At 40.3% G+C, this 288,358-nt stretch overlaps 9 protein-coding genes and 2 long non-coding RNA genes across 19 annotated transcripts; 6 read left to right on the forward strand and 5 right to left on the reverse strand.

Moving 5' to 3' along the window:
* Positions 1-28,393: 28,393 nt before the first annotated feature.
* On the reverse strand, positions 28,394-45,523 carry klhl3 (kelch-like family member 3). Of its 2 annotated transcripts, none has more exons than XM_056382957.1 (15): positions 45,382-45,523; positions 43,775-43,909; positions 42,425-42,531; positions 42,216-42,337; positions 39,697-39,859; positions 39,329-39,438; positions 36,446-36,562; positions 35,722-35,871; positions 35,427-35,544; positions 34,628-34,825; positions 33,436-33,537; positions 33,199-33,327; positions 32,468-32,608; positions 31,768-31,911; positions 28,394-31,662 (listed from the first exon to the last, which is right to left on the reverse strand). In XM_056382957.1, exons 1-15 carry the CDS (start codon positions 45,429-45,431, stop codon positions 31,634-31,636), a joined length of 1,815 nt encoding a protein of 604 aa, XP_056238932.1. In that variant the 5' UTR covers positions 45,432-45,523; the 3' UTR covers positions 28,394-31,633. The 2 variants fall into 2 exon arrangements, with proteins under 2 accessions (XP_056238932.1, XP_056238930.1); XM_056382955.1 differs by having other exon boundaries at positions 43,775-43,933; positions 45,382-45,453.
* Positions 45,524-48,872: 3,349 nt separating this feature from the next.
* LOC130173567 (heterogeneous nuclear ribonucleoprotein A0-like) lies at positions 48,873-51,977 on the reverse strand. Its single transcript, XM_056382959.1, has one exon. The coding sequence runs from the start codon at positions 50,439-50,441 to the stop codon at positions 49,548-49,550; it is 894 nt and encodes a 297-aa protein (XP_056238934.1). The 5' UTR covers positions 50,442-51,977; the 3' UTR covers positions 48,873-49,547.
* Positions 51,978-55,744: 3,767 nt separating this feature from the next.
* LOC130173566 (heterogeneous nuclear ribonucleoprotein A0-like) lies at positions 55,745-58,136 on the reverse strand. Its single transcript, XM_056382958.1, has 2 exons — positions 58,021-58,136; positions 55,745-57,586 (listed from the first exon to the last, which is right to left on the reverse strand). Exon 2 carries the CDS (start codon positions 57,436-57,438, stop codon positions 56,545-56,547), a length of 894 nt encoding a protein of 297 aa, XP_056238933.1. The 5' UTR covers positions 57,439-57,586; positions 58,021-58,136; the 3' UTR covers positions 55,745-56,544.
* A 932-nt stretch (positions 58,137-59,068) lies between these two features.
* On the reverse strand, positions 59,069-143,986 carry maea (macrophage erythroblast attacher, E3 ubiquitin ligase). Of its 3 annotated transcripts, XM_056383458.1 has the most exons (12): positions 143,846-143,986; positions 141,431-141,512; positions 141,108-141,176; positions 140,507-140,661; positions 68,649-68,831; positions 66,527-66,730; positions 66,046-66,168; positions 65,188-65,264; positions 64,888-64,996; positions 62,076-62,209; positions 61,195-61,390; positions 59,069-61,026 (listed from the first exon to the last, which is right to left on the reverse strand). In XM_056383458.1, the coding sequence occupies exons 5-12, from the start codon at positions 68,754-68,756 to the stop codon at positions 60,931-60,933; spliced, it is 1,047 nt and encodes a 348-aa protein (XP_056239433.1). In that variant the 5' UTR covers positions 68,757-68,831; positions 140,507-140,661; positions 141,108-141,176; positions 141,431-141,512; positions 143,846-143,986; the 3' UTR covers positions 59,069-60,930. The 3 variants fall into 3 exon arrangements, with proteins under 3 accessions (XP_056239433.1, XP_056239432.1, XP_056239434.1); XM_056383457.1 differs by lacking the exons at positions 140,507-140,661; positions 141,108-141,176; positions 141,431-141,512; positions 143,846-143,986 and adding an exon at positions 73,086-73,211; XM_056383459.1 differs by lacking the exons at positions 140,507-140,661; positions 141,108-141,176; positions 141,431-141,512; positions 143,846-143,986 and adding an exon at positions 72,078-72,219.
* On the forward strand, positions 81,170-105,147 carry LOC130173906 (C-terminal binding protein 1). The gene is made up of 11 exons (XM_056383456.1): positions 81,170-81,429; positions 93,232-93,386; positions 95,511-95,655; positions 96,875-96,978; positions 97,415-97,517; positions 97,984-98,108; positions 99,033-99,122; positions 99,673-99,803; positions 100,132-100,259; positions 100,733-100,847; positions 102,066-105,147. The coding sequence occupies exons 1-11, from the start codon at positions 81,390-81,392 to the stop codon at positions 102,259-102,261; spliced, it is 1,332 nt and encodes a 443-aa protein (XP_056239431.1). The 5' UTR covers positions 81,170-81,389; the 3' UTR covers positions 102,262-105,147.
* Positions 128,978-137,277, forward strand: spon2b (spondin 2b, extracellular matrix protein). Of its 2 annotated transcripts, none has more exons than XM_056383460.1 (6): positions 128,978-129,139; positions 130,420-130,689; positions 131,103-131,326; positions 132,913-133,104; positions 133,559-133,745; positions 136,184-137,277. In XM_056383460.1, the coding sequence occupies exons 2-6, from the start codon at positions 130,455-130,457 to the stop codon at positions 136,360-136,362; spliced, it is 1,017 nt and encodes a 338-aa protein (XP_056239435.1). In that variant the 5' UTR covers positions 128,978-129,139; positions 130,420-130,454; the 3' UTR covers positions 136,363-137,277. The 2 variants fall into 2 exon arrangements, with proteins under 2 accessions (XP_056239435.1, XP_056239436.1); XM_056383461.1 differs by having other exon boundaries at positions 130,444-130,689.
* Positions 138,851-142,996, forward strand: si:ch211-255i20.3 (transmembrane emp24 domain-containing protein 11). Its single transcript, XM_056383466.1, has 5 exons — positions 138,851-140,597; positions 141,114-141,205; positions 141,390-141,515; positions 142,299-142,445; positions 142,560-142,996. The coding sequence occupies exons 1-5, from the start codon at positions 140,468-140,470 to the stop codon at positions 142,707-142,709; spliced, it is 645 nt and encodes a 214-aa protein (XP_056239441.1). The 5' UTR covers positions 138,851-140,467; the 3' UTR covers positions 142,710-142,996.
* Positions 143,883-151,505, forward strand: LOC130173909 (probable E3 SUMO-protein ligase RNF212). 3 transcript variants are annotated; one of them, XM_056383462.1, is made up of 12 exons: positions 143,883-143,991; positions 144,707-144,780; positions 144,930-145,004; positions 145,227-145,283; positions 145,434-145,492; positions 145,593-145,652; positions 146,569-146,633; positions 147,684-147,744; positions 148,575-148,617; positions 148,816-148,870; positions 149,918-149,987; positions 151,019-151,505. In XM_056383462.1, the coding sequence occupies exons 1-12, from the start codon at positions 143,883-143,885 to the stop codon at positions 151,146-151,148; spliced, it is 858 nt and encodes a 285-aa protein (XP_056239437.1). In that variant the 3' UTR covers positions 151,149-151,505. The 3 variants fall into 3 exon arrangements, with proteins under 3 accessions (XP_056239437.1, XP_056239438.1, XP_056239440.1); XM_056383463.1 differs by having other exon boundaries at positions 144,719-144,780; XM_056383465.1 differs by lacking the exon at positions 145,593-145,652.
* Positions 151,506-159,487: 7,982 nt separating this feature from the next.
* fgfrl1a (fibroblast growth factor receptor like 1a) lies at positions 159,488-238,962 on the reverse strand. The gene is made up of 8 exons (XM_056382892.1): positions 238,428-238,962; positions 236,760-236,864; positions 211,666-211,938; positions 172,162-172,239; positions 167,971-168,273; positions 164,805-164,977; positions 164,523-164,703; positions 159,488-164,062 (listed from the first exon to the last, which is right to left on the reverse strand). Exons 2-8 carry the CDS (start codon positions 236,818-236,820, stop codon positions 163,635-163,637), a joined length of 1,497 nt encoding a protein of 498 aa, XP_056238867.1. The 5' UTR covers positions 236,821-236,864; positions 238,428-238,962; the 3' UTR covers positions 159,488-163,634.
* Positions 175,131-176,829, forward strand: LOC130173528 (uncharacterized). 2 transcript variants are annotated; one of them, XR_008828436.1, is made up of 4 exons: positions 175,131-175,309; positions 175,394-175,459; positions 175,545-175,672; positions 176,372-176,829. It is a non-coding gene; the product is annotated as an uncharacterized LOC130173528 (long non-coding RNA). The 2 variants fall into 2 exon arrangements; XR_008828435.1 differs by having other exon boundaries at positions 175,131-175,459.
* LOC130173529 (uncharacterized) lies at positions 181,533-184,004 on the forward strand. Of its 2 annotated transcripts, XR_008828438.1 has the most exons (4): positions 181,533-182,497; positions 182,582-182,647; positions 182,733-182,860; positions 183,560-184,004. It is a non-coding gene; the product is annotated as an uncharacterized LOC130173529 (long non-coding RNA). The 2 variants fall into 2 exon arrangements; XR_008828437.1 differs by having other exon boundaries at positions 181,540-182,647.
* Positions 238,963-288,358: the final 49,396 nt, after the last annotated feature.

A 288,358-nucleotide genomic window follows, 5' to 3' on the forward strand; every position in this document is an offset into this window, starting at 1 on the left:
ATTTATATATGCACACATACAGCGCCAGTACATGCACCAGTGCTGCCATATACAGAAGAATGGATTTTCCCACTACTAATATTTACATACATATTTGTCTCCATGTTTATTTTAGTTTTGATTTGTGTTGCATCAGTGTGTGTGTTTGTTGTGTGAATGTTGACCCTCTGTTGTATTATGGAGGACAGCGGCATTTAGTGTCTCTGAGGTTGTTAAACATGTCAGTGTGACATACAGCTGTAATCATCTGCAGACTGGATGAATGTTGTCTGAATAACAACACTGTCAACCAGAACCACCACCATCAATATTTACATGTCATCATCGGTGGGATTTGGGTTTGCCAGAGAATGCACAGGGAAATATGACACGATTGTTTTTCATGGTTATTTACAACAGGTAACTTGGCTGAGCATCGCACTTAACATTAATATAACTACACGTGTTTTCACAGGGGGCTGCTCAGTAAGGCCACAGTGTTTCTGCTATGTGACAGTCAGAAATGGAAAAAAAAAAATGTAATCTTACATCAATGTTTTTATTAAGCGTCCACACTACAATGTGAGAACAACATCCTCAGATGTGTCCACTTGGTTTTTTAATAATAAATATAAAGCAGAAGTAGTGAAAGAACATTTCAACTTCAGTAATGGAAATTTATTAAACAACACTCGATTTGTTTCTGGATCTGGGTCAAAACTCCCAGGGTGGTCCTGCTGTTTGGCTGACGGTGCATACTATCATGCTTGTGTGAATGAATTGTATTCTGAAATCACCTATCCTAGTTACATGCTTTTTTGACCAGACCTCCTCCCTAAAATGTTTTTAGTTCCAACATCACATCACCTGCATCTCTGTTACTAAGTCATACTTCAAACTGCCACTACAGGTCTTGTAAACAGGGGTTATGGTCAGGCTTTCGAACAAATTAAAAATGCTGTTGTTTTTCACTTAGGGACTGATAATTTTGTAAGTGCACAAATGTGAGAAATGTGGAAGAAATTCTACATGAATTATGCAAGTAATTACAGGTAGAGAGAATATATTACAAAATAAACCAGTAATTTATCATCTGCATTTGATTAAAACTTTCTAGAATAAAAAAGTTATTTTGCCAAAATTTAAATAGTAGAAAAAATGTAGGCAGAACAGGGCATGGGCCATTAGGATATATGTGTTGTGCTGATTTATAGATGGCCCAATGGTGGTGCTTTCAGACCTGCACCAAAAGCTAGTCAGTTCTTCTGTCTTTTCTCTTTTATTGAAGTCTGTTATAATTTGAGATGACCTGCTAACTAACAACCAAACAGACTCATTGGCAAAGGTAATGGGATAATATTAAACTAGAAGGGCACTCTGGGAGAACCGACCTCTGGCCCATGCCCCACCCCTCAACCACGTTCAGTGCAAATAGGTTTAGTACATTTTGTGTAATCCTGCTAACAAATAAACAGACACGGGTGAAAACATAACCTCCTTGGCGTAAGTAATGAAATATTATACTATAATAGACAATCATATGCTCTGGTGTGTGTGTCTGTGTCATACCAGTGTTTCTTCCTCACAATTCATGGCAACTGCCTTCAGCAGACTCAAGTTTTATGTCCCTGCAGGTTCATTAGTTTCCTTCCTGCTATCTGCTCCACTTTCAGACAAAGACGCTCTTTCAAGTGTTATCATAACCTTGCTGTGGCCTTATGCTCCTACACAAGACAAGAAATACTGTTAACATTTTTTCCTCTCACTTATCACCATCCCACACTTCCAGCCTACGTACAAAACATCGTAACATACAAAATGTTGAAAGATGCTAAATGTTCTTTGGTAAATACATTGGTATGCAGAATTTGCAAGTTCTGTTCCAAAACCTCATATCCTATGAGGATTTCCAGAACAAGTATTCAGTTTTGTTCACAAGGTAAAAAAGATTTAGACGCCACAACATCACACCAAATGCATCATCCCTGCAAGCTCCATCAGTCAAACCAGCTCTACGTGAATATGAGTGTAGAAGTTTAAATCATAATTTATTGGATAAAAGGCTGCCCCTGGGACCTTAATGTTGGGCATTATTCAGCATCTTTGTTAAATTAACTTATTATGTAATCTTGCATGTTAGATTTGCATGTTTTTGGAGTTGAGAGCCGCGTAAAAGCACAAAGCGAAGGCCAAACTCTGACAGTCTGTGATATGAACAAAAGCATTGTTGCTCCAGAACAACACATCCACTGTGGCACAAGATTGCAGAGCTTTCCACATTTCTCCTTGTGATAAGAACTCAGCAGGGCAGAATACAACAAAGTACATGTTTTTTGATCTTCTCCTCTCTGCTCCTGCTTTACTGTCACAATTCAGACTCTGTACTGATAAAATAAACTGCACTTGCAGTTTAAATAGTTTAAACACTAGAAACACTACTATCATTGTTCCTTTGGTGCAGCTGCTCATTTCCCTTCATGTGCTCATTCTGCAGCTCTATGTGTAAACTGTGTGTTTCAGCAACTTCATCACCATCATTGTCTCTGAGGAACAAAACGCTGTCTACCTGTGTTTAATAACCATAACAGAAAGATTTTAGTTTTAAAATCTCTGTTACTACATCCACCACTTAATTGCAAGGCAAGAAAGTTACAGGATCTCGACAACTAGTGGCCAGATTTTAATGAAATCTTACACAACCCTCAGGACAAAATTTGACAGTTTTAGCCCCAACCCCAAGCCAGCCAGGATTAATTTTTAACAGATAGTACAAATTAGTACTAATAGTATTAGTAGCAAATTGGCAATGCTTGGGTAAACTCTTAGGAAAGAGATGCTTTTTAATCATCACAGCAATCACAGACTTGCTTTAAATGCAGATAAGACCGAGGACATGTTACAACCATCCTGCCATGAAAACTTCAAATGGTATCCACATCATTCTTGTTGAATCATATATATATTTAGGAATTTGTCTGTCAAGATTTATATTCAACATCCGATTCAAAAAATATAAATCAAACTAGTCTTTCTGTATCTAATTAAAGACAGTTGTTTCATGATTGTAAAACTACTGTTCAAACAACTTTTGGTCGATCACAGAGATATCCTGTACAATTACTCTGCCCCACCATTTCTTCAGCAGCTAAACCTTGTATATCACAGTGCATTAGGCTTTGCCAGCAATGATAAATTTCATCATTACTCTTTCTATCACTAAGTTGGATGCACATCTTTGCTGACAATGAGAAATAATCATGTCATGAGATTAATCTATAAAGTTGTACTACCGCACAACTCTCAGTTAAATACACAGTCCAATATCTGCATAACATCCCATCTGTTTACACTCACTCATACTGGCAGAATTAGTTTTGGGAATGCCCTCAAGCTTTTAAACCTGCATTATCTCATCTTTTTCAATGACTTATAATTGTTTTAACCAGTTCTTTATTGATTGTAATGGTCTGGCCTAATCTGTGTTGTTTTTGTGCTCTAGTCGTGAGTAGTAGTAGATGTTGTCATAGAGTGGGAAACAGTATTTTCTCATCATATATTCCTCTATTTTCATCACATTGGTTATGATTTCTATGGCTCTCTGTTTTTCTGTGTTTCAGTTAGTTTCATTTCTTCTTTTTTGTCTTACCCTCCTCCATCTGTGAAAGTATGTGTGTACCCAGACACAGAGGAGTAGTGTGCTCTTTGCAGGCTGTGAGCGGACAACAACAGTAGTGAGTCACAAAAATATTTATCATCAAATCAATGGGAACTTACTAAAACCCGCAGGACCAGCAGAACAGAAAAAAAAAAGGAGGGGGGGGGGTGACAATACAATATGGAGAAAAGGGAAGAAAGACAGATAGTATTACATGAAAGACAGACAGAGAAACACAAATGCAGGAGAGAGACAGATGGACGAATGGACAGAAAGACAGTGTGCTGTGTATATTAGTGGAGCATAACTGTGTCTGCACCAGCTGATCTGCTGGGAATTTGCTCCTGTTTCCTGGGACCTGCTGTGTTCATACACACATGCACACACACATACATACAGGAGTTCTGGGCGGTCTTGTACCGCCTGCTTCAGCACCATCTGCCTCCTTGATATATGAGCATACCAACACCCCCTTACACACACCCCTTTATGCACGCACGCACGCACACACACACGCACACACACACGCACACACACTTCTGTTGTTTTCTTCTGTTCCCTTAGGAGGATATTTATACTTTAAAACCTTAAACATGAACATAAACCCTATACATGCAAATGCCTGTCCCTTACTGATTAATTACCCCATTGGTTGGCCGGCTGAGTGTTGGAAGTTTAATTTACGTTATAAGTACGACTTTTTACATTATATTTAATCATATGGCAGAGATTTTTTAACCAGTTGCCAGTATTACCCCGCGAGTGTGACGTTCTGACCTGAGACCTGATCCAAGTGGAAACTGAGCACAGCCAGAACCGACCTGAATAGACCCAATTAAAAGCTGAGATATAAAAATTCCAAGTTGCACAACAAGACACAAAGTGCTGATGTGTGATACCACAAAGGAAAACATAGACTACACTGAAGGTTAACACTACACTCACAAGCACTTTATTAGGAACACCACACTAATACTGGGTAGGGCCTCTCTTTGCTCTCAAAAGAGCAAAAGAGATGAACAGTCGCTTCTATTTCTTCTGACACAAATTCCTCCGTTCAAAATAGCAGAAAAAAAAAAAAAGTCATGCATGAAAAGACAACCCGAATATCATTTGATGGTGCTTTAAACTGTGCGATACGTCTGACGCCACTTGTCTGAGTGAAACAACACCTGGATAAATGATGCATCCAGGGCTGTAAACTAACAGTCGCCACTCGCCAAATGCGACTAAAATATTCCCCTGGCGACTTAATTTTGGAGGGCTACATGCCATGGGGCAGGTAAGTGTTTGTCACAATATAGCAAAACATTGCTGCGATAAAATGCCTAGACATTTTTGGAGGTGCACGTTGACGGACGCAGAGGCTCTGTGTCGGGGGTTCACGTCCACGCAGAGGCTCTGCATCGTGACGGCGTCGACTTGACGCAGTAGTATAAATCAGCCTCCACGCGTCACCACCAGCCCGCGCAGTGTTGTTCCGGCGCAGCAATGTGGAGGCACATACCCGGTGTGAGTGACCCAAAAAGAAAGAGTATAGCGGAGAAAGCAGCGCACCAATTAATTGTGGTTGGCAATAAAACGATGAAACTCGAGACCATCCGAGAGCACGAAGGAAGAAAAATGTCACGCTGTTTGCAAATCAGTGTCTCGGGCTCAGTCCGAGCATCTCTTCACTCAACCTGCCGTGACTGCTCTGACGTCTTTATCAGAAGAGACCAAAGATCATGCACTGATCCACTTTGTTCTGTTCTATTTTTTTTTTTTATTTTCCTTGAATTTTGTTATTATCATTTGTTATCAGAACAGGAGGTTAACTGGTACTGGCACTGCCCATGTTCGCAATGTTTTGAATATTCAAAATATTAAAAATGTATTTTGAATAATATTTTGGTCTCTTTCCTAATATATATATCGCTATATAATACTGTTATCTCAATGAAAAGTACTGAAACAGATGTATATGTAACAAAAAGAGGCAATTTATTACTTGGCTGGTAAAAAATTTACTTGGCCGGTAGATTTTTTCATCTACCGGTCCCCTTGGCAGGTGAGCCAAAAAGTTAGTTTACAGCCCTGGATGCATCCCTTTACTACTCGGCTGAAGAGCTGCCCGCATCACTTAAAGGAGAGAACATGTTTGTTTGTTTGGATCTTGGCAACACTTCAGATATTTGCTTCAGATTTGTTTTACACTCAAATGAAAAACTCACATTCCCTCTTCTGCCATCTCTTTATCATCATCATATCACGTTACAACAGTACTCTCTCTTTCACTCGCACACACGCACACACGCACACGCACACGCACACACACACACACACACACACACACACACACACACACACACACACACACACACACACACACACACACACCGAGTGCTGACCAGGCATCAGCTGGGATGATCAGGGGTATTTTGCAGTGATATAATGCTGTTGAAGTGTGACCATCCCTCCTAACCACACATGTACACACAACACACACACCTCAACAGTGCCATCTACATACTCACACACATCTGTGCTGACACAGAAACGCCTCTTGACAGTTTTATTGGGAGTTATGCCTGTCTGTCAATGAGGATATTGGCTCATATTTAACGACGCTTAAATACCTGGCTGAGTGTCAGAGGACAGTAACTGGTTCCTCCATGTAAATGAGCCTTTTATGAGACTCTTAAACTCTGTGCTCTGCACAAACCTGCTCTTCTTTAGTTCGCTTAAGGTGGATGGCTATAATTTTTCTTAGTGACTCTTTTTTTTCTCGTTAACACAACGAAACAAAACTATACTGAGGAAATGCTTAGTTAATTAAACAAATCGACGATTCACAGACACTATTTTGATCTATCAATTTTGGTTCATTTCTGGTTCCAGCCTATGAAAAGACAGGATCATGAGGCTGCTTTTCTTTGTTTTACATCATTGTACAACAAATAGTATTTGGTTCACCTATGGGAACTTGTGCCTTTTTCAGTATGTCCTGCTATTTTATATATTAAAAGATACATTACAGAAATAACTGACAAATTAATCAACATTGATAATTGTTACTGACAGCCATTTAGATTAATTTATCATTAAGTACATTAAACATAAAGAGGACTAAGTCTGTTAATTGTTAGCAATATTGAGCATGTTTATACTGAACTGTATTTCGTTCTTATATGTTTATAGTATTGTTTGAAAATGTAAAACTCTCACTCACAAGAGTTTGCTACATATTCACAGATCAGTAATGCTGTAGATTCAGGGTGTAACAGTGATAGTTTTCCCACCACAGGTGCTATCCAGGATAACCATGTTACTATGACCTGTTTCCTCTGTTTTGTTATTTTTGTTTTGTTGTGAGGAGGAGATCTCATTCCTGCTACAGTGGCCGAGTTTCCCTAAAGGGATGCTCTATCTTTAATTTAAATGACCATGCCAGTCTATGAATACTGATTATTTCATCAACAAAGCAGCTCTGTAAAAAAAAAAAAAGGATCAATCATTTTTGTCATCTGATGTGTGTGTCACTTTTTTTTTTGTACGCATCATTGAATACCTTTGCTATGAGGCTCAATCTTTTGCAGGAACTTGGATGTCACAGCTCTGTGACATGCATCTGTTCACACTGGCACCTAAATTGGGATATCCACTTGTCACACTCGACATGTAATTCATTTACACCATCACATTCATCAATTAACTTAATTTAACTTAAATTAACTGCATTCATTTAAAGGTATCCTACTATGAAATAGGGGGAATGTAAAGACTAAAACTAGATTTGTGACAGCAGCCACTTTAGATGATGACATGATGCGGTGCAGTCAAGTCATATTTGGTTATGTGGTAAATCTTAAAGGATAATTCCTGCTTAATACAACCTACATCTTATTTTCATAGTGGTGGTCATTGATTCCTTTGAGGAACAATGATAATTATAATAACAGGAGATGGGTTAGTCTATGTGGCTTTAATCTTGGCCCACCTCTGTAATAATTACAGCTGCTATTACCTGCTGTTTTTCTGTGAACTTGCTGGTCCTCCTGTAGTTTAAATCCCCTGAGCAACGTTCTTGTATTTTAAAGTGCATTTCTCTGTATTTTTTCCACAGGCAGAGCTGCTTTCCTTCTTACTTCTTTTTTTCATAACCTCTATAAAATTTGACTTTTGTGCAAAAATGGACAGATGGAAACATGCTAACACCAACCAGAATACTTGTCAATTTGTATGATGACATAAAAAGAAGACATTAAATGTGCTTTTTTTTTTTTGCCTATATGTGTTGACATTTTGGCACATTGGCACCAAAAGTCTGCTCAATTTTATCCTCCCCCCATGTTTTCAGTGGGGCTTTGTTTGGTGAAAATGAATTGCAAAACAACCACAACATGACGAAACGTTACTACAAAGAGACACAAAAGGACCATAACACCACCAGAGAGATGCAAAACAACCACTTAAGCCTCTTTCCCACTGGTCAAAAAACCTGCTAACATCAAGCTTTTGTTAGCAATGAAAAATATTAATCGGCTCTGGCTCGGATCAGCATTGACGTTAACACCCGAGTGAAGCCGCTAATTTTCACCCCCTTTCCCGTTTTAACGTCTTTCAGAGCACACAGACAATACCCACACCCACACCCCACCCCTCAATAATATCGTTTAATGCAATATTTTGGGTTGGAATGTATCAAGATATTAAATTTTGGATCTCACCAAAACCTAATAACAATATGCTCGGGAAGCATGAGTCACACGGAATGATATCAACATGTGTTTTCTGTGTGTGTATTAAGGTCTAACCGAGTTGATTCAGAGAACAGGTACGATTTTTGCCTAAAATTCACTTCACACAGTATATCTCACTCTGTGCCCCCTGGGAGCCTTTTGTCTTGCTCTTTTGGCTTTGTCCTGCTGAATGTTTGTGTCTTTTACAAACCATATCCTGTAATTTCCCAGTGGTTTTGATGCCGTTTGGAACAATGACTTAAATTACTGAGCAGCACGGTGAATATTTCATTCTCCACCCCACTGATTTGAGATGGTGTATGGAAGACTAAATAGCACCAAAAGACAAAAGGACTGTGAGCCTATATACCCCACACTCCATCACTAAGCCTTGCATATTCAGTACTTCCTTGATACTGTGAAGGACGTCTGTGTAAATGCAGATCGTGCAAAGAGACTGCTTGAAACTTTCAGAGTTGATGCAGTGCAGGAAATCAGTTTTCAGAAATTCTCTACTCCCAAATCAAAAGCTTCCTATTTACCCTGTTCTAATAAGCTCCTTTATTAAAGTTTCAAAAAAAAAAAAAAAAGATCTTTTGGAAGGACATATTAATTCTTAGGGAAAATATTTCATAATGCATGTTTCCTCTGAATAAAGCCTACCTCACCCACATTTTCTTTTCTCATGACAGTCTGTTCCTGTCATGAAGTCATGAACAGAAAAAAAAAAAGAATCCATTCCACCTTGTCACGTCTTTCATTCTTCCAAGAGTCACAAGAAAAGTAGGTGCTGTGACCTCTGACCACTGAGTAAAAAGTTATTCACCCATTACGCGCATGTCAAGTAACCACACACAGTTTGCACAAAGTGAAATGCAAAGCACATACTCAAAAAATTCATTGTTAAAATGCCAACGTCACATTTCTGGCAGAATAATCAACTATCGACCCCAACCCCAAAACAACATCAACTACATATTAGCCTTTTTTAACTTCTAACCCTAAAGCCTAAAGCATTATCCACCCTAAAATACCAAAAAAAAAAAAATATCACAAGAATATTTTTCCCTAAGCTGTGAAACCTTCTAGAAATAGAAAGTTTTACCAGAATGCCAAACTGAAACAGCCTGTTATTATTCAAAAGTTCAGTTGCCAAAATCCATTTTTATTTAATTTGACATTAAAATTTATCTAAATAATCTGGTATCACAACGTCACGTCTCAAAGGGCCAGAGGGATCAACACCACTTCCCAACCCTCCCAGGTAGAAAAGCAGTTACAAAAATTAAGACAAAATGTGAGATATTACTTAATCACAAATGAATAATTTCACAGTAACATTTAAACGTTCTGTGCTGATGTACAGTACTGAGTCCAGAGTAGGACTTTCCATATAGCTCCACAAAATTAGTTTAGATCAGTCCAAAGTATAATTCCTGACCAAAACCGAGGCTAGTAAACAAAAAACTTGGACTCCATCCATCAGTCCACACCGAAATACTTCAACAAATATACTGCCATGAAATTTTGTACAGTCAGGAACACATCTTTGTTATCTGAAATAATGTAATATTGTTCATCAGCCCTGACATTTTAACCGTCTATCTCTATCCAAGAGTAAACATAACCAAAGAGTGAATGTTAAAAAAAAATAGCAGTCGTGTGCTAGGACTTTACTAATTTAACAAAGAGATAAACATGTCTAGTTTCTGTTAGTGATGGTGTTTATTCTGAATCTGCAAGAAGAGAAATAAGGCCATTATTGTATGTGGTACATTTCCTTTTTTTGCCAGTACTGTATCTGTACTGTGAGTTCTACATATAATGTTTCAGATATGCTCTCATGGTGTCTTGGGCCATTTTCTTACACACCAAGTTGAGAACTGCACCCAATGTCATTATCCAGAAAAATGCACCTGGTAAAAAGACACTATTTCTGCATGGAGTCAACTCTCTCATCGTCAAGTACAAACAAGCTGCTATATCTTTATCCTATCCATTTTAATTTTCAGTATCCATAATCCCTGTATTTACATAGGTTAACTAACAGCTGCATGGCAACCAAAGTACATAATATATACAGAGAACATGGTGCTGCAAGAACCAGCAGAGAAATTGTTGTCTCTAATACCAGCCACTCTGATACTACAGACTGTAATTTTACTGCATTTGTGTCTTTCTAACATTAAGGAAGTAATGACAGATAATGCTTAGAAAAATAACAGGAAAGTTGGCAGTTTAAACTTCAGATAACTTATCCAACCTTCTCTGCTCAGGTCACAAGCTTTAACTATGATATTCTGGGCTGTCAGAATAATTCAAAATGTCATCTTTGAGTGGAATTCAAATAAGAGCTGTAATTCAGGATTGCAACAAGCAATCCCTAATTACAGCCCTTCCAAAGATGAATAATCAGCTTTTCTCAGTGAAATGAGTCTCATTGTTCTTTGTTGATGCTCTGTGGAGAAAAGCTTAGATGTCGACAAGTTAGTTCTGATCCCCAGAGCTTGGAGACAATATCGACAGTAAGTATTTTGGCAACGCAGCTCTTTCAGGCGTGATGGGTTTGTTCAAACCTGTTAAGTTATGGGAGCTGTCTGTTTGACATGATGAAAGAAAGTGATTTAGCACGTGTTTCACTTGATCTTCTCTCAGTCCACTTCCTCATGTTTCTATCTGTCTGTATCCATACAAATCCCTCCATTTTCTGTTTTCTTTGGATGGCTCTAATCTGTCTCCCCTCTCCCACCACTCATTCCTTTACAGGTACTTTAAAAGGTTGGTTTAAAAATAATTATTTCCACCCTCCTCTATAGCAGTATCCAATCATGCATATAATTTCGGCTTCATTAGTCCAGGTTTTCATCTACTTATTTGTGAGATTTCTGCTTCAAACTCAAAATAATCAAGAAGGATACACTCCTGCTCTCTGCTGTTGCTCACAGCATTTAAAACTTATAATTAAAAACTCATCAGCAACATGTCCCTCCAGAGACAGTATCCCTGTTATGCTGCATAATCTACAACACAAATGTCAACAAACAGTTTTTACTGGAACTAGGAGACCTGGAAAGCCCCTCTTTTAAAAACACTGTGGATGGCATTGGCCTTACTGCCACAACTGACAATGCAGAATTTATGATAAGTGGATATCAGTTCTCAGTATCGTGGATGAGAACAAACAAGTGCAACTTCATTGTTGTGATGCCATCCAGCAGGAATGTAATTTCTGACAGTTAAAAAAGTAATTGTTTTTGTCCATACAGTATCAGTGCATTGACCAACACAAGGCTGATTCTAAAGCATTTTCTGATTGAAGCTTCCACTAGCTGATAATTTATCGCTAAGTTTAAGTGTGATTATGTCAATGCAACTGCAATAACTCTGTTTTCCTTTTTCCTCATTTACCATGAAAGACAACCTCAAACAATATTTATGGTAGCCGAACGCTTTTTGGAAGATATTTTCTCGACTAATCAATGAATCATTTGGAGTATTAAGTGTCAAAAACATTGAAAAATGACTATCAGAAATGTCTTTAACTGTGTACGTGTCGAGCTCTCTCCACCTAAATCCCTCAGTTGTGTCTTTAATCTCCCTGAGCTTCGCATTATTTACATAGGGAGGAGTTTTACTGCATATTATGGCTTATCCAGTTCTGCAGTTCTTAAGCAGTTAAAGGATATTCTCACTGGGAGTTGTACATTTTAACCAGTCTACCTGTAGACAGTGTAGACAGGTGTCATTCCCTCAAATTTGTTTCGTTTAAGACAGAAGTAAACTTCAATCAATAATCACATGGCTATGGGCAACCAAGTACACTAACTAGTAGTGTGGTCTGAGGTTTTTCATCTTACCTGCAGGCTACCATAGTTCCAGTAAACACACAGCAGTAAGATTACAGAGATATTGAAAAAGAAACAAGAGACATATTTAGTGTCAAGTCATCAACAATTACTCAGCAAGTTAAATTAAAGAACTTTTAAAAGAAGATTGACGCTTTGATCCTCCTGACAGGCACTGACTTGTTTAAACTCACATGTTTTTGCATGTTAATGCCACCCAGGAAAAAGGTGTTTGTCACCTGAAACTCAGATCTCATATCACAGCATGTTGTGGCTAACAGATAGGGATTAAACTATTCAATACTAGTTTAAGTTTACATATTAATTTTACGTAAGGTCAGAGGTTTGGAACAGTTGTACTGGGGATTTTCCGGCCAGTCTTTGTTTTGTAAAAATAACATTACCGCCTGTGGTGGGCTAGAAAAAAAATACCTTATACTTTATTTTTAAAAAAGCTAATAACTGAGACTTTAATACATCTAGATGCCTCTTTTAAGAAAAGTGAAATCTCAAATATCAAGACCTGCAGATATCATGTGCAAGAAAAGTAATCTTAATTCAAAAAGTCCCTGGAAAAAGCTAGTAAGTGGACACTGAGTTAAAATTACTTAGTCAAGCTCCTATTGTAAAAAGAAAACCACATCACTGCATCAGAGAATCATTCCTATAATGTGCTGAATCACAAATAAAGGTGTAAACTGCTTTTAAGATGTAAAATCTGACTGTTGAAACCCCTAAACTATAACGGGGGGGGGGGGGGGGGGGGGGTCAGGAAATCAGACCATCCTGTCGCCACTTGAGGACTTCAGTCTGACAGCCTGCTGGCAAGTTGGTTTGTGATTGGTCAGCTTTGTTTGTCTTTTACCAGTCATTATGATTGGTGGGTTCTATTTATCCACATTGACCTGCTGTTAACATCTGTCATCTGTCAATCACACGCATGACTCCTGAGAGCTATCTGTCAATCAGCCAGTGTCAAAAGATGAGAAGGAGAGTGTGTAGAGGGAAGGAGGAGAGAAATGGTGGAGATTAAATCAAGGGAGAAGGAAAGAGACAAATGATAGGAGACAAAAAAAACATCAGACAAGAAAGAAAAAGAGACAAAGGTGACAAAGAAGGAATGAAGGGGTGAAGTAAATAGGAGAGAGGTAGGATGGGGAGAGGGAAGGAAGGACAGAAGTGAGGGAAAAAAAGGATAGAGTGGGAGTTGAAGTTGGTCAGGGAGTGAAAAGCAAAATAAAGAACGAGAGGAAGATTGACGATGAGGGATGAAGCATGAAACTCAAAGGAAAAGATGGCTGTCTTTTTAAAACATCCTTGAGTCATCCAAAAAATGTTAATAAATCAGTGGGGGGGGTGGGTGGGGGGGGGGTGACCCAGGGTGGCACAGGAAGAACATGAACTCTCCTAAAATATCCAAAAAGATCAGAACAATACCCGTATTTCTAAGATTTTTGACTAATAATCACTTTAGTATTCAAAAGAATGTTTGTGAAATATCAGAAAGTAAAATTAAAAGTAAATTATATATTATGATATTTTCTGGATATTTTACTTCCCAAAAAATTGTTTTTCCCCTTTTCTTTTTTTCAATACATGAAATCTACTAGTGCAGACTGAAACAGGTTCCCCTTGTCTGAGGTGTGAGTCAAGGTCGGGGGCAGGGAGTTACTGTACCAGGTGGTTTATGGACTACAACACAATATGTGACAGTTTATGATTGTGGTGTTAATTCTTCTGACATAAATGATTTGTGAAATTAATATTTGCATCTTTGAGGCTTATTCAAACAGTAAATCATGTAAAAACTGCCTGACCTCTCCGCCTCACTTCTTTCCACACACATTATTCTTTTCTCTAAAATATCCTCTGCCAGTGCAAATCTCTGTCCCTGACACCACAACACTACAGCATTCATTATACAGTATCTCAGAGACGCTGAAAGAGTTGTTTTGAATGTGTGTTACACCTCACCAACAGGCTGATACTCACAGACAAGTTTTATTTTTTTTTACGTTTTTGAAGGCTAATACAGAAATTAATTTTTAAAGTTACAGTAGTCTAGACAAATAATTTATGACTCCAATGCTGTCGCAATTCTATCAGACACAAGTCTAAGCTTTTTGATAATATTTTGTCTTAAAGGGAAACTAAAACAGCTAAGAAAATGGAAACTGAGGCTGTAACTAACAGCTATTTTTATCAATTAATATGTCCATTATTTTCTCGATTAATTGACTGAAGTTATTTGGTCAATACAATGTCAAGGTGAAATCTCTAGGTGTCTTGTTTTGTCTGATAGAGTCCAAAATACAAATATACGGAGTGTCAAAGAAGACAATGGAAACAGAAGCCATTCACATGTCATGAGCGGAAACTAGAGAATTTTGACCTAGTTTCTTAAAAATGGTTCAAAACTATTTGATAATTATAAAAATAGTTGCAGTTTATTTTTCTGCAATCAACTGATCAATCAATCGACTACTTGCTAAAGCTATACCATAAATAATTACTTTTACTTTACTATCTTTGACCACAAACTGAATAAAAAGCCCCGACAAACTATTGGCTTAAAGTTGTTTCAGGAATATTTGCCATCATCACATTGGAGTCGTGTTTTATGTCAAAGTACTTGATGCAATCCAACATTCACTCTCCTATTAGCTCTGCTTTGGTCTCCAGCAACTGTGACAGAAATACCTAGTTCTTTAAAAGCTCGATTTTCCACTTTCATCACTAGTAAATTTCAACCCTACAGTCTATACTTGGACAGCTAAACCAAAACAATGAGCTAGAAGAGTCTCACGGCTGCATACAGGCGCAGAATTGAATGTGCTGATTGATGGATTGTATTTACAACATACTTACTGCAGCATACAGTTACCCTATTGCTGCTGTATTAGGGAGGAAAAATATTATAATTATATTACTACTATATTATAATTATATTACTATAATTATATTATAATAATATATAACATGTTAAATATTGAAACTGGACTCTGTTTTGCTGGATATGGAAAGACGTGGACTGTGTTTAAAAAAAGTGATCTTAATATCACCATTAGCGCTGTACCATGAGATTCAAACTATCAACTAACTAACTAACATCAACTATCAAAGATGTCCTAAATTGTTGTAAAAACTTTATGTGCAAACAAAATCAAATTCCAGGCTTTTAGTTAAAACAGGTCAGGAATGTCCTTCACTCTGACATGACCATACAATGACACATTAAACCATCCACACAACTTCCTTCTCTTCCGTCACCTCTGGTTCCTGTTACTGCGTGCATAACAAAAAAAAGTTAGATTGGTGAGTTATGTCGACAGTTTAAATGCAGATCACACTCCTAGACCACTCCTGTCAAAGCAACCTAATGCAGATCCAGTACCAACTAATTTAACTTCAGCTTGCTGTTTATCACCTGGAGCTGCAGGGACAGTCTCACTCTCACATTAATATGTTATCTGTATGAAATGAAATTACTCATTTAGTCGTGTTAGCTTTTTTTTTTTTCACCATGTTCTTTGCGAGTGTGATCCAAGAGGCCAAGCATGTGATAACATTGACCTCGTTATATTTCACGCAAGGAAAAGTTGAGTGCAATTCAACTGCAACTACAGTCATTGTTGGTCACTGTGCTACAAAAAACCCATTGCAACAATATCTGTTACATGAGGAGAGAGCATTTCTTATTCCCAAGTATATTATTGCATTTTGTGTACTGTAAGTGTTCAAATCCAATACAACTTTTTAGATCACTTTCCTGATGCCAACAGATGCCAAGTTGTAAAATATTTATCCAGCTCTCTGAAATCTATTCTCAATATTGTGGAGGGAATTTGACCCATTGCCAAATTACAGAGGGTGTTTACTAATATCAAATTAATATTAAGATATATAGAATATCAGAATATTTGAACAAATAGTGGCAAACTTCAAAGTTCTTCAAAATACAAGGTGTCATCCGGGATGAGGACAAAATTGTGGAAGAACCAAAGTGGGTGACAAAAAACATTCAACATTTGTGACTGTATAGCACTGGGATAGGGTGAAAATATCACATATCTGCCCCAGACACGACAATAATCACTACCCATCATCTGCAATTTAAAATCCCTGAACTGAATTCCTGTTGTATGGCATTTCCCAGAATGAAGCAGCAGTTCAGCAAGTGTGCAGGAAAAGAAAATTAACTGCTGTAACTGCTTCATGTGTAATTCAAAAGTGAGGGGGTGTCAAGGTTTACTCACGAGCTATTCCAACTTTCACTGCCATTCATTAGGGTATGTAGACACACAAAGGCCCTCATTCACACCTTTAGATTCAAGATGAGATAAACATACTGACCTGCAAGTCACAGCATTAAGCAGCAGAAAGGAAGACCAGGGGAAGGGGGTGTTGGCATGGCAAAGAAAGGACAGCCAAGGCTCTGTGAGCTTAAGGACCTCCATCAATGACAAGAGTGCCTGTGTGGAGGGAAAGGATAAAGAATGAGAACTCGCTGAGAATTGATGCACACGTCATTTCATTTGGGGGTTCTCAAGTACATTTTTCTGGATATTCTCTATGATTTAACCTGACTTTATCGACTCCAGCTTGTCTGCATAATATTCATTGGGTTATTTTCCATTCCTCCCCATTTGTCATCAGTTTACATCGATGGAAGTTTTGATGCCCCCGAAAACCCAGTAATCTCCAGTAATCTGTTGTTTTTGACGAGCAAGACCTGGGGGTGGGCAATATAGAAAAAAATCTTCTTGTACTGCTCATATAATTCTATACAGACAAATCAATATGTGCTGTGATATGACAAATGTAAGTTTTCTACAAAGTCAATTGAGAAGCTGTTTATAAATAAAATAACCAGATGGGAATGTCTGTCTGGCTAATACGGTTAAACAAATACCTGACAAATGAAAGTAGTGCACTTCATCACACTGTAATCCTGTAAATCCACTATTACCATACTGCAGCATGCTCACTGACTTGGAACATTTCCCTCAATGGCCAAATAAAACCAGAGATGAAGAGATCCAACCCCAGGACAAACAGCAGATCTCTGGTGGTTGATACATTTGCTGAACATCAAATTTCCCAGTATCAGTGGCAGCAAAATGGACATTAGAAAATCTCACTTCTAATCTAAATTTAGGTGCTGGCCAGTACAAAAGAAAACACCTAACTAGAGACCATCTTGTCATGCCTGTCAACATGTTGACGTTCTAACCGATGAGTACTCAGCAGTCATTGCTAAATTATTGAGTACTCGGTACTCATTGGTTGGACCACACCCATCTTCAAACTTGGCCTTCGTTTTGATCTCAGCTACACACCTGTAAAGTTTAGTGACTATCTTGCACGGTTATGACGCTACTGTGTTGACAAAATCTTTCCACAGACAGACAGACGTTAAACACTTCTACCTCTTCCAAACTGCCACTGTGGTAATTCCCCCTAGAGTACCACATTTGGTCATGATGACACACACACACACACACAGTGAAAACAACACCAGCCACACTGTTGCGGCTGGTAATCAGCCTTATTTACAAAACAAAAACTGCAGGAAACACTCTTTATTGTAACTCGAAACTTAAATGTTAAATGTTAGTACTTGACTCAGTAGTAGACACAGTAAGTTGTCTGTGAAGTTATACTGCAGCTGAAAGATCCAGAAGAGGAGGAAATGTGAGCAATCTTGGATGTTCCTTAATGAAACATCTTTTAAATCTGATCTAAAATGCAGCCTCACCCTTCATAACGCGTACTATCCACATACTATTTTGAATGTTTAAGCGGCTCCAGTTCCATCATGAGATCCTGATGAAACCACTCCCCGAATCAATACCAATCGGCTGCATATCCTTACTTAGAAATCTTGCTATCATATTGGTGGTGGCATTTTTACATGCTTCTGCCAAAGGGCCTGCTGAAGCTAAGTGTCCTGAATAGTAGGGAGTTAGAAAGCTTGTACACCTGATGCTGCTCCTCTTGTCTGAGGTGCCTTCGCTGCCGGTCACTTGGTTGGCCAGCTAGCAGGTGAGTCCGCTGATTTGTTGTCACTGTTGTGTAAGACAGCTGCTTTGTACAAAGGCAATAAAACAGCCTTATCTCTGTTCATTATTTTTCCATCTTCAGTGTAGAACCCAAAATACGTTCACACAATACTTGTCAGATGTTTTAGTGTCGTGACTGTCTGTTCAGGACGGCTTTATTCGCTAATGCTCTCCATGTCCGTTTTCATAGCAAACAACATAACATTACTGAGAGTCAAGTTTTAGAGTTCCCTCTGCTGGATCACAAGGCAAGCTACTTGACTGTTGCACTTACAGACTGTAAATTTACAATTCGAAGTCATTACAGTTCAAATTGGGCCTGCACAATATGCAAAAAAATCATATTGCCATTATTTTGGTAGACATTGCAGTTGCGATATGAGTCATAATTTCAGCTGGAATGATCATTTTTGCATTTCATTTTCACAGGGAATTTTTTAAAATGATGATGATGTGATTTTTGTTGGGGCTTGTACGAAACAAACATGTTCCCTTATGTCTGGAGGATATGATTTGTAGGCTGGGGCATCTCTGTAGCACCACAACACTTATGCTTCTAACAATGCACAACAATGTTGTGACGCATTTCACCCGCGATTTTTTGAAGCTCCTCCAATTTGGATATTTAATGTTTAATTTATGTTTGAATTTCTAATAAAATGTGACAGCCCTAAAACACACACAGAGCACAAATTCAGAGACAGAAGTTGACTGTGGTTGTATTGCTCAGCTAACAGGTGTTTGTGAAACAAACTATGACTACGAAGCAAAAGGAACTGGAGCTGAAAATAAAACTTCCCCTGGACAAATAAAACTTTATAAAAACGTACACACACACACACACACACACACACACACACACACACACACACACACACACACACATTAGAAAGTGGTGTAGCTCAGGTAAATTAAAGTGGCCCATATGAGTGCAGGACAAGAACTTCATGTTCCTGCCAAGGAGGCAAGATGCTGGGTCTTGCATTGTCGTATAAAAGAGATGGAATGGTTGATAACAGTGTGTAGGTGTGGAAATTACGCAGCCAGTCTGTGGATTTCAAACAGCGACGGCCCTGTCTTAGAAAAGGAACTGGGCCGTCGGCATGAAGGAGTGGTGGGAAGAAAATTTGCTGTCAGACTCTGCAGGCCTGCTGCTTTCCAACAACAAACAACCATTGATGGAGTGTAGACTGAGAAAATAAGTAAAGGGGAAGAGATGGAGAGACGAGAAGGCAGAGACTTAAGCAAAATGTGTTGCAACTTGCAGTTAAAATCGGTGTCATGGATACTGATTTTAACTGTATCCACGAGTTGAAATCATTAACAAAACTTGATGATGTTTCAACAAAGGCTGTTCAGTTCCCGTTATCGACACAGTCGCTTCTAAATGGTTACAGCCTACAGCTACAGTTATTGTTAACGCTGCAATGTCATGAAGTCACAATTACACAACTCTGCATTGGGCTTTTAATTTTAAACATCGGAGAGAGGCAGTTGAGACATGTCGCGATACCCAGACGAGACGAGAGGCAGAGAGAGAGAAAGGAGAGAAAAAGACATGAGAGGGAGGTAGATTTAACTAGCTAACATTAAGTTAGATTTTTTATTACCTTCTGATATTCATCCCGACCACTGGCGTACTCGGTGTGCACACCGCCCAGGTACAACAAAACACCTCATAATCCGACTGGCCATCTGGCATACTGGAACAAATCCTGGTGGGCCGCTGTGCGTGTTCTGGGACACGGACACAAGCACCCCCAAGCAAACAGCAGTCAATCATACCCACAACCACCACAAATCAGAAGATTCACTTGCCAGCTGCAAACCAACTGAATTTTGAAAACATGAGGCACAGATGAATTATGCAAATTGATGACTTTGTTCTCGTACAGTGTGTTTTAAGAATAACTAAATTATGAATATGCTGTTAGTTCTGTCCAGAACACTGCATTGTGGGGTGCTGTGAACACTGCAGCCTCTAGAAGGCGCTAGCATGAGCCGAGAGGAGCCTGAAACACAAGGCTGCATTGTAACATTTTTGCTGATTTTGCTGATTTGACATGTCACACATATTAACAAGTTTTGAGAAGATTCACAGAGGAACATGACGTCCATCGGATTAAATTTAAAACATATTGTATCATTCCATCCATATTTTCACCAAATCAGAGCTGCAGAGACACTGACTCACATATCACTGCCTGTTGACACCCAATGACTTACAAAACCATTTCAAACTGCTGAGACTGGGAAGAATTTGTTCTCTTTTCTTAATGGACACAAAATTAATATTTCTTTAGTTACACAGCATTACAGGGCACAAAGCGGAGTGCACAATGTGTAGCAGCCTTTAGAGGCATGTGAAATCATAAATTGTGTCTTGTCTTTACATTGATCTGCGTGTATACATTCATCTGCATTCATTGGTTCATGTGTATCTAAAGCTTTTGAGCAGATGCTGTTTCCTTAACAGGGCTTGCTTCAAAGAGAGCTAAATCTAACAATTGACTGTATGGTTAACAGCACATTAATACAAGCAATAACTGATTTATGGTGAAACTTAAGTTTATTTTCATTGTCAATTAATCTGTCAATTATTTTTCCATTTATTTGTTTGAAGCTGTAGTTTATAAAATGATGAAAAAGAGTGAAAAATCTCCTACACAACTAAATCAGCTTATCGTTTTGGGGCTACATGAATTTATAGTCTCAAGAAAATCAATCACAATGTCATATATTAGAATCTCAAATGCTGTTCAGACAAAATATGCAATTACAAGACAACATTTTGAACTCTGTGAATACTATTTCTACCATTAAATGTCCATTATTCATAAAATATAGTCATTAGATTATCAATAATAAAAATAATCCTGAGTTACAGCCATAAATTTAACATTCCTCCCCTCTGTGATGTAACTAACATGTCTTTTAGTCCCAGGTGGGAAGGTTTCTTAGATGTAGGCCATCAACCCTGAGGCAAGAGCTCAGTGTCAGTCAGGTTTCCAGTCGATCACAGCCTCCAGGTGTGAAAGTGGAAGTATAAACTGTGGGCTATTTAAACTGCTGCCCCTGTAACTCTCTCTCCCTCTCTCTCTCTCTCTCACACTCACACTCTCTCTCTCTCTCTCTCTCTCTCACACACACACACACACACACACACACACACACACACACACACACACACACACACACACACACACACACACACACACACACAAGTGAATGGTTGGCTAGATTGATAGTCTGTGTGTGGAGCCAGCGGGCTGCCACACTGTGCAGCCGCGCTGGGTAATGAAAATTCAATGACGTGCTTGAATACTCTTTCAGTGTCGTGTAGAAAGTGATGGGGGACGCTGATAGAAGACAGATTTTCACATCATCTGTGGGACTGAGACCTGAGGGTCAAGAGAGGATCTTTAAACCCTGTGTGTGTGTGTGTGTGTGTGTGTGTGTGTGTGTGTGTGTGTGTGTGTGTGTGTGTGTGTGTGTGTGTGTGTGAGGTAATGCAGGATTAAAAAAGTATGTTTTTAAATAAATTATATAATTTTCAGCCTCTAATAATTAACAAGGTTAATCAATATCAAATGTTTATTGTGGTAATGATTTTTTTGTGGTATTATTATCTTACCTGAAATAATATGCAATTGTTAGCAATACCTCGAAAAGAGTTTGGGTTTTTCAAAGCCAGAGAATGATCAGTGTTCAAAATTCACACACACACGCACGCACGCACGCGCACACACACACACACACACACACATACATACACACAGCTGTGTTATTGCACTGGTCTCACAGAGGATGACAGTCAATACTATATCACCATCTTGTGGTTAAAAGAAAAACACAACATCACTAATAATTTAAACTTGACTTTTGTTGCATATGATGTATAAAGAACCAGAATCATCCCCAATAATCATGACGGGTTTTTATCAATAAAGACATACGCACATTATGTAGATAAAACTGACTCAACACATAATTATCCTTAATATTAAAATTTGGACAGACCTCTAACTTGACTTTAATATCTACAATCATAGATAAAACTTGAGGGAAAAAATACTCAATTAGGGACAAACTGATCAAGTCGTGATACTACTAATACTTTCCCTTTAGCTGCTTTTTAGTGACTAACTAATGTGGAACAGATTTATTCAAGTGAATACATATCTCCCTCAAAAAAGCAATAGAGGACCTGGTGAAGTGAGATGGATAAATCCAATCCCAGCAATCCACCTGATACACAGCAACGGGCTCGAGCACGTCAACAATGCAGCAGGTAATTATCAACTGAAACAAATCAAACTCACAAAAATCCCTGACTGAGACTTTGATCTTAGCAGTTTAGGTGTAATCAAATATTTGTAACTCAAGCTAACAAGCTAACACCATTGTTCTCAGTTTCCCATGAGGTCAATACTACGGATAATTAACTATGAGAAGGCTATGAGCAAGTCAACAGTCACAGTGTTTCCTCTAGGATTTTTTTCAGCAGTGGGGGGCATGTTCTCCGGCTTCCGCTACCACTGAACTTTTACAATATATATCTCAGCCATATACAATGTCAAGAAAAATAAATACCTTTGGTTTGTGAAAAATAAATGTTACTTCAACTCTAACCAGTTGAAAATGTAAAAAGTAAAAAATAAATCAAACAATAACATTAAATAAATAAAAATAATAAATAAACATATAAAGATCAGCTAGATGGGGCTGTAGAGTCAGTGGCAAAGTTTGCACCCAGGCTCATCTCTCTCTCCTGCACCTTCACCCAGCTCTCCCGCTGCTGTGCTCTGCTCTCCTCCACTTTGTTTAACAACTCCTCCCTGTCTAATGTTACTTGTCTAATAAGATTACATTAAAAGTGTGAGTAACGTAACGCTAACAGCGTTATATAGTTTACACTCACATCACATCTGATTACAAGTGTGAACATTAAAATACAATTTTTTACATCATTTACGAGTCAGTAAAAGGCTTATGACGCTACCTGACTAGCGTCTTCTTCATCTGTTGTCTTTCTCTTCTTAGAGAAGTATCTGAACAAGCTCATCTGAAAATGCAGTCAGCAGTTAATACACTTCTACTGTACTACACTTCTCTGACTCTCACCTGGTGCCTGACGTGATGTCACTTTCAATGCCGAGCTCTCGTGAGTAATTAACTCCAACAGGATCCCCCAACCCCCCCACTCCCCCCACCCCCACCCCCCCCTCCCGCCGCTGTCGCGCTCATCATCACACAGGCTGTGCTGTGAAGGTGGAGAGATGTGGCGGTGGTGCATTTGCAACAATAAAATAAATAAATAAGAAATAAAAAAATTTGAAGGCGTGGCGGCTATGATTTAGCAGTGGCGGGCCGCTGGAGAAATATGAAGGAAAAGGGAGGAAAATTTGTAGTATAGTGTACATTGTGTATTGAACTCAGTACAACAAGATACCAGCGAGAAGAGGAGACAGAAAATAAGTTAATGAGATAAACCTGAATGTTTTGCTGCATGTAGGAAAATTCTATCAGCGACTGACTTTTTCTAATAACATGAGAGTGAGATAAGTTAAACTATATTATCTATTATATATCCTTGTCCTGCAAATGTTCACGTTTGGGACCAGGTACGGTTAGCATAACAAACACTAAGTTACCCGCTAGCTAGCTAGCTAGGTTAGCAAAGTGTTAACTGTCTCCTGTTCTCCGGTCAAAGCACGTAGGGAAAAAACGAACTAGCTTTTTTTACTAGCATCATACACATTAAAACTGTAAGACGTTCAGAAAATAAACATTTACTTACCGAAAAAAACTGTATATCATCATCATCTCTCCAGTTTGTTAGTGACGAAGAATGAGCCATAATTACTGTGAACCGAAAACTCATTGAAACTAAATAACTAACAGCAAAACTGTCAGTGCTAAATTATTCTTCCACGGACAAATATTGAGAAAAATAATATACAACACAACTGATTCAATACGAAACGCTAACGACCCAAGCTCTCCTCCGGTGACTGATCCTCCGGTGATCGACCTCCCGGACTGCCGCGCCATCTGATCAATCATTGCAGACCAGGTATATCAATCAAACAGCCACGCCCCCCAAAATACCTGTTTTTAAGGCCTAATATTTAATTAATTTGGTGATTATTTTCAGATGGACCACCAGAACACTGAACAAGAAGTGTGAATTTAGCCCATCAAACAGTAATGAGTTCCGGAAAAAATTAATCGAGTGAGTATTTCATGAGAGAAGTTGGTGTTTTTATAATGAGTGTGTATTGGAACCAGAGTTTTTTGGAGCCCGCCCCCAGCGGAACCTCGGTGGTATTGCACATTAAGGCACTTCCGCGTTGGCTTCACTTTTCAGCCCCGTAGACTACGTCCATTTTTATATACAGTCTATGACTACAGCAGGTTGAATCTGAAGCTTGGGAACAATAGTCTGTATGGGGGGGAAATGAAGGAAAAGAGAGGAAAAATTGAGAAATCGAGAGAAATTAAGTGAACTGATAGTCATTAGTGTCTCTGCTGTCCATCACAAGTTATTGGACACAGTTGACCAAACAAGACACTTAACTAGAGTATGGCATAGGAAGCTGCGGATCCAAAGGTCGCCGGTTCGGTTCCCGACTGGAACATGTTGCTACCCAAAATTACCAAGCATTGTAAACCTATCAAATATCACTTAATAAGTGATACAAATTGGATGGGGACTTCGTGTGAATGTCATACAGCCAATTAGCAGTTCATTGTGTTTTTTAGTGTTTACATAATGTCAAAATTTATTATTAATAATGAAATAATAATAAACTTTATATAGCAATGTAAGAAATATTTGTAAAAATCACCACACCTAGACACATACGTTTTGCATTTACTTTTGGCTGGAATATATTTGATATTTATTTTTAAATTTCCGACTAATGAATACAATAAGTATTGAAAGTACTGCAAGAATGTAATTCTGACTGATTAGTTTGCATGCTTTCATGCAATGTGGAACTGTTTGTTCCTTTGTTGTATTTTCATTATATGCTAGTGTTTGAATAAGTGAAAGATACTTTTGTAGAGATATAGCAAATTTATTACAAATTACACACACACACACACACACACACATAATTATACAACACATACTAAGAAATAAATGAAGTGTATAAAATAAAATAAATAAAATTTAATAAATGAACTAAAAATAGAAGATAAATAAGGCTAGGAAACTATTAGAATAAGACTAAAATATAACAAGACTTTTTTTTTCTTTTAAAACTATTTACATTGTGTACACATAGAGACAAAAAATGTCACAAATCTATTTTTTATCTGCCCCTTTCCTCCGCATCTCCTCCATCCACTGATCAACTGGCATGTTGGCTTTTTGGGGACAGTATATGTGTCCATAATACTGACTGTGACCAGTTTCCTTATTGCGGGGCAGGCGGCACTGACTACATTTATTCTTTTCAACTGTCCAGGTGTAAGCCCTGTGGGCAGGTGGCGGAGAGGGAAGTGGGCCAGAAGGAGCCATCTGTTGGGCTCCAGGTACTTGTGGGGTTAGAAACATAAATGGAGCGATGACAGGGCCGGGGTTGGGGACAACAGGCAATGTGGCAGATGTAGGTGGAGGTGCCGGCGGAGGGAACAACGGCCTCTGAGCTGCAGACTTCCTCTTGACCGCTGCCTGTCCTGCTGTACTGTGGGGCAAGTGGTACTGATGCTGGAGGCCAGGGCGTGGGGGTGCAGCTGCGGGGCGCACCTGTACAGGTGGGAGAGGCGCAGAAGCAACTGGAATAGAGGCAGGCAAGTTGACCCCTTGAAGCAGAATACTACTGCCCTGCCTCTTCAGTCTCTTGTTGTTCCATTGAAACAGTGTTGTTTGACCGATCTTAAACAACTGCAGAGTAGTGCTCTGCATTACTACGGCATTACCCAGGACCAGCTGCCAGATCTTCCTGCAGTCAGTGACGATCAGAGTCCATCTTGTCAGTGCGTAACTGCCCTGTTTTTTGGGGCTCTTGTGAATGTTACACAGCTTGACACAGATGGACTCTACCAGACGACTACAGCCTGGCCACTGGGCTGGGGATCCTGAAGATGCCAAGGAACAACGTGTCGTGCTCTCCACACCTGGTGTAAATTCAGGTCTCTTTTTGGCACTGAAGCGTCCTGTGGTAAGGCGGACCTGGTGCCGCGCAGCATACACCGCTCGCTGCTTGTCATATTGCAGAAGGTTCTGCCACAGGGCTATAATTGTACTGGCCTGTTGGTTGCTGAGTGTTTGGCCAGTTTCACTCCTTGGCCCCACCAAGTACTCTGCCAGGCTGTCCACTCAGTCCATCCCTGGGATACCGTGCTCATCAACGGCCTGAAAAATATAACAGTACATCAAAATCAAGATCACAGGCAGAAAAGTAATACATCTGTCACAGTCTAACTCATGGCAGGTTCCCCAGAGGGACCAGCAGTTTGAGTGGCGAGAGTAGCTGGTAGGATGGTGATGTAGGGAGGGGAACTTACCTTTTGCTGAATAACTTTAGAGGAGGAGAGCGTTAGCCAGATTACGATAAACTGTCCCAAATCTTTGACTTGGCTTAGGCTATAAAAATAGAAGATTGCGTTCATGTCGGACACTCAAGGCACCTGTGTGAGCTGCCCAGTTAGCACACCTGTTCTCTTGAAGCTCCTCAGCCTGTCGCTGTCAGGCTGTCGCTATGGGAACAGGTGCCGGTTTAGTAGTTAAAGTTAGCTAATATATAATTAATATATAATTTTTTAACAAAACAAATATCAACACTAGCAGCCATACTATCAAAGACCTTAACCAGGTCCTGTCACTTCGTATCTTATAACCGTTAACAAGTGTATGTTACTTCTCGCCGATTTTTTTTTTTTTTTGGGGGGGGGGACACATAGAAGATACATGCTCTTACTTTGAAAAGTGGAAATGGCATCGTCAGCAGGTGATCACGTGTTTTCCGAAAGTGGCCGAGTGATTCAATTTGTCGATTTTGATTCAGACTGGCGGAAGGTTTGTTTCAAAACTCCATGTGTGTAAAATTGAAATCCACAAGTGTAGAATTAAGATCCACAAATGCTTTTCCGCATCACAAATAGAAAATTGATACACAAAGTGTTTGAAAGTTGTAAATGTTCGCAAGATATTCGCAAATGCCTTTCATTTATTTGTAAATTAATTGAGTGTATTCACAGATAAAAAAAAAAATTATTTATGGAATTTGTTTGGGTATTTATAAATCCGTTTTATATTTGCAAGACATTTTTGTGAATCTTCAAATTTATTATTTATGTTTGTGTTTACATTTACGCACGGATTGCCTATCTGTTCACACAAATAATATTGAAACAAATTTACCTCCATAAAAAGCAAATTATTTAACAAATAGTGTCAAATATTAATTTAGTATGAAGTGAGAGAAACTCACTCACCGCTGAGCGCCACAAAAATCCTCCTACAATCCTGCACACGTCGTCCACCACCCATGGTTTATTTAGTAATAAGTCCACTGAATATAAAATCTATATTCATCTTCACATGGAATAAATTAATCCATGTTTTAATGATGAGAAATCAAGCTAAATGACGACAATTTCTATTTTTCTTACACACTAAGCACTGTTGAGCACTGCAGGGAGGTCGCCGAGTCCCCAATTAGACTAATTACACCTTACAATCACACATCAAAGACCACGCCCACATCAGAGCAGCATTAAGTATCTAGACATTTTGCTTCAGAAAACGCAGCAATACTAACAATAATAATAATACATTATAATATTGATTGATTGTCTACATCACTTTTGTTGCAGCTGTTCAAGGTGGAGCTAATACTTGTAAAGTCTTATTGATATAATAATATACTAATTAATTTGTTTATATTTTGTATTACTATCTGAATCTAAAAAAAACAAGAAACTAAAGCTGACATATAAATGTAGTGGGGTAAAAAGTACATTTTCCTCCCAAGAATGAAAAATATATAAAAAATATAATTAAAATATATATAAAGTATAAAACAGCGTAAGGCATATATATAATTCAATATTAATATTCTAATATTGTAGGATATGTAGAGGATGCACGGTTAGAAATAAAGTTTCCCACTGTCCTTAAAATATATCACCAATTTTTATTTTTTATTTTGTGCTAACATTTACTTGACAAATCAGGCGTCTTTTTAGTTAATGGCAGATATTATTTTGTATAATGAAATTCCTCTATTGTTCAATGACATTTTCCATCAAACCAACATCTTTAGTGTGTCAGAGACCCCAGAAGGTGACAATACAGGCAGATAAAAAACCATCACTGAAAAGCTGCTCACTGTATGCTGAGTTCAGACTTGATGGAAAATGAACACAATCCATGTACCTGTCTGACCATCCTTCTGCTTCCATTTGTACAAAAAACCTTGCTGTGTATCTGTTCACAATGAACATAGGATAAATTAAACTTGACAGAGGAAGTTCTGTTCAGCTGAGTCAAAATAAACATCAGTCTCTATTGTCTTGTTGAAGGAAAATCCCTGTGTTCATGTATATTCTTGTCTGTTCAACCAAAATTTAAAAAAAAAAAGTGACAGGAACAGGATTCTCATTTTATACAAAACATCCTAAAGTGCTAAATGCATAATGTTACAATTTCAGACAAAGGAGCACAAGTCAGTTTAGAGCATTTTTGCAAAGTAAGCCTGCTTAGTATTTGTGTTGTTAATTCAACTTGTTTCAAGTCTGAAGGTTTCCAATCATTTGTGGAAACAGCTCACAAGCTTAAAACTATGAACATACAAACAAACCACAACCTCACAATATCAACCGTTTAGTTCACAACATCCACTATTTATGATATTAAAAATATAATATCTGCACTGAGTAAGAACATCATTCATCTGAAAACTTCAAGGAGCAGCCTCACCTCAAGGTCCATTTAGTAGCTGTTCTGGAGCTTTCAACCAGGTCCTTTTTGTTTTCACATTAACCCTTTAGTGATGTGCATGCTGCAACACTAAAGTGCACATCCCACCTGCAGAAACATGAACACGCACGCACGCTCTATGCTATTTACCAGCATTCCTACTTGATGGTACCCAACAAAAAATAAAAGTAGGATGTGGAGTGGAGCTCTGAGAACGTGGAGCACACATTAAGCTTTTTAGGAAGGTGCAGCAGCTGATGTTTCCACATAAAGAGTGTCTGCATCATGAGGCATGTCCAAATGTTACCTTATCAAAAAGCTCTAACTATAACTGTGTGCTCCAGACCTCAGCACTCCAGATCCTGTCCCAGTTGTTCTGTCTGTTGAGGCAACAATATGAGCTCCAAATCCATGTCTGGAGATTTCTGCAGACAACAGGAATATTCAGTGATGGATCACTGACAGTGTCGCCAGCAAGTTTAAGTTACTCCAAGTTTTATGCTGAAATCATATGAAGTCAAAAACCAACAGTAACAACTTTCTGGAAGACACGAAAAAACACATTCAATCTTAAATGTATGATTTGTAACATGGGTGGAAGTAACGTAGCACACATGACCTGTAAATTGATTAAATATAAAAAAAACAACAGTACAGTCTTTTAAGTATTTTATATACTTCTTGGTCAAAGGGCTTAGAAATGACAGCAGGTTGTGTCCAGTTTCTCTGTGATTTTTTGGAAGATTGTGGACAGAGGTGAAAGGTTGGCTGAGAAAACCTTTCATCAAACAGCTTCTATAAATCTCTTTTCTTAATAGAATCAAAGCTATGGCACCAGTCAGTCAGCTAAATAACTACACCTAAAATATAGCCACCATTATCTGAATGAATGTCAGTAGAGCACAAATGTAACATTATTAGGATGAGAGAACTTTGATATGAATAAATGCAGTGTAATCAATTGAACCAAAACAATAAATAGAAAATCCTAAACCTGCATCTTTTGCATTATAATTTTACAGCTGAATTTCTACAGTGCATTTTGACACACTCCCTTAGACAATGAACAGAAATAATTAATCATTTCAGTTTGTTACTAAGCGATAAAAACTTTTCCAGCATTATTCTGATTCTGATCATTAGAACTGGCACATTTTCTTATAATTTCTGATGAAATTATTGGCCTTTAAGTGTTGAGTTTAAATGCTCCCATGAAGACATCTGACAGCAGGTCAGTGATCCAGTTGGTCGGTCAGAAAGACAAGGCAGACATCCGACCAGGCCAATCGGTGAGTCAGCCATCCAGCCAGTGATCCAGCCAGTCAGCCGGTCTGTAGCAGTCAGTGCAAGTGTTCAGTGCATCAGTAGTGTGTCGAACAAACAATCTAGTCCCACTGCATCAAATCAGATCAACTGGTCTGGGTCTGAAGCCACAGAAGTGGTTCTCAACCTCTTTGAAAACAATCTCAAAAATATTAAATATGATACTTAATTTGCATATAAGATGTTTTCAACATTCTTTAAATTATCTTGCAGCTCTCTAGGTCTTTAGGTTGAGGACAAATACTGGAAACTGTAGGCTTTGCTAACAAGCACAGCAGCTCTCTGCAAAGCTGGTTTTCATTTAGTTGAAAAGCCGGAGCTGCTGACGATCAGCACAGGAATCAATCAACTTGGTTCATTTCTCAGGATCAAGCTGAGCAAATTGTTGCCATAAGATGATTAATATTATAGGAATTGTGGCAAGTCTCAATTTTAAGAAATGGCTCCCATGGCGTGCCTGGGTTTCCAGGATTATTGCAGCAACACTGTTAACACTGTAAGCAGAGTCTGTCTGAAATTTAGTGAACGGCGAGATTTGTGCAGTCGATCGATCGAGTTGATGTTTCCGTCAGCTGGTGCATTGAAGTATTCAGTTCCCTGGGTTTGATAAAGTCCATCACATGAACGCCACCTTTACACCACTGAGCATCTAAAGCACTTCACTCGGTTTGGCCTATCGATGTCAGCTGCTTCCTGACAAAAAGTCTTCCCAACATCAGCGTCTGAGTGAGTCTTACGTCAGCTGATACAGCTGCGTGTTATGTGCTTGGGATCTGGAAAACCTCTCACTAAGACAGACTAAGAGTTATTTTAAGCCTGCGCTCCTGTGGCTATTGCTTTTTATCCAGTGCAACAATGTCCTTAAGAGTCAGGATCTCACAGGGCTTAAATGGAAATAGCTTGGAGACAGCAACAAAATCAGGATGTGCGTTGGCGCCAAACCGTCAACATCCATCCGTGATTGTGTCAGCTGAGATTGAGAGCCTCCCGTCCATTTGGACAGCTTTATCACAGGCGTTACTTCTCTGCTTGCCTGTTGAGCTTCAGGCGTCATTGTGAGTCTCTGTGAAACTGGCTGTCGATGCAGAGCTGATGCTGCGGGATGACTGTGGTCATAATGGCTTGTCAATCACTGCAACTCCTGAAGAAGTGAGAACATGACAGACAGTGAGACAGAGAGAAACCGCTACATACACAGGCAAAATGTCATATTATATTGCCTGTGGTATGATCAGTTGAGACATACCGGCGTAGCTGCGTCCGTTGCTCATGTTGGTGGGAATGAGGCTCCATTTGTCTGTGGCTGGGTTGTAAAACTCTACAGAGGAGAGGTTACAGGACCCGTCGTCTCCTCCAATCACATACAGCAGTCCGTTGATGGCACAGACACCTTGAAGAGAGAGTTTAACATTGAACATCTTTGTTTGATCCTTATATATTTCCCTTCACCCACCCAACCAAAACTAGTAATTCACATTATAAATTTCCTGATTTTTATATTTTAGGGGAACGGAAAAAAATAATGCTTATGGATAATGCTTACATAAAATATAGTCTGTAAGGGCAATAAAATTTAAATTTGTCATTATATGTGCATCAGGATACATGTACAGTTCATTTTGTTATTATGAGAAGAACCTACAGCAGAGTGTTTTGCTCCTGGAGATAATCTGCTTTGTGTTTTAATGGGTTGTAGCTTATGAATGTCTTTCTACAGTAAGGTCTTTTATCAAGTTGGTACTTACATACTTGCAACCTAAAAATAATAGCTGTTGACTGGAAATGTATTTGTGATTATATAATTGTTGGTAAAGGCTTGAAACTACAGGATCAAAAACTGAAGCTTTTGCAGATTTTACCATGAAAGATCAATAGCGATAGCCATGACCAATGATCTTCATGATAATGGATTTAAGGGATGTGTGTGTCTGTGGGCGATATCTGACCTGCATTTCGTCTGCACATGTTCATGTCACAGACCAGTCTCCAGCTGTTGGTGTGTGGGTCGTAAACTTCAACACTCTTCCTCACTAGAGGTCCGTCATGTCCTCCGGCTGCATACAGCTGACCGCACAAAACTCCCACACCTGGACAGAAAGACAAGAGGAGGCACCAGTGTGAACACAGATGAAGTAGTAGCTGTAGATGAAGTTGTACTGTTGTCATAATACCATTTGATGTAATACACCATTCTGATTTAAAAATATCAAAACTTTTGATGCTACAACACTACAACAAAGTAGAGCTATCTAATGTTGCTGCTGTTCTTTTGACTGTGTGACCTATTACAAATCCGTAGAGTCCGATTTGGCTGATCAAAAGCCAAACGCATTTTGTGAACAAACTGACTCTTTAAGAAAATCCACTACAGCAATTAAACACTGTTTACTGATAGTTGTGTTGTTTCTCAGGTTCTTGTGTGTACAATTACAGACAAAGTTCACCAGGTGGCACTGTTGCTCCAGATAACACTTTTGCTAAAACCAAAATACTGCATCATTTACTAGAACACAATATCAACTAAAAATCTCCAGTTTGTAAACATGTCTCTTTTCTGTAGAGCCACTATTAAGGGTGAAAGAAGTCTTGTTTTGTTGCTCCTAGTGTGCATAATGTACTTTGTACTGAATGTAGAGTAAGATAAAGTGTGTAAATGTGTGTGTGTGTGTGTGTTTACCTGCTCCACTGCGCCGTGTGCTCATGTCAGCCACATAGCACCATTGATCAGTGACAGGGTCATACTCTTCCACTGTACTAAGACACTGACGGGATGCTCCATCGTAGCCTCCTACTGCATACAACTTACCTACAGACACACAGACACACAGCCATTCAAAATCAGTGGCATTTGGATTTTGTATTTTTGTTGAAAGAGCATTTGAGAAAACCCAGGTCACACACACTTCAGTCTTACCATCGACCACCCCTACACCCACACTGCTACGTCGGGTGTTCATGGAGGCCACATACAGCCACTCATTCGTTTTATAATTGTAGGCTTCTACTGTCGACAGACCTGAATGAGAGAGAAACAGGGATAGAAAGATACAAAAGAGAGAAGAACAGAAAGGCTAGAAAATTAGTGAGAGACTACATGTGTGTTCATCAATCTGTGGGTGTTAACATTCTGCATTCAGCGCTAGATGTGTTAAGAGAAGAGAGGAAAATGGCTCCCCTGTCTCTTGTGTTTACTGTTAACACTGTAGTAGACAGTTTTGCTACTGCAAGCAATTACATCTGCTCACCCTCAGGTGGTAATGAGCGAGAGAGGACACAGCCACATAATGATGCTGAGTCAGATGGGGAAATTTGTTTTAAAGAACTGAACAGGGAAACTCAATCAGAGTCTTGCTCAGTCGAACCAAGTCTTTTACTTTACCTGCCTCATCTTTAGTGCTCATACATTGTTCGTCTACAATTTCATTTCTTCCAGACATTTCTTGACTGAATCTGTACATTTTTAGTTATCTGTCTTCTTGCAGCTACACCACACCAGAGTAGACCATAATACCTCACTTCACATCACAGTATTTTCTAACAATATGTCACAGATTTTTGTAATTTTGCAGTTGTTTCAGAATCTGGAAAATATTTTAATCTGGCCTGTTTTGGAAAAGATGTGGTAATTTCTGTGTGTGTTCTGAGTGATACACACCCAGAGGCTTTTAACTATCAAAAACAATGTCATAATAAGGCTCTATTTGGCTCAACTTCTTTACAAGATCGTGCGATAAAAGGTGAGAAGTAGCAACTATGACAAAGCACCTAAAAGTATAAGGTTGTTTCAAAGTTTCATTATTTTAAAGTCTTAATCTATAATTACAGCTTGTATTTTACTTGAGATATTCCCCAAGAAACATATTTCAACACAAAACACTGTTATAGTTTCTGAAACAAGTGATAAAAGAAATTCTGTAAATTCTCCCACACTTTTTTTTTTACTTTTCAAGATTAGAAAATTTTCAAATGCATTGATCTCCAGATGTGCACAGCAACTGTTAATTAAAAAGTGGAAAGAGATAAGCATTAACTAACTACTAATAAGTACTTCAGCCACAATTGTGCAACCCTATGATGTGTATGTAACTGTGTGTGTAGGTTTGTACCTATACTTCCATTGAAGCCACCCACAGCATACAGTAAATCCCCCAACACAGCAGCTCCCAGTGTACTGCGTCTCTCCTGCATACTCGCCACTGCACTCCACTGGTCTCTCACTCCGTCATACACGTCCACCGTCCGTTCCCGCAGTGAACTGTTGAAACCCCCGACTGCATACACACGGCCTGCCATGGAAACAACACCTGGGGAAAGTAGGAGAGAATAAAATCAATTATTCAAAAACTGTAGGACAAATTCATGATTTGTGGAAATGTATTAAAATGTGTTCATGGAGCCTTTCTATTTCTGGGTGATTATGCCCACACTAGTGGTTTTGGAGGTTTTACCTCATTACAACAGACTGCTAAAGCCAACCTAAAATTTTTAGATATTTTTTTTACTTTTCAGACAATTGACTATTCAGTTCATTTCACTTCACATAGACTTGAATCGTGTATAGTTCAGGAAAACAATTGTAGGGTACATTTCATCTGCTTTAATTTTGTCCAAATGTTAGGTTACTGCATGGAAGTGCAGGTGCAACAGGGATTACTTCACTTGAACGGAGAGGAATTTTTAGGATATGCTGTTAATTACACCAATAAAAACTGTGAAGCTCAAAAATTAAATTTGTCAGTTGATGTGTTGACTGAACTCCATGGAGGAGGAATTTTGCGTTGTTATATGTATTGTCAGATATTTCTGTTATTGTGTCACTATACTGCAAAATCATATTCAGCATGGAAAAGCTGCTAGTCACTCCCTAAGCAGCCACCCCACACAAGGTACTGTAGATATACTGACCTGCCCGGCAGCGTCTTGAAGGAAGGTCAGCTACTTGGTACCAGCGGTCTTCCTGGAAGTCGTAACACTCCACACTGCGGATTGCCTTAGGAGCCTGACCGCCAACTACAATCATCACCTGTACATGCACGTGCGCCCGCCCACAAACACACACACACACACAAACAGAGTCAAGGCTAGACAGTTGAATCACTTAAGTGTGTTTACAAAAGAGAAGAAACTATAATTAATACTGTGAGCTCACGTTCTGTCTGTCAGCGAGCGGCATGTGAGATGTTTGTGTGTGTTTGTTTACCTTAGGGATGCTGATAGGTGTCCTTGGTCGGGTTCTGTCTGTCTTGATGAGGTGCCGCTGGTCGGCAGGCAACAGGTGATACTTCATTGCTTCTATAAGAAAATCTTTACAGGTGTTGTTGTTCTTTATCAAAGCCTCTTCCTCCACAATCTGAAACAGGGACACAATTCAGCCAAAAGTCACCAAACATTATAACTGTAAAAACACCAAATTGTGGTGCCAGTGGACAAGGGGATACATTGACAGAATATATATATGTGTAGAAGAACAAGTTTGATATTACCGACTACCCGGCACACACATCACGCACAATTAAGAGAACTTCATTTTAAGGCACTGTGGTGTACTAAACTATTTTTTAGGCTTTCTTCTTAACACACTTTTGAAAAGACAAAAACGTGTTAATCAACTGAAGCACGCTGGTGAAGAGCACCGACCCTATCTGAAGGTATTAAATTAAAGGCATATGGACTTGTTGTTACGTGAAGACTCTTTCTAACTGAAGCAGCATCTTGGTTAATTCACTAAACATCTCCAGGCCCTTACTACAGTATTTCTAGATGATGATTTGGTGTTACTCACAACTTAATCTAACTTATATCTAAGTTTAGTTACATTTTTTATGTAAGTAACATGCACAATAACACAGTGTGCGGTGTGACGTGGACAGGGAAAAGGGTGAAGATTTTAGAGAAAGAAGAGCAGAACAGAAAATGTATTTTACCTGTACCAGGTAATCCCTGGAAAGTAGTGGAAGTCTGACATGCTCCATCAGTTTGGGCATGTACTCCAGACGAGCCGGCTTATCATGCTTGATCCAAGCTATCATAGCCTCAAACACCTGGGAGAGAGATGGAGAGCTGAGTCAGAGAGCAGTGAGGGAGAGAACAGAATAGAGTAATAAAAATAGAAATACATGGAGACAAAGACTCAGAGATTGAGTGAATAATTAAGATGTATTCACATTTTTAATTCAAAGTCCTTGTCTTTGACCAAGAAATGCAATGATTCAAGTTTTACGCTTGAGCTGAATTTCCTCACCTAAGCACATCTGGTCAATCACTGCATGAGATACAGTGTTATTCACGGTTTGACAGTTGTTTTTCTGATGTTGAAAGGGTGTGAGGGGGTGGGGGGTGTTATACACTGTTCAATGACTTACAAGTACTCTGTTTTAAGCATTCAGACATTCTGAGTGTGGACATTGCACATGCCACGCCTCACACGCTCAACAATTTCACTCACTGTCTGTGTGAAATGCATCGTTCAAGCTGTAGATACTGTGTTCTTTCATAGTGAATTGCTTGTGCTTCACTGTCAGCACACTGAAGGTGGCAGACCTTTATTTTACACCCCTTTTCTATCCAAAACAGGATTTGGTGAAGGCACCACACCCTGTCAGTAATGTGCTGATTCAAATTCACTGATTTACACACATTCACACTTGATCATCTCCTGTTGGCCTGTGGAGCAGCTCCACTGGAGCAAACGAGGGACTAAGTACCGCTTCTGTTGTGCACAAAGGGATATTTACAATGATTGCTGAGAGAGAGAGAAGGTCAATACTCGACAGACTTTCTTCTCTTCCTGGGTTTGAACGAGCTTACCTCTAAACTCAAACCGCAAACCTTATATCAACACACAGCATAAGCTATTTCGAATTTAGATTTTCCACAAGCCACAAAAACGGACACACGTGCATATTGTAATACAATCCAACACAACGGTACTGTAATAACAAGTGTAATTCTTATAATATAGCGCTGCGTGTTGGTGTGTGTGGGTGTGAGTGTTGCATTAAATACTGATACTACTTCTGCTGGATTTCTGCTGCCGATAGCTACAGCCTATGTAGCTGACTTCACATGACACCACACAAACTGTAATTAAGTGGAAAAAATAGTTTTAACTCTAAGTTGGAGATATCAGGATCTCTTATTTCAATGAAATTAACTCCATAGTGTCTACAAACTGGAGGCAACATGGCAGTAAACATGAATACGGTTTAACTCTGATTATGTGAAATGAACCATTCGAGCTGGACCTACGTATTGCTTGTAGTTGTTCCCAGCAGGATATCAGCATCAGAGGTGGCAGACCCCTGATACTTCGGCTAATTAAATAAGAAGCTATGCACTGTTTACTTGTATGTGGTTTCACCTGCACATTTATGTAATACAATAAAAATATCCAGGGTAATAAACTGGATTAATTTCTATTTATCTGTCGTGACTACAGGGTTAGCAATGGGGGTAACCATCTTTAAATGTGTGAAAGCTCCCACGATGAAACAACAGGACGTTTTTCCACATCCTCAAAATGTGCCACAGGATTGAATTAACACACAAACAAGCTGAACAAGGACAAAAGTCGATGAATCCCACATCTTTTAAAATTAATGCAAAAGATGTGGGCAGTTATAGTATTTATACTTTTGTATTGATCCACCAATAATAAATGAGCAGATAATTCAGTGGGAACTGATTTTGTTTCCAGATGAAGCTGGTTTGACAGTGACATTATGACAGTGTCTGGCTCCCTGTGTGTCTATGTTTGACTGAACCAGTCACCTTGACCGCTGCTGCCCTGACAGCAGAATGACACATAGATGCTCCCTCTGACTCCTCCTGTTGACTGACTAACAGCAAACAGAGATGCCATCCCCTGGAATATGTCTGCCGGCCTAAGTCAGATAATCAGACACAGCAAGTGTGATGAGGACATCTGTCTTTAATACAGTTCCAGATCTTTCTCTGCTCCCATTAGAGCTGTCCCAGAGTCAGGATTAGAGTCGGCATCTCTAATCAATGCATCAACTCGTGGGGATGGGTTTTTTTTTTGTCATCTTCTGTGTATTAACTGGTCAGATGCTTGCAGTTCATTGGTTCGTGCCTTTTCTTCTTCATCATTACATCTTATCTACAAATAGGAGAAATATATATATCGTTCACTCTCCTGCATGTGTTGTGTCAGCTCAGCCTCCCCACACCATCCTCCTGTATATGACTCACGTTTTACCTAAAAACTTGAGTTTTACTGTCTTTGTTCACCATCTGAGATGTGAAAACATCAGATTTCCAAACAGTCAGAGACAGTAAAAGTTGACATCTTGGTCATAGCTCAGTAATGAAATCCTACTGCACTGCAGAGTGTGTCTTCTACGCTGTCAGCCGGCCACCAGCGCGGAGAGAGCTGGAGCAGCCAACAGAAACGAGTCGCACTGTTAAGCATTGTGATGCCCTCCATCTCCATCACCCATCTCTACTTCCATCATAGTTTACTTTTGTGGTTTGGACTCGGTTTGTAAAGTTTACAGCCTGCCACACTGTTGCTCCTGTGTACTGTGAGGCAGCTAAATAAAAGTGCAGTGAGTTGTCTCACAAAATGCAAGTCGACCTGGCCATTGACTCATCGACTTATAGAAACAGCCCTCGCTCCAATTATACCTCACATTTCTGAAAAGTCATTTGTTATTATTATATTTATTTATTTTGTGCTCCTGTAAAATCCCTTATGAATATAATTCTCACATATCTTTTCACGTTCAAGGAAACAGGCTAAACTTTGATGAAAAATTGAAGTGTGTGTCCGCGTTGTGCTGTCTGACCTTCTCCTCCGTGGAGACTGTGAGTTTGTCGCTGGAGATGAGGCTGCACACTTGCTGCAGAGTAAGGCCTAGAAATTCCTCACCCTGCACCACCTCTGTGAAATGCTGCTCTGAGAGACACAAACATGCAGGGTTACACACAACACAACTAATTATTTCACCTAATAACCTGAGAGAGTGTCTCTGGTATCCTTTTCACCATTTGACACTGTCACTTTCAACATGACATTTTCACACTCTCTGGACATCGTGCAGTTTTCCAAACATTTCAGCATATTTCAACCGTTACATTAAAGCCCCACCACCTACCACACCACACAGTGGCAAAGATGACTCAGGATTCGTGTTGTGAACAGCGGGAAGCTTACCAGCGTATGCGTGGGCCTGGTTGAGAAGCTGTGTGCATGTGTGCAGGTCAGCAAAGGCTCTGATGCCCAGACAGTTGGTGGGGTGAAGCTGAGACTGCAGGAACTCGCAACAAACCTGACGGACATCCATCAGCTGCAGGAGACTCGCTGCTGGCAGCAGAACCTGCAAAAAGGACACAAAAAGTCAATTTAAAGAAGAACTTATGCCCAAAGTGTTAACAAAATGAAATGGTAGAGCACAGTTAAATACCACCCACAGCCAAAGAAAGGTGAGTTAGCCGTTTATCAGAACAACCGCTCTCCCTCCGATTAATTCATTACTTCAACAACCTTACTGGTCAGTCAATCAATTTGTGCATTAATCAACAAGCTACTCAACAATCTATAACGCAGTTATCTAGCAATCAGTCCTGAAAGCTGATCAACCAGCCAAACATAAACCTCTGTCAATTAGTCAGCAGGCCAGAAACAATTAGTCAATTTTAAACAATTAGTTGATAGACAGAAAATTAATGTTTTTTGATAATTTTGATAATGAATGTTTTTTTTGTCATATATTACAGTACAGTGACAGTGAGTAAAGTAATGTATGTATTTGCACTGCCATATTAGACCGCAGTACATCAGCCCTTGAAAACACATCAAATTTAATGTAGTTTGACACCTACAAATGACACTAGATACTGTGTAAAACTGATGATTGTAACATTATGATATACACTAAATTTGTATCTTCTTTGACTTAAATGTTGCAATAGTCATTCATCAACACTGCCACATTATATAAACATGTATCTATACAGGTATTTGTCAGAGGGATTGTAACATTTTATTCTGTCTCTATTGCTCAGGCCTGCAGTCGTCTTAGGTCTGTTAGCCAATCAGTTAGCAAAACAGGCAGGCAATGTACTGTTCAAACGGTGATGCTAAAAGACAAAGCTACCCTTTGATACGTCCCTACACATTAGCTTAACTAGGTCAGTGAGACAGTGTCTGTCTGCACACTCACTCATCCTCTGAGTGTGCACTGTTACTGTCTCCTCAGTTTTCCAGCTGCCCTGAAGGCTTATGTTTTCTAAAAGGGAGCATCAGGCCCGCTTGAGCTGTGCTTACAGCAGCTGTGACACACACAGACAGGCCTGAGGGTAGCACATACTAATACTGGGTAGGGCCTCTCTTTGCTCTAAAAACAGCCTCAGTTCAGTGACTTTGGGTTTCTGTATATAAGTGCATGAATAAGCAGCTGTGCAGGTGTACCTAATAAAGTGCTTGCTGACTGTATGTGAAGAAATGAAAAGTAAAAGCAACCTTTTACTGAATATTAGCCCCTAGTCAAAACACACGCGTCACACATTTACAAGTGAGCCAATCAGACAAGCACGCTGCTAACAGTGGGAGGATTTCCTGCTTCTCTCCATGCACACTTCCTGTACTAATAATCAGAGGAAATATCCAGCCTGCAGCTTGATCCTGGTGCATTTATTCAACCCCGCAACAGAGCCATGCAGACACCAGGAGTTAATGCCACAGAGATAAACAAGGTCTCAGTCCTGTGCTTTCACAGCAAAGTACAGCTCACAATCATTACCAGCTCTTACATCCTTTGTGGTAAATGTCTACTCCTCAGGCAGGTTCATTGTGGCCATTCTGAAACTTCAACTGAAAAACCAGATAATTAAAGGGATCAGGCCTTAAGGGACGACTTCCCTTGTGACAGGCAAAAACAGTGACATCCCTTGTGACAGGCAAAAACAGTGACATCTATAAAATCATTCAAAAAAAATAAAAACAGCAGTTTACCAACCAGTTATGTCACTTTTAAAAGTTCATTACACATCATGTGTATTTTGAATTAATAGTGTAGAAAAAGAGGGTTAGAAAGTTTGCAATAAACACTGTAACTACTGCAAACATCTTATCAAGAATCTTGCCTGAAACTGTTGTTTCTCCTCAACAATTTCTGTATGCTTGTTTGCCATTATTTTCAGTTCCAACTAGTTATGTTATTTTTCTGAGTTGTGCTCAAACTGGTGAGGAAAAACAAAAGATGTTTCCTTCTCAACAACAAGGAAGTTCTGTTACTGTGTGACTAATACTGTGAGCCCAGATCTTTTTGCTAAGAGCAACAGTGCTACTTCTAGTTATCATCATCCGCACTGTAAAACAGCGAGAAAATGTGACAAACATGAACTGAGCTAGTGTTTTGAAATACTGGTCCTCAGGCAGCAGCGACATGATACTTGTTCAAAACTGAATCCTTCAACAGGGAGAAGGGAGGAGAGGACAAGCTGGAAGGGCTATATGGACATAACACACAAAGAATTGCTAGTATCCTCTTAATTCCTCATATCACTGTGTTTTTAAATGAAATTGGAGTTAAAAACAGTAAAAACTACCATTACAGAAGAAAAAAGTAAAGACTTCAGGAAAAACAGGAAAACATTTTTTTACCCGCTCTCACACCCTTCCTCCTCGCTCTCCCTCTTCATAAACACTCTAACACACACGCACTCTCTTACCTGTACATTGTCCTCTGTGACCTCAATCTCAGCGGTGTAAATGTAATCGACCAATTTTCTCAGGGTTTGCCCGTCCACCTCTCTGATCTCCACCTGATGGGCCTTGCTCTCACTCATATCACCTGCACACAGAGAAACACACAAATAAGCACACATTAGCACACACCCACAGCAGATATGATGCCAAGCAAACAGCAGTGTAAGTCTACCTGTGAACATGGCACAGAAGTAGGGGCTACAGGATGCCAGGACCACCCTGTGAGCTGGCACTTCAACGCTCCCTGCGATCAGCTGGACATCACACAGCAACTTTTTGCTGAAGGGTGAAGTGACAGAGAGAGAAAAAAAATGCACGTTTGTCATTTACATTCCCAGTGTATGTGATAAAGTTGTGTAAAAATAAATATGCATACAGGAGCCAGGAAAAGGGTGCATCCTTTAAGACAAGTATGGGCCGGACAGCTGCCAGCAAATGTGCCAATTAAGGTGTTAATTACCAGGATTGTACTTAAAAACTCCTATAGAATACAATGATTTGTTCCATTTGGGAGTTTCACTATCAGGCAAGAGTGGCATACTAATTTTAAGCTGATTTAATGATGTATCATCTTACCCTTTTTCCTTTCTAACAACCAGAATGGAAGTAAGCTTTTAGTTTTATTGTTCGACAACAACTAATTATTATTTTCATTATCCATGCCATTGATTATTTTTTCAATTAATATATAAAATGTCAGAAAATTGTGAAAAATGGCCATCCTAGTTTCCCATGGTCCAAGGTGATATCTTCAAATGTCTTGTTTTGTATGACCAACAGTCTAAAACCCAAACCGATTCAGTTTACTAAGTTACTTGTATTTACCTTAACAAATCTATCTACAATGTCTAATATACTAATCTGCTATCAACAACAACATATGAGCTTCAGTACATGGCATGTGTTGTTTTTAAGCATTTTAAGGGAGAGCAATAGCATAGTAAAACCAGGTAAACAGCGTTTTTTCCAGTAAAGAAAAAGCAAGACTCAAAATGCAGCCTCTTGTTTAGTGGCAGCTTTGCATTGTGGTCTGTTCAGGCCCCTGCCAGCAGACAAAGTGGGATATCTTTGATCTCTTCTGAAATGGACTTTTGCTTGTGAAACACTGGGGTAGTGGTACAAAGTGGTCTAGAAGAAGCACTTACTTTCTATTCTGAAGGACAGACACTGAAACCTGACACTTATCACTGGAACATCTGTTCCAGGTAGCTGAAAGGTTTGTATCAAATTGAGGCCAGCAACAACAAATACAAGATGGGTAACCACCAGCTGGACTTTTCTGTTTAAAAATGAAGCAGTTCCTCCTCAGGCAGAAGTAATTCACTCCTACACTGACATTTTCAGACAAACCAGGTGGACCAAAGATGACTTCTCCATTAATACATTATTTCTGACTTTCTGGCAGAGTACAGCATCTTCACTCGCATACTGAAAACGGCTGGACACAGTGAAATGGCCAACTGAATACTGGCTTTGTTTTGGTTTTTTTTTGTAGGGACATGCGCCACTGTCAGCAACACACCTCCTCAGGTCGTTCATCAACTGGAAAGCTTTCCTCATATGCGTTTGGTTGAAGGTGTGCATCCCTCCATTCACCGTGTCCTCCTCCGAGTCCGTGGTGCAGTTCGGACGCGGTGAGGCCGGTGTGGCCACCAGACTGGTAAGACATGAGAGGCAGTGTCTGGATCATTGGAGATAGATGGTGACCCAACAGTTAGGCAAAGTACTTCATGGTTCATCTCAAGGGTTATAAAAAGAGGATGGGACAGGGACTAAAAAACTGGTAGAAGTAGTGAAGCCTCCACAATCAACAGTGGTAAGATGAGTTCTAGAAATATACTAATTTTGTTACTGTTGTCAATCAATGTTGTACTACACCACAGAAAAGGTTGTTTAGTAAATGTATGCCAGGAGCTGTCTGTTGGCTTGTTTCACTGTCTGCAAGTGTTAGCTATTTTTGAAAACTTGTATGACACCACTGACCCATCCTCCTTTAATAATCCTCAATTCTTCATGGTAATCTACTTTGGTTGTCATAGTACTCAGATGCTGCTGTAGTGTCTGCATAGTGTCTGCATCCTTTGAAGACATTTCAATCCCGTGGTTATATGGTCTCTTCTTTTTGGAGATTTGTTGACAAAATAAAAATTGTTTATAGCCAACTTTATCTTTTACACACTCCTCAGACAAATACACAAAAAAAGAGGAAAAAACAAAACTATTACCTGTTACCTAATATTTCATAAAGCAGCCTGACCACAAAGAAAAAAAAACCCGCTGAAGAATCCTAACCCCACGAGGAATATTCTTGACCATATGTAAATTGATTTAAAACTTTTAACCGAAGGTGGTCTGCACTGAGCTGAGAGCAGGTGGCAGGAGGGAAAGGAAAATAAAAAAACATGACAATCACCCTGAGCTCATCTGACAGAACATTTTCTTGGTTAATGTTTCATAGTGTTTGTTTGAAAATGACACCGTGGATCTACTCAACCGCATGTTATCTGGACTCTTATTATGACCCATCCTGTGTCCGCAAAAACAGTTTGGACAAATAATGATGCAGCACATACAAGCCATGGGAATATTATGATAAGTTAGGACACAACAGCACGAGTCGGTAAACTAAAGAATACAAAACACACTGCCGATAGGTTGTGGGTTTGTGTATAAAAATCAAAAGAAGTTTGGTAGAAAATTGTGTTTGTTTTGAGTTTGTTGTGCGTCAAGTTGTCAGCTTGGCTAGCTCTTAGCATTGCTAATCATTTAACTATCACAAGCTTATGACAGCTGCCGTTAGCTGCCATAAATAATTGGTCATATCGTGGTTATAACCAATTTTAGAAGCCAGTGCACATTCAGTTCACTGTCTGTAAGTAACAACTTGATGGCAGTTCCCAAATGTTTGCTTAGAGTTTGGTTTGGAGCAGCCAACGATGCTAGCTAACTTACCGAAGCTAACTAGTCAACAAGGCTAGCTTGAGTTCGTTTGCTGGGAAAGTGCTCTTTTGACTGACCGTGTTGGATTTATGGTCAGTAGATCATGTGGCCTAAAATGTTACCCAACAGATGTACATGCAGCGTGAATCACAGATTTACAAAATAATCCCCACCGCTAAACCAACTCACCCTAAAGACACACCGTCCATCCTCCCGGAGCCAGAGAGCACAGCAGGCATGAGCGCTGCACGCAGATCCCGTATAACCGAGAGGTATCACTCCGTAGTTCACAAAAGGAACCGACATACGCAGTTTATCACGGTGGTATCACTGACCAGATGAAAAAAAAACTTTATTAAATGGGATTTATTTACATTTTTATCACATTATGTATCACATGTGTTATATATCAGATTAAAATGATCTGTTAAGGTTTGTGTCTTCATCTATTTTTATTGAAGTTATATATTAACAGCCACAGAGGCACAACCCACCCTCCCTTTGCAACAGGCTGCAACAGTACGTTTAAAATGTGAAATAACAAACCACAGAAATAACAATGACAAAAGTAATAAGTTAATCATATACACATTGATATAATGTGTTGATAAAGCTCAATGGCAAGATTAAATTCCTGCACATAAGGAGCACGACCTCCTTGGGGGACCCCTTTTGACCTCCATTATACATTACAATTTCATTATGACCTCAGCCACCCTGAAACCGACTAGTACCCTGCAGCTGAAATGATTAGTTGATCAGGCAATTAGGTAACTGACAAACAATTTATTGATTAATTGTCTTTTTTCTATGCAAAAATGCCAAATATTCATCGATATCAGCTTCTCAAAAGTGAATATTTGCCAGTTTTCCCAGTTTTCTATGAGAGTAATTGCAACTATCTGGGTTTTTTGACTGCCTGTCAAACAAAATGAAACAATTAGAATATGTAAATTTTTTTACATTTTATACACTGAACAATCGATTGATTAGTAAAGGAAACAATTGCCAGATGTATTGATAATGGAAATAATTGTTGGTTGCAGGCTTACAGCACACATATGAAGAAATAATACTGCAATGCAAAAACATAAAGTAAATTAATGCAATTTCACAAAACACTTCACAATCAATGGCCATAGGACCCTTCAGAGTTGATATTGTAATAAAGTAGTAAATGGGGCTTTTGAGTCCATTGGGCAGTTACCCACTTTGCCCATTTGGTAATCCAGCCTTACTATAAATCCCTCAATTTTTTATTTTTTATCCTGGTGGTCATAGAATAGGCGATATAGCCTATTTTCTCATTTTTTTCTCTATCATAAATGTGATATTCAAGTTTTGAATGTGTTTTTTCATTGTCTATTAATCTATTTTATTATTTTCCAGATTAATCGTTGTCTATAAATGATGTGGTTCATATGTTGTGATCTGAAGACTGAACTGCAGATCACAGCACAACCAGATGAATCAAAGTATCTGTCAACAATTAACATCTGTCACAAGGGGGGGCTAAATGTCAATAAATTTGATACAATTTAGCTTTCTGTTTTTAGTTTTTAATGAACATCATGTACAATATTAAATTGCATAAGCCCATCTTTACTATATGGAGAGGAGTCATGGGTTTGTTCAATGATGTCATGTCTTATTTAGAAATAGAGGGCCCAGATCATGTTCACACATATCACATATATCACTGTCTTCATTGGCTAGAAGTGGATCACATCAGTACAGTTCTCAGATCTTTGTGTTGCATTCCCACATGCCAAACAATTCATTTAAAAATACCACTGTTTGTTTATAAAGCACTGAAAGGTTTCTGATCTGCTACCACATTATGACCCATCCACACCTCTCAGTTCTGGGATGGATCTAATTACTGTCCACAGAGTCATTTTTTGTTCATATGGTTTGGCAGTGTTGCTAGATTTTGGCAAAATGTCTCAAGTATTATGTCTAACATTACTAGGAATGTGAATCCCCCACTCACAGTGTCTGCTATTTCTTTATGCTTAAGCCTAAGCTTGATTATATTACGCCAAAACACAAAATATTATTTTCTGGTCAAAGCTACTGGAGAAAATTATTGTTTTAGTATAAATGTGTGTGGTTAACTTTCTCCTTTCCTTATGTTTTTATATATTTGCTTGCTTACTTGTGTTTAAAGGAAAGACTAACTTGGTGTCTTAGTATTGGTTTTGGACCATCAGAAAGACAAGAGATATTACAAAAGATAGTCCCTCATTTGGTATTTTGATGATAGTGGTGGAGAGCACTGACACACTCCCACAATCTCCCATAGGTGTTGAACTCAGTTGGGATCTGTTAAATGTGAAGGCCACAGCATATGATTCAAATTTTAAATCACTTTCATCAAACCATTCACTGAACCCTTGTGCCCTATTGATGCCCTATTTCCAGGATTTTCCTTTAATCTCTTACCAGTCTGTATCACTATATGTATTTTCTTTGGTTACTTCATATATATACACATGTACTTCATGTGTACTCTGCTATTTTTGTGGATGTCATCATGGATAATCGAGGAAATTGGCGTAACTTTGGTGTGATTTAAAATGAAGCCATCACACCAACAACTTATCAATATATGTAGGCTGAGTTATGTAAACATTTGCTTGCAGAAGAGATTTGGCTCTTCAGGTTTTCATACCCGGAAATAGGGTCAGAGTGGTAGCTCACACATTTTTTTCTTTCTTCATCTCTGTTGGTTGTCCCTGCTTGCCATAGTTCAAAACACAAAAGCAATCAGGCATGTACATTTACTCTTAACATCAGTCTCTAAAAGATGGTGCATTGTTTACAAATTCTCAGAGCATAATTTCATTAATGGTCTGCAAGTAGACATCCCAACAACACCAAATTCAGATAATATTAGAAGAAAGATGACACACGTGGTGACTCTAAATGAGTTAAGCCAGTGTTCAAGTGGGTTAAGCTTTCTTAAAACAGATACTCATCCTGTGATGATGTCATTTACAACAAATTGGCTGCATGTGTGTGGGTTTATGGAGGTAAACCAAACCTGATTTTCTAGAAAAAAAAACATTCAAATTGCATTTTCTTCCCCCAGTGAAACCATTTTACAAGTCAAACTGAACACTTTAAAATACTAATACTTGCAGAATAGGGACACTTTCCCCCAACAAAGAAATGTTCATATGAATTTTATATTATGGGCATGCACCTTTCAAAATTTACCAAACAAAACAAGAGCATCAAAATCATAAGTAAAATCATTTCACCGTGAATTCACGTGGGAAATATTGAATTTAATAAGATTGCGAAAGTTGAGTATTTGCTCATTGTATATTTAAATTATTCTCCAAAAATTTTAATTACAGGAACAAAACAGTTAAAAAAAAAAAAAGCACCGTTTTTGATGATGTACCAAATCAGTGGGTTAGACCTCTGCCTCCAAAGTATTAGCTTTGCCGGTATAAAATGGCCGATGAACTGGAAATGTGGGAATTTACAGGCAATACTCCCTCCTGGTGGTGGCTTTATGAACTCAATTCACAAGATTACAAAAGACATGAGGCAGATTACCAACTAACACTGATGAAAATCATCACACTGCAGCTTCCACAGTGCTGATATTTATGCACTCCCCTCTGAAATGTAACCCACAGGATTTGAATTAAGACTGCGAGATAAGATAGATTTTCAAAACATTAAAAACTTTAATAAAAGCAGAATACAACATAGGGGCGAACTGAACACATGGATTTCAAACAGTTTTAATCTAAACAAACGCCTGTAATGGGACGGGAGAAGTGGAAAAAAAGTAATTTACAGTTAACAAAACAGTCCGTGACATTTCTCCAAAAAAATACTTTGTCACGGAAGTGTTTAAGATCAAGAAACTCAAGCAATCGAGTCCCATGCTGCCCGACACTGCCACCAACTTCACTTAAAACCCTGAGTTCATGATGCAAAAATAACAGACACATCTGGCTGGTTTGCAAGACAAACAAACTCATTTCTGAGTGAGCAGTGACTGACATTGATTACGGCTTTACAAATGGTTCAAAACAAGTCTTTCCCCCCAAACATAACAAAAGTACGATTCAATAATTCACAATTCTTAGTAGTAAAGTCCATAATGTGTGGAATAAGAGGACAGATGGGGTCCGGGTGGGGGAGAGCCAGGATCCAGAGGACAGTCTCATTCATTCCGTGTGGGTGATGGGCACTGCTTCATTTGAATGAACAAAACAAAGACCCCTCACCCCCACCTGGGCTTATATGATGTGTGTGTGCGCGTGTGTGTAAATTCAAGTTCGTTGTAATCAGAATTTTCCCCATGAACATCTCAAAACTGGAGGAAGCCACTAATAGCCACCGCCAAATCCACCCCCCCTGCCGTAGCCACCACCGCCGCCGCCGCCTCTGTTGTAAGGAGCCCCGCTCCTGTAGGAATAGCTGCCCCCCTTCACTGCACCATAATTTGAGTGCTGCTGTCCATAGCCGTCCCCAAAGTCACCATTACTGTACCCACCCCCCATCTGGTTGTCGTATTCTTCGTAGCCCCCATAACCCCCGTAGCCTCCACCACCGTTGTAACCCCCGCCATAGCCGTAGCCGCCTCCGTAATTGCCGCCGTAGCCTCCTCCGTAGCCGCCACCCCCTCTTCCGCCGCCATAGTTTTGCATCCCTCTCCCTCGACCCCTTCCTCCTCGGCCGCCGGTGGACATCTCCTGCTTGGTCAGAGCTTTCTTCACTTCCACCTTGTTTCCATTGATGGTGTGGTATTTGGTCAGCACTGCTTTGGTTGCAGAATCGGTGTCCTCAAAAAAGACAAAGCCGAAGCCTCTCTTCCTGCCGGTCTGCTTGTCAGAGATGATCTCGGCCTTCTCCACCACGCCGAACTGGGAGAAGTACTCGGTCAGGTTATCCGGCTCAATGTGGTCTTTCACGCCGCCGACGAATATTTTCTTGACGTTGGCGAGGATGTCCGGGTTGTTCGCGTCCTCTCGAGCTATGGCCCTTTTCAGCTCCACGTTGTTGCCTTCGACGACATGTGGCTTAGCCGCCATTGCTGCGTCGGCCTCCTCCGGTGTCGAGTAGGTGATAAAGCCGAAACAGCGGGACCGTCCGAGTTGCTGGTTCATGACCACAACGCAGTCACTTAGCGTCCCGTACTGCTCAAAATACTTGCGGAGGCCATCTTCCGTGGTCTCAACATTCAGTCCTCCGACAAAAAGCTTGCAAAGTTTAGCCGTCATGATTGAATTTCTTCTGTGGATGGTATGATGAGACCGTCCCTCTTCTTCTTCAATGGACGACGTCAGGGCGGGCCGTTTGACTCAATCGCCATCGTAAAACGTATCCGTCGCTGATTGGTCATCTTGAAAAAATCTCCACCCACATTGGCTGGCGAGCGACTCACGTTTCTGCCGCCTTCTAGTCCTGTCGGAAATCTTAAGTTCCTTGTTAGACGCGTGGATTTCAACCGTTGTGATGGTTATATTCCTTTTTTTCTTACTGCTGTTGCATCGGATCTCTTACTGTATACAACTTTGTAAAAATGTAACACTGTAAAGTAAAAGCAAGTAATTGATATCTCTTTTTTTTTTTTTTTTAGCACATGTACTCCTTAAAATCACATGACATCATGAAGACCGCACAAAGTAAAACTATATCCCAATTAATTCCCTTAGCTTATATCACTGGTACTGTACAACCAGCGAACACAACTATGCAGCATAATGCCTACCTTTATATGAACGTAAAACAGACAGACATGCCCTTATGTTCTTTAAATATAACAGAAATCAACATTTTACAACATTATGACAGAAATAATGTTAACAACAGTTTTAGAACAGGACTATAACAACATTATTTGAGTACCCTTTTAAATTAACTTCCTTCAGATGCAGACCACCAATGTTCAAACTGTACTTCCAACATGTAGCTGTTGAGCCACCTACAAAGTTGCATAACCTGACTGAGGGCTGATAAGGAATCACACTTTTTATTAAAATGCCAATTGTCTTACCCAACAATTTTCAATGTAATGGCCACCAGCTGATCCACTTAGAGTATTTTCCCGTTCTTAAAATACTGTAATTCTTCATAGTACCATACGTTTAATATTTGCTCTGTGGCTGTGCTTGACATTTAAGAACTGTGCCTTTAAACTGTGAAATGCAATCTTTTTTTTAAACAATTTAATCTACATTTAAATTACACTGGTCGTATGGTAATGGTTCTCAGAAAGTTTTTAAAATTGGCACATACCTTAACAATTTTAGGTTAGCTGTTCTCAATAAATGAAACTTGTCTCCCCTCCTTCCCCAAGCAGCTGATAAAAAAGATTTTTCAAGTTGCTTCTCCAATTTAGTTCAAAACAATCTACAGCACATTAAAACATGATGCAACACACCCATGTTTTCAGCCAGTACTTGCTGTAATTGCTTCCACTGCCAATTTTTGCAGTACTTTTGGCACAGCCTTGTCACCATGAAACCTGCAGCATCGGTTTTGGGAAACCATCCAACTCCTAAACTAGGTCGTCAAGTTTTGTTTTTCATAATTTAGCACTACACTTCTATGTTGAGTCTGATTCCCAATTCACATTCTACATACTTGCAGGTGCCCTGTGGAGTTTCTGACCTCTAACAGGCTATGGAGCAGTTTTACTAGCTGTGGGTCGCCATTTTGATTGTCTCGTGCATGTGCATGAAGCTGACATGACAGACTCCTGACAATGATGTAATACTGTTCCACTGACTTACAGGTGGCACTGTGCCAAGGCGAGCAGCAACGTGCCATCAAAGGCAAGGAGGAATGAGACTGCAAGCTAGTAAACATGGTTGTAAGCAATACAGGGCTTAAAATAGTTCAAAAATCTACTTTGCAAATGTTTTATCAGGAAGTAAATACATTGTATTTAGGTGAGTGAAGAGAACATAACTTTAGTTTACAGAAAGACTCCACAGTGTACCTTTAAAATAAACACAACCCTCATGCTATACAGAGATACAGAAACCAGGCTTGCCTACTTGGTTTCACGAAAGAGGCACAAAATTATGACATTACTACAGACCAATCTATACCAGCTCCTGCATATACAAGCACCAATTTAATTGGATATACATTACATTATTCACTATTCCAAAGTCCCAGAGATGTACTCAGGAATTTGTACGATGCCAACCTGGTTGAATGAAAAACAAATACACCCACCAACTTTGGATCTTTGGCCTCACAAACCATATCTGTGCAACAGAATGAAAATAATCCGTGTGACCTCCATTTGACACCCCTTTGTGATGGGTATCACCAGTGGGAAACATGCAACTATGCTCAATGTAAAAAAACAAAAGTAACATAACAAGTCTCTTGGTATATAAAAATATAGAGATTTATTGTGGATTCATAAAAAGCACGGCCAACATAACAGATGTTTCCTTTTCCTACGGGATGATCAGAAGCATCATTAATCCTATAAAGGGGACAGAAGTAAAATTTACACTCCGATCGGCATGTCAAGCATCAGTCAAACACAGTATTGTTATCACGCACATTGTTGCTACTTATGTCACACTAGGTGTTATGAAACATCACAGCACATCAGACAGGATTTAGTAACAGGAATGTGCTTTCCTTCAATTTTGGGGGAATGAGCGATTACCGTTTGACTTTCAGTTATATTTTGTGTTGAAGTTTTAGTGCTTGTTTTACTCATACCAATACAGCTAAGACATCAAGTACAAATTACAATGCCAATAAGTATAGCCACTTTCCGGCATTATAAAGTACTGTATATAAAGTCTGATGTGTTGTTAAATGTCCTCAACATCAAGAGTTTCTTGATAAGCTCATTTTTTAAAACCGATAAAGAGCATTTCTGCCTTCTTCTGTGAGAGCATGATAGAGACCACTTCATGCATCTTTGCTGCTCAATTAGCAGCAACCTTTAAAATTTAACATTGAAATCAAACCAACACTATCCAATTAGGACACACACACAGCCCTGGTCAACAATAATGAATTTCCTTTTAGATTCTGGTCAGCAGACTTAAAGATCCAAAAATGTACAATGACAAACTCACAGCAGACTTGAATATTTCCTCAAACACGGCACTCACTGGCCTCCCACTGGCGCCTGAAACTTAAACTGGTAAAACTGTGCACCTCTCTGTTCAATGCCAATTTTAGGTGCATTAAAGCAAAAGTATTACAAACAAACTGTTGTTCATACATCGAGGGTGTATGAACACTGTGTTTGTAATACTCTTGGTCATTTCTGGCCATTATGATCAACCTCTTGTTTATCTAACTACTAGCATCTGATATCCTGCAACACCTCCTGTTGTCCTCAAGTGGCATATTATATTTAACAACACCTGCTGTCTTTAAGGCTCAAGGGCAGTGTAATACAGGGAAACGTGGGATCCCCCGAGAGAGATTCCACACAACATAAGGGGAATTTGACGGGATCAGTCCCAGTTCATTTTGTAGCCTAGCAGACGTTTCACTGCAATAAATTTTAGTTATTTATTCATAGATCCTGTAAGCCAGCAGACATCTTTGGTGTGTTTAATATAATGGTTTCTCAACTTTAGGTCAATGTAGGGATTTATATGCATTTGAGTTTCTGTCATAGTTCTTTGTTTTGCAACAAGTCTGCGGAGAAATGTAGCGTCCAAGCTTCGTTATACTGGATTTTCAGCCAAATGCAGAATGCCAATGACGCAATTCACATTTCATTAAGACATGCCTTGGACGAAGATTATCACGCTTAGGATACAGCCATGTGTAACTTTGGTTTTACTTTACTATGAAAATAACATACAACCATATAATGTGACTTAAGTCTGACACAACCCTTTATGGGATTAAACCCTGTAAACATTGTAGACGTAAAAACACAAGACAACATTATAACCATTTATTGTATTTTGAAACACACAGTGCTCAAATGCAAGATTCTTCTCCAGGAAAATCAGTTGTTCAGTCAGTGGTTTCCAACCTGGGGGCCCAAGATAAATCTGAGAATTAAGAGTTTAAAAAAATAAAAATAAATAAATAAATAAAACTATAAACCCACACCACCACCTTTATTTTTCTCATTTTTTAAATTTGATGCTACACTCAGCTGCTTACCTTACCTTCTGAGGACAAATTCAAAATGTACATACTTAAAATTGCCACCATACCTGTGTTGGTAATATCAATGGGATAAATCTGTGACTTGAGAACAAGAATTTAATAAAATGTAGCTTTTCTCTTTTCCCCCTACATTTAATACTGAATGTTTGTACCTTTTCAGGAAAGTAAATTCAACATCCTAAGAAAGAAACGCTTATATCCACACTAAAACCCTAACCTCTTATGAGAGGTCACAAGAAGATTGTTTTGAAAGGTCACGGGCCAAAAAGGATGGAAACCCCTGGCTTAAGTATTGTGGTGTAACAGATCACTTCACAGGTCCATTGTTCAATCACCGCTGGGCATTGGGAAAAGAACGTTTCTGATTGCACTGGAGCACTGTGTTATCAAAATTCCCCCAAACATATTCAGTAGACCCTGTCAAATTAGACTCATTCAAATGCATTTCGACCACTCTGGGGAATCCTTTGTGAAAACTGACTTCACCTGAGGGGGAGAAGGCACTACCACTCTCCGGTCCCCCCGTCGGCGTGGAGACACACACCCCATCGTTTTCGGGGTGATGTCCTCGTGCCCAGGTTACCGTAGCAACCTGGAGGAGATGGGAGAGAAACAGAGTGAGTAACTGGGGGGAGCAAGTTTTCTGGAGGAGACACCAATTTCCTTGTTCCATTATCTCATTTAATGGTGGAACAAAATTTGGGTCCCCTTCCACCCACTTAAAAGTTCATTAAAGATCAAATTAAGTAACCCCCCCACCCACATTTGTTTTTATTTTAAGATTAGCTATATAAAAGGCGCATTGAGCTATGAAGTGTCAGTTAAGTTGTTTAAGATTAAATAATGGCACACTTGTGCACCATCTCAAAGATAATCCATACATGGTTGACCAACACAGAGTGAAGACAGGTTGATTTACATACCTAGTTTGCTGGATGTGGATATCCTAAAGAGATATTTCAGACTCCTATCACAATCGACCCCAGGTAATCAACAGGGTCCTGATGTAGCCTACAAACAAACTGCTACGGCTATTTTGGCTGGGATAGCCTACAGGAATACAAGTAAGAACACCTAAATGTAGGAATAATCAAAGATAAATATCAGAGCCCTCATGTCCACATATAGATATATATTCAAATATGTAAAAAGAAAAATATTTAAAAAAAGGTTATATTAGCAATGTCTAAAAACCACAATTTTAAAAACAAGGTCAAACCCTACAAAGCCTACATGCATTGGCTGTGGGTAGACTACAACCATTCGGTAACCATTTCACCCACCTGAGAGTAAGGGAATAAACTGTGGGAAAGATGCCATGTAACTAAAGATCAACAAGATGGTGCCACTTATAAAACCTGTGGATGAAGCTTGAGGAAGCCTGGTTAAATAAGTAAAATAACTAAGCTAAGTGGTATAACGTTTTATTTAAAATGAACATACATAAGCATACCAAAGTGTTTTAACAGTAGGTTTGTTCTCCAGACATGAAAGTATACAATATACATTAGATATTGCTACAGGTAAATGGAAAATGAACAATATTTGGGTTGAAACTAGTTCTATGCGTGAGTTTGAGTACAGTATAGGGAAGGAAACAAGGAAACTGGATCCTGCAGTGTCACTTTCCCGCCTTTGCTGAATGACCAAAGTAAATAATTATACAAATTGAAGTTATCAGTATAACATAGCTATGAAATCCAAAACCACATAACATGCTTTCTCAAACTCATACATTGAAAAATCACACTAATTTTACTCCAGAAAACAAAATCTAAATCTAATTGCTTAAAATGTAAATATTAGGATAATCAGAACTTGTCAGAAAAACAATCCTACATCGAAATTTTCAAAACAACGGGTGAACCGAATAAAAAAAATAATCAACTCTAAACGACAACCACACGCCATCGGCGTGGGAACATAAAAGGGATCACTGTGTGTTTTATTCTTCATGTTAATGTGTCCTAGTTGAACGGCAACAATCGCTGCTCGTTATTATCAGGTTTTCTGGGAAGTGACCTTCCTACCTGTTTGGGTTTTTGAGGTCTTCATTATGATTAGGGGTGTCTCTGTCCGTATCTCTGCCATGGTTGGGTTTCACGGCAGACGCCCCGTAACTGAATTTGAGTTTAGTCGTTCAAATCCTGGCTGGAGGTAATTTGTGGCAGGGGGATGGGTGGTTGACTTTCCATTGTACAGTCTCATCTAGTAGCCGCCGCCGTAGCCCCCCCTTGGGTAGCCACCACCGCCGCCGCCTCTGGTGTATGGGGCAGCGCTCCTTTGACCACCGAAGGGCCCTTTCATGGGGCCATAACCAGACGAATGCTGGCCATAGCCGCTGCCAAACTCGTTGTAGCCGTTTCCACCACCATACCCACTTCCCTGGTCTCCATAGCCGCCCCCATATGGTCCGCCGTACCCTCCGTAGCCGCCACAGTTGTAGCCTCCGCCATTTCCGTAGTTGTAGTTTCCGCCGTAGTCCCTGCCGCCGTAGCCATTTTGATTTCCCCTCATGCCTCTACCTGGTCTACCCCGAGGCGCCATAGCGCTTCTGTTGGCCGCCTGCATCTCCTGCTTGGTCAGGGCTTTCTTAACCTCAACCTTGTGTCCATTGACAGTGTGGAATTTCACAACGACCGCCTTGTCAGCTGCGTCGTGGTCGGTGAAATACACAAAGCCGAACCCCCTTTTCTTTCCGGTCTCCTTCTCCGAGATGACTTCGGCCTTCTCGATCTGACCGTACTGGGAGAAGTATTCGGTCAGATGTTCCTCTTCAATGTCGTCTTTCAGGCCGCCGACAAATATTTTCTTAACCTTTGCGAGTGCCTCTGGCTTGTTAGCGTCTTCTCTCGCCACGGCCCGCTTCACCTCGACAGCATTGCCGTCGACAGTGTGCGGCCTAGCCGCCATTGCTGCATCGGCCTCCTCTGGTGTGGAGTAAGTTACAAAGCCGAAACAGCGGGACCGCTGCAACTGCTTGTTCACGACGACAACGCAGTCGGTAAGCGTACCGTACTGCTCGAAATGCTTGCGCAGGCCATCGTCGTCGGTGTCCACATTCAGTCCACCCACGAAAAGTTTGCAAAGCTGGTCGGTCATTTTTGAACAACAGTGAGATGATAATCTCTCAACAAAGTCAGTCGTCTGTTAATCTCAAAATGGTGGCGGGGGGAAGAACGCAGATGCATTTATACCGGAGGCGAAGCTTGAAATTCGGCACCACCTCTTCCGGTCCACTATTCTTTCTCTGTACAAAAAAAGACAACCGATATTCTGTGTAAAGGCTTTAAAACGATATAATGTAAAACCAAAGCAATAATGGGGAATGGGCTTATTGAAGAAAAATAAATTTAACAACACGCTTCTGTGTTGTGACGCACAATACCGTTGCGGGCAACACTTGGGAGGGCGGTTTGTGTGTCACATGGTATCCAAACCTATCGATCAAATACAATTGTTCTAATTTCTATACATATGGCATCCGTAAAAATAGAAACAATTTAGTTCAGACACATTCTTATAATAATACTTAATACTGTATACCACAGATTGGCCCTGATATTAATTTCACAAATTGAAGCCCGAGTTAATAAAATACTCGTATGCTACTAGATGGGATCATAAAGAATACACGGGTTTCTTTTATCTTTGATAACATTTTCAACCTAAAATCAAACTTACCGTGGAATCATTTGAAAATAACGCTTAGAAAGCAGCGCTAGTGCCTATGGTCTTGCCTTAGGGTCGCCTTGTATGTCGGGCATTACTGAGTGGTTGCTGATCTCACTATCTGATAAAAAGGAAATTTCATCCGCAACAGCAGCTTCGTTCGTGTGGTCAAGAATCGATGCAATTAGTGGTTTGGTTACAATATTCCCATTTAAGAAATTTAAAAGTTTATGACAGTGAGTGAACAGGCACCAAAACAGAAACCTCTGCCAATTCAACGTTCATTTTTGTTGCAGAACACCTCCTACTCTGGTATATATTTTAATTCAGTGAATAAAAATCTATAGCTAAAAGAATTTAATAGTTAATTACTAGATATTTCATTGTCAAAAAATGTGATTATCAACCACTGATTTCAGTCAATTAACGTAAATATGAGGACTTTCTGCTTGTTTTATGTTTTATATTTGTGTAATTAAAATATATTTGGGTTCTGGATTAATAGGTCATAAAAAACAAACCATTTAAAGATGTTACATTAAGCTATAGAAACTTGCAACGTTGATTTTTCACAATGATTGTTAGTTGCTTGCAGCACACCAAAATCCTTCATTTTGATGTAACAGTACACGAAACCTTGCTGGTAGCACATGTACTGTCTCAAAACTGAATTTGCACTTTGGTGGATTAACGTTTATAATTTTTGGTTTTTCGAAAAAGCAACATATAATCAAAGAGTTGATTTGTTTGTCAAATTTACCTAGTAACATAGTTCTTTTATACTCATGTATTGCCATGAAATCGACATTACAGACAAGTGATCAACACTACAGTATATTACCATCTGTATGCATGCTCTTCACTGCTAGACGAAAAACGCCCACACAGAATGGCGACCTCCTTAGACCATGGAGATTCAGGTAGTTTCAGGTGAAAGACAACACTTCACTGCATTTCCACTTCAACAGAATAGCAGTGAATATTTTACCCTACCGAGGCTTATGCTAATGCTGATTTTAGAGCCCATAGAGCAGACATAGCAAATAAAGAAACACCAATATCAAAGTTGATGGAAATTTTTATGAGGCATATTGCTCATGAAACAATCCCTTCATCTATTCTACCAACACAAACACACAGGACAGTGTGTGTCTTTACAGATACAGTTCCAAATCATTAATGGACACAAATGAGGCAACTTTTGGTTTGTCTATGAATCAACAAATGGAAGAAATGATTGATCACAAGACTGATCATGTTGAACATGGAACTGCATTTTGGATCGCTTTGTATGGGTGTTGTTATATTTTCACAATTTAATAATTATTTGTGCATTAGTTGACAATGAAGTCAACCTTCATGACCTATTGCACATTGCAGATTTGTGTGTCCTGTTCTGATTCTGTTCCCTAGTCCATCCATCTTTTAGAGAAAGTCATAAAGAATGAGGATGACTAAAAGTTTGCAAGAGAAGACAGTATTGTTCAGCCAACAGCCTAGTTGAGGTTTCTACCCTGTCTCTTAATGAATGTTTCAAATAAAGGAAAGATTGTGCATTAAGCTACATGAAATGTTGATGGAGGTGGTGTAAACCCTGTAGAATGTTGGTACCACAAGCAGCTTCAACATAAGCAGAGTTAAAGAGAAACATATCTGCACAGTCCTTCACTTTATTATCTTGTTCAATGTTGGAAAATAGTTATGAAATTAAAACTATTTGGGTAAAGTTGAATTAACTACAATCACCCATGATGAATATCCTAAATTCACTGCACTGAAATGCACTCATTCGTTTAGCTGAAGAAAAAGAAGAGAAACTGGTTGAGTTGAGCTGGAAATGGCAAATCTCACACACAAAGGAAGACATCTTTTTCATTAAAAAAAAAACATCAGAGATGGTTGTCTTGTTTGAATATTGCGTAAACTTCATTATGGTAGTAAAAACACCATAACTAATATTATCAAGTGAAACGATCAGCTTCTTCAGAAATGATAAGTTATACTGAAGAGCCAGTTAACTTGAGGATACTGTGGGCTATATCAGGATAACAACAGCCAAGAAAAGACTTGTTTAGTTCACACAGCAATCTTCATAGAAGGTTAATCTTTGTTGTCATTACTTGTCTGGAAACCCCCTAAATTTATACACGAGGATGATCAATTTCTATCTAATATTTACATTTGAACAGGAGCCTAGTGCAGCCCAATCAGGCTCCAATTTCACAGCCAAGCAGCGGTGAGATGCAAAAATGTTAGAGTTTAACGGAGGCATTTAACACATATGCCCTTAACAACCCACCAAAAAACACATGGCTAGAAGACAACAGCATGCATCACGTAATAAGATGCTACTATGAGACCAGGCAGCCATGTTTGTTTTAAAAAAGGCCCAAATCTCATGTGTTAATCTGGTTAATGAAGTGAGTTAACACAGTCCTGCCACATGTTATTTAAGTAACAAAGGAACACAACTAGTAAAAAGGAAAAGGCAAAGTAACCTCAACAAGTTTTTATTTGCTGTAGTAAAATCAAACATCTACCTAGCAGTTTTTAACCCCCCTCCCTCCCCCCCTCCAAGTCCTTTTCTCTAGTTTCTAATCTTCAGAGTGAAAGCCTGTAAGATAATGACAATGTTGATAGTCCATGTGCTTGAATGGATCAGATGAAACGACTTCTAGCCACATCTAAGAGTCTGGAAGGAGAAGAGCCCAGTGTCTGTGTGATAAAATAGGAGGGAGTAGGTGAAAAGGAGTCAATCATGTATTGGGAGGGGGCATATTGGGTGTGTCTGTGGGGGATTGTGGGGAGGGGGGGCACTGGATCACAGCTCCACAGGTGGCTCTCTGAGTAGGCCAGGTCACAGGTGAAGGATGACAGGCCATATTCAATCATGTTAACACTCAGACAGGCTTATCTGAGTGATCACATGATGTAGACCTTCTCAGCCTGAGAGAAGTTGAAGACTTCTTTGGTTCTGGGACACACCACTTTGTCATCTTGGCGGATGGACAGAAGGGACTGGAAAAGATGATAAGCAGAGGGTAATAAATTACACAGAAAAACAATCATCACAGCTGTTTATGACTTTTTCTTGCTTCTATACTTTATTTCAAAGTGATTTAACATAGAAACAGTTTCCCACAGTCCCTGTACTCTCAGCTGTAGTTCATCTTGCGGTGTACTCACATTGTAGCCATAGACATATCCATTAGGAAGCATCATTGGAGGGTTGTTTTCATTCATGACCTCCCCAGAGATCTTACAGACTAGTCTGGAGTTGGCACAGTGGGCCATGGGAAGTGGCTGGGCCAACTTGTTTAGAGATTTACTGCACACTGGGCAGTCTGGGTTCTTAGAGGTACCATCCTCCTTGTAGCATTGACTGGAATGGGCATGGAGGTTAAGGACAAAAATGTATGTCTTTCAATGAACATATCTGTCTCTGTGTTATTGTGCATCTCACAGCAGACACTTCGATTAGACAGTAAAGAGCAGAGACAAGAAATAGGAAAAAGAGAGTGATAAAGACACAATTTGACAGATCTAAACACACTATAGTCACACATACTACTAAACTACAAGAACACTCCCTGCATTTTAAATCCTATGTCTGTTTTCCTTTATTCACAATTAAAGTATTCCGTATATTACATCCTTAAACAGTTTAACTGAGGGGTTAAAATTTCAGGGGCAAAACTAATGCAACCGGTTTAAGACGGTAAAGCTATTATGTCGGTCTACTGTGCATTCTGTGCACTCTGCATTCTCACTGCCAGCAGAAACTCCAGTCTGCAGGGTAGTTTCACACACTTCACTCTGTCTTTATCTGCCACACCCTGTCTTGATTGCCCATGTGTTCACTATTTCTTTCTCTCAACACTTAAAAGTCAGTGTCATTTGATTCATTCACGTTCCTGTTGGCAACACTAGTTCACCAAAGCAAGCCTGCATCCAACACATGTCCAACCCTAGTCAAGAGGAGGCTTGTGATGGAGTTAACTGAAATGGTTGGCTCGTACTGATCGACCTCCAACACAGATTTAACCTAATAGAGTAAGGTAGGATACGGTGTCTTGATGGCAGACAGACCAGCTTGTAGAGTGATCGTGAAGACAGAGTTGTTTCCAAGCTGGTGCAGTCTGTAGTTGTCATATCGGAACTGCTGGATCAACATCTTCCAGCGGGCTGGATCCAAAAGATCCTGATGGAACAGTACGAACAAGACAGAAAGATTTTTTTTTACACCAAAAGACCCAGTATTACTATTTGTGAGAGTGCACGTACAGTGAAGCACAGACTGTAGTGTTATATAAGCAATGCAAATCCATACAAATTAAACTGACAAAGAGAACACTAACAACTTCTCCAACAAACGGCTTATATTCCTACGCAAACAATGTTTATCTTGCAAAACATTTTTGACTACAAAGTTTTGAAAAGCACATCATACACGTGGGGTATCTTAATTCTCTTAACTGCATCCAAGATTCCCTCACATGCATCTTAGTGTTCCCCCAAAAAACAAAAAAAACCAAAACACTTTATTTATGTTATTTAAGTCATTTATGTGCACTCATTTCATTTCAGCTCAGTGTGAGAGTCTAGTGCGCTTTGCTGTCATTTACGGTTGCGTGTCTCTCCTCTCTTCTGCTTCACCATGTGTGTGTGTGTCTTAGCCCCTCCCCACACACACAGAGTGGAGAAAAGGAGAGACGCTGACTGTGTCACACATCATGCTGCTTGATGATGACTGATGATTCCAGAACATGCTATCTACAAACAGGGCAGCAATATGGCAGCTTGTTTGGTTCCGTGTAAATATGCAAAGGCAGCACAGTGATGGGGTATTTTTAACAACAATATAATGGGATCTCTGTGTAAAAGGGGCTTTAGTCTCTCCCAGTGAAGAGGCGAGGAGAGAATTAATGAAGAAATATGTTTTTAAACACATCCTTTCATTTGACCTGTCATCTCAGATAACGTCTGATTCTGATGAACTCAGCACATTATTGTATTCAGCTGGATGTCTTTGGCAAAGGATGGTGTTGTGTGTCCTTGCTCATGGCTCCTAAAGGATCCCTCCTCACTGCTCAGAGCAAAAATAAGACATTTGGGATGGCCTTCAAGATGGAGGACAAAAACGATTTCCTGCACGAACAATGATTAAGGTGCAAGAAACTATCAAATAAAGGAAATGAGATGTACCCCAGATGCATTATACAGACAGAATCAGCCAGTAGCCAGGATGTGCCGAGACTAAATTTTTTACAAGGCATTATATAATGTCAGTCTGTGCTGCCTTTCCACATGTCTTTGGAAATCGGAATCAACACCATCAGTGTACTAGAAGATTCCAGAGGCTAGAGAATAATAAAAGAGAATAATAATAAATGTAGAGGGGAATGTTTTGGTAATAAGCATAGAATACTAGAGAAGAGTTACAATGGTAGTACAATGGTTTTCAATAAAAACCAGTCCCAGTAAAAGTGCGTGTGTGACTGGTACAACCTGAACAACACACAACCTAGAGTCCAAAAATGGTGTAAAGTTGACTCTTCAGTGAATCATATATGCATGTGTTTGGTGGGTTGAAAATTTGGAAAAACAAACACAAAGAGAATCACATTACTTTCTACTGTCTTTGCCAAACAAAATCTTTTCCCTCTTTGAAGCCAGCAATGTGGAATACTACCTGCTCCACTTTTATGAGTGTTAACACATCAATGCTGAGCAACACCTATGCAACTAATTTTGTTATATTCATTATTAGCATTTGGCTCCCACAATTAATTAAACATGATGAGCAATTATGCCAAGGCTTTGTGTTTAGAGCTTCAGTCCTGTTCACGCATTGACTTGCTCTTCAATCACGGCTGTTTGTTTGGAGCAAACTATGATTAACAGCTCATCAAACACATCTGAGGTGGTTGGCAAGAGTTTTTCACTACAAAGACATCTTGCATGTATCATGTAAATACAATTTTTTGAATGTAGTTACACTTAAATCCTTTGCATTGAGCTGTGTGCTATGGTGGTAACATTACTATTGAGTCTAATCTCATTAACATGTAGCTTCAAGTTTTCACACTAAGTCATGTAAATGAAAGGACAGTCCTCAATATTTGTTTCCAAATATGAACTGGTAACTGGTGTGTTCAATGTTCAGAAAATAACTGTGATGATATTTTTAGCTAAAACTGTGCAGGTCTACAAATATGTTGGTGGAAGACAGATTGTCAGTCCTGCTTCTGTCACACTGGCATAAGAAGCTGTCCAAAATTTTGTCACCAGTTTGGCTGAATCATCTATTTTTCTTGTGCAAATAGCCAAATGCTTTTTGAGATAAATTATTGTTGGAATGATGCCATGGTACAACTCTTCAACACTTTCTGAGAATAAAAATAACAACATTGCTTCTGACAACAGCTGCCCAAGGACAAGTCTAAAGCAGCTCAAGAGGAAACTGAGCATGTATTTAAAAAGGGACAAGAGAGGCCCTCTAGTGGCTGTTCTGTTGCTATAGCACCTTCTCTGCTTGATCTCTAAAAAGTGTAGTCTTATTAGTAATAAAAAGTTGATGCCATTAACAAGTATCTGTTATGTTTCTGATATATCAACAGTTTGCACAGGCATGTTGTTCATCATGTATACACACAACTGCATTGAATTATACCACTGAGTTTGTGTCCACAGGGAAGAACATTTAAGCAGACTGGTCTGTTTCAGGTCTGTCAATGATACTGGTTTTTCCATATGTGAATGGTAGACACTCGATGATATACCACTATATTCCTTGCTTGTATGTGTGTGAAAGGGGTCTGACCAAATAAAATCTTATACATATACATATTTACAATGGTAAAAGACCATAAGTGTTACCTTGTATGGGGAGATGTGTGTATCTGATGGGAAGGCCAGCATCCCCATCACCTGCCGAACCTCATCCAACTGTCCACCCTCTGCTTGGCTGAAGTGTTTCCTTGCATGTCTGACATAGACAAAGAGATACATGTGCACAGGATCAATGGGTGATACACTGCACATGTGTTAATGTTCTACTGGCTTAGAATTTAAAAATAGGTACAATTGGTGTAAGGGTTTAGGGTGAAACAGTTAATGTGTAATGTCAATGTTTGTAATGACACAAACAGTGTGTGTGTGTGGTTCTATGTCCAATACCTGACTGCATCCATGCGTTTGTTTTGTCTGATGAGCTCAATGAACTCCTGGATTCTCAGACTGAACTCAAGACAACTCTGCCAAAGAAACAGACAAAAGATGACATTAAGTTTAAACAACTTAAATTCTTTTCGTTTGCCTTTTTCTGAACCTAGGACACCGTTGCATGCAGTAAACTGATCTCTTTTATAACTGCTGTGGTACTGGTGGATTTCACGCTGCCTTTCAGTACTTAATTTACCAAATACTTTTGTGACAGAAGAAAAAATATAAATATATCCTAATGCTGTGGCTGGTAGAGCTTGAAAAACTACCAGAGTGTAGCTAAACTCAGCCTGCAATTTTGCTTGTTTAAGTTTTTTTGATCGTCGTGTGACCAATCGGAAATTTCACAAATGCTCACAAACAAAAACTGAAACACCCAACACAAAGAAGCACCAGACCAACCTTGTAAACTTACAACATTTGGCCATCTACCCACTACGACGTTGACTCTGTAAGTAACAGCTAACTGGGAAGATTATCATGCATTCCTGCAGGTTTGAACTCTACTCAGGACTTTCTACTTTAATAGGATAATCTCAGGATTAACACTTTAACGTGCTTCCAGTGTCAGAAAGGCAAAACACCCAGGAAGAGTAATTAAACCTTAACACGTTTGTTCCTGAGTACAGACATTGTTACACTGTTGACTATTGTTTAGAGAGAGCAGAAATATTCAACATACAAAACCAATAGCATCTGTTCATATATTTTTGCTTGCTTGATATACTTTTACATTGTTTTTAAGTATCTGTCAGGCCTCAACTTAAACCTGTTGGATTAATGAGGCTAAAATTTTAGTCATAAATGAACTACCTTCATCTTGCGGAGGCGAGACTTATTGTCGTGGCACCAGGCTAGGCAGGTGGCTGTCTCCTGCCTCTCCAGAGACTCTTCCACCTCCTTAGCTGTGAGGAACATCTCAATGTTCACCAGATCCTAAAAATACAGGCGAGTAGATGTGTTAATGGAAAAGAAGGGAATCAGAAACTAAAGACAAAACAACATAAGTTAATTAAGTAGGGAACAGAGGATTAAATTAAAAAACAACTTGTAAACAATGGATGAACTAACTTAACAAAAAGTGTTTCACTTCAGGATAAGACAACTCACAACACACACACACACAATAAAGGTTATGAAGTAACACTGATAGTTTGTGTTTCAAACAAGGTCAGTGAGTATTACTTAATGTGTCATTTAGTTTTCTTTCAGTGTGAAAGAGTATGAACTCAAAGAACTTCCAAATACTTTGAATGACCTTGAGAAAACACAATAATGACACACAGACAGTTACCTCTATACCACTCTGTCTGGCCAGTTTAACAGCTGTGTTGTAGTAGCCGCAGCGTAGCAGATGCTCCACCATCATGCGGTCCATGCGTTTCTTCTTCCACAGGTTGACTGAGGCTGGCTGGTCGCTGCTGTGCTCCTTTAAGTGCTCGATACGACGCTTACACAGCTTGGCGCTCTCATCTTCTGCTTGGATAGACTCAGCAGCCTACAGGACACACACATGCAAGATATTCAAGATATTTACAAAAAGGTGAATGTGCAGTATGTAAAACAGAAGCACAAGCTCAAATTATAGTGCATTCAATACTAATACTTGTTATAACTGCACTATTTCAAAACATGTGGCATTGCTGGATTTCCTAAAAAGAAACTGAGCTTATCTCCTTTTGGAGAATTTGGCTGAGAAAATGAACTAAATAAAGTCTAATTAGATTCATAACATGCAATAAAGCTGGATTTGAACAGGAAGAAGCCCAGATTTTTTTGTAAACTTTTTGCAATACAGCTGATTACTACAAACTGATATGATAATCTGCCTGGCTGCCCTCACACTGAAGCCAGACCACAAGACTAACAGCTGCTTCCTGTTCTGTGGATTAACTGTTATGTGGTGGAGGAAGGTTGGGTGTCATAACCATAAAGGCTGAGGATCACACAGATTACAAATGGGCTTCCATTGTTACATGTTATATCATATCACAAATATATTCTGAAGTGTCAAAACAGTAAAGAAACAGTGATGAACAGTGTTGTATCATTCAGTGAATAACTGCATTCCTGGGTGCAATGTTCCATGCACACTGACACTTGAGATTAGATTTATTTGAAAAAAAAAAAAAAAAAACACTGCATAACACTGGCTTTGTAAACATTACCTATGTAGTTTATTTTCACACTCAGACTATCAGATTTTATTGTTGACTACTTCTCTCTACACCAGCCAGAGTATTTTAGTATGTGACAAGTATCTGCTGTACAACATTTTGGCACAGAGGAAAAAAGACCTGTGGAAGTGTGTTTTGATCACTTGTTTTCTGTCATTTTAGAAAAGACCTGCAAAAACCAGCCAGGCAGCATTCCACTGCTGACAAACACAATCCACCAAGGCCAGAGTCATGCCATTATAAAGAAACCACAGCCATAATAATGTGCTTTTGTCAACCGGGGCGAGTAATGTGGCTTTCAACAGTTGGCTCCAGCTGGAGGGAGATCTTGTTTATAGATCAGATACTGCCAGCAGTGTATACAGGTAGTACTAGGGCCAAAACTAGTGCTTGCATTTTTCAGCTACTAATTACTGAATAGTATTTACAGTAATTTTTTTTGCTGGTGCAAGTCTTTGTCTTGCTCTGAACTTTTCAATGGGGTATCATATAAGATGGAGGTTTCTCGGGCCGTGTGCACACTAACAAGCACAGATGTAAAATAATAATAACAGATTTTTTCTGTTTAATCTCCATCCACCAAAGGCCTGGTTTTGAAAATTATCTCCAAAGTGGTTACAGCTGAAAAAACTGGCATCGAAGTGCAGTATTGACAGAGAAAACAGAGCTTAAAAACACAACACATGACTGATTGTGATAAACCTTCCACAAACAAAGCTGGCGTATTTGCACTTGCTAGCTATGTTAAGCCAACTCTTCTTTGCCACTGATTATCTCTGTAATCACTTTTTTGTTCAAGACAATGACAAAAACCTGTCATCAGCTTTACTAGAACACAAAATAAACAACCACAGAGAAAATCTGAGGCGGCAGACATGTACTCTGCTAAGATCAGGCACAGAATGGCCTGTCTGTCTTATCTCTCCACTCATTTCTTAATAGAAGGTGGTGGTAGAATTTTATTTTCTGTTTGCCAAGTTTGACTGAAGTAAAAGACAAATAAGTGAAAGAGATTTAAGTGTTTTTGTTTTGCATTTCAGTGTGAATAGCACTAGAAATACTTGGATACATGGATTTTCAAATGAATCAAAATCAGTGAAGAGATCGAGTTCCTGAAGTTTCAAATTCCAAAACTTACCATAAAGGCAAGGCCTAACTCACCAATTACACTTACCAATGACTGCGTATGTTTGTACTTCCATGAGCATGTAGAAGTGTGCCTATGTGTGTATTCCTCACCTTCCTCTTCAGGGCGCTGAGTTTCTCCACCACTCCATCCAGAAGTGACACCACGGAGTCAACCACCGGAAAGCTGCTCAGGGTCTTCTCCAGCTCTGCAACCACCATCGTCACGTGGCTCGTCTCCCGGTCGATGTTCTTCTGAGCTGCTCTGAAGCGTTTGTTCAGAGTCTCGTAGGGGACCTGTGAAGACAATGCCATTGGATATTTTTACCTTGTTGTAGGAGGCATGCTGGTTTGGCTAATGGCACAGAGAAAACATGCAGCTCAGTACAATTTTATGAAGTGTCATAACAGTTTAACAGACCCATATGAAAATGACTTTTGGCTGATTCAGGTTTGTATTTTGGAAAATGCAGAAATTTGTTTAGATGGCTGAGCTGTAATGGACCTTGTACATATCCTTCCATATTGAGAGGGTTACTCCATAGAAAAAGAAGTAGTTTGCATAGATATCCTGTCTTGGAAGGACTAAAGAGACCAGAGCAAACACAAGCCTAACTTTTTCCCCTGCTGTTAATGTTTCTTCCAAAGATATCACAGACAGTGGAATGAACTTAACATTACATAGTGTGCTCTTTGATGCCCTATGATCTGTCTTCTCGCAGCCTAACTTCATAACTTTTTTGCAGCCAGCTGAGTCCAAGAACTGTTCAAAAGAAACAAAGTAAAACAGGGAGCAGTTGTCCGGTGTCCACTTTTTCAGACTGCAACAATCCTGCCTTTCTTGTTGCTGCTATCTACAGAGTATTTGATCATTGTCATGTACAATTTCAAACAGTATTTTGTTAGTAAGACTGTACATATCTAATACATCTCTAATTTGCCGGGTACCAACTTCATATGCATCTCACCTCGAATCATCACGATCCACTTAATCCTAACAAATTCCTGTTTAAGATTTTCCAAACACTTGTGTATGTCTTATTAGTGAGGCTTCTGATTTATTGATTATTTCATTGTTGGCCTTGCAACTGACTTTCAAATCAAAGAACTTGTCTTGAAAGCCTTTTTACAGTTTATGACCTAAACTACAGTATATTAAGAAGAAAAGCTTTAGAATCTATTATTTTTCACCTCATCTTTCACCATAACAAGTCAAAGTATAAAGCATGTGCCCTCCACTGGCAGGTAGCTACAGTTTGCCTATTTTTAGTGATTGTGGTACTTAAAGCACAATGAAAACAAAAGTTTGAAAAAGCAAAACAAAAAATATTCATGAACCAAATGCTTATCATAGAAAATTTTAAATATATATTCAACAAGATCTGGAGACAATTATCTAGGATCAAACCAAACAGTACAGTGTTTTTCTCCCTTGTACTACAACATAAGATAACTTCACAGACACCTGTAAACTAGCTTCATGTGACCATTGTGTTTCATTCTCTGATGTGTTGCATTAAAAAACAAGTGGACATTTCCTTTGAGATTGTTTTTCTCTTTTAAGTTAGAGCCAGGTTAATTTTTCAGATCACTAAGACTGGAGAGGAAAATTATACAAGATTGCCATGCAGAATGACAGAATAAGCAATGTTGTTGCTTGGCTGGAATTTGGGGAATTCAGCTCTAATTTTGTAGAATTAAAGCCCAGAACGGGACCCTGTGATTCAGATATTTAATTCTACCACAGAACAGTTTTGCATGCACTAGTAAATATTCATTATTGTCCTGTTGGCAGAAACAGAGGGCTTATTCTGCTCAAGAATGTGTTTAGCCTCTGTATGAGACGGAAAAGATGGAAAAGACATTGCCTTTACGTCAGTCTCTCCAGCATTTATTTTTCCTGATGGCTTCATCAAGATCAGGGTTTGCCACAGACACGTTCAACTGGTCAATGTTTGACCAGCAAATATTGAGTTTTTGGTGACACACCGGTGGCCTAAGATCAACAAATTAACAGTGGGTCATGAAATGAAAGAGTCAGTAGCCAGATAGATGGTGATTACAGCAATCTGTAGATAAACACAAATTAAGTTTTACACATTCATAGAATTTTTGGTGTAGGTTGGGGTGTAAATAGGGTTGTGCAATACAGTGATTAAGACCTCAGAACCACAGAGGGATGTCAACTGGCAGAATGACATGCACCAATCCAACTTCTTCTCTCCTAATATGATTCCAATACCTCACCTCAGGGTATCTGCCAATACAGGATGTAATATTGAAATAGCCGGATATCTCCCAATGTATCAGGCTATTTCAGAACTGTTTTTAATTAATGTAAAACTCCTTTAATCAGTCAGGTATTTATTTCACTGGAACAGCCCAAAACAGGCATCCAAACCTGATTATTTATTCTAATAATTGTTTAAATCAATTTCCATAAAATTCACTATATCCTGATATTGATGGTGTTATAAATGGCAAATACCATGAATTACGATGTCTAATCTATATTGCCCACATATGTAAAGGGGCAAACAGATGTGACCTTTATTTAAAATGTGTAATAACTTTGCCCCACAAAGATTTTTCTTTCAACTTCAACAGATCTGGTATGGAAATTAGAATTTTGAGAAAATAATAAATATTCCCTTTTTTAAATATGACTGGCCACTAGAGCTAATATATGGTATTACTCTTTTTCCATATGACCTTGATTTGCTTGACAGTGGACATGTAATTCAGTCATGAACACATTTCAGACAGCTATTATAGTGCTAGGCTAACGGTGTGTGAGTGACTGTCTTTCATGATTTGTAGGGAGGCGACTCATTGCACGAGACAATGACAAGCCTGCTCCTAACAGAACACATTATTCTCATTAATGATAATCAGAATACTAATAATCATTACATGGCTTGCGTAATTTTAATAAGTCTGAATGATAATTTGGGCTCACCTTGAAATAAAGACACAATCTCTTAAATATTCAGCATTACAATGTCAATAGACTGTAGTGGGCCTGTACTTCTTGCATTCAGGCAGCTAACTTACAAACCACTGCCTAAAATCATATGTTAAATGACAACACGTGAATATATGGGTGAACAAACCTTATGGTTAACCTTACACAGATCTGACAGAGAAAAATATACAAATACATCCTCAAGGACATAATATCCAATACATACTGTATATTGTTGGCAATGCAGATTAGCAGCTTCCTCAGTGTCTGTGTCGGGCAAAACATTATAATTCTGCTCAACATAGCTCCAAATGTAATCAACACTGTTCTCCCCCAGCTGTAGCCTCCCATTTGATGCCAATTACAACCATCACTCCTGTCTTAAAATGGTGCCCATCATGTATCATCCTTACTGCAGCATCCAGCCAAAGACAGACACATCCCCAAACCACAGCCGTGCTTTCTGAACACAGAGACATCCTAACATCGTCATCAACACTAAACGCCACGTTATATTCATCATGGCAACATCACACCATTAGTTACCACACAAAAGCTGTCAATACATTGCTACTCACAGCCGTGCGTTATTTGACGACGCTTTCTTTCTCCCTGAGACGGTTGAACACAGGAAGCAGCCCGGACCTGTTTCAGCTCGTCTTTTAGCGGTGGTGTCGCAGTAACGTTGTGTGGAATGGAGGAACAGTGCGTGTGTGCGGCGGCAGGCTGTGATTTCTCTCGCTGGCCATTTTGAAGAGCACACAGGCAGCAGCGATCTGATGACACTGCGCTAACTCGCAGGGCTGCTTCTCGTAGCGTTACGAGCTCTCCCCCCGGTGATTTGCACCGATCCATCTTCCTACCAGCTAGAATCTGCATGCTCGACGTTACGTGTTTGGTAGGGAGGCTATTCATGTTTTGCGACGATAAAAGATTGATAAAACTGGTTTTGCCACAACAAGCAAGCTAGCAGGCCAATCACGTCTGCATGGTATTTCATTGACGGCGTGCCTGGTTGTTGAAGGGACGAGCACCCATGTTGTTTCATGTTCTGTCAGTGATGTTCATTGTAACGTTTATATCAGCCTCTAACCGATTGCAACTGCCAAACGGTCGACTCTCCAGTGTAGCGTACTCGTCGGCGCTAAATTAATTAATGTGTCACCATCGTTTAATTAATACAGCGTTAGCTCGGTAACTGACCTGTCATAACTACTGTGAAGGGACCACATTGTCAAAAACAACAGGCTTAAACTTGAGCTAACATTTCTGAGGCCCTCGACACACTCAACGCCAAGTATGAGAGCTCATTAAGGCAGTAATGAAGCCAGCTAACTAGCCACCAACAATTGTTATTGTCAAACTCCCCAATCTTTACTGTCGTTTTTCAAACACAGGTAGTTAGTGGACGTTGCTACCTGGCTAAGCTAGTCCAGCTAACGTTAGCCTCCCTGTCAAGTTCGCTGCCCTCGCTATCTAATGAACTACTAATCCCCACTTTCCTAATAACATCAACTGCATCGTGTATTTCAGCATCCCGGGAATCATTAGACTACCGATATATGGAAGTTCCAATTTTTGTTTACCTTCAGGGTTGGATATTCTTGGACTTTGAGAGCCATGGACAGTTGAGATGCTGTCTCTTGCACCGCCATCTTGGTTTTGTGGTTTTCTTGTGGTTGTTTGTGTTTTTTTTCCATCAACCCAGAATGGCCTTACTACCTCACTACCGCCACCTGGTGGGACGGTGTCAGCACTGACAATATGTGGGGGGTGGGGTGGGGAGGTGCTCTGTATAAGATTTTTTCAGATGCTTTTCTTATCTGAAGAGACTTCTAATTGCAAGTATTTGTTGATTTAAGATAAGATGCAACATGAAACGATGTTGCCGACCAAAGTTATTATTGAATATTTTCATCATCAATTAATCTGCTGATTATTTTCTTGATTAAGTGATATATCATTTTGTATGGAAAATATTGAAAAATGTCCACTATAATTTCCCAGTTTTCAAATATCTCTCTTTCTATCTATCTATCTATCTATCTATTTTTTTTGGACCAAAACCCAATACCCATAGAAATTCAGTTTACAATAATATAATTATTATGATTATGATGTGATTAAATCGAGGATGTTATGTTATTACTTGTGTCTGTTTGTTGGTTTGTTTGTTTATTTGTCAGCAGGATTACACAAAATGCATTCTGGGACAGGCTCTGTTATATATCAAGTAACTCAGAATTTGACTGAAACCACAGAACTGTTAGATTTCAAATACCAGGCAGACTAGATGACATCAGTGTGTGGTGTAATCAAATTTAATCAGAAATGAATCAATTGATGTCATTATCAAGCAAAAATGCCAAAAGTTCAGCTTCCAGCTTCTCAAAAATGAGGACTTTCTGCATTTTGTTTGGTTTTACATCATAGTAAATTGAATACTTTTGGGGTTTGGGACTATTGCTTGGACAAAATAAGCAACTGAAGGTGTTGCATTGAGTTCTGGGAACTGTTCATATATATAAATATTTCTGACATTTTAGAGACCACAATCTAAAAATTATTAATTAGATTAACTGATAATGAGACTAATCGTTTGTTATAGCCCAGCAGTAGTGCCCAGGGGTAATTAGTCACATTCAAACATTCCCATAATGCAATACATAATACAAATCACTATTGAGTATATGGACTATATGAACCTTCAAAAAAGAGGGAACCTGTGTGAAGAGGAGTGCTAATGTGTGACATACTGACAGTCATTACTAAATGTTACAAATGAGAAGCAATAAGATGTAAGAAATGAAACTGGTAGCGAGTGGTGGCAATAAAAAGCTGATGTTAATGGGAATTTTAAAAAATATATATATTTTTAAGGAATTCTAAATCATGTTTTTCCATGTGAAACCCAGTCTGGGATACAGTTCAGGACAGTCACCTGAAATAAAACCTCTGGAACCTAAGATAGGAATAATATAACAATATTTTATTCCACTAATGATAATCAAGTAATTTGAAAAAGAGAAACCACCCTCTATCAGGTATCTTTATCAGTACATCTGATTAGGGTAAGCATTGTGTAATTTCTATTGATATTGAAAATACAGACTATAGTCCATATGAATCTCCCCTACACCCGTTCCATATCATGGCCACATTTCTTTTCCTGTGTGAGTGAGAGCTCCCTCCCCCCAGCCGCAGTGAGCATATTGCCATTGGCCGCTGTCCAGTGCCAAGCTGTGCTGATTGGCTGGCACAAACTGTAATCGCTTACAATTGGCCCATTATCTGCTGCATGCCCCCCATCCCCACACCCCCCACACAGCTTTGGAACAAAGTGGAACAGTGGACACAGAGAGAGGAAGGTGATGCAAGGTTTGTGATGTATTTTTGGCCCCATATCGAGTGCTTCCTGTGTGTAATTTGTGTGTGTGTGCGTGCGTGTGTGTGTGTTTGAATGTGTGAGTTTATGTGATACTAGCGGCTGTGCTGCAGTAAGAGGAAATAACTCTGTGCCAAGCTAAATAAAGGGGGGGGAAATGAAAGTGTGTGTACTTATAATATGAAGACTTGTTTGTGTGTGACTGTATGAACATATCTATTTTTGTTTATGTGGGTACAGTGTGTACAGTGTGTGTGATGGGGGGGGGAGTAATGTTTATTAATGAACAACTTGGCAGGGAAATTGGTATCTCTGCCTCTTTAAAGATGGATTTTGCCCAGAGTGGTTGTTGAATGTTGGTGCAGTTCAATGAATCTAGAAAGATGCAATGGGTCTTTAATTCTGACGGACTCTTGGCTCTTAACATCAATTTTCATCTTAAATAATGATTTTATCAAACAGTCAAGATTAAAAAGTTCTGTATAAAACCTCACCCGGATGATATCCCAGTCTCTTTAGACTTTAGAGTAGTTTCAGAGTCTGCAGGCTTTAAAATGTACATCCTCTGAACCCCAGCTGGGCAGTGCACTCTTCTCATGACTGTCTTCATTGGCTTATATCATTAGTTAAAGAGCTAAAGAACTCAAGAGTTAAGAGCTGGATTAAGTGTCATTTTAATAATAAAAAAGAAAATCATACGCTATAATTTGTGTGCCAAAACTGAACATTTTAACTCAACCATGCTTGCTCTTTCATTATTTGAAGACTTTGTCAACTGTGCGTTTAGAAGAGAAACTTTATTTTAATTTGTAAGAGAAAATTCTGTTCCTATTGACGAATAGCTTTAAAAGTCACTCATTATGTATGACTGTCAAAAGTCATGCTCAGTGATCCCTCTTTAAACAAGTTTATACAACCTCTTTAAGAACCAATTCGCAAATACAGTAGAGCTGAAACAATTAGTTGATTAATTGATTAGTTGAACGATCTGCAACTACGTACTTTGTCTTGTGTGATAGCAAATTTCCCTCTTTGGGTTTTAGACTGTTGGTCCGACAAATCACAACATCTGAAGATGAGATTTAAAAATTTGTCATTGGATGACAATTAAAAAACCAAACTTGAGAATCGACAAATAATCAGCAGATTATTTGATAATAAAATATAATGTAAAATACAATGTAATTTCATGTCCTGAAGTAAAGAATCTAGAACACATCACACACTGTAAACGAGACCCCTGAATTATCACTGACATTAGATGTTTAAGTGTTTTAAAACTAAATTGACCTTTTTCTCTGTTGAGGGAGGAGACAGTATCGGCCTGTCCTGACTTAGTTTTTTTCATCTTGACAGAGATTTCAACTGCCAGCTCTCTTTTTTTATTGAACACACGAGGGACATACAAGAACTCACAGAAGATACATACATATAATATAATACAATATAGACATTATCAAAATAGATAAAGAGAAAAAAAACAATAAAATATGGAGGGGTTACTGCATATTAAAATATATATAGAAGTATATAAATAAAACATAATCTCTTCATCTCTGGGTATTAAAAAAAGAGGAGCCAAGCCTTTAAAATAAGGGGCATACAGTATCAAAACAAGAAGTGAGAAGCTCTCTAACTATGAGCTAGTACCTCTAACCTTGAGACCTCGTGCCATTACATTTTACAGACGACTCAAAGTTTTTAAATTCTCAGCATCCAACTTTTTCTGATATTAAAGATCCTTCTTCCTTTATTCCACACCCTTTTCTTATCCCTCTCCTTCTCTTGCACTCCACTCTGCTTCTTCATTATAGCTACTGCTTTCGTTTGCCACCCTATTTTTTTCTCATATCTTATCTACCCTTCCTTCCCCCTTCACTTTTCTTTCCCACCCACCTGCTCCTCCTGTCATCTCTCCTGCTGGTCCCACCTACTCTACTTCCTTTTGCTCTTTGCTTCCTATCTCCCCTCTTTCCTCTTCTACATGTGGGTTAGATTCTTCATGTCTGCAGGATCTGTCTCCTCCTATAGCAGATTAGATTGCTAGTGTCTCCAGTATCTGCTCTGTCGTCTGTAGCAGTGTCCACATTGTTCTCCAGCTCACTGTCAGTATCCATATATCCACATGGCTGTCTGTGTATGTGTGTTAATGTGTCTGCATCTGCACGTTTGCAGCTTGTGTGATTGGTACGGTGTGTTTGTAGCTACAGTATGTGTTGTGCATGTATGTGTGTACATCCACGTGTCTCATGCATCTCTTGTGTGTGTATGTGTACACGCTTTGTTGCAGCTACATTATTTTGCATCATGTGTGTCAGCGTTTGGGCCTGTACCACAGTATGTCAGGGCAGTTGTTGTTGCATGCTTGTATATCTATTTCTCTGCACACAAGCTTGTATCTTTGTGCATGTGCAGGTATGTTTATCTTTGTAATTATGTGTCTATGTGTATATGTATGTGTGTGTGTGTGTGTGTGTGTGTGTGTGTGTGTGTGTGTGTGTGTTTGCGATAGCTCTAGGTCTAGCTGGCTGTCAGTCTTGATAAGGCCAGCGGTTGGGAGGCGTTAGTCGGGGCTGCTGCTCGCCTGGCCTCCGCGTGGTGGATCTGCTGAGAAGGAGCTGAACCATTAGACACGCTGCAGTGACTACAGAGAGAAGAGAAGGGGTGGGAGGTGGGGAGGGTGGAGATATATGGTGTGAAAGCCAGAGATGGGAAAAAGAGAGTGAAAGAGATGCGGGATTGAGGATTTGTTTGGGGGTGGGAGGGTGGAGGGTGGTTTGACGGAGTGCAAATAAGATTGAGAGCGAAATTGGGAGGGATACAAGACAGAGACCAAGATGGGTAGATGGAAGAGCAGGAGGTGAAGAGATAGAAAAGGGACAGGGGGGGGGGGGCAGACAGAGGGCAGGTGTAGGAGGAAGGTAGATGGGGAGGGAGAGTGAAGAGAGATGGGGTGAGCGGTGGAGAGGTAGAGAAGAAGAGAAACTGACAAGGAGGAGGACGATAGAAAAAAAAAATTGGTTGTGGAGTGATAAAGAGAGGAAAGGGTGTAACTGTTAGTGTCCACCCTCACAAAATATACATGTGTCTGTCACTGCCTGATTTGCACACATGAAAAACTGAACAGAGCAATTAAATAAAAACACTGTAAGGCAGTGAAATCTTTATCTATCCTGTCACCTCTTTCCTCCCCTCCCTTCCTTTCTTCTCCATGTTTTCCCCTATGTGCAGCATTAAATATTCTATCGATCATTAAATGTTCCTGCCTTCTGAGAAGCATTTGTTCCGTCTTCTCACTCCCCTCGTTCTCTCTATCTCCCCCTCTTTTTGTGCTTCCCTGTGTAGCTACAACAATCCAGCTATCATCGCCAGAGCCTGTTTTTCTCCTCTGCCTGCCCTGGTTTAGAAACACTGAATATGTTTCATGGTTCCTCCATCTCCCCGAGGAGCATTTGTGTCTTGCGTGTAAGAGGTTGCTGGAGTTGAAGTTGCCATCGGCCTTGTCAACAGGATAAGTGTGTCTGTAGCTTCTCACAATGTCGACTGCGAGTTGTCAGTTTGAATTTGGTGTGAGAACCAAAATTGGACTTGCACACCTAACCAAAGTGTTGTTATACTGTACATGCAGGGCAAGGCAATAGCTTCAGTGTGTGGTGTGATAAGAAGTATAGTGTTATAGAGATATTTGTCAGTCAGCAAATTAATCAGTTTAAAGACTGAATTGGCATAATTTGTTCAGTTTATGGTTATTATGACATGACATTAAGCAGCTCAAGTGCTTCTTAAAATAGCAAGGGGCTGATGCTCTCTGCAATGTGGAGGAAAATTCGATGCATCACCCCTTCACATAGCCTCTAAATCCCATAGTAAAAGTATCTGTTGTGATTCGAACAGTATTTATGCTTCAGTACATGAGCTTTTCTTGCCTCACATATCGATAGAAGCAGATTTTGTTGGACTCTTTATAGTGTTAAGGTGAAAAAAGAAGAACAAGGTCTCATGTTTTTTGAGGGACAGGCTGAATTTGTTAAGTGCAGATGCCACTGTCAGCTGCAGTCCAAAAGGTGACTTCAAGTCAACTTCTGCATGATGAACATGAGGGGTTTTACAAAAGGGGGTATGTACAGAAATGACACAGACACTGCTCAGCGCTGCTATGTGTACTGGGTAAATTTAGTGTTTACTCCTTGTTTTGACAAATGACTGAGTCACGTCTACTCCCACCCGGACTCCCTCTCCTGGTGTGGACATTATTAAATGAACACACCTAGAGTCACAGGGATTAGTGGTGTCAGTGGTGTTTGTTACAGCAGTCACAAAATATGCATGTTGCTCATTTTCCTTGAAGTTGAAAAGTAATTTTGAAGCTAATGAGCTAAGAATAAAGCCAGTAGTGGATGACAGGAATGATGGGAGAAAGTGGTGTAACAAACGATCAAAGTTGAGTCAGCCTACCGACAGTGTTTAAAACAACAGTTTCCCTGACCCACCGCCTCTTTTTGGATTTGAACAGCTCACCCACCGGCTGTCTGTGACATTTACCAATAGTGAGGATGTGATGTAACCATCATTGCTACTAAACTAGGTTAGGCCCTGGCAGTTAAAGGGGCGTCTGAGGCTGGTTATATCACTGTGGTTATCAAGTGGCCAAGTGTAAATGAGTGATCGTAACGTCACCACTGCAGGAACAGAAAAGCCAGCCACACTGACATACACATCAAACTTCCAATTAAACAACAAGAATTATACACGATATCTTATATTTTAATGGGAAATAAGAATCAGGAAACTGAATTTGAGCTCTCGGCCCAAACAGAGAAATCAGTACCTGTTGCAAAGTACAGAGAGAAAATGACTCTGTAATACACAGACTCAATTAATTTGACCTCTTTTAATGAGACTGTGTGAGGGTGTGCTACAGGAAAAGACAAAACTCTGATTCAATTATGGAATCATAGACGTGGATTAATTAGACTATTGCCTGAAAAGTTCACAATTTTGGAAATAGCCACAATACTGTACATATGTTAATAAAATAAGCATAACGCAACTCTTCATGGAGGTAAATTAACATCCGTGTTTTTATTTTTTCAAAACTAGATTTCAGTAGTTGTGATTAAACTAAAAAGCCAAAGAGATAGCTTCCCATCCCAACCCATGTGAAATACTGCTGAGGTCTCTTTAAAACTCCCTGCAAGCAGAAACACATCTTTTACAAGATAAGACATATCAAGGACTCCACGTGTTGTTTGTCCCACAAATAATAATCAGCACATGCAGCTCCAGTTTTGCTCTGTAACAACGATAATATTATCAAAATATTACGTCATCACACACTTTTTGTTGTTCTAATAATTCCAAAGCACTTGAAAGATTGCATTTACACAACCAGAGAGTATGTTCAGGATCAGCTTTTACTCAAGCTACTTTAAAAGGTGGAGTATAATATCAGATGTGATGCTATTTACCCACTTTATTCAAAAGATGCACCTATATTCATACTTGCCATGTTCTAGGTGCAACTGAAATAACTTTATTTGCAAGTTTGAATGTTTTGAAAAAAGGCCAACACACTTGGATCTCAGAATTGAATTTGTGGAATTGCAAAAGTTAAACTTAGAGAGTTAACAGTAAAAGAACCAAACCAGTAATTAGGTTTGGTCTTGGGGACTCTTTTGCAGGGTATATCATTATTTATTATTTAAAAAGTACACACTGATTATAGTGTCCTAACAAGTTCTTGCTTATTACAGTGAAGTTTTACAAGCTTTGTAATTTCTTTTTCAAGATATCAGGAAGAACAAGTTTTTCCTCTCTTGCTACAGCCGTGTCATTGCATAACTCTTCTGTCTTTTCTCTTTTTTTTCCTCCCTGTCGTCTTTCAGGAAACAAAAGATGAATTTTGGCCGGTGTTAGCTCCTCCCCATTCCTGCTCTGTCTCACACACACACACAAACACACACACACACACACACACACACACACACACACACACACACATACTCTCTCACTCTTTCTGCTCTCTTTCTCTTTTACACTCTCTTGCCTTCCTGCTCCCACAAATGCAGCAGTGCTTGCATTCGGTGTGTGTGCACATTTATTTCTTTTCTTTTTTTTTGGGGGGGGGGGGGGGGGGGGGGGACAGAGACAGAGGAAGACACAGAAAGACAGAGAGTGTTTCTGTAATAGAAAGTGAGAAAAGGGAGGGGAGGGAGGTAGCTAGAGACGGTAGGGAGGGAGGGAAGGAGGGAGGGAGGGGTAAGACAGATAGAGAGAGCGGGCGAGCGAAGGGGACGGAAGGGAGGGGAGAGAGCGTGAGAGAGAGAGAGAGAGAGAGAAAAGAGGGGGAGCACATGTGTATGCTTGTCACTAAGGGGCTGGGAGAAGGACTAAGGGAAGCGAGGTAGCTGGCCACAGCCGCCATATGCTGACTGGATTCCTGTTCATGTCTGGTGTGTGAAGACTGTAGGTTTCTGTTGTGTGCTGGCCGGCTGGGGAACACACCATGGGAAGCTCACATCTCCTCAACAAAGGCATGCCTCTAGGTAAACAACCAGCACTCTGCTTTTATGTGGGGGAACTGTGTGTGTGTGTATGTGTGTGTGTGAATGTGTGTGTGTTTGTGTGCCAATATTTGTGAACTCAGTGTACATTATTCTGCCTTCCTCCTCCCCTCCCCCTTCTCTCTCTTCCTCTCCCTTTTTCCGTCTCCTCCTTCTCTTCTTAATTCTCTCACTCTATTATCTTTTTTATCGCTCAGCCTCTCTTTCGCCACACAAGAATGGTTAGCCTTTTCTGTACAGCTCTGTGTGAGTGTGTATGTGTGTGCGTGTGTGTGTAATTGTGTGTGTGTGTGTGTGCGTGTGTGTGTGTGTGTGTGTGTGAAGAGGCAAATCTCTGCTATTGAAGGCTGCTTGAACACCTCCATTTGTGGCGACAGAAATAGATCTCTCTCTCCTTCGAGGGCTAGCAAGGACATGACACATATTTCCCTTTCATTGTGCTTCTTTTACGGAGAGCGGTTGCCTTCACTGAAGCACACACACATACACACACGCACACAAACAAACACACACATAAATACAAATCACAGGCATGTATGCGCACACATACTCACATATGTATAGGGAACTCAACGGACAAAAATATTGAAGTATACACATGCATACACACAGCTGGACTCACACACAGGTGAGAGATGCACCTTATGATAAGGTCTAGAGAAGACTATTCTAGAAAATGGGATCAAGGTAGGGCTGCTAAGGAATAAGAAGGTTGGGGGGGGGTGTAGAGCAAGAGGAGGAGGGTGTGAGGATAAACGATCATCCACCCTAAAGCTGAATTATTGTATCTGTGGTCACCTAAATCTGGATTTGTGAAGCGGTTTCTCCCAAAAGAAAAACCAGAGATTGTAACGTGATGTCATCAACAGGCTGCGGGCTGTGTCTCTTGATGACATCAAAGATTAAAGTTGCAGCTCTGATCTTTTTTGCTCCCCCCTCCCTCCCTTCCTCCTTACCCCCCCCCTTTTTTTTCTCGCTTCGGGAGAGATCTTCTCCATATCCGCCTCAACTATGTCCCAACAGCTCAAGAGTCCAAGGTCACAGGAATAACGACTGTGAATTATGGTTCAGGGAGGTTTGCCCTTTTAAGATGCTCGTACACAAATCACCACTAGTCAATAATCATGACACTGATCCGATCATAGGATCTGTCTTGGCACACAGTGAAGCTCAGTGAACCTTTGAAGGTCTGCTTTAAAATCTGTTTGTCATCCCTGCTGATTGATGGATATGTCGACTCATGTTTTGGAAGGCAGGGGTCCTCTGATCTGTGTCTGTTGAGTCATGTCTGATCTGACTATAAAGACCTAGATTAATGACACACACACACACACACACACACACACACACACACACACACACACACACACACACACACACACACACACACACACACTTCATACATCCTTTGTAAAATCAGAACATTTCTGGATAAAAACCTTAAGTGTAATCTTATTGTTCATTTGGCTAATTTGACTGGTGCATTTGATTTACATAATGATCTTAAAGGCTGGGGTAAAGAATAATGGGATTGTGCGTAATAGATTCAGGCAGTTTCCCACCAGGAGGTGAGGTCGTCTTATTATACCACAGGATAAAATCAAGGAAACGGCTCATGTTGTGACATGTTGCCAACTGATGAAAACCACAACTCAGTGTCACTTGGAAGTATTAGTTTACAAGTCATGAACACATTTGCACGACAGACTAAATATAGGCTACAATGACAATGAACAGACACCTGGTTTTAATGGATTAACAGTTAAAAAATTTTGCTTTTTATAAGCTTTACACATCCAAAACACTACAAATCAGTTTAGGGAATGTTAGTCATCTCAGTTTTAACACATTTGTATCTACCATAATGCACACTTAAACATTCGCTGAATTAATATATTGCATAAATGCTTTCACCATCACAGACGAGGATTTTGAGTTGAGCATTTGATTTAAGCAGGGACTCATGAACCTGACTAGTCTAAAAGAATAGACAGCGATGCAGGTATAATTGACAGCACTTAGAAATCTATGAAGCCTGAAGTGCTGAGCAAGGAGACTATGTAGTAACAACCACTGAGAGGCTAGGGCTATTATGTCTAATGCATACAATGCTTGAGATAAAAAGAGAGGTAGCAGTGAAAAATCTACCAGCCACTGCTGAGAGGTTGAGCATTTTTTAAGGTGAGATATCAGCAGTGAAGGTTAGCTAATATAAAACTTACCAATTAAATTGACTACATTGAAACAATTTGTTCATTTTATTAAGAAATGATCATCAAAAAGGGAAATGTAACTGAGAAGCACATCAGTCTAGACAGGTGGCTAAATAACAGTGCCATCATGTACAGAAAAAATAACTGGCCTGCAATGTAACATCCCAAAACAACAATTAGTAGACAGGCTATAATTCAACTTATGAGCCCTTAATGAAAAGCACTCATTACTCAGGAACATGCCTTGTTGTTATTAATTTATATGTCAGCAGAGTCAGGTGAGTCTGTTTAGTGCAAGACCTGCAGCTGAAAGAACTCACTCAGCTGGCAGCCACGAAGCAGGGATAGCAGGACAGCACCTGCACAGTTTTTCTACTGGTGTCATCACATACAAATTTACGGTCATTGTCTGCACTAGAAGGCTTCTATTGCAATATTTATTAGTGGCAGCAACTTTGGTTGTCTCAATGTTTAAAATCAGCACCTTGCGTTTAAATTAAAGATCTGAAAAAAGTAGAAATGTGGTCGGCTAAATGAGCATGAAGGTCTGCCACTGACGGACTGTAGATCTGCTGTGGTCATCTACAGATAATTGAGGATGAAATAAATCTGGGCATACTAAATACTCTCAGCTTGATCTTATGAGCCAGTAATAACAATAAACTGTCATATAAGCTACTGATTAATAGGCCAACTCTAATTAACAGGAAATACGTGAAATGAAACAATATTTAATTTTGCTGGGGAAAGCCTTTGAACCCATTCAAAGACCCCCTGTGGGTCCTTGGACACCAGTTTGGGAACCCTTAATCTAAATACAATAAACGTTTCATAGCTTTAATAATCCATTAATGGGGCACATTTACTCCAGAGTATCCAGACTGACCCCAATCCAATTGAAACTTGAAAGCGATTGTGACTTTCTTCTGCATATTAACAGTTAATCCAATATAATGGGCCAACGTCCATACAATAATCCAGTTATGGCCAGAATTTAAATGTAGTATTTCCTATTGTGCAAGTATTGTATAAGTTAGTACTTAACGTTTTTAGTTTGTGGCATCTTACAAATCGGTATTGTCTATTGGTGACACCCCTCAAAGTGGAATACAGCTAGTTTCCTCATTTCGGGTTGTTACATTTACTCTCTTCTCAGAGGCCTATGGGTTGAAAATAACTAATTATTTGACATAAAACTGCTATAAAATCTCATTTTTAATAGAGGATGTGTGTTTTCTAACCTGCATATCCAGCCTCCATTTTTTTTCCTGTGGTCTCTGATTCAGTGCAGGGGTGTGTGTAGTGGCTATAGTGGCTAATACTATATAGCTCTATTGATCTATTGATCGAGACCTAGGCAGCGGTTACTGTAAAGCTGTAATTTGTCCTTTCAAACCTAAACTGATTGCCATGTACCTTCTATCTGCACATAGAGGAAGTAGAACTGCTATAAAATTTAGAGATGAGTAAATATACGCAGGTTGTCAGACCCTGCTCAGATACAGAGGTGAATTAACTAAGATTTGCCTCTTCAAACTTTGACTTTGAATCGGTCGCCACAACTAAGCTGCTGCCAAATGTTGTATCTCCTTGTGTGTTTTGCTGCTGGTGTTTTAGTAATGGGAACAAAAAGCTGACAAACCTGAACTGGCTCGCTGATACACTACCAGCAAATTAAGACCTTGTTTTTGTGTGTATGTTTGTGTGTATACAAGTCAGTGTGTGCGAGAGAGGGAAGAAGAGGAGACCTGCAGGGTGATCATTTCTATGTGTAAGCACTTTGATGTATCATATATCACTGCATATTAGTTATGTCAACCTGCATGGATTGGTGTGCTGAGTGTGCACCTGTATTTCTGTACATGTGGGTGGGGCAGGATGTGTGTGTGTGTGTGTTTACGTCAAGCTACCTGAACACCTTGTCCCTGCACATTCAGCCGTTTTTAAGTAATGATATAAAACATGGCTTTTCTCATTCTTAGAGAGATACATGGGACAGGGGGAAGAAAAGAGGAAATGGCGAAGGAGATAAAGAAAGCCTGGGGAAATGAGACTGAAATTAGAGATGGAGATCTGAAAATGAGGCAACACAAGATGAAGGGATGGCAGGATCAACACTGAGGGGGTGAAAGACAGATATGGGGGCTTTTTAACCACGTCATGTTGCTGCATGCCACAAGGGCCAGTAACATTATAAATCAGCCGTGCTGTGGCTCGATGGTTGGTTGCTACAGTTGCAGGCGACTGACAGATCACAGGTGCCGACACCAACACTTTCCTCTCTTCTCCCTTCTGAACAGTGCAAAACACAAACACTGCAGCTGAAATGTGAGTGTCATTTGTGCCAGGGTTCATTTTCAGTTTAGTCGGAGAGGGACTGAAAAGAGATTTAATTCAAGAAGCCTGACCTTATTTCAGAACTGAAAAACATGTAACAGCTGCTAGTTCTTTGGCAATAACTGAAAATGGTTTGTAAAGGTGTGAATGTGAACTGTAGTTTAAATAGACCGAAATGAAGCTGAATCGACGCTGGCTTTGATCCTAATACATCTGATAGGTCTATGTGCTATATGGCTGTGAAAGTGAGAGGTGTTTATGGGTGTCATATCCAACACATCATACATAAATAAGATTTATGTAAAGCTGCAACTATGATTTTCATGATTGATTAATCGACTAATTGTTTTTCTTGATTCAGTGATAAATTGTTTGGTCTATAAAAAGTCAGAGAATGGTAAAAAAAAAAAAAAAAAATTGTAAAAAGAGACTTGAAACTCAGATGTCTTGTTATGTCCAACCAACAGTCCAACAGAGTACAATGATATAAAACAGGGAAAACAGAAAATTCTCACATTTGAGAAGCTGAAACTAGCAAAACCTGCAGATTTACGTGCTGAACATGTTTTTTTTCTAAGTTTAAAGTTTGATACAACAAACTAAACCCACAGATGCTCTGAAAATGAGAAACCCTTGTTTTAAGAGTTTGTGGTAACAAACCGGTGCTGTCGTTCCCTTGTGTCGGTCAAAACCAGGCACTCGCAGCTTGTTTCGGCAGATCACTATCTTCCTGGTGACCCGCACATTTAAAACACATGACAATTGCTGATCTTTCATATTGTCTCTGTTGATCGACAGTCTGAAAACATTGTCTCGTTCCTCAGAGACCAAAATCCAGCTGTTCTTGTGAGCGGGTCAGTGACAGCTGGATACAGGCAGGCCGCAGGGCTTTCCCACTGGCTCTCATGCCGCAGTCCCAGCAGTCATTGGCAGATGCTTTTTCCATCTCTACATGTCACTCAAACGGCGTTAGCCTCATTTTGGTTTGATTACAAATTTTCCGGGAGACAATTTTCATATTGGGGGATGTCATTTAGTATCCCAGGCCCTTAGGCATTAACTGCACAGCCGGGGACGTTACTATGCAGATGGTTCATGTTGTAACTGAACAATTATCACAAATAAAACTTTCTTTTCTTCCAATTCAGATTTTTTGCATCACCTTATAATGTCTACCAAATATAGTAATGAATTTGAATCAAAGAGTAGCTGCAGAGAGACCCTGGATAGATGGCAAGAGCAGAGCTGGAGCTCTGGCCCCGCTGGCTGTGAAGAGGCCTGTTTGCACTGTGAAAGCTCCCAGCAGTCACCCACCCCTGGGGCTATTGGGGGGGGGGGGGGGGGGGGGGGGAGAGTAAAGAGAGAGAGAGAGAGAGAGAGAGAGAGAGAGAGAGAGAGAGTGTGTGTGTACACAAGTATTGAATATAATGAGAAAGGGAGAGTGGAGATGGAAGAGATGGATGAGGTTTTAGAGTTTAGGAATTGAGCAGAGTGAGCGGAAAGTCTGGGCAATTATTTAATATAATGAAGAATTTAATGAGTGTTTCATGTGACAGGAAAGCGAGAAAATACATTAAATAAAAAGAGACCAGGAGATAATGGCCATTTGAGTTTGTTCGATTTAAGAATTCAAATGATTAATTATTAATTATTAATTAATTATTCAAAATTATTATATTGAATGTTGAGTTTAGGTTTGTGTGTATGGGAGAGACAGAGAGAGAGAGAGAGTATGGATGGGTGTTTTATCATAAAGAACAGTATGACTCAACGGAAACTGTTGGTGAAGCGTCAGCGCTCGTGGACAGTGCTCCTTGGGTAAAGACCAGCAAATGTACCTGTGCGAGTCCACTGATGAGGCAAACTGTCTGTACTCAGCACTATAACCTAGCTGCTTCCACTCCATCCTTGATGTCTCCAGTAAAAACAAAATGTATCACTGCGCCAAAAGGCAAAGAAATCTGGCTGAGCTCCGTTCATCGCAACAACCCTCACCCACATGTGGCTCACCTGGTTTGTAGACCTGCCGGTCTGCAGTTAACAAAGCTGATGTCATTCCTGCCTATATTAACCAGCTATCCCTTGAGCTACTGGCTCTCACTGAGACTTGGCTCAAACCAGAAAACACTGCGGCTGCGCTCTCCACTAACTACACGCTCTCCCATACTTCCTGTCTGTCCGAGCAAGAGGGTGGGACTGGCTTATTAATTTCCAACAAATAGAAATTCACTCAACCGTTGCTATTGCTATGAACATCCACTTGGACAATCCGAGCTCTGTGGACTTCCTGTTCCTCATACATATTGATTTGACCTAAAACAAGTTTGCAGCCGTCCGACTCTCAAAGCCAGCAAAGAACTTGACCTCATTCTCATTCAAAACTGTGCCGCAAACAGCCGCCAACGGTCACGCACCTCGCTGACCATTATTTCATTCGCTTCACTGTATGCCCCCAGGAACAGCCCTTTGTTCCACCATCTCTGGTCTCTTTCTGTTGCAACCTCCGCGGCGACTTTTCCTGAGTGGTCACCTCCGCTCCACCTCCTCTTAGCACATTTTCATCACTAAAGGTCAACGAGGCCTCAGAGTCTCTCTGCTTTACACTGACTCCAGCTCATGTCCGGATAGCCTGTGTCCTCTATCCACCAAACCTCTAACCTGCGTCACCCATGGCTGACTGATACCATCCGAAAGCCGCCCGGACAAAACAGCGTAAATCCAGTGACACCACTGATCTCAAAGACTATTAGTTGCTCCTATCTTAACCCTCATCCGGCATCAGTGCTGCCAAAACTGCTTTTTACAGTGATAAGATCAGCATTACCACAAACAATGAGAAATTATTTTTCACCTCCAAAACATTACCCATTCCTTGGCAACACCTTCAGCTGCTCCAGGACTGACGTAATCACAGTCGCAATCATCCTGATTTTAAACCCTAATTATCAAACATGTCCACACTGTTCTCATTTGAGTTTCCCTGATGGAACGAGCTACAAGTTGCCATCGGAGCGGGGGCGTCCCTCTCTGTCTTCAAGACTCATCTCCTCTGAGAGCACCTCCCCTTCTTTCACCTCCAACACCCTAACATGCCAAACTCGTACTTACTATGCACTTCTTTACCTGATCTCCTTGCACTGCGTCTTATTGAGCAGATTTAGTACTTAGTGCTTACTCTAAGGCCTCCTACTGTACTGAGGCTTGAGTGTTGTTCCTCATTTGTAAGTCGCTTTGGATAAAAGCCAAGTGAGTAAATTTAAATGTAATGTACTCAGTAGCAGTCAGTGGTACCGGTCTTTCCAAGGTCATGCTTGGTGCTGGAATGAGAGCTATTTCCTCCCTCACTTTGACCAAGTGTGAGCTGGAGAAATGTCTGGAATCTCTGGTACTTCCCAAAAGCACCACTCTGCTGAACTGACTAGACTGAGCAGATTTCAGTATTTTGTTCGTGGGAACACCATGTTTAATGTTGTGTAAATACACACATCTCTAAATCACACTTTGCTCCTGTTTCAGCTCAAATGAAAATCTTCTAAAAGATGAGTCTATAGGCCAAAAAAAAAAAAAAAAAGCTGTACAATGAAGCAGCTACAGGCCAGTGTGCTCCTTATGATTACATCTGAGTTACAATGAGGGCTGTGTTGAAGCCTCACAGTACTTTTTGTTCTTGTTGAATTCCAATTTCTCAGCTATGCACCATTGATTTTGTATTGATGTGTAAGTGCAATGGCCTCCAGACAAATCCTATTACGGAAAGCTAATGTTTTACCAGGCCACATAAGGCATTGTGAGCAGGATTTGAGTTTCACTTTATTGGTCTTACTGTGCTGTGGGGCGGCTTCATCAGATCAGGTTTCATGCTGTAATCTGACGATGGAGATAAGAAGACAATACAGAAAATTGAGTGATGGATTGCACTAAGTTGTTTGTTTCAGTGCAGTTTGAGTGCTGGAAAAACGCAGTCTATTATCTTTCAATTTTTACATATACATTAAGGTTCAAATGAGACAATGATGTGTTGATGTGTTGAGAGACATTTAACTGACACTGTAAAGCTGTGACTGTAGGTGAAAAAAATCATGGTTCTAATTCCTGATCCTAATTGTATGCACTAATTCCATGTTTACAGTAACATGGGCCTGTGTGTCATCACATACACTATACATGCACTGCACTCCTGTTGCATGATGGATGCAGGAAGAAGTATGTGCAGAATAGTTTAAAATTATCTCATGAGTATGCGGTTTGAAAAAAAAAAAGTTTTTAATTAGCATGGCTGTATTCTGGAAGTAGTCTATTCAGTCCCTCAAATTTTAATAATGATGTATCACAATATGACACAGACTGAATACAGATACCTCATGTCTGTTCTCTAAATACAGATTCTTAACACTTGTAGTCCATCACAACCAAACCCTGAACGCTGCAGCACAGTGGAGCATGAACCAGAAATGCATGTAATCACTGTATACATTATTTCCCCATGCATGCACACTGGCTCAGTCAACAAAGAAAAAAGAACAACTGAGAGTCCGCAAGGAAAAAAAAAATTCACCACAGTTTCAAGACTGAGCAGCATGTTTTCAGACACGTATTTGCTTGCTGCAACAGCAATTTATATGAGAAAGAGGAAGCTCAACCATCTGCCTCTGCCCAAGGAAGTTTATTTCATGCTTTCTTTCAGTACCTCCCTGCTTCTTATTCATATTTAATTATAGTTACACTTATTCACTTCTGGGAGCTGCCCAGTACAACACAGTGCTCACCTTCTGGTCACTGAGCTGTTTCACTGGAACAAATGGGAGGAACAGCACAGAAACATTTATTTCTAAATGCTGACATGTTATTAAAACATTAATAATATATGTCAGGTTTCGACATCCCTCCAAATAAAAGATACAATGGCATCTATCCAATATATAACATGTAACAGTCGTCATACGAGAGGAAATCAATCGACTGCAGGAGAGGTCAATATACCCATCTCTCCAACAACAGCAGCTTCCATTAGTGATGCAATCACAAGATGTGTTGCATTTGCAAAAAAGGTTTTGGGGATTTAAAAAACAAGAAAATCCCTTTGTAATTGCATCATTCTAAAAGCTGAACACAGCATCTCCACACCTCTTTTCTCAAGATTGTCAGCAGGCATTCTGGGAAAAACTCACTACTGACATAGAAATATAAAGTAGATAACCGGTAAAAAAACAATAAATTACAATACTTCATTATAAAAACACAACTGGAAAGCAATGACAAACAGACATTAATGAGACAAACTGGTAGCATCATTCCAGCAGGGACTTTTCCTGTAATTTATTTTGCTTATGGGCAATTTAATGAAAGCTCTGGAGGAAAGAGCGTTGCTTAGTATCCCTGCCCAAAATTTAAAACTAATTTTCGGGACTGAAGATGCCAAACATCTGTCCACAAATCTGATTCTCAGGGATCCTTGGCATTCAAAATGTTGTAGAGACAGTAGAATGGTGATTTTGAAATGACTGGTTTAATCATTCAGCTACTTTCTCATGATGTTAGCCCAGGCAGCTGGAAAACAAGCTCCATCTGGAAGTCTGAGCTGCAAAAAAAAAGTTTAAGGAGAAATATTCCGAGAGAAATGACAGAGGCAGCTGCTTATCTGAGATGTGGGCCTTCACATCTCAGATGGGAACAAGTCAGGAATGGGTGATGAGAATAGTCAGCATCAGCAGAAACAGGCATAACTCTGCACTCATTTCATCTACAGTGTTTTGGAGGGGTGTCAAAACTTGACACAATGTCTCAGATTTTCTTCTGAATCTACATCTGTGCATCCCTCAGATGTCTTGGTTCTCAATCAGTACGTCTGTCGGTGATCTGAAATGATTAACCCTTCAGTTGCCTGAGAGGAGAGATGAACCATAGATCCAGGATTTGATTGCAGTGGGAGGGAATAGTTAAGGAGAACTAATAAATGCAGCTTCTCTTGACCACTGCTCTTCTTAAACCTGAACAAAGGCCCACTAGTGGGGTCGTCTGGAGGATCTGCCTTGTTAAACGCTACTTATCCTCCTGTGCGGCCTGGCTGTACTCTCAGGCTAATGGTTTAATCTGAGGACATGATTTAATAAAACATCCAGTAGGAAGGTTGCAGGGGGACTCACTCTTACTCTTGCTACTCTTAGTAGTTATTTAAAGATTTCAGTTTCTGACCCTCTCTCATTGACAGATCTCACCCCTTCATACGAACTGTTGCACCTCTTTACCCAACTGACTTTTATCATTTTCAGTGAGCTATGAAATATCACATTTTTGTGGCGTATTTGTAAATTAACACCCTGTGTGCTAGATAATTGAGCAATTGAGACATGATCTAGGGCTTCAGGCTGCACGCTCACTTGTTTTCTGGATAAGACTGCCCCATTTTTTCCCAAGTGAGTTGCTCCCAAGAGTCACTCTCAGTTGTCCACAGGGGCAAGCACTCGCATTCACCATGAATATATGACAACTCAATTAAAATATGTGAGGTGGATGAAACACAAAAGGATACTTTAATTATACTGGTGTTTTCTTCCTCCTGATTTTTTGTTCTACAGGGATATTGTGAACGTTTGAGGGCAGTCTCTTTGATTTTTGAAGTCTGTACTATTTTCTACAAGCCTAACTTCAGGGCCTAACTCATCCATGTTCCCAATTACCGCCTGTTTCAAAGAGTCAGCAAACAAAAGTAATAATTAAACAGAAACAATAGAAATGTTTAAACGCAATAAGGAGAAAAACAGCTGCGAAACATGACCTCTCTCAACAGAATTAGCTGTGCAGCAGATAGACAGCTGCTCCGGGAATTTAGTTTTTTCCATCCACGCTTACTGTCATGGTTGTCATAGTAACTGCATCAGTCCGGAGCAGGAGCATTATGGGATGCAGTTGAAGCAGGACCTCATATGTGCCCAGGAGCAGCCACATATCTTCAGACATATAAGGAATGCCCAAGCAAATGATGCATGTCTAAAGGTCTGATAAAGAACTTTTTTTGCGATGAAAGATTCCTAATTTCTTTGACTGTGTGATTGTTGCTTTGTAGGTGTTTAGTTCCTACAATAAGAAATTCCACTAATTAGATGCATGTGTACACTTCTACCACATCTGACAATGAAGTCTATCTTCTGTCCTGTTCACTGCCACGTTCATTCTGCCCATCTGACACCTTTTCTTTTGTGTGTGTGTGTGTGTGTGTGTGTGTGTGTGTGTGTAGGCATCAGGCCACCCATTATGAACGGGCCCATGCACCCACGCCCCCTGGTGGCGCTGCTGGACGGGCGTGACTGCACTGTGGAGATGCCCATCCTGAAAGATGTAGCTACTGTTGCCTTCTGCGACGCTCAGTCCACACAGGAGATCCACGAGAAGGTAACACACTTAACTACACACACACACACACACACACACACACACACACACACACACACACAGACACACACACACACACACACACACACACACACACACACACACACACTCCTGGAAACTTTCACTTATTGTATGCAGCTGGTTTTATCTTTACCCTGGTAACTACAGCATCCTCCCTGCACTCAGACACAGACCCTCATGCCCTCCAAGTGCTTCTCCTAATAAAGCTCGTGCTCATGAACACATCAGACCTTAATTCAACTGTAACTGAAACTTTTGTATCCCACTGTGCATTACACAAATATTAATTGATCAGTTGTAAAAAATTAATTCACATTAATCTCAGGGTGGTTTTGCTCTTCCAATCAAACTCCACTTCACTGCACAAATTTCGATTTTTGGGGGCTTCAGTAACTGTGCAAGAAATGGCACCAAGCGGAAAATTCTACCTTGACAAATCTGTCAGGCAACAGATGCTGCATCTGTGTTTTTCTACAATACACGGAATTGCCTCATTGATTTGCAAGTGATTTCTGATCTGGAAAAATTACCATTTGTGCCACATTCACATCACATCATTCAGACTGTCATTACAACTAATGAGTCAAAGCTGTCAGCCTACAGTGCAACTCTGACACAGACAAGTGTCAATAAACAGCAGCAAAATGGCTGCAAAGCCTCCATCATTGGCAGTCATGTCTAAATAAAATGCAATATAAACAACAATATAATCTATTCAGCTAATTTAAAAGGAGTATACACTTCTTTTTTGTATGTAGTTTCACTATTAAACTTCTCTGCATGCATACACAACACAAGACAAGTGGCCAGTTTAGGCAATTTAAATAATGTGACTAAAAGGATAACAGTGGGGATTACCTTTGTGGATGGGTTAGGGAAAACCAGAAGGTTTATCTGGTATTTCCATTCTTCCCACATTGCATGAATGCAGCATTGGCACTTGAGATATCATTAGAAAAGTGAGGGTCTGAAGTTATCAAAACAATACTGGCTGTGCATTTAGGATGCTTTATAGTTATAATTTAGCTATAACTTTAGTTAAAGTAAGACAGGAAAATAAGTGAAGAAGAATAAAGTACAGTACAGAGAGTAAACTAAAAATGTGGGTCAGGCTCGGATCTTGCCACAGCCACTATGGATTGTAAATGGGTTTGTATGTCTGGCAGGGTTACGTCTCGTTCTGGGTGTCTGCCAGGCACACTCTCTCTGTGAGCGCGCTCAGTAGGCCACAGCGTGGGAGAAACAGATGGCTCTCCTTCGCTCACTATCTATCTCTTGCCCTCTCTCTCTCTCTCTCTCTTTCTGGCTCTCTAGTAAGCAGCCACCTCATTGTGTAATTAAAAGGGCTTCTTTATTGTAATTGAACCGCATGTCATTTTCACCCTCTCTTGCACACATGAAGAGGAGGGCTGGCAAAGATTGAAAGATTAACTGAGAATCAATTAAAAGGTGACAGCTGACACTGAAATGGTTTTCACACAGACCCATATATTCCTATTCTATATGGTAATCAAATTATCAGCTTTTTGAGTCATCATATTTCATTGTCCATTAAGGCATTAAGCCGTCATCCTGATTAGAAACCACCGAAAAATCCCATGAGAATGAGACTGCTGCTGATATTAGTTTCGTTAGAGACACCTCATCTCGTTTCCTGTGGTTATAAAAACTTCGTTTCCATGGTAATATTCAGGAAATGGCGTTATTCCATGCAGGCAGGAATATTTAAAAAAAAAAAAAAAACAGGATATGAGGATGATATAAACAGCACCTCCAGAAAAAGCCTTAATGGAGATACTTTATGTAAAACAGTGTGACAGTGAACTCAGTGAACTGTGGCTGCTCTCTGCAAAGCTATGCTTGACTTGTGCTCACACCTACACAAACACATGCTGATAACTTGGCTTATAGTCTTTGTATATACAGTATGTACTGTACCATGAAGCACTACCTGAGACACCCTTGCATGGCTGTCTACAGACAGGTGGCTCAGTAAGAGTATGCAGATTTTGTTATTTCATATAAATACACACTAACAGATATTCCTACCTCTCTGTCATTTAAGTAACCATGTGTTTTGTGTGTGTGTGTGTGCGTGTTCAGGTGCTGAATGAAGCCGTAGGAGCTCTAATGTACCACACCATCACTCTGATGAGAGAAGACCTGGAGAAGTTTAAAGCCCTGCGTATCATCGTCCGCATTGGCAGCGGCTACGACAACATTGACATCAAATCTGCTGGGGAACTGGGTGAGAACACACACATGCACACACATATATACACACACACACAGAAGAAGAGTGAGTGTGTGCTGGTAATACTGTGCTGCACTGTGCTTCTAACTTTTTACACTTTTAAAAACCGAATTCATCACTAGCAAAGATTTTATCCTTTGTAAAGATATTTGCAAGTTAACAGTACAAATCCAGCGTTCATGTTACAAAGTGATCTACCAGGAATGTGTGCTTGCATATACACAATTTGACAATCCTCTGCCTTGTGTTGCCGCAGAAGTTGAGCCAAGTTTAACTTTGTTGCTTTGTGTCACTAGCACTGACAAAAGTTACTTTCTAAAGTTTTTTTTTAATTTTTTATTGTGTGGCCTATTGCTTCAAAAGTTTTGAAAAAGCAGTAACTAAATACAGATAATAGTTACAGTTAATATTATAACTGTAACTATTATATTATTTATATATAATATATATAAAAACAGAGAAAGTAGTTCCAGGTAGTTCAAAACAAAAGGCTGTTTTTCAGTCGTAGTTTTTCTATATCCTAAATGAAATTGTCATATTTGACCACTTATTATTTTTAAGTTCAACTACTAACTGTTTATTTTATTCTAACTTTTTAAATAACAATAGCTTCACAGTAATATAATTTATCACAAGTGTAACAGACAGACAAGAAACAAAATAATCTTTGATCTATAGTCTATAATCCTTTTTGGGTCTTATTCCTGTTTTGGATCTCATTCTCTGCTCCTCATTGTCTTACTGTTTTCTGTATTCTGTGCTGAGCTTGTACTTTTCTTCATTTAATCTAAATAATTTAGCCTTTTTAAAGTTTACTGTTGGTCCGTTGGTTTTAGGTGTTGTTCGGTAACTCTGTTACTAAGTATTATATAAATAAAGTTATTATTATTATTCTCCCAAAACATTTTTCATTGCTATCTGCCATGAGCAGCCATGTTTACAACAAGTCTATGATATTTGTGGAGAAAAAGAAAACTCATTTTGTAAAAACTCATCTCTCTCCTGCAGCAGCCAGAGCTTTACTAACGTCCCCTATCTTCTTGCAACAAGAGGCTCTGGCATTTGAAAGTTGCCAGCGGTGTTTGTGGAGAAAACTGCTGACATCGCACCTTCAGCCTGCACTTCTCCACCAAAATAGCTTTTGCCAAACTTCATCTCTTTCAAAGGGCCCAAAAAGCTATTTCTAATCCTTATCTTCTCTCTGGTCCAACAGGCATCGCAGTTTGTAATATGCCAGCAGCTTCAGTGGAGGAGACGGCGGACTCCACGCTGTGTCACATCCTCACCTTGTACCGACGCACCACCTGGCTGCATCAGGTTTGTGTAGCCTTGTGTGGCTGATAAAAGGGAATGAAATGAACTGGATTTGAATGTGAACTCATTCTAAATGTATTGGTTAGAGGTGTACGTTTGGTTATCACTATTTTAGTTTGGACAGTTACTAATAATCGTCTACTGACAAATCAGCAAAATTGAAACATTTCGTTTCCTTTAGAATGTTGCTGTATTTGAAAGACGTTGATGTAAGATGTAGAAGGTACAGTAAAATGATTTGTTCCTCAAATCAGTTATAAGTTATATTATTATTTAGACATATTTCATAACCATGATTCTGATATCTAAAAGGATTTAGACTGTGGTCATTAAGTGCAAAGTGCTGGCATTATGAAATTCACCTGGATCATGTAAAGCTGTAATGTTTTTGTTGTCTGTGTCATTTTTGCATGTAATAATTAATTGATATTCATGCCAGGCTCTCCGGGAGGGCACGCGGGTTCAGAGCGTGGAGCAGATCCGAGAGGTGGCCTCAGGAGCGGCAAGGATCAGAGGAGAGACACTGGGACTCATAGGGCTCGGTGAGCAATGCCTTGTCAATGACATCTACTCTGCATACTGTTGCAGGAGACGTGTTTATATTGTGCACACAGTTTGGTTTGATGGTCGGACTGTCCATCAAGTTTTTAATCAGACCGTTTTTCTCTTTTTTCCATTTTGGGAAGTTTTGTCCTTAGCTCAGCTAAATTGGCTTCCCAAGGAGTTACTGCCAATAAAATATAAGCCGATTAAACCAGAGGTAGAATGCAAATCTCTTCCCTGTACAGTCTGAGCGTTTTCCAGCAATAATGAGCAGACGTGTGCAGCCAGAGCATTATGTAATTTGTACGAGGCAAAAATCAAAAAATGGGGAATATTAGATGCACAAAAATGGCAGCTATTGTGTTTTTATGTTCCATTTGAATGAGTATTCATGTGTATGGAGTTTGTCTAAATGCACCTGTGTGTTTACTAATGAGTGTGTCTGTGTGTATTCATGTGTTCTAGGTCGAGTGGGCCAGGCTGTAGCCCTGCGAGCCAAGGCCTTTGGCTTCAATGTGATTTTCTATGACCCTTATTTGGCTGATGGAGTAGAAAGATCCCTGGGACTACAAAGGGTCACCACACTACAGGTAGCGCACACGCACACACGCACACACGCACACACGCACACACACACACACACACACACACACACAACACACACACACACACACACACACACACACACACACACACACACACACACACACACACACACACACACACACACACACACAGCATTGGGCCATTCAGCAACGACCTGACTGTTTCCAGCACTTTTGTGTTTTATGAAAAGAAAAATGCCTCCACTCAAAAGAAATCCTTCCACACTTGTACAGCTTTAAATCCAGCTTGAAGAATGATCATTTCATTGACTTTCACTATAACAGCTAACACACCAACATGAATGTGGTGATGCCATGATGCCATGTCCACGGTTTTTATCCTATTAAGTAAAAAGGTAATTCATAGCATATTGCTACACATATTACTTTATCATAGAGCTACAGCAGGGTTCCTATCAGGGATGGAAGTCCCAGTCTTGTTTTTGCTTGAGTCTCACTAGTTTCATAGGGAGGGAAGCTGTAAGAATTGTTATTAAGTTTCTCTGCATGTAACACCAGTGTCAGCAAAGAATGTCTCCCATGACAGTGATATTTGACTGTCACCACAGTACCATTTGAACTCCTGCTAGGACTGTAAGAACTCAGCACTGGAATAGCATTTAAATGGATTCACACTAAATCTTCTTTTTACTGAGGAAAAAAATCCATTGTCTCCTTTTCTCTTTGCTGACAAAACAGTGCTTTCTTCACCATCCACCATGACAAATGTGTATTTACCGGTATGTTGCTGCGCCTACTTAAAGTGCGTGGAAAAAGGAGGCACCCCCCCTTAATTTAGCTTCACGTCTTAGCGTGAATCTGGTGAAATTTGTCTGCTGTGAAGTGACTGTAAGTGTAAACAGAGGAGAGGGATTTACTGGCACTTCTTTGTCTTGTCTTTCTTCTCAGGACCTGCTCTTCCACTCTGACTGTGTCTCTCTGCACTGCAGCCTGAACGAACACAACCACCACCTGATCAACGACTTCACCATCAAACAGGTGAGGGACAGCCAAGCACGCACGCGCACACACACACACACACACACACACACACACACACCAACACTGACTTGAATGATTTATTTATCCCTACATCAACTAGCCATAAATATTAAGTGGATACCCATAGATGTCCACTACCTACATACAGATGAATGAGGTTCTGTACTGCACGAGCTGCATACGATGACTGATACACTCGGGAAATATTTGCTGTCGATGACGCAGGATTATAGCTCTAAAGCAATTCTGACCTTGCTGAAGGAAGGAAGGGGAATAGACAATGTGAACCAATACAGTATTACATATTTATCATTATGGTTAAGTTTCACTGGGAGTTTCTGCACCGTGAGTAGAATATTTTTAGGGACAACAAGTGTTTTGTTATGTCCCTGTACGTGTACATGTTAAAGACCACTGGCCAACATTGAGAAGAATTAATATTTCATTTAATTATGCCTTTAAATGTCCTTAGAACAAGAAAAAATTTAAATTGTTATCTTATTAGATGAAAGTAAATCACTTATACGTGTGCATATGTGTGTTGAAGATGCGCCAGGGGGCGTTCCTGGTAAACACAGCCCGGGGGGGTTTGGTGGATGAGAAGGCCCTGGCTCAGGCTCTGAAGGAGGGGAGGATACGTGGAGCTGCTCTAGACGTTCATGAGACAGAGCCTTTCAGGTAAGAAACGCACTGTTATCGCATACATGAACTGTTATCTGTAATCCCCACCACACTGGAAATGTATATCTATCAGTGGGTGATGTTTTCTCCATCAGAGATGCAGAACGTGGTTATAAAACCAAGACAGCATTTCATTCTAGTTTTAGGGGACATCGCAAATATGATGCTGGTTTTTTGTTTGAAGGAATATCTTTGGATTTTGATTGTTCAGACAAAATAAGCAATTTAGATTAAGCAATTAACCAGATAATTTAAAATATGATTCAGTGTTGAATGAAATCATTGGTTGCAGCTGTAACCCGTTGCACTGTTTGTTTTGTTTCAGTTTCAGTCAGGGCCCGTTAAAGGATGCTCCCAATCTGATCTGCACCCCACATGCTGCCTGGTACAGTGAACAGGCATCTCTGGAAATGAGAGAGGAGGCAGCCAGGGAGATCCGAAGGGCCGTCACAGGTAGTGCACACACACACACACACGCACACACACACACACACACGCTGAAAAATGTAAACACAAGTCTGAAAAGAGATATTTTTAGGTGTTCTGGTACAGTCAAGCATAAACCATCCTTATTTTTTTAGCCGAGAGAGACTAAAAGGCCTTTCAGAGTGTGCCTCTCTTTCCTCCTCAGAACCTCCCTCGTTCTATCCTCTTTTTCTCATTCTTTGTTCTCTCTTTTCCATCCTCTGGTTTTGCGGTTTCCTCGGTGGCTCGGCCTGTTCAATCTTAATTCTTGCACACCTTTTGTGTCTCTGCAAAAAGTGGGTTGGAGAGGTAAAAAAAACAAAAAAAAAGGTAGTGCAGTAACACCAACTAGTTCCCCTGTGTGCCTTAGAGAACACTGCACTATTCATTTCAGGTATTCCTTTTTTTTACTTGAGCACCTCATATTTTTCTCTCTCTCTCTCTCTCTGTTTTTTTTTTAGGTCGTATCCCAGACAGTCTGAAGAACTGTGTGAATAAGGAGTTCCTCACCCAGAACAACCACTGGGCAGGAGTTGACCCAGCTACCGTCCACCCCGAGCTAAACGGGGCTTATAGGTAACAACACGAAAAGGATAACTCATTGACTGATGCAAAGTTTGACCGATCTCTTGGAAGAACAAGTACAAGTGTTTTACTTCTTTGTTGGCTGTAAAAATTGTTTACAATGATATAAATGACATGATGATGCACGATAATTCAATACATTTATTGTTGGATATTTATAGGTCAGTGTCTCTGTATGTCCACAACTCAGCCAGCAATACACCCCTGTTAGCCAATAAAACATTTATTAGGTTAGCGGTGCTAGGTACAGTCTTTCACAGAAACCTATAGTTGCTACAACAACACAGTGGGCAAGGATACACCCTGCTAGCATCCACCGATACCTCAGTGACAGCAAACAAATATCAACATCAAGGCACAGCTTGCATCTTTCCGCACCTTTAACTATTCTTTCATCTGCCTGTCAGTCACTTGGGATTTCAGTTGCTGATCTGCAGCACCAGTTTGAGGCATTATTAATAGATTAATATTGCTACTACGAAGCCTGATCTGTTACTGATCTTGTAACCCATTGTGCTGTGGTGGCTATCTGTCAAAAAAGTTAAAACACTAAAACTGCGCTGACATTTCAGTATTTAGTTGATGCTGCAGACGAAGACACAAATCATGAATCCTTTGTTCTCCACACGTTGTGCAAAACACTGCAGGACCCTGTACAAAATGTCACGGGAGGGCGATAAGAAAAGCTTTGATGCAGGCTATAATTTTTGTAAAGGTCGATTTACTCAAATTACAAAAGAATTAATATATTTTCTCACATATCCCTCATGAAATCTTGCCATGAAGATGGTTTACTTCTCTGAGATTGTGCCAGTACCCCACTGGTGGTTGCCAGCACTGAAAAATGTCATTTTAAAAATTCAGCAACAGCATGTCATAGGACTCACTTTCCATTGTAGAGACAGCCCCTATGAAAACAGTTGACAGCATGTTAACCAGAGTAATGAGGACATCGTTTCGGGAAAAAGATAGGGCTGTTTAATATTTTAGATGCAAGCACCACAGATAAAATCTTCATGGCTAGATACCACTAGATTTTTTTGGTAATTAAGTTGGAGGGAAATGTCAAAATATTTCAGTTGGATTGGCTTCCATAATGTTATTGTAGATCTAATGTGATCAGGCACAATGTGACCGATCGAGTATCACATATTTGCAACTGCAGTTTCAGTTGAACTTCAGTTTCGTATCGCTCTCTCTGCCCTCTAGGTATCCCCCAGGAGTTGTGAGCTTGCCAGCTGGTGGCCTCCCGCCTCCAGTTGAAGGCATTGTGCCGAGCGCGGTGCCCATCACACACACCCTCCCGCCCGCTGTCACACACCCTCCTCATGCCCCATCTCCTGGACAAAACACAGTCAAGCCACCAGAGGGCGACAGAGAGCAGCATCCAAATGACCAACTGTAGCCACACACTCACACACACACAGGCTTGTCCGTGTTGTCTGGTAACTGGAGGAGGTCGGCATGGCAACCGGTGTCAAAGCAGTATGTTCCCTAGCGACAAGTTGTTATCAGACAGGTTCAGTGTCAGATCGACAAGTTGAGGTCCCAAAAACAATCGATTCCACTACTCTCTGGCAATTGGTTCCCAGCAGCCAGTTCATACTCCAAAGAGGAAGAAGAAGAGGATGATGATAAAGAGGATGAGGAGGAGGAGCGGATAGCTGTCAAATGCTCTAATCAAAGCACAAAACAGTTGTCCTCTGCCCCAACCAGAAGTCCTGAGAAAGACTGTAAAACTCAAGGTCCGCAGGTTGATCTTCACATAACAACTTTAGCCGAGTTTTAAATAGTTTTCTCTGCCAGAAGTAAAAAAACAAACAATAACGATCTCTTGATTTGGAAAGAAAAAAATACTGAATCAAATTCTGCTTTCTTAGACTGTAGTGTGTCCAAAGTTAGAGGAGCGGGTTTCATGTCTTTCTCTCCTTTTTCTGTGTCCTTTCCTTAGTTTGATGTACAAGCAAACGTAGTAGGTTATGAAATGAATGTAACCTGTCAGTGTACAGTTTTTAGACTTACAGAAAGAAAATACTGATATTTGTATTCCAGTCTTAACAAAAAGAGTTATGTGATCTCTCTATGTAGCCAAACTGGTTTGAGAATACAATATCTGTTTGTTTTTTTCAATGTGTCCCCAAATTAACAAGCCCCCCCAAAAAAGAGGCAGCTTTTTGCACACCATCTCAGGAAATTAAGTTTCCGCAGTTGGTATATTATTTTTTTAAATTTTTTTGTTTTAAAATTCCTTTTTATGCCACTTAGTGCTTTTGTTTTTCTACCTGCTTGCCTTTTCGTGTCCCGCTACATTAGAAAAGAACTTTAACAAGAGCTAAAGTCGATCTAATGTTTGCTTTCGTTCGTTATGTTAAAGGGGCATATGACTTTGCTCTATGACTTATGTAAATGTTTGACCCAAATGAAGGGGGTTGTGGGAGGAAAGGCTGTTGGAAGGTGGCAAAATGGTATGCTTGGCTAGGGCGACTTCATCCCTAGTCGTGATTATTAATTGCAAAATAGAGTGGTTGCATTAATTAATCTGTAAAACAAAGCAGGTTGTCTATAAGGTGATTCAACAGGAGTTTGTAGCAGCTTACAGTTTGAGACACAGCTTCACAAAAGGTACTTATGTCTTCTTCATGTCTGATAAACCAGTACTTCCACTATCACAAAGTAACTGTCCAGCTCATGGAACATGAAGAGTTCAGCACACCAAGGTTTACGAATACGCAAAACATTGATGAATCAGTGTGTTGTTTTATGCTGCTAAATCAGTATTTTACTGACGTTGCCCCTCCAGCTCTGAATCTGTCAACTCAGCAGCAAACTGACTTGAGAATATCTGCATCAAAAAACATCAACAGTTATTCAACTGTTCTTCTTTCTGCCAGAACCATTTTTGGATCCTGTTTGAAGTTAAACTCACATGTACAGATGTCACATTCAGTTAAGGAGAGTTAATGGTTACTGATGAAGGAGGAGGAAGTGTGTGCTTGAAGCTGGGTGAAACCAAATTTTCAAAAGTTTGATTTGCTCCCAAGTCGACCTTTTAAGACTTTTAAAAATGCTTTATGGCTTGTCAGTCAAAACAGCTGTCGAAAAGAGGAACAACCTGCATATGTGAACGAAAAACTATGGTTTTACAGAAACTTGAGAGACATCATATATGCACAATGAAGTAAAGATGTTTAATGATAGCATGTCAAAATGTACGGATTGCTCCAGTCTAGTATCCCTTTAACATTTCATGATGGCTCCTACCTGAGTATACCGTTTAGCCACCCTCTGTGGCCTCTGTGTCTATGTGTACATATGGTGTTCTGCCTGCCTGTGTCAATGTGACTTGGTTGTATCTGTGTCTAAAAAAAGCAGCACTGGGAGGAGGGGTGGTGGCTAGTACTCTCCACAAGGCATCCTTACAAAGACTGCCATCTAAATACACAACTAAACACTATGTAACAAGCTAAAAATGCTTCAGATAAAAAGGTAGCAAACTGAGCCAGTAATCCAAGTTTCTACTGGTTACAACACCCCACAATACAAGCAACAGGGTAAAATATGTGAAACTCTTTGCTATCAGGAATATTTATTACTGATTCCAGCTCACGTGTTGTTGATGTTAGCGGGCCAGCTAAGTGACGGTGCTTTCTCGATCCCCTTCTACCAGCAGCTGAGTAGTAAAAAACAGTTCACTGTTGCCTACCTGGTCGTCTTCATGGTGAGGTAGTAAGCGTAGCGATCAGGGATGGAAATTTCACTAGCCATTGGTGAGTATTTCGCAGCCCAGGCTACAGTGTCCAGTTCTCACTGGCCTAAATCTAAGCGGGGTGTCTAGGACTGAGGTGACATTTAAATATCACTGTCAGGCTAAAGCCCCAAAATCCTAAAAGGAATGCTGAAATATTTTGAACTTTACTCTTAAGCGTTCCTCACCAGATGCCTGTCGTTATGTGGGGAGGGAAACTCTTTGCTAGCACTTCCTAATATAAACTCAAAGCATTCCTTATTCAAACTGATGGATGCCACAAGTAAAAACAGCAGACTATCTTTTAAAGTATCGAGGTGCTCCTTGAAATTCCATCCCTGGTAGTAACATACAGTCCACTGTTGCCTACCTTGGTCCCCTTTATGGTAAAGTAGTAGGCGTAGCAATATACAGTATACATATTCTATATTCTACAGTAAATATCATTATTTTTGGTCAAAACTGACAACCTGACAAAGATATGTTTGTGACTGTATGCATTTGTATGAATTATTTTAAAAGGAAATAAACTGTGGAAAGGTGAAATGTGTGTCTTATTAATCTTATTTTAGAGGTAGCTATTTTTAAAAGGTAAACCACATTTTAAATTTGGCAACTTAAGTAAAACAAAGTATTACGTTTCACCACAGGTCAAATGCTTATTGAAATGTTTTCAGGTACTCCATTGTCCATCAACAACATAGGAAACTGCAGTAAATTTATTCAGCGTTCAAGCCCTGTTCTTTTACCTGGTCAATTACTTATGGTCGTTTTGCCCAAGGTAAGTGCCAGTTACCAGTTGACTCCACCAGGTGTCACCAGTACAGCTGCTGCACTCCTGCTGTGGAGACATGCAAGCCAACTTTGACATAGGAATCTGCATTGGCTCTGCTACTTGCATCTGGTTTTCCAGTTTAATTTATGTATGCAATAAATTTATAATCATCTTTGTGTGTTCCTCCAGACATACACAGTGCACCTGTGTTACAGCAGTACAGTGGCTGTCAACACTTCTTGTGACAGTAAAGCACATACTTGCCAGCATACACTGAGCTATTGACTGGTCAAATGTGAGGCCTACTGTCATCAAATCAGACCTCATACAATAAACACAACATCCATAACATTAAATATTAATAAGAAGTGGAAATTAATTATAGTGTGTGGTGTAGAGCTGGTTATTATAAACAATGATTTGAAGGCCTCAAGATGAATCTAATGTAATCCAAATCGCTTAAATCACAGGACTGAACAAACGAGAACTTCCAATTACGTAAGTGTTCTTCCGAGCAGATATTTGCAGTGAGGAAATCAATTGGATATGGTCTGATTTTAGTTAGAAAAGTAAATGTGTTATACATATATGAAGTCAGTTCACTCAACACAGAATGGAGAGCCACCGGGACTTAACTAGAGACTTATACTGGGTAAATATAAATTAGATTATACTGTTTTATAGATCACTGCTTGCCCAAGTGACCCAAGTTATTATGAAAGCTTTTTATGTAGAAATAAGATACAACATAAATATTCAAGAATCAAGCTGAAATTTTGAGAGACAGGAGCCAAATCTATTCTTCTGCTGTCTTTGTCTGCTTGAGCAGTGAAAACAGTTGTTGGCTGCCTATCATGTGAAACCTCATCTTGAACCATAGCTGACTTCAGACACAGGACATGGAAAGACTTCTACTACATCTCTTTGTCTTTGTTTTTCTCTTTTTCTATCTCTGTTTTGCTCCCTAAATATCCCAAAATCTCTCCATTGCACTCTTTGCCTCTTCTACTTTCTTCTCTCCCACTCTGGTTCATCCATTCAGGATAACAGCCACTGGAACAGGCACTCCAGCAGCTGGAAACTCAAGGTGGTTTAATCTAAATATCAGGGAGCAGGATGGGAACCAGATGCAGTAAAAAATGAAGGGGGCACGTTTTATTCAATTAGCATGGGGACCTCCAAAGGGCACTCTGCAAAGGGGAAGAGCAATTTTCATGAGTCTCCTAGAATTTTTATAGAGGAAATAAGTGTCTGCTTAAACCTCAAGACCAGAAGTGTTAGCATTGACCATCATCATACTTAAATTCAAAGGTTAGAGACATTGTGCAATGTTAAATATGAGCAGTCACATCTTCCATTGTGAATATCGGCTAAGCTTGAAGATTTAAGAGATGACGGCTAGTTAGAAGAAGGGGAAAATTTGGGGAAAGGATAGATGAATGACTAACACTCTCCACTCCTTCAGGAAATACCTTCAAGCTGCCCTTGGGCAAGGCATTTAATATTAATCCATGTTATAGCAAAATACAGTTTTTCAGGGTTCAAGTAGGACTGAGGTTTTTCGTGCTTGTTAAAGCCTTGGCTGTTAGACAAGACAGTCTGAGGCATGAAAGGAACAACACTGTAAGTTGAAAGGAAACAGCTCTTGTAATTGGACAAAGTACAGAAAGAGGCTTTTTCCAAACAGTAAACTTGTGAAATGTTAATGGATGCTAGAAAAAGTGGCTGATGGTAACATTTTTTTCTTCAGGGTAATTCATTTTTCTTCTTTTTATCACTTCAACTTTCCACTTACAACATAAGATACACTGCTTGTTTTCCTACTGATTGTTGGAGGCTTACTTTATTGCTCTGATCCACCTGTCATTGGTTGGCCGCTTATAAGATGCTTGCAAAGTTGAATATTTGTGCCCGAGGTTTATAAACAAATACTCAAAAATGTCTTATTGTTTGAGCTAATAACCAGCGGCGGAAGAAGTATAAATAAAAATGAACTAAGGCTTGTGTTTTTTTTTTTATGTCTATCTGACTGGAAGGTTAGGACAAAGTAGTTACTGTATGTGCAATGGATAAGAATGACAAGACTACAGATGCCTTGATTTCTTTTTCAAAGGAACAAGAAAGGGAAATGACAGTTTGACAGTTTACCTGCCAACCTGCATCCACAACCTTCTGACTGCTGCTGCTTCCAATTCACTAAGTTTCACACAATGTCGTACAAGCTGTAGACCACACAGATTGATATGTTAGTTCCTCGTTGTGTCAGATTTGTACACTCTCAGTTGAAAGTACTGACTGTGACAAAGACATATGTGTGGATGAGGTGGGTCCAGGCTTTCACAGATGAATTGGTCGATGATGGACTTGGAGGAAATGGGTGGATTTTCACAGTTCCTCTTTGCATCTCCTTTTCCTCTCCCTCTGCTCTTCTCGCCTTTCCTCTCACATCTCCTGTCACCTGTATGTGGTTTCTTCTTCCTGCATTTTCTCTTTTCTGCTCTCTGTTCTGCTCTCTTCTCCCCTCAACTGGGCACAGTCCAAATAAAGCCAAACAGAGGATTATTATCCTCAAAAATGTGGTGGAATATATTGACCTCCTCAACACTGTGAAGGTGAGGCACCCTGCTGAGACGAGTTCCCCACCAAATGCAGGATTTCCATCAGCGTCTGTGTCAGTGGCAGGTTTCAGTGTCCAATGGGTCCACATACTGTTTCATGGGGCCCTACCACCGTGCCAAGAAAAATGTCTGGTGGTTAATAAACACCAGACATGTGCTTGTAAATGCTGGCTGCTGTCTGAAAGGTACTAACTCCATTGGCTGCTTTGGCAGGTCACTCTTATTTTGTTGATGGCGAGCAGAAATGGTGCACTTCCAATTTCTCTGCTATTTTATCTCAATTTATCAATTCTTACAATAACTGGCCACCACACATGTAGAAAATATCTAGTGGCAGTAGAGCCAAGCTGCATTATTAAAACAAAGTGTAAGATGTCAACAACGAATGAGAGTTAGCTTTAATATCCCCAATTTCTTTGACCTCTGACGACTTCTGGCACCATCTGTTATCAAAGTGATGATATGGGGATGCAGCACAAAGCTCCTGCAAGAGATATTTAAACCCTTTGACTGCAGCTGTCGACCACAACGCCAAACTCACTGGGGTTTGGTGATTTTATGCCTCATTCAATTTCTGCAGTTTTAACAAGGCAAAAAGACTGGCTATAACTCCACAACTGGGTCTGTTAAAGGAGATTATGTTGTTATCTCTGGCCAAATGGGTTTTGATTACCCATACAATGCTGGAAGACACTGTGCAATAGTTTATATGAAAAATAAACAGACTGCTGAATAGGGCACACACTGCTGGAGAAACCGCAAGACAATCAAATGAGAGGACTAAGATTATGAGAAAGACAGCTAAAGATACAAACAGAGGGGAGCAAGAGGAGACAGAGGAAGAAAAGTATGTAAAACTGAAAAAGATGGAGAATGACTGATGAGATGACAAAGGCTCCTCTACTAATTTCTGTTATTGCAACACAACACATTGTATTAACTTGAATATCAGCTTTTTACAATTATTTTGTTTACATTTTTCAGTGGGAGTCCTGGTCACGTTTTCACATTTTCCCCTCAACGTGTTTTGACTGTGTGTGTTTGTGTGTGTTTCCCAAACAAGTCTGTGAGGGTGGTGACCCAGTTTCAGCAGCAAGGTTTCTGGGGTTTTTTGTGTCTTTTTTTCAGCCCCGAATGTGTCTGAGGTGGGAGAAGCCGACACTTGACAAAAGCCATGTGGGTCATATGAACACACACATGGAGAAAAACACACAGGTAGATGTAGGACTATATGCATGCACACATACACATGCATCAAAATATCAGGTTGAAAGGGTGAAAAAAATACATACACATGATACAAATACATGATCAATCCGAGTTTCCTGCTGTGTTTACATTCACACATTAAACATTGACTCTCTTTGTTTTCGGTCCATGTTTAATATGTTCTGCTCCAGTCTTAATGGAGACTTCACTGTTGGTGTGAAAGATGACCTAAAATGACCTAAAATGACCTAAAATGATGATGATGGCAAAAAACATGTTTTGAGAGGTCACCATGACCTCACAGTGACCTTGACCTTTGACCACCAAAATCTAATTGGTTCATCCTTCAGTCGAAGTAGACATTTGTGCCAAATTTTGGGGGATTCCCTTAAGGCGTTATTGAGATATCACGTTCACGAGAATGGCACGGAGGGACGTACAGACGGATGGACAACCCAAACACATATCCAGCCCCTGGCTGTTGACAGTGCGGAGGATTTCTCATGGAGTATTGTCATATCAAGGGCCGTCCTAAATCAGTGACTCTCACAGCAAATCTCCTCTGCTTCAGTATGAGCTACCACTTAAATTTACAATACAGAGCTGCATACATTCACTTGGGAAACTGGGAACACTAAGTTGAATTGGTTATAATCAACACAGAAAGCACTTCAGGCTAATGTAAGCTTAAGACAAACTTTCACACAATCTCTTCCTAAAGGATTTCATAGTGTTGCGATTGTTTGTATTGACAAAAATGGACAGAAGTTGTGAGAATGAAAAATGAGAGCTTGAGAAAGATGTTCAAAACCTGCTTACGCTGCACACCTGGCCAACGTCTGCATTAAGTGGGCTCGCTTGTAGGATTGTTGGTTTTGGAAAGGTACCAAAACTGTCAGACAAGCCCCCCCCCACTACTGGAAAGGCGAGGGAGCGGGTTTCAGATGCTGTTTGACAATCCAACAAGCACTTTTTTGAAAGCATACTGACCTTTATCTGAATGGTTACATAGAAATGAAGGCAAAAAAAAAAAACACGTCTGAACTCCATATTCACCTTTCCTCTGCTAAGAAACAAAAATTGAGAAAAGATATAAATATATTGGAGCAAGATTCATGCAACAAAAAACTCTCCAACTAGAGGTGTAATTTTTTTCCTACTCCTTGGCCATCTTGTGGCTGCTATTATGATTTTTGCTATTTATGATATTACCAAAGTTTTGTTTAAGAAACAAATACAATTGCTATGGAGTCGGACCGCACTCTTAATAGCAGTGGCTGGGGTGTATCAAAACTTTACATGAGGTTTAAAGACATTTTGGCTTAGTTCACATACATGCAACTTAACCCATGCCTCAAAACAACAGCCTGTTTTCATAGGCTCTCTTTGTCTTCCCGAAGTAAAAGCGCGCCAGCCTCGTTCAACTTCCAAATGAGATATTTCCAAGAAACCATCTGCAGAAGCACCCAGTATTGTCTGAACAAATCAAGAGTAGGTTTCTTCTAGGAATGGAGAATAAATTCAGATCACATGGCAGTGCTTCATGCCGTCATAGATTAATAACAGCCTGTTTTCCAAACCTTGATCCAGAAGGCTGTTTCAGAGACGACTCCTTCACATGACTTAGAGTGTAAAGGCCAACAAAGATGATCTGGCATATTATAGACACAGGGATATATAAAGTAGACAGACAGGCATATAGCCAGGATAACTGGTAGCATGCCAGTAATTGTAGAGAACCAGGATTATGCATTTATCCTGCAACAGTATTGCAATGGGGCCTCTACAGCCAGATTATCTAACAGTAGGTCCCTGCAGGGTCAATACAATTTAAAATCATATTGTTGATGTTTCACTTACTTATTCTTTTTCAGGGTCAGTGTTAAGTCAACACCAACAGCTACGTTCCATCTCTCCTGTGCTTGCTGCAAAGTCGCCCCATTGGTCAGTTACAGCAACTTGTGTATGAATTTAAGAGTCAACCACAATCAAAACACTGTGGCAGAGGGTGACGTTGAGCAATACATTCATCTAAATCACAATTGTACAAACTTGCAAACACAATCTTCTTAAGCTAATATCGCAAAAACAATTGCTGGCGGAAAATGCAAATGAATACTTGGATTTAATAACTGGTCCAATCTCCTTTGGCAGCAATACCCTCAGTCAAGCTCTTCCAGTAGCTGCTGATCAGACCTGTATAATGTCCAGGAGAAATTTTGGACCATTCTTCCTTATAGAGCTGCTTCAGCTCAGTGATATTCTTAGGATGTCTGGTGTGAACGGTTCTCTGGGGTCATTCCACAGCTACCGGGTTAAGGTCTGGGCTCTGACTGGACCACTCCAACAGGTGGATTTTCTTAGTTTGTTCTTCACTTGCATGGTCACCTATCCCCTCCTCATATTGACAGACAACTCTGCCTCAATCTAAATGGCAACTCTCAACTCTCAACAAACTCTGAGTCACATGTGAGATCTTTTGTGCATGAATTAACATTGAATCAAAACACATCTACCCAGGAAACATTTAGTAGCCATGTGTTCAATTACTTTTAGGCCCCTGCACTCTGGGCACTTTGTGTTGAAAGAGCTGTATCTTCCACCCAGTTTTTTCTACACTGGCATTAACCAACTCATACTAAAGCTGAAACTTGGCACTTTAATGTAGTATCTATCATTCTGTTTCAAATTGAACGTGCTGAAAGATCTGAAGAACAAAAAATGTGTAACTGTCTAAATACTTTTGATAACAAAGATGAGTAGGAGATCAGAAATAAAAGGGTTGGTTCTCTGCTTTGGTTTTGTACTTTGAACTCCACATTAGAGACATCAACTGTGAGTGATTAAAGCGAATTTGTCCATGATTACAACTATTTCCATCCCTACAACGCCAATGCAGCATATTAAGTCTAAGAACTTTTCTTCTCATCATCTTCTCTTGTCTGTTTTTACTCCGACTGGTTTGTTTCTGCTGAAAGACAAATACAGAGGTTTCAAATTCATGTGACAGGGATGATGATCCCGATAATGATGCTATAACAGCAATCCCACACGTGTTATGGAAAACTTGATCTACTTCTATGACTTCTCTTCTCTTGTATTACACCCATAACAACCACACCTCATTTGAATATTTTGCAGAAAAATTGTATGAAAGTTGAAAGAGCATGTTCAGATTACACAATACAATTCTCATTTACTTGAAGTTTTAGCTCATAGAATCTTTCAATGAGAGAAAAAGAAGACGTTAATCTGCTTGCAAAGAGTGCATCTGATATAAAGGCTTGCTTTATGGTGAAGTTTCCAACAGCACGGCTGCTCTGCAGGCCAGATGTACATATCTCCTTGTTTAAAAGTGATGACAATGTTATGCAAAATACTCAATCTTTTCTCCAGCATTCTATCTGGGTTAGACTTCTGGATTTAATGACCGTCAAATGGATGAAAATTATGATTCTTTCCAACAGTGAGATGCTGTAATGTCCACAGATGCAATGATGCAGCAAATAACTAGCATATGTGTGTATGTGAATGAGCTTGATCTTGTATCTTGGGCATTTTTCAAGAGAATCGGCCCAAGTGATTATAAGATCCGAAATGGGCACATGCTGTTGACCGAGGGAGAGTTATGTAGAGTTGTACAAAGATTCTGATAAGTCTGCCGCTGCAGACAGTCAGATCCAAAACTACATCCTACAGCACGTTCAGAAAACATGCAGTGGGTGTGTATACACCAAAATGTGAGCAAACAGTTGCTGTTTAAAGGTCATCGTCATGTGTGGTGCTGCAGTATCTTCTGCCTGTCTTCATTAACATCCCAGCATGGCTCAGGCAGACAAAGAGAGGAAGCGACAGACAGGTACAGAAACAGAGGTATTGAGTCTTCCTCTCAATCACCCCCCTCATCTGTCAAGATGTCTGGTTGCAGTTCTCACATCCATCATCATTATTTCATTAAAAGAGAAACCTGAGAGACACCGGCTGGCAAGGTCATTTACACAGAATATTGTGCAGTAACTGCTCACACCTATGAAAACAAAGTGTGGACCTTATTACTCTGTCAAGACGTCACAGGAAACCAGAGGTAGGAAGAAACAGATTATGGTGTTACAGTAATCTCATTAAAATATAATAACTCTTATCATACTGCAACCTTTATCAAATTCCAGTTACATAAAAGTGTGAGGATATCAGATTTTTACTTAATGTTTTTAAGTTATTTTGACTTTGTGAACAATGTCATAAATACGATATAATTTTACACTGCGTGATATATGAGCCTTGGCGAGAGCAAGGGTTTAGAAAACCCTACAGTAACCCTCTGCAGTGATTTACACTTTCATACTGGAAAAGGCAGGGTGGGAAAGGAAACTACATTTATTTTAGTAATTGACCAACATGGGTGATGGGTTCTCATATATAAAACAAGTTATATGCTAAGTTGTTTATTCAAAGACCGAATGAGGAAAATTCTACTTCTTATTAATGTAGCTCTTTTTGTTCAGTAAAGACAAAAAATATTTCAAGGAGCATACTAGCACTAATAAAGGGTGCACCTTGAAGAACTCGCAGCTTTTTACTCCATTTTCCTTTGAACTTTCCTCAAATGTCAACATGAATCAAGGCTAATGCTTTTTTTGGCACAAAGACGTCTCAGTAGTACATAAAAAGGTTACAAAAGAAATTGGCCTGAACCAACTCTGGCAATACTACACCCACTAAAATGAAAAAGTAACGTTAGCTCAATTGTTAGGGGCATGCTGAAGTTAATAGGGGAAACCTGTGGCTGAAAGGTCATGTGACTAAATCTGTGATCAAACGTTTGACACCTAAACACAGTCTGGCCTGCTGTAGAGTCTTACTGTATCGTTCACAGTGCTTTTGTTCATTCGCAGTGATTGTACAAAATATTTCAAACTTATCTATAATACAATGGACTAATGAATTAGTGTACGCCACAATAAAGAGGATTTTTTTATTTGACGCATTTTGGGAATATATGGATTGAGGTACATTCCCGGTGGCATGCATAATGCGGTCACACATAACATTTAGGAGACTATTTAAGCTAAATTATGTCCAATCATAATTTACCCTTTTTTCACATAATGCATTCCCCTTACCTTAATCCAGACCAAAACCTAATCCAACCCTAACCCTAAAATCAAGTCTTAACCCTCAAAAAGCAGTCTCTACTGGTTGGGATCTCAATTAACGGGTAGTCCCCACCAGGATATAACAACTACTTTCATGAGCGTGGGTATAATTTTTACTTAGTTTGCACTAATATAGAGGATATTCTGCTAAAAGATCTACTGCTATGAATGACATCATTTTTAAAAATAATGGTCCAGGCTTCAAAATATTGTTTCAGAAGCTTATAGCAGACACAACCGACCAGAAAATACCATCTATGCTTGAGCCACAGGCGAATAGAATGATATACTGTTGGTTTAATAATAAATGTTACATACAAAACAGTAGAATGACAAGTATCGTCTACTGTCTCTCAAATACCTTACACTACCCTTTTGCACCTCATATGACATTCTACTGAATGTCACCAACACAAATCCCCTGATACTTATTGCAGCTGGCAGCTTTGGTGACTGTGATATTGAATTCACCTGCTTCGACACAATCCATGTATGAATTGTCTTAAGGCTCAAAAATCCTCTTTCCACCTGTCCAAATCCTTCATGACAGAGGGCGATTTATTAGGTGAGCTGAGTGAGGGATCAGAGGTTTCATTTGGGTTCACCTGGTCAGTCAGGTTCATGGAAACAGCAGGTGTTCCTGATAGGTTTTTTTTTCTGCATTTGGTGTATAGCTCTGTTCTTTAGAATTGCAGGATTTCTGGGCAGCGGAGCAGCATTACCTAACAGTTCCTCAGAGACGGACAGTAAATCCCTGAACAGAGAGGGACACGGGAAACACAAGATGATGTTTCTGGCTGACTTTGTGAAAGCTGATAAGGTGCGTGATTGTATGTGAGAGTACCTAGTGTTTCAGTATACTTTTGGTGTGTGCATGTTTATGTTGTGTATTAAAAGTCTCTTGGGTCTTGTCCTGCAATAATGCCATGAAAAAATGTCTGTATTTTTATGAGACTTCATGAGTTTGTGTGATGGTGTATTTTTTCTACAGTACAATTCTCCCTTCACATAAGAAGAAAAACAGAAAGTCTATAAATTCTTCTTTCTGCAGACATCTGGTCTAATATCAAACCGCATCTTCACTGAGGGTTTTTGTATGTGTTCTTGCATTTTCATTCATCCTGTTCTTTATTCATGAGTGCAGTTGTGTCACTGTGACTGCATGAAAAGTCAATGATACCCACTGTTTAGCATGCATGGTCATTTGCTCAATGACATCTAAGCGCGTTTATCCCAGTAACTTCAACAGGCCATCAGTCAGGCTTTAATTTTCAGAGCTAACTGACCAGAGTTTCATACGCCACTGGGGGGGATTCAGAACAAAGCATCACTGTCCAAGTATCATTATGCAGTGCTTCAGTTGTGTGGAAATCTTTCATGGTCAATTTTGGCTTTTGCTTCATTTTCACCTTGACTTTAAAGCTGACATCATCCCCCAACATGCAGAGGGAGTGATATGACCTTTATGCCTGCGGAAACCATTCGAACCTGTTGTGGAATTTTTTGAAAATCCGTTGGCGTCACCTTGAAATGAGAATCGTTTTTCTCTTTCTCCTGCGCTGCAAAAGCTATCCATCTTGACAAGTCATTCAGTGTAGTGTTGAGTCTTAAAATATTATTTCTCTAAAAGCAAGGGAGACAAAATCTGCCAGAGGGGTGAGGTAGTTTCACTGAAGCAAACTGGCTTGTTTAAGCAATTTTGAAGTGACGTTATCTTGATATCTCTGGAGCAATAACATCATTATTTCACAATGTCGTCACTTTTTTCAGAATATACTTGAATCTGGACTGGGAACCTGTGAAATTATCTCACACATTTTCACCTTTTTTGAAGTGAAAACAAAATTTCAAGATAGATTTTTTTGTTTGTTTATGTGAGGATAAAAGTGTACGTCTTCAGAGATTTTGACTGCAGTGATAATTTAATTTCTTCCCCTGTCTCTTCATTTCCAAACTATTAGTAACTCATCTGTATCGAAGCCTGACAGCTGCACAGACTTCTGTCCAACAGATTTTTCTTACTCTCTGTCACTGAAAGACATTCCAACAATAACAAGTCAAAGAACAGAGGACCTCACATTGGCTGGTTTTTCAGGGTATCCTCAGTATCAAGTATTTTATTTCATTTCCCAATTAGGGGAAAGATCAAGCGACCAATGTTCATTTTACCTTTCTGGCTATAAAATGTCCAGTTCTGGTTTTTATTCTATCTTCATCTAAGAAAAAGAAAAAAAAATATGAGTTGGAGTACGTACTGCTGAGCAGCTCCCCTACAGCTGTTTGAAAATATGAACTTCCTCTTAGTGAGATGGACACTTATGAAAACAATCCATGCACAATTACCACAAATGTTACGTTTTTAAAGTTGCCTTCATTTCCATTTACTCCTTGATTACTGATGTTCATTTTTCTAATTCCTGTTTTAATTATTGTATACAGCATTTCTCAAAGCACAGATCTGATATTTTAACTGAACACATAAAATAAGGGTACCATCACAAACCATACGTCTGTAACAGCGCAATATCTTTTGATATCTGCATTGTACAGAAAAAATATATACTATTGTAATTTTTTTTATTCCTAAGTATGAATATACAGATAACTACAAAAATTTTCAAAAATCTGGACCCACACAGACATGCTTATTTGTTTTCTTTACTTGCTTAGTGCACAAAAAACGAATTAATAAACTCTGATCACGTTTGCCCACATGTAGCCTGGGTTTACAAGATTATTCAATTACTACCTGGACACACACCTGATATTTTTTTCCCCCTACTTGATCGTATTACTTTAGGATCTATTGATTGTCCTTTGGCTAAGGCATTATAAAAATAATGTATTGGTCCAAACATAAAACAATATGGGTGTTGAATTATAAAACAGGGGGTTTGAATTATAATTCAGGACTATACAATTAACATTATGTATTATTTAAAACATCAGATTTTTTCTTTAAAGTGGAAAAAGTCTCCTACAGAGTGTTGCGTAATTTTGTTTGTAGCCTTATTGTTGCTAGGCTAACAGGTTACTTGAGGTCCATTTAAAGCGTGTCTTTTGGCGTACGTCAGCCCCTATGGGAGTTTCTGAGGGCTATTTCCATGTGTATTGCTGCCATTGAGGAAATAAATTCAGGGGTGAAATCGAGTTGAATGTATCTCCTGAGGTCTTCACTGCAAAAACAAACCTGAGACCAAATCCACCGTCAATCAGCAAAGACTTGTCGGTGCCATAGCTCAAAAAGAGAAGAGGGAAAATCATTGGACTGCTTCCAAGAGCTTGACGTGAGAGTGGGTGCGGACTGACTGACAGACAAGCTACACAATTTTGGGATTTCATTATGCTTTAATGGAATTAATATGGTATTTAATATTTAATTTTACGTTTGTAATCAGGCTTGTCTAATAATTCCATTAAATATCAATGTGGTAAATTTCTTCTCTGTGAAATTACTCAATCTGAAATTGAGTATATATGGCTCCTCAATCTGTGAAAAAAGTGAAACCCTTATGTAGCGTTGATAAACTATTATCTGCCCATATTAGCCTTATGACTACAGTCAGTGAGCACTGCTACCAAAAGCAGGGGGACTACTGACAGTGTCACATGCATCAGGGTGCATAAAGAAATGGTCTCTGTGACTGGTGTGGAAGAACTTGACTGGCCTGCACAGAGCCCAGACCTTACCCTCATCCAGCAGCTTCTGGGATGAACTGGAACACCTACTGATTAAGGCCTCATCACCCAACATTGGTGCAAATCTCTGCAGCCACGTTCCAAAATCTATCCCAAGGCTGTTACAGCAGCATATTAATACCCATTGTTTTGAAATTAGATGTTTCTGGACAACCACACTTCACCTACCGAGTGTGGAAAATATGTTTTTTGAGCCTGTTTGAATCATGTTTCATTACAGATGATGACTAATAAATCTCAAGCCTCTTGCAGGTGTTCTATCATCATATAAAAGCCTCTACTTGTAACCCCTGATGGTTTTACAATACAGGTATATGAGAACATGACAGCATAACAACTTCCCATACATCTATAGGTTATGTGGAAAAATAGAGTCATCTACCATCACTGTGTCTGTGTGTGTGTGTGTGTGTGTGTGTGCGTGTGCTACACAGAGCAGTGAGATTCTTCCAACATTTTGTCAAAAGTGATGTTATACTTAGATATAAGTGGTGTATTCTGTAATACAGTTGGTAATTTGCATTCATTTCACTGAGATAAATTAAAAACTAGGAGAGAGGTGGCTTTGAGAGAGAAACTGTCACAATCCTGTGTATTGTAAAGATTGAGTTTACCGTCTATCTCACTTTGACACATTTGTCATTCTTCTAGAGATTTTTATTTGGATTCACAGCACAGAATGTGAATTCACGCCCACTTCACAAATGTATGTTTTTGAGGCATTATCAGTCCGCCTCACTGACGACATGTTGAGTGCTCAGCTGAATCCAGATGTCTAGATATGACGGACTAACTGACTGCCATGTTTTCACCAACTCAGTAATGCCATTAGTATCAAAAGGTTACTTACTCTTTTTTCATTTCTCTTACATTTCCAATAACTCAAAGTGCAAATATTGCAAAAGCTACAAAATGGTAAAATAATTGAGATGCTTATTGAAAATCTTTAAATATAAAGAATGGAAATCCCTGTGTGGAGGCTGAGTGTTTAAACCATTAGTTTTCCTGTTTAGTGCCACAAACCTCTGCACAGAAGTTTTGTTCAAACCTTAATGTTAATAATTACCCTCAATCCTCAAACCAGCATTTAATCATCATGAAGAGGCAAACTCCAGTCAAGGCCTCTGTGTGCAGTACATACAAACCCTGATTGTTTTACCACATCATGTTCAGAGAAAGCAAAGCCACTGGTCTACTCGAGCTGTAATCCTTTAATTACATAATCAGAATTCATAAGAAAAAAACCCAACAACTTTCACAGAAGAGTGACACTAACTCTGCCTCTGTAGTTGTAGTTTATCTGTCTCCATCACATCTTAACAGGGGGGGGGGGCAAAACCATCAATTGAGCGTATGATCATCAATGCGAATGTCAAGGCATGTTTCCGCATCTGCCAGGAGGGAAGTATTTCTGTATTCATGCATATACGACTTTGCTTGAAGTTCATCCGTCTTATTTCTGAGGGACTGGACATTGCGGGGGATGACAGTGGAGAGTGATCCATGTCTATTTTCCAGTTTAAGTTTCATTCTAAGACCGGCTTTCTTTTCCTCATCCCTTGATCCGTCTCCTCTGATGCATGTGACCTTGCTTGTTGGAGTTTGAGAGAGTAACTCCACCAGAATATTCAATACCATATTAGTATGATCAGTTTGCAGGCGCTGCAAGTTTTAACAGGAATTCCCTCTAGTGTACAGGCTGTTGGTCCACCGATTGCCCTTAACGTTTCAGCCAAAGGTGGCATGAACTCCAAGTAACAAGCAGCATAAAAACAGTTTGTGCGCACCCATGGCTTGTGGAGTTGAAGGTATTCAAACCAAACTTTCAAAGGAACGTCAGGTTTCTGACAGTGCTGCAAATCCACATTTTCTCATCTAGTCTATTATGTTTTTGTTTTTGTTTTTATTGAAGTTTCACTAACTTTATAAATGTGCAGTTTCTAAAAACACATTTCAGCCATACAGTAGTTTTATTCTCATTTGTGGTTAAGTAAGTGTAATAAGCCTTATTTATATTATGGGCTTGTTTTGACACTGAAGCACAGATGGACTGATGTGTATCCAGCAGTGAAATTTATGGGCCTCGCCTGTCACTGCCTGACAATGTTTTGATACAGGAGGAGTGTCTATCTGGGCAGTGTTGTTTTCAACTCCCAGCAGATGTGAGATGCTGACGAGGACTCTGCAACCGGGTAACCTGCCTGGCAGATAGACCCACTTGGATTCCCAAACAAACATGTGTCCTTAAACATAAGGTTACACAAGGCTTAAACATTTGTGGTTTCAGAACACAGAGGTTTTGTGTGATCAACTTGACTTAGCTCTGCTGAGTATGGTCAATAGCAGAAGTCTATGCTGAAAAGCTAATGGATGTAAACCCTGTGAGAAATGAAATATTTGCTGGGGTATTGCTGCAGTAATCCAAACATATTTTTTATTCAAACGGCCATTGTGCAATGTTTCTCAGTCAAAATATCCATCTGTATGGCAGAGAATCAGAAATCTGGTCCAGCTATACTTGCTTTAAAGGAAAGTTGACATACTTATGACACTTGGTCATGTTGACCATTTGCCAATAAAATCTGTTCAAAACAAAATAAGCTCACTGGTAGTGATGCAATCCTGAGGAGTTTGATTTTTTTGCTTCAGATTCAACAACAGCCCAACAGCATCACATCACACAAGTTTTTTAATGGCTGAGTCAAACCAACAGCATGTTTCCACAACAACACCATCATCTTTCTGTAATTCCAACATGACTCCATTAACCTCTAGCTGCAGCAACGTGCAGTGGGCTGCACCTTTCAGCTTTAAACTGTCCGAACAACTTGCCAACAAGATGAAAAAGCCATAATTAATTTAATTGGGACTTTACATCCCATGCTATCTTTTAAAACACAGCATTACAATGTGTCAGTAGCCTCAGGCCTTAATGCTTAACTGTTGCTTCCACCTCCCTCATTTGGATCGCTCCATCCAGACATGTCAAGAAAACATGCATGGAGAGAACTGACTCTGGCTTCATCACTGTTTTCTCCTCTTGTGGAAATACATTTCGGCACTTTTGCAACCTGACAAAATTGGACCACACCGTGTCATGGTTGGAGCACAATATTTCAAGTCAAAATTTTGAAGAGTGAAACCCGCACTGAAGCACAACACTACTGTGCTGGAAAACTGATCTTTCATTTCATGTTTTTTTTTTCTTTCTTCTTCCCTTTTTTTGTTGTGAAGGGGCCCTGTAAATCATGTCCTTTATACCTCCGGCCGGGGGTTCACCGCCTCACCGCAGGGTGGGAGGACAGCATGATGGGAAAAACATGATGCGATCTCACTTTAGTGGATCAGAGAGAGAGATTGAGAGGAAGGAAAAGGGCAAAAGAGGATGAGGAGCTGTGAAGGAGGTAGGAGGAGCTGTCTACACTAGATACGAAAGAGATACAAACAGTAGGGGGTAAAATACTGAAATATAGTCAGAGAAATAGAAATAAAGACAGAAAAATATGAAGACATAAAACCACAGTAAAACCAATAAAAATAAGAGCCAACTCCATACAGCCAAAAGGGCACAAAAACAGCACAAAAAGTAATTAAAACTGAATTAAAAACAAAAACACAGTATAGAGTTTCCCCACACATAGTATATTAATAGATGCTCAAGTATATTTGTCGACTCATTTTGACATTTGTATGTTTTTTAATCCGTCATAACGACGCTATCCGCGATTAACTATTCTCTGCTCACTCCCCTGTACCTCCTTGTTCTGTTAACGCACAAAGACAAACAGAAAAAGAGAAAGTTGGAAAGAGGAAGAGACACGGTGTTATGGTAGAAGACGCGGACACGGTGGATACTGAACGGACAAGTCAGTTGTCACTTCCAGTCGGTGGTCAGTGAAGCTGCTGGCACAGATAATGAGGCAGCTGAGGGAGAGGCTGAAGCAGCAGGTCCCAGTGTGGTAGGAGCAATATGTCCCTGCATCTTTGTCACTGAGGAATATTAAATAAATGCGTATTTTGTGTTAACACGTATTTGTTGTTGGTCACACCAAGTCACTACATCAATGACCCATGCACATCGCCGTACACGTAGCAGAAATGCTCCTTCGCGAAGACACTGTCAAGCTCGTGGCTGCTGTTCCGTGCAATCCCAAGGCGGAAATGTTTGTTTGCGAGGATAGTTTTGTGCTTGCCAATTTGTTTTGTGTGCTTAATCTCATGTGCATGCTTGAGTTTTGAGACCAATTTAATGGCATAGAGGCCTCCCCAGGGTGTGGGGGAATTGAAGGGGGGGGGGCAGAGGGCGAGAGGTGAGGCAAAGACTCTGCGTTAGGGGGACAGGCACAGGTGCATGCTGAGAGGAAAGGTGGGTGGGAGGTAAGCAATTGTAGTTGTGCCCGCTGATTTGGCCTGCTAACCAACACAGTCAGCAGCTGGAGCAGCAGTGGCTGTGACAAAAATGTCTAATAATGGTCCATAACTTACTGCTATTAGTGCTGCTAGATATATAAAAAAAAAAGGTGCTCCACCTAGGTTTTTGTCTGTGCAAATTGGAGCTGCTAATTGCAAATTCAGCATACATTTGATGGTACCGATTTGTCAAGTTGTTTCAATTTTTATCTCAGTTGAGGTTCACAGAGTCAGACTATGAAACATAGAAAAACTTATTTAAAAATATAAGAACATTAGGAAAAATGCATGGTCAAATTATTAGCCTTCCTGCTGCAGTAGCCAAGCTTCCCAAAGTGAAATCTGGCAAAGGTTTTGGCCACTCAAAACTAAACGACAGTGATGGCTCACTCACCTCTGTCAGAACTGTTGCCTCTCTTCCAGATGACCCCACATGCCACTTGGAGTTACCCATGTGCAAATCTGCTTTGTGCAGCTTTTAAAAATCTTTCTGCTAATCCAGTTGCCAACTGCTCAGCCAATCATTATGAAAGACACAAGAGCGAGTGAGAGGGAGCAAGAACAGCAGACTCAGCAGCTGTGATTTCCTAATGGTGAATTTATATGCGTTGTGTTTTAATACTCTGCGGTCACCTAATACCCTGGACCAGAGCTGTTCATCCATAATTCTCAGATATAAATCGCTTTGGTCCCGACATCTAATATTGGCTTGTCTGGCTGCGGTGGGTTTTGATGATTGATGGCACAAACATTCAACAAAGTGAGTTACAATACCAGCAGTCTGTTTCTGTGGAGTCAAAGAGTAGGACTCAGATAATGTATCATCACAGGGTTGAGGTAGGTCACACTGTTTACATGACTGACATCCAGAAGCCAATATTAAGGTCTATACGGGTGAAACCAGCAGTATCGTCACACTCAAATTACAAAACATTCCTTTATCATAGAACGAAGAAGCACAAAAGCAAACACAGGATCATTATACGAGTATAAACATGAGTGAAGGTTCTGCCAAACCAGAGTGATCCATGTGCTGCATGGATATACAATATCACCACTGGCCTGTTGTCTCATGTTTTTGCTCTGACCTGCAGCTTCCATTAGACGGGACACACATGCACACAAATACACACACAACTTGTCCAGAAAAGTGCAAATGAATGCAAATGCACACAGATTGCTCCCACACAGAGGAGGAAATTATTCCCGGAAATCAGGGGTGATTATTGCAGTAACAAGGCCCAGGGGGTATGTTGAGTGGAAGCTGGGGATGAGAACAGCGTGAAAAAGGTTCAATGTTAAGACCAGGTGTCAGCAAGAAATAAAAGTGTGTGTTTGTGTATGAGAGAAAGTAAGAGAGACAGGGTGAAAGTGACTGATTCATAATAAATGACTTAACTGATGTGTCCTTTTTCTTGTATTTACTGTGTGAGCTTTTATGTGAGGCACTGTGTGTGCGAGTGTGTGTGCGAGTGTGCGAGTGTGCGTGCGTGTGTGCGTGTGTGTGTATGTTAAAATAAGCCAGAGAGTAAAAACAATGACCTCACATCCTGCCACCATGGCAACACTGGCCATTAACCTAACAACAACATGCTCTGTTATTTTGTTTACAGGCTGTCCGGTCCATTGGGCAGACATATGGTGGCCTCTCTGCGGCCTTCAGCATCTTAAAATTCACCCGGTCACTGAAATCAGTGAGTTCAGCCCTGCTTCCTACTTTCTGTTAGAAAGTTCAATGATGTTACTTGGCAGCAAAGCCAATTCCAGCTTGTAAACCAGTTTTGGATAATATTTCTTCACAGTGAAAGATTGTGCGTCCACATAAAAAGACAGAATCTGTTTCACAACCTTCACTGATGTGAAGCAAAGGAGAGGCTAATGGGTGCAGCAAAGGACAAGTATTGTACTGACTGAATCAAGTTGTGAGCATGCAAGAAACTCTAAGAACACCTACTTTAATGCAAGTCATTTAATACTTGCACATAAAGTAGTTCTTTCTTCACACTGACTTGTGTACAGTACTTAAGTACTATACTGTTCTGTTCACCATGCTTGATTCACATCAACAAGTTTGGCCATCTGGCCTTCATTAAAGCGGAGGTTACCAATGACTCAGTGACCACTCTGATATAAGCAAGAACGCAAACATCCTCAGTAAACACCCCCCTGAAGAGCTGAAGAGGAGGTGTCCAGCATTCTTAATCTTGATTGGAACAGATGGTAGTGTACAGAAGCTCTTTCTCGGAAACCCTGAGCGATGATAGTAGGATGACAGATACATTTGATGTTAAAACTAAACAAAATTGTCATCAGATACAAAACATGAATTATTTACATGTAATGTAAATCATTCACAATAATCACCCAAAAATCAGCAGGGGTGGGTGCAGAGAAATGACATGTTTATGGTTTGCAGTTCTCTCCCTCTCTTCTATTTACAACCATGAAAAGCATTAGATTCACAAACTGAAGTAAGTGACGTGTTCTGTCAGTCTATCGATCTCTGTCCTCCGTCACAGCGCAGCATTTACACACAACAAACATTGCTTCAACATGTGTGTGTCTGTGTCTGTGTGTGTGTGTGTGTGTGTGTGTGTACCGACGGGGATACCGATGTAAAACTATGGCAGGGCATATTAAATTTAATATTAATTTACTACTACTACTATTACTACTACTACTACTAATAATAATAATAATAATTAATAATAATAAATATATACATTAATGGGAAAACAAGCCTGACACTAGCAAAGGCACAGGCTATCGGCAATCACTCTCATAATCATCGATCACATCGCCCATCGGCACAATCTTAGTACCAGCCAATCACCTCTGATTAAATCTTTGTTGGCTGGATGTGTGATGTAAACAGAAGTGTTGACCCATCACCAAAAACTAATCTGCAGGATGGGACTTGGCTCCCGAACTGACAAACTCACAGGTCTTCTCATACGTGGAAAAAAACAGACATATTTGCTTTTGTGGTGCAACAGTTAGTTTATATATCAATTAGTTGATCAACAAATAAATGAACTGTGACAAGTGGGCTAGTTCAGTCTTTGGTCTCTTGGTGTGAAGACGCAAGTGTCTGATTTTCTTGGAATGCCTCAAAAACACAAAACATAAAACCATTTTCTAGAATTGGTCATGTCCCATATAAACACATGGTTGAAAGACACTGGGAAACCGGTTTGTAAACAAGCCAGATACATCGATGAATAATGACTAAAGTAATATGACCTCTTTCTTCTGAGATTTACTCTGCTCACACAGTCGTTATTACAACTGAAATATATAGGATAATATACAGGATGCTGACAGTATTACCACCTCCGTCCAACAATAAGTACCCATATCCTCAACTCCCACCACAGTTGCGGCAGACATGTGCCAGACTTGCCTCTTTGGCCCCAGTCCCGCATGGTGTTTCCTGACCTATATTCTCTTAGACTCTCCTCTCCCTTGGTATTTACAGCTTCCTTTCAAACACATGACTGAACGTTTTCCTACACAAACATTATCAGCTCAAACTGGTACCTCCTTGTTTTTAAATCAAGACCATCAGTCAGTCATGTGCTGAAAAAATAAGGCAAAATAGGCCAGTGTGCACGTGTGATATTGGTTCATCTCCACAGCAACACAAGAGTGAATAATATAATAACATAAGCTGAGGCTGTGGACAGTGTATGCGTGTGAGTGTCACATCTGTTGCTACATCACCAAGAATTCCCAAACAATAACAGGGGACAAGGCAGAAAACTGTATTGAAGTGTCACTCCAGTGCAGCATTCACCAATAGTCAAACTACAAAATATTAAATATTTCTATAAAAAGGTACAGAAATGATACTGTACAGGAAAACGGGATAAAATAAATATGGACTTCCGATGAATATACAGATGAAGAGTATGTGATATGGTCAAAAGTAAAAAGTCAACATGACAGAAACAATCCTGAAGGTGCTCAGAATAATAGAAAGTTGAAACATTTATAATTCCATGACAAGTGATCAGACTTCATCTAGTTGAAAGCTCCAGAAGCAGTGTGTAACTGGACCTTGAGTGTAGATTGTTTTGTGTACTGTCAGGTCTATCTTTGTACATGTAATTAAGATATTTACTACTGCTACTACTTGTAATAACTTTACTTATACTTTATTGATCCCTGTGGGGCAGTTCAGCTCTCTGGGGAGGATGAGGGCCAGAGGTCAAAGACAAACAACAGACTAGGAGTTGGTTGAGATTCAGAGGCTTAATCCATGACACTGCAGCAGTGTGGATGTCTGTAGCCACAGGGATATAAAGGATCTCTCTATTGACCATGGCACCGTGCATCCTTTTAAGGTGTGATATGCATATAGGGATGAAGTCATAATGCAATGTGCTAATGTGCATACCAGGTACATTTGGTACCTGTGAATCCACTTCATGAATTAAGTCAGCAGTCTTCTGTGCCATAGGGAGCAAAACTGAAAACCACTCACTTTTGCTCTACTACCCTCGATAAAAAAAACTGAACACAGTGTAGCACTGTTCAGTGTGCAAGAGTTGTGAAGGCAGTGACGAGTTAACTTTCCTTTTTCAAATGTCACTGACTGAAAGCAGACTGTAAGTCCAAACAATAAATCCTGGAAACTGAAAGAAGTTGAGTGAGGGCAACTGGTCTGTGTGTGTGTGTGTGTTTGTATTAGTTTGTGTTTGTAAGAAACGTGACCATATGGAAATCATTAGATGTGGGCTGATTCAGCATGCTGGCATATTTGTGTGTTTGCACGTGAGCATGTAGAATGTTGACTGCCACCACCTCCAGGTTCAGTAAGTCAAACACCACACCCACAACCCCCCCGAGACACACACACACACACACACACACACAATACTATACTGACCAATTATTAGTTATAGAAGTACAAAACTGCTTGCGTAAGTTGTCCAGAAGGGACTTGCAACCCTGGCCAATGTCCAACTCCTGAAGAGGGGACCTCTATTAGCTGTAGTGGAATTATCTGTATCTGTTATCTTCGTATGTACTTGTGTCCCAGTCAGTGGTGAACACAGACTGGGACACAAAGCTATCTTCATGCCTTTCATAAATGGATCATCATCCATAACCAATTGCTTCTAACTCTCTTGGAGAGGGGCACTGCACAACAGGGTTGGTTTTGACACTGTGGCACAGAAAATGGGCGGGATTTGTGACTCACACTGAACCACTGACTCCTTGCAGTCACAAACGAACCCACTACGCTACTGATTGCGCTGAGAGCTTTAGTTATTGGACTTCAAAATTTACTGAGCCTTATAAGGATCACACACACATCCTCAGACGTTCCAAGCAGTTCTCTAACATATGGACATATTTGGTCAGAGATACTTGACCACCCTTTCTGAAAGTTCATCTGGTCGTTGAATTTCAAAATTCACCAAGTCATCTACCATCAAATCCTTGACCTCAAAACTTCTCAAAAGTCTTCTTTCTTGACCATGGCCATTGGAGCAGGGTGACTTTTTGTGTCCTTCCTTTGGAAACTGGACTTCAAACTTCACTAAGTTACCTGAGGTTTGAGCCCACAACCTCAAAATTTCAAAACAGCCCTGTAACACTCTGAGCCATTTGATCAGACAGCTATAAGCTATATTTTTTGGAGCCTTTGAGTCTTCCCTTTGTCTCTCTGTGTTTGACTTCAATATTCACTGAGCCTCATAAAAAAGTAAGATGACTGCTCTGGAGTCTTGAGGTCTTGGATTTCAAAATTCACTGCAGACTCAGGATTGAACCCAACACCCAAAATAAATATTCAAAAGCTCCAGGAAATAGGGGTGCCTCCCACCGCTGCTACTGCCCATACAGGCTTAGGTACTGTAAGAATCCAAGTTCATTACATTTTCTGCAAAAATCTGACTCAGTGTCATCAAACATAACATTTCTTTCTATCTTAAAGTCTATACTTCCTCAACATTTTGTTGGATAATGCCTTAATTTGCCTGACTTTATAAGCCCCTGAAAAACACATCAAAGGAGTTATGCAAATCGACTGTGTCATAGGCAATATAACTTCCTACATGAGTTAAAAAACAGCACTGGGACTGGATCTAGCTGCTCAGCTGTAATTCAAAAACCTCACCAAGAGACATTTAGAGAGTTCTAGAAATACATTATAAGCCTCATTAGTCATATTTGTAGGTATAGAGAGCTACAGTATCACACTGTGAAATGACACTCTACCTATGGAGCTGCACAGGACCTCTGGCGGTGTATCCAGAACTGCTGAACACATTAGCAAGTTAATGGGGTACTTATAAAGAGCAGGAGAGAGGAGGAGGAGAGTGGCAGAGGGATAGCCAAAGTCAAAGGGCATGAAGGGGGCAGGGAAGTCATTGACGAGCAGATAGAGAGGCTGAGAGAAAGCGTTTAGCAAGTTGAGGAGGGGAATGGAGCAAGAGGGGGAAAGGGGGGAGAGACCGGGGGAAAGGAGGGAAAGAGGGAGAGGAAAGCGAGGGGTGAACCTCCTGAAAGACATAAATAGGCGAAAGAGGACTTGGAGCCTCGCAGTCACTCTTCCCGACAGCCACATCCACTGTTCTCCTCTCCCCTTCTCCTCACCTCCAGCCCTCCTCTCCAATCATCTGCTGCAACCCTTCATTCATCTGGAACCCTGAGCAAAACCAGTGAGTAGTTACTGCACCACACCATCATGTCTTTGCTACACAACAGTACAGATATACTACCATTTAGAAGACTGCATCACTCTGCACAAATTGATGGCTGTTGACAGTTATATTACGGAAGGTTACCAAACTTGCATGTAACAGCGCTTTACGCAATCATACCGCATGTAAGTGACAAGAGATTCAAACAGAGAAAACAAACATGTGACAGTGAAGTGCAGATATAACAGAGTTTATATGGATGTCATGTATTATAGTTTGGAAGAATTAGTGTGGCAGTAAAATGCAAACATCTGCTGATAAATGTTAAACACATCTGGCTCTACTTTTGTGTTAATATGTCAGCATGCAAGGGTGTGCTCCACATTAAAATAGTACATTTCCCTCAGGGGAACCTTTAACATCGGGGCTCTTTATTGGTCAAGGACACATATTAGTGTCAAGATAATACTGCTAAGTGAGGGACTGAGTGAGAAGACCCACATCACTTAAGAGTTATTGAAAGAGTTCAAGAAGGTGGCAAGACGAATGCCAAGTTACAGCTCCCTCTCTGGAGAGGAAAATACAGGATAGTGAGGAAGATATGATGAGATATCCAAAGTTAGAAAATTCAGATGGCATAGCTTTATTCTGTTAAATAATATCATCGAGACAGGAATGTAGAGCTCACAAGGCTGCAGCAACAACATTTCACAATTTGTATTTTAACTGATGTCAGATCTCCCTCTGCCAATCCTGCATTGCTTAAATTTGAGTTTACAAGTTTAAACAGTGGAATATAAACAGTGCAAAGGACTTCTGTGAAACACATTCCCTCTGACTCACATGCCCCACTTGTTAAACCCAGCAGTGATGCTGCAGCCAGACACTTTGACCTTTTCTCCAATTCTTGCCATATACCAGATCTTACAGGAAAAGGACAACCCCAAGCACAGATGTCAAATAACAAGAAAAATGGTAACTGCACATCAGAATAGTGCAAAGCTTTTACATGCACAGGCACGGAGGAAGTGAATGTGCACAAAAAAGAGTTAAAAAAACCTCTTCAGCAAAATATTATTAGTTGAATCTTTAGAATAAAGACATTTATGGCAAATATTGGTAAAAATGCTCTACATCAGATCACCTTGGGACACAGCAACAGCAGAGCAAATAACAATAAGTATGTGGTACTGTATGTGGTGATTACAACTGTACACATTAGCAGCTGGAGGACTCAGTTTGATGTTACTACTTACTTCTCTCCTTTCTTTGTATTCTCTTAAATATATCTCATCCAGGTCCTTCATCCTTCCCCAAATCAGCCCCCATTATCATGGACACCACAAAGAACATCCTCTCCATCTCTGAGGCACTTTACCATCTGATCGTCATGATGCTGACACTGGGCCAAGGCTTTCATTCAATGCCTGTTCCTACTGATATCCCCATGTGCACGGCCTCAGAAACTGCCCAGTACAGGCTAACGTTTACCGGCAAGTGGAATCAGGCAGCTTTCCCTAAGCAGTATCCAGTCTACCGTCCCCCTGCACAGTGGTCAAACCTCATTGGTAAGTGCAGAGTTGAACTGCTTTTTGTACAGATTATTTTTATTAGGAGCAGATGTGGAACAGTATTCTGATTGGTTGCGTAACAGAAAGCTAAATATTTCTCCTACTGACCCATTGCCCAGTTCTTGAAACTGATTACTAAAAGCAGAAGAAGCCATTGAAGAGATAAAAGAGCATAAGATTAAATCTCCTTTCCTTTAGTAAATTTACAAAAGATACATCAGATTGCTTTGAGGCTACAAAGGAAATCTTCTCAATAATGCAAGTAACATTAGGACAAATATAGTCATAAGGCTTAGTTATTATCAAAAAACCTTCCTTTAATATCCCTCTGCAGAGCTATACATAAACTGCTAATTGCAACATCTATCTATGATCCTCTCCTATCCCTCTCTCTCTCTCTCTGCTCTTAGGGGTGACCCACAGCTCTGACTACCACATGTGGCAGCGTAATGAGTTTGCCAGTAACGGAGTGAGGGAGTTTGCTGAGAAAGGCGAGGCCTGGACGATCATGAAGGAAGTCGAGACGGCCGGCGAACGCATCCAGAGCGTTTATGGGATCCTCTCCGCTCCCGCTGTTGTGGGAGGAACAGGCCAGATGAACACTGAGTTTGAGGTCTTCGCCAGGCACTCCTATGTAAGTCACTCAACACCTGGAATCCTTCAGTCTGAGTCAGGGCATTAAGTACATCGGACACCTTTTGCTTGGTCAGTATGCGTGATAAGGTCGTCTGATGCTCTGGGTCACAAGTTTTCTTGTGAATCCTTCCATATTTACTATACTTCCGCAATCTACAACAGTAACAACATTTTGAGCGCCTTCATTTCAGTTTTCCCCTTCAAATAAGTTTTCTATACAAGTGGATTTAACTAGATATGTTTAAAATATGCTTGATTGCTTGTGTGTTTGCCCTTGTGAACTGTGTGGTGAGGTTATTTCCATTGAGGATGTTGCGTTGCTGTGTCACAACAATATAACTGAATAAATGATTATCATTACCAATAGTAATGACAGCCAAAACTATTAAAATTGGACCAAGGACAAGTCTCTTTTTAGCCAGGCAATAATTTATAATACCGCTACTTGAAGGTTATAAAAAGAGTAATATTATGAGAAAGAGCACATTATACTTTTTTAACTAGGTTGGTGCAGCAAAATTGTTAACACTACCATAAAACCAGCTCCAGACTGTTTTTACCATATGCTGCAGCTTAAAGAGAGCTTCCAAAACGTAGCAGGCCTAATTTATGTCTCTACAATTTATATAAAACTCTGTAGGAGTTGGCTGTTAAACTTCCTGCTGATGAGTCCCTGGCTAGGTCATAAAACTGGGGACACATTTGACACTATGTTAGGCTTGGACAAGGGACGAGACAGAGTTGGGAGAAAAGAGAGGGAACGGAGGTTTGGTTTGGAGGTGAGAGAAATGGAAAAAGTCCAGTTGGAGACTGAAGATGTTCACCAGCTCAAAACAAACTATTCTTTAGCACTGAAATAACAGCATGCGTGTAAGGGGATGGGTGACGTATTGGACTACGAATAACCAAGGATGATATTTGCTTCCAATTAAAAACATTATAGCACAGTGAAATACTTAGTCATGTGATATACACATCACATATGGTTGATTTAATTGGTAAATCCACAAATTTTACACATCATATGTGAAAAAAGTTGTAAGAACTCTTTTGTGGCTCCAGAGGAAGCTGTGCAAAGTATGACAGATCCCCTCAAGTAAGACTACAAGAAAAAATGTAATAATCTGCAGTTGTGTCGTTAGAAAGAAGCAAGCTCACCAGACCTCTGTAGCATTGCTCTGCTTGAGGCTAGCATCTCAAAGCTATATTAGCCGCTGCTAACATAAAACTTCCACATGTTGGACAAAACTTTCAGCTGTTGAGATGAAATGTAGGTAATATAGATACCAGGTTTTCACAAGGGAGAAGAATGAATGATAATATTTAAAGATAATATCTCTGGTCTGTCTGCATCGAAATCAATATATTTTAACTTTCCATCGTGAATCCAACAATTATTTGTTAACCCACAGTCCTGACAAACAAATCATATATGGCAACATAAAAATAACCCTTTTCCATTCTCTTTCCCATGTCTTTCTTTTCTTCTCTCTCCTTATCTCCAATCTCACCCACCCCCTTATTTCCTCCTCTTTCTCTTTACGCTCCATCTTCCTCCCCATGCTTTACTTCCTCCATCTGCAGCTCTCATTTATCGTGCGTATCGTTCCAAGCCCAGACTGGTTTGTGGGTGTAGACACTGTTGACCTGTGTGATGGCGACCACTGGAAAGACAATGTGTCGCTGGAGCTTTTCCCATATGATGCAGGAACTGACAGCGGATTTACCTTCTCCTCTCCAAACTTTGAGACCATCCCGCAGGACAAAATCACACAGGTGGGTCAATCTAAGCCAAGAACAACATTGCATGAATCAAAACCCACAAATCATAAACCAACTGTGAACACAGAAATGAGCTTGAAATTGTGCATACACATTATGTTGCCTACAGATTATTATAGGATTTTAAAATCACCTAGATTATGCAATATTCAACTGCCAGCTGCTTTAAGTCACTCTGGAAATTTGACAATCAAGTTTAATCACAGAAGATTAAATAAAGATTAGAACACTCCGTTAGCACACCCTTTGTGTTGTGGACATAACAAATAAACAGCAGAAGCACTGCAGCACACTACTCATACATCAAAAAACACTTTCATTATAATGGATCAACTTATTAACTGCTATTGCCACTGTGCTATAAAGTGTGATAGCCCCTTATGATCTCTACCAATACATCTCCATTTATCATCAACTGTAATTCATCATCCATTTTCCCCTTCCATAGATCACCGCTTCCTTCCCTAGCCACCCTGCCAACTCCTTTTACTACCCCCGCCTCAAGCAACTCCCACCCATCGCCAAGGTAACGCTTACCAAGATAAAGAAAACCAATCAGATCATGAGCCTGCCAGTGGAGCCCACCCAGTCCAACCAACTGCCAACAGGAAATGAGATTGAAGACAAGCTCATAAGTAAGTCTGAAGAACACAAATACTCTGAATCTCTAACTTTGTATGTGATTGATTAGATACTGATTGAAAAAAGTCAAAGCCTGACTCACCCTGTGGGTGCCTTAATGTGCTGTGCTATGGAGCAATGTCTCAAAGAGCGGGTCCCCATTTGCCTTTACTGTGCATAGGCAAAAGGATGCACAAGCCTTTGGGCAATGCGTTGTATGTTACCAGTTTAATGCTATTGCACTCAATAGTTGGGGGCAATAACGTGCAAAGAAGTATTGCAACGCACAAACATAGGCAGTGAAGACAGCAAGCTATAACTGTCCGCTAATACTATATAGGACACCTTTAAGGAAAAGACCAAAACGCTCAATTGCAAAACTAAAATACTATTTTTCAGGTATAAACAGAAAACTAAAAATGAATACAAGCTCTTATACATAGTCAGCAAAATATGCTGAAATATAGATTAGTGAGATCAACAGTTAAACAATATACTTGCAATATTCCACCATTTCTACCCTAAGGTGCCTTTCTCCATTCTGCTTTACACATTTAAATGGAAAAAAGATATACGTTTTATGTTGTGCACAATACTAGGAACTTGTTTCTTTTGCTGACTCAGATGAAAGCATTTGCAAACCATTATAGGCCACACACAAACTTAATTACTTCCAACCAGAAACCAGAGAAGCCAAGCGAGTGGAGGGCATCAAAAAATGCCAGGGGCACATCTGGCATCCAGTGGAAAAGTCTAAAGATGAGAGACGGAGAAAGTGAAAGAGCATTTTAAGAAAACTGCGTCAAAATTAGGTACAGCAGCGTTTAGGTCGTGACTCAAAATGGGATACAGACACATATGTTTTAACAAGACCTGCATCCATAAGTTGAATCTGGATTTACTTAATGTTAGTTCCCAGACTGTTAAATTTTAAGACTCCCTGTTGTACAGATTAGTGGTAACAGTAAAACAGACTAACTGTGAGGACGAATAGGAAGACAGCTTGGAAAAATAAAGATGAAGAGTGTGTCAAACTACAAGTAAGGCCAACAATGCAGTAGTCAAACAACCTGTCTGTGTGACTGATGTTCTTAAATGTGACAGGAAGGGAAAATAACCTTTTATAAAAACACAATTCACCACAAAAAGTCTAAATAGATGACTCGACCAGGAAAAAGTTTCATTAGGGGGGAAAAAAGGAACAGATAGCGTGTCAGCCTGGCAGTAGAGCTGACAGTGCGGTAATCAGATTCAGTGTTGAGAGTGACTGTAAAGGTTTGACTCAGCATCACAGACTACAAGTCCGTTCCCCTGACTACCCATCAACAAACAGCAGAGAGGGGCCAAGAATCTGTTGGGGTTTCCTGCCCTACTCCCAGTGCTCCATTCTACCCCTCCAACTGTTTATCCTTCCCTCGCTCCATTAAAACCTTCATTTCTTTTATGCCTTCTCCCCAGGGGTTGTACAAAAATTTTCATTACAGATTAGCATTCACCTGCTTTAGATTTTATCTGTGAAACACAGCACTGATATAAAATAAGATGAATTAGCATTACTTCATGCAGCATCTTATCAAGTTATCCTTCTGTCTGTCCTTAATGGACACACAAGCTGAACAGAGACGTCAAAATCAGCCTTTACTTGACGTGCATGTCCTACCCCTCCATCCGTCCATCCATGCAGCTTCCGTATCGCCTCCCATCCTTCTGCTTTTCTACTCTTTAACCCACAGTGAAGTCTGTGAAACATATCAGTTGTACACAAGGTCACAACAAGGTTGTTTGAGGTAGCCCGGCAAGTTCACGATGTTGGAAAGGGAGAGTGAAAGCAATAAAGAAAAAAACATGATATAACATAAGATTTCAATGATTGCATAACAGGTTACCTGAAAAGTGAACGAAAAAGGCAGCTGCCTTTCCTTGAATTACAGCTGAGGTGCATTTTTGCAAGGCACTAAATCTCTATCTGCTATGGTGGACTTATTAAGTGATACCACTGTTTACTGTAAGGAAGGGGTATACTGACTAAGAGCATGCACAGTCAGCAAAGACTCAATAAATGAACGTAAAAAAAAAAAAGAAAAACAGAACTGCAATTAAACATTCTGCAAACACCAGCAGCACAGCCACTGCCAAGAATCTATAACGAGAAACTATGGGTTCATAAAGAGCTGCACACACAGCATGCCATCATTTACTGGAATTCTCTTTCATTATTTTATTACTTTTTAAAGCCAAATAATGGTTGAAGAGCAGGAATTTTCCTGGTTATGACTTATTCCACTCCTTTCCATGCAAGTCTATAAAAGGAAACTTACAAATGTCAATACAATAAACACAGTATTTTCAAAAAGGAGGTAAAACACAAGAGTGCATGCACAAGAGAAAATAACAAACCAAACCTAAATATTAATGAAACTGTAATGCCCCCCCCCCCCCCGTCTCTGTGCAGATACCCCTCTGGACTGCGAGGTGTCAGTGTGGTCGCCCTGGGGCTTGTGCAAAAGCAAGTGTGGAGACTCAGGCGTGCAGCATCGCACACGCTACGTCCTCATGCATCCGGCAAACAATGGAGCAGCCTGCCCCCTGCTGGAGGAAGAAAGGAAGTGCTTCCCAGACAACTGCTTATGACTAGGCCAGGAAAGGAGGGAGAAAAAAGAGAGGAAGGAGAGGAGAGACAAGAAAGAGAGGAAAGCCAGGAAAGGGAGGAAGGGACGAAGACGGAGAAACAACAGTAAAAGGTCCGCAGTGTATTCCCATGAAGCATAAATATGACTAACCAGACTCCCTTCTTTCCACCCTGGCCATGGCCTCTTTCTGTGGAAATGACTAATGTACTGATTGATAGTCTAACTATGAAAATGGGAGAGTTGGACTAAAAAAAAAAAAAAAGTCTCATCCTCAAGTCACATTGACAGATCTGACAGTACTAGAGAGGTGTAGTTTGGCAGAAATAGCTATTAGACACCAATTCAGTTTTGACAGGTTATCAAAATTGTGTGGGGATAGAACAATGCTGTTTTAGACACAGCCATTAACTAAAAACACATTTTCACATTATTATTGGGTTTGGTCTGACATTTCTGAGGATCATATTCACATTCACATTTGTTTGCCCACAGTGGATTATAACTCCCAGCAGCTTTAATCTAACGGATTTGGAAATAAATCCATATAAATGACACTTATGATCTAAAATCCCCATATCCAAGAAATACTTAACAGAAAATCCAAATACTATCAGTTCCATTAGTTGAAGTAGTACTACTCTATTGCAGCATTCAAAACCTAATGTTTACAGAGACATTGTGGTTATTTTCCTGAAGACAAAGAATATATTTATTGACAGGATTTTAACCTGTAGTGTACAGTATATCAAATCTGATAGTAATGATTTGTATTCCTTTATGTTATTGAGATATTAGTTCAATACAGAAAATAAGTTTTTGGTAAAAAAAAAAAAAAATCCTAAAAATGTACAAAAAAATGTATGTTTTCTGTATGGTCAATAAAGTGTAAATATCTTTTAAGACAATGTCATTGATGAACTGTGTCTTCAAGAAAGAGATGGTCCTTTTGAAAAGGGAGGATATTTTCATGTTTGTTGTTGAACTTTACATGATTCCTATAATCATGATTGATTTTCAAGCAAGAAATTTCCATGATATGAACTAAAATCCTTCTTTCCTGAAGCCTCTGCTCCGTATGACCTTCAAGTCTCAACCACACATTTAGACTTACTTACATTTGGGTTCCCGAGATAATATTACAAACACTGAGGCTGCAGGATCAAATTGAGTACAGTGAGAAATGCTTTTAACTAGATGACCTGGATTTAGGCCCCAGTGTAGGCTCAAACTCACCCTGATGAAGTGTTGGTCATAAAATGGATAAAGGTGCTCACCAACTATTTAAAACAATTCACCAAATGTTGATTTAGATCACGAGACCTGAAATCTTATAGATCTCACTTCATTCTGTAACATCCAGTGCTGCACATCCCACTATGAAGCTAGAGTCCCATTTAATGGACAGAACAGACACCAGTGACATGTAATGTGAAACAAATAAAAATCACTTATGACCCCCAGCCCCCTTTCCCACCTACCAACAGAGAAACCACACTGTAGATGACAGATTGAATAGCAATAAGAACTAAACATCTGGTGCATGAAGAAGCTCCTTCCGTTTTAAATGACGAGGGAGGGGAAAATTACTGAGCAGATCCAGGTTCTGGCTTTCATTAACAGTAGTTTCATCAGCTAAGTCTGAGAGTGATGAGAGGTAAGTACATTATATGATGAAGAATATATCACATGGGGTATACATTCAAAACAGATGTTTACTGTTATATAATCCAGGTTGCTAAGAATTTGTCTTGGTATGTTCAGGATTAACAACAACTGATATAATGTACTCCAAGGAAATAAAGTTCTTAACATATGACAAAGATAATATAGAACAGTATAGAACTCTAAGATCAATACACTCACAAAGAACTTTATCAGGAACACCTGTATAGCTGCTTTTTCATGAAATTACCCAATTAGCCAATCGTGTAGCAGCAGTGTAATGTATAACATCATGCAGATACAGCTCAGGAGCTTCAGTTAATGTTCACATCAAACATCAGAATGGGGAAAAAATATGATCTCAGTTACTTCAACCGCAGTTTGATATTGGTGCCAGACAGGCTGGTTCGGGTATTTCTGAAACAGCTGACCTCCTGTTTTTTCACACACAACAGTCTCTAATGTTTTTATTCAGATTGGTGCGAAAAACAATAAAACATCCAGTGGGCAGCAGTCCTGCAGACAGACACGCCTTGTTCAGGAGAGAGGTCATAGAAGAATGGCCAGACTGGTTTTGTGCTGACAAAAAGGCTACGATAACTCAGATAACTACTCTTTATAACCACGGTAAGCAGAAAAGCAACTCAGAATGCACAACATGTCAAGCCTTGAGGTCAAAAAGCACAAAACCACTGTCAGCCAAGAACTGAAATTTGAGGCTGCAGTGGGCATAGGCTCACAAAAACTCGACAGTTGAAGACTGGAAAAACATATCATAGCCTGATAAATCTGGATTTCTGCTGATGCATGCAGAAGGTAGGGTCAGAATTAAAAAATTCAGCATGAAGTCATGAACCCAACCTGCCTTGTGGCAACAGTTAAGGCTGGTGGTGGTGGTGGTGCAATGGTGAGGGAAATAATTCCTTGGCACACTTTGAGCCCCTTAATACCAATCAATCATGGTTTGAATGCCACAGCCAGTCTGAGTATTGTTGCTGACCATGTGCAGCTCTTTATAGCCACAATGCACCATCTTCTAATGGTTACTTCCAGCATCTGCAGCTAACAAATTTGCAGAATTTATGTCTCATCTTGTGGAATCCATGCCACGAAAAACGGAGGATGTTTTGAGGGAAAAGGAAGGCCCTACCTAGTATTAGTTGTATACGTATGAAGAGAGAGTGTATGTTGTAGAAGTTTTCAAAATATCACAAAAGAAAATAGCGCATGAACTAACTGATCATAAGTAGCAGTAGAATATGGTATTGGTAGTGCCAAACGGCAGCGAATTACAAATTATTAATGGTAGTTTTCATTAGAATATATATTTGGAATAAATTAGAGCATTAGACTGAGGTTTGCAGACACTACATAAATCCTTGGTACTTTAAAAGTGAATCTGTTACTTCATGGCAGGTATAATAAACATATTGATTTAGCATTCACACTTTCTGTAAAACCACTGAAGCGTGGGAGGAGAGGGAAATCTGACTCGTTGCTTACTTTAAGGATGACAACTTTTGCAGACACTAAATATGAGAAGGGTTTATTCAGTGTGTGGGTGTGTTGGGGTTTACTTCATAAGTGATCTCATCTAAGGTAAGCATATGGCAACTATTGTATGTAATTTCTGAAGGGATCTGGACTGTTTTTTTGTATTGTAGTACCAGGCAATGGCACTGCTAACCCTTACTATTTAAAAAGGTTAAAAGGTGAACACCATATTTCAAAAAGGACTAGAAAATCTACAAGGAATGAGAAATACACCTATAGGGGTCATGAAAAGCGCATTTGTCTTATTTGTCAAGATTAAGCATCAATCATTATATGTTTTACAGAGTGCTCATCTATATTCTCATTCTAAAATACCCTAAACGGACAATCAAAGCAGACAAATTGTTGGATTTGTTACTTGTTCTCCCTGCGTTTTGTTGATAGCTAGTGGGCTCTCCCTTCAGGCATGGTTCAGCACCTGTCACTTTTGATATGGTGTGGTAATATGCAGAGCAAGCACTTGGCCCAGTGTTGGAAACAAAATTAGTAGATATTTTAGATAGAAAGCATGGCATGTCCCAGAAATTTGTTTAAGAAGTGGAGGAGTTACTGCCGTATCTGGTGCTAGTTGTCAGTCCCTGTCAATCACTAGCCTTAGATATCTTGCAATTGGCTATTGGTTAACCAGTCACAACACGACCAGAATGTCTCGTCGCACAAAGCAGCACCTGTGAATTTCTCACACTCAACCTGTCTCCCTTACAGCCCTCGACTTGTGAGATCTGCTATAGGACATGGGTGTGTGGCTATAGTCGATGAAAAATACCTCAATCTTGAATTAGAATTTGCAGATCTTAAGAAAAAGAAAAAGAAAGGCTATTGGAACTACAGGCCAAACATTTGGTCACTGGCAAGGGTATTGTAATCTAAAAGCTCATTGTTAACTGAAAATGGGTTTTCGAGGCATTGGCTTTCTGCTCCAGTGTTACCTGATGTTGGCAGCGGCGATGTATTTCGATCTCGGAGAGCAGGAGGAAAAATGCATCATTGAGGAGATTCCTGAGGACATGCTGGTGACTGGTGAGTACTGGAGAGGGAATATTCCTCCTGAGTGTTGTTTACAATCCCGACAGTAGGAATGAATCTGGAATTAGATTTTGTAAAGTGTATTGTGAATTGCCATGTGACTGTTGAATCACACAGTAATGTTATATGCACTTCCATTATATTATATCTTATTTCAGCGCAAAAGCCATTTATGACTTGACATTTATACTATACATTTCCACACTGCACATTTAGTAGTGTCTTCTTGAAAGCTGATTTGTTCTGTGCTTCAACAACAACAAATAGTCACGGAAACGTAAAGAAATGCAATATGTCCTACAATGGGAGACGAAGAGAAATGAGTGTTTGTATACTTGGGTAACATGTCAAGTAGTGTATATCAAATACTATATTATGTTAATGAATGAAATTCATAATTTCTTTCCTCTCGCAAATGTTATAAGCTTTAGTATTGCCCTTGACTACAACTATGCGAGTTTGTGCACATGTATATATATGCACTCACGTGTGAGTGTCTCTTACCTTCAGGTTATTTCTTGTTGGAGCCATGGGATTTGAAGGCGTTCACCCACTCCCCTCACTTTGGCGTCACTGTGACAGTCAGAGATCCAAACCATGAGGTATTGCACTCACAGGAGAGGTTTATCACCAAGCAAACAACATGTGCTGTCTGTTAAAGCCAAACCTAAACAAGGACAAAATGAACACTGAACAGTGCTACTGAATGCTAATACTGCACATCTCAATTTTGTTGACTCATAGCTGTAGAAATATTGGTTTAACAGTGTCTTTCCTTCTCCCTAGGTTGTGATGTCCAAACGCTATGGTAAATTTGCTAAATTCACCTTCACAGCTCACGCCTCTGGTCAGCACTACCTTTGCTTCCAAACCAACTCCACAAGGTTTGCAGTCTTTGCTGGGGAAAGGCTGGTGAGACATGTGGACACACACACAAATCATTTTAAAGAGAGAGAAAAATACAGCAAAACATACAATACTGCAATAATAATACAACATTATATCACAAGTTATTTCTGTGAATTGCATGATGGTGTCCCTTTACACCTTACTGTATCCACAGTTTAAAACACACTGATAACGTTAATTACTCCCATTATAAATATAGAGCTAAAACAATTAGTCGATAACCGATTAGTCAATAATCAGCAACTATTTTGATAATTGATGGATCGTCTGTATAATTTTTCAAGCAAAAATGCCAATTATTCTCTAGTTCCTGCTTTTGAGTTGTGAGATTGAGCTGTTTGTCTTATGTCAGCAATTCCCAACCTGAGGGTAAGGGCCCCTCCTATGGGTCAATAAATCTGAGGGGTTCATGAGATGCATAATGGATCGATTTAAACTCATTGGGTCTGAAAAATGTATTCAAATGTGACAAAATGGCAAATTTAGAGGCCAAATATCTAACTTATTGACCTATGACATCTGTGATGAGGGGTCACAGGCAGACACTGCTTTATCTTAAGAGGTAACAAAGTCTTTGGAAACATTGTGTTATGTGACAGTAAACTAAAAATCTTAACATCCTGAAGTGCCTTGAATTTGATGGCAAAATCCTGGTTAACAGGACATTGTCACAGGCATTTTTTAAGACTGAAATCAAGAAATAACTGTCAGATTAATCCATAATGAAAAAAAACATTATCTACAGACCTAGACAAATCACCCCCCCCCCTCCACTGTGCTGTACAGAAACTACATTTGGATGTTCAGATGGGTGAGCACACAAAAGACCCCAACACTGACAAGACTAAAGACAACATGGAGACACTGGAGAACAGCCTCAGCCACCTCATAGATCAGATGATGTACATCGCCAGGCAGCAGGAGTACCAGAGGGTAAATGAGAAGTATTTTCATTGAGTGTTATCATTCACCCTGAAGTGACCTTTCAACAACAAGAAGATTTAATGTCTCTTTCCTCCATCTTTTCTATTATCTACTCTCATTCAGGAGAAAGAGGAGGTGTTTCGTCAGATCAGCGAAGACACCAACAGCAAAGTGTTGTGGTGGGCGGTGGTGCAGACCTCGATTCTGTTATCAGTTGGTTTTTGGCAGATGAAACGACTCAAAGACTTCTTCGTTGCCAAGAAGCTGGTCTGATGATGACCTATGACCCGTCACCTTTTTGCATTGCCCACACCTCTCCCAAGGCTTAGCACTATTATATTGTAACCTGCAACATGCCCAGAAATACTACAAAAATTTAAAAACTGTTACGGTTATACAGACACAGGATATAAGGGTGAAGACCCTGTGTGTAAAAAATAAAAGTGCAAGGATGTAAGAGTTGGACGATTGTGTCATAGTGTGTTTGTGTATCATAGACATGATAATAAATTCAATTCAATTCACTGGCAAATTGACAATGTTGCCAAAAGCTACTTGAATTGTGTTCCTCTCATTCTATGTTAATTTCTATTGCCTTTTAAATGGTAAGCACACAGCAATCCATTTCATTTGAGTTCAGTGTAATTTTAGGTTGAGCTAATATCAACCCACACTTGTTAAATAATGTTTTAACTTATTAAAGTAATATTATAATCATGGTTATTTGGCCCCGTTATAAGCTGTTCTACAGAGAAAATAATACTAAAGCAATGAATTTAAAGTTTGAACAAGAATTGTTTGGTGATTACTCCTTATTTTTCAGCACATGAGCTTTAAATATAACTTACCCTCATACTTCAACATCTTGAATAGTCTTGAAGTCACAGCCATGTAGTGTCAACTACTAGCTAACAGCATACTGAAAACCCAAGCTAAGAACTGACGTCGTTACTTGCTAGGACGTCGTTACTAGCGTAACTTAAAAAATATTATTGTTGAGCTGTGACACGATTTTTGTTCATTAATTAACAGAGAACGGGTAAGCCTATAATTAAGTGCCATAGATCAAATAAAAAGACTAGTTTTGTGACCAGTTACTGGTACAGACTTAAGAACTTAGCTTCTACAGATCCGTTAATTGACGTTAACGGATGCTAAGTTAGCATTTAGCTTCACCTGCAGCGGGACATCCGGAGTCAGGTAACATGCTAAATCTATTCTACATGTAGCTGGCTATATGCCGGGTGGGCCCGGCTATACGGCTGCCTTAAACTTAAAAGAAACACAGCAAAGATTTTAAATCACTTAGTCGTGACAGTTGGAACAACCCATAGCTTAATTGGTTAAAGCTGAATTAACACGCCCAAGCAGAAACAACTTGAGTGAACTGAACTTTAAAACAAGTTTACCTATCTCACGGTGGTCTCTTCTTTTGCAGGTCTTCAGATGTCTAACTGGATCTGCTGCAACTCCTGCTTCCTTTCCCCCAGTGCTGATCGAAAATTGGCTGTGACAACCTGTGGCCATATCATCTGCAGTGTCTGTTATCAGAAAGGTAAGTCATGAAAACACCAACTCCGCACTAGAGTTGTACCAGGCCTGCTGCTAAGGGGATGTGAAAGCGTGATTAGACGAGGACATCTGTTGGACTTCAAGTGATACTGCAGAGTTGATGACACCAGGTGTACTCCAGAGTGAAGCTTTTAACTAAACCTTTCTATGCCTAGGCCTTCTCTAAAGGCCCCTATTTAATAAACCTTCTTAAAGGAAGCCATATTTGAGACATGTACATGTTGTCACACTGGTTTTGATATTGTTCTGGGCCGCCTATATTAAAGAAGTGAGAATGAAATCTCTGATCCTGTCATGCTCTGTCCCTGAGTGCTTCTTGTCATATCCTCAAATGAAATAAGAGAGAAATTATACCATTCAACATTGGATATGGGACCTCTTGTAGTACTCATGGAGGTCCCTTGATCCCACTTTGGGAACTACTGATCATATTCATAAGCCACAGGTCTGTTCCTGATGGGTCTAATTTCAATCAGACTCTTACATTTCAAGCCACTCTGGCTGCCAGGGTTATATCAACGGTTATATGCAATTAATTTTGTGAGTCAGGCGGAAACTCCTTTTGTTCAGTTTATGTACTGGATTCAGGCTCTGCATGTCTTCTTTTCAGTGCGACCCTGCAATGATTTTGCATTGCTTTGTAATTCTGATCAAATGTACATATGTGTATATACAGTATACATATATATAAATTGCAGCTTTTCTTTCAGGCAAACAAGGCAAGTGTTTAATATGCAACGCCAAATGCCAAGTATCACCTCTCTCTGACAAAGTAAGCATCTTTCTTCTCATTTAATGGCATCATTATGGTTGTGGGGCTGTCTGTGTTGGATAACATGACACATTAAAACTTTATAGACAGACTGATATCATTTTACAATCCTACGGTCATTAAAGTCATGTGAAATGTCTTTGTTTCAGAGCAGCTCAGAGGTGAAGGCCTTGTTTTCTGACATCAACGTTCTGGCGACCAAACACTTCACGGAAGTCAGCAAAGTTTGGTCATTTTCTTGCTTCACATCATAAAATAGTCCTATTAACTGTTCTTATATCTGCATCATCCTCAAAACTACAGCGTTGTTCAGCAATGTCTGTCTCAGCCAGTTTGACACAGTTTGCTCAAAAAGCTGTTTTGTAGAGTTATATATGCATTATATGTATTTTTATATTATCTGTTAGTGCAGACTTCACATAACATTGTTTCCTACCTCCTCTCAGGTTGTAATGTTCCAGGCAAGACATCAAAAGAGACTGTTGACTCATTACCAGCAACAGGTGAGAGACATTGGATGTTTGTTGGTGTGTATGGGTGTGTCTTTGAGGGTTTGCTTTTCTTCATCTGACAGGTAATGTGCTATTTTTTGAGGAGCTATCAGCGCCATTATTGCTGTTCTAGCACATCACTAACCGTTTTATCAATTACAGAATGAGAAACTAGAGGAGGTATTAGTCAAGATGAAGCAAGAAATGCATCGGATGACAAAGTAAGTTAAATCATAAAGATTTTCATACAGATTTCTAAACAACAATTTATGACAGTTTGGGTGACTTTTCTTATTCATTATTATTGTTTTCCCATTAAAGGAAGCTGAATGAACAGAGTGCCTACATCTCAAAGCTAGAAAACTCTCTTCAACATCAGAGGTACAGCATAGAGTAGATAGTAAAGTAGATAAAGATAGTCATATTAGACATACACATACATCTTGATGTTGTAATAATGGGATATTAAAAACATGAGTTCCTACTTTTACTATGCAAGTTAATCGACTATTCTTTGATTGTTCCTCATACCAGGCCATCCTGAAGCATATTTAGTTTTCCAAAGTGTTTGCTAACAAGCATTTGGCTGATGTTTCATTTTCATTTCCCATTCTCTAGATTATTTTTTATCTTCCTTCATTCACACTCAATTTATGCATAAAATATCAGATGCTGCACTGCATGGTCCGGATTGAAATACTTGTGAAATAAAAGAGTAAAAAAAAAAAGACAAAATGAGGATCTATGCAGGCAGTAAAACCAGTAATGAATTTGAAATAAATGCTGGCGTGTGACCTGTTGGATTTGGCTGCACTTTACCACATAAAGTTATTTACAACGAGCTGGCTGTTATGCCTCACCACTCACTAGGTGTCACTCCTGGCACATCCACTCCTGGCCTGTCACACTCAGAACTGAATGGATTTAAAGGGGCAGTGGATTTTAACTTATCATGAACTATATAGTTTTTTTAGTATCCAAGTGCAAGTTGTGGATTAAGAAAAGGGGCCCTCATCAAAAGGTGTTGAAAGATTAATTTCAACAAATGTTACAGCCTACAGTGCAGTGAGGTCCTTTTATAATATTGTGTAGAATAAAACCAAAGGTAAACATACACTAAAGAAAACCCTAATCCAAATATGCGAAGATCTTATTTGCCTTGCTTTAGGGCATGTTGAAGGGAGATGGGTCCTCACCTATTCTCTCATTTTAGGAATCAAACTGTGTCTGAAGCAGCCATGATCACTGTCTGTTTTGTTGCAACTGATTAACCTTGTATGTTGCTGTTCTCACTCAGTGTCAAAGCTTCATCAGTGTCTCAGATGAGTCACAGTTCCCATACTCCACATGGACAAAAATCAGGTAAATAATCTCATAATTCAATGACACTCTTGCATTGGTGCTTGTAATGGTCTGTATGGCAGACAGACCAAACTGATATAGCATCTAATTAATCTGAAACACACAAATATGATACACAAACTGCTACTATTATACATTATATATGCTAATGTATTTTTCACAGATACCCATTTATTATATGTTGCTAATATTCTCTTCACTGTACCATCATTGTTGTCATCACTGTTGTGGCCAATGATGGTAAGAATACCTAACATTAATCTTTTTGGTTTAGACATTATATATATGTTTTTTACACTATTTATACAGAGCTTTAATCAAGAGCGCTTAACCAGGTCAGAGACAAGTCCAAGTCTGACCAGATTAACTGAGTCAGGACCGAGACCAAAAGTTAAATGTAAAATGTTCCTCATATTGTTGTGCTACTGTTGTTTATAGTGACTCAGTGTGATACTTTAGTTATTCATCAGTCTTTTGGGTTTAAAAAAGGTTAAAATGTGATTGTAAGAGGAAATAATATAATTTTTTAAAAACATTGCATTACTTTCAATTGTGATAACTCTGACCTCTGAAGAAATAGGTGGGACTAGTGACCAAGACCGAAAAAGTCTAAGATGTTGAGACCAGACTTCCAACTGTGTCCAGACTCAAGAGCTACAGCCCTGATTTAAATTGTAAAAGATCACTTTAAGTAATAGAAATATACCACATTCTCAAAATTGTATACATCGCAATTTCATACATGTATTAATTTTACATGCTGTAAATTTTATACCATTCAGAATGGCTCTATTTTTAAGGCTGTCCAGTCAGTTGCATAACATCTGTTCCACAAAACTCTCCAAACAGGGCTGGTTTTTACAAAATGGGAAAGCTACCAGGCTTATGTAACAAGACCAGAAACTCTTACATCCAATTATGCCACTGAACAACCATCCAACTTGCCCAAGGCAGTGTTTCACCTTTGAACATTTGTACATCTACAAATGTCTTCTCATCAACAATAGCGTACAGTAGATGTTTATATGTTACTGTTTATTGTTTGCTCAGTCTTACAGATTCCATTTAACTCCCCCATGTCCCTCTCACGATACTCCTCAGTCACTAGTGTGTGAGTATTGTCCTCTCCTATCTCTTCTTATCATCAACCCTCCTTTCCTCTGTTCTGCTCTCTTCACCTTGAGTAATGCTTTGCTTTTTTAAATTCTGCCCTTATTTGCCTCTCACCTCGCCACGGGCCTCTTAAGAGAGAGAGAATGTAGGAGGTATTTCACAGTGCAAACAAGCTTTAACCTGGGTTCAGCCCCAGTGTCTTATGTTAGCTTTAGCTGCTGTATGGCTTTGCCCTGCCCTTCGGCTGTCTACACACACACACACACCTGAATAAGCGAGGCTTTGCTTGGGTTTAGTCAGGAATCCCTGTTGGGTTTCCTAGACACCGTTGACACAGGATTGATTGGCTTCCTGAATTTAATAGTGTAAATGTTGTTTTATCTTCTGAGACTTTAGATTTTTCTACTGAGCGAAAGCAGTATAGATGACGGATGGCGGATATTAACCCCGTTTGCAGTGTTACCACCATTCCTGCAGTGTGAATTACTTTTTGATAAAGAAAGGATTTCGAACTGGCAATTTATTTACTGCTAGATGTAATCTTGGAACATGGCTGAATGGATGTTTATGACAGTAAATAATACATTTATTTTATAGAGTGCTACTTAGAATACTTAGTAAATCTAATATTAATTTGATCTCCCCAAAAGTCTCACAAAAATAAGGACTTTCATTTTGAAAAGCCAAGCAAAGCCATTAAGAATGAAAAACTAAATGTTTCTACTACATAGATCTTTGGCTTATTATTAAAAAAAGATCAGGTGCCACTGCAGTTTTCTGCCAAATGAACCCGACCAGACTAATGAGCTTTGCTCTCCTGTCTGGCAGCATAGAAAACATGGACGTGGACGAAAGGAGTCTGTTCAGGAAGGTAAGTTGCATTATTTCTCCTGCAGTAAATGTCCATATTTGCTATTTGTATAATATACTGTAATATATAAGATCTGTCAAGATCATACTACGCTTTGCCATTAAATTTATCACTTTAGCAAATAGAAAATAAAAAGCCAGAACAGGCCAATAAAAAGTGATTTGTGCTGATTTCTCTCTGTGTGTCTCTGTCTTTCAGCCTAACACTGTCCCTAGACTGTCGTTAATCAGTCCTCCACAAGATGGACGAATGGGTATGTGCCTTGCTCTGCCTATCATAAAACTGTACTTTTTAGTGTTAACTATAAGATCTGCAGCCTTGTATCTGTTTTGGCAAGTTTTGTCATAACTCTGGGAAGACAATCTGCTTCTTTACATCAATACAAAGAGGATTATACCAGTAAATTCAGGGTTAGTGGTTTGACTTCCCTCCTTGCTAAATGTGTACACTAATGGCTCTTTGGGAAATCACTCATGCTATGTTACCAAGGAAATAACAACACAATTAAGTCGCGGTGTCTCTCTCCGGTAAATATATGCATCTAAAGTTGCACATTTAGGAATGAGGTGTCACATCGACACAGGCAGATTCACACTGTAATCATCTGACAAAATCATCCTGCAACTCAACCTTGTGTGGGAGTTATGGGCACCACAGTTGACCACCCACAGTGATTAAACCAATGCAGATGTTGTCAGTTGTTATGCTTAGGGTTATACATGCTGAGTTCGTCCTCTCTGATTATGTGATTTAGTCACTTAAGGGATTTGACTTCAGTTATGCTTCAGTTATGAGGAATAAATTCGGTGACAGCCCTGAAATACTGTTAGTATTGTGTAGATTCTCACTATATCTGTAAGAGTGCTTGGTTAAGTCAATATTATATGGAGGAAAACCATAATATATAACCAGCATCTGATTGATTGGACTGTTTAAATGCTTGAGCTATTTAAAGGCTCAGCAGACATTTTGATTTATTGTTACTACAAGTAAGGATGACATGTACCATTTATTATTCTACTCTCCAAAGCAGATGGTTGTGTTCATGCCATAGGTGTTTTTCCCTGTCGGGTGTTGTGAGCTACTAATTACTCTGGAAGATGACTCACCCATTTATCTTGTCTTCTTGGAAGCTTTTCCGAATGAAACTTGCAGCAAGCAAGGGATGTAAAGAAGAAGAGACACATGAGCCGATAATGACCTGAAAATATGTCATGTATTTTTAAAATCATTAGAAGCCATTATTTCTGTAGGACCTGTGTTACAGATTAACCACGCATTTATCTGGTGTCATATTTAGGCACCATCGCTCACAGATCGTCCAGTCAGAGCACATTGGCCAACCATTCTGCTCGCTCTGCAACAGTCAGGTGATTCATTTAATTTGTTATAGTCGTCATGATAATGTTTATATCGGTCTATATAATGTCTCTTACATCTTTGGGTATTCCAGTAAATGGATCTATAGAGGTGTCAGAAATTACGAGAAGGTTTTGAGCACTCCATTCAAGTTCATTAATGCATTAGTTTTGCTTTTAAAGATAAGTCTGATTATTCCATATTTTTCTTATTGTGAACAAATCCCCTGAAAAGACCAAAACCAACAATGAACTGATCCTGCTAAGTGTTGTCATGTAGCTAAAGCCTGATAAATCTTATTCCTCTGTGCCATGAAGCTCAACTGTTTATTAGAGACACATCATTGAGCCGCTTAGTGACAATGATGTGTTTCTACTTTATTCAATTTTATTTTCAATTTCATCTACATGGGAAATCTAGACTTGCGCACCAAATCCATGGCTTAAAACATCCCCCCCCCCCCGAAAAAAAACACAATTTCCTCCAGTTTGACTAAGTGGCCAGCTGTAGGTCATTACTAAGCCTTCGCTAAAGTGAAAGTATATATTTGTGACCTGTTCTGAAAGATGGCAAAAGGTGGGAGAGTTGGGAAGTGTTGCTGACGGTGTTGCTTTTGGTCTTTTCATGGTATTTGTTGACAATAACAAAAGTACTGTGTAAAATGTCACCAGGTGAAGTGTGTAGCTCTATTCTATGTAACCATTTGCGCTGTTTCAAGTAAAGGTTTTTTGAGAACAGTGATTCTTTTAAAGGGTGACAATCAAGTGATTTTGGAAAAACAGCTCAGAAAAAAAGGATGAAATCTTATGTATCGCTATCGATGATTGAATGCTGAAATACTAAATGTATTCAAATAACTTACCTTACCTCCTTGCTATTAAAGCACTCCTGCATTTTCAGTTTTAAATGATCATTGGTAAATCAGTCAGTTGAAGTAAAAGGAGTTTTCATTAGTTGATCATGTTGCTCACACATAACAAATCCTCTTGTGTTATTTTATGAAATACACCTGCACTGTGAGTGAGTTCTCCTCTCCTCTCAGCCGTTTTCAGGGAGCAGCAATGACCCCAGATATTTCATACAGCCAGAGTTCTGGATGGATTTCTCCGGTCTTCAAGCTTCCCTCCTCCTTCAGACACTCCACGTCCTCCCTGGTCTGCCCTCCTCCTTAACACACACATACAAGCACACACACACACACACACACACACACACACACACACACACACACACACACACACACACGCACACGCACACACACACACACACACAGAATCTGTCATGAAGCCTCTAGAGGAAATACACCTGGCCACTGACATGTACACAGAGGTATTTGTGACTCTTGGAACCTAAAATGAGTCACCAGCCTATTTGTGTGTTGTTTTATAATGACCCTGGATTCGCAGGTGACATAAAATGTTTTCAGCTTGAACCTGTGCAATGATATATACCTGTATACTGATGACTAAACTCAAATTCAGTGTTGTTGAATTGCAATTCCTCCAGTCTCCCAGTCAATTAAACTGGTAAAATAATGACATATGCCTTTGTGTTGTTGAATGAAACGGGATCTTTATGGGCTTAAATTAGGCTTTTGCCATCATACTTCAGATATCCTGATGAATTCACTCATTTCTGCGATGATGCCTGGTATGTAGTTAAAGGTCAGGTTTTTCAGTTGAGTTTGCATTGTTTAGCCATGTTGTTTTGAAAGCGAATTACTTTCAGTAATCCAGCAGAGAGACGTACAAGCCTCAACCCACAGAGACTTACAAGCTTTTAGCCACAGGCGCAGTTTGACGTTACGCTCACTCTGCTGCACCAGCACCTGTTCAATTTACAAAGATTACAAAGATAACCTGGGATTTCTTTCACAAAAAGATTTGTCCATTTACTGGATTTTACCAGGCTACTCTTCAAGGTTGCCGTGCTAATATTAAGAAAGCCTTTAGGCAGCGACACAGTTAACATCCCTCAACAATAGATTCAGCACTCCTGGCCTGCTGCAGGTAACCTCGGTAACATGACTCGTGATTTCACCCTCAAATCTTGTTACAAAACAGCTGCAAGTAAAGGCAAGGAAAACTGTAGCCATATAGAAACATGATATCACCTGAAGTCATCACAACAGGGAAAAGCTGATGCGGTGAAGCGGGTGGCGAGGGCGGCCTGATGTGTTCAGACAGGTCGATTCTCTCTTTGTCGACCTGAGTTTTTGCCTCCATTGTACCAGTTGTCAGGGTGGTGAATGGTGTCTATTGAAGAGGGCTCAGGTGTGACTGTGTGTGTGTGTGTGTGTGTGTGTGTGTGTGTGTGTGTGTGTGTGTGTGTGTGTGTGTGTGTGTGTGTGTGTGTGTGTGTGTGTGTGTGTGTGTGTGTGTGTGTGTTCTGGACCTGTGCACGCTATATTCAGACACTTACTAGTGTGTGTGTGTGTGTGTGTGTGTGTGTTTTAACGGGTATTGTACAGAGTCAGTAGGCTTGATCCTCCTCTGCGCTCCAGTGGGATTTGAAGTCGTTTCCTGTTTTTTAAGGTCCACTTAGAGAGAAATGGCTCCCCAGGGCAGACTAAGCTGTCATGGTGTCACAGTCTGACAGGTAGAAGACTAAATCAGAATAATCTCTCCCTTATGCACACACACACACACACAGACACACACACTCACACACACACTAGATGATCTTGTGCTGTACCTCTCACAGTGACAGTCATAATACATGTGTTGCACTTTTCTTTCTTTTCTTTTTTTTTTTAAAGTCACAATTCTGGATACTTTTCTCACACACTAAGACATCTCCATTTCTCTCCCACTGTCTTTATCGCTCTCACTTTCTCTTGCGCACACGCACGCACGCTCACACACACACACACATACACACCTCTGTATGGCTCCAGGCTGTACAAATGAGCCCTGCCACTTCAGAGAGCTAAAGAAAACTATTCTGATGTCAGTGGTAATTATTCAGCAGCGTTCCCACAACTAGTCCACCCCTCCCTCTCTCTCTCTCTCTCTCTCTCTCTCTCTCTTTCTCTCTTGGTCCCTCTCTCTGTCTCTCCCTTTCTGTCTCCTTCTCCATCTTTCTGTGTGTGAGAGAGAAGCTTCTCACTTAATCTGATCCAGATTTCACACTTTGTCACTCAGTATTTCAGTCTTGTACCTTTGGTGCTGTAAGTGTAATCCCCTCAAGGCAAGACACGACATGAACTAAATGATTTCACACCGGAGCTATTTGTCTTTCTGAGGTGAGCAGAACGTGTTTGTGTGCAGGTCTACAGTCTATAATCTCAAATCTACATCACCTTTATAGTTTGACATTGAAAAAAAAACAAACAAGAAAACTAATGAAGATGTTCTTGTTTAAAAATGGCCACAATGGAGGATTTATTTCTAAATGTATTTTTTATACTCAGACCCTGAAACCAAACCTTCATTATAATGACTATTTTAAACACGTTCTCTTATTATCCACTTTTGTGCAGTTTAAGGATTGACCACCAAGATAAAGCCTATGTATCTTTTTATAGATCAATAAGTTTTAATGGTTAAGAGCATTGCAACCTGCAAGCTGAAAGAAAAGAAGACAAAAATGTCTGCTGCACAAAATTATTATTTAAATTTTTACTTCTTCCAAATCTTTGTTTTTTTCTTGTTTAAGAGTTTTACCTTTTCACCTTTTTCACATTTTTACCTTTTCTTTCCTGCCGTTTGCGACCATGAACTATCACACAGGGTCTTCCAAAACAATCTTTCACATCTGACTGATTTGGCACAAACTCACCTTTTAAGCCGTAAAGAAAGCTGTCATTTGAAACAAACAAGATCTTTCTGATTTATAGTAGAACAGATTTCATCACTCTCAAACAATATGATCATTTATAGCCATGAAAGTGGCAAATCCTAATAATTAATAGCGCAGTGCAGTCTATTTATCATTTATGATAAATAACATTTATAGAGAAAATGATCCTGAGATGACATTGACTGGCCTGTAGATGGCACTATAGTCTACCTCAGTCTTGTATATATCATGATAGCTCAAGTATGCATTCCTCTACTGTGTGTGAAGGTCTTTGGACCACAGCTGCCTCTGATAGGGATCTAGAGGATGAGGAAGGGACGCGCAGGAGGTCATATTCACGTGCGTGCGCACACACACACACACACAAACACAAGCACACACACAAACACAAGCACACACACAAACACAAGCACACACACACACATACAAAAGGACGAGATTGAGGAATTATTGGACGCACAAACATACAGCGAAACTGCCTGTCTTTGTGTTTTAGTGGAAGAGAGCTTAATAGGAGTGGTTTATGAGTCAAAGAGAAACAGGTGAGGATGGGTGACCTGAACCACTCGTATACTCACTCAGTACACACACACACACACACGCACACACACACGGGCGTCCCACATGTGAAGGCAGGCAGGCTGCTGCCTTTGAAGGGGCCTGGCCTCCTCCAACTGTCCCATGCATGCTTGAGTGATGTCAGCACGCCTGTGGAAAGATTCCTTTCCTGTCATAGACACACACATGCACACATATGTGCGCACACACGCGCACACACACGCACACACACACACACACACACTATTTCTTTATCACACACAATCTCTTTTCACACAAACACACACCAACTTGCCTTGCCATTTTACTACTTTCTCAAACAAATACACACACGCTCTTGCTTGTATAACACACACTGACTCTGACTTTCTTCCTCTCTTTTCTCACACACATACACACACACACACACACACACACACACACATACACACACTTGGCAGGATGTGCGGGGAGAAAAAGGGGCCGAAAGACAACACCGAGATTAGGAGGCTTTTGTCACGGCTCTGTGGCAGACTTTAAAGGCCTTGGCTCCCTTCCCATCTGCCAGATTTCTTTCTTTTCTCACCCTGTATGTCCACATCCCTCTCTTTTCACGGGGGGGAGGTAAACATTTGGTACAGAGGGACGGAGAAAAGGAGGAAGGGAGTGAGGGAGGGACGGGTGGAAGAAGGATGGAAGCCGTCTGCTGCCCCCTTTTAGCCTCTTTTTTGTGTTTTTGTTTTCCTAGTTTTAATGGCAGCTTTGTGGCTGTGGAGGATGAGCAGAGAGAGGGAGAGGTATGCAAACAGAACAGCGCTTCAATGCCAACCAGGTGTTTGTGTTGTTCCCATCTGTGTGTGTGTGTGTGTATGTGTGCGAGAGATGCATCTGCGCTTTTGTGTGTGTGCACATATGCACATCATGAAACAGTGTCAGCCTATTTTCCAGGTGAGAGTGTGTATGCATAGGTATCTTTTGGATTTCTATGACTAGATATGTGTGTGTGTGTGTTTTTTCCCAGGTGTGTGTGTGTCTGTGTGTGACTGTGTGTGTGAGCCTCTTCATGGTCACTGACTCCATTCACCTGAGCGCTCCTTTCACAGTGAAAAGGCAGTTGCCGGTAAAAAGCTCTTTGGACAGCTTCTCCTCATCACCAACCACAGCTGCTGTTGACTCAAGCTTCCAGGAATCTCCTCCACAGGTTCACACCCTCTTAACCAGCCAACCGCACACCAGACCCCTCCGCGAGCGGGCAAAAGGTCCTGCAAGACCGCAATCTCTAAAGGACTAAACATTTGCCCAGGCAATGGACAAGATGTTCACAGATAATTGTGATGACTTAATTACTCAAAAAGAAGTTGTGGTACATGTATAATCACTGGTCGGAGCAGCTGCATTCAAAATCTTAACTTCTGGCCTCCTGTGTCTTCGGTACCTATTGGTTGTAAAAAAAAATGTTGCTCTATCTGTGATATTCCTCTGCTAAAATTGTAGCTTCAACGAAACAAGTGTAAAAAGGTTTTATGTTGCTAAACATAGACGAAACTAGTAAGATTTCCTGAAACGTTTCGTGCATCTCAGCAGCTCAGGAATGTCTTCAGTATCTTCACACTCCTCTGCTCAGCCCGTCACACAGTGTTACATACTGTGTGTTACTGAGAGACCTGCAAAACCACAAGATCTGAGAGGCTAAAAGCTTTCATTCACAAAAAGTTTCAAACTTTCACTCAAAATGCAACACTGCCAAAGACTTTTTTTCCCAGTTTTTTTTTTTTGTAGGGAACTTTTTATGCATCACCCATTAGGCATCTCTCTGCAAAACAACATTAAGTAAGTGTGTATTAAATGTTTATTTGATTATTAATAATGACAGCCACATGTTACATCCAGGCAAAACTACAGAATTTTAAACAGATTTTGTTGAGTGAATTAAACTTTAAAGAAGGAACAAAATGATTGTATTGTTTTGGTCGCTTATGAGATATTTGCAAATGCTTCAGTATGATCATGTTTTACTTTTCACATCATTTATATAGAAATCTTGTATAGACCCAAAAGCTTTAGGAATATTTGAAGCCAACCACATAAACTTTGAAAACCTTTCTTGATTATTACTGTATTCAGCTGAGCCTTTGTGGTAAAATATTACTTATTATTAATTCTTGTCCATTCCCTTTAAAACTTCCATTATGTTCACTATATAAATATTAAGAATCTGTCTTTTACATGGCTGTCCTGAGAAACATATCAGTCTGGCAGATATGAAATATAATAAATATGTTTTTGTTTCTAATCTCTTCAGACTTGATACCTGCACATGTGTTTTAACGGGATAATTTCCACTCCTGTGTGTAACAGGTTCCTTGGAGTGATATTTTTTGTATGTTCACTTCCTTGCCTGACCTCTCTTGGAAAAAAAACCTTAATCTCAGTGAGACCTGTACCTGGTTAAACAAAGGTTAAATAAAATACATAGTCCATAATGTACTGACTGTGGGTTGCACCAGAATCATACACCAACATTCAATATTTTGCTTTTCAGGAAGTATAGATCACTCTTTTTAAGATGCCAAGAAAACAAAGAGAACTTCAGAATTATCATTGAAAAACCAGTGAATTTTATTTTAGGAACTGTGTGGAAAAGTGACAAATCAGAGGAATCAGGCCTCGCTGACGTTCTGTCCTCCCTTCCTGCTCTGCACATTTCTTTCCCCTCTCCTTCGACACTTCCACGCTCTCCACTGATCTCCTCTCCATTTTCTCATCTCCTCTCATCAGCGCAGAGCAGCAGTGAGCTCAACACATCTGTCAGCAGCTCAGCTTTGTGTCATCCTCCTCCTCCCTGCTTTTCTTCATCTCTTCCTCCTCCGTCTGTCCTCCCCGTCATCTTCCTCCCCCCTAACTCCTCAAGTCAATCAAATTCTCAGGAGATAGCCAGTAACACACACACCAAAAAAAAGAAGAAGAAAAGCAGGAAAAGGCTAATCTCTGAGATAAGAAAAAAAATGAGAGTTGAATGTCAAGGATGGAAACAAACCGTGAAAGTCACACACAGTGTTTGCCTTGTATAGTATCTTCTATCAAGTCTTTTTTCCTCCTTAAATCACACACTTAACAAAAATGTAGAGTGTAATATATCTTTCACAGCTTTAAATCTTTCGTATCACTTGCTCTGCTATTTATTTATCACCAGTGAAGCTTTCCAGATGCATGAAAATCCACAGGTTCCTGGATTTGTAAATCCCTGGGTTAGGTCATACACTCATGAGTAACTGTTGACTTTGCAAAAATTTCAAAACCACAAATTTCTGTGAGGTATTTTCCCCTCTCTGTATATTTTCATTGTTCTTTTTTCCTTCGCTTTTTTCTCAAACTTCTTTTCCGTTTCATTGCACGTCCAATATCCCCTCGACCGCTTCGCTCGATTTCTGACCTTCCAATCCAGAAAGTTATGAAACTGTATATGTGTATTAAAGATCCTATTTTTGGTCAAAGCATCCAATACATGAGGGGAAATTATACATGGGTCAATCTCTGTCCATTCAATATGTGATGTCTGATCTAATTTAAATGAAATCTGCAGAGACAACGGGAAGTAAAGCAAATACAGAACATGAGAAGATTTTCTTTACTTTCACTTCTTCTATAACTCCTTCTGACAGACTTTATTTTCACTGACTTGCTTTTTATTTATTGTTTCATCTGCTCTTTGTTAGTTCTGAAAAGTGATGTTTAAACCATTAATTTTACTGCTGAACTATTGATTCCTGCAAAGTCAAATTGGCACTGTCATGTGCATAAATGCCTGCGTAGTACCCTCTGTTATTTATTCATAAATATCAGTAATTGTTACTGAACTTACAACTGCCTCGTGGGACCTTTATTGGTCTCAACACCTGGAGTCTGATAAGTCTTAGGTAAAACATCTGGGCTGGATGGACGTATTACCAAACAGTCCCACTGAGCACAAGGGGTCTGGGGGGCCCTCAGCTACAACATATGTGATGTGTATGCAATGTGTATGAAGTGACTGCCATTAAAGCTCAACTTATCAATATATTTTTCTGTATCAACATATGGATCAAATGGCTGCATATAATGAAAAACTCATTGTGAGCTCATTCAGCTCATTGTTTTGGTTCTGATGCCTGAAATATTAAGTTGTGGTTCAGTCTCTCATTAACCCTGTTTCCAGCTGCAGCAGACAGATGTTATCAGTGAAAACACTCTACACATCCCGCTCAGGACCAAGCAGTCAGTGTCTATAGAGAAGCATTTAGCAGAGTCAGATATTTTTGCTCAGGAGTTGGTGAACCAAAACAGAGCTAAAGCTTGGATATTAAACTTAGACCAGGTGGCCAGAAACACAACCCCAAACCCACGTTAATGTTCCCCTGTGTCTGCTGGATGAGTAACTAGACAGCTGTTTGCCAACACATTAGGCATATCAACTAGATAGGGTCATAAAATGCTAATGTTTTATAGCATGTTTTCCTCAGTTCATACTGAGTTAAAATATCTTGCTGGAAAGCCAAATTGCTCAATCCAAAGTAAGGCTGTGCTGGATGATGTGTTCCATACAGACCAATGCTGGAGGGAAACCTGCAGATACTCAGCTTCATCAATGCAAAGTCCAGCAATGCTTCACAGTCAAGCAGGCAAACACCATGGCAGAGAGGGTTTCATCCAAAGAGAAGAGCGCACTGAAGAGCGAGGAAATTACTACTTTTGTTTGTGTGTCATCTTATTCTGTTCTCATGTCCTGCCCTGTTGCCATCCCTCCACCCTATTGTAGTGCCCCATCCTTTCAACAGTTTTCTTTCATCATCTTCCTTTCCTAAAATGAGTCAGGGAGGCAGAGAGACTCTGGGCCTTCACACCCTCCGTCTGCACGCAACGCTTGTCCGTCTGTCATCTCTGCAGACAGACATGTTGACAGATGAAACGCCGGCTGCAGCCGTCACAACTGACGGGGTACAACTATTTAGAGAAAGACATTCACTTAAAGACAGTCCCATGGTGCTGTGAGGGTTTGTATTAGATGGGACTGGAATCCCTGTCTGTTTCCATGTGATGGAGAGTTGAAGCAGTGAGACAGACAGATCTGGGACATCGAAAAAAAAAAAACCCCAAACATTTGAGTGCAGCCTTTAAGAACAAAGACAGTATCACAGAGATTTGACTTTTTTTAATGGCACCAATAACGTGATTACAATGAGAGAAAACACATTTTTATCCTAAGTGATAATAGACTGTACAAGATTGTCGATACAAAGATTATCGATAAAATTTCGTATATTCCATCAGCATGTATAAATACAGTATCTTACAATGACATGAACATGGTGTTTGCCACATAGCTTACATTATGACTATAACACAAAATCCACTCATGCAGTATAATGCCCAATTATATGAAAATAACAAACACGTTTAAAAGAAAATAAATTAGAAGCACACGTTCATTGTTTTGTTTTGTGGGTCAATGTGTTGCCAGAGTTACGGTATGGTCCAAAGCATCCTCACTAAAATACCTAACACTAATTTCCTTTCATGTACATCCTAATGGTAAGTGCACATATTTACAGTCTGTCTATTGGCAGTCCATTAGCTTCGACACATAAAACTTACATGTGAGAAAAAAAAAAAAATAGCAGTGGCTGGAGAAAATCTTGCTGTTGGACAGAGAGGAAAAACTTCAAAGTGAAATAACTCCAGCTGATGTTCAGGGTGACTTTGTCAGGAGACGTTTCAAAAGAGAAAAGATGGGGAGGACAAGAAAAACATCTCAAAAAGGAGAGAACAAATTCAGTATTTCAAATGCTATGTTCAATTAAAGCTGTTGCTATAGAGGCATATACTGTAAAAGTGTTTCCCTTTGGAGCTGTACAATAATCACTTAGACAGCACAATACACTTTGTCTTTGCTGTCATATGCTTTACTTTAGTGGGTTTATACAGGGGAAGAGGGGGAACCTGCTGGAAGGATGAATTATGAGGACAATATGGTGAGAGGCTTGCTGTGACTTGTATGCTTTTAATTTGCACTTAAGCATCAGAACAGATATATTTTGTATATTTGCAAAATCCGTGAGTAACAACAGACAGAGAACTTCACAGGTATCAAATCAATTTTCTTGAGGCGACTTAAACAGCGTACCAGTGAGTATTATAAAAAATAAAAGGGCATATATGATTTATCCATATCAATATATTTGTACATTTTCCAACTTGAGCTTAAAGAGTCATGTGCAAAAATATATGCTGAATAACGACCACATGTGTAACTGAGTTCACCAGGTGATCTCAATATATCACTTCCTGTCACACGGTTGTTTAAACACACTTGTAAAGTTCTCACCGTTGTGTTTTAGATGTCCTGAAGAGAGACCTACTGAGGGAAACGGTAACTAAATACAGTACAAATACAATCAACTACATGACCAGCCAACACTTTCTTTCATATTTCACATATATACAGTACAATTATACATTTCCCCACATTTTATTTCATGTTTAAACATCTCTGGACAGAGTCACCCCACTTCTTCAAGCATGCACACGGCCGAGTGTGGCTTTCAGAGAGAGCTGTAATGTAAAACAGCTGAAACCTAAATCTTATCTGAGGATATCATTTTACACAGTTTTTCTTTAGTGGTCAGAGTCATGAGCACACACAGGAACAAAAAGATGGACACCTGAGAAAGAGCAAGTCTGTTACAAATGGCTGCGTACTGAGAAGGTTTGTCGCGGCTGGTTTTTATTTTCACGGAGGTTCTGGTCAGTCTAAACGAGTTCATCATGGGCTGGTTCAGAAGAAACTTCCCAACAACCTCCAGGGGCACTGAGACCAATAATGCAATGATATGCTGAGAGTAAAAGTCATCCAAACTAGAGAACATGGTGATCAGAGTCTCTTTAAACACCTCCAACAAGAAAACCCAGCAAACTGCTGTACTGTGAAAAAGTAAAACTCTACTCCTACTACTTTTACAGGGGATTTTGATGCTTTTGCAGCTGCAGTTTTAAAAGTAATCTTTAGATTTTGGATTTTACTGCTTGTAAAGAAAAAAAAAAAAAACAAGTTCATGGGCTTGATTCGTTTTAACGCCTTTCTCCTGTTGCCTTGGGTCTCAAATACACCATCTCCTCTCTCCTGCTTGAGCAGACGCTGACTAGCAAAACGTCTTAGCCTTGGATCGTTATATTGTGTACTAATTGCTTTAGTCCTTACACCTGCTGATGACCTCACTGACAAACAGACCCTGTGCAAACACACAGATGTTTTCAGTTTAGCTGATCAGCCCTCTGCTCAAGATGAAGTCAGGAGGAACTGCATTAGGACTGCATTACCTAAGTTCACCAAATTCACTGTATTAAAGAGAATGATGAAGCAGCTGCGTTTCCCACGCTGAAAAGTGCATCAACATTTAAAGAAGAGTGAGGGAAACATCAGTCGAGCTGAGTCTGTGCATGCGCACCTCGTCCTGTGGAGAGGTCTAGATAGTTAAAATAAGTGGCACCACCTGTGGCAGTGTAGGTGTGTCGGGGCTTTAACATGGGGTTGACATTGAAACCTTGGGGATCAAATTGTACTCAAATAGTGAGAAACGGCATAAAATTCACATGTAAATCCAGTTAAAACATGTTTGTCAGATCTCATTATTTAAAAATCTCTTAAGGCTGGTTGGTAAAATTAGTGTAAACTCAAACATGACAGATACTTATTTGACCACTATTGTAACTCATTGCCATTGTAGAGCAACAAGACAAGTTTGTATACTTTTAGATCAACATCCATCTACATGAAAGACTCTCTGCACAATATAAGGCTCTAAATTTAACAATTACAATACTGACATTCAGTTACAAGCTGTTTAACATTATTTTACCTTTAAAGTATCTTTAAGGTGTTGATTGCAACATTTTCAATTTTCTTTATCAGGGTGATAGACGGTGCTGCAGGTGAGACGGCAGCCCATTATCCAAGACTTTACTTCTTTAGATTAAAACAAGAGACATGTCTCCAGAAGAGGAGCTGAGGGTTTTCAGAGTTGCAAAGTTGAAGTCTCTCTCTTTTAAGCCCCTTAAAACAGATTAACAAGAACCTGCGATATATACGAAGTTCCCAGAGTGATCCATGAAATCTGGAAACAATTCTCGGAAGGCACCATTTCACACTGAGGCATTGCTGTTGATCCCTTTGTGCTGTTCGCTAAAAGAGGTTGAACATGACATGACGAGCACCGATATCCTTCATCCCTCTCACTTGTGAAGTCAGCATGCATCAAACAAAGCCGAAAAGGAGACATTACAAACAGGAAATGCCACCACTCTCTGGGAAGAAAACGGTCAGTACATGAAATCTAATGATTACCTTTGAAACCGCAGTCTGGAGGGGGAGGGGGAGGGCGAGGGGGGGGTCCTTGGTTGTAGCAGAAATCACATTGTAGCTGCTGCTAAAATTAATCTATTAAAAGAGGTTGACATCAGCTCTTTTTTTTTTTTCTTCACACAGCACCCAGATAGCAGCTGGACATCTATCAGAACAGCTGTCGGCCCAGCAGAAGTGAAAACCAGCAGCCCTCATCTTTACCGAGGGTGTGGATACAGTGGCGTTTGTCTTGAGTTGTCGTTCTTATGGCTCAGTTGGGCTGACGCCTGAGATATACTCTGAAATTAAGCTATTACATTACACACATGCTATATTGTTCTTTATAGATTACCCAGGATGAAGTAGCATGCTAAATGCCATATAATCATATTCCACTATATACATGACTAGCTATATTTGGAGCTTTGCAGTGTAAGCGAGCTGTATTTGAACTGTTACTGAGGAGGTTGTGGTTTTATCCATAGTACAAAAAGAACAGAGGCAGATAAATTGGTGGGTTGCTGTAAAGTTACCTTGAAGCTGTGAGTTCATTGTTGCTTCAAATAAGGCCTTTGAGCAAGAAGGGAGAGATTTATACATTTACAGAGGAAATAAAACATTTTGTGATTTTTCTCTCATAGATTGCAGTGGATTGGCTCCCAGGTTGGCTAAAAATAAAGATCTTTGTTTTTCTCTCTTTACATTCTTCATTGTTTGTGTCTTGAGTAAGTCCATTTGCACACAACATATGCTGCAGCAAAATGAGGAAGGATTGCATGATCCCATGTTTCTTTTTCTGTGTCAGAATCTGAACGGTCTCTTGCATGTGGCTTTCCTTGTTCTTTGCTTTGTATGTCAGACTGTTGTGACTGAGTCTGCATGCACAGGAACATGCTCATGTAAGAGCTGAATGTGAAAACACCAGAGCTCGCTGCTAGCCTCGCCGCTAACACTGGTAGTGAATGTGCTGGTGCTGGTGCACTTTCCCGTCCACGTGCGAATGTGTGTGCGTGTGAATATCCGTGTAGATCTTCGGGTAGACCTTCGGAGCCAATGCAGCGCCTCCTTGAGCCAGGAGCAGCTGCTGATGGGCAACGTAGTCCTCATATGAAAGACAATCTTTATCCCCGTTGGCCGGTTGAGGAGGCAGCGTTGGGCAGGCTCGGTCACGGTTGGCCGCAGGTAGACGTTGAGCAGCAGGCAGAGCAGAGGAGGAAGAAGGGGAAGAAGAAGAGCAGGTGCGTTTTGATTGGCAGAACCAGAGGAGGGCGGTGCCTAAGATGAAGGCGACACCTGCTGGGATTCCAATGATGACAGGCCAGGGCAGGCTCGGGGACGTTGCTGTGGGTACGGAGTTGATTGGGGGCTTCAGATCTGTGAAAGAACGAGATGGGTGGAAATGAATGGAAGGACAAAGAGCTGAAAATATCAACCATCTGTCTAGATTTTAACGTAACACACTCCTATAGATGTTGTGTTGATTGCTATGGTGATGTAACAAAAGGAGCTTTGTTGGTTTTTTGGGGAGTTCAGTTTATCATCATATACCAGCAGACAGACTGGAAATGACTAAAACGATTACTCGATTATCAAAATGGTTTTGAATTAATACAGAGGTGTATACTTTGTCAAACCAGTGCCAGCTAATGTAGGTTAGCCAAACAGGTAGAATGATGCACTATTTACATTAGTAACAATGGCTAAAAACAGCTGTTTACGTTTACCGCCTTTCTTCAAACCCGCTGCTCATGTATCTCACTCTTTAGTATTTTAAACCAGAGAGATAAACACACATGATGATAAACATTTCTCTCTCTCTGTTATTTTCTCTGACCTGGTAGGACAGTCAGGTAGGCGCTCCTGAAGCTGTAGCCCATAGTATTGGCTCCCAGGCAGATGTACATGCCAGCGTCCTCCTCCTTGGCTCTGGTTATCAGCAGCTTGTTGAGGTAAGACCCATCAGGACGTGACCACACCTCTCCTGTCGGCAGCACCACAAAGCGATGGTCTCCGACCTTTGAATGAAATCATAAAAAATGCAAGTTTGTAGATCAGTTCAGTCAAATATTACTGGTTAACCAGACAACTGTGTTTTTGGCAGGACATGTGCTTGTACCTCTATGGTGGAGTTAAATTTGTTCTCATCACCAGGTTCGACTCTTTTAAGCCACTGGATAACCGGCTTGACGTCACTACGGACTTTACACTGGAAAGACGTGGTTCCTCCGTAGTCCACGGTGGTGTTGACAGGGTGAGTACCAGTCAAGATGGGTTTGGAGTTGGTACGCTCTGCAGGAAGAAAGTATTACATTAATTTGTTAATATAAATATTATATTATATTTCAGTTGTCAAACTTTTAACAGAAGAAGATGGTTCGATTGTTGTATTTTGGAAACTTGTTGAATGTAGCTGTCATCAGAATTAAATCAGGGGAAAAGCACAGTGAGGAAGAAGCCGAGCACCAGCGCTGAGAAATATAACATGGTTTGAAAGCATTATTTGCACAGTATCTGCTGTATTCACCACCACATCCTCCCTCTCTGCTGCAGATGCACAAACAGATCCCTTATCTTCTTTCTTTCTGAGTTTATACAGCAGAATAAACACACCTGCCAGAGACATTCAATAGTCTCCTTTTTAGTATCTGGTAATGCAATCTCACTGGAACATAATCTGAGAACATGTGTTTGATTTTTTTCCCCTTGTTTGACATCAGCTATTTCAAACTTCAGCAGAATTTAAAAAACATCCTCAGTTTTGTCAGTGTTGCAAAAGATTGTGGTTTCTAAACTGTCAATGACTTTCAGGGAGGCTCATAGGGTGATGGTGAAAAGTTACAGGTTTAAGACCCTAAGAACACCTTGCAGTGCTAGCTTTGTTGTTGTGGTAAGCACGGCTATTGGCTACCCACAATGCAAACAACAGTAGAACTCATTCAGATAACATGAAGACAAAAGTTAAAAGAAAAAAGGTTGTGTGACATCTTTGGGCATTGATTTTTATCTTAGGTGGTAGGTAAATGCTATAGAGGGATGCCAAATGGTGCCGGGATAACCTGCATTTAATGTACCTAATCTCCAAATTATTTAAATCACATCTTTAACCATCATATAATTTAACATGTTTAAGAATCATGTTCCTGTTGTAATATACTCAAGTAATCTCGGTTTATGGATTTTATGTCAGAATTTTCCAGTTTTTTTTGTCCCTTATCTCAACTTTTCTTTAGCAGCTGTGAATGACTGACAGCTGAGTCGATCTCTACCGATCGAGAAACTGTCACGTTTAACATGATCGAGCAGCAGCTTGATTTACTTCCTCTCTGACAGTGTGTGTTTGTGTGAGTGTGTGCGCGCACATGTGTGAGCGCGTAAATGTCTTTCAGGAAAGACTACAGCTGTAGCTTAATGTAGCGCAGATGTGGCGTGTAAAGCGAGAGGCGAGAGCGCCGGTCTGAGCCTCTCAACAGAGCAATAACACTCAGTAACATCCAGTTCAGTGCGCGCACACAAATTCAACACCAACTCTCCACCAAACGGCTCAACATTAAATCACCCAGCGTTCAAACAGCTTCTTGCAGCTTTCCAACACAACCTACTTCATCAAAAAACACCCACAACTCATCAGAACACACGTTGCGCTCTCAACAGTAAAACTAGACCTTTTTTAGACTAAAGCTGGAGCTGCTCGGCTCACCTTCCACTCTGAAGAGCCTGCTGAGCATTCCTCGCTCGCTTGACTGATGTTTGACTGACAAGACTGGTGGTGATCAATAAATGCCACTGAAGTGAAAGGAGGCTTTTAAAAGCTATTTTAAACTTCTATTCTTGGTGCAACTCAAGTGCTAGCACACTGGTGAATCTGGGCTGTAGCTGTGCTTTACAAACAACAACAATAACTGAAATACTTTTATGAAATTAATGACAAACAGCGATTAATTTATGATTACAGTTTAAAATTTTGGTTGACACTCTCGCTGTGGTCACGTTTGTGGATCCAATTTTAAAAACGTGTTATGTAACATAATCTCTGATGCTGTCTAAATGTCAAATTCAATCAGAATAACACAATCGTGATTTCCAAATTATCTTCAATTACTATTTGTAACTGCAGGTTTGTAGCATTAGACGGTGTAAGAGAAATCTGCTGATGACTGACCGTTGTCTTCATGTGTTTTTCTCTTCAAACATGGAAATCTATACTCAGCTACTTTCCAAGCACAATGAGCGATCCCTTATGAAAGCAAAGACTGAATACTTTGCCAACAAATCATTTCAACATCTGAAAAGTTAATTATGATGCTCATGATCATATGATCTTAGACATTCTACATAATCTCTGTATTGTGAGTCAGAATGGAAACGAAACCCATTTCCAACCCTGCCATTTATTCAGACAGGCCTCTCAGTCAAACAATAATATACATACTGTGTACAGCATAATGTATGTTATTGTTTGGGTGAGAGGCATATGTATATGTATATCATATACCAGCAGCAACACTCAACAACTCACACACCACAACTCTAAAAATGTACTTTCAGATGTGTCAGGACATGAAATGACCACATGCAGTCAAACCACGAAACCCTTAGACATTCAAGCAGCTTACAGTGAATGTGACGATTTCTTTGTTTTACATCAGTGTTAACTGATTATCTTTGGGTTGATCTCATGTTGCTAAATGCAACATTTAAAAAGCCATTTCAGCATAAATACTACATGGTAAATAAATACATAAATAACACATGGTATCATAACAGCAAAACTCCCTCCCTTTTCCAAAAATATTTGATTACAGAGCTTCATCAAAAATTCACCCAAGCAAATAAAGAAAGAAACCGATTTTGGAACGTACACAAAAAGACCTAAAGTATGTAATCACATGGAATTACTCCATCTGCTGATGAGGACTGTGTGATACAGTATGGTTGAAATCTACAAAAATACTTGCAAGTGGACCTTGAGTTGGGATCGTTTAATCAACGTATGTAAATACAGTAAGAAAATTACTTGCAATTAATTATTTCCTTGCCCTGCTTACGATAAGATTACTTCTCTTTTGATCCCAGTATGGAAAGTCTCTGTGTATCTGGGACTGAACATCAACTGGGCCGATTTCTCCTAGCATTAAGTTTCAACCAACCTTTATCAATGCTGAAAAAGGTTTCATGCCATCACCTTTTGGCAATGCAAATGCACAGTTGTTGCTGTTTTGGGAAGCAGCCAGTATATATATATATATATATATATATATGGACTATAAATCATGCTGACTCACGTATGACTTCCACTTTGTAGGTGGCATTGATCTCTCCTGCTCTGTTGGAGACGTGGCAGGTGTACTTCCCGCTGTGCTCCGGCGTCAGGTTCTTCAGACTTAGAGTCCACTTCTTCTTCTTCCCGTCTCCTCCACCTCCTCCTGCTCCAGAGTCCTCGTCCACCAGCGGCCGACTGTCCTTCAGCCAGACGATGTCGGGGCGAGGGTTACCACTCGCTGTGCACTTCAGGCGCACTGAGCTGCCCACCGGGCGAGCAATGACGCGCTTCCTCATCTTTGCCGGCTGGGTAAAACGTGGACGTACTGCCAGTGGAAAGAGAGGAGGGGAAATCGAAACTTTAATTAGGCATAGATTTATTATTGGAAAATAAATTGTACTGTTATTAGCTACTTGTAGATTATTGGAGCTTAATGTAAAATCAACTTCAACACCAAAATATTGATTTAAAGATATAAATAACTTTCTGCTCCTCGGACAGCTGTAGATGTGGAAAAAAGAAGGGCATAACAGGAGAGAACAGAAGAAGTGATTAGTCGAGATAAATGGTTTAAAGAGCAGTTTTATATTTACAAGCACTGTTCTGTTCTTCAGACCAGTGAAAGGAGAACAGATCATGGAATTCATCACATTCTTATTTGACACTTTTATTAGACCTAACAAGCGATCAAAGCCACATTATCTGCAGAGGCTGTGACACAGAGGGAGGGTTCAGAAATGTTTCAAGCCTCCTGTGTTCCAGGTTATATTAGTCTTTTACTTCACAGACTCAATGTTTGCTATTAAAGAAATAAAAACTTTATTTGTTTAATTTGTTTTTTATTTGTTTTCAGATAATTTAAGGTGTCAGGATGAAGGACTGAAGGAACAAGGAGCTGTTGAACTCTACAATCACACTGATACTATACGTACGTTTGCTTGGCTTTATGAAGTGTGCATTGTTGTTTCCTTGCTTCTAAATCTTGACGTTTTATCGGCTGAGCACTTGTTTGTGCATGCAGACATCTGAGGCAACTAATGTGATTACAAATACATTTTCTGTCCCACGAATATTCAGCATTGGTGCATAACCTTCAATTATGCACCATGAAATCCATTCCTTTGAAGGTAATAACAATCTGCATCTACACACAAGTATACAAAAGGCTTCTGTTTTTCCTTGTTACAACATATTGTCCTGTTTCCACGAAGTTTGTAAACAAGAAAAATGGAATTAGGAACAAACTGAATAACCTCAGTCTGCTCAGAATTTTTTAAGACTAATTGAATTTCAGGACTGAATACAAGACTTAGATTTGCAGTTTAAGGAGCGTCAGACAGGCTGAGGTCATCCTCGCAGGCAGTGCCAGGAATTCCATGTTGTGCTGTAACAACATATGGCAGCGTGCCTCTTGGTATATACAACCTAATTTGCTGTAATAAACCATAATTGTTTTGTTTAAGAAAAATGTTTTAATCACTTCCTCTTCTCTCTGACACAAAAGACTTACTCACATGACCTTGAACACACACATGCACACACACACACACACACACAGACACACACACACAAACACAGAAAAGTGTGCATGTACACAAACAGACACACACCAGATTCATGATTTTCCACTGATCCAGCACCTCTTGCCTCTGCTGCTCTTAAAAAAAAGCCACATATTTAACTAAAAATAATGCCTCCATGAGAGCTCACTGTAAAACTCATGAAACCTGCTGGACAGCTTTGTAACATCACTGTAAATATCCGGTCCTGAATGCATATTTGTGCACAAGTCATAAAAAGCCAGACAGTGACTGGCAACTCGCCCAAAACACCCTTTTCACCCAAGCAAATCCTTTCTTTCAAAACATAAAATGGCCAGTTAACATCATACACCAATTCAAACAACCACATCCTTTCCATACAGATGCATGACTGCTACCCCATCTGGCCATTCAGAGATACATATTCCTCCTTACGAATAAATAAAATGGTCAGACACTAACCCCATGCATCTATTCATACACACATATCCCTCTTTATAAAAAAACGCAACAATCAACGAGCAGTTAAAACAGATCAAAGAGGAAAAAAGAAAAAAAACAACAACTATCCAGCAGAGAGGGAGGAGAGGAAATCATTCACAGGAGCGCTTGATTTTACAGCCCTCATGTTCCAGCCACAGCAGATAGCCATCGACTGGGCGATAAATCACCCTGAAACTACTGCAGTTGCGTCTCTTTCTTTGGACACAGTTATTATTCTAGCTCTGGGTAAACAAACGGGGGAGAGTTATGTGAGGGGTTTGCGCGCTCAAATCCGGAGATTTCACTACGGCTGCATTACTCAGCGGAATATAGTTCTCTGCCGTCCGACCCGAAGCTGGGCAGGATGGCAAAAAAAACATACCCGAAAGGCTTTTAAGTCTCGCCTTCGTCCCCCATGAGTCTGAGAAAAGCTACTGGACTACAGCTGAACTGTGACCAGACTGAGTCAATACATCTAACAGAGAGGAGGAGAAGCAGGAGACAATGATTAATAGTTTAATGTTCTGGCAATGTCTGACTATCATGACACACATTCAACTGCACTTGTTTCTACTAAAGTTAACTGATAAGAGAAGAGCCAAAGCAAAGTGCTGCTGATCCGAAGTGAACTGGATTGGATAAAGATGAGGCTCGAGAATGAAGAAAATACAGTAAAGTGCAATTGAAATGAATTGATTTATAATGTCTAAGCCGAACCAAATCAAACAGAAGTTCAGGAGAAAACAGATGGAATGGGAAAGAGTGAAGTTCATATTAAGGTTAAAACATAGAGAAGACTGACAGATTGCAAGAGAAGGAGACCGAGTTAAAACAATAAAAAAAGTACAAAAGTAAAGGTAAGAGAGAGGGCACACGGAGAGGTAGAAAGAAAGAATAACAGAGAGAAGAGTAGTGAGGACAAACTGAGACAGCGGTGATAGAGAGAAGGAAGAGGGGATCGGGTGAGAGTCATAACGGGCGAAAGGGCAGGCTTGTTCTTGGTCTCAGGGGCCACTTCAACGCCACACTTCACAGTGTAAAAATACTACTGACCCTCTGACAGACCGCCTTTGATCAGACAGCGTGCTAGAGAGAGAGAGTAAAAGAGTGTGTGTGTGTTTGAGAGAGAGACTTATTATTTCCTCCTTCTGACTTGAGTAGTTTAGGTGAGGACTTGTGAGGATGTTAGCGTTAGAATGAGGATTACATTTATCTTTGCTTTAAGGAGAATATTTTGGTCAGGATTAAAACCTCGGACTGGGTTAAACACAAACACAAACAGTTTGATGTTTTTTTCTCTGAGAATTAAATGATAGGGTTGATACCACTCTTGTGTCAGTGCGTCAAATATGGATGGAAGAGGCAGTTAGCATAGCTTAGCATTGAGACAGGAAATGGGGGAGGGGGGAGACAGCTCTGGCTTGTTCAAGGTAGGTGTAGACACATCTCAGAGATGATCATGACATCTGAGTCGCAGCCAAGCGTCTGAAAACTTATGTCAATGAGATATTTCAGTTTTCATTTGAATACATTGGCAGAAATTTCTAAACTTGTTTTCACTTTGTCACTGCGGGGTACTGACTGCAGATTGTTGCGGGAACAAATTATTTTTTTTTAGCATAATAAACATAACAAAATGTGAAAAAAATAAAGGGGTCTGAATAAACTGTAAATAATGGGACTGGAGGGCTAAAGCTGTTCTCAGCACTGCCTCAGCCAAAGCAGTGAGTGTGTCTGTCTGGTTGTGTGTAAGCACAGAGAGGCAAATAGATAAAGAGAAAGAATGTGTTAGAAAAGAAAGCAGGGGGGAGGAAAAGGAGTTGTATAAAAGGATAACAGCAAGCAAAGAAAGGAGGCTTAAGTTACATGACAGGAGTCCAGGGGAGACCAAGGGGGTCCCAACAAATCACACCTCATACAAACAGAGAGTTCTCCGCTCTGTCAGAGCCAATTATCTACGCAAACAACCACTCTGATGTGTGTCTGTGTGTATTTCAGTGTGTGTGTGTGTGTGTGTGTGTGTGTGTGTGTGTGTGCATATACCCTCACCTTCTGCCCTCTGACAGTTTGCAAGGTGTTTATTGTACAATATGCTACTGCATTTTTTTTTTAATGTTACACACTCTCAGGTATCTACAGTATGACTTCTAGGCTTCCTGCTCATTTCCAGAGACATTCGTGGTGCTCACCCAGTTTCCCCGCCAGCTCTGGGGCGTGTTCCGAGTCCCCATTGGCTGTCCCTGCTCCACCTCTTGAGCTGGAGTCGTCTGGTGATGTAGAGAGAAAGACAAAAAGTTAGTGAATCAACAACTTCTTAATAGATGATCATGAATAATATTCTCTATGAAGTATCCTGGTGCAGCAAACTCCAAGAACCAGACAAAAAAATATTTCCTTCTAGTTGTCAGCAGTGAACTGGCTTGATGAAGTCAGTATTTCTACACCCATCCGTCGCTCTAGTGAGATAAGACAATATGCATTAATTATGCGCACAAAGGAGTGACACGAAGCCTCAGGGGTGGATGGGAGTTAAGATGAATTTGACTGTTTTTTATCTGTTGTTTTACTGTGGAGTTTGTTCAACGTAAGTTCAAGAATTTGCAAATTGGAGTCAGATTGATACAGCCTAGGGAGTGGTTAATTATAACTTTTAACATTTCAAAAATTTTTAGTCCTGAAGAACAGTTTTTTAACAGTAAAAGCGGGAAAACATGGGTTGGATCAGTGGGTAGAAAAGCAGGCTGACGATAGGGAGACTGGTGGCTTGATTTCTTGAAGTGGCATGTAAAATCTGGTCAAAATGTGAGACTGAGGTGCTACTGTATATCTTGAAGTAGCATCATGAGTATGACAATTATGACAGAACAATTACTGCACCACGCACTGACACCTCTGGCTTTCAAACCGACTTTGCTGCCAGTACTCTGCACTCAACACCCCACCATGCATTTCAAACTTCTCAGCAATGGACCAGCATCATATTTCTTGTCAAACCAGAAAATCAAATGACAAATAATATGATACAGTATGTCTGCCCATTAGTGTGGCTGCGCCAGAGACTTGTTGCTGCTGCAAATCACTGGTGATGAAAGCCGTAAAATTAATGCTACCACTGCCCTATCATGCCTCTACCCTTAATCCTAAAAGGATATATTCCCGACTCATGCCAATAAGAAAGCATGATCATACATTTTTGTCTTAAACATCTAAAAAGGGAAAACATTTGAATTTTCCCCAAAATGACCTTTCAGGGAAAGAGGACATGCTAGAAAGCACAAATTCTTTTTTGAATACCTTCATACTATATACTGTATGTCTAAATGAAGCTCTACAGTATCATATTGCTTTGACTCTCACGCTGGTGTATCAGTTTCCTTCAGTCAGCATGTCTTCCCATTGGTTACCAAAAAGATACAAACATCTGTCTGGACCTTCACGCAAGGAACCACTTCAAGATGAAACCAATGTATCCGAGGGGCCCTTTAACAGGGAGGTGGGGTGGGCTGATACAGTGCAACATCAGGTCTGTCAAAATACATGGGGGGTGTGCGGTTAACTTGGCTTGGACCTGAAACTTCAACCAGAACCTGATGGTAGTTATAGAAAGAAAGAAAATGGACTAAACAGCCTTGGAGCACACGCAGAAAGTGCATGAGAATGTGCCTGTAATTGTAAATGGATATGTTTATCATGCATGCTGGTACATATACGGGTCTGTGTGTGGATTTTTAGAAGGCCCAGACTGTTTAATGCAGCGCCAAATGTCTTTAAAGCATCACTATTTGGATGATGGAATAAAAGGCGCATTTGAAATGAAAATACAAGGCATGACCTGCATCCTCAGGGCTGGTATTAATAGGAGGCAGGCCGAGTGGTGCAGGCCCTGAATGTGTGTGTCTGTGTGTATTTTTGCGTGTGTGATATGAATTCCTGTGTGGGTGTGTCCGTGCATGTGTGGGTGCGTGTGTTCTGGCGTTATTTAACTAAATGGTAACTTGAGGTGCTGGTATTCCCGTCAAACCTCACTCCTCCTTCCCTCCCTATGACTCCCCCTTCATCCCTCCCCTTCTGCCACATGCACAGCGTGTTCTGAGAAAGGGCAGCGCGTTTGAAGCCGAGCGGCATGGGGGTCTGATCTGAAGGGGGAACATGGTTTAGCACTCCTAACAGCTAGTGGACCCTCCCCCAGGCCTGGTGCGAGCCTGTAAACCTTTCTTGGCAGACCTCCTACAGACCCTCTCACAGAGGGGGGCTGGACCGCTTCCACTGTCCATACAATGCAGCCATACATCCAAAGTATCAGAGTATTTCCCAAATTCAAAACATATATACTGTACATATAGAAACTGTATATTGTGATACTGATGGAGAGAGAAATCAACAGCCAACATCAAGCTACAGAAAATCTACTAGCATGTGGCAAAGTTAACACTATGAGCTACACATACACAAATATATCAGGTAATTTAAAGAGTTAAACTAAGAGATACATGTTCTCCATCCAGCCTCTATGTAAGTTGAGGTACTAAGGACTAAAGAGCACACTAGTCAATCAAAATAAATCTTGAGAATTAAGTCCTTATTTCTTTATATCCCAGTGCAGATACTTTAAGCTACTGATCTGTTAATACCATAACTATATATTGCGTACCTACTACTTGCACATTTTTATAGTGTGACAGTCTCTACTTTCATTCTTGTTCAAGTGATCGATGTTGATTGGTTGCTGTATAAACATCTGATTGCCTCAATAGGTGCAACAGCAATTACTTTAAACACCTGTGTTTGCTATTGACGTGGCACCTGTACTGCACAGTTGCATCACTGATAAAGGTGACTTCTTTAATCAAATCAGCAGAGCCTAAAATTTGTCTCCATCAGAGCAAGCGGCAAAGACTTCAGTAAAGGACTGAATGTCTCCATACACCTCATGCACATGAGAGTCACATGACTACACTGTAACAAAAATGCTGCTCCAGTTTTGTCTTACATGAAGGTGAGTAATTAGACATTTTTGGGTGAAGTTGATTAGGTGCCATAAGATGAGTTTTTCTATGCAGGACATTGAAGTGAGATGTATAATATTTAGACACAGCTGTTAAAGAGGGGCCTCCTAAAATAACCAAAACAGGAGCCTCTGTGTTTCAAAGTGTAGCAGTATGCTGGGGCTGATTGAATTTAAGTCTGCCGCTCTGCACTTTACCTGGCGCTGTAGCCTATTAACGTAGAGGGCGAGGGAATAAAAGGGGGCCGTGTCCCTCTCTTGTCCTCTCACTTCCTGGCTCGAAGGCCCTCCCGCTTCCCGGCCTTCCGCTTCCTCCTTTGTACTCGAGACGGGTAGGTGCACGGCTGCATTGTTTGCAAGTTGTTTCTTTTAGCTCTTATTAGCCTCTGCATTGAACTGTTTAACTTTGTGCGTAGTGGTCCATTGTGGTTAAGGGGATGGTGGCGATTCTCCCTGTTTGCCAAAGACATTAAAAGGACAAGGTATGGACACCTTGGCATTTATGTTTAGTTCCAACCATAGCTGTTAGCCAAGGTGTTAAACACCTCACCTGTCCATTTTTTATAGCTGATCCCGAACGCATCACGCACCACAGACGCTCCAGTGAAGTACGGAGCGGTGCCGAGGCTCCTCGTCACTGTCCTCCTCGGAAGGGTTCCTGTTGTTCGGGACCCGTGGCTAACGGTGGATATAAAGTAAGGTCCAGGAACACTGCTGCTTCGCCGACCCGCAGTTTGTGGTGGCTGGGTGCTGTGGATGGCTCTGTTGCCCCGTTAAATAGACTGTCGGTTGTGCATCTTTTCTGCTTCGCTTGCTTCTTGCTTCGCTTGCTGCCGCTGCTACCGCTGCTACGGTGACGGTTTCTGCAGGCTGCTGCCTGCTCCCCCAGGTCGCCGGTGTCCGGCCCCCCCTTCTGGGCGCCGGGCTTAGCGAGAGCTGCCCCGTCAGGACTGTGTGTGTGTGTGCGCGCGGTTGTTTGTTTGTGAAGGGATGAATGGTCATATTCACTGACTGGCTGTGTGGACGAGTGAGCGTATGCAGGGGTTAGATGGGACCAGGTATTTTTATGTTTTCTTTGAATGTATTGTTTTGAGTTAATTGGTTGGTCATTTATCAATTAGTTTATTTTTATTGAACGACTGTGTCCATTGGTTACTTTCTTTATTTCTTTCTTTTTTGTTTGTTTGTTTGTTTAGTATCTTGTTTGGTTTGTTTGCTAAATTGTCATTAAGCTAATGGTCTAATTATTGTTTTCTTGTTTCATTGAGTTTCAGTCCTAGACTGGTAATATTGTTTTGTTTTGTTTTTTTTGGACAATTGTTAGTTTACATTTTTATAAGGGATTTGTGTTTATGTATCTTGTTGATTAATTGTGTTTTCCCTTCCCTCCATAGTTGCTGCGAGCCGACGGTGGTGGCGGTGTCCTGGGTGGTGGTTCCTCTTTGTGTGCTGTGATTCTGGATTTGGTTGCTTTGCACTTCACCTTTGTGTGTGTCACGTGAGCGTGGGGTGCCTTTTCTTGTTTTGGACTCCTTCCCCCCACATTGTCCCTCACCGTTGGTGAGCCTCAGCTATTGGAGCAGGGTGTTAATTATTAGTTCGGTCGTGAACTACCCTTTTTAACTTGTGAGACCAACTTCCAATAAACGTGTTCATTATTTTTGCTACCGTGAACCACGTCTCCTGCCCTTCCTTGTATTACTTACCTGTGTGCCTTCCTTTATAGTTATATTTATTTACAATTCCCTGGGTGCAATTCCCAGGGTGGCGTTGTTGGTTTCTTTGTCCTAAATTTAATAATCGTAGTATAACATTCTGAGCCCTCGCATCGCCACAACTTGGCGTTGTTGGCAGGATCTACTTAGTGAAGGCGGACACGTGTGTTCTCTGTAGTTTGTCTTTTTTTTTTTTGTTGTTTTGTTTTTGTTGTTCCTGATTTGCCCATCTTCTGGATTGTGATTTGAGTGTGAGTGGATGCATTGAGTTTGAGGCGAAGCAGCAGTGGGTTTCCTGTAAGTGTTGTAAGATTAGCGTCCAGGGATTAGTGGTAACAGTAAAGTAATGGAGGGGGAACTGCAAGAAATGAGGGATTTGGTGGCACAGTTGAGGGCGGAAAATGATAGGTTGCAGCGGGAGCAGGTTGCGGCCGTACCTGGTCCTAGCGCTGCACCTCCCATCTCCACCGAGCCTCTTCCAGCACCTTCCACCTCTAGCGCTCCTGTAACAGAGAGGCTGGTCCTGATCCCCAGAGATAGGAAGTGCCCAGTCTTTAGGGGTAGGACAGGCCTAGGGCTAGAAGGGTGGATAGAAGAGGTTCAGGCCTGTATGAGAGTTCGCCACCTTTCCCTGTCCGATCAGGCATTTTTTCTTTTCGACCACTTGGAGGGAGAGCCGCGGGAAGAAATAAAATATCGTTCTAGCGCGGAGAGAAGTGACCCGGCTAGAATTATCGCTGTTCTGCGGGAGCTGTATGGTTGTACAGACTCTTATGTTGCCTTGCAGGAAGCCTTTTTCTCTAGACGCCAGCAAGAGGGGGAAACGCTTCAGGAATTCTCCCTTGCGCTGATGAGTCTGATGGCTTCTGTGAGACAAAGTGCACCCAGTGACATGTTAAATGCAGAGGTTTTATTGCGAGATCAATTTGTCGAGAGCGTTATTGACGGTTCCCTTCGCCGAGAGTTGAAGCAACTTGTGCGCAGGCAGCCTGCTGTCTCTTTGCTTGAGGCAAGGGCAGAGGCAATCAGGTGGGAGCGAGAGGGGTTGCCAGGAGGTGTGCGGGGTCGGAGCCACTCGGTTCCCTCAGTTCTGGGTTTACAGTATGGTGTTCAGAGTGCCCCTCCGGTGGCTAATCGACCTCAGGCTGGTGAGCTGCTGGAGGTGAAAGAAATGTTAATGCGCCAGCAGGAACAGCTTAACAGGCTCACTGATAGTCTTGCTCAGCTGCAGACCAATCAGCAGCGTAATCATTCCACTTACCGTGGTCCAGTAATTTGCAGACGGTGTCAGCAACCGGGCCATTTTGCCAGAGAGTGCGAAGGAGGGCGTGCTCTTCCCCGTCCGCGACCTTTAGCGCCCGCTTCATCTCAGCTGGGCATGCAACATAATTCAGGTCAGCATCCGGGAAACTAGCGCCCGCCGAGCTGCAGAGCCAAAGTTCGGGGGGAGCCACCACCGGCTCAAAAGTTTCTTCAGGGGCTGGGGAAGAAGCTAAGCTAGTTGCCGTTTGTCCACATGTGGATGTGGTCATGGGAGGAGTAGTGGTTCCTTGTCTGGTGGACACGGGGTCTATGGTGTCAACCATTACGGAGAGCTTCTTCCGGCAGCACTTTGAGGCTTGGGGCCAAGAGAGGCTTCGGTCCTGCCATTGGCTGCGACTTCGAGCGGCCAACGGGTTGCCCATTCCCTACCTGGGCTATCTGGAGCTTGAAGTCGAGCTTTGTGGCAGGTCGTTGCCGGAGTGTGGGTTACTGGTGGTCAAGGACCCCCCAGCTGATGAATCTCCTCCCGCACCTGGTGTGTTGGGGATGAATATTTTGCAAAGGTGTTACAGGATGCTGTTTGGGCAACATGGTCTCGCTCTGTTTGGTCTCCCCATTGTCACTGAAGCACCAAAATCTGTTGTGCAAGCACTACAAAGATGCCACCAGGCTTCCGAGGATCCTCCCTCTGAAGCCGCTGGTAAAGTTAAGGTGCGAGGCAAGAAGGCCTGCCGCATCCCTGGTGGCACCATGCAGGTGGTTTTAGCTACCTGTTCTGCACATTGCTCTGGCGCTACGGTGCTCTTTGAACCCTCAGATCAGGGACTTCCTGCTGGACTTCTGGCTTCCCCAGCACTGGTTCGAGTCGAGAGTGGTACTGCATATATCCCCATTGTGAACGTGGGTTCTTCGGATGTGCTGCTCTACCCTCGAACAGTGGTGGGAACCTTGAATGAGGTTCGTGTGGTGAGTTTGCCCCCTGGTGTTGAAGAGATTCCATCTCAAATAGCCACCTTAGCATCCCAGGTTGTGGTCCCCCCGCTTCCAGACCAGGTGGATGCAGTCGACCTGTCGGTCTTGTCAGCTGGAGAGCAGGAAGAGGCGCGAGGTCTTCTGCGGAAACACGCCTCAGTCTTTTCGTCACATGATGGTGACTTGGGTTGTACTAACTTGATTTCCCATGAAATCCCGCTTTTGGATAACACTCCTATCCGTCAGCGCTACCGGCGGATTCCGCCATCAGAATATGAGGTGGTCAAAGAGCACATTAACCAGCTGTTGGGTGCGCAGGTTATAAGGGAAAGCAGTAGCCCTTTTGCCTCCCCAATTGTGCTGGTTAAGAAAAAGGATGGCAGTCTGCGCTTATGCGTAGACTACCGACACCTTAACAGCAGGACCAGGAAGGACGCCTTCCCCCTGCCACGTATTGAGGAGTCGCTGGATGCCCTGACCGGAGCCCGCTGGTTCTCCACCATGGATCTAGCCAGCGGGTACAATCAGGTTCCAGTTGCAGAGGTCGATCGACCTAAGACGGCTTTTTGCACTCCATTTGGGCTCTTTGAGTGGAATCGCATGCCTTTTGGGCTGTGTAATGCACCTAGCACCTTCCAGCGGCTCATGCAGAGGATCTTTGGGGACCAGCAGTGTCAGTCCTTGCTGTTGTATCTGGATGATATTGTAGTTTTTTCCTCCACCTTCCAGCAACATCTAGAGCGGCTGGAGGTGGTGCTGCAGCGGTTGCAAAAAGAGGGCCTGAAGGCCAAGATGTCAAAGTGCTCGTTCTTTCAACAAGAGGTGAGCTACTTAGGGCATGTTATTTCTGCCAACGGTGTTTCCACAGATCCAGGTAAAGTGGAGGTGGTAGCAAACTGGCAGCCCCCCACTTCCATCCTGGAGCTGCGGTCCTTTCTCGGGTTCGCTAGCTACTATCGCCGCTTTGTGGAAGGTTTTGCCAAGTTGGCTGCCCCCCTACATCGCCTGGTGGCTGAGCTTGGGGGATCAAAGTCCAAGCGGTCCGAACGCCAGGTTTCAGAAAAGTGGACAGTAAAACACCAGCAGAGCTTTGAGGCCTTAAAGTCCAAGCTTACCAATGCTCCTGTGCTTGCATACGCCGACTTTGCCCTCCCCTTCATCCTAGAGGTGGATGCAAGTCATGGAGGCTTGGGCGCAGTGCTCTCACAAGAGCAGGAAGGAAAGATCCGGCCCATAGCATTTGCAAGCAGAGGCTTGAGGCCGACAGAGCGCAATCCAGTTAATTATAGCTCCATGAAGCTGGAGTTTTTGGCGTTAAAATGGGCCATGACGGAAAAGTTCCGTGAATATTTGCTTGGCCACAGGTGCATTGTCTTTACGGACAATAATCCTCTTAGCCATCTGTCGTCAGCTAAACTTGGTGCTTTGGAGCAGCGCTGGGCAGCCCAGCTTGCAGCCTTTGATTTTGAGGTTCGCTACCGTCCCGGTAAAGCTAACGCTAATGCAGATGCCCTTTCCCGTATGCACCCACCTGTAGTAGTAGACTTTGACACAATAGTCTCTGGTACAGCAATTCCACCGCCCTTGAAGCAAGCTTTGCAAGCTCAAGGGCCTGAAGCCTGTCAGGCTGCTGTTCAAGCTTTGCCCCAGCATCCACCTGCTGATATTGCTGCACTTCAGCAGGCGGATTCTGTGATCATGGAGGTGTGTGCACTTTGGCGGCAGAAGCAATACCCTGACCGTGAGAAGCGCCGGCAGCTATCCCAGCTAGCTTTGGTGCTCCTCAAACAGTGGGATCGGCTGACTGAACAGGCTGGAGTGGTTTATAGGCAGGTTTTGCGCTCCGATGGTGGGGAAGCGGTTCTCCAGGTTCTTTTGCCGGCTGCTCTGAAAGAAAAGGTCCTCACTGAGGTTCACCAAAACCATGGCCACCAAGGTGTGGATAGGACCTTGGAATTGCTCAGGCAGCGGTGCTATTGGCCGGTATGACCTCTGATGTGAGACACTGGTGTCAAACCTGTGAGCGGTGCCAGGTGGCCAAGGATTCTGGGCCACCGGCCCGGAGCTTCATGGGGCATTTGTTGGCCTCTGAGCCAAATGAAATTTTGGCAATGGACTATACCATGCTGGAACCAACTGGCAATGGGCTTGAGAATGTCCTTGTGTTGACTGATGTTTTTAGCAAATACACTCTTGCTATCCCCACTCGGATCAAAGAGCCTCTACTGTGGCCCAGGTGCTTGTCAATGAGTGGTTTTCAAAGTTTGGTGTCCCAGTGCGAATTCATTCCGATCAGGGTCGGAATTTTGAAAGTGCCCTTATTCAGCAGCTATGTGGACTTTACGGGATTGAGAAGTCCCGAACCACTCCTTACCATCCTGAAGGGAATGGGCAATGCGAGCGGTTCAACCGCACGCTTCACAACTTGTTGCGCACCCTTCCAGCCTCTCGCAAAAGCAATTGGCATTCTTGTCTACCACAGGTAATGTATGCTTATAACACCACCCCCCACCAATCGACTGGGGAGTCGCCCTTTTTCCTAATGTTTGGCCGTGAGGCAAGCTCCCAGTTGACTTCTTGTTGGGGAGAGTGCAGGATCCTGTTGGTGGGGCAGTAAATGACTGGGTGCAAGAGCACCAGACCCGGTTGCACCTGGCTTTTGAAGGTGTTCGAGAAAGGTTAAAGGTCACAGCTGAGCGCCGAAAAAGGAACCATGATCAGACTGTTCGGTCACAGCCCCTGGTGGAGGGCCAGATGGTGTTGGTGAGAGATCTGGGCAGGAGAGGTCGTTGCAAGATTCAGGATAAGTGGAATTCAGTTGTGCATAGGGTGATCAAGGCTCCCCCTGGAGAAGGTCCTGTGTATACTGTGGCACCATTAGATGACCTCACCAAGGTCAAGCGGGTGCATCGAACGTTGCTTAAGGCCGTGGTTGGGGTCGCTTCTCCGGGCAGCACTTCTGATTCTCCTCCTATTCCCCCGGGCCAGCTGGTGATGCAAGACGAATCATCCGATGATGATTTGTTGGTTTTGGTGAGGGAAACCCCTACCCCATCCGCTGGCCGGATGGCCAGAGAAACCCAAACAGCACCTGCATTGGCACTGCCTGCCGCTGCAGTCGTACCTGTGCCCCCTCCCCATTCTGTCCCTCTGGCAGTCACTCCCCCAGGGATTAATGAAACTGCCATGCGGCGGACAGCCCGATCCACGGCTGGCCAACATCCCAACCCCCATCGTCTTCCCAGGCCTGCCAATGAAATGGCTCAGGCGAGGCCTCCACCCGCCCAGTCCAACGCTGTGTCTGTTTTCTTCAGGCCCTGGCATTGACCCTTATATCTTTTCAGCGCATCGTCGGGTCGACGATGAAAAAGGGGGGGGTGGATTGTAGCAGTATGCTGGGGCTGATTGAATTTAAGTCTGCCGCTCTGCACTTTACCTGGCGCTGTAGCCTATTAACGTAGAGGGCGAGGGAATAAAAGGGGGCCGTGTCCCTCTCTTGTCCTCTCACTTCCTGGCTCGAAGGCCCTCCCGCTTCCCGGCCTTCCGCTTCCTCCTTTGTACTCGAGACGGGTAGGTGCACGGCTGCATTGTTTGCAAGTTGTTTCTTTTAGCTCTTATTAGCCTCTGCATTGAACTGTTTAACTTTGTGCGTAGTGGTCCATTGTGGTTAAGGGGATGGTGGCGATTCTCCCTGTTTGCCAAAGACATTAAAAGGACAAGGTATGGACACCTTGGCATTTATGTTTAGTTCCAACCATAGCTGTTAGCCAAGGTGTTAAACACCTCACCTGTCCATTTTTTATAGCTGATCCCGAACGCATCACGCACCACAGACGCTCCAGTGAAGTACGGAGCGGTGCCGAGGCTCCTCGTCACTGTCCTCCTCGGAAGGGTTCCTGTTGTTCGGGACCCGTGGCTAACGGTGGATATAAAGTAAGGTCCAGGAACACTGCTGCTTCGCCGACCCGCAGTTTGTGGTGGCTGGGTGCTGTGGATGGCTCTGTTGCCCCGTTAAATAGACTGTCGGTTGTGCATCTTTTCTGCTTCGCTTGCTTCTTGCTTCGCTTGCTGCCGCTGCTACCGCTGCTACGGTGACGGTTTCTGCAGGCTGCTGCCTGCTCCCCCAGGTCGCCGGTGTCCGGCCCCCCCTTCTGGGCGCCGGGCTTAGCGAGAGCTGCCCCGTCAGGACTGTGTGTGTGTGTGCGCGCGGTTGTTTGTTTGTGAAGGGATGAATGGTCATATTCACTGACTGGCTGTGTGGACGAGTGAGCGTATGCAGGGGTTAGATGGGACCAGGTATTTTTATGTTTTCTTTGAATGTATTGTTTTGAGTTAATTGGTTGGTCATTTATCAATTAGTTTATTTTTATTGAACGACTGTGTCCATTGGTTACTTTCTTTATTTCTTTCTTTTTTGTTTGTTTGTTTGTTTAGTATCTTGTTTGGTTTGTTTGCTAAATTGTCATTAAGCTAATGGTCTAATTATTGTTTTCTTGTTTCATTGAGTTTCAGTCCTAGACTGGTAATATTGTTTTGTTTTGTTTTTTTTGGACAATTGTTAGTTTACATTTTTATAAGGGATTTGTGTTTATGTATCTTGTTGATTAATTGTGTTTTCCCTTCCCTCCATAGTTGCTGCGAGCCGACGGTGGTGGCGGTGTCCTGGGTGGTGGTTCCTCTTTGTGTGCTGTGATTCTGGATTTGGTTGCTTTGCACTTCACCTTTGTGTGTGTCACGTGAGCGTGGGGTGCCTTTTCTTGTTTTGGACTCCTTCCCCCCACATTGTCCCTCACCGTTGGTGAGCCTCAGCTATTGGAGCAGGGTGTTAATTATTAGTTCGGTCGTGAACTACCCTTTTTAACTTGTGAGACCAACTTCCAATAAACGTGTTCATTATTTTTGCTACCGTGAACCACGTCTCCTGCCCTTCCTTGTATTACTTACCTGTGTGCCTTCCTTTATAGTTATATTTATTTACAATTCCCTGGGTGCAATTCCCAGGGTGGCGTTGTTGGTTTCTTTGTCCTAAATTTAATAATCGTAGTATAACATTCTGAGCCCTCGCATCGCCACAAAAGGTAAGCGCAAAATTTCTTCACCAGGCTATTGATGTCACTTCAGAGTTAATGTCTGACTATAAACACATGATGTCGCACAGACGACCAGCTGTCTTCTCCATTATCACTTCGCTCATGACTCAAAGAGGAAGCTTTCATCCAAAGATGTTCAGGGAGCAGTGAGAGCAAACCGAATGTGTGTGGTCTGACTTACAATAGCATTATTAACGCCATACTCTTGTGCACCACTTTGTCACCCAAGACTCCTGCTGAAAAAGCCATTGCCTTACTTATATATAATTCTAAGTTTGGGATGTGACACCTTTTAAAACTGTAGCAGAGTTTTTCAGTGAGAGACCTACAAATCACATTTCTGTCAGCACGTTCGACATCCAGGCTTCAGAAAACAAGTCTGCCAGCAGAGTTAGTTTTACACCTTTCTTCAGCTGTTATACGAGTTGCAGGGTTGGTGGTGGACTTATTGTTTCACTGTTTGTTTCAAGTTGAACACACAGAGCAAAAAACACATTCCCTCCCGGCTTCAGCTGTTTTCAATAAATAAAATGTTTTCTTCTGATCCTGTTCCACCTTCTAATGTTCGGCCAGATACTTTGGCTCGTACCTACAGCGACCAATACACACACACACACACACACACACACACACACACACACACACACACACACACACACACACACGTATACACACTCACTATATGCGCACAAGCTAATTTAGATAAGTCCACACAGACAAACACAGTCATGCATACATGAGGGAGAGTAGTATAAGATTGTGATATGACACATTTGATCAAGTTATTTAGGTTTTTACACAGGTTTCACACAGCTTTGTTCACAATATACATTTGCTATCAATTGATCACCTATTTTAATTTTTTTTTTTATGTCTGTTGTGCAAGGAAAAACACTTTAAATTCAGGGACACATCTGCTGTGAACTTCCCAAGGCAGCATAATAACAGCAGAGCAGTCTGTTCTGAGTAACTATGTGTAATGTGCTGTGTACTATGAGCAAGTTTGTGGCAATTCATGTAACATCAAACCTTGACCTGAAAAGCGTAATGAGCTAAGGAAATGTTGGCTATAATTCTGGTTGACATATTAGTCATAGTCATTTGGTTATTCTTCAGTCAAGGGATGGGCCACATGGATAAGATCTTCCATCATGGTCATTGTAATTTTACAGTGTACCATAGATATGCACACTGTGAGTACATTTTCTGGAAAATCATTTGAGAAACTGCTTATGGATAAAATACCCGGACTGTGTTTGGCTACTCCTGTAAAGTAGTAAAATCAAGATTGCTATATCAAATTGATATATGAAACCACTATTGCTATAAAACAGTCATGTCCACAATCGCAATGGCCTAAAATATTGAAGGGATAACTGCCACAGAATGAATAGTGCAGAAAAATCTCCAATGGCTGTATAGTTGTTGTCACATTGCCAAACCCTGTGTCAGTTCTCTTTTCTCTGGAAAAGAAACAAAAAACAGGTTTATGACCAAAAAAAGGTGCAGTTTCATGCAAACTGAAACAAGCAGCAAACAGAACCAAATTACCAAAATTATAACCAAGACACTTTTGTGCTACTGTATCTTTTGCATCATCATATGCTTCTCATTAATGTTCATTTTTACATCACGTTCTCTTGTCGCAGCTGAACGGGACCTGCAGAGGATGTGGGAGGCACTGGTTAGAAAGACATCAACTGTCTGCTGAAAGTCTTTCATTTGCATTTCTGTAACCTTGTGTCAAGCGTCTCTCTTTGTACAAGTATAAAAGATATCAGCCACACTCCTTTTATAATTTGCTTGTTTGAGTGTTGTACACCTTAAATCTTTACCTCTGTTGTTCTAAAGTTTGTGGTCTCTCTCTCTTGTCACACTTCTGTTTTCCATCTCTTTGTTTCTTTTCATTCCTCTCTCTTTTACTCTACAGGGGGAAATGGTTCAACAGTGCGCTACATTTCACACATTCACTGGCTGGGTACCCCTATGTGAGTGTGTGTGTGTGTGTGTGTGTGTGTGTGTGTGTGTGTATATTTGTGTAACCCCTTCTTGTATTTACTTTCAGGTCAGTAGAGAAAAGGCAGTGATTGGACATGAGCACGCTCAGAAATATGAGTCCGAACAGTCCACTGTGTGTTCAAGTGTGTGTGTGTTTGTATGTGTGAGTGTGTCCAAGGGGCCAGTGTTTTCCTAAAGGGTCATGTCCTTCCAGGTTTTAATATAGAGACACTGGATATGTGTACAGAACCTCTGTGTATGTGTGTGTGTGTGTGTGTGTGTGTGTGTGTGTGTGTCTTAAAGCTGATGTGTGAGGGAGAGAGAGATGTTTCTGTGTCAGCTCCTACTGACCGCTGGTTGTAGCAGCATCAGGGCCAAAACCAGCAGTGAGCTTGTGTGTCTGACAAACCCAGTAAACCACTGTTAGTCCTCTAAAAATGACCACGGTACACTTTCAGGCTTCACGCAGGCACAGCTTGCCTCACACTTTGTCCAAACTTGATGTTTCACTTCACAGTTCAGACAGGAGCTACCGCAAGTGAACAAGTTTTAAATAACACTGGAAGAAGAGGCATTGTTCTATTAAACCCTGGTCCCATGAGACTTTATTTTTTCCTTTAACTTGCTTTAAATATTGCAGGGGATTGCAGTTTTTAGCAAAGTTGTGGTTTAACCCAACTGCGTGCTATGTAAATGATCAGAAATGACCTTAAATGAACTTGAAATCTTAAATAGATTGCAATTTGGCTTGATAACTTGATAACCTAAATGAGGCATGAATTAAGCAGGTAATAGCACAGTAAGCTTCATTCTTCTACTGAGATCCAAAGTTCATTCTTGGACTTGGAAGCATAATTTGAGAAAACGGTCTCACAACACGGTCCATTTAGAAGGTGTAGCTTTCAATCACAATCATATCAATCATCAAGCTTTCGATCATATCATTATTTTCTCCAGGAAACGTAGTCTGTTTAAAGAACCTTTCAACCACACAGCTTAAAAGCTCGGATTGAATCTTTTCACTTTTCAAACCATTTTTTTTTTAATAGTTTTATTCTTTTAACTTCCACCAATCTACACCACTAAACAGGCAATGCTGTACAGTGTAAATAACAGCGGCAACAAGCTAATCTCCATTTAAGACAATGGTTATTCAGCCTGTTACAACTGCATCGCAGCTTTTACAAAAAATCTGCTGTAGCGTGACTCTGAGGAAGACTGTTTAACCAACAGGAAATGATGCACTTCATATTCATGAGCAGAAAGATGTTGGAAGTTGTCTTAATCAGTTATTTACCACAGAGATTTGTGGATTACTTTTAAAAGACTTTGGATAACATGATTAATACTGAATTTGTGTATCAGACAGATGAACTTTAGAGTTTTTCTTGGATCTATCCTGCTCCAAACCGCCTACTGTAACAACCAGCAGAATAAACACAGTTTGTCCTTCAGCAGTTGGTTTGCCTGTCAGCACACTGACCCCCTACCAAAGCACACTGACACTGTCATTATAACTCTGTAAGGTCAATGATACTATGAAAACAACAAAACCAAGGACAGAGGGGTAAAAAGAGAGTCATCCAAAGTCTCTCTCTGTTTGTCTGTTTCTCTCTCACAAAGTATTACGCCAGAGTTGTCCTGCATTTTGACCCCACGTTCCAAACATACTTTTCTGTCCAGTCACAGTCGCAACATTTTGTTGCAAGATCTTGCAACATTACACACAGCGTCGTTGTAATGAATGATTAGATTCACATGCTGCAGCTCCAGAGCCAAAATGTGATTCTGTCTGCAGCCGTGTTTCAGATGTAATTAGCAGCTCATGTAATCCTCTCTGGACAATTACTGTTTAATGCAACTGGGAACAAGCCAAACCGCTGATGACAGACTGTACAAACAGACAGATATCAATGTGGACGTTAACAGTTCTTTCTTTATTTGCTAAAGAACAAATAAAAACATGAATAAAAGGTTTTATAGTGACAAAGCCTCTGCAGGATGTTTCTGATATTTTAGAGAATCAGCCAGGAGTTCAGGGTCGTGATACAGAAATTTAATAACAATAACGATAATATATCAACAAAAGAAACCAAACTCTCAGAAAGGTCATTTTCAAATGCTTTTCCTGGGGTTTTCGACTGCATCAAATAATCTTCTTCAGTCAATGGAATCTGCTCAGTTGTGTCTCTTAGGATCTCTGAGGTCTTAAGGTGAGAAGTCCTAAAGGCTTTATTGATGAAATCATAACAGCAGACGTGCTGAGCTCAGTCAACAGATCCAGATTCATGAAAACAGGGAAAAACTGATGAAGACTGTGTGATACAGCTAAATGCTCAGAAAACAAAAATGTTTTCTCAAACTACTATTTCCAAGGTTGAGAATGAACCTTTGTGCTCAAGGATTAAGTCATTTAGGGAGGAGAATGGTTAGATGATTAATTGATAAGGCGACTGCCTGGAAATTAATTGGCAACAATTTTGATAATTTCTCAAGCGAAATTGCCAGAAATGTGCTGGTTGCAGATCTTCAAATGTGAAGATTTGCTGCTCCTCTCTGCTTTATATCACTGTAAATTCAGTATCTTTGGGTGTAAGGCTGTTGTGTTTGGACAAAAAACAGACTGAGAATATAAATTTTGTCCTCTGGAAATTTATGATTAACCTTTTTCAACAGTTTTTTGACTTTCTGACAAAACAATCAATAAATAAAAAAGATTCTTCATCTTCCCCACATTTGATTGTTTTGGCCTTCTTGGATCTCAGCCTTTTGTGGTGAAGGTGGTCATCGTTTCAAAAGATGATCCAATATTGAAAATAATCGGTTACAGCCCTAATTTTATTGTGATTTTAAATACTTTGGTCGCTGCTGGGAAGCACTTTCCTCTGATCTTTATGCTAGATCCCCCTAGAGTCACCAGGCTATAAGATTGTCCTCCTACTCTCTCTCTCTCTCACTCACACACACACACACACACACACACACACACACACACACACACACACAAACGTCACAGTGATTTACGCTCTCGCCTGTGGAGAGCCTGTGTAGCCTTATGGAAATCATTATAACTTGTGCTGCTACACAGTCCTCAATTAACAGCATGAGAGAGAGACACTGAAAGGGGCTGCGACGGAGAAAGAGAGGGAACAAAACGGGATCCGACTGACTTTTAGAAGAGGTCAAGAGGAAACGGGGGGAGGAGGGGGTGAAAAGACAGAGTTGGAGAGAAAAAGGCGACAGTGCAGAGAGAGATTTATTAACTGTAACCACAGAACAGACAATTGGACACTACAGTTAACTGCTCTCTCTGAGCAACAACACTGCCTTACATGACAGATTAACACCTTATATACTATATGTGTGTGTGTGTGTGTGTGTGTGTGTGTAGGCTCAGAGTATTTAGTGGGCACTAATCACAATGATGACGTGTGTTTGAGGTGACGACTTTTTCCAACATTCATTAAATCACTGAATCAGACAGAACCAATTTCTTTGTTTAAAAAAATCCTCATAAGGTAAACATCTTTTTCTCTGAAATGACTCTGGAACATCTGATCTCATTACCCCTCGTCATCGTACAGACACACACACACACCCACAAACACACCAACACCTGACAGTGTTTTCTGCTCCACATACCCCCCCCCCCCCCCCCCCCCCCCCCCCCCTTGCCCCCTTGGACCAGACCAAGACAACAACAAATCTTTTACGAGTGCAACTTTACGATGCTATTTACAAATGTGATTACAAGTTGTGGCATTCTGAGCTCGGGCTCTCTGAAATATGATGAACACACGTCAACGTTCAGAGGGAATTGCTTCCAGCTCTCTGACCTGTTTGGTACAAGCATACATGTGTAAGGAGAATCGCACACACACACACACACACACACTCATTAACACAGACGCACATGCATTAACGCAGAATCTATTTCATATAGTGATCTGGGTATGCTGTTGATTAATCAAGGTTTTTTGTTGGCAAGGGTTTCAAAATGAAGGCAAGTTTTCACGATGGCTCAGAATACGTGTGTGTGTGTTTGTATGTCATTACTTCATGAGTCTTACGCCTCCCTTTGCAGACTTTAGGCTGTTGTGATTGGACAAAAAACAGTCTGAGGATATAATTTATGATCACCCTTTTTCACAGACAAAACAAGTAATTAAAAAAAATAGATTAACTGATGATAACATCTATCTTTTTCTATATCTTTAATATATCTGGCCTTGTGTGATGAAACGTCTTTGGTTCCTGCAGGGAAATCTTTCCCAGTGACCTTTATGTTAGCATCCCTATAACCATCAGGCCATAGGATTGTCCTCTTAAAAGCCATTTCACAAAGTCAAGATGCCAGTGTAAGTGTAAGTGTAAAAAGGTTCTGCACAGGAGTCCATGTGTGCATTTTAACAGTTTTTTTTTTTCTTAAAGCAGGACCTGTAACCCCAGGCTGACGAGTTTGATCAGTAGTGCACTTGACATGCAGTCTGGGAACTTGAAAGAAAGCAGTTTAAGTTTTTCCAAAGTCACTGGATCCAAAAAGGCTTTCATCATTGATTCATATCACTTCTTAAATAACTTTTTTTTTTTTTTTAAATGGAACAAAATGTGCCATGTTAAACTCACAATTGAATTAGGTTGCCAGAAGGCCAACTGTGAAGCAAGCTGTGGGTTAGACAGAGCGCAGTCTGTTCTGAGACCTAACAGCCGAAGCAGGACTGCAGAAGAAAACAGTATCGTAACACTCTGCATCTTAGTTCCAAAAAAAAAAAATGCTTTGGTTTGCTGACAGGAATGAATGGAAGCCCCTAGACACAAAGCCAGTCCCTCCTTGACCCATGGCCAAACAGTCCTCCCAGGGCTGTAAACTAACGGTCGCCACTCGCCAAATGCGACTAACATATTCCCCTTCTTAATTTTGGAGGGCTACATGCCATGGGGCAGGTAAATGTTTGTCACAATATAGCAAAACATTGCTGCTATAAAATGCCTAGACATTTTTGGAGGTGCACATTGACGGACGCAGAGGCTGTGTGTCGGGGGTTCACGTCCACGCAGAGTCTCTGCATCGTGACGGCGTCGACTTGACGCAGTAGTATAAATCAGCCTTCACGCGTCACCACCAGCCCGCGCAGTGTGGTTCCGGCGCAGCAATGTGGAGGTACATACCCGGTGGGACTGACCCAAAAAGAAAGAGTACAGAGGAGATAGATGGAAAGGAGGATGAAAAAGGCGAAACATCAAAGAAAAAAGCAAAAGTAAGAAACTTCAATGAGAAATGGAAGATTCAGAGGGAATAGCTGCAGTACGAGGAGGCGGCGGGAATCATGTTTTGTTCAGTTTGTAGAAAATATGCTAAAGAAAAGCAGCGCACCAATTCATTTGTGGTTGGCAATAAAACGATGAAACTCGAGACCATCCGAGAGCACGAAGGAAGCAAATGTCACGCTGTTTGCAAATCAGTGTCTCGGGCTCAGTCCGAGCCTCTCTTCACTCAACCTGCCGCCTGACTATATGGATAGTGGTGCGAAGAGGGTGTCTGCTGAAGACAGTGATGATGAGTTCTGATTAGATCATGCACTGATCCACTTTGTTCTGTTCTATTTCTTTTAAAATTTTCATTGAATTTTGTTATTATCATTTGTTATCAGAACAGGAGGTTAACTGTCCATGTTCACAATGTTTTGAATATTCAAAAGATTAAAAATGTATTTTGAATAATATTTTGGTCTCTTTTCTAAATATATATCGCTATATAATACTGTTATCTCAATGAAAAGTACTGAAACAGATGTATATGTAACAAAAAGAGGCAATTTATTACTTGGCCGGTAAAAAATTTACTTGGCCGGTAGATTTTTTCATCTACCGGTCCCCTTGGCAGGTGAGCCAAAAAGTTAGTTTACAGCCCTGAGTCCTCCAAACTTTTATTGACTTTGGTTCATTCGGGTTTTGAAACATTGTACTGTCAGACCAGCAGACCAAAAACAAACACAACATCTTTGACAAAGGTGAATATCTACAGCTGATCAATTACAACTAATCAAGTCAATTAAACATAATAGGTCAATCACAAACACACAGCACATATCAAACTGGTCCCCAGGATGTTCTCTAATGAAGGATGTGACATCAGGTAAACATGACTCAGCAGTGGATGAATGCAGTGGTTGCTCTTCTGGTGTAGCTTCTTTCTTTCTTTTGTATATACAGTTCTTACTGGTCACAAGGTAAAACTAATGCAAAAAGGAAGAGTGGTGCACACATCCAACCACAGCTGGGTACTAGTGGAAGAAGCAGCATATATAGAGAAAGAGAGGTAGTTTTCACACTGAATATTGTAAACACCAAAGTGTTTATCGAGGCAGCGTTTCAGCCATCAAAGTCTTTGCCAGGCTAAAAAACCTGACCAAGACCTTGACTGTCGAAAAGCTGCCAAATTAAACCGTTCACTGTGTGCACAACCTTTCCTTTTCCATTGCATGGTAAAAACCACTCATAGGTTTTTTTCTTTACAAAATGGCTCATTTTTTATCATTCAATATTTCTAGTCATGTCAGAATATAAACCAAAGTGAACTGGGGCGGCACGTGGCGAGACATGCCTGGTCATCAATATGAAGAGCTGTTCCTCCTACAGCATTATTATTGCTTTTATAACCTTGTGCCCAGCTGGTCCGGCTGCACAAGTTCTGCTTACTGCTGCAGCAAAAACCAACTGTGTGTGTATGCCTGTGTATGCCTGTGTGTGTGTGTGTGTGTATGCCTGTGTGTGTGTGTGTGTGTGTGTGTGTGTATTCTTAAGGTTGACTGGAGACATTGAACTTTTCAGGCTTATCTAACTCATGATCCCCTGTTCTCCACCTTCTCTGTCTGCAGAAGTAAACACTGAGTCTGTAAGTTTCTACAGTGCAGTCAAACGCAGCTCTGATTCGCTTGCAGACTAAACAAAAACAGTTTTAGGGGGGAACCTTTTGTATGGCAGCATCATGTCAGAGAGAGAACAAGACAAATAAAGTGAGTGAAGGTGCATGCATCTATGAATGTGCGGATCAGTGTGTGTGTCTAACTCTAAGCAGGGCTCTGTATTTCCTGAAGCCCAGCGGACCGCAGTTTGATCTTGTGCCACGAATGGGCTCAACACACTAATTACAGCCACCTGTGTGTGTGTGTGTGTGTGTGTATGGTAGGAGTGGTTACATGAGGGAGGAGGATGACTGTATGATCATGAAAAAAAGCAACCTGCTGTTTCCACTCCGTCCACACACACACACACACACACACACACACAACACACACACACACACACACACACACACACACAGGAAAAAATAATGTAGCGTCATACTTTGAGGAGGCAGAGGTGCTGCTTTCCACTCTTGGGTTAACCTTCAGTGTGTGTGTGTGTTTGTCTGGTATGTGTCAGGCCTCTTAAACTCACTCTGGCCTTGGCTGTATCTCTCAACCAGGCAGCAGCATGTCTGAGTTTGTCTGTCCAGCTGTCAGTCACTCACTAAGTCCAGGAAAAAACCGGAAGCCATTTTAAAACTAAAAACACTAGAAAAACTCACTTTTCTTTAACACAGCTCAGATTTTAAAGGGGGCGAGAGACAGCAAATGAGACAGACTGGGGCCGTTCGCCAGTTGCTTCACTGATCCATCAAACCACTGACACCGTGCTCACCACAAATTCTCTCCAACTCTTACAGCAGCTTCCTTTGAAGCTGTGATTTCCACGTGTGCAACAACGACTGATGACGCACATTTTCAGTGTGTATGACAAAGTGTCCCATTCTACAAAACTCCCCAACTTCTACGATAACATTAAACAGACTAGACTCCGGTAAACTGAACATCTCACCCCTAAACACACCTGCAACATGCTTAAACGTATGTCTGGAAATCATCACACAGTGTCTGTTTTTTCATATGCCTGAAGCTTTTTATTTCTCAGGAGAGACCAGATACCATGAATTAGCTTCACTACCATTCACACGATGACGACATTGGTTCACCACTATGTTGCTGGCAATCTTCTATGACTTTCTGCCTTAACAGTGGGTAAAAACTAAGTCATTGACTAAGTCTTCTTGAACGCCTCTTGCAGCTGCAGATTGTTGTCTGTGTGTGTTTTCTGATAAGGACAGCAGGTGACTAATTGTGTGATCAATCAGGAAGCCACACACAACACGCACACAGTGTCCTTGTAGTTAAAAGAGGCATTTTTATGGCAAAAGTAGAATATATCAGTATGATCACAGCTCAAAAACATCTGGTGCCCTGGTGTTTCACTCCTCAACAATGTAATTATAGTTTTTTTTTCTTGAGAGTACATATGGCTTAGGATGAAGGTCAGGCAGTAGTCTTGAATGTGAGTGTTGAATAACATAAAAAATGTCACTGAGAACAGAAAAGCCTCCAAAGTTCCCAGTTCCTCTTGACAAAATCCTCAATAAGCTAACCCTTCCAGGTAACTAATTTAAGCCAGGGAGCAGAGTGTTGGCTAAAACTGCTCAGCAATAAAATCCTGTTCCAGGAAGTAAACGCTACACCTCTAAAGGCTGAAAATAGTTCCAGACCCCTCGGCATTGCAGCTTCTATAGATCAATTGTACAGCTGTATTATACTGCGCTGCTCTCTCTCTTCTCACCCTGACCATGTCCTGTTCTAAATGACTTCATATTGAATTTCTAAGCTCCTAGTTGACACTCTCATCCACACTGTGTCGGAGGCATAAAGCGGCAGAATCAACTCTCCATCATTACATGCTGCTCGTATGGCAAGCAAGAGGCAAAACCACTGCCCCTAAACAAAGATTACGAGATAACTATCATTCCGAGTTCACCTCATTATTGAGCCTGACATCACATTGCCAACTCCAGTCGGCGAATAGTCACAACACAACCAAACACACAAATCACTATTGTTGAACTTTTAAATAAGAACATAACTGCTGTATCTTGTTTTTGTATTTTTTCCCCCTTGTATGATCAACACTGCAGCAAAATGCTGAATCGAGAAAGAAGCCAGCTGCTGTATGATCTTAAAAAAAATGAATTTTGCCTTTGATTTCTTTAAATATCTAAGAGAGTTTTAGCAATTAAACCCTGCTGTGACAGCTGGAACACATCTGGTTTCCAATCAATCAATCAACAAAATGCTCCAAGATATGTAAGGTACATCACCAAAAGCTGCTTTTTTTTTTTTTTTAGCCATGTGAGGCTGTGTGAAAGTGTTTTAGGGTAGATTTCTCCTTTGGGTATCCTTGAGGAAGAAACTACATCCCCATCTACTTTCCTACTGCTGATCCTGGCCCCTAACTTCGCTGAAAAGAAACAAAAGAAAGGAAATTATTCCACTGGGGATCAATAAAGTATCACATTATATGGTGATTCTGATTCTGAAGTATTTCAGTGAATCTTGTAGCAGCGAGGGGAAGGAACAGAGAGTCGAACTGTTCCAGCTGACAAAGCACAAATCCTGCCCCATTCCATCTCCATCTGATTTTTTCCAAATACACAATATGTGATTAACATGCCAGATTTTTAAGTGGGATTAATAAATACGGATCTATTTTCCAGCAGAGTTACTTGTAGATTCAGCTCTGGTATATTTTCAGATGCTGTGGCAAGGCACGAGCCATTTACCCTTGGCGGTCAGGTTTAAGTTAACTACAAGGCCTGGGTTTGGTTATGACATGAAAAATGTTGAGAAAACCAACAGTGAGAAAATACACGAAGAACCTCAGGCTTCTCCAACCTGGACTGTGTCAGAGCGTAAAATATCAACAGAGCGATGAAATAACATACAGGCACGAGGCACAAGTGGTTCCACACTCGCTCATAAATGTCATACAGTGATGGGGTTTATAAGTTCTGAAAACATACAGTTAGGGATCAAGTTTTTTGGTTTTCTGTGTGTGGGTTAATACAAATCTGAATCTGGATAAGTTAATTTTGTTGTTTTAAGCCTGAGAATAAAGTAACGAAGCCACCTTGCCTCCCGTCTCTTTCTTTCTGCTGCTCTCCCCTTGTCTTTTCCACATGTGTGTGCCTGTGAAAGTGCATTAGTCTTTGCATCTGTAGCGTATGTGCTTATTCACGTAGCTGTTTTACATCACTGTTCACACTTCATCGATGGAGCAGCAGGGTCGAGCACGCAACACGGTCTGAGATTTGCCTAAAATGGAGACGATGTGGACGTCATGCAGGATTCTGGCGCTCATACAGCGGCAGTCAAATCCTTTACCGTCCACCTGGCAGATTTACATGATGGAGGTGATCCAGTCAAGGACAGAAATGATTCAGGGGAATTACCAAATTACTTCATGTCCGCTGCTCACGGGGGAGGGGTAGGGGTCTCTGAGATCACAGAAGTGGAAACAGAGTGTGTAAGTGTCAACATACAGTATGTGTGACACTAAAGGAATGTATGTAGCTCTAAATGAACTAAACAGACATGATTTCAAAGGAAAGTTTCACCCTAAAACAATGCTACAGAAGGTAGTCACCTCTTTAAGTGCACTGACTAGGCCTTCATCACACATTAAACTCACAAGACCCTGAGAAAAACTACGGCATGAAAGGCTGATAAAAGACCAACATAAAAAACGATGAATCTCAAGGTCCATATAATAGAAGAGAATTCACACTAATATCACAAAGGTCTATGACCAAAGCCTTGTGTTTTAGTGCTGACAGCATGTGGGACTTTACAGCCTTCGTTAGCATGACGTCGTTCTCCTACGCACCTGTCTACCAGGTGTTTAAACAATGTTAAAAGATGCAATCATCAATGTACTTTTTTTTAACATTTTTGAGTCTGATTTATTCCTCTGGCCATTGTCTTCGTTAACTCTCCAGATATAAAAAAAAGTGACTCATTCTCAAATAAGTGCTTGAAGCAGGTCCATGCCTGTTGTCTGGGAGTTGTTAAAAAAGGTATCGAGCTGCCAACCTCTGAGTCAGGATAACTCAGAGAGCTTGCAAGATTACAAACAGGATAGAAATTAAGTAACTATATATACAAATATATATAATAACTATCTTTTTGATCCACAGAATTATGTTGTTTTTTTTTTGTAGACACAAAAAACCTGTTACAAAGGGTCCCAGGAAGTCATTGCTTTGTTTTAAGGGGAATACCAGCTAAAACGTGTGGGTGAGAGATATGCTCCGATAGGATTCAGATGGTGCACTGTCTGTTTAAGGCACACCTAGTCAGATATATTTAGTAATTTGCTCCAACCTCAAACCATCCTGGCTAATAAAAAAACACTGTCATATCCCAAAAATAGATGATGTCCCCTTCAGTTAAGTATTGCCTCTCTACCTCTCTCATGTGACGATCCACTGCTCCCAGGGAGGCAGAAACGTTACTGTAATTCCTTAAGGATGATGGATGGTGAAATGACTTGCTAATGTGCTTGTTGCCTCTTTATATCATTGTTAAACAGACCTGTTGTCTTAAAAAGCAAAGACGTTTGGTCAAAACGCAGGAGAATAAATCCTCATAGCACATTCAAAGAGCTCCAGGCTGTAAAGAAGTGATTTAATGAAGAGAACAATTATATAAATATGTGTCTTTCTTACTGAATGTAAGTGTGTGTGTGTGTGTATGTGTGTGTCTGAATGCATTTGCACATGTGTACACAATGTGTACTTGTTCCTGGAGATGTGTTTAGGTGCATCTGTATGCATTTATAAGTGCATCTGCCTTAATGCAAGGACACTATCATGTCGTCCCATCAAGGCACACACTGTTTGAGTGTGTGCGTTCGTCCAGCTGCTGAATGTGTAACTCTAGTAAACATCAAGGCAGCGCTTTGCTTTGCTGAATTAATGAATCTCTCACATCCATCGCCACGCGCAGCCTTTGAAACACACACTGCCGGCCTCGGCTCAGCACTTTGAACTCTCAATCATTCTCTCCCTTGTGCCCACCCTGCTCTTCCCTGTATCAAATTATACTCCAGTTAAATAGCTACTCATTAGTACTTTAGTAGTTTTCTCCCTATTTGACCTGTTTCTCATCTTACATTCCTGAAGTCATTTTCGCAGCAGGCGAAAGGTGCGATCGCAGCTGCTGAGAGGCCACATGAGGTGGAGAAGACATGAAGAAAGAACATTTCTATGATTCCAACAACATAAGCCCTTCCTTTTAAATCTTTATTCACATACATTCTCCTCCTCTATTTCTCACTATTTATCCACTATTTCTAATGGCCCTCCCTTTTATGGCTTCTAAAGATTCCAATGAACACTTTCTTTTCTTTTCTCATCTGATTTATCCTCTTTTAAACCATGACAATTCATCGACTACCGTACAACAAAAAAGTTAACAAAAACAACTATGTATGTTAAGTACTGTAGAGTGCATGAGTTACTGTATAAGCAGACAAAGTCGCTTTAAGGAGTAAAGCGCCTTTTGCTTTTATGTACATACTGGTAATTAAGTGAATACATGTTTAGGTGCAGAGCAGATGCATGCTGGTTATGTCGACTTGAAGCATTAGAGGAATCGGATTCATTGACATTTTACATTATATGTTGCTCAAGACATGACTGCTCCTCTTGAAGCACCTGAATACAGTTAACCACCCATCCAGCATTCGCACAAAAATTTTCTAAAACTTATAAATCATTTGTGGCTTCTATGTGAGTCAGCCCTGCTTACTGCTGCTTTGCTCAGTGCTGAATGCTGAACTCCACTGTGATCCTTGCTGGAATGTAAGACAGGCCTTGAAACAAGTCACTTTAAAGCAACTACTGAATCTCTTTAGTGTATGTCACATGCATGTGCACAACCACGTGCACGAACTTGTATGTTTTGCACATACTTGGATGCATGATTGTTTCTGCATAGATCTGCATGCATGCTCACAATTGTGCCAACATGCAGTCACATGCCCTTGCGTATGTTTTTAAGTGTCGGTGTGTGTGTGTTCGCGCGTGTGTTGAGAATATGCGGCTGTACTGTTTAACTTCAAAGATGCTGGCACGCTCTGCTGTGTGAGGCTACATGCTGACAGGGTGTCTTTGATGAACAACTATTTACAACAATGTAAAACTAACCCGCTCATCATGATGCCCCTGCTGGGCGACGTTTCAACATGACTCACCCCGGATGCCTGCTTTGTTCAACACTCATTTGTGTTACTCAGAGCTGTTTTTGGATGAATAATAATGCAACTTTTTTTTATCTTCACACAGCGGGATGTTCTCTCGCTGCTTATTCACCTCCAACAATCAGCGATTTGCTTGAGAACATTTCAGCGAGGCAGATGATTTTGCGAATGTTCGTGCCCGCTCCAAGTTTAGTCTTGAAACTGGGTAACACGGTAAATCAGGAAGTACGTCCATTTGGTAGATGTGTTCTTGTCTAAATAAATGACACACACATTGGCTGTCACTCCATGGTCATTTATGGGAGAATTTCACACTTGTTGGGTTCACCAAATCTTCTCCAGTCCCTATTAGATACATCCAGAAATGCACTTTTACAGTACAAACTAATCACTTTATTCGTAGTTTCTGATATGGTGACATTTCAGACAATGCATGCTCAGAGTCTCAGATGGATAGCTGCAGAAAACAGTAGTAGTTCAGTAGAAGGAGAAGGGTCTGCGTGGGCTGACAAGGGCTTAACTCTGCGGCTTGTTCTCATCGTTTAACGACATGTCTGACAGCATCTACACATCTTCCGCTCTCCCTTCCAGTCGTCTTACTTCTGTTTCCACTTGTTGTGAGAGCTTTGGTCTTCTGGCCAAGTAGAGTTACAGCAGAGAACCGAAAAGGACACACTCGGCTTGTCACAGCGGCTTAAAACTGACAAATGTTGGCATGTAACGTTCCAAACCCCGATCAAAGCAACACTCGCGTACAGAAAAATTGTCCGAGGGTGTTAGCCATGAATGAAAGTTGGGACAATCTCATAACAGCTCAAAACATCTGGAACTGAAAGGGATTTAAAAGGCGTTGAAGTCAGTGTGTTAGATATAAAAAGACCCACAAAGGATGAGCACAGAATGAAATAATTATTTGGAAATGTTGATGTTTAGACACAAAAAGAGATAAACAAAGCTCTTAAATCTACATATTTCGTATAAACACATACACACAAATGCAAAATGGAGTGAAAACAGAGGAATGTAATGAAGAGATTATGGTCATGGCCACAGAGAGTGGGTGTGGGTGTGTGTGTGTGTGTGTGTGTGTGTGTGTGTGTGTGTGTGTGTTAATGTGTATCAGTTTTCAGCATGCTGTCACACTGATCAAACTTCAGGCTGATAGCAGAGGCGCCGCAGATTCATCGCTGTGTTTGCCTAAGAACCATGGGGAAAACACACACACACACACACACACACACACACACACACACACACACACACACACACCTTATCCCCACAACACAGCAAAAACATATTGTGCATGCATTTATGTGAAATTTAATGCGGTGGAATGCAGTGATATTATGCAAGTAAGTACATGCGCGCGCACACACACAGTGACATTGTTCAAATACATATGCATTATATATAAATTACATGTAATTTAGATATTTCTGTCTGCAGCCATTTTCTGTAATCATTATTCTTTGTCTGCTTCTTTCACTCTTTCACCTCAGGTATGTTAAATGTTTAGAAATACAAGTGATAAGCTTTTTTTATCAGACTTCCTGGGGCTGAGATATGGCCTTAAAAACCAGTTTAGTCTACCCGCCTCCTACAACCACATGACAAGAAAACATTCAATAGGCAACAAGGCTTATCAAATCCAGATAAAAAACACTGGCTTTAGGATACATGGCTGAAACCGTGATAAACCTTTTGATAAGTGAAACAAGTTTTTCCATGCCTGCTGCTTTTTTATCGTCCCTCTGAGTGCGAGCATTTTTTCCATTGCATCCTGCCTGCTCGTTGTCAGTGCAATGAGATTGGAAAAGATGTAACTGCAGGAATCTGAAGAGTGACAAAAGGAGAATGAAGGGGGGCAATCTGTGAGCATAATTCGCTCTTCACGTTGTCATTAAGACATCAAAGCCGCTGCAGAAGATACAGGGCTTTTCAGCGCTGACACAAATGCATTCTCGGGGAGAAGAGTAACGAATGAGACAAGAACAGGAGAGAAAAGAAAGGAGAGAGAGGGAGGAGGAGGAGGGACATTGCGTGCTGAAGAACCAGTCTTTGGCTTTGATGATGGCGCAAGAGTGAAGCAGCAAAAAGCAGACAAAAGTTTCTAAAACTTCAAAAGAAGCCTTTTTGTAGCGCAGGTCCGCTCTCTCTTTCTCCTTGATTCTTCCATTCTTTTTCTCTCCCTCCTCTCTTCAAACATGTCTTTGCTAATTGCCAGACCCTGTTCTGCCCTTCATAGGCTCTCCACTCCTCTCAGGTCTATTCAGCAGGGGGGTTGTTACAGCGGGAAGGCCTAATAACCCGCTCTGAGTGGGACAATGGAGCCTGCAGGGCCAGCGACAAAATCCCAGCCCTAATGAGAAAAGACTCCTTCAGCGAACAAGCAGGTCTGTCAATAGACAGGCCTATTATAGAGCTACAGGGCGGGTGGTGGGCTGGGGAGACTGTGTCTGGGTGTGTTCTTAGTGTTCAAGTCATGGGTGCATCAGTTTATGTATGTGATAGAGACATAATAAAGAAGTCAAAGAGAAAAACTACTGCATCAAAAAAAAAAAAAAACGAACGAACGAAAGAAAAAAGTTAAAGAAAGAAATAGGAAGAAAAGGTGTGTATGTGTGTGTGTGCCTCTGTGAGTGTGTGTGCCTCTGTCAGTGTGTGTGTGTGTGTGTCTCTGTGAGTGTGTGTGTGTGTGTGTGTGTGCCTCTGTGAGTGTGTGTGTGTCTGTGTGTGTGTGCCTCTGTGAGTGTGTGTGTGTGTGTGCTGGTACCTCCTGAGGGTAACAATAGTGAACAGGACTAATCCTCCAGACCGTATAATGGCCACTAAGCTGTCTATTCAGAAGTGCATGGCTCCCCTGCTAACTGCTGTGATCAGACACGAATACCCATTCACACTCATTTCCTTCTATCTATCTATCTATCTATCTATCTATCTATCTATCTATCTATCTATCTATCTATCTATCTATCTATCTATATGCAGGCCAGTAAATGTCTTTTACTACTTTTTGCCCTATAATCGAGTGAGTGAGTGAGTGAGTGAGTGAGTGAGTGAGTGAGTGAGTGAGTGATCATATTTCCACCATTGGTCAGCTAAATACCATGTGACGAGTTTCCCTATTGGTCATTGCTCTTCCAAAAAGAATTGGCGCAAACAGTCTTTGCAGACTTTGCAAACAGTCATTTGGGGCAGAGAAATGTGCCACCGGTGTGAACAACCGGCTACTGCTTGTGCGACACAGTCAGACTGAACACTATTTCAGACTTGTTCAACAACAGTAACAGAAAAACATGTAAAAACAAACAGCTTTACTGGAAATTTGTCTCAATTAAAATACTGTATACTATGTCAGCACAGAGAGTAGGAGAGAGAGTTTTGTTATGTTAAAAACAAAATAGACAATATATCATTAACAGAATTTTTATTTAACTTTCAACCAAAGGTATCGGCCCCTGTTCCTCTTGGTGATTGTGTATTTGATGTTTTTGACTATCCCTCCATCTGTCGTGCTCCCTGCCTCTCCCTCCTCTTTCCTAATCCCTCTTCTCCTCTCTGTTTCTTGCCTGTTTCTTTCTCTCTTTGTGTTTGTGTGTGTGCGTGAGTGAGTGTTTGCATTGATGAGGTTTTGGAGAGGTTAACCCCTCCGTCGTGAGAATGTAGAGTCGCTGTCGTTGCGTGTGAGGGACTGGGAGCTATGCAGGGAAGGATGCTGAAGCACCTTGTTTCCTTTCAGTTGGAGGTGGGGTGAGGTTGTGGGGATGTGGTGGGTGGTTGTTAAGTGAGGAGGGGGTGCAGGACACGTCTCCCATAAGCACCCACTTTAGGAACAGTGAGTGTCTCCTTGAGAGGATTTGTTCATGCCTTTCACATGTTTCTGAACTTTCCCTGCTTTATCGCTTCCTCACGTTTACTCAGTTTCTTATTCACATTAATTAGGCAATAAAAAAACTTGATACTACTATAAAAATCCTGTCTCTTTTTTAACATGAAAAAGCCAAAGTAATTTAATGCTATCCGATTACAATAAGAAATTGAAGAACCAAAGTCAACTTCTCTAAAACTAGTGAAATTTTGATTGAAATCAGGAACTATGTGAGCAAACATTGGTGCCAGCTTTAAGCACACTACAATTTTTTGACACTTTTAATAAAAAAGCACTTAGGTCGAAAACCTGGGCATGCTGCCGTTTTATCCTCAACCCCCTCTTCTTCTACCTCCCCTTCTCTTTCACTCCCACCTTCTCCTATTTTTTTGTTACTGTTGGACTCACACTGAGCAGATTGGTGTTAATTACATTAAACAAACTGAGGAACTAAGATAATTTAAAGTAGCCCACATCCCCAAATATTCAGTTTCACATACTGTTACTTGTATTTGGGGACTTGGTGTACCTCATGATGTGAGTATTAGTGCACTAAACGACCCATGTTAAATTCTGCTACATTTGTTTCTTATTATACTTATATATATATTTTTTGACTCTAAGGATGCCCACTTTGCCAAAACACACACAGAGAAGTAAAGGCACACCTCATATTAGCTATGGGAGAGTTGCTGTGGAAACGCAGAGTGAAAACACGTTTGCTTCAGACTTTACGAACAGCTGGCAGATGAAGTTAAGAGGCAAATTCCACCCCGAAACATAATTTACAAAGGATGGAAGGGAAGGAAGAGACGGAACGAGGGGTGGGTAGGTCGCAGGGCGAAGGGGATGTGAAGAGGACAAGACAAAAAGATAGGCTGTGATGACGTCTTGTTCCAACCAAGAATCGATCCATGTAACTTGTTGATGCTCCAATGTCTATTTTTTTTGATTAACTCAAAATCACAAAACTGGCAATGTCAAGTGAGAAAAAACAGAAGCAGACATCAGCGGTTTTCCCTGGTCAATGCTCTGTGTTCACAGTAAATTGGACTCAGCATAAATGTAGCATAACAGCACACTTGAGTGAGAGGAGCTGGAAGATTTGTTAGAAGGAATGTAATTCAGGGAGGTGAACTGAAGAGGTTTCAAGGCGTAATGAGACAGTAGCAATCAAACTCTCCATACAGGACGCATACATCACTTCTGTTTTGTGGTGGATTTCCTCTTCAGGGTGACTCACCCCTCGGGCCTCGAGGAAAAGGCTCGCTGACTGATAGATGGCATCTCGAACGGAGAACTGAAGTCAAAGCTAGCAGAGGGTATTTAGGAGCCATTAGGGGTCTATGAGAGCTTGACTTGGCATACAATCAGTAGACGCAGGCCATACTCACTTACTCACTCACTCACATGCACGTACACACACATGTACAGATGTAAATGGAGCATGAAGGCAAAAAGGAGGGGGAAGAAGGAGGAGCTGAAAGACGCTCGAAAGAAAAGATGCCTTCTATCAGCTGGTGGAGCAGAAGGAATACAACAACGGGAGGCAGAGAGACAGAGTAAGAGAGAGAGAGATGATGTAGACACGAGAAAGAGAGACGAAGCTGAGAGAAGGGGTCAAGCTGACCTTCTAGGACCACAACTGATTTCCTTGTTTTGTACAATAAAGATCCTCTAACAATGTGTTATCCTCAATAGTTATGTTCACATGGAGCCTGAAACTCTGATTAGGATTGGTTGAGAAGCCAAAACCAAATGAACATGCTCCATGTAGTCAGAATAAACAGGCCCAGACCGAATGAAATTTCAATCAGTTGCAGAGGGCTAGTTTAAACCTTTTCATAAACTGATCAAAAGAAAGATTGTACCATGTAAACAATGTCACCTGATTACTTTCTGGCTGCGTTTGTTCTGTGCAAGCCCTCCATCCTGACGTAAATGCTTGGGACCTGTGACGTCTTCATTGCTTTTTCCTTCGTCAAACAGCTGTTGCGTTGGCGTATGTAAAACCCAGATGTATTAAATCACTTCCCATGTAAACAGTTGACCTGAAATCTTCAGTCAGAACGAAAGAACGTCCATCTAACCACAGCTATTGTTTTTCCATGTTCCTCAGTGTTGTGCTATTACACTTTTCAACAGATCACCTATCAGTCACTCAGTGTGGGAGGTATGATAAAATGTTTTCTTTCCTCTTCTGTTAATGATGTTTGAGTTTCAATAGATACAGTAGATACATCTCTCTTTTTCGGATTCAAATGACATCTCATCCTGTTAGGACACGGATTCTCCAACACTTCAATTTCTTTTTTTTTTTTCCTTTCTTTTGTTTCTCCAGACTTGTTGACGTCTTCAGACTGAAGCCAGGAAAGCTTTACTCTTTTCTTTCTCTGTCTCTCCGTGCAGTCCATCTTCTTTCCGTGTCTTCGCTGGAAGTGAAACGAGGCAGAACGAAAGGATGTGGGACAGACAGCCGTGAAATGGAGGCCAGGGCCCCCGAGGAGCGTGCGATCTTGTGTATGTGTGAACGCGTCTGTATTTTGTTCACATCTGTCAGCGAGGTGTGTATGTGCATGAACGAACACATTTTTCCCTGTCCGGTCTTGTTGATATATGCACAAAGATACAGTACATATATCTTTGGGCATCTGTTTGTGTTTGTCTCTACTGGACTCAACAACAAGGCGGAGAACAGCTTTTGAAACTTGACTCCATTCTTTATTCCCTTGTCTGTGACTCGACTGTCCCCCAATGCTATTTCATATGAGCACAAACACACACACACACACACACACACACACACACACACCAGCATGTTTACATCTCTGTTCACCACAGTGCCACCCTGATTTCCGGAGGAGCAGCTTTGTCTACCTCGCTGTAAGGGTTGTTACAACACGAGGACCAACGTGAACAGAGCCTCATGGAATGACTGTGACAGACATACAGTGTATACGCTCACACTCTCCACTCCGTCTTCATTTTTTGCAATCGTTAACAAAATCACTTGTTATGGCTCGTTAAGTTTTGACCAGTCATGCAGCAATAACGGCTTTAAGTTATATTTATATGAAGCGAGTTTCATTACTACTGAAGACCTTTGTTGCATATCATCTCCCTTGTTCTCTTCCTGTGTTTGATGACTGTTGACTTCCAAATGAAAACAAAATAAAAAAGTAAATGCTAAAGGCTAGATTTGAATTAATAATAATAATAATAATTAAACAAATGTCCACTGACTTTTGAACATTTTTTTTTTTATCCAAGTGGCATAAAAGAAACAAAGAGAGGACACTTCTAGTAGGATCTGTATCCAGGCAAGTAAAGGCAGCAACATAGTTCAAGAGGAGGGGAACTTAACCACTCGATGATTTCTGGGCTCAACTTTAAAATAACATCTTTTTCATGTTCTGTAAATCAGGATTGAGACAGCCCTGAAAAAAATAAAATAAAAAAAAATCCCCTGTGAGGCCTCAAACCCTCAACTGAACACCAACCGAGTGGTTCCTCCACACCAGCAGCCAGCGAGCTGCAGCTCCAGGTTCACTACATGCATTTTTCTGCCATTAGTGAAAAAAGTGGTGCGTGTGTAACCTGAGCAGAAGTATCTGGCGGTAAAAACATTAACTCCACAACACACATTCAGAAAACCACAGCAAGACACTAGGGCACAGCTGCCCTCGTGTGTCTGTGAGTAGGTGGGTGAGTGTGTGTGCAAGAAAGAGACTGGGTTACTTGAGATTGTTTTTAGGCTCGGTGCAATCACACTCACTCATTCATTTCTCTCTGTGTGCATGACTCATGCTAATTAGACTGCAAACCTTGGCCACCTCTACATCCTCTCCAGATGAGGCACCAGATATCTCAATTAAAAACGCCGAAACATGAGAACACAAAAACAGAGGAGGTATCAGGATGGAGGAACTGAGGGATAGAGAGATGATGTGGGTCCGCAACCTGATCCGATGTGTTAGTTTCTGGCCGGAAGACAGCTGCAGTCTCACACATGCAATGCAGTTCAATGGAAAAAGAACAGACCTGGATGAAGGAGCACAAATCACTTTTAAAGAACTGGATGCTGCTCGTGAAATAAAAGTAGACTGAAGCAGCAATTTGAAATCATTTAGTCTTCATGCAACATCACACTGAATCGTCACGACATACAGGACTGAGCTGTGTGACGTCAGCATGTCAGTGTGTATTAAATGATCATTTATTTTAGTTGAGTTTAGCAGCGTTAGTGAACTAATCCTGGCACAAATCCACAAAGCTTTATTTCAGTAAATGTTCAACAGAATCATTTTTCTGAAACAAACGTCTTCCAAGTCCTGCTTTGGGTTTATTTTCCATTTGTCACGTTTCATGTTGCGCCTCCATTTTTCTTCTTTCAACATTCATTATATAGCTGCCGCTTGATGAACATAAATCATGTACAAGCTCATTTATTCAAACATTCATTATGTCTATGTTTGTGTGTCTTTTTCCTCATTGTTCTTCAATTATGACCAGATGTCAGCTGCTATGGTTAAAACGCCTAAATCAACACAAATAAGCACATCAGTCACTTATGAATGGACCTGCACACACATACACACGCGCACACACACACGCACACACAGGCGCACACACACACACTCACACACACACACAAAAGTGGGCATTGATGAACATGATCATTAAGACTAAAATCTGCATTTTTGCATCCACGTACACTAAAAGCACACACACATGCGCATTGACAGTCACGCACCAACATACACACACACGACTCCAAACCGCTTCCTTCCCTCTTACGCACGGCTTCCCAACTCTGCTCCAGACACGCTCCCATTGTCATCACATCTGGTTTGAACTATAAATCTTCAATCATTCATCTGCGAGGGGGGAAACAATTTCAGAATTTCATACAAGCGAGTAGGAAAGACAGACAGCAGAGAAAAGAAAGAGAAATCACGGAGGAGAGTAGGAGGAAGAAATAAGAGCTTTTCTGGCACTCACTTTTTGAAGGACACCTAGTTTTCTCGAGCAGAACAAAAATATCTTTCTCAGTTTCACTTCACTGGTGGTCCCATAAATCGGTGCACACCAACGCATACACATGTACACAAACCCTCAGATAAACAAGCACACACACACAGACTCATATTTACTCATGCAAACATTTGCCAACCCACACACAATAAAAGAACAAATACTTCAAGGAATCCTCTAATTTCCCCCGCTAACGAAAAGCCTTCACAAAACGCCTCTCCATCACTTCCAACCACTGGGCAGCAGTACAGTGGACGTTTTATGGCAATCAAATGCTATTACGCCCTTGAAAAATGGGAAACTGTGAAAATATTGATACAAATTAAAATGTGGTCAGGGAAAAATGAGCCGGCCGACTGAGGAAGGAGGAATGAGGGCCGAGATTGAGTGCTAATAGGAAAAAGGTGTTAAAGATACTTGGGTTAGCAAGTGAGAGGGAAAGACAATAAGCCGCAGGTGTGGGCTCATTACTGTGAAACGGAGCGGTCATAGAATAATTACCGCAGGACCACACAAGAGAGGAGCGGAGATGAAAGCAGAGAGAGGGAGGCAAGAAGGGGAGGAAGTGAGGAGGCGAAGCTAAACAGCAGAGAGAAAAACACCGAACCCAGCAGAAGAAAACAGCACTACAGCACAAAAAAACCCCTCTTCATTTCCATCTCGTAATAATCACATGAGGACCGGCCATCACTTTCTTAAGACACATACAACTGCATCCATACATGCAGCCAGTACCCTCATGCTTTGGACTTCAATGCCCATGCAGATTGTCCCAGCTATGAAAACACCGCTTTCCACGCTAACTGCCTCTCCAAAGAGACGCTGTGGCATGATTCCTGGCTTGAATTACAGAGAGGGTGGGGTCATCTTTGAAGGTTAACCTGGTGGAGCACAGAGTATCTCTGGGTACCATTTGTGCAATCTAGGAATGTAGTGATGTAGCCTCTTATGCTTGTACAGCATGTGAACTTTGTACATTCGTCAGCTGTCGGCAGTTTTCTTGAAGCTAGTTGGAGTATGACATGAATGTTTTGTCAGCTTCTCTAAAAATGTGTTTTCTTTTATATTTTCTTTTAATTAACTAATTTGTTTTTATCTTCTGAGGAAAATCTCATTTCAATGTCCATTCCGTTCCGGAGCTTTTGTTCCATCACACATTTCCCTCAGCAGATAGAGTTTGCCTTGTTGTCATGGGAGATGTAGATTTTCTTTTTCTCTAGGCACTTAAGGACTTCTCATCTGTGTTGGTCTCTTAAGGAGTCCTTACGTCCTTTCTTCTTAGAGAGAATTCTTAGAAAAAATTGTAAATTTAAACATCTGACATCGGACACTGGGAAATATCCATCCAAGGAAGACTGTGTGACACGACTGTGTGACACGACTGAACACTCCAGAACAGCTGGTGCATTCCCTGTGACATGAGACTGTTTTGTCAGCTACACCTATATTGCTGGGGGCACATGAAAACCTCCAACAATTACATATTATAAACAATCTATAAACCTTCTATCTTATAAACCCTCCTGAAATGCGGTGGTTCTCTGTCAAAAAGAAATGAATCCTTCTCAATTCACATGGTAAAGTACAGTTTGGGGATCCATTCAAAGGCCTGATTTTCAGTGTCCAATGAGATGAGACTGAATTAACTGACAAACTTGAGTGGATTTGTCATGTCCGTCATCTCTGAAACATGTGTATGTGTGTGCAAATTGTGAGAGTGAGAGAGAGAGAGACATAGAGAGAAAGAGAGTGAGAGAAAGAGAGAGAGAGAGAGAGAAAGAGAGAGAGAGGCAGCAGCTGTCTGCATGGATGACCTCAGCGGCAGCTGTTGCCCCCCTGCCCCGCTGCCCTCTGTATGCCAGCCCGCCTTTGAAGTTCAGGTCAAGACCGATACAGCTTTGGATCAAATACCAATAATCATTACTGGAGAATAAAAGGATGTTATTTACTAACAATATTCCAAATTATTGTGGGACGCAAATATATTTCTGCAGCTACCACTGGGATGCAAATTTGACAGCAACCAAGAAAACAAGAGAAAAATCAGCTGTTTCACTAATGCAGTTTAAGTGAGATTGATATCCATGGATATTGTCAATTTTACTGCACCTATAAGAGGAAAACCAACATGAACTCTCTTTTATAACTCTTGGATGTTTGCTTCTTAATTGGTTTCATGTCTCAAATCATTAACCATCAAAAACAAAGATGTTTTTAAAACTTTTGAAACACAAAGGGTGCAAGAAAGATTTAAAAATCTTGTAACACTGTTAGCTTGGGCACAATATTCAATTTAAATTCCAAGATTTATGAAAACACAGTAAACATGTATCATTCATGTTCAATATCGGCTGGTAATATCTGTATCAGAGCAATTTACTCGTGGCCGTCTTTGGAGCACCGATGCCAGGCAGAAAGAGATGCTTCAGTTAGATTCTCTGGAAGGCAGTGCAGCCTTAATCTCCCTGTTGGCATCTGCTCTACTGACTGAAACCTGACACACACACACACACACACACACAGAGTGGCATGTGCCTAAATGCATGGAATGAGCACACACAGAGCAGGGTGTGGAGACACCCCAGCACACAAACACAGACACACACATACATACTGACTGTACATGTCCTCCCTCCAGGTATTTTGTTTACATGGATGAGAGTTGTGGGAAGCAGCTATTTGAGTCCCTGTAGTCAGACACACACACCTGCATGTGAGCAGGAAGGTTGTCAGAGTCCTCAGGGCCACAGACTACATCCACCACATAAAAACTCTGTGTTTTCTACAACTGAGACAAACAAAACCAGACTCACTCACATCCTTCTCAGCTTTCTGTGTGTAGAACTGGAAAATGATAATATAGGAAAAATGAACAAACCACAACAATGTCTCTTTCATGGTGACATCTAAACTGAGACACACACAAAAACATGACATTCCACACTACACATACGCAAAGACCTACACACAAACACAGAGCATCTTCTTCAACAAATCCCTCATTCATAATTAAACAGGAACACACAAGCACAAGAACTGTGGTCACAAACACACACACGAGCATAAAAACCCAGACAAAAGCAGTGTTTCATTGTCTGAAGAACTACACAGACTTCAGTATAATGGCCCCACCAACCTAACCTGGCTAATTATATCCTAGAAAAACTCACAGAGCAGAGTCAATGGGAGAAAGCAAGCATGGAAAACCACAAAGAGAGACAGGCAGAAAAATCATGTGCGATGCAGACCAGACTACGCAAGTACAGAAAACCAAATGCAGACTTAAATTAATGGAAAGAAAGGGAGAGAGGATGAGAGGAATAAAAGTGCAACAAAAAATATTGTGTTTTACTTGTGGATGGCGGTTTTTTTTATATCGGTCTGTCATCATACAAACACACACATAAACACTCGAATCACACTGCTTCAACAAAAGACTCCTCAAAAATAAATGTCTGTGTGGGAGATTTTACACAAGTTTGTTTTAAACGTGAGGCACTGTTGAATATTACAAGCCTGTAGTGTTTTTTTTTTACTACTGGTCCAATGTATTCATGTGTTGTCCGTTTAATTCAAAGGTTTGTTTTGGTGTGTCACGTCACAGAAACTTTTTTATTACTTACCTATAACGATGAGTGTGTAGTTGATGTTCACGCTGCCAAAGCCGTTGGTGGCCTTACAGATGTACGTTCCCGCATCCTCAGTCTCCACATCTTTAATTCGCAAAGCGTGTTGTAACACCCTGAACCGTGTCCAGCCACTGTGGATGTTGCGACCGTCCTTGGTCCACATGATGAGAGGCGGGGGGTCGCCCTCCACAGGGCAGGGCAGCTTCATGGTGCGACCGAGGCGGATGCTCTGCCGGTGGGCCACCCGCTCTGACACCCTGGGGGGACCTTGTTGACAGACGAAGAAAAGGAGAGTTATTGAAATTATGAAACACTTCCACCTCCAAATTTTTCATGTTTGCTTACAGAAAATGGTTGTGTATTTTTTGTTTCCAGCAGCAACAAAATGTGGTGTTACGTAACATACATCACTGACATTGCACTGAGGGATAACCTGGATGTGAACGTTTTCACAAAGTATGGTTGCTACATCCCCAGAGCAATATCGAGACACAGAATGATTTTAAAAGAAGTAGATGTGTCGACAGGTTTAGGGGGAAGACTAAGATGACCTCTCATAAAGCTTCTTTTCCTGATGTGCCCCCATCTTCTGACACCCTAACACATTACCTCATCACAAATTACCAGTCCAAATATGGCAAGAAACACACAGGAATGATCCTTTAACCTTTAGTGAGTTTATAATGGCTTAGCTAAAACACTGACATTTTAACAATAAAATCCCCTGGGAGCAAACACAGAGCCAAGCAGTGAGTTTAATATCAACTGAGATGTCGTGTTGAGACATAAAATCAGGTGTGACCTTGACCACTCAGTAGCTGGTCTACTGTGAAACTGCACACTAGAAAAACAAAGAGGGGTGGAGGAGCACCCTGACTGACTGGAAAGGATGTAAGGAAATGAATGATGGAGAGAAGTAGGGGTGATGGAGTTTGCCAAATAAGGACGAGGGGGAGGGGAACTAGAGGAGAAGGAAGGTAAGGAGAGAAGAAAGGAGGAAATGAAGGGGATGAGGGAGGATGGAATTTAAGGGAGTACGTCTGAGGAGTGAGAGGGAGTAAAATACGGCCAAATAGGAGAGTAATACAAAGAAAGACAAACAGGAAGATAGAGAGATGGTAGGAGGAGGGATGTAGGATTTAGCAAGGTTCAGTGCATAACGGACATCTCTGTTTGGTCACTCATTACTCCTTTTGGGTTAAAACAATACCCTCCAAATATAGCACTAAAAACACATAATAGGCCACCATGTAGTGAACAAAGTGTCCTGACACACTACAAAAGGCAACTGTATGGAAATCCATCAGAAAACAACCCACTTCAGGTCAGGTCCTGTAGATTCAACATCTTAAAGGAAGGACAAAGGCTGTTTCATGTTAACAATGTGCCTGATAGAGGCTTATCTATCTGAATGCATGTCGTCTGATAAAGGACAGAAACACATGTAAACACGGCCTTAAATATATAACATTTGAGGTTTGACGCCTTCTTATCAGTCAATGAGCACAGCCTGATGCCACACATTGCGTATGGAGACCTTTAACTTGCCCTTATGAACAACTGGTTTAATAAACAGCTGCAGACGGGTTTGTGCAGAAGGAAGGGACAGAGAAGTTGGGATGCGGTTACAGAAAAAGGATAGATGGCAGATCTGAATGACATCGCTCGATTTCTTACTGCAGCTCTAAATGACATAACCAGACTTCTGATGTAGCTCACACTGTCACCAAGATGACATCTCAAATGCTCTACTATGGCTCACAGTGACATCATTAGAGTTCTACTGTAACTGATGACATCACTAGAATTCTGCCGAAGCTCACAATATCATCACTAGAGTTATGACATCATTAGTGATCATGTCTCATTTTGCATTAGTGCATAAGTGGCCGTGCTATGTAGAAGGTAAGAGGCCTTCATTAGAGGCAGGCCTTTATTTCTAATTCCCTCTGTTTGATATGTACAATTGGTCGTAGCAGTATTTTAGTATGAAGCGTTGTTTTCATCCACTCTTGTTAAAGTTACTACATTACGCAACAATACAAAATCATCACTTCCTTTCAGATTAAAAGCCCTCCAGCATTGGTGTGCTGGCGTGCTGCAGTTAGCGTACTGTCTGTATATATTTTTGATTTTGGTAGTTTCAGTCCTCCGTATACTAAAGTTGTAATGCACCGTAAATGTTATTCTTTAACATTTGATGTTTTAAGTACTGGGGGAAAAAGGCTACTCCCAGGCAAAATGTTCAGCTGTCAGGAAATTGTCAACATTCACCTTTTTGTACTTTTACTTTTTTGCATTTCTCTAAGAAGAAGTAGTTAGTAGGCATAAGCAAGAGTAGCCACCATGGTTTCACCACCAGACTTCAAATTTAAAGCACAGACTTCACATCACTTCCCAACACTGTCCAGCTGTCACCGAAACAAAGCAACACAAGGATCTTGATTCTTCCCTCCAGTGTGCAGCTGCAGATACAGGAGAGGAATATGGTGGCTCAAGCTGTATAAATGAAAGGTGCAAGGGCAAGCAGTTACAGTAGTCTCTATCACGACAGGCCGCTGTTTTAACAGGAGAGCAGAAGGTGGACACAATGATGGATGGATGGAGCTAGAATGTGTGAAAAAGACATTAGTCACATGGAGGTATTCACGGGAGCTTTTCTCCTCCTCCTCCTCCTCGTACTTGGATGGGGTAATGCGTTCGCTCAGCTGTATGGCTTTCTCATCAGGGGCCCGACAGCTCCCTCTTTCTCCTTTTCCTTACTCTCTACCTCTATTTCTCTCGTTTCTCTGGTTAAGTGTGCTTATTCATCCCTTGTTCTCTTGCTTTATGTTGCTATTTTCTTCTTTTATATATCTCCCTGAATACATATACATTATTTTTTTTCTTTACTTACTTTAACACCTGTTTCCCGTTTTATCTGTTTTATCTATTTTGTCTCATTTCCAGATACGTATATCTTTCTCTATATCTATATTATCCCTTTAATTTTCATTCACTTCTATTTATTTCTCCTCTTTTCTTCCTCCGACAGATTGAAATCTCATTCCCCTGAACTCTCACTACTCCCCTGCTACCTCTCTCTCTCTTGCCCTTAACCCCTCACTTCCTTTTACTACCTCCTCCTGTCCTCTCTTTCTCCCTGTCATCACTCCCATCAACCTCTCTGCCTCTCTCTGTTTTGCTCTCTTACTCCCTGCTCTCTCTTTTCTCTTTCATCACGCTCATTCACACCAACGTCTTCGTTCAGTTCCATATTTTTTCTTTCTCTCTGAAGTGATTTACTGGTCTCCTGCCTTTTTCAGATCCGCGCACACAACTTCAGCTTTCCCCAGTCTCTTCCCCAGAGGATCACAGGGGCAGGACCTCTAACTGAACCTCTCAACTTTCGACAGTTAACCTCTCCTACACTCTCCCTCATCAACCACTTTTCTTCCTTCCCTCCCTCCCTCTCTGCTTGATGAAGGGAATACAGTTTAGCAGCCTCCTTTCCTCTCTCTCCCTTCCCGTCCTCATCATGGTCCTCGACCTCCTTTTCCACGGTCCATGACCGATGTAAAGTCTTTTTTAAATCTGTCTCTAGGGGTGAAACTGAAGCGAGTAAAAGATCTATTCTTCTCTTTCATGCAACGTGTGTGTGTGTGTGGGTGTGTGTGGGTGTGTGTGTGTGTGTGCATGCGCACATGCAGGCCCTTCTGAGCATTTATGTGTTGCTGAATGTTAGTGTTAGAAAAAATGCTACACATACTGTATATAGTCAAATTGCACTAATTACGTGTCTCTGTGTGCTTGAGCATCTTTGTCTGTTTATCTGTTGGGTTGCCTGCATCTTTGTATTTGTGTGTGTGTGTGTGTGTGTGTGTGTGTGTGTGTGTGTGTGTGTGTGTGTGTGGGAGCAGAGAAAATTGCAGTGTTTAGTCCAATTGGGGCTTATGGCAGTCCCTTGCCTAAAACTGACTTCCCACGACAACGTAAAGCACCTTGAAGATTGTCTGTCTGATGCACACAGACATGCACACGTAGCATGCACACCCTCCGTCTCCTTCCCTTTATACAGCAGGGAGTATGTAGGCTGGTTATATGTGCATGTCTGGTATCATGCAGCCTAATGACAGGAAAATACAGCTCACGTCAGACACACACTACTCCCACAGAGGCAGAACCCTCCAGCTCTGAAGTGCACATCCCCTTGCGTGGACTGAGGGAGAAAGTCTGAAGGCCAAATAAATCAGTACAGACAGTCTGTTCTTTCAGCAGTTACACTCAAAACAACTCAAAATGAACTGCTTATATGGTCATCTAGGTTGACTTTAAGCTGTACGCAGTTCTTTTCACAGACTTCTGAGTACAAATAATATCAGCGGGATTTATGGTGCAGAGGTTTCCAGTACAGAAGGACAATGACTGATCTACAGTATAAAATACCTAAAAATAATCTACCATACAGTCTAGTACAGTGTATGTTATATACTATAGTCGTACAGTATTGTGTAAAAAATATAAATAAGTGTGTGTTTTGCAGTAAAATATAGTAAAGTGCACTCTTCTTTAGAGTAAAGCATCAAGGTGTTAACCTCGGAAACAATAGTTTGACAAATGAGTGTAACTCAAGGTCCACTTACTAGTTTTTACAGCGACCTCTGATTTAACCAGTTAATTAAAACATTATTAAAAGGGCTTAATTTATGTGCCAACATTGAGACAAAGTCCTTAAAAGTCATACTGTGGTCCAGTCTAGCTCTGTGTCATCCAGTTCAGTGTAGTCTAGACCAGACTAGCGTATTAATGCCTGGCTTGGCTCAGTCTGGACTAGTCAAGACTGAAGAGGTCTTATACTGCCCAATATAGTCCAGTCTATCCAGTTGGCACTTGTCTAGTCTGTACATTTTAGTTCAGTAAGGTCTGGTCTAACCTTTGTCTGGTTCTAGCAATAGTAAAGCAGGTCTAGTAGATCCTCTTGGCTTTGTCTCATACTCTCAGACCTGGCCTATAAATACTACTCTCACACCTTTGCATTTTCACACGCTAACATTAGCAGATATAACCCTGTAGAGTTTTGTGTCAACTCACAGTTTTACTGTGTTTTCTTTGGTTGTCTATTCTGCATTCTTCTTTCAAACTCAAAAACCACTGGCAGCCAATGTCTGAGCATGGTGGCGTTTTTTAAAATCAGACTCACTAATGCCTTCCACAGACATTTCCAGGAGTGAAATTTTCTTAGATGAAAAAATAAAATAAAATTAGGCCACTGTTGGCTAACAATGGAGGATTGGTAATGTACTTTACATTAGAGGGAGAACACCTACCCTCCATCATAAGGACACACATGACATTTCTTGAAATCAGTTGAAAAATAGTTTCAGCATCCAAATATTTCCAATTTTGTAATTGCTGGGAAAACACCTACTAAATTGGTCAATTTTTGTGTTGCATAGTGTGACAGCCGGGACTGCTCTTTATGTTTTAGTTTTGCATCCAGAGTTTGTTCTATTAAGCACCTTAACGTTCCACTCGTCTCTGAGTCAGATGGTTCTGCAGAGTCCAACACAACGTTGTTGTTGGCAGGGAAGCGAGACTGGAGCTAGAGGAGAGAGCTGAGGAATGCTTTTGATGGAGAGCACTTAACAGCGGGACACAGCGTTGATGTACTGCACAAGGTAGAGGTGTGCGTGTGTGTGTGTGCGTTGAGCATGCTGAGCTATGTGTCACTCTGTGTATTTCTCGAAAGACTGGAGAATCCGTAAGACAACTGAGTCCTCAAGAGGCCATCATTATTATCTGATCAGTTATACAAGTAACATTTACCTCATTGTTTCTACATTGTGCTTTTAACTAAGCTCAGTTTATGAACTGGCTTAATGAAGGTTAATCCTCCCACAATGTGCTTCAACGAAAATTTGTGTGTGCACTGTTCCAATTACCCCAATACACGTAAGTCTCATATTTATGCAATGCTTTTGCTGAAACCCTGTAATCCCCTGCTGTTACTTTTTTGTATCTCAATTCTCTTCATAAGCCTGGATCCTGTTATCACTCTCTAAACTGACCATGACCAGTGGGATTGCTTGTTGTGAAACACTGACTTAATTAACACCCAAAAAGCTTGTGTCTTCCTCTTCCTTCTCTGTCACTGACATACACTCAAACACACGCTGAGTTACATTTCTTTGTCCTGAGGCAACAGGCAGAGTGATGGGTAAGTGCACATGAAGTTGTCTTCCTCAGGTGCGCACACATACACACACACACACACACACACACACACGCACACAAAAACATGACTACACTGACAATTTCTCACTTTGACCCAGTCACTTCCACCCCATCAATAGGTCAACTGCTGCTTGTTACTCTGTCCTGACAGTTAACACGAGGCCTGAGGCTGGGGAGGATACGCCGGCATCATTGAAAGGATACACACACGTATACACATAAAACCTAAGGCATACACTTGTGTGTGTGTGTGTGTGTGTGTGTGTGTGTGTGTGTGTGTGTGTGTGTGTGTGTGTGTGTGTGTCTCTCTCTCTCTCACACACAATCATGCAAAAAAAACACACAGCGGCCAGAAAAACTTTGAGGAATCTGCTGAGTGGTTGGTACGGCAACCTGATCCCCTAAGCGACTCACACCACCGGCTTTCTGAGAGCACACACTCAAGCACACACACAAGGTGTAAAACCTTTTTGTAACCCCCTTTTTTGATCTGTTTTATTGCACCTTTAATAGAAATGTGATTTTTTTCTCTTGCTCTTTCTTTCTTCCCTTCTCCTTTCACTCTCTCCATCTTTACCTCTCTGTCCCGCTCTTTCTGCCCCTTCCACTGCGGCCTTTCTAATAGCTGGTTATATTGTTCCACCTCCCTTTTCTTCTTGCGGCTGCACCTGTCTGCTTTTCACCAGAGAAAAACCTCTCCACAATTGGGCTTAAGAATAAGAATCAAGGCTGTTATATAGAGGAAATCTACTGAACAAGCTGCTGAGTTAGAAAAACTAAGAGGAGGAAACTTTCACTCCTCATAATAACACATCACACATGTAGACAGTGCCCTGAATGGCCCCCCAAAATTTAGAGTGTGAAAATGATATAAAATTACCACATAGTCACGCTGTTCCTTCCAAAAATAAAGAGTAGTGTTTAAATTTCATGCTAATGTGCTCTGAAACTAGCAGAGTAAGGTGCAAAATGCACCACAGACCTTTTCCTGTTGGGTTTATACTTGGCAAGAGCAATAAATTTGGTCCATTTAGGTCCTGGCCTAAAAACTAAGAAGCAATGAATCATTTTTAATGACACATCCCACCCAAATGACTACAGGAGAGAAGATTTATGAAAGCGATTAATTTATTTAACTGAGGTAAAAGGAAACTGTTTTAATGAGGGCTATTTGCCACTCACTGAAATCTCCACATTTATGCAATGTGGGAAAAAATGCATAGATTTGCTTCTAAAGAATTTATTGAGTCTTAATATCATTCTTTGCGCAAGTCATTGGTTCAGCTACATACAAGCTGAAGCTCGTTTGTGGTGAATATGGACTAAGGTTCATTTGTACAGAAATATATTTTCAGTTTTGAAAGTCAAATTCATAAACCTGTCAAGGAAGGCAACCTGCCCGCTCCAAAAATAAACACGGTAGTTTAATTTCTTAAAAGAAAGACAGAGAAAACTCTAACAGTGGAAAATGGAAATGAGGCTTTTGAGGAAACTGAGACAGAGAACATAAAGTTCTACAAACCACCAAGAACCTGAGGGCGGCTTGAACCTAGAACATTCTTTTAAAGCTTATAAAAGGCTTTACAAAAACCACATCATGCACAGTATGCACTTGTGTGAGTATAGAAACAATTTGGGGCCATTATATAAAAGCAGATTAAGGAAAGTGATGAAAGTACAGTAAGGAAAGAAAAACTAATTTCATGCGTGAAAGATATTAGAAAGACACACACACACACACACACACACACACACACACACACACACACACACACACACACCTTGGCAGACAGTTCAGGAATGGAGTCAAGAAGGTTTAAAGAGAAGGAATTAACCCACAAAAACAACTACCTGTTAACATTTGAGGATTTAAAGGTAAACTGCAGGCTGGATAAGGAACTGATATTCTAATACTACCTCAAATAAAAACATACTGTATGTACTTTGTTTTCTATAACCTTGTATTACACTTACAACTTGTGAGACAAAAAGAAAAAAGGAAAAACAGATTGACAGTGCTACAAACATCCTCAACGGTCCATTAACATCTGGCAGTTATGACTTGTTTAAAACTGATCTGCTGGTTACACATGAACGAAGGCACAATATGTTACTGCTTTCTTTCATGAACAGAGACAGAGGGGAAATTAGATTTTACACTGTTTGACAGTGAGCATGTTAAAATGCCACACCTGTCTCCCGTGCTGACAGTGTCTCCAAAGCATCCATGTGACCTGATGAGGTTTGCTTTATATTATGGATCAAGTTATTTCTACACTTTTTGTGTCTCAACTCGCTGAACCATACAGCATATGGTACGTATGTATAGAAATAAAGAGACTGCCTGATTACTATGTTTTTTTGACTGAAGAGGGAATTGCTTTTGCAAGCTTCTGTGGACATGTTTGGAAAAAATAAGGGATATGGGATTAAAGCATCCAGGGAAATTTAGACAATAACCTTATAGATCCTAAAGCAACAGGGCAAAAAAAGGTGGAGAAAAAGTGAATGGAGAATGGAAAGGTGAGCATGAAAAAGACTGAATACATGGGGCAAGGAGGCCAGCTGGGGCTGAAAGTAGGTCAAAGGCCTTAAGTACTATTCCAGTTCAGTGTGTGTATTTGTATAAATGTGTGTGTGTGTGTGTGTGTGTGTGTGTGTGTGTGTGTGTATGTGTGTGTGTGCATGTGTATGTACATCATTCCTGCTTGGTCTGTATGGAGGCTGGAGACTGGGTTACATTTTAAGGCAAAATAAGACCTGAGACAGACAGGGAGCAGACATCCTGATCCTGAGCCACTTACCAAGAAGTATAACAGATAACAGTACAAAGCGTACCGGCTTCTTTTATTTTTTTTTTCAATAAATGTAACATCCATTCATAAACTGCCAGTCAAAAATGAAGAACTTTGCAGGTTTCAGACAGCAAATTTTAAGGCGCTTTAGTGCGACAGAGAATCGGAGAACGGTATAAAAGAAATGCGAAACTCAGCTATTTCTTGCTTTTTGTATTTTATATACGTCTTTGATGTGATACTGTACTGTTCTGTCGGCTGCATATTGTATATAAGGTGACTGCAGCTGTGTGTAGCACTATTGCCCTCAGGGACGATAGAGAATATCTTCTCTTATCTTAAGACAAATTACACCAGGAAACTGGTGAAGGACATGTCTGATTCTGTCTGGGAGAGCAGATTCAAGTTTTGCATTAAAGGTCAAACTGTTAAATACTTACAAGGACACATGAGTGAAAGAGCAACATTTTTACACACAGAGAGAATTTAGACATGGGTAAATAGCTTCACCCTTTCACTCTAGCCAACCTTCACCAGTGACTTCTAACACAAGCTGGAAAGACTCACAGCAGGTGTTGTTACATGTCTGGGGGAGTCCGGGGTCGGGGTCAATTTACTTCAGTATTCAGTCACTGTCAGGTTATAGTCACCAGCAGTGGACACGACACGACATTTACATTTAACTGTAGTATACTGACCTCAACAAAATGCCCATCATAAATCATTATCTGCATCTTGTATGGTAAATATATTGTGTGTGTGTTTGCAGAGAGCATTGCGCCTTATAGATAAGGTAAGACAGTTGGTGCAAGATAAATAGTTCACACTCTTGAATGTGTGTATGAATGAATGTATGTATGTGTGTGTGTGTGTGTGTGTGTGTGTGTGAGAAGCAAACCGGTGTCCTCGACCTAACTTTTATCAGTATTCTGGAGGCAGACACTGTTACTCATTAACAGCAGTGAAAACACACACACACACACACACACACACACACACACACACACACACACACACACACACACACACACACACACACACACACACACACACACACACACACACACACAGTCCTACCTCAACAACAGTGGACTGTCGGATTACACAAAAGTAGACCACTATTTCAACTCCTTTCGAAAAAAAGAGATATTCAAAGTTTTATCATAATATAAGCGGCAAAATTCTTTTGTAAATTAATTAAAAAAATTGTCATGAAGGGACTTGCAGCCCTGTGCGATGTCTACCTATCAGACCGGTGACCTTCATGGTCTCTCTCCATGGTGTTTGTGTGGTGATCACAGACTGGGACATGATGCATATAAAGCTTTTCTTGATGTCTTTTAAAAACCGATCATTTAATGATATTGTTAAATGCATTAGCACTAGTGGCCAAAAGGAACAACTGAGCATGTAATTCATAACGACAGTGTATATTACCTGCTGTTAATGAAGTAGGTTAATATAGTAGTGGCTAGTTTAGGACACAGACACACACTCACACACAGTCACAGTACCACCACCTGCTGTGGTGCCCTTTAGTGATAAAGAGGTGAATATTTGCTGTGAGCGAGTCGTTCATATTGACATAACACAAGGAGACGAGAGAGACAGACTGATTTTATAAGCACCTGAATAGATGTAGTTGACTTCCTGGCAGTTAAATAACTGCAGATAAAATATAAATGGGCTTTAGTTAATTAGGAAGGCCAAAACATCATGCACAGAGACTTATGTGTGTTTTATTACATCTGATTTCATTATTTCATTATTGATTATTTGATTTTTTTCAGGGCGTCGGTTACTTTGAGTGTTTCAGTTAAGCTAAAGCAATTGTTCCAACAGCTTTTCAATGACTACATTTCAGTGTGAGGTTAAGACCCATTTTGTTCAAAGGTGGTTTTATGTAATCTAGATGTACTTTACTTTTTAGCCAAATTTTGTCCAAGTTTCAAGCCAGAAATATGGCATATTTTGACCTGCATCTCACCAAATCAATACTTATTGTGTCATCAGTTAAATAAACATGGCTTCTATCTCTCTAGTTTTTAATCTCGTCAATAATAGAGGTTTAACCTGTTGTTTTTTACAGAGTACATCCTTGGTAACAGTAACAGGTACACTTTTGTCTCGACATTATGTGAATATTTTATAGACCAACACAAAGTGCCTCATAGTTAGAAAAAAAGACGATAAAAGAATTTGACAAAATAATTATAACTAACACAAGCAGGAAGAAATAAGGACTTAATTTCAAAAGAATAAAAACAGAACCTAAGGACATGCTACACACTCAAGCTACACAATCCAGTCTTCCGTCTTTCCTCACCCTCCTTCTTCCTCATGTATTTCCTCCTTTTCTCCCTCAAATTTCCTCCTGCTCCTCCACCTGTGTGTTTTCTGGTTCATTGGGTGGGGAGTTAGACATTCCAAGCATGCACATAACACACGCACACACACGCACACACACATGCGCACACACACACACGCGCGCACACACACACACACACACACACACACACAACACACACACACACACACACACACACACACACACACACACACACACACACACACACACACGCCCCCCCCACATTCCACACCAATCCTCAGCCGTAACTAAGTCCATTTGTTCAGCTCAGGTCACTGTCTCATCTTAACCTACTGTGTGTGTGAGAGAGAGGGGATTAGGGGTGTGTGTGTGTGTGTGTGTGTGTGTGTGTGTGTGTGTGTGTGTGTGTGTGTGTGTGTGTGTATGAGACCGCTTGTGCTTAACCTTACCTCTTTTTTTTTGACTGACATTCAAATGTCTCTCAAAACCATAAAAGAGGGGGAGAAAAATAGAAAATGAAGATTCAACAGTCCTACTGATGTCTCACACAAACCTGAAATCTGTAACCTTTAACCTTTAAAATACATACACCTCCCAGCTAACAAGGGACTGAACCTGTACATTTACAGCATATACATCACAAGAGTCTAAGCAGTGTTTATGGCAAGTGAGGGTAGGTGAGGGTGGGGGCCATGACAGGCTATGACGATTGAGATTTACATTTACAGTAGAACTTGCTCCCCTGTGATCACGTTTGAAGAATGAAAGCTGAGGGGTTGCATCTATAAACCACACTTGACAACATGTGATAAGCTGTACTAACATGAGGATTTTACAAGTTGAATTTAACAGATTTCCCTGTTATCAAATCTTTTTATGGCCCTACTGGAGCACTGAAATGTATGAGTGATGGCTTTAATATCATGCATGAGGATTTACACACAGATAAGAAATTGTCCTGCTCCCCATTCATCACGGTAAGAAGCAAAAATATTCACCGTTCGAATCATTCCTTTCACAAAACTAAATATGTGTGTGTGTCCTGATACATACAGTATTTCCCATGATGCACAGAGCAAGTCAGGAACAGAGCCTGAGAAGTGTTGATTGAAACAAACACACACACAGACAATTCCTTAATTCTGCCTGAAATGAATCAGTCATCATGTCACTTGTAGCTGTCAGTATGGACTAATCTCTGCTGGGTCTGCCTCCCTCATGTTTTCCTCATCTCTTGTTCTTGTTTTCCTCTCATCATTCTGCATATATATATGTGAGCGTGCATGTCATAATTACAGGGGGGAACGAGAAAAAAACAAACAAAATAAAACCAACACAGAACCCATGACATTACAATCCTTTTTTCTATCTGCCTAAACCAGTAGCATATGATTTAAATTGCTCTAGCTAACAAGTGGTGGAAAAGTATTTAGATCCATTAAGATCCTGAGTAAAAGTTTCATGTACAAGCAACAGTAGGAGAAGCAGTGGTAATACAGCATTGTAATAGTACTCATTCAAAGTTGTATTTCTTGCATACTCACACAGGTGTTAATTGTCCCAAACTAAAATGACAACAAAACAAACAGGAGACTGTGGGCGATGCCAAACGTGTTCAGTCTGTGTTTGCTCACACAGTCCTGAATAGAGGTCTAATCACATCAAGTGAAAACACCTGCGCAGGTGAGCCATGGGCATGTAGGGGCTTAAAGTATCACAAGTCAAAGTACTCCTGCAGAACAGGAGGTTTAACAGGGTTTTATTGGTATTAATGCCGCAACGAAATATTAGTTTTATTACCGAGTATTCTGTTCATTATTTTTCTCGATTAATCGATTTGTTGCTTGGTCAATAAAATGTCAGCAAATTGTCAAAAATGTCCATCCCAATTTCCTAAAGCTCAAGGAAACACATTCTAATGTCTTGATTTGTCCAGTAGATAGTAAAGAAACCCAAATATATTGGGTTTACTGCCACAGAAGACCACCAGAACCAGGAAATATTCACATTTGAGAAGCTGAAAACAGAATTGACAACTTATATTTTTATAAACCCACTGGATTATCTGAAAAATGCAGTTACAAAGCTGAATACTTAAACTCCTGATATGTTGACATTTTGGAGATACATGGATTTCCCTGGACAGTAACGCTAATGGTGGTAATACTCACATACACTTCTGAACTTCAGAGTTGTAATTAAGTACAAAACTTAAGAACTTAAGTGTTACTTTCTACCACTGCGAGCTACATACAGTTGCCAGAGTAAACCAACCTTTTTTTCTCTCTCAACTAAAATTTACCACATGTAACCCAATGTGGTTAAAGCTGCACACCTACAGTCCTAAACCTCCACTCCACCACTGATCTGAGAGCTTTCCTTTCCCCCACCTTCTCCCTTTTCCACAATGTCCCACTGACGCCCCTAAAGCTCCGCCAACATAACAGTTAAATCCCCGAAAGCAGCCCATAAGTACCTTTGTTAATTACATGTGGAAGAATAGGCCTGTTGTGTCCCGGTGTGATAATGGTGCCAGCACAACAGAGGGATTACCTCCGGATAATACGTACGCTGAGCTGACCAGTGTGATGAAGGGCCATGTAGTGGGAAATAATTAACACAGCTAACTGGTCTGCAGGCCTTTCAGCGAGACGTCAGCACTGTGCGGTTTCTGGCAGGGGATTAATGTCCTGGGTTATTTCACTGCAGCTGTAACCAATATCTGGTTTGTAATTGTTTTTGTAATTTTTTACAGATCTGTTCAATGTTTTGCCTGTTACTTTGGGAAAAATGCAAGAAATGCCAGTCATGCCATTCCCTGCTGTTTTTCAAATTATTAACAATAATCAACACAGGACGCACTGTCTACTTTGGCTGCATGTAAAGTCCTGAAATACTTGTACCACATTGTGTCAGTACACGCTGTCTCAGTCTCAGGGATATGAACTGGTGGTTTACTGTAGAACTGTAGCTCATTGTAGACATTTTTTCACATTAAAAGGAATTTCAAAGTCAAGTCAATGTTATCCATATCGCCTAAACTCACAGAAGTGCTTTACAGTCTGTACAGCATACAGCACTCTGTCCTCAGACTGTTGATTCGGATGAGTAAGTACTCCCAAAACAAACCCTTTAAAGGGCAAAGAAGGAAGATACCTCAGAAAGAGCAACACAGAAGGGATCCTTCTTCCCAGGATGGACAGACCAGCAATAGATGTACAAAACCACAAAAAAAGCTTTTTTAAGGGTGAGGTAACTTATTTCAAAACTAGGTTCACTACATTTAAGGCCAAATTCACTATCTGCAAAGTCCAGTTTCTAAGATTTAAAGCCAAGTGCACAAGGTCCAGATATAGTGGATTTGAATCAACCTACAACTTTAATCAAAACTTACTGCTTTTACAGAGAAAAATCTACAAATTGAAAGCCAAGACACAAATGTAAAACCAGATTCACAGTACTTCAAGTGAAATTCACTTCATGTAAATGTAAATAAACAAACTATAAAGACAGATTAAAAGGCGGCAGTATACTCAATCAGAGGTCAAATAGCTTCAAAGTTAATGCAAATCTTTGACATTTTGAACTGATATCGTACTAATTTTGATCATGAAAATAAATATTCAGTAAATACCAGATGATAAAAATGTATTTCTTTGTCCCCACCAGTGTGTATGTCCCCACCAAAGTTCCCATCTTGCTGAACCCACCCCCACGTCTCTCACACTCCTCTCACATTCCCGCTGCAGTATGGATTCCACATTGACAGCTGGCACTGGGGAAAAGGACGAGCGAGTTTGACTCTCCTCATGTGTGGTGGTTTTCAACTTTGTGCCATGTTTTAGTTTCAGTGTTTTTAGCCTTCATGCAAGAGATGCCACAACAAGGGAAACCAGGTCAAAACAGTTTCTTCACCCACTGTGATCATCTAAATAAAGTCTCAGATTTTTAGTGCATTTCCTGCTTTAGTAGAAAAAAACAGATTGTGGAAAAAACAGGAAAGAGACATGATATTGTGAAAATCTTGGAATATACCTTGTGAATCCCGTATTGTAAATCTAATAATGTAAACTTATATATGCAAAACTTGTATATGGTCATGATATGTATTCATGAGATCAGGTAAAGCTTGTATTTGTTTTTTTCAAGAAAAATGTATGTATGTTTAAATAAAGATATATAAGAGCTCAACAGAACAAGCAAATTATGTCATAGGTAAAAGCTACAGCAACAGCTTACAAAAGTAATGCCTAAAGCTGTCTGCCTTAACATCCTGCCCCTGATCAGCCTCCACTTCCTGGGGTTGAAGGTCATCTGAATGTCTAATAAACAACCAACAAGAAGAGAGTGTGGCTCGCTGTCCATAACATGTCAATCACATTGGCGGTATTTTGGGGTTTAAGGTAGTCTTGTGTTTCTGTCATTCTGCCTATCACAGTCATTAACACACACACACACACACACACACAAAAACACACAGCTGCCCTGAGTGCTGCATCACCCCTCCGCCCTCCCCCACCAGACCCAATCTGACAGGCTGAAGCCCAAAGAAAACAAGGGTCTGTGTCTCCTGTCCCTGCGATCACCTTTCAACATCTCATTTGTAACGCCATCAGGAATAACAGCTGGAGACTGTGTGTATGTGTGTGTGTGTGTGCATGTATGCGTGTGTGTGTGTGTGTGTGTGTGTGTGTGTGTGTGTGTGTGTGTGTGTGGTAGGTGGGGGTTAAAAAGGAGATGGGAAGGGTCTGGTTGAAGGGTAGACAAGAGAGAGAGAGAAACCAGCAGAGACAAAGAAAGTGGCAGAGGAATTAAAATGTCAGAGAGCGAGATAGAGAGTGACAAAGAGAACAGACAGATCAGACAGAGGGTGAGATGTAGAGGCAGTGGGGTACAGACAAATAGGTGACTGACACTCATACAGACCTCCCTGTAGACAGTTTTACCATTACCTTTAAAAGAAAATAGCTCCTGATGAGAACCACTGACTGCAAAGTCTTTTGATTAAGTAACCTGAAAGAATGTTTCTGGAAAGACATGTTCCTAGTTTTTGCGTAAATTTTCAATATTTGGTAAAGGGAACCAATCTATCTGCTTGGTTAGAAACCACCCAGCTTAAGGGGGAAATGTGTATTTTTTACACACACTGTTTTGTGTGTGTGTTCTTTATTTAGAAATCTGACCAGGCAGATTAAGGTAACCTCTAATGTCTGAGCAAAATCTGTCTGGAAACACTATAATAGAGCCAATAAAGTCAAAATCTCTAATAATAGTTTGAATTAATCAGTTTTTGTGTGGTAAAACTGTTTCTGACATACGTGCAAATCAAGTTATTGAACTGACACAGAGTGAGAGCCTGAGGGGAGATAAAGGAGTGAAAGCAGAGTGTGTGTTGTCCTGTGGGGTTCCTGGTGTGTTATTGCAGTCTCCTCTGGTGCTGGCATGTGCTTTCTCTGACCCTACCTTACACACACAAACACACACACACACACACACACACACACACACACACACACACACACACCACACACACACTGTCCCTGAGCCCTCCCTGATCCACTGGCTGCCCTTTGACCTGCAGTGCTGTAGCGCTGACCAAACATACCCCAACCCCACTGAGACCACAATACAGCACTGTGGCGCCACGACCCACACAATACTGCACTGTGTAAAAGAGACACAGAAGCTGGGAAAGAAAGAGTAAAAGAAAGAACATACGTATACGGTCCTATTCAAAAAAGCATCTCAATTACCTGAGACAACAGATGTCTACAAATACGACTGCAATGCCAGATGTCCCATCTTAGCTAAAATGCAACAATTCTACAACTAGAGGAAAAATATTTTGTGTACTACAAAATGACAAGAAAGCATGAGAGACAACACACACAGACATGTTGTGTGTGCTGGTGTGGAGGGATGCTAGACATTCGGAAGAAAGAAATGAGAAATGGATGAATAAGAAATATTTACATCTTTAAAAGAGGAATCTCAGATGTTTCTCCTCTGCTCCCATCATACCTTTCTACCCTCTGGCTGACAGTAACTTAAGTATACCCCTGCAATTATGCGCTCATGCACTCACAGTCTCCGTATATACTGTACTTTGTCTATGTATGTATGTATGCATATATGCTGTGTTTGCAGTCCTGTTCTGACAACTGTTTCCCTTATTCTGGCTCTGATTAATCTTCCTTTTTTATCAAATTGTCTCTATGTTTAGACTTCATGCCTTTAGCACCAGACTCATACTGTGTAGCCCAACATCGTTCAAACATATAAAACTTTATTTATTCTAGCGGAGGTCCCAAAATGTTCAGACATACCAATTATGTCAGGCTGAATCTGAGAGGAATATGAATAAAAAACATCAAGAGTGTTGCCATTTAAAGTCTTGAGTTGAATATTTCACTCACTGTAAACATCACATAGCTCGAAATGAAGAGTTGGACCAGGCTGATAGAGAATATGTGATACTGCCAGACAGGGTGGCATAAGATGATTTTTTCCAGTCTACTTCTGGAGAAGGAGAAAACTGTATATTATAGGGTTTTAAATCGTTGCACTTAAGCCTTTCTTTCTTTGTCCGTCACAATTTCTCTCCACAAAGCCTTCTTCTACTATCTTATCTTCTCCTGTTTCTTTCTGCTGCCCCCTCTCCACAAACACACATCATGTCTTCACATCACTGCGACACACCATCAACCCCCACAGAGAACGTCCAGACAACCCCATTACTACCCAACCATTAGCAATGTCAAAGCAAACATTGACTTTATCTAAATGTGGGCTAATAGCCTTTAACATTAACAGGCCCTGTAAAACAACAGAGGTTGCAAAAGTGGGGTGTGGGGGCCAGCCCTTAATGTCTCCAGTCAGTTCCCTGCAAATGAGCTCATGTCAATCCTGGTTAAATATTACAGAGCACAAAATACAGACAATGATTATGTCATGTTATGTTTTAAAATTATTTTTAACACAACATAAAAATACATGCTGGAGACCCGGGAAAGTAAAACAGTGTGGGGAATCTTACGCTAGACTGTATGGACGAGCTTCATACAAGCTATCCCGTGTCTACAGGCATCTCTTCTAAACTTCCAGTAAAACTTAAAATGGAAGAACAAAAAATGTCTGTTTGGAAAAGTGATGAATTACACTCGCTGGCATTTGGACTTTTTTGCCAGCCACAGCTCGTCTTGTCCAAATAGCCAGCAAGCCAACATTTGGCCCTGACATTAGGATTTAACAAGAGGAACTAAGAGAGTCATTTATGCCTTTTGAAGCTTCCCTTTGTCTGCTAATCACCACGTAATCAGCAAACACACACATGCATTTAAAGTTTCTATCACTAGCAAATAAAGATTAATAAACTTTAGTGGGGGCACCTAAAATGCTTTCTAAATTTTGGGATAAGACTAAAATGACTTCATGGGTCATCTACAGCCTCTTCTATTTAACAGGCAGAAAAAACATAGGAAACCATAGAAAAGTCACTTTTCTGTGGAAAGTGTAAAAATGATGATGAAGATCCACCTGGTAATGGAAGCCTTGATCCAGATCCTACTGCAAACACTGAGGCTGGCAGCCAGATGACCACCACCTCCACCAGCAGGCCATATAACGCTTATCAGCATGTCAAATGGTATTTACGATAGTTAGCTGTGACTTAGGACGCATAGCATGCTTAAACAACAGCAGCAGTGTGGAGGAGATTTATTGATGTGAATCTATGAGTGTGTCTGTTTACAATGAGGCATCTGTTTGAAGCATCTGTCTGTGGTATGCGGTTGTTTACTCTTTGAGGAATCAAGACGCTCTCCTCCTCGTCCATCTCCCTTCTCTATTCTTCACACACAGAGACCACCACCACTACAACCAAAATATGTTTTAGTACTACTATTATTGGTGTAGTAACATGGTTAATCAATGTTACTTCCCTTAAGAACACCATGTGTGGGACAACACACAACAATATGGAGGCAGTTTAAAACTAGAATTGACATGATGCATCAAAAACCCCTTTTTAATTTAATTAGTCATTTATTGGGTGACAGTGCTATTTGCTAGTATAACCAAGGCCAGGGCTTTCCACACTGACATCTTCAAATTACTTGTGTCCAACCAACAGTCCAAAACTCAAAGGTATTCAGTTTACAATTATACACAGTAGAGAAAAGCAACACATTATCTCACAATTCAACTAAACCAGAAAATGTTTGTTAAAACATACTTTTCACAAAGCCCATGAGTGGCGCACTCAGGTAAAAATACATATTTCCTTTGCTTGATATATATCTACGGATGTCTCACACTACCATCTCAGTATAAAACTGCATCCAGGAGTGCGACAGACACAGAAAAGTTGAGGCTAGAGCGGCAACTGTTAGTCGCATAATTGACTGCCAGAAAATCAATCTGAAACAATTAGTTTGATAAATCATCTAAGAAACAGTTTTTCCCGGTTCCAGCTTCTCAAATGTAAATATTGGTGGTTTTACTCTTTTGCCATGATAGTAAACTAAATATCTCAGGACTTCGGACCGGTTGGACATTTGAATACATCACTGTGGATTCTTGGAGCTTGTGACTGGAATTTGCTGATATTTTATAAACCAAGTGATTAATCAACAGAATAATCAGTACATAAGCGAACTGATGGTTTAGTTGTAGTCATATTCTTATCTGTCTGTTTGCTATGTAGCGATCTTTTACTTCTCTGAAAAGTTTCCAACTCTACTATTTATCTATTGTCCTCTTTACATAACCACAATTCTCTTTTACATATCATTGTTAGTATTGGGATGCTAATTACATTCCCACAGTAATGAGTGTGTGGGACAGGAGTAAAGTTATGTGTGTAAATCTGTGTGTGTGCCTACATGTGTTAAGTCATATTTATGGGTAGTGTCTTCTTGTTGTATACATTTCCAGCATCTGTGTTGGGGGGTGTTTACACTCCACACTGTCTCTCTGTTTTTGTCTGCAGTGACAATGCTGCCTTCGCCTCCATGTGCATCACTGTTTTGGCAGCTTCAATGCAACGAAGATGCATTTTTAATGTTTGTGGCTCTTTACACTTAGCGAGGCAACAAATGAACCCTCTCATCTCTGTCTCTCTTCCTCTCCCTTCCTTGAGATAATGGGTGGTCCATGGAGCACAATCACCCGGAAAACATTAAATTGTTTAGACAGAACAGTGCATCAGGAAACCTTGTACACAACCCACACTCATCATCTCATTTCTGGGTATATCCTTTCTTTTTTTCGATCTACTTCCAATGACAGTGGGTAGACAAGAGGCAGGAGAGAAAGATGTGAACATGCTGTAGGTCCTTTCAACACACAACATCACAGATATAAGATAAAAATTTTAAATTTCTGCTGCAGTAACTTTAATAATCTCATTATTATCATCCTCTCCGCCCTGCCCAAGTCGTTTTACTGTTCAACGTTTCACAGCTGGTTTATGTAAATATCATCCGACATGCTGATAACCATCTGACATACACGCGGCATTTCACATCACATGCACATTTAATGCTTGTGTATGTGCAGATGCATGCTCAAACACAGCCATGCACATATGAAGCAATAAACAAATGCTTGATCTGTTCAGTGCATTCAAAGTGTTTTTTTTTGGGTGTACTGTTCCTCACCTCCACCTGACTCTCAATATCATTTCTGATATACTTTCTCTAAATGCAAAATCTGCTCTTCAAAATAACTTTCCCTGTGAGGTTGTTGAATTCTGGTAGAAAATAGTCAAGAAGGAAGCTGTTACTTTTGCATTCTGCTGGGATGTGACCAAATTTTGATATTCATTATTATAATAACTGGAAAATGTACATGCAGCTGCAGTGGAAAGATTTCAACTTAATATTACATCATCTACATTTGTCAAAGAGTAAAAATCCACCACTACACAATGAAATGAACACAGGACTGCAGTATCCAGGAGCAATTGCTGAGATTTAGATGAAAAGATCCATCCCACCCTCATGCATACGGACAACATCAAACTGTTCCTTTGACAGTGTAAAAAGTATGTTAGAGTGGAACAGAATGAAATTCTACACACTTGAACCTAACTCTCTCCAGAGCAGCAGGTAGCCCAGAATGCACCGGCCAACTACAGGTCTTTGACCCGGGTATTCAGGCTCAATGCTGCTCAACCAATAGGGGAGAATGCTAATCTCTCAGCTGCTCAGTCTCATGCTCAACCACACACACACACACACACACACACACACACACACACACAGCCCAGACGCCAGTACAAACAGTGCGGTTGTGTAAGACTCTGGAGTTTATGTGATATCTGCTGTAATAAAGGCATAAATGTTGCATCTTTAGCTGCTTGTGTCTGTATCTCTGGTCTTATCTCTGTGTGTCTCTCTTTCTCTGTCTGTCTCTGCCCCGTTCTTTCTCTATGGCTACCCCTTTTACTCTCATCTGTATCTCTTCCTCTTCCACTCTCTATGTCCATCTCCTTACTTTTCTCTTCATCTCTGTGCGATACAGCCGTCCAGCCATTCCAGTGTCCCTGCTTCCAATCACAAATCAGCACTAACAGTGGAAAACAGACTTCAGTGCCACCTGATGTTCAAGTCCAAGGACATCGAGGGAAAAGTAACTTCCAGTAACAATCCTTAAAACTGTCCGGCCTTTCTTGGTGTCTATTAATTCATGTGCTGTGCTGCTGCCATTTCATTGAAGAAAACCATCATTTTAGAGCACTCATGAAGGCGCTGTTGACATAACTTCCCCGTTTTATACAATTGCTGCCTTACATCCACTGCAACTGAATGTTGCATGGAAAAGGGACTGCCGAGGCAGACAATTCTTAATGTCCTGGTGTGTCTGATGAAATTGAACTTTTATTGTTCATTGTTTATGCAGTTGCCCTGAGCAACCAACCTCCAAAGTGCATATTTATCTCAGTTACGACCAAGTCACTTATAAAAATGTTTCTCTGTGTCATTTCTTAGAGCGCAGTGGAGAATGCAACAAACCAGCCAGTGAGAGCAAGTTTCTTTACAATCATTATCTTATCAAATCTGTCAACTGCTTAATAGAATCATGTGTCAATCATATTTGTCTTACTTGTCATTACCCATTTACAGCAATATACCAAATAGATATACATTTTTTTTAACTTGGCAACATTGCTGCCACTAGTTGAATGATTGCAGTGAGCGATCCAGTGACTGGTTGAACTTCCAGTCTTATATATATTAAATACATAATCTGCCTCAGATTCGATTCATTAAATTACAATTAAAGTTTTTCCTTTCCGTGCTGCAACACTTGGCCCACACCCTGCTGAAAGGGTTCAGGCAGTTATCCAGCTTGTCCCACCTTCCTTGAAGCCATTTTCTGTGGATCTTTAGAGTAAAGAGTTTGAGTTATGCTCTTTTTTCAGTCCTTCTGATACTTTTACTACTACTTTTAGGGGATTATGCATTTCAGCTATAGTGGGTTACTGCAGACGTGTTGTTTGTACCTCTTAACTTACTTCTATAGCAAAGCTGCTCAGTGACCAAAGGTTGACCACTATAGATCACTATACTGTTCCACTGTGATGTTGCTAGTATGGCCCATCAGAAAAGCACAAGCTTTTCAGAAAAATATCAATGCAATTTGTGTCTTTTTGCACACAGTGCTAAGCCACGGGTAACCTGCAATTGTTTGGTGAGAGTTGATGAGGATGTTATCTCTGCCTGAGAAGAATCTCAGGGGAAATCAAGTGACACTGGCAATAATATACTTGCAAGCAAGTTGGACTGTATCGGTCAAGAAGTGATTTATTTTTGCTTGATCTTGGCAGCTGATATTGCTCTGACTTGGATTGTTTTATGGGAAAAATGCTGGTGTTTGAAAGACTTTGGAAAAAAATTGCATGTAAATGGCGTTGAATTGGGTTGAAACTGTTTGCAAGTTTCTGGTTTATAAAAATCTGTTGAAAATGACACTTTCTGGTATTCCATTTTTCAGATAATTCCTCTGTTCAATATCATACTGTAACCAAAGAATGCTGCAGATGAGATTCAGACAGAGTGCAGATGTCAGGCTGCATTACTCAAAACCACAAGTTCACAATTACATGGTATGAACCTCAGACAAGACCACCTAAACCAAGCATCCTGCTCTTAACACACGCACACCATACTGTAGACATGTCTTTCTACTGCCTCTTCACAGTCTTCATTAGACATGCAATACCAAAAATAAATATTTGGGTTGCTATCCACTGTCTATTTCTGACTGCTGTTAAAAATCAAGTCTTACTCTTGCTGCTATATATTACTTACGACAGGCAAATGTGGAAACAAACATTAGCGCTTCAGTTTCTAATAGGTGCACAATGGCTTTTTGTTCCCTCTGTCCTCTTCGTACTATGCTGTCCTTTTTCTCACACCACCTCCTTTAATATGTTTCCTTTCCTTGTCCATTTTTCTTCTTCTCCTATCTCCTTAGTTCTTTTTTTCCTTTCCTTACTTTATCTTCTTTCTCTTTCATCATCCATTATTACTCCAGACTTCCCTTGTCCTGTGTCCCTAATTTCCCTCCTTATCTTTCTTTCTTACTTTCTTTCTCTTCTATTCTCCCTACGCTCCCTTCGTTACCCCCACCTTCTGTCCTTCTCTGCTGCCTGCCCTTGTTCCATTGACAGACTGCAGGCGGTGGGGGGGGGGGGGGGGGGGATGCTGTGGCATTGCACAGCAAACATCCCTAATAGGCTAATCTAATCTCATCTCTTTGCGGTCTATGACCCTGTGTTTACTTTCAGCCCCGTGTCTGCACGCTGGCTCGGCCGCGCCTCGCTGAATGCAGCTTTGTTCCCGCTGAAAACTCATCATCGGTGTGATCTTGGGAATGGGCGCCAACTCTTTGACCGTCTGCCCATAATGCCTGCAGGCTGGGGATCATTCTCATCTATGTACAGCTTCTGTAGCTGTTGTTGTTTGATTTTATGTTTACCAGTTAGTGTGTCGAATGCTGAGGGTAGTGCTCTGTAGATGACCCTAATCGCTGAGCTCTGTGTGGGGCTGTTCACTTTAAATTCTGAGCTGGAATACTAAATTTTACTCTACAACCAACACAGTAGCATATTTGCAAAAATAACCAGGGGGTAAAAAAAAACCACACTACGAAAATGGCTCCCAAGGCCACCTGACAGTAACTGAATAATGAGTCAGTCAAAGTTCACAGACTATCTCAAGGGCAAAAACATTCATAATATGTTATGATAAGTTCACCCAAGGACGAGTGCCTGCAGATATTCCAAAATCTGAGCAAATGAGCCAATACAGGATAACAAAGAGCCACAACGTTTTTCAATGCACACAATTAAAGTGGTTGCAGAGAAAAAGTGGTAGAAACGACAAAAAAAGAGAAGGGGGGGAAGGCACGCAACAACTATTGTCCTCCTGTCATGATTTTTGCTTTAATGACACTGCTGTCTCTTCAGTCACACACAGTCACAGCAATGAAACCACCATGTTTCATAACCGCAGTACTCTGCGGAAAAAAAAAAAAAAACTCCTGCAGTTGGAGCAGCAATGTGACAGCAACATAGCAAGGATCCAACAACAGAAAATTTCACTACGATAAAATTACCCCATGTCAAATGAATCTTTGGAAGACTTTTTAGTTTGTCAGCTGCAGTGATTTACAGTATTTTACTGACGGTACTAATGACCATAACGCTGCAACTCCCTGGTTAAATCAGTGCTTCTGTTACTCACCCCTGGCAGCAGTGGACATCAGGACCATCTCCAGAAACAGACAGACCCAGAGAAGCTCCATTTTGCTCTAATTTTCGAAGAAGAAGGACGCTCAGCCTCTGTGATCTGAATGAAAAGTAAAAGAGAAAAAAAAAACAAAAAAAACATGAAGTTGCTTATTAAAGGATAACAAGTGAGACATCTGTATTTAGGAGATAATGTGTATTTTAGTGTTTTAGATTACATCTTTGTATATAAATCACAGCTTTATTGTCCATGGTCACAGAGTGTAATTTATTCCAAAAACCCACCAGCCATATTTATTAATTCACTACCTGATGGGATTTTGATTAATTGCTGCCAAAATAGCTGCTAGTGCAATTACAATATAATTTACTACCAACTGGCTGATAGCTGGTGAGTATGTGAAAACCTGCCTTGAATTTTAGAAGAGAAAAAAGTTTGACATATAATAAAATATGTGCCTGTGTTTTAAAACTTTTGTGAGGATCTTTTAAAAAAACAAAACAATGAGCTTTAACTTTAGAGGACAAGTTAGAGCTGAAAGCATTAAGTACTCACTTCCAGAATGTGTAATGTTAATCTCTTGTTTTTGGTCTAATGTGTCTGCTAAATAGAAATTCACGGGAGGCAGAGCAAAGTATCACTGCATGGACACCACTATAAATCTGTTCAAACTCTATTGAACAGCAGCAGAGATTTTCTGTAAATCAAACTATTTTCCTTACAGATTTATTCTGTCCACCTGTCCGTATGTCTCTCCTTACAGTGGTTTTAATCTTTCCGCCACATAAATTCTCCCCTGAACCTTATGAGATCTTATTTCAGTACTTCACATGCTGTATCTTTGATCAGGACCCGTCAACCTCAGTGTCTCAGTTCACCAGAACCTGCTACACACTTTAAAGCATAGGATAATTGATTTGCGATGATCAAAAGGAGATTTTCAACCTACACTAGGTTTAGTCACATTTTTACTGCACTTAAGCAGTTTACTGATGTTACTAGGATAACAGGCAATAGATAGATCTTTATTTCATAATTCCCAATATTAGACTTCATATAAAGCTGCTGAAAGTGGCTGAATATTAAAAAATAAAGAAGCCTCTTTAAACCGGTCTAAAGCCTGCAACCTCTGATTGTTTGCATTAGGATGATCCCAGACTACAGGTCTAACCTGTTTTAAGATATCACTTGTTTAAAATCAATACTTTATAATTAATGGAACAAACTTGGAGGCAATTATCATAAAGCCTGTTCTTTGTCATCCATTCAGTAAAGCACGTTAGCATCCCTTAATATGCCATATTGTTCATGTGCTGTCTATTGTTGTGGCCACTTCATAACTCTAAAGTTAATCTTGTGAGTGCTGTAACGTGTTATAACATCATACATCAATAATTCTCCTTGTGTAACAGCTTGTGTAGATTAATACCAGTGAAGATTAGAGGAACATGACACAAGTTTGAGACAAAATAAAACTTCAATACGTTATCATTGTAAAATAAAACTCAGTAGCTGAAAGAGAAATGTAATTCAGATGACGTGATAAAGAGACAAATATAAGTTCACTGTGGACTCTCTATAAAGTGCAGAAGGCACATTAGGATGTTGTGGTTGTATCATGTAAATAAAGTGTATTTTGCCAATTAATAAAGACAGACTTACTGTAAAATTCCCAGCAGTGATGAGATGTCCTCAGTCTGTTACCCGCTGGTTACCTGCACGTTTACAGTGCCGTTATCCCGAAAAAAAAACGTATTCACCTCTCTCCAATGACTTTAATGATTCCGATAACTTAATCCGTGAATCGACAATAATTTACAAAATTGAAGAGACGCTCTGTCACCGAAACGGCAGCTTGTAGTAAATGACTTTGACAAACTAAACAAAGTTGGCTGTAACTTACCGAGCGATAAATATGAGATTATGTGAAAAAAAATCGAAGATATGTAGTCTTAAGTCAAACACGTGAACACTCAAAATGCAGGCTGTAGTATTTCTGAATGACAGTCCGCATGTAAAAGCGCTTGAGGGAGAGCAGCCACACGACCGGGAAAAGAAAAAGAGAGAGAAACAAAAACTTTATCTACATTTCTCCTCAGTGTACGTAACTACGTAACTCTTCAGACAGTTAAAATGACAACCTGAACACTATATCCACATTGCCTCCAGCAGCGGTTCACTGTCCAAACTTCAGCCGCAGGGGAGAAAACAAACTCCGTCGACGGACTGTCCCAGCGCCGAACTTTCGGCCAATCAGAGAGCAGGCCAATCAGAGAGCGGACCAATCAGAGGGCAGGAACGTGCTGGACAAATTTGGAGCGGTTTAGGTTGGTGAGGAGGGGGGAATTAAAACAAATTCACTTAAATCATTTGTTAGTTAACAGAAATAATGCAGTGGGGTTAACTGTCCTCCACCACCCGCCTGAGCTAGGGGAGTTAGGTATTTCAATTTATAATAACAATAATAATAATAATAATAATAATAATTTATTACCATCATTATTATTATTATACATTGAAATACCTAACTCATAATAATACATTATTATTATTATTATTATTATTATTATTATTATTATTATTATTATCATTATTATTGTTGTTGTTGTTATTATTATTATTATTGTGGCAGTAGTAGTAGTATAGGAACAGATGGGAAATTATATATTTTTTCTTTTTTCTATTCTATTCTAAGTAGCTAATATTATGAACCAACTCTGCCACCTCATGGCAATTAGACGATATTACAGCAATATGCCTTTAAGATGTCACTCAAACACTCTACAGTAAATTTGGTTCTTGATGCATTGACAAGTAAGCTATACACATAAATAAAAATTGTTGTTCATATATAATTCACAAAAAAAAAAAACCAAAAAACTGGTGTCAGGTGTTAATAATTACATTAACGATGACATTCATTTTATCACTCACACCTTTTCTTTTCCTGCTGTAAGATGTGTATAAAAAGGGCACACACAAAGCTTTTCAGCACCTTTAAGCAAGGCTTTTCTCATCAGAGCTTCAGACTGTTCAGACATTTTCTTATCAACCCAAATCATATTTTGATATTAAAGAATCATATGGAGGTTTCATGTGTACCAGCAATGTTCATTTTGCTAAGGAACAAAGATTAAGCTTTCTATTCTATTCTATTCCACATGGTAAAGCTGCAGTGCCATCTCCTGGTAATGAGAGGAACAGCACACCAGTGTCACCATCCTGCAGTGTAATTCTGATAACAGGAGTGGCTTAAAGCTCTACTAATCCATATGTTTTCATATTGACTGATATTATGAACCAGAGTCAGTGTGTATAATGTGAAAGTGGTGTCTCATATAGTCATGAGCTCAATTATCAAGCAACTCAGCAGTTCTGATAGATCAGGTGTGTGTGCTTACCAGCTTTTACAGCTGCTTCCCAATAAAATGATTCAGCTATTACGTTTTTTTCTAGTCTGGTCAAGCATTAATGAACTAAATGACTGACTGATTGGGAGACCCAGGCCAAAGTCAAACATAGTGTGTTGCATGATATTGAACAGAGTATGTATGCAAAAAGATTCAAAACTCAGCTATGTGCCTATGAGACATATACACTGTTATTTCATTAACATCATTTGTCCCTGGAGTTCCCAGCAGTTCTATTCTAGCCGGGGACCTTTGTTACACCTCTTCCCTCTTCAACCTCTTCCCTAACTAAACATGAGAGAGGGCCACTTTACCCTGCTCAGCCTGAATATGAAACTAACTGTACTTTACTGTACATTCAGTGTTAGTCAAAAAGTGAACTCAAGGCAGTTACTTACAGTCAAGGTGCATGTTTGATAGCCAGTGGAGATACTGTGGGTCTGTTAATTAAGGGTGATGTAAAGAAAATATTTTTTATTGACTTTCCAACTAATTAAACCCACTGGATACACAGGGAACAATGCACAAGTACTTTCTAAAAATTTAAAATTTTTTTTAAATGCCAGGAGTTTTTTTTTAAGTTTGTGATAATTATGTGGAAGACCACATCACAGTGGCTAATCAAGAAAATCATTTGGCCCAGATTTCTCAGCAAAAGACAGATGAACATGATGTTACATTTACAAAATCAAGAGCATTGATCAAAGAGTGGTCCAAATTGTTGAAAAATGCATTATGTCTATGATGTATCAAACTTTGTAAAAACATTTTAATACAAATATCTTGGATGACGGCCAAGGTTTAAACATGAATCAAAGACAACTAATTCAAAAAATTACAGTTAATGCTTTGGGAACAATCTAATGATTTAAATTCCAGTATGTGGTTTGTCTGAAATGGACTTAAGGACATTTTAGGACATCTTGAACTTTTTATCAGTTAAACAGTGATTTAATACAACCATCTCACACTGATGATTTGGCTTAACTGTGAAATACAGCAGAGTATTGTCTATGGCTGTGTTCCAGTCCTATGGCTTTAACCACTGTTTTATTTCAGTGTCAGGAGAAGGCAGGCCAAACTCTCCAGAGTTTCAGAGAGTGTCTGAGCAGCTGGGAAAAAGGCTATCTTCAGATTTCTAAAGTACAAATCTGAGACTCTTGAAGACCTTTTAATGCAACCTGGAAATAAATATGAAACCGATTCAAAAACCAAAGAAAAGAAACAAAGGTGCAAGTGCTGAAACTATTAATAAGGTCAGTGAGGAACAACAGAATTTTTTAGTGCAATGTGGTTTTATAAAAACAGAAAACGGTGAGAAATTACAGCTTCAAAAAGGTCACTGAGTGGGCAGCAGTGAAAGATGTGGTGTGATTGTATGCTTTTATGTCTGTCTGTTAAATATGAAGGTCAGGAGACTGTTAGCTTAGTTTAGCATAAAAGCTGGAAACAGGGGAAAAAGTGAGGCTGGCTCTGTCCAAAGGTAAAAAAAAAAATCTGCCAACCAGCTCCTCTAAAGCTCAATAACTAACACCAAAAAACCAAAGTCAAGTTTGGATTTTGTACTGATAAAAAAGAGATATAATGTGTTCATTTGTTTATCATTTATTTTCTACACTCTTAAGCTCGCAAAACTTTAGTTAATACACAAACTTATGATGAAGTCTTCAGGAGCTGCTGAGACAAGCAAACAGCACGCAGTTTCTGTTTCATACAGTAAACCTACTTAAAAACCTACCGATACTTTTCTTCTGTCAGCAAGCATTTACAGAAGTGGAAAAGGAGGTTATTACTGTTATGTTTGTGTTATTGTGGCTACAAGTCCTCAAACTCATATCAGCTGCATTTTTCAGAAGACATGCTGGAAATCACTGCTGAAATTATTACAATTGTGATGGCTGAACTCCATTTAGCTGCTTTAGTTTCAGGGTGCTGGTACTGCGTGTGCTGGTTCACTGTCACTGATTACAGGGACACTTAAGCAGGACAGAACAGCCATCGTTAGTGTTATTAGCACATTAGCACTAATCATTGAATCTCTGCTAATTAGTAACTATACCTGAGATTACTGACCAAACTGTCTTCAGCAAAATTATAATCATTTAATTGTAATGAGGTTCATTACAATTCATTTCTCCACTAGATGGCAGCAGAGGATTATGTCAAGGGAACAGACGTACACGAACACACACACACACACACACACACACACACACACACACACGTGTTCACACAGTGTTTTATGTTTTAAGTGCAGCTATAGTTGTAAGAACGTGCTTTTCTTCTCAAATCATCATGACAGATGGTGGGAATATGGTTGAATATGCTCCATTGAAATCCATGCACTGTGACAGGCAGTAGGCTGGAACTGTTTTTGGTAAAGACCATTCACTCTCTTTCTCTCACTCTGTGTGTGTGTGTGTGTGTGTGTGTGTGTGTGTGTGTTGTGTGTGTGTGTGTGTGTGTGTGTGTGTGTGTGTGTGTGATAAAAAGAGAGAGGGAGAGAAAATGTATCTTTTCCAAAAGACATGAGTAGTGTAATCACAACCCTGTCTTTTAGAAATTCAGTTTATATGCAGATAATCTGCAACAACAAATATATTTTAAAGATAACATAATGCTGGCAATAATATATTCAATAGCTCTGCAACTCACATGCATTGATTACGGCAGAGCAATCTCACAACTGATTGGTGAACATATACCTGTCAGATGAATGACAAACCCCTGCTCTAAGTTATCTTTATTATAACATTTACCTCTGCAGTTCTCTGCCTCAAAGACACTGATCACCAGAAGCCTGAAGTTCATTTAAGTAGAGGGACTAAGAGAAAATGTCAGTTTATTTTAGAAGAGAATGTGATCATAACTCAGCTTGTGCAGAGCAGCCCCTGTCAATGGCAGATTATTAATATTCCAAAACCTTCTAACTATCACTGCAAACTCTCATCTTGAAGATGAATCTGATATCTTGGCTATTACATATCCTTAGGGTTTATATTTGAACTGTAAAATCATTTCAGGATTTGAGTACCCTTTAATTTTCCATACCTTATTTTCTTAGTAACTGTATGTAAATGTTGTTATGCTAGTCTCCACTTTTGCTGGAGAGAGATTTACTGTTGAATGCTCAAAATTTATGATTATGATTTACCAATTCTTTTTATATTTTAGATGAGAGATGGGAAAAAAACAATTAAAACAAAGAGTGAGAGACAAAGAGACAACAAGACAGAGTGTCAAAGTGCAACAGGTATGATGTATGTAAGTGTATTAGATTATATTGTGGAATATGAGCAATACCAAAAAGAATCTATGAGAGTACTGAATGTGAGCTTCTTAGTATATTGTTCTGTAGGTCAGTGAGAAGAAACCTGTGAAAATAGCCTCCCAGTTCAGTTAAAGCAAGAGTTAGGACATGGTTGTTTTCATTATTAGGTTTTACTGGGCTACAGCCAGTGCAAGAGGGCGTTTATGTTCTGCAGGCACAGCAAAATGTCACATTCAATCTGTACACTTTGTTTTCAAAAGGTCATAATTAGCTAGCAGTTTTGAAACAATTATGGCCAAAGTGCACCAATTTCCCTCTGAAGCAAAACATAGAATTACTCATGGAGAGTGAAGCTGAGCGGCGTGTATGTGTGAAACACTTGTGGTTTGGTGTTATTCCATTCTTACTTCTTCATCCAGTATCAAATGCTTTGTCTCTGTATCAACTACAAAACTTAAATGTAGCAAGGAGAGACTGGTTGTCCACTTCCAATTTTATGTTATCTTATCAAAGTTGATGGAGAGTGAACGCTGTTAGATTTAAGCAATTTAACACTTTTACATGTAGGAGCAGCTGAGAATAATTACAATTTATTAGCCAGGTTGGAGAGGGTTTGGTGATAGGAGGGCACACATGCATACACACGAGGGAAATTAAAAAAGCAGCTGCAGAGTAACAGGAAAATGTAATTTATGCCGCAACAACATACCTGCCACAATTTTCCTGCCAATTTGAAGATTTGGAAAAAGCCAATCTACTGAGTACCCAGGTGTGCTGTTGGCAAAAATCTGTTTATAGATCTGATAATAATTTTTTGCACAAAGATAAAGAAAACATAAAACCTTGTTTAACATTACTCTGGAACATTTTTTTTAATGCAGCACCTCAAGTGACTTTTTCCATGTAAAAAAAAAAAAAAACAACATGACAACAGTGCTTAAGACCAGATATAGTGTTTCTCTCTCTTAAACAAAACTAAATGTGTAAAACAATAAATGTTTCATTTTTACTTTGCTGCCATAAAGAGGTCAAATGAGTGATTATATTGCTGTTGCTAAGGTGGTCAGACTCGTTGCTATGTGGCAACCTCAGCTGTTGTAGGAAATGGCTCTGGTTAAAGTTTAAAAGAAGGAAAGGAAAGAAGGCGATGTAGCCACAATGCTTTTGGTGTGCACTTGTGTGTAAGTGTGTGTCTTTCTGTGTACACATGTATTGTTGTCTTGGGCATTTGTGTATTTATTGTGTGCCTGTGCCTTTTTTGGGGTAAATGTGTGCATATGCTAAAGCATGTATAGAATTGTGTATATATACTGTGCAGCAATTTTTTGTGTGTGCGTATACCATTACCAGCTTCTGCACACATACTGCACAACGTAATGTATGTGTGCGTTTGTGTGTATGTGTGTGTGTGTGTGTGTGTGTGTGGGTACGATTCCAATAGTGGACCTCCCGGTGCTTACACATGTGAACCAGAGAGCCAACGGGGGACATTTTGGAGGTTGACTACTGGTCATGCTTTAAATCATGTTACAATTATGTTGAAAAACCTCTGATGAATTTAATTAAATTTTATCCAAGGCCTGCAGGTGTTTGAGTTCGTACTCAGCACTGCCTCTGCCGGCTGGAGCAGGGGTTTTAATGACGTGAAATGTAAATTGCTTGCAGCCCCAGGTAGGTGTTCAGAAATTCTGCTTAATCACTTTTTAAAATTATATTTAAAATATATATGTATATATAAATGTAAAGGCTCAACTTTAGAGGACGTCCTAACTAGTTTCAAGCTGTATTAAAATGCAGAAGGCAGAGGAACAACAATATCATTATTATTAAAATGTAATACAAAGAAAAACTGTGAGGATGATGATCATTTCTTTTCACTGAAATGAATCACTTAAAACATTTTCAAAAAAAAGTACAGTGCATGCAGCCTAAAGTGTTCCGAGCACTCCTCTAGCAAAACTATTCATTCTAGCACATAGCTAGTCCGTCAGACAATTGATCCTTATTTCCTAGAGCTTTTGAATATTTCCTTTGGATCTTTGACTTCAAAATTCACGGCAGGGTCTGAGTATCAAACCCAAGACCTCCAAAACCCAAAGTAGTCCTCTTACTCCTTCTGCTATTTGAACAGAGACACTTGAGTTCTAATCCTTTGAGATTTTGACTGTTTCCTTTGGACATTGGAGTTCAAAATTAAATGCACCTCATAGGGATCAAAACGTCAACCCTTAAGGTGCAAAACTGTCCTTAAGTCCCTGGGCTATGTCTCCAGCAGGATTAGTGTCTTCTTTAGTTTCTTATAGCTATAGAGTCTTTCCTCTGAGTGCAGGGCGTGAAAGTACAACAAGTTGCCTGGGTGTCAGAGTCACAACCTCAAAACGTCGGAGCGGTCCAGTTACAATGCCTTTCCACTTGGCCATGACCAGCCAAAGGTGGTCCCAACTTTTCCATTGGACAGCACCCAAAGAAAAGCATCAAAAGCTCTAAGAAAAAGAGTGAACAGTCCTCAACTAAATAGCTCAACTTGTTATGGGACTGCTAGGAAGTCCTGAGGTTTGATTTTTATGAGAATTTTGAAGTCCAACACCCAAAGTGAAGACTCAAATGCTCTAAATAATATAGTAATAAAGTAAGTAATACAGCTCATAATTTTCTGTGGAAATGACTCAAATTTTGAGGTTGTGGGTTCAAGCTTCAGTTAAAGTGAATTTTCAAGCAAGAGTTTGCATTAAATCAAACACTGACACTGTGTCAGCCACTGCCAGTTGCGAGCTAACAAACAGCAAAAACAATGAAAAGATGCTAACTACGCTAACCGTTCTGATACATCTGCTAGTTGCCGCTTTTGGTGCATAACAAAGTCTAGGTCTGACTGAGGTTCAAACATGTGGCTGAGTCTCTCCGATGTTTCCTCTGCTGACCATCTTGAAATGCACTGCTGTTTCACCTGTCAACCCAGCACAAGCAGCGGTGGTGGGCGGGGTACAAGGCCTGATCCAGATTTCTACATAAGGAAGAAAACGTAGATGTGCTTACAGCTCCAGTTTTTCATTATTTTTCCAATTGTTATGTGGGAAAACCACGTTAAATAAAATATTAATATATTATATTTTTGTATCATGTTTGATACATCGGCCAGGGTTATAAATCCCCTCTTGACAATTCATAAAACAAATTTAGAAAAGCAGTTTTGCACTTGTACTACATAAAAGATAAAATTTTTAAAATTGAGTTCTTTTCATGTTTTTTCAAAATGACCAGAAATAGTGGTCCATTTTTAGTTGGTTTAGTCTGACAGTCCACCGTTGGTAAGATAGGATTGTGTGTGTGTGTGTGTGTGTGTGTGTGTGTGTGTGTGTGTGTGTGTGTGTGTGTGTGTGTGTGTGTGTGTGTTGAGTATGGCGGTCTCACCTCAAGCCTGAACCCAGTGTAGCCGCGGGGAGGGTTGGGCATTTATGAAGGAATTCTGTAATTTTCAAAACTGTGGTTTGAGTTTCACTCTTTTTAACAAGCTGGTTTGGGCACTGATAATGGAAAACGGCTGCAGAGAGAAAGCGAACTAGAGAGAGAGCTAGAGAGAGCGAGTGAGAGAGACAGAGACTTTTGGCATCATTTGGATTCACTTCCCATTTCCCAAAATATGTTTTTGCCATTTGCTCTTCAGGGATTTTTTGCATTATCATTTTCATGCTAGTTAAACAACAAACTCTGGCCGGCAACAGGAAAAGTGGGAAAAATGGATTTAAAAAGGGCACAAGATCCACATAAGTTCATAAGTGGAGCCCATCAATCCCACTGAGTCCCATTACCATGGCATCAGAGCTTTAACCTCAAAAGCACAACCAGCAATGACTCAGGGTACAATCTGAAGACTTGTCTGCGATGTAATATACGAGTTGTCATTAAACTTTCCCTGAAAACAGGATTCAAGTGTGAATTTCTTTTCACCTTGGCAGCTCCATGATGTTATCATGTTAACCTCCCTGTTGTGGTGCCGTCAAAACTGACTCATTTCAAAACTTTAGTAAATGTGTTTTCTTTAATCTGCTTGCCAAAATATCATTTTGCCTTATGACATATTTAACAGAACATTTCCATAAAATCAATTATTTTCATGTTGAACATGTTTTCATACCTAATTTAGATAATAGATAACAAATCTATAATTGTACTTATAATGTATTTATTAGGTCTTAACAGAAAAATGCAACCCACTCAGTATTTTTCCTTTGGCATCACTAGTGTAAATAATTTCTGAATTGGTGACAGTTTGTGTGAAGATATGCTACAATGTCATGTATCGTATCGTAAATAGTATTAAGTGAGGTCACAGGTTGAAGGTGACTTAAATCAAAGTACAAGCTTATTTGAATACTGCGCTGCTCTGGGGATCAGCATTTATTGCTTATTCTTACATTTCCAACAGACATGAGTGCAATACTTCATCATAAAAATGATTTAAATGAAGATCAAAAGTTTGGTTTCAGAATGTGTAGAGGATGAAGATGTGTAGAAAGTTAAAACTTAAATGCTTGTAATTAGTTACCACCTCCCCCTGATTTTTAATGGTTTAGCTGAAACTCCAGATGTGAAATTTGGTCTTTTGCAATTGTTGCTACTTATGCTGCTCTTTGCACGTCCAATACGACTGGCACCCCTAGTTATTGCTGGTGTGCAGTCCAACTGCTACTAATGCTTCCACAACTACCTGGAAATGTGTCTCTCTTGCTACTATTAATGAACTGTCTTCTACTAATACTGGTGCTATTTCAGCCGTATTAACTACTACCATACCATGATGAGGGATATCAGCACTGTTAAAGGAAATGACTGCTTCACAAAAGTTGTACAGTTTGTAGGAAACAATAGCTGTGTTTTAAGCAGAACTTCATGTTCCACATCTGGATGCCAGGTAGCCTGACCCCCTGCTGGACCTAAACACACGCACATTGCCACACACACATATATACACATTGGTCCAAGCGACCATGGGGGCCTGTTAAGCTAACGGGAGATATTTAACCCTCAGACTGGGAAAATAAAATGTGTAATGTAATGGAGCCAGCTGTAAAAGCACAGAATGGTACAGAACTGAATTCAACAGGACATTGCCTTAACCTAGTGTGACTTAGTGTAACCAAACCGAAGACTAGACTGATTCAGGGTCAGCAATGGCCTCAACTTGCCCAGTGATGACATCAGTTAAAGGATGAAAGCAGGTTGTAATAGCAGTGTATGGGATTCCCCAATGACAATGACACAATGAGATGTTGTCGAAGCTGATCTTGGCTCTTTTGGTTGTGGGGATCTTTGTTTGCAAAATAAACATATTGCTGATGTATTTCTCATAGAATACATTAAAATCAAATTACATTTTAATATATGTACTGTTTTTTATGTCTGCTCCATTACATCAAATGGAAATTTGAAGTATTTCATTATATTTCCTCAAAATCTGGCCTTCTCAGTTAAAATTTTAAAAAAGATTATGAGGGTTTGTATAGTGCTTGGCCGTGCAACACGAGTTTGTTAACATCATGATGGATGCACATCATTACATTACTTTATTTCAGTGCAATTAGACCTTCTTTTGAAACTTGAGGCACTGCTGTCTCTGTCTCATCAATGTATTCTGTATACTCGCTTATCTCGTGCAAGCTCTGGGATGGCTAGAGGTTTGGTACATCCTAGACAGGGACAGAGACATTTGGATGGTTTAGAATCTCCAATTAACCTAACCAGCATGAACTGTGGGAGGAAGCCAGAGCAATGATTGTTTTTACTCGTGTTTTTTTCTGACTATGAATGTTTCTTGATTCTCAGGTCCCGCTTGAAAAAGAGATTTTGATCTCAATGAAGCTACCTGAACAAATAAAGTTGATGTATACACCTGGGTCTGGGATAAAGCCCAGGAAATAAGAAACAGTGCCAACTACTGCTCATTGTTATGGCTATGTAAAACAGTTTGAAGTGTGTGCATTTCAAAAGGTGAAACATTTACAAATTTTGGAAATCCTGTTCATTATAAGTAATGAGAAAAAGGAGCCAGCGTTGTGAGGAAAGCTTCTGAGTGCACATTCAGAATTAAACTTCTTTTAAACGAACTCACAGAACTGATTTTGTCATACAGTGTTTATGATCATCTCGGGGCTGCAAAATACAAAATGTAGAGAGGGAGGAGAAGCTCTGACTGCATGTTAGTATTTACATGCCAGTTGTGCCCCTGGCACTGCAGCTGGTTATATTTAGTATTTTTAGTGCTGCTGTAAATAGTCTGTGCGTCGGTGTATGTGAGTACATCCTCCTCCACTCTGTCCTAACATTTTTCATTAAAACATTACAAATCAAAGTTTTCATAACAGCTATATTATTAACTTAATTTCTCCCTCCCTCACACTCTGAGGTAATGCAGAGCAAAGAGGGTTTTTTACGAGCACTTAACACTAATGTTACACTAATGCTGCAGTCATGAGCTCATGTTCTGAGCCCCCCCAACTTTCACACTCAGTTCATATATATCTCACTTTCTCTCACTCCCTCTGCACTGTTAAGGTGTTGAACTTTGTTACAACCTTGACTTGAATAGTTTCCAGGCGATTATATACTGTAAATCCAAATATTGTTGATTGTTGTTACTCAAATGGAAAAAAAAAATTGTAGCTGGATTTGCTTCATTTTTAAACTGTAATTTTAAGACCTGCTTGATTTTTTTTTATGCTTCTCAGCATGTTTCAGTTTCTGTCTATTTATAGCTTTCTCTCCTGCCATCTGATTTCCATTCCATCTGTCAATTTATTTTTCTTCCTCTCCCACCTTTCCTCACTCCTTCAGTCTTATTCTCCAATTCTTGTCTTTGTCACTTTGGTCTCTGCTTCTCTCTTTCAGTACGCTTAGAAATCTGCAGCACGGAAAGACACTCCTCTCTCGCTCTCTCTCTCTCACTCTCTCTCTCTCTCACACTCATTGGACTTTATTACCCAAAATGACCAGTTTCCTTCCTTTTATTAACATGTTTTATGATAGCTGGATGCAATATGTCATCATTCTGATTCCAAAGGTTATAGTGGGCACATCAGCCAAAAGCACCTCATTTCTATTTTTCTGTTCTTGCTTTAATATCAGAACTCATTCTTTCACCTGATGAATTTCACCTTCGGAAAGTAAACCAATCTAGCAAAAAAAAAAGTCAAAATCAAATGGATTCATTGTTTAAACTCAACCTGAGCATTTAATAACCTGATGGCATCAAACTTGTGTCTGGAAAAATAGTTGAAACTCGGGCCTTGTTAGCAAACCTTAACTACGACCAAAATGGTGCATCTGTACCATCAAATTTATCAAAAGGTATCTGAGGTTGGCTCTGAATTCTTGGTCGGATCTATGTCCAACTTTGCTATTCTTAGTATGTAATTAGGCAAGTATCCTGCTTGACTCAACATGGGACAGTGGTGCATTGTTTGGTTAAGTGTATTTTGATTAATGAAAAACAGGTTCTGTTAAAAAAACTTGAATACAGTATTGTTTTGGAATTGGTTTAGTGCTGCATTTACAAATTTTAAATGATCCTTGCTCAGTCCAAGTGAGATTATTTGAGTACCCTACTTAAATACTCTTACAAGTTTAATATTTAAGCTGAAAAGTGCAGCCAGTTCAGGCCATACAACTGTAGTCACCATAAGAATCAAGAAAGAACCAGGTCATATCCACATGTTCATATATCCTTGTGCAATATATCACTGGTAACAAGCTGAGGATTTATAATGTCTTCTTGCATTTTTAACAAAACAAAGGCCCACAGGCCGAGACATTTTTCAAATGTTTTGAGTTAATTCAGCAAAGTACATTCAGCACTGCATGACTGTAATTTCCTCAGCCACCACCTCCACCTCCTTCCTCTGACAAACATGTCAGACATAATTGACTGTTTGTTGAGTAGTAAATTTCTTTTTATCTTGTTCTGTCTTTTTTCCACACAAACACAAAATTCACACACCCACTGCAAAGACCCAGAGTTACCTTGTGTTTGTCCACCTGTAAATCAGAGTCCTGGACTAAAGTTATCAGCCGGCTTTAACAGGCTGTATTTATTGGCTGTGAGCGCTGCTTCAGGTCCACGTCAGGAATTCCACAAAATTACTACAACTATGACTTACTGCCTATTACTCTACACACGCACAGTCGCAAGGTCACACATGAAAGTATATGAATGTAGATGAAGTCACACGCATGAGCACATGCAGAGAGCCATTAATTTTTAGATTGTTGACCATTCCTGCAAAGGCCTAATCAGTTGATTTACAGGGTCCATCAGCCTGTATGTATTTCAGCATTCTCATTTTATATTACTCTCAGGTTTCTTTTACATCTTACTTTGTTTTTATGGGCCAATTTAGAACCGTTAAGCCCCCCCAGTTAATGCCTCAACATGCATTGTACCTTGGGTCCAGACTAGTAAAGATTGTTTTAATAAAACTTTTTCATTCCATTCTGATGACAAAAGAACCACTTGACCACCTTTATTTGGATTAATTATTAGTTAGTTCAAATAAATTTACATAACATCTGACTGATACAATCAAAGTACACTACCATAACTGTTGGAATGGCTGAATAGATAGAAAGATAAATGCATTAAACACTCAATTTAATACATGGGTGAATTGAAACTGCAGGAAAAATCGCATTTGTGTTGCTGATATTTTTCATGAAGTTTGCCCGTCCTCAAATGATTCAGCGCCATTGGATTTAGTTGAAAGGCTTCTTGAGTTATTGTAGTTACTTACTTGTGAGAACTTTGGTTGATGGCTTGTCTTAGCCTGATTTTATACAGAGTTACACACTTTGTACACACTTTTGTAATCATATATGGATTTGCTCTCTGACAGTTTTACCTTTCAAACCTTGCTTTTAAAATGAAGAGATCTGATAGTTAAAAAAAATCTCTGCATGACTTCAGAACAGATATTTGATCAATTGATGGCTACAGCTGTTTTCTGAGTTGAGTGTTTGATATTTTTCTGTTAAGTGTTTATGTTTTATATCTATGCTTGACTTCTTGATTTTTTACTTCTTATTTACAGTAAATTACTATCTTTTGGGTTTTACTTGCACTTACTTGGTCTGGAAACAAGAATGATCTGATTTCTGATTGGCTGTTGAAAGATGTCCACGTTTGGTTTCCTGTCCTGGTGTCCAGTCTCTCCCCTTGCTGTCTTGCTCTGCAAGACAACAACACAAAATAGAATAAATAAACACACAAATCTGAAAAAATACAAAAACAAACATAATATTGATCTGTTGGCAAAAATAATCATATTGTGTTATGTTGACTAGAAATTTAATTGGAGGAAAACTTTACTGATGTAAATGTTCAGTGTGTGTGTGTGGACTCTTGGTGCTAAAGGTTTTGGGTAATGTCTGGTGCCATCTGTATTAAAAAACATAATTTATTTTTTTTCCAGACATGTGGAAACACAAGTCAGTTCTAAATGAAGCCAGTTCTGTAAAGGTTACAACGGACACACAACCTTATTGCCATTCATTGCTTTATTAAAAAGGTGCAACCCTGCAGCCCAATGTGTTGGCTACATCCTCACTTTCTCACCCTCATGAAAAGCTTTTTATTAAGTTCAACAACTTGCTTCCATTTTTTATTAAAAACCTTCTTTCATAATCAACTGTGAGGGTGTTTTGAAGGAACTCACACCCTAAAATAATAAAAAGGCTATGATACAGTAAAATGTGTAACTCTGATCATGATGGAAATTATGTAGAAAATACTGTGATAAAGCAACACTTTTTGTTTTCCACTGAATATTGCAGTTTTGATATTTTGTGATGCTGTGCTTTGGTATAATACAAACACCTTAGCGTGGATAGAAGGAGCATCGAGGTTGGGGTTAGACCTTATTGACAGAAGAGATTCTAACATGTCACAGTAGGGAAAACACAGGAAATAACAACAAAATATTTCAGGTTTCAGGGTCCTGCTATTGTGCACGCTGGCTCACTGTAGACCTTCCTGTCCACATACTTTTGGACTGCTATTCATGGTTTGAGGACACAGTTTTTCTTTCAAGTTTTCAAGTCTGCACAGAGACCTGATCTCAACCCCATTCAGTACTATCTGGCTGACTTGGAATGCCGACTGCTTGCCAGGCCTTATCGCCCAGCATCAGTGCTCGGTCTTAGTTATGCTCTTATGCCTGAATGAGGATAAATCCCAGCAGCCAGATACCAAAATATTGTGGAAAGCTCCCCCAGAAAAGTGGAAGCTGTTACAGCAGCATATGAATGTGTAAGAATATGGCAGCACATGGTTCTGGAATGAAAAATTCAACAATCACACATGGGTGTAATTAGTGTGTGGTTAGTTACTGGCAGTTCATACTATTCTCAGCATGGTGGAGGGAGGTGTAGTTTCTATGTGTTTGTTTGTTTACTTCTTATCTATATGAAAGCCTCCTTTGTACTGGTAACTCAGAACACAACAGGAAACTCATGAATGATATGATGCTGCACAACCCCCGATCTTTGCACACAATCACATACACAAACACACACGTAATACCTCTGCCTTTCATACTCACACTGAAACACACAGTCAACAAAGACTTTCTCACTTTCTCCTATCTGTCTCACTTGTAAACACCCACACAAAGAGCCTGTTCTGTAGTAAGATGAACATCTCTTGTCTGATATCATCCTTATTTTCTCAGAGATCAGCCTCCTTAACGCCACACCACTCACAATAGAACTCCTGTCTGTGCCTGTGATTGGCCATCTCTACAGTGATAGTTGCTGAGCAACCTTAAAAACATCCTTCCCCACTGATGGCAAAGTGTAGTGACCCTTTAGATACAATAGCATGCATCTGCACAAACACAAACACATATTGTGGATGCCTAAACAAAAGAGCAGCTACATACAAAGCTCAGGGAGGGAAAGGTAAAACCTATGCCAACCACTGGTAACCCCTGTCTCCTAGAAATCACATTTATATACTCTACATCTCATCTGCAACAGCAAACACAACTGGATTGTGTTCTATTAACATACTGAGGAAATGTTACATACATATTAGCCACAAATATGGTGATACTGATCATATTTGTTTTTGGTCAAAAAATTCGATCTTGCAGTACAATACCCACATGTAGTGACTACAACGTTATTAATCTTTCTTCTTGTTGTTTATGTTTATATGTGGGCAATCACAGTACTTGGTTAAGTTCAGGGAAAGATCGTGGTCTGGTTTCATACAGAAAAAGTTTAGTGATTTCAGACACAATGTGTTTATTTACATTTCATTAAAACCACAATCTTTCCGTAATCTCAACCAAAGTGTTACCTAACCACAGGCAGGTCTGTGTGGATGCAATCTCCGGTCCCTAGCGTGACACTCTGTCTGTACGAAGTACATCTGCAATGACGCCAATCAACTCCTTTGTGAATCCACTGCTGTTAACAAATGTGGAGTTATTTACTGTGTGGGTTGTATATATATGTAACATCTAGGAAACAGAGTTACACTGGTTGCGTTGAACTTTTATAACAAGAAAAAAAAAAAAACAGACTTTTCACAACAGCACATAAGTTCTAAAAAACAAACAGAATATGTAGAAGAGCAATATGACTGTGAAGATTAAAATATACCTGACAGCCTGGTTGCGCCACCACAGCTGCGTGGCAAGGCTGTCTCATTTCAAAGGCTACTTCTTATGCAGCTGAGAAGTACATCCTTTGTTTCCCGAACAATGACGGATTGAACAGGTGGATCCTTCCCGGCCCAACTAGTCCAAAGATTCATTCCATGCACAAGGGCCACACCTTCATAGACTGCATCCTTCAAAGGATAATGAACTGAGACACAGCTCAGTGTGCTAGAACTCTGATTCGCTCCTGTGACAGCTATGTCTCCATAGCAATGGTGTTTGAAAGTCATGGGTATCATAGTATTTCGATGCAAGTAAAAACCATGATCTATTAGACACAAAGTTAAAATAATTACATCTGACAGCCATAGCATTAACCTATAGTAATATTTAATCAACTGGGAGTCTCAAGTGTTTCTGTGTACCAACATAATTTATAAAACAACTTTAAATGGGAATGTACAGTGGGAAAAAATACTTCTGGAACCAGAGGCTTCACCTACACAAAAACCAAAACACCAAAAAGGCCTATTTTATATTTCCAAAAGAAAATTTTAAAAAGTGGGCGACAGCATTACAGTGTGTGACAACAGTATACAACAAGCACTTTGTACATTAATTCATTGTTTGTGGGTTTTAAAAAGCAAACACACACTCACTACATACTCACAAGGAACACACACACACGCATGCACATACATACACACACAGTGATAACCGAGACCGATGCATCCAACAGACAGATAACAAACAAACAGAGACAAAGAAACCTGCACAGGGACTGATGGTGTACACATGAAAGCTTGAAAAACATCCACACACACCTTGGTGTGTTTGTTGCCATTTCCATGGCTGCTGCTCTTTGATTCCTGAATGCAGCATCAGCTTTGTTTACACCTGGGACTAAAGTATATTAGATAATTGTTACATGGGTAACAACAGTTACAGTCAGCAGTATGGTCAGTTTGTCCGTTTTGGTATTTTACCACATGATGCTGTCCTGCTTTATTTTCATGAGAACTGAGAATATTGTGTGATACTGGTATCACTGGCCTTATCCCTGAATTAAAACACATGACACCATCATCCTCCTCTCTCCCAGTTCAAAACTTTAAGTCAACTCCCACTCCTTGTGGAGTGCCTTACCCTTTCCTGTTCAAAACATATTGAACTGCTGGGGAAAAACCAGAATGTCAAAAATCCAAACCTTAAATATTACAACAAAAATAGTTCTTATCTCTTAGGCCTAGATGCTGTTTCAAAGGCATTTCAATCCCACCAAGTAACACTTTGGCAGGAAACAGTGAGTGTCACATTTCCCATAATGTGAGACTACAGGATGTGACACATACAGTGGGAGAACATGAACTCATGAACATGAACTTGCTGTGCTGTAGGTAAGACCAAGAGCTCAAAAGACAACTGCACCAAACAGTTTTCAGAATCCACATTTTGGCTGTTATGGACCTTTTTTAAACTCCCACTGCAGGAGAGTTGGCACATCCCTGTTCACTACAAATGACTTGTTCCCACTTACTGCAATTGCAGTCCCATATCTCAAACCTTGTCCAGGACGTCTTGACTGTTAATCAAAAATGCTGGATTTTTTTGTTGACACACCTCTGGTGGGAGGAGTAAAGAAAGGCAAGTTATACCTCCAGTTCATGGTGGAAAATACACCAAGTAATGTTAGATGTCCTCTGTCATAACAACGTCGACTGGGTGTTCAGCCTTAGATTTCACTGACAGAAAATAATTTGAAACCACCAAAAAATGTGAACCGACAGAACTCTTGTTTTTGGCCTCATGGTTGGTAAGTAATACGTAGTGAATGGGAACGTTTTGCTTTTAGTTTGGTTCCTTTGGAAGCTCCAGACCTGCACAGTCTGGAGGATTACTGACAAATGTCCACAACAACAAAAGTCACATGCCTGCAGAAAAACAACTAGAGCTCCAAAATTCACCTCATGACACATTTTTCCAGATTTTGTCTGGATGCACCCAACTACAGAGAGACACCATGAACCCATGAAGCATGGTGTGTACAACAGGGGTGGACTGAAACAAAAATTCAGACCAGGAATTTAACTCCATCCCAGGCCACCCTGTTCACGCAAACCACCAGACCGCTAATTTTGTAGGCTAACCCTATTTGCTGATGTAATAGGTATCAGACCAGTTATATTTGGCGTTTATGTTCATCTGCGAGGAAACTTATCCAGATTACAAAATACAAACAATTGGGACTGACCAACAAGTAGCCAGTCTCAATACTGTCTTCATGGTATGCTACGGCTGTGGGCGAACCCTCATAAACTCACTAGGAATACACCAGGCCTAGTTCATACTAAGGTACAAGGCTAGAGAAACAAAACAATTAGCATACACTTGCTGCAGATGTATGATGTTGGTATGTCAGTTTTTCCTCCAGGCAGCGGCCCCCGCTCTGCCACAGCAGCTTGGGGCCGCCTCCCTCTTCCTGTAGGCTCTGGTCCTGGGTACAGGTAGTCCACGCAGAGGAGGTGGATGGACAGAAGAGGGGATTGGCGCTGGAGCGAGGAGAGGACCAACAGCACTGGATGAGGTCCCAGGCTGCTCCTCCAGGACATTGCAGTTTAAGGGCTGTCCTTGTCCCACCTGTACCAAGGACAGACCCTTTGCTGAAGGGAGAGTGTCTGGCCAGCACCTGGAACACACAGACAAACAGACTGTTTAGGATTTTCAGCTTTCATTAAAAGATAAATCACAGAATCACCAACACAGCTTTATGACAAACTCTTACCACTGAGTCCTCAATTCAATTCAAAGAGCTGGATGTTGGTCTGAGCCATTAACCTCGGGCTGGCCAGCACTGTCTCTCTAATGGCCACATAATCCTTGAGAACAAATGACCACCAAGTCCTCAACGTCGCTCTGAATGACTTGGCCACTGGGTGAAGACGGCAGAGCTGGTTGCATATGGCCTCCACAAGGCGGCTAACACTGGCCCAGTTTGCAGGGCCTGAGTTCAGTCCAAGAAGACAGCTGAAAGATAATCAGAGAGCAGTGTGTGTTAATATAGATCTGATATTCATTAGAGGAAACTGATATTTGAAGTGAATCACCTCTGGAGACTCTCCCTCCCAGGACAGGAGGTGTTCTTCCCCGTCGCTGCCTCTCCTGGTATCTGGGAAGGAAGACCACTCGCTATTTGTCCTGCTCTGTCTGGCAGGTGTTGCCGGGAGCTTGGAAATACCTGGCACTGGCTTGACAAAAAAGGTTTTGGATCAAATATGAATTTCATGTGTTGGAGCTATTTGTTAGTTTTGTTAAGTTTACTTTTAGTTATAAATTTAATTGATAAATTATGAGCAACTTTGTTTGTTTGATTAACTTGTTTGCTTTATTGAAATTTGATTTTTGATAATATTTTTGTTTGTTAGTTATTTGTTTAGATTTGTATAATTAGTATTTTTGTTTATTTTTTGGTAATTGGTTAACACTGGGCACTTGGGGTTATTTGAGTAGGTAGGCACACTGAGGACCAGCATGCACCTGGGTGGGCCAATGGTTTTTTACCAGTGCAAAGAGAGGCAGCAGCAGCCATGGTTTTTCTTTGTTCTTTTGTTTGTTTTATTTTGTTGCAATAAATCCACACAAAACAAGATTGGAATGGACATTCATCTTCCTTTGCCTGCATTAAACCACATCCCTATGGTGCATCAGTGGCCTTTTGATTAGGTTTGGTTTAAAGTTTAATTTGTTTTTTATGGACAAATGTCACTACATAATGTTTGCATGAAATGATAATACACAATATACTTAATCACAAGCTATGAGACACACACATGTACCTGGGATGAACTGGTTAAGTTGGAAACCGCAAGGCTGACCCCGCCCTTTGTCAGTCTACTAGTCTCTGTGTACAGCTGCACACCTGGTGGGTCCTGAGTGCAGCTGAGGTGGCGCCTCTGTGTACTCCATATGTCCTGGATGTGGAGAGCATCCAGCAAAGGGACGTCCAGGGTGACGTGTCCTCCCTCCAACAGTGCAGCCTCCACTCCTCAGGATCACCTTGGCAACAGTCAGGCTGAGCATCATGCGCTTCCCCTCCAGGTAGGACCGCCGCTATGCCTAAGGCAGGCACCTCCAGGGGTCCACCTCGAAGATGCAGCGTCGTCAATCTGGCCACCATCTTGGAAAGCCAACATACCAACATTGGTAACCCAGGCAGCTGTTTCAGAGGCAGCACCAGCGAGCTTCTTTGTCACCTGAAGGGAGAGAGAGACAGAAAGGTTTCAAATGTTAATATCACAGCAGTGGTGTGAAAGCAGCTGTAAGAACAGTTACTCTGCCTGAATTAAACCTCATCCTAGAGAAAGTCTCTCCAAATCAGAGGAGGAATGGCCTAATCTGAAAGAGGATCTTGATGTGGTTTCTGCTGATGACCCAGAGGTCAAAAGGCACTCGATAGTGAACACTATTGTCAAGGATGTGGAGAATGCCACCAGTCAGCTGATCCATTACTTTTCATCCTGGATTAAGTTAAAAACATCTGTGGCTTGGTTTTTAAAAATCAAAGCAGTTCTCATGACACTGGTGCAGAAGAGGAAGGAGTTTTATGCCTCTGCAGGCCTTAATACAGAACATGAAGTGGACAGGAAAGTTCAGAACAGAAACGTTTCAAATGTTAACATCACAGCAGTGGTGTGAAAGCAACTGTAAGAACATTTACTCTGCCTGAATTAAACCTCATCCTAGAGAAAGTCCCTGGTGGGAGGCACCGTTGGGAAAGAATACTAGAGGTGGCTGTTGGACAGATCAATCAGTTACACATACAGTGCATTTAGAAAGTGCTGACTTTTTTACATTATTACATTACATTATTATTACATTATTTTGCAATCTAATAACTTGTTAAATTCATTCATCAGTGAACAATGCCAGCAAGATGGCTGCTAATGCTAGCAAGCTGGCCCCCCCACTTGTTATTTTGCAATCTTGTGAAATCATTAAATTCATACATGAAAAATGACAGCAAGTTAGCCCGCCCATGTCACCTTCTGTTTGTCCTTGTCTTTCACCAAGACAAAAAGTGCTAGTTCGGCGGCTAGCTCGCGACCCCCCCCCAGCGCCGGCCTTGTCTGAACAACTTAGCCCCCGACTTAAATTAGGCTCAAAATGATTTTGAGCTTATAAAGTAATGTTGACAAATAATTCCAATATTTGTAGTCGTAAATCAACCTCTGTAAACCTGGAAAATAAATCTGAATGAAAAATTCAACTTTGTGCATGTGAAAACAAATTGTGCTTGTGGCAAAGACATTTGTATTTGTTAAGACAGTGTGAATCAAAACTCTTTAACCTCAACAGTGATCATTTGTTGAGTTTTGATTCAGACTTTCAACAAATACAAATCTCTTTGACACAAGTGCAATTGTTTCACATACACAAACTTGAATTTCTCACCCAGATTTATTTTACAGGTTTACAAAGGTTGATTTACAACTACAAACCTTGGAATTATTTGTGAACATCACTTTACAAACTCAAAATCATTTAGACCCTAATTTGAGCCTAGATACATGTAGCTACAGTCAACAACAGTTTTGCTTTTAAAAACATCTGCTCACTAATACACAAAGCACTTTGTGTGTTACATCACCACTGGTTTCAGTTTTATTCACAAAGTCTTGATTTTCTTTTTACAGATGCAAAACTTGTTCAGTGTATTATTGAGGGTAAGTTGCAACACATTACAATAGACCTGCATTGTAAACTAGAGTGAAATCCATCAGCATTTTGTGGTTGTTTTTAGACTTGTGTAGCTTTTGGCAGTAAAGTCATTAAGTAGTTCCTCATTACGTCACAATGAGTTCCTTCACAACAAACCATAGACAGCAAGTTTCCCAACAAGTATTTTAATTATAATATTCAAGCCACATATAAATATATTATTCCAATGGAAATGGATGACACTGGAAGAGTTAAAGCTTCTGTCAATGTCTGAACACATGCAAAGCACAAAACTAAAATTTGGTGCTCAAAATTCAAAGGAGTGTGACACTGAGGTAACAAGTAGAATTTAAATTCAGGTGTAAAAATAGGATCGGAATTCTACTTGTAACCTCCATACACTTGCAGATTTATGAAGGCAAGGGGATACTGCAGGACACATGGGCAGGCTCTATAGCAGCATGAGGAAGGGATGATGACATCATCACAAAAGCAGACTCAGAAAATAAGGTTTATTGTCAGGTAAGTTTTCACTTACAAGATATGTGGCTTGGTGTAGTATCAAATTAGCATATTCATAATAAATAAAAAAAAACTTAATACTACAATAATTAAATATAAATAGATTTTTTTTTTTTAAAAAACAACAATGAAAACGATACTACGCAACCATATACAAAAGTGTTCTAGAATGACAAAACTCCTGCTGGGCCAGCTGTGCAATAGGTCACAGTATAGATAATATCTGTTATGTGCAGGGATGGTTGTTGATTGATGAGGCCAGATGCAGAAGGAAAGGCAGGTGCTGGACCAACATTGGTGATGATTAGACTGGAATTCTGGTCCTGATAAAGACAAATATGTGATAGGACAATTCATTTAAATCATACAAGTTCTTTACATTCAAACATGTTAGGTCTGTTGTGTGTGTGTGTGTGTGTGTGTGTGTGTGTGTGTGTGTGTGTGTGTGTGTGTGTGTGTATATATATATATATATATATATATATATATATTATATATATATATATATATATATATATATATATATATATATATATATATATAATAAATTGTGCGGATAGATATGAATATGCAAAAGTAAATACACGTGTATCGACGTGTATTCACTCGGTCTACTGGGTCCATACAATCTCAAGTTACAGTCATCAGTTACAAAATGAGCCTAAAGTTACTGACGTCACTAGCTGTACAACAGCCGAGAGGAACAGACAGATTCTAGTAACCGCTAAAACGTCAGTCACAACATCAATATCACCACCTGAAATGTTTGTCGGTACGGTTTGTCAGTCGTTGCACTGATTATACTTTTAGCTAAAAAGCCAACAATGATGCTACTCACCGGGCTAACAGGAAAGTTGCGAGCTCGGCATCAAACCGCATCTCTTTACTCTCAGGAGCTGTCTCCGGCGGTGGAAAACTACATCGAGAGTTACTCGTGTTGCTTCTTTTCTTCGCCGTTGAACGTGGTTTCTTGTCGGGAGCGGTCCTGCGGGATACACATACATATCGCCTTTTAGGAGGTTCAGCCATTCCTGTGTTTCTGTGATGCTAACTTCAAGTGCTGCCGGAAGTTGTTCTTCTTCGTGGGACTGAGGGAAGACTTGACGCGCCACTGACTCACACAGCGTCTAGTGTCACAAAGTGGTATTACAACACAGGACAGGTCATTTCAGTAGATAACTGAAATACAACAGATGGAGATCATGACATCACTGCGTCTCCTTCACACACTGCTGATAGTGTTGATTCATTTTTTGAACATTTTAAACTAAAGTCCTGGCCACATCTTATATTGCACCTTTACAGCACAGCCACCAACACTGACATTTAAAACTAAAGCTCCATGTATTTTGCCAACACTTAAGTTAAAACTAAGACATTGAGCTTAACTGATATTGACACATTCCATGCATACAAAACATTTTGATTTGCTTTGACAGTATATAAATCTATGCTTGGAATATAAAACACAACCATTCTTTACCTTATACTTACATTCAATTTGTAACTTACGAACAATTGTATTTGCCCATTTTGCATTCAGGCCAGTAGATGTTGCACTGTTCACATGAAGCATCAAGATATAAACCCTTTGTGGAACCACTTTCCTGGGAAAGAAAAACCTCAGACGCTGTGGGACTCACATCCAGTACCAGGCAGTTGATTTCTGCAAACAAAGAAGACATAACAGCCCGGGAAATTTTACTCACAGAGTATTTCACTTACTGATCGTGGACTGCTCACAGAGCCAGGTTTCAGTTGCTGCCATGTTGGTTTCTATATACAAAGAAATCATGGTGTATTGTCCTCCCAGTCACCATATGTTGGCAGTCTTTATGTTACGACACAGCTAGGGGAAAAGGGAAACAACATAAAACCAGGTGTTATTCGTAAATCAAATTTATTGCATAACCCGGATGCTAAATAAGGAAACAAAAATACAAACAAGGTGAGAGGATAACTAAAGTAGGGGAACAGAAGCCAACAAAGAGCCCAACTGTGCGATTCTAACCAACCCCAAAACACAAGCAGCACCCCTGTTCCTAATGTGTCCAACAGTCTTTTTCTAAGGGTGTGATGCACAATCAGAATTTTAAAACTAACCCAGTCCCCAACAATCACTACCAGCATCTCAAACCAAATCACAAATTACACACAAATGTTGACAAAGGCGCTAAAGAGGCGTGCTGCCTATCATGTCAGCCGCCACTAATGATGTGCTGGCCGGTTTCTTAAGCTCTTTTCCTCTGAATGCTTGAACGGCTACAGCTGTGGATAGGACTCACAAGATCATTGCCGCACCAATAGGAGAAGCCGGCCGTGGAGTCGGAGGCTCTTCCTCTCTGCTTCGACCAATCCCGTCACGGATTCCGCGCAGCCTGATTAGCATACAGACAAAACACACTGTAAGAAGCAGGTGACTATGCTGCGCTCATTTGAACATATTTTTATGTCGTGCAGAAAGTTGAACAAGAAAGAGCTGAACTGATGACACAATTACGGACGATTGCCCCAGTGGAGCATAACATTAAGTATTCGAAAATTCCTGGAGAAATTTTGAATGCGCCTGCTGCTTGGTGCGTGTACTTCACTCTTCACGTTTCAACCTTTACAAAGGACGTTACTTTCAGTTTCATTCACGTCGTAGAGACTCATCCTGACACTGGCCTCAGTCACTGCAGGTGCCCTTCAAAAAGCCTTTTGGAGCTGTCACGACTGACCAAAATAACCTCATATTGATGGTTTCAAACACAAATGTGTCCCCACAACCATAGCAAAAGGTCCACTGTGTAATGTGTGGGTTTGAGCTAGTGTTTTTGACTGACCTGGTTCCTTCCTGGAAAACATGTTGCTTGTTTTGCAGCAGTTGGTTGTGTCTGGGGCAAGGGACTTTATCTTTTTTTATTCTCTCCCTCTCTGCTCCACCTTTTCTCTTCCTCCAACTGTGACAACGATCCATTTCACCGGGCGTCTAAAATGTTATTGTGGAGGAGCAGGTAGATGGTTGCTATGCGCGTTGCTGAGACGTGATGAGGTCGTTTTTGACACTGCGGTGAGGGAGTGAAAGAGTCGCACCCGGTGGATTCTGAAACGTCTGTCAAATACTTCCTGTCTGCTCAATTATCACTGGTCTATATCCGTTTTCCCCACATCGACAGTTCCAAAGTTGACTTTTCTTTCGAGAAATCCGGTGTTGTGACGAGTTTTACCTCTATGATGCAGGCTCTTGATGAATTTTTTTAATCATGTTTTCCCCAAATGACGTACAAATGGCTTCATACAGTAAATAGTGCATGTAGCTGCTGTGAATGGGGAAAAAAGTTCCCCCGTGAAGCATGTCCCCTGAATATAGACTGAAGTTGGGGCTAAGCCCCAAATGTTCACAATGTCTGGCTCAGCCCCTGAAATGGGGTGATTTAAATTTAATGTTTTTAACAAAATACTTATATGCAAAGTTTACAGGCTGCAGTGTGAGGCTTTTTATGGCTTATGCTGCTGTGGTAGCATTAGAATGTGGGGTCAAAGGTCATTCACTCAAGTTTTCTCTATTGTACTGGGCTATGTTTCATGATTTTATTAATCAGCTGACTGATTTTGTTGTCATTGTAATCATATTTCTTCTCTGCGGCCTATTTAATCTTTCTTCTCATTTATTTTTCTTCCCTCCTTTCTTTGACTTTCTTTCTGTATTTAGCTTCTACATGATATCCTGGTATTTTATATAGACTAAATAACACATCACTTGTCACGACATTTTGATGTCTACGTATTTTAAGCTTTTCATGTTATTGTCACGTTATTGAAACGCTGTTTCATTTAGGGTTAGGGTGAGGGGTTAGTCAGTCGAGAAATTACATAGTGTGAAATGTCATGCGAAATGCAAAAAAATGCGTGTTGATAACAAGTGAAAGGACTTAAGAAATTGATGTGTTTTCATAGCCTACACCATTTGGTGATACCAGGCTCTTAAATTTGCTTTGCAGTAACTTTTTCAGTCATTGGAAGTGAATTGATCTTTAATTCAGCATTTGCATAAGTTTTAAAAACTCTTTTGAAGTCTGTGATTCTGTGTCTTCATTGATTATTTTTTTATGTGTAAATAACAAAATGTCTTTGCTTTTTTTTTTTACCATCATATTAAATATCTTTTTAAATTGTTAACTTCACTGCATTGTTGATGTTACCATTTTTTGATATTGTTGCTGCTCATGTACAGTACTTGGTGCACATATGTGGTCACCTTATTTATACGTCACACTTTTTCACATTCACCATGTTTCACCTAGTCATGCTGCTTTAGTTTGGCGGCTTTGATCAGGTTTTCATGGTATTTCATGTTCTTTACTAAATTAATTTATTCTCTTTCACCAGCTTGTTTATTCCTGCTGCTTCGTTAGACTTCAGAGTAACTGTTGTTGTGGCAGTGCTGGCAGCCGTGCAATTAAACTAGTTCATAATGTGAATTTTAATGAAGAGCACTTCATGAGCCATTTGTTTATATTACCTCAACTCTGACAAAGCATGAACTTGGTCTGTGAGATTTCCCTAACTAATTAGACTAAATGTTACCCCTGGCGATACATTTTTGGATTAGCAGAGCCTCCAAGGAAAAATGATGTCATACACTTGGATATATGTTATTTGTGTTTCTCTAATTGGGAGTAAATCTGGTCAAAATCTGTTGTATTCATCCTGCCTCTTTAACTCTGAGTGCTTACATCTGGGTGTAATCTGTTATTTTTTCTTTGATGGTGATAATCAGTGGAAAGCAATGAAACCAGAGATTTTACCTTTTGAGTGCGGCTCCTAGGGTTGATTTTTCTTTTTGACTTGTATTCTTTATTTGTGTGTATTTGTGTTTTTGTCAAACCTAAGTATGACATAACCTACAAAGGCACACATGCACAGCAGAAATATATCTATATGCAGACATGTAGATAAATTGAGAGGAAGGTAAAAGGCAAAATAAAGGAAATGCCCAGATTAATGTAACACAGCTTGCATGTTACATTCATTCCTGTTGCTCTACATCTGTCAAGCAACAATATCTGGAACAGGTCTTATTCTTTCTTTGATGGTGGTGATCAGTCACACCTGATCAAAACAGAAAGGAAAAAGTAAATGAAACAGGAAAACAGAAAAAAAAGCATGTAACTGGTGATTGTGGATGTAATTTGAATATACATGTGGGGCAGGTTTTGTTGTTTATGCAGCTGCTCATACATTTAATCATTTCATGTTTCACTGGCTCTATTTTCAAGATATGCACACACAGTCATGCATTTACATGTTTTTCATCCGCAAACACATAAACAAAAACACATTCTCTGATTCCATTTCCGTGTAATCAGTCATTTTGTTCCTCCTTTCTTTTAATAGACATGCTTTCTCTCTCTCTTCCTTTTTTCTTATACAGGCATTTGCTTTCACACTTGCCTTACTGCACATTAACTCGAGGGTATTTTCCAATCAAATGTTAATTTTACATGTCTGTTTGGCCCCTCCTTGTCTGTTTCCTTGCAGAATTTGTAACAGTTAAGACTCAGAGAGAACAAATCAACATTGACTCCACCCCTATTTACATGTCGCTATGGGCGTGTCAAACATTGCACAAACAGAACTATCACTTTCTCCATCCTCTGTGACAAGCAGCGCTTCATTTTGGTTGTAATCTTGGAGACGAGGGACAAACCAAAGAGGGTCCCATAAACAACAATAAGGTTTTTCTCCTCGACAGACAGTTTTCTCTCATTTCATTTTTGGCAAATCATGACAGACTTTTCATGTGATATTCACACTCTTGTTAAGCCCCCTCCCCTTTTTGCGTTTTTACATCAGTCCTGTGATACCTGATATCCCACAATGCCTTGTGAAGCAAACAGCTTGTGATCCCCAAAACCTTTCCCAGGAAATTCAGGCTCAATTTACCAACCAGAGTAGTCAGTGATTAATTTGTAACTAAGGAACAAGAGAAGCGAAAGGTTTACTTTTTTTGACAAAATTGTCTTTTGTTCTGGTTTGCTTGATCCCTTGTGAACCTTGAGAGCCTCAGATTTTTGTTTGCAGTAAAGGTTATCATCATCTCAGACTGATGTGCCCTGCTTCTATTTTTAAGATGACAGGATGGGTGTAATTTTAAATATATGTTGGTCTCTAAGTGTAGATTTAGAGCATCTCTATAGAGTGGTAAAGGTTTCCATCCATTTCCAGACTAAAGTATGTGGCCTCAGTTAACCTCTCAACTAGACCTACCACAAGCAAAGTGAGCAATTACAGTCTGATTCCAAGTGATAAGTGGAGTTACTGGAATTTTTAATGCCAGCATGTTCACCACCACCTGACCCAGAGAGGGAGACGCCGGGCAGCTGTAACATCTCTAAATATGTTGGTTGTTGTGTCAAGAACATGATCCGTCCTTTGATTTTCCAGATAGTTGCTGAGGTGCCGATGTAAACATACTCTCTTATATCTAAGAGTGATAGAGTAACCATTGGCTGGGTGGTCAGGAAACTCCCCGTAGGAGATATCAGATATTTGATAAATGGAGCAGAAATCCTGTTCCGTGTCTGGCTATTTCATCTCATCACCTCCCTGTTACAGCATTAAATGATTTCTCTTTTGCATCCCTTTCCTCTATGTGACTGCATTTCTCTGTTCTCAGCTTTAATTTTCCTAGATGTATTTGCCTGTAAAAGTCCCTAATAATGTTGTTTTTCAAATAGTGAACGTCACAGTTTGTCCTGATGTATTTCTTTCTTTGGCTCACATGTCTCACTTTGTTATGTGTAACACCGCCAATCAGATTGTAAACTGCAGGGCAAGGTACCAATATTAATAATTCTGGCGATGTTTTGCACAGTTTATGGAGGTTTCTGGTGAACATCAGTGGCTGACAACCCTTCATCAGTGATTTTTTTGTAACCTATCATCTTGAATATGCTTTATGAAAAGATGGTTATGAGCTGAGTTGGATATTGAGGTAAGTACTGGACCGATAGAGGCTCAGTAGAGTCATTTAGTTTCACAACTCTTGGATCAAGCTTTGTTTTGAGCTCAAAATAATAAGTTCCTGACTACTTCTTTAAAGATGACTGAAATCAAAGTGCACAACTGTTTAGAAACAAAGAACTGCATCCGGGCAGTGCCAGTCTTGTTTATCCATTCCAACATAAGCAAGCCTCTTTTGGACTTTTTATTTATCAAGGATTTAGGCCAGTTTCAGGTCCTTTAGAAGTTGTCATTTTTATTTATTTTCTCATAATTTGGACCTTGTGAAGCCTTTTGAGATTTCAATTGTGATTATGGTTAATGAAAATAAACGTGACTGTGTGGGTCTACAATTTGAGAGACACGTTACAGACCCTTGGTGTCATAATGACTTTTGAATAAAATATCATAATAGTTTAGTTTAGTTTATTTTGGTCATTTTCCAACTTATAAAACTCAAACACCCTGATAGACAACAAATAAACAAATAAACATTAAGTTAATGCTTTTTTTAAGCACTAAAGCAAAAGATAAACCAGAAACAAAACAGGAATGAAAAGGTGTAGGCTGAAGCCTTAGCTTATTGCACCTACCCTTTTTACATAATACATAAAGATAGTCATCAGCATAAATTACTGTCAGTTAAGCATGTTGGTGAATGTTGTGCATACGTGTTCCTCCAGTTAAACCGCTGGCCTTCCTTATGTTTATAAAGACACAACGAGCTCCCACATGCGAGATGGCACAGTGCAGTATGCAGGGCTCAGGTGAAACCAACCTTAACACTAGGGGGTGCTAAAAGGCTCCAGCTTGACTCTGAACTGGCTTTTCTTCTCCTGGATGTGTAAAATTAACTTGATGGCTACATAATGATACATGTCTGTTTTCATTAGTGACAGACTACATGAGGCAGTTATACAGTGAGCTAAGTTGCTGTTACCAATATTATGAATGTGCCTGGCAAATGCCGCTATCGCTAGCTGGCTTACTGCTAGCATTGATGCGGAGCACATCATAGCAATGCTAGTGTGTCTAAGTGCGACATCTAGTGGCAGTGACAGTCGTTGACAGAACAGATGGATATACTTCATTCAAGTTTTCTTCAAAGCATCATAAAACAAGTCACGTTGATCATGTGTCCCAGACAATACAGCATGTTGTGTACAATGCTGGGAATAAAGCTACAGTACCTACACCTGGAACAATAATGAAACCCAGAAAAATAGATTCCACTGATATAAACCATACAACAAAAAGTATAACACAACAGAATAGGCAAAACATGATAAAATCAGATGAGAGTGCAGGATGTGTGTTTGTGCGTGTACTATACATGTGAAGGCGTGTACACAGAGAAGAGAACAGTGTGTATGTGCGTTAGCAGGTGGTGTGTGTGGGCTTTCAGTTTGACTTTTCATTATTTGAAATGGATGTAAAACAGAAACATTCCCTTCCTATGTGGTCTGTATCACTCAACACAGAAAGAATTAGACACAACCCCATGTCTACAAGCTGAGAGCATGTGTGTGTGTGTGTGTGTGTGTGTGTGTGTGTGTGTGTGTGTGTATGATGACGTCTGAGTGTAGGCTGAAAAATGTTTTCTGCATGTGTGTTTTCATTTGTTTGCCTGCATTGTGGAGGTCTTAGCCTCATTTGTGTGTTTGTGCGAGTGAAAGCCTCCCATCTCTACATTCAGACAGAGCGATGCAGGCTGTTGATAAAGGTTTGAAAGGGAGCCAGAAAATGGAAAGAAAAGAAAAAGCTGCTGTTTTTTTTTAAATATATATATATATATATATATTTTTAAAAAAAAACAGCAGCTTTTTCTTTCTATAATTTTAGCTACGATGGAAACATCATTAGTCATCCAGACATCAGTGCACATTAAATCTTACTCTGGGAGAGGCTGGCAGAGGGGCCATCATTCTTAAACACATTTTCCTGTACAAATGTTATGACAACCATGTCATTTTTCACATATTTTTAATACTGCACAAAGTCTTAAATATTCTGTCTTGGGGAAGATAATCTGTTGGCCTGAGTTTTTGACAAAGTGCCAACATTTACAACAGATTTGACCTTTCTCGCTTTTTTCACCTTTTATAGTCCTGCCCTTCTTTCTCTTGCTCACCCTACTCTCCCCTTTCCTCCCCCACTCACCTCCACCTCCATGATAACTTTCTCCCCCACTTCTTCCATCCTCTAATAGCTTCTCACTTCTCTATTCTATTGTAGTCTATTCTCTCACCCTTCCTTCCCCTGATTTCTCTTACAGCTCTGGCTTCATCTCTGCTGTCTTCTTCCTCCCTTGCTTCCTCACCTGACTCTTCTTCTGCACTCCACCACACCCCCACCCCCCTTCTCCTCTTGCAGAGGCCTCATGTAGCTCAAATCAGGGAGACAAAAACATAGAGGGGTGGAGGGGGTGGAGGGAGAAAGGAGAAAGATTCAGGGAGAAAGTTAGAGAAAGAAACTTATTGAGAGATGGACAAGGAGTTGAAAGAGAGACAAAGGAGAGGATAAGCGGGAGACATGAAGATGACGTTAAATACAGAGGGAGAGATGAGCATTGTTTGAGAAGACGATATCTCTTGTGATAGAAGGAAGAGATTTACTGTGTTCAAATCCTGAATCACACACATTACAGATATTTAGAGAAACAATGAGATTAAATGTAGTCTTATTCAGAGAGACAATGCAGTGAAAAGACAATCAAAATTGAGAGGGGAACCCACAAAGAGGGACAAAAGAAACAAATCAAAAGAGAGAAAAATGAAAACCTCTTTTTTTTTTATCCTTCCCAGCCTGTGGCGGCAGTCCCAGTAATCTTAGGACTTGACTGAGGACACTTCATGCAATTGGGGTAACGTTAGCCTCTGTGAACTCCCAAAGCACTTAACAAGGAAATGACCGCCACACTCTGGGTAATTTTTGCCAATTAACTACCATGGCAACCACTGATGTCAGGGTATCGGCTGTCCTTTAATCAGGCTATGGGCATCATCTTGGGTAATGCTGAGAAACGTGAGAATTTATGTACACACATGGACTCATAAAACACACACACAGACATATCTGCAGCCACATGGACATTCCCATGATGACATCATTGAAGCAAAGAAAGAAAAAAGAAAGTAGAAATTCTGTAGCATGTGCACGTACATTATGTCAGAAAGTGATGTGTTCTCGTTTCCAGGGTAACAAAATTAATCTTTAGAGAACTTTATTACAACTTGGGTCTAATTTTATAATTTAATAAAATGCAAATTATATTGCATACTAATCTCATCATTTTACTCTGTTCTGTGTTCCTACTGCAATTTGTAGTAATTTCATTAATGGGCCTTTATAGTAGCATACATTTTTTGACTGGCGCCCATAAACCTCTCTAAATGGAAAACTGGGAGAAATGTGCTTTAATTCTTTAATATGAAATAACAGAAAACATACTGAAGTATTTTAATGAAAAAACCTTTTGGAACCATTCAAAACATAGCTGATCCTCCCACAGCCTATTGGGCTTAGCTCTGAAATTCCCACCCCCCTAGTTTACTCTGAATGGTCAGGGGAGACTTCTATCTACAAGCTAGAGTCACTCAAAAAGAAATGTTACATACTCCTGTACAATAGGTGGCGGCATGCTCCTCTAACATTGGTTTGTAACCCACCAGTAGACACAAGAAGAAGAAAAAGAAGAAAGCTGGGGAAAAACAAAGGAAAAGAACATGTCATTACTCTTAAGATCGGTTACATTAGTTGTCTTCCCCCGACCCCCCTGAACACGGATAATACATGAATGCTCCTGAAGTGAAATCTGATCTGATATTTACTGGGAGACCTCCATTTTGTAGCCAGAAAGCTAACAAACAATAGCAAACCCACTCACAGCCAGAAGGAGCTGGACTGAGAGAGAGAGAGAGAGAGAAATGAGGGAAGACCTGGCAGATAAGTAATCGCTCGGTTGTCTGCTTTGGACTTCCCAGGACGATATTCATAACCTGGAATACTTTTATGAGGAACCCTTTTGATTTTTGTGATTGGTGGGCCTGTAAGGACTAAAGGAATATAAATAATGGAGGAATGGAGAGAGAATCGGAGTTCTACACTTCTAAACGGTAGGCAGTCACCATGCTCCACTGATACACAATGCTGGTAGATATTAATAAATCATATTTATGTCTTATGGTTAGTGCAAAATGAGGTACAGCCTGCCTTTAACGGCCCAAGCACGGGCCAGCGGGCTGTATGAGGTTAAAAGAGGGAGGGGGAGAATGTCAAAGTGGATTGACATACTGTGTGATTTATCAGACCTGCTATGACCTGGAAGAGAGTGAGGAGGGTTGGTTGACAGCACTTCTGTTAACTAATAAAACCACTCCTTTTCAGTACAAGTGAGCTGTACTGGCCTGCAGTTTATTGTGGATGTGTGTATGTGCTGTAGAAGTGCAACAATAGAAACTCTCATGATACTTCACGGTGAATATGAAGATTTTAATTGTTTACGATCTAATATGTCATATCCCACACCCCTAATGTCAGAAAATAATGTGTTCTCGTTTCCAGGGTAACACAATGAATCTTTAAAGGACTTACAACTTGGGTCTCATTTTTTATAGTTTTGCCACTGTTTCTATCAGGTTATGATACCGATCTACTCACAAAGTACTTGCTGAGTTCTTGGAACACAGCATCAACAATTGTGTAGCAATCTATCTAGTACATATAGGAGATGTTGAGATATTTCAATGGTTTAAGTGGAAAGTTTGACCTGCTGAAAAATCACCATGTTATCACCTAAGTCATTCAGATTCATTCTCTGAATGTCTGTGCAAAAGTTCACAGTAATGCAGCCAATAGTTGTTGAGATATTTCAGTGTGGACCAAAATGAGGGACCAGCCCACTGTCAGAGGGACATTGCCAGCACCTAGTGTAGCTGAAGACTCCTGACACTTGGGAGTTAAATTGCAAGCAAATGTAAGGATTGGAGTAACCAGGATGAATAAGCACCGGATGAAATACATGGGCCCTCTAGATAATTAAACAGGTTGGGGGTGAGTGGCAAAGGACCGGGACTTTTCCCGCTGGCCTGAGGGTGGTTTTGGCCTGTTCCGTGTGTAGAATGTGTAGATGGATCTCTCGCACCACCTCACCTGTGTATGACTACTAACTCACTGAACTGCTGCGGTGCTGCTACTGCCAGCCCCATCTTTATGTGTGGAGTTTGCCTCTGATAATGGCCATCGATAATAATGATCATCCACCTTTGATGAGCAATCAGAAAAGTAAAAAGTTGTAACCAGAAAGCAGTCACTTTTGTTTACCCTTGTTCAGAGAAAGAGAGAGAGAAAGAGAGAGAGAGATAGAGATAGATTGGAAATGGAAATGATTGCCAGCTTGTATCAACCCCTACAGTGCAGAGAAGTTGCAGAGAAGCTGCTGGGTTTCTTCACACCCAAAGTGAAATCGGTGTAAGGCATAAAATAGGAATTGTTTTACTGGGCATGAATCACACTACTGTCATTATTCAAATTGACAGTTAAAAACTCATGGAGCAGGTTGCTGCTGTTATCAGGGGTTGTTACTGGCTCTTCTTACATTTCAGAACACATTCACATGCCACAGGAAGCAACAGGGTTTATGGGAAAGGTGGTCTTAATTTTGAGAAACAAAAATGTTACAAGTAGCACCTTCAATATGCTTTATGAGTGCCAGCTTAACACCATTGTTCTTGCACAGTAAAGCCTTCCCCTGTGGTTTGTACCTGGAAGAACGCCAATGTTATACTAGCTATGGAATCAGGTTCAGGAGCGAATTAGTAATGCTCTCACTTTATTTAACACTGTCACACTGAGATGAGCTGGACAGGTAACCCCCAGCAGCTTCAGTGGAGCTGAACAGTTGCTGAAGGAGGAGGCCTGCGGTTGTGGTGGTGTGATACGGAGCTTGAAAACAGGCTGCATGTTCAGCAAGCTTTCCCTGAATAAATAAAGGTTAAAAAGAAAGTCAACATCCCAATGTTTCCACCACAGCACTGACTCATCTCTGCTGGGGTTGGTCGTCCTTGTCAGCTCGTCTGGTGTCTGGTGGCATGAGGGAAAGGCAGACAGATGACAATTCAGCATTTTTGGCTGCTACATCCCTCTTCTCTTCCTCCTCCTCCTCCTCCTCTGCGTCTGGGCTCTCCACATGGTTTTAATTTTCTGTGCAGGCCGCAATGTCAAAAATCACTACATCTTTGGAAGTCGATGATCACAAAAATCTGTTTTTGGATCTATATTTAGGCAGCTTTTCCGTTTCCGATCCACAACTGACAGATATTTAATAGATAGAAAAAGGGGGAAAGAACGAGACCCCTGAGGAATTTCCAGCCTGTTTTTATCTCTTGTGTGCTTCTGTCCATTGTGGTGGAGGAGAGGTGGTTTCTGCAGTGTGGGCAATGAATGTTGGCTACAAGCACCAGAGACAGACAGATAATTACACTGTCAGACTGGGGAGATCCTCCTATTGTGCAATGTGTGTGCATGCATCCATGCTAATCTGTCATTTGTTTGTAAGTGACACAATTAGTCTCGTGTTTTATTTTATCAGAACCAAAACTTTTCACACCGAAAATCAGTCTGGCCTATCAACATTTTCAAACCCTTATAACCTGCGCTTGACTCTGGCCTCTGTGGTGCTTCACACAGACATATTCTTTGGCCAACTCCCAAAGTCTGGACTGCCCTGGGAGAACAGAGATTCTGAACCGCACTCTTGTTAAACCCAAGCAGGATGGGAGCTGGCCCTTAGAAGAAATGAGTAACTCCAAGACAGCTCCCATGAGAATTTCTGGCGCTCTACATAAATTATGTGGCTTTTCAGCACGTGACAGTCAGCGTTTGACCACACTGGTAGGCACTATAACTTTCAGAAGACAGTCGTGAGGAGCACCACGTATGCTTCGTCGCAACCCCTTGGGAACTATTTAATCACATGGAATCCAGTGGTTACGTGTCTTTTTATAATCAAAAAGTAGTATTTCTATATAGATGAATAATACACTAAAATCCGAAAAATGTGATATTGAAATGATTAATAAATGGCTTAAATGTGGGAAAATATGGGGAGAAGAAAATGATTAATGTCATCTTCCCGCTGACAACTGCGCTGAAGTGCCATTGAGCCCTTGGATTTAGTTCCAGGCTCATGCAGTGAGACTGTTTGCTATAGCCAACAGTGAACTGCAGAAATATGTGTGAAAATGTATGAATGTGACGCGTGGTATTGCAGAAAGGAACAAGCATATTTATCAAAAAATAGACATTGCTGTGTTCATCGTTTGGTTTAGTATTTCAGTTTTACTGTAGTTTACTCAATCAGAGATCGTAGATTGACGATAGAAACGTCTTTTGTGTGACGAAAAAAACGACCCGTTCCTCTTCCCCTGAATTATTACTTGTTGATATTGTACCCTTTGGCAAAACACTTACCTGACTGGTGATGATATTAAAGACGTAGGCTACTATACGCAAAAATCTTTCTCGTTCAAAGCAAAATCGAAACATTTAATACCAATAATCAGCTTAAAAAAGTCTCTATCAGTGAGATGGAGGAGAGAAATATGCTTCATAAGCTGATTTTATGACATATTTTATCACATGTTGCTACAGTCGTTACTTACTGTATTTAAGCCAGAGTTACTGGGTTATTTGATTTGTACATCTCCTAATCACTGAGAGTACATCAACTAAAAAAAGCACCAGCATATAAATATGAATATTTGATTTTGTTACTCTCGGTGCTGTCTTGGTTTTTGTCTCCATTATTCCTGAAGTCTTAAAATATGTCAAAGGCATCACAAGCACCGCTTTGGTGTAGGTCCCTGAATAACAACAGTGTTATTATTGTTATTCTGGCTAACGGGGTCAGTGACTTGTCTTGCTCAGGTCGTGGAATGAAAAATGTTGAAAGACCTGATCTAAGCCATCATTTGTGTATCTAACTCTCAGAAATGCAATTTTTCTGCCAAACAGCACTCGGTCACAAAGATTTAACCAGCCAGCCCTAAACAATGGTCTCCTGTCAGCTTGATCAAACACGGGTAGGAAAACACAGAGTGGGTGCTTTCAGGCCTTACAGCCCGGCTCAGACCCAGCACAGTCAGTGGGCACACACACACACACACACACACACACACACACACACACACACACACGCACGCACGCACGCACGCACGCACACACACACACACAAACACGCACACACACACACACACACGCACGCACGCACGCACGCACGCACGCACGCACACACACACAAACACGCACGCACACACACACACACACACGCACGCACGCACGCACACAAACACGCACGCACACACACACACACACACACACACACACACACACACACACACACACACACATCAGGTATGCATCAGCTGTGCATGCATGCTTTCAATTCACAACACACATACACCAGTGACCCAGGTTGCTATTTCCCCTCTAATCCTCGTTCCTCTGATGTAAAAATGGCTTCACGGGTTGAGCCCTGATCAAGGGGCTGTGAGCTGTCTGCGGAGCTTCGGACGAGCCCAGAACCATCGTTCACATCAGGGTTTGGCATATTTGCCTCGCAGGATAAAGAAAAAGCTGGAAAATACTGACCACTGGCATTTTCTGGTATAAAGATGATCAGTACATAGAAAATGGTGGAAAATGGTATGTACCACAGGCATTACACACTCTTTATGATTGACTCATGATAGACAGTTTAAAAAAAAAAAAGGATCAAAATCAATACTACAGAACCCAGAGATATTGCATATCACATTCCATGCATTATTCTTCCTTGTCAAAACCTGGTGCCTAAATTACCTCTAATACAATCCAACCAACCAACAGTTCGGTCTGAGATTTAGGTGTGTTTTGCTAGTTGCAGTAATGTAGCCTTCAAGCAGCTAGACTCAAGCAGAAATGAGGAGGTCTGCTGAGAAGCTCACTCCTCTCTAACTCCATTGTTCGTTTTCAAACGAAATGTCACTAGAGTCAGTTAATCAGATTTCCCACAGCTCTCTGTGGAGCCACAAAAAGTTTTATACAACTTTTTTCACATGTTGCAGTAGTAGTACTCCCCAAGACCTGTCAACAGACTGTGATGTATAAAACCAGTGGGGTTCTCCTTAATGTGAGTTAACACTGAATAAAAACAATACAATCCACATTCATGTGAAATATTTTAACAGCTTTCAACAGCTTTCACAGAAACACAAGCTTATTCTGAGTAAAGGACAGACAAAAGCTAGACCAGCACCCTGATTTTCCATAGTCTCAGTTACCCAGGTTGCCTTGCACCACAAGTTAAAATCAAGGTATTATCAATTGATGACGGGATCTGACAGAAAATTAATACGTTGCTACCACAGTAAATATAAGTATAAAGAGAAATGGGCAGATTGGACCTATTTGTTTTACAAAAGTCTCATGCAAAACATTGCAAAAAAAAAAAAATGCAGTTACTGTGTGGTCTGTAGGCTAAATAATAGGCCAACGTGACATAGTATTTATAAGTATGAAAGTTGTCAGGTTACAGCTTAGCAAATTGATGAGATGGAGTCAGAGTGACGCAGTGATCCCTGTTCTTTAGTGTCTGCCAGCAATTTGAGCAGCAAACTGTCTAATTCATCATAGCATGAACTCTTACACTCTCAATGAGAATAGTTATGCAATAATGTAGCTACAAGTGATTTTGGTCCCCTGGTAAAATATCCACCAGTGTGGTTCGTACACAGGAATGTCTGAAGTGTGAAAAATGAAATAGGATATCAAATAGTGTGATCCATCACATCAGACAGTGGTGTTCTTCTTTGCAGCCACAACTATTTCAACTTTTAAAAATGATCAGGTTTCCCCAGCTGACGGGCGAGTTTGGCAATGCAAGACTTAAAATATGTGGTTTCTGTGCTGTTGCTTTGCTTTAAAGCAAGACTAGCTATATAATTTTTGAATGAAGAAATAACACAATCATCCACTTAGCATAAAATTATTTCGTCTGTTATGACCAGTAGTTTACAGTGGCTTATTGAAGCTGAACTTGAGAGATATTGCTTTTGTAAATGACATTGACAGCAAAAGTTGCAGTCTGGCTTTAGGTAGCATGGCATACAGCCTTGCTGCACCTACACATATTCCATCAACACATTCCTTTATTTTGACATGAAGGAACCATAAAGGATAAGGCAATGTTCTATATTGTTTGTTATTAATGTCAACAAATCCCATGAAAAGACCAAAACCAACTTCACATTAGTCTGTGTCTCAACACTTCTTGACTTGCGCTGTCTGTGGCTGTCAGGCTCATGTTCACTGGTTCATAATGATGTTTAAAAACATGTCAGCATCAGTCAATTCCAAACATGTCCGGGAACTGCAGTTTTTAGCAAGTGTTACTCAAACAGGAGTAAATAGTGGAAGTGTGGGGGAACATTTTTTTGTTACCGATTTGATGTGCTAGAGTATTTATGGCTGCCGCACACAATACGGATTCAAAGTAAACTACACTGCCCATGTTCATTGTAAAGAGGGAGAAGTGCAACAGTGTGGCTCTATGTGTCCATGGCAATAATCTGAATAAGGCTTTGGATACACATGCAATACTTGTTTGTGGGATCAATTTATTGCTTGTTTTGCTTTACTTGGGCTTTGTTGACAATAAGAAAAATATAGAATATCACCAGACTGTTACTTTAAGACACACTGAATGACATGAAACCAAGCAAAAACTGACTATGGCTCCACTACAAGTTACTGATCCCAGTCCTCTGTCAGATGAAGAACCCCCCCCCCTGCATTATTATCTGTGGTCGGGAGCTCTTTGCCCAACTCATGTGCTATGCATGGCTCTGGTGCAGCTTATCTCGTGTATTTATCCAGCGCTGATCCACTGTAGCTCTGCCTGGAAGCTGTAGCCTAGTCAGGAATTCAGAGTTGTGACAAGGTTTACGTTGGCCAAACCGCCTGAAACTGGAGCTGAGCGCTGCAATGCAGTCAAATAAATCATCTAAAGAGAGGGATGGCGCAGAGAAAGACAAACAAATAGCTTTTTACAAAACAGTGTTTCCAGCAATAGTTTTTTTGGCACGAGACGGCGAGAGACAGAGGGAAAGACAGAAGGGCAAAGAAAGGCACTGACACAGACAGGCAGAAAGAGATAGGGTCCGCCAACACTAAATACATGTCAGGTACTCTTTAAGTGAATTTATAGAAAAGGCTTTATTTGAGGATTGCATTCCTCAGTGTCATTATGTGGTCAGTGGTTTCATTCATAGCCCTAAGCCATATAGCACCATCAAGTGAGACAGCCAATCCTCCTCTGTGTTTAAATGATGCTTGATTTCCTAGGGCGCATCAACTGATTGAGGTTTAGGGGGAAAAAAAAGAAATAAACCGACACAGAGATGAACGAAGAAAATAATGAAGCAAGATATAGTAAGATAAATGAAACAGGAGAAGGATAGGAGAGAGATTCAGATGCAGATGTGGCTCTATATAAAAATCATAATGGAGCATTTTTGTGCGTCCATCAGACAGCAAGAAACAGAGGGACTGAGAGTGGATGTATGGACCGAGGAGAAGGGAGAGAAATAGAAGGGTGCAATGACTAGAGGAGGAAAAGGAGAGGTGAAGACAGGCAGATAGTGGGAGAGGAAAGAGTGAAGAATTGTGAAAGGCGCAGCAGAGCCCAGGAGGCTGTTGTAACAACAGCAGGTCTGATTGGAGCAAATTACTCCTCTCCTTTCCAATCAGTTTCAGCATGAATTAATCTGTTCCCTCTGGTCTCCGGCCATCAAAGGCTCAATACAGGATTTAGAAATGCTCTCCCCCTCCTCAGCAGTTGTTGTCAACGTGTTGATGTGCACTGCTCCACTACTGTAGTACGTGCCTGAAATGCTGCATTACACAGGACCCACTGTGTCGTCTACATTTTACAATCATGCACATTTACAGTCTACTAACTCGCTTCGCCAAATACCTTTTGAAGGAAATATAATTGCTGCATGATTTGTTTTTAATGGCGAATCCTTTTTTCCAATTCATGAAATGTAACTTGATTTTTTACTACACCAGAGTCGTATGGAGGAGTGTTGGGACGGTGAGGAAGGTTTACAAAGCAAAGGACTCTGACACCAGAGACCGAAATTGGTGTTGTTCTTTCCACGTGTTGTTAAGTTTAGGCTGCTAAATGACCATGTTAAAGAGGGATCTTGGTTTTGGCTAACTTTTTAAAAACATAAACAAATCCCATGCATGTCATGCCTCAAGTTGAGTTGGAAGCCGGAGCATGACCAGCACCGATTGTGCATTGAAACACTGTATAACAACATTTCCCTAAACTTAACCGAGTGCTTTGAGTTGCCTAAGCATAACCACAAACTCATGCTCTAGTTGTGGGAGTGGTTATTGTAGAGAGAGAAAATATGATGGCATAGAATATTTTGCAGATATGTTCAATAGGAACATTTTTTAAATTCGGTCACTGGTCTCATTTCATGTCTTATGAAACATATTTGATAATGCAAATTAGCAACCCTGTCTCCTAGAAATGACGTTTATATACAACTAAAACTGCCACAGCAAATATGTTTTGTAGTAAACATAATTGCGACGTAATTTTATGTGAACGTATCAGTGAGCAATGTGTTTGTTTTCTGTCAGAATATCTGATATCGCAGTATAATATCCACCTGTAGTAACTACAGTGTTATTAAAACTTTTTAATGGTTATATATTCTTTATAGTTATGTTTCGGCAATCGCAGCACTTGGTTAAGGTTAAGTTGTGGTAATGGTTAAGTTCACAGTTTCCCTAATCTCAACCTTTTGTTGCCTAAAACTAACCACCTGACAAACCGTGGACGCAAACTCTGGTCTCCGGTGTGACGGCATGTCATGTGGTCTGTATACCTGGTCTCCACCCCAACCACCTCCTTGTGAATCCGCTGCTGTTAATAACTGTGAGGCTTCATTCATTCTAAATTTGCTGTAACAGTTTAGTTGTATAGAAACCTCATCATCTAGGAGATAGGGTTGAAATGAGTTGCATCTTTTAGGACACAGAGTTGTACTTTGAAGCGAGTGTGTCCACCTGTTGAATAATACCTCAGTCATCACAAATGGTTAAAGGACCGTGAAGATATTTTTGTTTTATTGTTCTGTGATGGTTTTAGTTTTGATTTCATTCCTTCTACTGGTCTGCAAGTAGCAGGTGGGTTGTCAAGTCAAGTTGCAGAGAAAAATCTGATTTCCTTATTGTGACATATTAAAGTGACTGTAACCAGGGCCTGTTTGAAAAACAAGCTCTTTAAAAAGATTTAATAATTGATCACTGAAGAGCTGATCACTGACATTTCTTGCATTGCGTTTGTTTGATGAGAGATAAGAGTTTGATGGCTGAATGAATCTTCAGTGTTCGATCCGCCTTGAATGTCAGCAGGTGTTTTCAGAAAATTCAATTCAATTCAGATCAATTCAATTTAAAGGTGGCAAGATGGTTTGAGAAAAACAATATTACAATATACAATATATTAATACAATTTCCAAAAATACTACAAAATGCAACAAGCAACACTAAGATCGATACACATGGTACAGTATAGATACAGTATATTTTTGTGTGTGTGTGTGTGTGTGTGTGTGTGTGTGTGTGTGTGTGTGTGTGTGTCTGTGTGTGTATGTGTGTGTGTGTCATTCACTGTCCCACAGGATGTGGCATGTTGATATACTGTATATTGGGTAGCATGAAATGCCTTGTCCCCGTCTTCGAGGTATATTTTTGATTTTGAGATGTGATTTAGTTCATTGAAATTTGGGATTACAGAAGTGAATTTGTTGAAGGAAATGTTCTTTATTTCTTTGAATGATTTACATTTACATTCTCTGTAGACAACTGCCAGGAAACAGTGGATTCCCAGCAAATACTCTGGTTCAAAAAGGTGATATTTGGTGTTATTAGAGCCGGAGCTGCTTCATTCATGCCTCGAGGCTGCATAACACTGTCCAGTTATTTCTCCTCAGTGTTTAAACAAAGGCTGATTTTCAAGGAAACATCTACTGATGGAGGTCCAGAGGGACAGAGATAGATAGCCCGGCTGTTCCCAAACAGGGTTCACTCCACACCCAATTTGGAAGAGATTTGACTCTCTTGTACTGATATAGTCCAGCCGCAGCGTGCATTGACCCATTTTAAATAAAGCAAGAGCCGGAAAAAGCAATGTGGCCACATAATTAAATGAATACGGCCAAGGGAAACAGTGAACAGGTGTTCTCAGGCCATGAGTGGATACGCAGTGATGTGGAATGAAACCTCTCTGGTCATATCTCGAAAATCACAAAGTAAATGGGAAGATTTCACAGTCTATTTTTTTTTTTATTCACAAAATATCCAAACTGAGGCTTTTTTCATCAGAAAACATATGTGTGTGTCCAGCTGATAATATACTGTTACAGATTCCTCGTAACTACAGAGACTAAACATGTGTGTCCTGGCTAATCTGAATGTATGAGTGTTATGATTGAGACTGATTTCACAATTACAGACTCACAGAAAGAGTGGTCTCTCTCCATATTTTACTCATATTATACTTCCTCTCTCTGTCTCGGTTTTGTTCTTGCCTCCGAGTCCTCATTAATCTTTTCTTTGACCTTAAAAGTCCTATTTTCAGGCCCCCCCCCCCCACCTTGTTTCTTCCTCTTTAATATGCTCTTTCTCTTCTGTGTGGAGTATTAAGAACATCTTCACACTCTACTCAAGGGTCTTTTTCAAGCACGCATACACACACACACACACACACACACAAACACACGCACGCACACCGTCTTGTATTATGAGATCTCTCCATTGTTATTTTCTTCCTTCATTAACCCCTCTGGAAGGAAGATATCAGAGGTCGGCTCCCCTCTGATCCCTGATTGGCTCGTATCACGACCTCTCTGACCAATAGGAATGACTGAAACAATCCAAGATGAAGCATCAGGCTCTTACACGCTTACATGTTAATCCCTTGCTTTTACAGGATTTCTGGGATGGCATAAAGGTTGAAATTCTTGTCCTCCTACAGTGGAAAACTACAGCTGTTCGTAATAATTTATTCCTGTTCTGTCATGTAAAAGTGAAGTAAAACCTCAGCACCTTTCTTCCACATCAGTGTTGTATAAGGCATGGGATAGTTTTTTAACTGTGCACCTATTCATTTTTGTCATAATTTCCTCACATTAATTCCCCAGGGAGCAGTATATAAATCAGTATGTGAAGAGTCACTACGTGTTAAACTGTGTGTGTGTGTGTGTGTGTGTGAGCATGTGTAAGTCCATTCATGTTTTTTTTGTTTTTGTTTTTTTTTGTCTGGCACATTGACATTGATACCAGCCCTCCAATGAGAAACAGAAAAAGAAAAAAGCTTTAAACTTAAACAAATAGCCTTAAACTTTGCACATTCGACTCAATTAAATGTCATTACATGTGTGTAACCAATAAAAGTTAATAGAAAGTGTGATTAACTCAGTGTGCAGTAGTACGCTGACTGTGGTTAGAGTCTGACTGTGCTTCCACTGCTGTAAACTCGATTCAAGGTCATGAATTGCAGGCAGCGTTCAGAGGAATCTGGATGTGGGTTACGAGTCTGAGCGGTAACTGCAAACAAGATTTATTTGGAATAGCTGATCTTTCCTCTTAGAAACTGATTGATAGTCAGTTAATCAAACAAATTACTTTTTTTCTGGGTCACAGGCCTCAGTCATTGGCTGAGAAAATAATCAAACAATCCCCAGCTATGCTTATGGTAACATTTTTTCCCTTTACTGGACTAAAATACTGTTTTACCAAGTGTGGAATTCTTGTCACTAGCTAAGTTTATCATACGGCACTGTTTCAATTAAACACAATAATTATAGTATTTAAAGGCTGCATTACAATAATATGCTAACAACAACTAAAGCCACATAAGTTTCGGTGCTTCTGTCAAATACAGTACGTTAAGCAAAGCTCAAGTAGGTGAGTAAAAAAAAAAAAAATCACTTCATTCCTCAAGTGTTGCATTAAATTCAGTGTGTAAGCCGGGGTGGAAATGAGGCTTGCAAGAGCTTCAGCCTCTGCTGTCACAGGAGGAGCCAGAGTGCATTTAGTGTTTCTTTTTCTTTTTTTTTTCTAGCTTTCTTTTCACGCCATTTCTCCTCCTAACTCGAACCATTCCACCTTGGCTGCCGGCTACCAGAGAACAGAGGTCGTTAATTGTGCTCTAGATTGTAGGAACTCACTGCACACATGCACACATGGAAGAGAAGTGTGCATGCAGGCATACACATTCACATTCACTTGCACCCACACACACACACACACACACACACACACACACACACACACACACACACACACACACACCCACACACACACACACGGCAGAATGATAGTAATTGAAATCCTAAGTGTTGGGTATCCAGGAGTGAAAGCAGGAAGAAAGTCTTAAAACTCTGCTCTCCTGAGCATCCTAAAACACTTTTATTGACTTTTATTGTGTGTTTGTCCTTGTGTGCATGTGTGCTTATGTGTGTGAGTACATGAAAACAAGCATCCATTTTATTTATTTATTTATTTTCCTGTGCAATCTATTTTGGCATTATTGTGTGCCCATGACACCATTTGGTTGTAAAATATGTACCAGAAGGGTTTGGTATTGTTTGAGGGCTAAAGAGAATGTTTCCCTGAGGATCAAGGGATTGACTGAGGAGGTTGGCAGAGCGGCTAAATTACAGAGAACACTACACAGAACTCATTCTGAGGGTGCAAAATCATTCTGAAAACAAATGATGTAGCAACATTTTGCATTTTACGAACCCACAAGCTTATGGCCGCAGCCTGAAGGAAGTGGCCCAGAGTTCATTTATTAGAATAGGAAGAATATTTTTTTTCCTGCATGATGCCATCTCTTTCCATTTTCCATGAGGTGGGGGAACAAAAAAACTGTAATTTGTTTCTCCAAAACAACAACAGCAAATAAAGATTTCTGAGCACTTCTCTGAGGCAATTTGATCGTATCTATTTCCACTTGCACACGCAGGCAAATAAGGACATACACACTATTCAATCTCTCACAGATTCACAGTTTCACACTCGCAGACTAAACTACTGTAGCTCCACCAATCACAGCTAACACGTTTGAGCCCTCACAGGGAAGCCAGCCAATTAGAGAGACCGGTAATGTTGCCCATATGAGCAGGGGCTTCTGGGTAGTCCCAGCAGGTGTCTTGTTGATTATGATCTGACACTCTCGTCGGCTGCTAACCAGAAGCATACCCGACACGGAGGAGGGAGTGAAGCAACAACCTCTTGATGTGATGCATTTAGGAACACTTGTCTTTTCAATAATATCTGATCATGAAGATTGTAGATTTGTGGGACCACCCAGGGCTTTGAAACAGCAGCCTTGTAAACAAAGTCCAACTGTTATACATCTTGACTTTAACACGTGTTTGTTCCCACACATAGTAAGATGATAAAAGTCACAACAATCAAGTACAGGATCAAGAAATACTTAAAAAGGCTTTGTGCATCCAATCCGTTACAATATAGCATCTGTTTTTAGCAGCCATGTTTGGTTGAATATGGAGATCTGATCACGTAGATATGTTACTACATCCCACTTGGTTGTAAATTCATCTCCCGTAGCTGTATTTAATTAAACGTGCCACCACATTGCTTCTTCCCGCGCTGTCTCCCTGTTTACACTTGATGCCTATAAGCATTGCCCTCTGCTTTTTATGGAGGAGAAAACAAACGTCTGCTATCACGTCCATGCAGCCACAGTGATAACACGCGTGGCTCTGGACTTTATTTACAAGAATATGAATTGTGTGTGTGTGTGTGTGTGTGTGTGTTTTCCACATGGCTTTCTACATGCGCTTTCCATTACACACAAGGCAAAATAATATGTTCCTACCCGGTGGTTTCTGCCACACATGAAACAAAGAAATAATGAGTTTTTATTTAGATACTGTTTTCCATCTTTTCCCACGCTATTGCAGGGCTGTGTGGAAGCATTTCACTCTATATGTTCTTATCTTTAATCTTGAGTTCATTTGAATATATTCACTCACACCATGGAGGCATTGTCATGGAAATTAAAATTTCTTTTTAGCTTTACTTAAAAACCTCAAATACATATCAGACCCAGTGAGATGCTTTTAGCTTTTCTGTGAGAAAAACATTTTAGAGAAAGAAATATTATCATATGTGAGGAAAACCTGTGACAGATCAACAGTAGTACAGTGCCAAAATGCAGTTATAAATTGGTTTGAATTCTGCACCTGCATGACCTTAAAAGACTAGTTCTACAGACTTCAACAGACTCCCATGACAGACTCCTTCTTGGCCAAGTGCTGTGACTTCTTGGAGTCTTTATGCTAAGCTAAGCTAACCAGCCCGCTGCTGTGGCCTCTTATAGGATAGACATGAGAATAACTTTCTGCAAAAGAGTGAACAAGCATATTCACCAAAATCTCAAACACTTTCTTTAACAAAGAAACAACATTTGGGGAATGTTGCCTTTCCTTTATGATGTGTTTCTCTTTGATCCATTTCTTTTATTTCTGTTAGTTTTTATTGGGACATAACAAGTAACCCTTAAAATTTTTTTTCAAAAGTAAATATAACTGCATATTGATTAAAAATGAATGGAGTTTGTTATATTTTAATTAAAAAGATTTATTTTACAGCAAATTGTTTCTTTTCATGACTATATAAGTAAGGTCCAGGTGCCTGTAAGAGTTTAATCCAAACTTAATATTTTGACTGCAGAGAGACTGTGTCTCTGTCTTCAGCTGGACTTGTTTACAGTTTTTGTTGCTGTCTGAGCTTCTCTGAATTTGTCAGGTAGCTGGAGGAGACTCCATGCCTTCAAAAGTTTTTTACTGCTGTGTAACTTGGAAAACATTCAGGGCCTCGTCTACAGTTACCAATCAACGCATCATCAGAAATGTCAGTCTTGCTGAGTTATATGTAACCAGCATTTTCCACACGCAAACACTATTATGTTCTCTAAATTTCTCTATGTTTGGACATGGAAAATGTTATTGATTTAACGAAACGATAACTTGCTGCATTGTTAAGTCCTAAAAATACCTTTTAAAAGGACTTGTCTGTAACAAGGACATGATGCCGAGTGTAAATGAGCATGTACTGAATGTGTAAACATGTGTTGGTGGCGTTTTATCATCTAGAGAAAACTATATTTTCATTTCTCCTGCTCTTTTTTTTCTCACCTTGTCAGTGACAGTAAAGTGTTGCAAATTTTCTCATTTCAAATGTACATGTATCAGCTATGACCATCAAATTATCACTAGAATATATGGTGACTCTGTACAGTTTCAATGAAAGAAAAGAACACAAACAAACTGCGCTATAGATGCTATCCATCTATCTATGGACGACTCCACAATACATTCAAAATAGCCCTTATCTCTAACTAAGGCCATATGATGCCACACGGGGGAGGTAAATTTCTACTGCCTGGTGGTTTCTTCTGAGGGAAGTTTGTTAAAACCATCTATCCATGACATGACAGTCAGACCTCTAGCTGTGGTCGAAATCAGACACCCCCATCTTATCTCCACTTAAAGACCCCCTTCCCCTAAACTCTCGGCTTTGATCCTGCTTGATCTAAAGGGAAAGTAAAGAGGGAAGCTGAGGTGGAGAGGAGGATGAGGGTACCAGGTTTGCTTTAAAAAAAAAAAAAAAGGGCATGCCTGTGATGTCCATAGAAATAGAATGAATAGAAGGAGTCCATTGCCTATCTATTCCTACTGTACATCTGTGACAGCAGTGTGGTAGGTTGGTAGCTTTCACTCCCCAAGACACTTGAGAAGGTCTCTAAACCTGATACCATCTGCTCATTAGAAATCACTCTGTTTTTTGACCAACACCTAAATCCCTGGAATGTAAAGGTTAATGTCTGAGGCTCAATATGTACAGCATGGCATTTGGGGATTTTCTTCAGTTTCTCCC

This window comes from Seriola aureovittata, chromosome 8, assembly GCF_021018895.1.
Source record: "Seriola aureovittata isolate HTS-2021-v1 ecotype China chromosome 8, ASM2101889v1, whole genome shotgun sequence".
Lineage (NCBI taxonomy): Eukaryota > Metazoa > Chordata > Actinopteri > Carangiformes > Carangidae > Seriola > Seriola aureovittata.

What these genes read in the sequence shown, in the direction of transcription:
- maea (XM_056383457.1), bottom strand. Translation starts at nt 73,199, where the DNA reads ATGGAAAAAAAACACAAACAACCACAAGAAAACCACAAAACCAAGATG. An exon ending in CTCGCCTCCGCAAGATGAAG is followed by an intron (nt 65,265 to 66,045) that starts GTAGTTCATTTA and finishes TTTCTTTGGCAG; the next exon opens with AGTTGTCTTGAGTTCAGTCT. An exon ending in CACACATCTCCCCATACAAG is followed by an intron (nt 62,210 to 64,887) that starts GTAACACTTATG and finishes CTGTTCCATCAG; the next exon opens with GATCTTTTGGATCCAGCCCG.
- klhl3 (XM_056382955.1), bottom strand. Translation starts at nt 45,431, where the DNA reads ATGCCTGCTGTGCTCTCTGGCTCCGGGAGGATGGACGGTGTGTCTTTA. An exon ending in CACACGGCGCAGTGGAGCAG is followed by an intron (nt 32,609 to 33,198) that starts GTAAACACACAC and finishes CTTTCTGTCCAG; the next exon opens with GTGTGGGAGTTTTGTGCGGT. An exon ending in CAACGGACGCAGCTACGCCG is followed by an intron (nt 31,663 to 31,767) that starts GTATGTCTCAAC and finishes TCACTTCTTCAG; the next exon opens with GAGTTGCAGTGATTGACAAG.
- LOC130173566 (XM_056382958.1), bottom strand. Translation starts at nt 57,438, where the DNA reads ATGACCGACCAGCTTTGCAAACTTTTCGTGGGTGGACTGAATGTGGAC.
- LOC130173906 (XM_056383456.1), top strand. Translation starts at nt 81,390, where the DNA reads ATGGGAAGCTCACATCTCCTCAACAAAGGCATGCCTCTAG. An exon ending in CATGAGACAGAGCCTTTCAG is followed by an intron (nt 99,804 to 100,131) that starts GTAAGAAACGCA and finishes GTTTTGTTTCAG; the next exon opens with TTTCAGTCAGGGCCCGTTAA. An exon ending in GAGCTAAACGGGGCTTATAG is followed by an intron (nt 100,848 to 102,065) that starts GTAACAACACGA and finishes TCTGCCCTCTAG; the next exon opens with GTATCCCCCAGGAGTTGTGA.
- si:ch211-255i20.3 (XM_056383466.1), top strand. Translation starts at nt 140,468, where the DNA reads ATGGGTTTTCGAGGCATTGGCTTTCTGCTCCAGTGTTACCTGATGTTG. An exon ending in TCAGAGATCCAAACCATGAG is followed by an intron (nt 141,206 to 141,389) that starts GTATTGCACTCA and finishes CCTTCTCCCTAG; the next exon opens with GTTGTGATGTCCAAACGCTA. An exon ending in TCTTTGCTGGGGAAAGGCTG is followed by an intron (nt 141,516 to 142,298) that starts GTGAGACATGTG and finishes TGTGCTGTACAG; the next exon opens with AAACTACATTTGGATGTTCA.
- LOC130173909 (XM_056383462.1), top strand. Translation starts at nt 143,883, where the DNA reads ATGTCTAACTGGATCTGCTGCAACTCCTGCTTCCTTTCCCCCAGTGCT. An exon ending in GAAATGCATCGGATGACAAA is followed by an intron (nt 145,493 to 145,592) that starts GTAAGTTAAATC and finishes TTCCCATTAAAG; the next exon opens with GAAGCTGAATGAACAGAGTG. An exon ending in AACTCTCTTCAACATCAGAG is followed by an intron (nt 145,653 to 146,568) that starts GTACAGCATAGA and finishes GTTCTCACTCAG; the next exon opens with TGTCAAAGCTTCATCAGTGT.
- fgfrl1a (XM_056382892.1), bottom strand. Translation starts at nt 236,820, where the DNA reads ATGGAGCTTCTCTGGGTCTGTCTGTTTCTGGAGATGGTCCTGATGTCC. An exon ending in AGAGCTGGCGGGGAAACTGG is followed by an intron (nt 168,274 to 172,161) that starts GTGAGCACCACG and finishes TTCCACTGGCAG; the next exon opens with TACGTCCACGTTTTACCCAG. An exon ending in CTACAAAGTGGAAGTCATAC is followed by an intron (nt 164,978 to 167,970) that starts GTGAGTCAGCAT and finishes TTCTTCCTGCAG; the next exon opens with AGCGTACCAACTCCAAACCC.
- LOC130173567 (XM_056382959.1), bottom strand. Translation starts at nt 50,441, where the DNA reads ATGACGGCTAAACTTTGCAAGCTTTTTGTCGGAGGACTGAATGTTGAG.
- spon2b (XM_056383460.1), top strand. Translation starts at nt 130,455, where the DNA reads ATGGACACCACAAAGAACATCCTCTCCATCTCTGAGGCACTTTACCAT. An exon ending in CGCAGGACAAAATCACACAG is followed by an intron (nt 133,105 to 133,558) that starts GTGGGTCAATCT and finishes CCCCTTCCATAG; the next exon opens with ATCACCGCTTCCTTCCCTAG. An exon ending in GATTGAAGACAAGCTCATAA is followed by an intron (nt 133,746 to 136,183) that starts GTAAGTCTGAAG and finishes GTCTCTGTGCAG; the next exon opens with ATACCCCTCTGGACTGCGAG.